The sequence below is a fragment of the Salmo trutta genome, chromosome 14 (assembly GCF_901001165.1).
Source record: "Salmo trutta chromosome 14, fSalTru1.1, whole genome shotgun sequence".
NCBI classification, from domain to species: Eukaryota; Metazoa; Chordata; class Actinopteri; order Salmoniformes; family Salmonidae; genus Salmo; species Salmo trutta.
In genome coordinates, this window is record NC_042970.1 from 19,382,897 (window position 1) to 19,671,254 (window position 288,358).

The 288,358-nt window shown below is 42.6% G+C and overlaps 3 protein-coding genes across 15 annotated transcripts; all 3 read left to right on the forward strand.

The window, feature by feature from the left end:
* Nucleotides 1-8,118: 8,118 nt before the first annotated feature.
* On the forward strand, nucleotides 8,119-169,277 carry LOC115207563 (inositol 1,4,5-trisphosphate receptor type 1). 13 transcript variants are annotated; one of them, XM_029774752.1, is made up of 62 exons: nucleotides 8,119-8,298; nucleotides 20,150-20,263; nucleotides 28,877-28,947; nucleotides 43,757-43,872; nucleotides 44,116-44,202; nucleotides 45,320-45,478; nucleotides 47,628-47,726; nucleotides 48,244-48,327; nucleotides 48,439-48,585; nucleotides 49,046-49,141; nucleotides 49,618-49,662; nucleotides 49,772-49,801; nucleotides 52,925-53,079; nucleotides 60,853-60,952; nucleotides 61,043-61,203; nucleotides 62,659-62,800; nucleotides 62,927-63,085; nucleotides 63,249-63,421; nucleotides 63,834-63,953; nucleotides 64,184-64,378; nucleotides 64,547-64,798; nucleotides 64,909-65,050; nucleotides 65,166-65,319; nucleotides 65,514-65,704; nucleotides 65,907-66,039; nucleotides 66,229-66,283; nucleotides 66,414-66,579; nucleotides 66,928-67,092; nucleotides 67,184-67,255; nucleotides 67,368-67,505; nucleotides 67,721-67,846; nucleotides 67,957-68,157; nucleotides 68,327-68,578; nucleotides 70,269-70,394; nucleotides 71,755-71,883; nucleotides 73,362-73,482; nucleotides 73,707-73,891; nucleotides 76,493-76,641; nucleotides 77,790-77,901; nucleotides 78,512-78,547; nucleotides 84,656-84,697; nucleotides 85,639-85,686; nucleotides 86,859-86,988; nucleotides 91,048-91,235; nucleotides 97,572-97,761; nucleotides 98,058-98,323; nucleotides 105,458-105,658; nucleotides 106,035-106,145; nucleotides 110,318-110,413; nucleotides 110,522-110,659; nucleotides 111,222-111,320; nucleotides 111,849-112,083; nucleotides 120,658-120,780; nucleotides 128,503-128,678; nucleotides 129,246-129,410; nucleotides 133,376-133,565; nucleotides 133,789-133,881; nucleotides 136,009-136,157; nucleotides 136,393-136,558; nucleotides 137,732-137,892; nucleotides 165,715-165,876; nucleotides 167,246-169,277. In XM_029774752.1, exons 2-62 carry the CDS (start codon nucleotides 20,172-20,174, stop codon nucleotides 167,333-167,335), a joined length of 8,355 nt encoding a protein of 2,784 aa, XP_029630612.1. In that variant the 5' UTR covers nucleotides 8,119-8,298; nucleotides 20,150-20,171; the 3' UTR covers nucleotides 167,336-169,277. The 13 variants fall into 13 exon arrangements, with proteins under 13 accessions (XP_029630612.1, XP_029630613.1, XP_029630616.1 ...); XM_029774753.1 differs by having other exon boundaries at nucleotides 111,849-112,062; XM_029774756.1 differs by having other exon boundaries at nucleotides 111,849-112,041.
* Nucleotides 169,278-179,992: 10,715 nt separating this feature from the next.
* Nucleotides 179,993-183,780, forward strand: LOC115207565 (class E basic helix-loop-helix protein 40). Its single transcript, XM_029774766.1, has 5 exons — nucleotides 179,993-180,375; nucleotides 180,513-180,576; nucleotides 180,710-180,817; nucleotides 181,298-181,409; nucleotides 181,634-183,780. Exons 1-5 carry the CDS (start codon nucleotides 180,299-180,301, stop codon nucleotides 182,467-182,469), a joined length of 1,197 nt encoding a protein of 398 aa, XP_029630626.1. The 5' UTR covers nucleotides 179,993-180,298; the 3' UTR covers nucleotides 182,470-183,780.
* A 2,273-nt stretch (nucleotides 183,781-186,053) lies between these two features.
* LOC115207566 (ADP-ribosylation factor-like protein 8B-A) lies at nucleotides 186,054-198,620 on the forward strand. Its single transcript, XM_029774767.1, has 7 exons — nucleotides 186,054-186,326; nucleotides 193,045-193,125; nucleotides 193,262-193,335; nucleotides 194,881-194,974; nucleotides 195,556-195,623; nucleotides 196,111-196,181; nucleotides 196,396-198,620. Exons 1-7 carry the CDS (start codon nucleotides 186,204-186,206, stop codon nucleotides 196,434-196,436), a joined length of 552 nt encoding a protein of 183 aa, XP_029630627.1. The 5' UTR covers nucleotides 186,054-186,203; the 3' UTR covers nucleotides 196,437-198,620.
* Nucleotides 198,621-288,358: the final 89,738 nt, after the last annotated feature.

Consider the following 288,358-nt stretch of genomic DNA (forward strand, 5'->3'; position numbering starts at 1 on the left):
CACCCTGCAGTGTAGCAACTCGAGAACACCCTGCAGCGTAGCAACTCGAGAACACCCTGCAGTGTATCAACTCGAGTACACCCTGCAGTGTAGCAACTCGAGTACACCCTGCAGTGTAGCAACTCGAGAACACCCTGCACTGTAGCAACTTGAGTGCACTCTGCAGTGTAGCAACTCGAGAACACCCTGCAGTGTAGCAACTCGAGAACACCCTGCACTGTAGCAACTGGAGTACACCCTGCAGTGTAGCAACTCGAGAACACCCTGCACTGTAGCAACTTGAGTACACCCTGCAGTGTAGCAACTCGAGAACACCCTGCAGTGTAGCAACTTGAGTACACCCTGCAGTGTAGCAACTTGAGTACACCCTGCAGTGTAGCAACTCGAGTACACCCTGCAGTGTGCGAAGAGATAGCAGGTGCCACTTGGGTCCCTTCAGGAGTGTTACTCCCATCATGCTTTCAAATGTATCAAAGTGATCTGGTGTTACATGACACTCCCATTGCATTTGAGTCACACAGATCAAAGTGATGCTACATTAAGGTCTACCACACAGCATTTAAATGAACTTCAAAGCATCAACTACAAAATGTATTACAGAGCGATCTGCAACTATTTACATCTCAAAGGCCTCTCAATGGCCTCCTTATTGTGCACTAATCGAAAGCAGAGTGTACGGTGGATGTGGAAGGAAGCTCTCATATGGTAATAGATGCACAGAAGCTGAACATTAGTCATCATCCCTTTAGAACCTGCAGTTCTCAAAGTAACATGATCTATCAACAAGATGTGAAGAAACTGAGCTGTGTGTCTGTGTCTGTGTCTGTGTCTGTGTCTGTGTCTGTGTTTGTTTCTGTGTCGGTGTCTGTGTCTGTGGCTGTGGCTGTGGCTGTGGTTGTGTCTGCGGCTGTGTCTGTGGCTGTGTCTGTGAGTCTGTGTGTGTGTGTGTGGGTGCTTAAATACATGGTAATAATATAGTATTGAGAATATCACAGACCAGATGAGAAAGTGGACCCAGAGCCTTAGTGAGAATTGGGCCAATCCCAGTGGGCACACACTGGTTGAATCAACGTTGTTTCCACGTAATTTCAATTAAATGACGTTGAACCAACGTGGAAACAGCCATCACTAGCACATCAGAGGCGGCTGCCTATAGACATAGATTAGGAATCACTTTTAGAAATGGATCACTAGCCACTTTAATGTCTTCGTATCTTGCATTACTCATCTCATATGTATAAACTGTACTCTATACTACGGTATCTTAGTCACTTTAATTGTGTGTAAATATTGCATCAACTATCTCATATGTATATACTGTACTCTATACTATGCCACTGTATCGTAGTCCAATGCCGCTCTGACGTATATGTATATATATTCTTAATCCTTTCCTTACGTATATTTACGTGTATTTTGGGTATATGTTGTGAAACTGTTAGATATTACTGCACTGTCGGAGCTAGAAGCACAAGCATTTCACTACACCCGCAATAACATCTGCTAAACACGTGTATGTTACCAATACATTTGATTTGATTTGATTTTAATAGACATTGAATTGACATCTGTGCCCAGTGGGATGCGGTGTCTGAACCTTCCTAGAGTCCACTTTCTCCTCCCTAGCCGTTGCTAAGTGATAATTGACGCTTCCACGTTGTGCTGTTTATTTCTGATAGCTTTCAAAACCTATTAAGATGTCCAGCGAAAGCAGATATGCAATCTGTGGACACCACTACACAGTACAGACTTGGGTATACATTATCCGAATGCTAACCAATAAATAGTCTGTTAAATTCACTGTTCTATTTTGTTTGTTTACAGGAGGGTCATTTCATAGGGAATTGTCGGAGACGCTCTAGTATTGTTACATCACAAAAATTCTGAGAATAAAGACATTAACATGGTAGCTGTTCTAAAACCGGGCTGAACTCTCTAAACAGTGCCATCAAGAAGTATTTACAGCCCTTAACTTTTTCAACATTTTGTTGTGTTACAGCCCAAATTTAAAATTGATTAAATTGAAATTTGGTGTCCCTGGCCTACACACGATACCCCATAATGTCAAAGTGGAATTATGTTTTTAGACATTTTTACAAATTTATAAAAAAAGAAAAGCTGAAATGTCTTGTGTCAATATGTGTTCAACTCCTTTGTTATGGCAAGCCTAGATAAGTTCAGTAAACATTTGCTTAATATGTCTCATAATAAACATTTTATGGACTCACTCTGCGTGCAATAATAGCGTTTAGCATTATTTTTTAATGACTACATCATCGCTCCCAAGTGGCGCAGCAGTCTAAGGCACTGCATCTCAGTGCTTGAGGTGTCACTACACACACCCTGGTTTGAATCCAGGCTGTATCACATCTGGCCGTGATTGGGAATCCCATAGGGCGGTGCACAATTGGCCCAGCGTCGTCTGGGGTAGGCTGTCATTGTAAATACTAATTTTCTTAACTGACTTGCCTGGTTAAATAAGAAATATAAATAAATGACAAAGCCCTGCTTCTGACTTACGTAATTTTACTGTTAAGATTTATAATGACAAGTTATCAAACCTGTTCACAGGGTTGGCTAACTCTGGAGATTCCTTTGGTGTCTGTGCAATATGTGTTGTGCTGTATTTTATTTGTTTTATATTGTATTAGATTTTCTATGTATTTTATGAAAAAGTGAAAAGTATGGACACACCTACTCATTCCAGGGTTTTTATTTATTTTTACTAAGTTCTACATTGTAGAATAATAGTGAACACATCAAAACTATGAAATAACAAATATGGAATCATGTAGTAACCAAACGAATGTTAAACAAATCAAAATATATGTTGTATTTGAGATTCTTCAAAGTAGCCACCCTTTGCCTCGATGACAGCTTTGCACACTCTTGGCATTCTCTCAACCAGCTTCATGATGTAGTCACCTGGAATGCATTTCAATTAACAGGTGTGCTTTGTAAAAGTAAATTTATGGAATTTCAAATCAAAACAAACTTTATTTGTCACATGTGCTGACCTTACCGTGCAGACCTTACCATGAAATGCTTACTTACAAGCCCTTAACCAACAGTGCAGTTCAAGAAGAGTTAAGAAAATAATTACAAAATAAACTAAAGTAAAAATATATATAAAGTAAGACAATAAAATAACAATAAGGAGGCTACAGTATATATAGGGGGTAACAGTACGGCGTCAATGTGCGGGGGTACAGGTAACCTGTTAAGGATCCACCCATTTTTTTCAATTTTCGCCTAAAATTACATACCCAAATCTAACTCAGGCCCTGAAGCAAGGATATGCATATTCTTGGTACCAATTTAAAGGAAACACTTTAAAGTTTGTGGAAATGTGAAAGGAATATAGGATAATTTAACACAATAGATCTGGGAAAAGATAATACAAAGAAAAAAACAACTGTTCTTTTTTTTGTACCATCATCTTTGAAATGCAAGAGAAAGGCCATAATATATTATTCCAGCCCAGATGCAATTTCGATTTTGGTCACTAGATGGCAGCAGTGTATTTGCAAAGTTTTAGACTGATCCAATGAACCGTTGCATTTCTTTTCAAAATTGGGCACTCTCCTCAAACAATAGCATGGTATTATTTCACTGTAATAGCTACTGTAAATTGGACAATGCAGTTAGATTAACAATAATTTAAGCTTTCTGCCAATATCAGATATGTCGATATCAACTGTTCAGAGGAGACTGGGTGAATCAGGCCTTTATGGTCGAATTGCTGCAAAGAAACCACTACTAAAGGACACCAATAATAAGAAGAGACTGGCTTGGGCCAAGAAACACGAGCAACGGACATTAGACAGGTGGAAATCTGTCCTTTGGTCTGATGAGTCCAGATTTGAGATTTTTGGTTCCAACCGCCGTGTCTTTGTGAGACGCAGAGTAGGTGAACAGATGATCTCTGCATGTGTGGTTCCCACCATGAAGCATGGAAGAGGGTGTGATGGTGTGGGGGTGCTTTGCTGGTGACACTGTCTGTGATTTATTTAGAATTCAAGGCGCACTTAACCAGCATGGCTACCACAGCATTGTGCAGCGATACACCATCCCATCTGGTTTGCGCTTAGTGGGACTATCATTTGTTTTTCACCAGGACAATGACCCAATACACCTCCAGGCTGTGTAAGGGCTATTTGACCATGAAGGAGAGCGATGGAGTGCGGCATCAGATGACCCGACCTCAACCCAATTGAGATGGTTTGGGATGAGTTGGACACACTTTCTCATTCCAGAGTAAAGGAAAAGCAGCCAACAACTGCTCAGCATATGTGGGAACTCCTTCAAGACTGTTGGAAAAGCATTCCAGGTGAAGCTAGTTGAGAGAATGCCAAGAGTGTGCAAAGCTATCAACAAGGCAAAAGGAGGCTTTTTCGAAGAATCTAAAATCTAAAATATAATTTGATTTGTTTAACACTGTTTTGGTTACTACTCTACTCTACTCAAGCAGTGATTTTTAAAAACATATTCAACCACAAAGACCAGGGAGGTTTTCCAATACCTCGCAAAGAAAGGCAACTATTGGTGGATGGGTACAAAATAAAAAAGCAGACATTGAATATCCCTTTGAGCATGGCGAAGTTATTAATAACACTTTGGATGGTGTATCAATACACCCAGTCACTACGAAGCTACAGGCATCCTTCCTAAGTCAGTTGCCAGAGAGGAAGAAAACTGCTCAGAGATTTCGCCATGAGGCCAGTGGTGACTTTAGAACAGTAACAGAGTTTAATGGCTGTGATAGGAGAAAACTGGGGATGGATCAACAACATTGTAGTTACTCCACAATACTAACCTAAATTACAGAGTGAAAAGAAGGAAGCCTGTACAGAATAAAAATATTCTAAAACATGTATCCTGTTTGCAATAATGCACTAAAGTAAAACTGCAAAAAATATGGCAAAGAAATGAACTTTATGTCCTGAATACAAAACGTTATGTTTGGGGAAAATACAACACAACACATCACTGACTACCACTCTTCATATTTTCAAGCATGGTGGTGGTTGCATCATGTTATGGGTATGCTTGTCATTGGCAAGGACTAGGTATATTTTTTTAAGGTAAAATTAAACGGAATAGAGCTAAGCACAGGCAAAATCCTACAGGAATACCTTGTTCAATCTGCTTACCAACAGACACTGGGAGACAAATTCACTTCCAACAGGACAATAACCTAAAACACAAGGCCAACAATACACAGGAATTACCAAGGCGACATTGAATGTTCCTGAGTGGCCTTGTTGCAGTTTTGGCTTAAATCGGCTTGAAAATCTATGGCAAGACTTGAAAATGTCTAGCAATGATCAACAACCAAATTGACAGAGCTTGAAAAAAAATGTATGTATGAAAAAAAATGCAAAGCTAATCACTGCCAAAGGTGATTCTAACATATATTGACTCAGGGGTGTGAATACTTACAGTATGTAAATAAGATATTTCTGCATTTCATTTTCAATACATTTGCATTTCTAAAAACATATTTCCACTTTGTCATTATGGGGTATTGTGTGTAGATGGGTGAGAAAAAAAATCTATTTAATCTATTTTGAATTCAGACTAAAACACAACAAAATGTGGAATAAGTCAAGGGGTATGAATACTTTCTGAAGGCACTGTATTTATGAATCTGAGTGGATGTAAGTGGTGTGATAGTTGATTATGTAAAAATGCTGACATAGTGCGCTGCTGAATTCCAGTGGTAGGTGAAACAATCTGAAACGGTGCTATTTACTGTTGTAAATTATTATATATCGTCGTGGAAAATTGCAAGATTATGTTATAATGGTTGTTTTATTCGACAGAATAGAGTATTCTGTTAACTATTGTGTGTGTTAACTCTACTGACGATGGGCCTCTATGAGATAACACTGACGGAGGAGATTTACAATGTCTTTGGGTGATAAAACCTAAAGAGCATTCCAGAGAACATGAGCTAATGGTTCTGTTCTACACCGTACCAGGAATGAGATTAGAACCTCGTTTTAGGGACCAAACTGAACGATAATTTATAGCAAATGCTATCTGGCTAAGGGATACTCCTTTCTCAATTCTAAAGTCCCTTTGTGAACTGTTCCTAAGATCTGTGGTTCGTCATGTAAGTTGAGAGGGGTGTATCTTGGCTATAAAAGATCTTTGTACTTTTCTGTTGTCACTTTTCAATGGCGCATTATTGAAAGTCAAGTGCTTTTGCAAATCTCTTATTATTAAAGATGTAGTTTAAGTATAACTCTGACTGGTGTGTGAAGTTTGTAACTCTCCTCATTTGGTAATGCAGATATTAGCCACCACAATATCCATTGATTCTTGAAGAATATAAATGCCTCGTGAGCTTAGTTCAACTGTCGTGCCCCATCAGAACCCAAAACATAAGCTTGTTTTACGTCAATGTTTGTAAACAATGTAAATATAAACAAACACTGTATAGATGGATGGTCTGTCCTTGTATCCATTGCTCTGTCTATGAATTTGAGAGTGGTTACATTTCTTCAGGCCAATCCCTCAACTTTCTACCAAAAGAGAAGCGGGGTGTAGCTTTGTTATTGTTTCAACTAAAGATTTTACTTTTAAGGGATCTCAATGTTATTTTTGTTAAAAAATCAACAAGTGAATAAGTGGGATCTGGAAAAAGCCAGAGGAGCACTTAAATTTATTAAATTAATCTGGGAAGTGTTTTACTGGCTTTAATGTTGCATGGATGCTTTTTAATGTTTCAGACAGAATACACTGATTAGTCTGTGTTCTAATTCCAGAAGTAAAAAAAAATAGAAAGACAAGACTTTAATGGGGCATATTAAACTGAACTAGATCACTCACACTATGTCAGAGTTTCAAAACTTGAAAGCAAAGAGAGAGCTTGCTAGCTGAAAGAGAGACAGAAACTAAATTAGCGTGCCGTAACCAAATTGTAATTCCTTTCTCTGGTTGTTTGTTTATGTTCATTGTCCACCATAGCTGAAGATTGTTTTCAAAACACACCATGCTCTCTAAGTTGCAGCATGGTACAATACAGTTGCATTTTTCAGGATATTCCATCAAGGGCAATGAATGATTATCTTTTTCTGTGTGAACAACATACTAGAGGAAATAGACCATGCAGTTTCAATTGTTGAGGTGTCTGACTCGGCTGAATCCTTTTCATAAAACACAATTCATTGAACAGTGTTAGTGACAGAGTTGAAGAGTTTGTGTTTTTGGCAGCAGCGTGTCCACACAATGACTGTGTTTCTCTAATTTCCTTTCTAAGACTGGAATATACAGCATGAGGCCTAGCTATAAGGGAGAGTGAATGTTTTTGACGTTTCTGTTTTTGACATGGAAAACATTTCTATTACAAACAGATACAGTATATAATACGGTCAAAACATCACTCAACCTCAGGGATTTCATCCTCCATCATCATCATGTGCATGGTAAATTTCATGTCATGTGACATGTACAGTACCTCAGATGAACAGGAGGCTGCTGAGGGAATATCGACTAATAATAATGGCCAGAATGGAGCAAATGGAATGTATTTGATACCATTTTCTAATTCTGCTCCAGTCAATAACATGAGCCTGTTCTCCCCAATTAAGGTGCCACCAACCTCCTGTGGTCAGATGTTTTGGCCTATACTACACTAGCTTAGATCAGGAACAGTTTTAAGCCATTAATCTGTTGCTATTCTGATGCTATTTATTCTGATGCTAGACACCCACATAGGTCCAATTGTCTCTGGACAAATCACTGCCAAAAAGAGACGGCACTTTTAGTAGATTGTTCATTAACAATGACACACTTCAGCCTACACTTTAGTCTACAAAGTTATTCATAGTGTCACAGTTTATAATAGAAGGCCTAATACACTTTTAAGCAAAAATGATCAACACAGCAATAACAAAACAGCTCTACACATAAGTCTATTAATATGTCTATTTTTAAATTGCAAACTTCAGTGTCAATATCATACAATGGGTCGCAGCCTACAGGTAGCCTACAGTTTTTATCATTGAAACAACATTTCCCAAACACCACTGCTGCAGTCTATATATAAATATATATATATATATATAAGATATATATATTAGCAAAAGGGGCGTTTCTTCAAAGCGCATGTGGAGGAGGTAAGAAGCGGATTGCCACTGAGGACAAATTCAGCTGTCAGAGAAGCTATGTTCAAACTGGAGTTTCAGTCGGCGATCATGGAATTAAACGAGGACGGCGCAGTGGAAATTCACGTTTGCTGATCCAGCCTGATTCGATAATTTTTTTCGCCTCATTCTTTCTTTTGTGAAGGTAAAGTCCTATGCAGATTCTCACCCTGTAGCATAGTTTTGAGAGGAGCATCATCCTCTAACGTCATACATGAATTGTCAAGGAACCCACGCGTTATAGTCTACCTCGATATAGTAGGCTATGGCTTCTATAGTTTTTAATGCATTGCGTTTTCAAGACCACCAAAATGGGTCTGTATCGTGGAATAAAATCTGAAACTTCAAACGTCAAAATGTTAGATTGTTTTTAGACAAGTGCATTTTGAATGAGCTGTGAGAAATGTCAAGGTGGCCAAGCGATACATTTTTGGTTAATGCGACTCGGTTACATTTGACAGCTTCAGGAAATGAAAGATGTAACAATGTAGCCTAAGCAACAAGCAAAGACTGGCAATGTAGCCTAACAATGTAATGTTAATGTATCAATTGAATATATATATTTTTAAATGGGGTTAGTATAACTACTCATTTTGTTTCATCCTGATGATTCAGGAGCCTATCCCAGACAATTAGCGTTGCCTACATCACTGATAGAATAGGCCAACAAACCAAGAGTAAAAACAAGCATTGTCAGATGGTTGTGATGGAGTCAGTTAGACCTATTTGCTACATTCTACATGGCTACAGTATTCCCTTCTGTTTGGATCATTTTTATATTGGGGATGTTGATGAGGCACAATGGTTTCTCACACTGGGGATTTGGGCAGAATTATTACTAATGGAAAGGCCTGCAGACATTTCCGTTTGGACACTAGGTAATTAGAGTTGTAGGTTTTTCAGAACATTCCGTAAAGAGTGAGGCCTACATAAAAACATTCAGAAGCTATCTTTTTTTTGAGTGTAGGTTTCATATACAGGTAACTGCCAAAAATAAAGGAAACGCCAACATAGTTTCTTAATAGGACGTTAGGCCACCACGAGCCAGAACAGCTTTAATGCACCTTGGCATAGATTCTACAAATCTATTTTACTCTATTGGCGGGATGCGACACCATTCTTCTATGAGAAATTCCATCATTTGGTGTTTTGTTGATGGTGGTGGAAAATGCTGTCTCAGGCGCCACTTTAGAATCTCCCATAAATGTTCAATTGGGTTGAGATCTGGTATGGCCTTGGCATATGGTTTACATTGTTTTCATGCTCATGAAACCATTCAGTGACCACTCGTGCTCTGTGGATGGGGGCATTGTCATCCTATGTGGGCATAGCCATGGTAGCCAAAATAATGGCCTGCCCAGCATTTTTATACATGATCCAAAAAATATGGGATGTTAATTGCTTAATTAACTCAGGAACCACACCTGTGTGGAAGCACCTGCTTTCAATATACTTTATGTCCCTAATTTACTGAATTGTTTCCATTATATTGGCAGGCTACAGATAAGGTAACTATCACTACCCAGCAACCTGCATGAGCTGTGTTGCTTGTTGAAAACTATCATTTGAAATCATTATGATCAAGTTCAGTTGACCTAAACCGAAGTATGAAGGAGGACCTCTGCCCTGTGGCGCAACAGAATTTGAGTATGTCACCATTTCCAATAAAAGGAATACTGTCATTTACTAACTGCCTATGCAAAAGCCCAGGGATATTTACATGTTGAACTGGGGAATAAACTTTGCCAAATGACCTCAGTTAATTAATGCAAAAACAATTGAGATTAGCTTTAGTTCAAAGGTTACACGGTGTCTTGTAGTGCATAGTATAAAAGAGCTCAGCTGGTGATGCATTAAAAACCAAAAAACAAAAACATTTTAAGTGAAAAATTCACATCAGCACCACAATGTCTTTTCCCCCCATGCTCTACCAAGGTTTTCCAACACACAGCTTTGACCTACTACAGTAACTATATTGTACTTCCAACTATGTGTAGGCAGGTTGCTTAGGATTCAAACCTTCTCAAACAGCTTTTATAGAGGAGGTGCTTCCATACTAATGGGATTTGTACCATATACAAGGTTGCATTGGAATCTTCACACACCACAGTAAGACATTATCTCATTACACTACCCTTTTCATGCTTTTTTAATTTTTATTAAATGAAAGCAAGCTTTGCTTTTATACTTACAAGACCATCAGAATGATGTGATTGACAGAGTCAAAAGCCTTGGCCAGGTCGATGAATACAGCTGCACAGTAATGTCTCTTATCGATGGCGGTTATGATATCGTTAAGGACCTTGAGCGTGGCTGATGTGCACCCATGACCGGCTCTGAAACCAGATTGCATAGCGGAGAAGGTACGGTGTGATTCAAAATGGTCGGTAATCTGTTTGTTAACTTGGCTTTCGAAGACCTTAGAGATGCAGGGTAGGATAGATATAGGTCTGTAGCAGTTTGGGTCTAGAGTGTCACCCCCTTTGAAGAGGGGATGACCGTGGCAGCTTTCCAATCTTTGGGAATCTCAGACGATACGAAAGAGAGGTTGAACAGGCTAGTAATAGGGGTTGCAACAATTTCGGCAGATCATTTTAGAAAGAGAGGGTCCAGATTGTCTAGCCCGGCTGTTTTTTTGGGATCCAGATTTTGCAGCTCTTTCAGACCATCAGCTATCTGGATATGGGTGAATGAGAAATAGTGGGGGCTTGGGCGGGTTGCTGTGGAGGGTGCCGGGCAGTTGACCGGGGTAGGGGTAGCCAGGTGGAAAGCATGGCCAGCTGTAGAGAAATGCTTATTGAAATTCTCAATTATAGTGGATTTATCAGTTGTAACAGTGTTTCCTAGCCTCAGAGCAGTGGGTAGCTGGGAGGAGGTGCTCTTATTCTCCATGGATTTTACAGTGTCCCAGAACTTTTTTGAGTTTGTACTGCAGGATGCAAATTTCTGTTTAAAAAAGCTAGCCTTAGCTTTCCTAACTGCCTGTGTATATTGGTTCCTGACTTCCCTGAAAAGTTGCATATCACGGGGGCTATTTGATGCTAATGCAGAACGCCACAGGATGTTTTTGTGCTGGTCAAGGGCAGGTCTGGAGTGAACCAAGGGCTATATCTATTCCTGCTTCTACATTTTTTGAATGGGGCATGCTTATTTAAGATGGTGAGGAAGGCACTTTTTAAAGAACAACCAGGCATCCTCTACTGTCGGGATGAGGTCGATGTCATTCCAGGATACCCCGGCCAGGTCGATTTAGAAAGGCCTGCTCGCAGAAGTGTTTTAGGGAGCGTTTGACAGTGATGAGGGGTGGTCGTTTGATCGCAGACCCATTACGGATGCAGGCAATGAGGCAGTGATCGCTGAGATCTTGGTTGAAAACAGCAGAGGTGTATTTGGAGGGCGAGTTAGTTAGGATGAAATCTATGAGGGTGCCCGTGTTTATGGATTTGGGGTTATATCTGGTAGGTTCATTGATAAGTTGTGTGAGGTTGGGGGCATCAAGCTTAGATTGTAGGATGGCCGGGGTGTTAAGCATGTCCCAGTTTAGGTCACCTAGCAGCACGAGCTCAGAAGATAGATGGGGGGGGCAATCAAATCACATATGGTGTTGAAGGCACAGCTGGGGGCAGAGGGTGGTCTATAGCAAGCGGCAACGGTGAGAGACTTGTTTCTGGAAAGGTTAATTTTTAGAAGTAGGAGCTTGAATTGTTTGGGTACAGACCTGGATAGTAAGCCAGAACTCTGCAGGTTATCTTTGCAGTAGATTGCAACACCGCCCCCTTTGGCAGTTCTATCTTGTCGGAAAATGTTATAGTTAGGGATAGAAATGTCAAGGTTTTTGGTGGTCTTCCTAAGCCAGGATTCAGACACGGCTAGGACATCCGGATTGGTGGAGTGTGCTAGGGCAGTGAATAAAACAAACTTAGGGAGGAGGCTTCTAATGTTAACATGCATGAAACCAAGGCTTTTACGGTTGCAAAAGTCAACAAATGAGAGAGCCTGGGGGATGGGAGTGGAGCTAGACACTGCAGGGCCTGGATTAACCTCTACATCACCAGAGGAGGAGTAGGATAAGGGTACGGCTAAAGGCTAAAAGAACTGGACGTCTAGCACGTTCAGAACAGAGAGTAAAAGAAGCAGATTTCTGGGCACGGTAGAATATATTCAAGGTATAGTAGGATGTGAATACAGTGGGGGTAAACCTGTGCATATAGTGATAATGAAAGAGATATTGTCTCTAGAAATAGCATTTAAACCAGGTGATGTCAATGCGTGTGTGTGGGAGGTGGAACTAAATTGTTAGCCGAGGAGTTTTGAGCAGTGCTAGAGGCTCTACAGTGAAATAAAACAATAGTTACAAACCAAAACAGCAATATACAAGGCATGGTGACGTTAGGGAGAGGCATGTGTAGCCGGGTGATCATAAGAATCCAGTGCGTGGCTTCAGGCAGCTAGCGGCGGGCTAACAGAAAGGCCCAAGAGGGGCGACGCGACGGAGGAAAGTCTGTTGTGGCCTCCTCGTGCAGTTACGTCAGCGGACGGATCAGCAGGGCTCCGTGTGGTAAACCAGGCCAATTGGAAAAGTATGTATAGTGGCCAAAGAAATATGTCCAAAGGGCCTCTTAAGCCAGCAGTCCAATGTGCTTTAGATAGCTAGCAGGCCGCTGATTAGCGGCTGTGCGTTCAGGGGACGTTAGCTGTTATAATTCTAGGTGGGGGGGAAAAAAAAAAAAAATTATATATATATATATATATATATATATAAAATAATTGGTTCAGAGCTTGCGGTAGGAATCCGGAGATATGGAGAAGAATAAGTCCGACTAGCTCTGGTTTGAGTCGCGCTGTACAGACTGGCGAGAGTTGTCCGGGATAAAGGTAGCTGATGACCGCTAGCAAAGGATAGCTGACTGCTAGCTAGTAGCTTCGGAATGTATTCGATGGGCCTCGTAAGCTAACAGTCCGTTGTGCTCTAGACAGCTAGCATTCAGGGGACGTTAGCTGCGTAGGTCGGAAGATGAGAAGGTTCAGAGCTTGCGGTAGGAATCCGGGGATATGGAGAGAAAAATAGGTCCAGTATGCTCTGGTTGAATCGCGTTGTACAAACTGGCGAGAGCTTTCCGAGCTAACGGTTAGCTGATGACTGTTAGCTGGCTAGCTTATGTTGGAGATTCCAGTAATAGAGGTAGAGAAAAATACTTTAAAGAAAAAGCAGGTCCACACCACATTGGGTGAGGCGGGTTGCAGGAGAGTATTTTTGAAGTAAGGGGTTGGAAAGATATGCGAAGAAAAATATTGATATATATATATATATATATATATATATATACATACATACATACATACATACATACATACATACATACATACATACATACATACATACATACATACATACATACATACATACATACATACATACATACATACATACATACATACATGGGACACGACAGGACGAAGGACAAAGACGTCTGAAAGCTACGCCATCTTGGAATATCTTGAAACTTGTGTTTCAAACATGGTTCTACTTTATAAATTGCTGTGCTGATCAATGGACAGTTCATTACCTCTGTCAAAATAATATGTAGCTTAAAGTTATGTTTGTACTTGTATTTCTTTTTGCAATAAAGATGGTGTCCCTACAATAATACACATTTACAATAGGCCTATATCTAAAAATACATAAAGCCAAAGAATGTATGAATATTAACTGGTATACATAATTTTAATAGCGGAACACTAAGTCTATTATCCTTTCGAAGAGTATAAATGAGGCTGTTTGAGAAGGTTGGAATCCTAAGCAACCTGCCTACACATAGTCTGAAGTACATTACCAACATAGCTACTGTAGTAGGTCAAAGCTGTGTGCTGGAAAACCTTGGTTGAGCATGGGTGGAATAGGCTTTGTGGTGCTCATGTGAATTTCCTTTTTCGGCTTCAGACCGATGCCTATTCTCACTTAAATTGTAGTTTTTTTGTTTATAATTTCCATGGTTTTTAAACTGGAAGGTTACTATTATACAACATTTATAATACAGCTTAACACATGCTCTCCCTGTGAACCCTCACAATGTTGTGCGTTTTATATTTTATTTATTGAATATCCCAGCTCATAATCCTACTGATCATTGCTCAAAGCAAATTGGCGGAAGCAAGGAAACAAAGACTGAAGCAAATATTTACTATGTGATTACACAATGTTGCTGGCTAGATGGATGAGCTGTTATCATCGGAAGGGTTCTGAAATATTATTTCTCGCCAAGGCGAGGTGTGACTGGATATATCATAGTCATCCTCCTCGGTGGAAGTGACTTGGGACAGACCTGGTGCGTTAGATGCAAGTTGATTTTGGAAGTAGTCCAGCTGAATTCTCCCCGGGACAACGGTGATCTACTCTGACAGCACACAGTGGAGGAATTAGATGTTCCAGTACGACGAGGACATCAACAAGCACATAGAGATGGCCAGACGCTCTGTCAACCAGCTGGTGTTTGCGTTTCTCTGTGACAGGTGCATGCCCACAATCCTCCACTCAGACATAAAACACTGTGTCCCTGGGAAGTACCGTAGGGATGGCGTGCATCTCACGGATGATGGAAATGACCTCTTCCATAAGAGTCTGAGAGCTGGGCCCGTATCCACAAAGTGTCTCCAAGTAGACAATTGGTGAAAATAAAAGCTATGCATGAAGCCTCTTCAGTAATAAGTCACACCTAGTTGACAGCTATTTAGGACACCTCATGTGCTGTCCTAACCAATTCATGAAGAGTTACCAGCAGGTGTCTTGATAGTAGAAAAAGGCAGAGATTCAGTGGTTCCTGCACCATAGACAGGCAATTGCTTTGGAGTTGAAGGAATGTTTTGATATTTCTATATGATCTGCCCAAAAATAATCTGGACCTACATGCAACAGTACCGCTTGCACCTTTGACAATGATTTCTTATGAGGCCTTATTCTCATGACACATGCCTAAATACTTACAACCACTAGACTAATAAATAGTAAACTTTTCTTTCAATTATATCATTAAGCTGCATGTTATTTCAAGCAGAATATCACGTTATTAAAGATGCCAAAAACAGTCATGCCTATAAGTGGGTAATTGAAAACATTTAATTGCGTTTGGGTAAAAATTATACACCTTTCAAACGTTTTATGCAACATCGGCAAGTAACTACTGTGCCAAAGTACTGTAAGCAAAGTGATCGTTTTCAGGCGAAAATGATATCAAGCTTTTTACCATTGCAACATTTGATGTACAGTCACATTCACCGTGGTTGTCTGAAGCCTGCTATAAATTTCGCAGCTGGCAATGCCTCATCGCGATTGTTTTTATTCCCCATAATTTGCTATGAGCCGTCATCACTAATGGGCCGTCATCACCATCTTTCCTTTGCGGTACCTCAAACTGTCATTACTACCAGCTGACAGTTGATTTTACTCCTGGCTCAGAGTTTGTCTGAGCAGTGACTTAACATCATCCTAAAACCTGCTCTGGGTTTTTTTTTTGTCTTAACTGGGTTTAACAGGATTCTTAGGACCTTTTCTGAGACGCTTTGTGGAGACGGGCCCTGGTCTCTCCTCCGTTCTAGCAAGATGAACGCAGTAGTACACACCACACACTGCCATGTATCTGCCTCTCCAGAAACCCAAAGGCTTTTTAGAGCCATCTAATGAATTCAAATAAGTGGGTGTGTGTCGGGAGGGGCTGTTAAAACTATTTAAATAAACAATTTTCAAAATACTCCCACACCGATCTCGACAAACTATTTCTGTATGGACCTCGCTTTGTGCATGGGGGCATTCCCCAAATTGTTGCCACAAAATTGTACGCACAGAATCGTCTAGAATGTCATTGTATGCTGTAGTGTTAAGATTTTTCTTCACTGGAACTAACCCGAACCATGAGAAACAGCCCCAGACCATTATTCTTCATCCACCAAACTTTGCAGTTGGCGTTTACATTGGGTCAGGTAGCGTTCTTCTGGCATGTGCCAAACCCAGATTCGTCAGTCGGACTGCCAGATGGTGAAGCGTGATTCATCACTCCAGAGAATGCGTTTCCACTGCTCCAGAGTCCAATGGCTGCAAGCTTTACACCACTCCAGCCAACGCTTGGCACTGCGCATGGTGATCTTAGGCTCGGCTGTGGAAACCCATTTCATGAAGCTCCCGACGAACAGTTCTGGTGCTTCCAGAGGCAGTTTGGAGCGCGGTAGTGAGTGTTGCAACCGAGGTCAGATGATTTTAACGCACTACGTGCTTCAGAACTCGGCAGTCCCGTTCTGTGAGCTTGTCGACTACCATTTCGCAGCTGAGCCGTTGTTGCTCCTAGAAGTTTCCACTACACAATAACCACACTTACAGTTGACCAGGGTAGCTCTAGCAAGGCAGAAATCTGATGAACTGACTTGTTGGAAAGGTGGCATCCTATGACGGTGCCATGTTGAATGTACTGAGCTCTTCAGTACGGGCCATTCTACTGCCAATGTTTGCTATGGAGATTTGTCGGTAATGGGTGTGGTTGAAATTGCCGACTCCATTAATTTGGAGTGGTGTCCACATACTTTTGGCCATGTAGTGTATCTCCTTCTTGAGGCAAACCCACATTGTTCTGATCCACAGGCGGGAACTCTAACCATTTCTACTATTAATCCTGTTCTTAACACATTCACTTCGACAGACCATTTAAACGTCTGGAAGCGTTTGTTCCAAAATTATTTTCTTCATTCACTCAGTAATAATTGCACATTTATTTTTCTTGCTTGGTTAAAATACAATAGTCTAAAATAGTTTTGTTGAAAACAGACTTATTTAGTCACGTAGTTAACCAAGGTAGCAAGCATTACATTTTCTTTTGACTGCAAGCTTCTGCGACCTGAGCTCATAGCGTTTCGTATTATTCCTGGACACTCCATTTAGTATGATATGTTATGTTTCGTATGGGTGTATTAACTTGTGGATGACCATCATTCATTGTGTATGATATGTTACAAATTAAAATTTGTATATGTTACGAAATGCACGAATTCCAATTCGTACAGAATGTTACGAATTTCCAATACGTACGATACGTTACGAATTACAATTTGTTGTGGCTAATGTTAGCTAGGTGGATAACGTCAGCTAGGTAAGGGTTAGGAGTTATGTTAAAGGGATGGCTAACATGCTAAGTAGCTAAAAAGTAGTAAGTAGTTGCAAGGCTGGTAATTAGCTAAAATGCTAAAGTTGCTTGACATTCGTATTATACGCCCATCTGCTCCATTTTGATCCCGGCCTCCTACAAACAAAGACTGAAGAAGGAAGTTCTGGTAATCAGGTCTGTACAACGCTGGTCTGACCAATCAGAATCCTTCCACCAAAACTGTGTTGAGCACGTGGACTGGAGTATGTTCCGGGTCACCTGGGTATTTTTTATTTAACCTTTATTTAACTAGGCAAGTCAGTTAAGAACAAGTTCTTTTTTTACAATGATGGCCTAGGAAGAGTGGGTTAACTGCCATGTTCATGGGCAGAACGGCAGATTTTTACCTTGTCAGCTCAATCTAGCAATCTTTCGATTACTTGCCCAACGCTCTAACCACTAGGCTACCTGCCGCCCTTATAACATCAATGAATACACCAACTCAGACACCGGATAAAAAAAAAATGCATAGATGTGATACCAATGGTTTCTTCTAAAACTTACCCGAATCAAAAAATGTGGACTGTGGACCAGACGGCATCCCTAGCTGTGCCCTTAGCGCATGTGCAGACCAGCTAGCTGTTGTGTTTTCGGACATTTTCAATCTCTCTCTAGCTCAGGCCGTTATCCCACCTGTTTCAAGATGTCCGCTATCATCCCCATGCCCAAGAAAGGGAAAGTAACTGAACTGAATGACTACTGACCCTTAGCACTCACTTCCGTCATCATGAAGTGCTTTGAGAGTCAAAGACCACATCACCTCCTTCCTTCCCGACACACTCAACCCTCCGAAGAAGATCATCAATTCTCCCCAATTCCGTCACTCAGATCCTGGCAATACAGACATTCTACTCTGCCCCCACCCCAATGGACATTTTATCATGCTGAATAGCCACCACTACTCCTTTCCCCCCCTCCCTGCCTTTCAATGGACAATTACCCTGCCCACACCCCAACGTACATTTATATTTAAGCAATAAGGCCCACGGAGGTGTGGTATATGGCAAATATATTCATGGCGAAGGTCTGTTCTTAAGCATGATGCAATGCGGAGTGCCTGGACACAGCCCTTAGCCGTGGTATACTGTATCACAAACCCCAGAGGTGCCTTATTGCTACTATAAACTGGTTACCAATGTAATTAGAGCAATAAAAATAAATGTTTCGTCATACCCGTGGTATACGGTCTGATATACCATGGCTTTCAGCCAATCAGCATCCAGAGCTCAAACCATCAGTCACATTGTCACTGTAAAGTCCATGGAGAATAAGAGCACCTCCTCCCAGCTGCCCACTGCACTGAGGATAGGAAACACTGTCACCACCGATAAATCCACGATAATTTCAATAAGCATTTTTCCACGGCTGGCCATGCTTTCCACCTGGCTACCCCTACCCCGGCCAACATCTCAGCACCCCCTGCAGCAACATCTCAGCACCCTACCCCGGCCAACACCCCTACAAACGAGCTTCAACGCCATACAACACTCCTTCCATGGCCTCCAACTGCTTTTAAATGCTAGTAAAACTAAATGCATGCTCTTCAACCGATTGCTGCCCGCACCCTCCCACCCGACTAGTATCACTACTCTGGACGGCTCTGACCTAGAATATGTGGACAACTACAAATACTTAGGTGTCTGGTTAGACTGTAAACTCTCCTTCCAGACTCATGTTAAGCATCTCCAATCCAAAGTTAAATCTAGAATCGGCTTCCTATTTTGCAGCAAAGCCTCCTTCACTCATGCTGCCAAACATACCCTCGTAAAACTGACTATCCTACTGATCCTTGACTTTGGCAATGTCATTTACAAAATAGCCTCCAACGCTCTACTCAGCAAACTGGATGTAGTCTATCACAGTGCCATCCGTTTTGTCATCAAAGCCCCATATACTACCCACCACTGCGACCTGTATGCTCTCGTTGGCTGGCCCTCACTGCATATCTGTCGCCAAACCCACTGGCTCCAGGTCATCTATAAGTCTTTGCTAGGTAAAGCCCTTATCTCAGCTCACTGGTCACCATAGCAACACCCACCCGTAGCACGCGCTCCTGCAGGTATATTGCACTGGTCATCCCCAAAGCCAACACTTCCTTTGGCCGCCTTTCCTTCCAGTTCTCTGCTGCCAATGACTGGAACAAATTGCAAAAATCTCTGAAGCTGGAGAGTTATATCTCCCTCACTAACTTTAAGCATCCGCTGTCAGAGCAGCTTAACAATCACTGTACATGTACACAGCCAATCTGTAAATGGCACACCCAACTACTTGATCCCCGTATTATTACTTACCCTGTTGCTCTTTTGCACCCCAGTATCTCTACTTGTACATCATTATCTGCACATCTATCACTCCAGTATTAATGCTAAATTGTAATTTTTCTTTTCTATTGTGTCATTGACTGTACGTTTGTTTGTGTAACTCTGTTGTTTTTGTCGCACTGCTTTGCTTTATCTTGGCCAGGTCGCAGTTGTAAATGAGAACTTGTTCTCAACTGGCCTACCTGGTTAAATTAAGGTGAATTTAAAAAAAAAAAAAAAAATGTTGTAAATGCGTGTGTAATATATATATATTTTTTTTTCATTCACACCTGCACAGAGCTTAAGAATTTTACTGTACACTGCAACTAGGCATGAGACGAAATAAAAAATCTATCTATATTAACAATGGTGTACATTGGAACCGCTATGTAATTACATGGTAATGGCTGTAGGCCTATAGGTTAAATATGCAGTATTTATCAGGGTAAATGACTGTACATCTGTGTGGTATATTTATCACACTAACTCTTGTCTGTTCCATCTTTTCCAGGCACAGTCCAGGGTGAGGCAACATGTCAGACAAGATGTCCAGTTTCCTCCACATAGGGGACATCTGCTCTCTCTATGCAGAGGGCTCCACGAGTGGATTTATCAGCACTTTAGGGTATGTCTGTCTGCCTACTGTTATACTGCTGCATATGAATCCAATCCCTCTCAACTTGAAAGACGCACATGCTCATAGATTCATTTCTGTCACAGTACACATCCAAGGTCAGACACGGGTTTGTGTACATTTACACATAAACATGCACATACGCACAGAGCCAGGTACCAGCGAAATAATGAACCTGGTTGGTGTTTGGGGCCAGGGAGACAGCTGGAACTGTCAAATAATGTAGGGGTTTATTTAACGGCTTAGACGGAGTCATGGCTTTTATTTCACAAACTTTAATAAGGTTTGCTCTAGTGTTATTAGCAGAATAAACCCTTACTCATTGCATTGTTATTAAAGTAATGCCATTTCATACCGGTTTCAGCTGATGTGGTGGAGCATATAATAAGAAAAGCTAGATTGCGGAATGCTTGTCATTGAGGTAATAATGTTCTATGCCCTTAGAAGACATTTTTAGAAATGGCAAGGGAGAGAGTGTTTGGAGCTGGAGAGAGTGTTTGGAGCTGGAGAGAGTGTTTGGAGCTGGAGAGAGTGTTTGGAGCTGGAGAGAGTGTTTGGAGCTGGAGAGAGTGTTTGGAGCTGGAGTGTGAGAGGCAGAGGTCACGGAACATTTTTGGAGTCCAGCTGAGGATGTAGAATAGCAGTGGAGAGGGAGGACTGAGGACACAGAAGTGAGGGGGTTAAACGCGAAGGAGAGAGCGAGGGGGAGGAGAAAGTGAAACAGTAGGGACGGTGAGTGTCAGGGAAGAGAGGAATGTGTTTGAACAAGTGAAATGTTATATTGAATTGTATAGTGTCTGTGGGATACAGAGAAGGTGATGTGTTGGCTGTCCTTTTTGTTTCTCTTCCAAGTTGTACCATTAGTAAAACCATGAAATGATGGTCGTAAGTGGCTTAATAACCTCTTACATCTAGATGTTCCGCTAGCGGAACGCCTCACCAATATCCAATGGTATAGCGTGGCGCAAATTACAAATGCCTAAAAAATGCTATTACTTCAATTTTTCAAACATATGACTATTTTACACCATTTTAAAGACAAGACTCTCCTTTATCTAACCACATTTTCCGATTTCAAAAAGGTTTTACAACGAAAGCAAAACATTAGATTATGTCAGGAGAGTACCCAGCCAGAAATAATCACACACCCATTTTTCAAGCTAGCATATATGTCACAAAAACCAAAACCACAGCTAAGTGCAGCACTAACCTTTGATCTTCATCAGATGACACTCCTAGGACATATACAATACATGGATGTTTTGTTCAATCAGGTTCATATTTATATCAAAAACCAGCTTTTTACATTAGCATGTGACGTTCAGAACTAGCATACCCACGGAAACTTCCTGTGAATTTCCAAAATTACTCACGATAAACGTTCACAAAAAACATAACAATTATTTTAAGAATTATAGATACAGAACTCCTTTATGCAATCGCGGTGTCCGATTTTAAAATGGCTTTTCGGTGAAAGCACATTTTGCAATATTCTGAGTAGATAGCCCGGCCATCACGGCTAGCTATTTTGACACCCACCAAGTTTGGCACTCACCAAACTCAGATTTACTATAAGAAAAATTGGATTACCTTTGCTGTTCTTCGTCAGAATGCACTCCCAGGACTTCTACTTCAACACCCAATGTTGTTTTGGTTCCAAATAATCCATAGTTATATCCAAATAGCTGCGTTTTGTTCTTGCGTTCAAGACACTATCCGAAGGGTGACGCGCCGGCGCTTATCGTGACAAAAAAATTCAAAATATTCCATTACCGTACTTCAAAGCATGTCAAACGCTGTTTAAAATCAATTTTTATGTGATTTTTCTCGTAAAATAGCGATAATATTCCAACCGGGAGACGTTTGTATCCGTTCAAACACTGAAATAAGAAAATGGAGTCTTCACATGCACGCGCGGACCAGTGTCATTGTTCTCAGAAGGAGCACTCTCCAAAACCCCTACTGTTTTTCGCTTAGAGACTGCCGAGTTATCATTCCACGTTCTGGCGCCTTCTGAGAGCCAATGGGAGCCTTAGAAAATGTCACGTTACAGCAGAGATCCTGTATTTTCGATAAAGAGGCTACAGAAGGCCAAGAAATGGTCAGACAGGGCACTTCCCATATAGAATCTTCTCAGGTTTTGGCCTGCCATATGAGTTCTGTTATACTCACAGACACCATTCAAACAGTTTTAGAAACTTTAGGGTGTTTTCTATCCAAATCTACTAATTATATGCATATTCTAGTTTCTGGGCAGGAGTAATAACCAGATTAAATCGGTATGTTTTTTTATCCGGCCGTGAAAATACTGCCCCCTATCCTAAACAGGTTCAATTATTTTGCTTCCTGTGTTTGAATTTAAATATTGAGAGCTTATGCTGTATACATTATACAGAAGCGATTGCTCAAATTAAACTGTACATTTTAACTCGTCCTTCCATCTATGTGATCACACCCATTTAACAGCATTTCACGCCTAAACTTTCATCACGGCTCAGTGAGGGTTGAGGGAGATCATTGACTGAAGCATGAGCTGAATTCACAACAAGGCTGATGGGCTTGACAACACTTCAGCCTCTAGTTCTCTGGCGTCAGAGCTGCGAAACTGCCTCGTCTCCTTCCTGTTCCTCCCTTCTATTTTCTGCTGTTTGTTGTTCTTTTCCCTCAGTGAAAATGAACACGGTATCTGTGTTTCCATCTCCACTCTTAGCCTCCTTTTTAGCATTGTGATCTATGCCTCTTAATCATACGTCGTCACTATCTGGCCCTCTGCTGGGGCCCCATTCAAGCCTTGCCCTGCCATCTCTCAAGAAGCTCCTGCTCTTACACAAATTGCGTATCCAGGCTATGGAAACAAATGTGTGCATGGCTTTGAAGAGCAGCACCTTGACCATACGCGGTTGTCAAGACGCCAGCCTGGTAATCACTTTTTTTCTCCCTCTGGTCCCCTCTCTGTTGTGGTGGCCCTCTGTTAGGAGATGAGCTGAAGGGAAGGAGCTATATTTAGCAACAGCAGGCAGTGTACAGGAGGCTGTGATACTGTTGGTTGTCTCTGTGTATCATACTGACCATTATAAAGCTTTGGAATGAGCCACCTGGTCTGCAGCTGGTTTTGAGAGGACTGTTCTGTTCACTACTGTATCAGGGGCCTATAGTCTGGCCTGGGCTGGCTGCTTCCTGGAGCACAGAGCAAGACTGCTGCTCTTTGCTGATTTTACATTGATGTTATTACACCTCTTTACATTATTACACCTCTTTACAGGCTCTGCTTAGAAATTCAGTTGAATGACGTCTAGCATTTTCCTTTTAGTGTGTAGGCTGTATTGTTCTGTAGGACATTATTATATTGTTTAAATGATACATTTATCCATGATCAGTACAATGCAGTGCATCCATGTGATGCATGGACAAGATACTAGTAAATTAAACCAATAGCCTAAACTATCGTAACCCAATTCATTTCCTTTGGGGATGTGCTTACAGTGTGTTTTTATTTAAACAATATGATAATGTCCTACAATACATAGCCTGCACAGGCTATAAATGGAAAATGCTGACTGGACTGGCTCCAGAACCCCATCGAGGTGTCATATTTATCTTTCCGACTACCTGCCAAGCATCCTGTGTTTTGCAGCCAGGAGTAAATCTGAGGCCTGTAATGGACTGAGCTTTTATGAAATGAATTATTCCATGGGTGTTATACCTGTGTAGTAACACTGTAAATACTATAGTAACAGCATTGTAGTTACATATTATTTTAATAAGTGCTTTGGGTGTGCTTTATAATGACAAATGGAGTTGAGTGTTTTGCTTCTACACAAGTAGAATAAGGAACGGTCTCTATTCCTCTTGTGTAATTACAATAAACATTCAACTCCATAACTGTTATTAGTTAACAATACTATGTAAAATGTCAATACAACGTTGTGCCTTGTGTAATGTGTTGCTACACAGGTATAAGAGCAACAACTCTGATTTAAAATATCAGACACCAATAGTGTTAATGGCTCAGCAGAATGCTCCAAGAATGATGATCCATATGAGGACTTAGTCCCATTCTTGCATTGCTGCACCAAAATAGGAATCAGACAGAGAGCGGTCCTCTGTAGCTTAGTTGGTACACAATGACGCTTGCAACGCCAATATAGTGGGTTTGATTCCCCGGACCACCTGTACGTAAAATGTATTAATGCGTGACTGTACAGATGTAGGATCTTACACTGAACAAAAAATACATGCAACAATTTCAAAGATTTTACTGAGTTACGGGTCATGTAAGGAAATCAGTCATTTGAAATAAATTGATTAGGTCCAAATCTATGGATTTCAAGTGACTGGGAGTACAGATATGCATCTGTTGGTCACAATATGCATCTGTTGGTCACAGATGCCTTAAAAAAAAGGTAGGGGTGTGGATCAGAAAACCAGTCAGTATCTGTTACCACCATTTGTCTCATGCAGCGCAACACATTTTCCTTCGCATACTCTTAGAAAAAAGGGTTCCAAAAGGCTTCTTTGTGTGTCCCCATAGGAGAACCCATTCTGGCTCCTCTGTGGAAAGGGTCCTACCTGGAACCAAAATGGGTTCTCCTATGGGAACACCCAAAGAACCCTTTTGGAACCAGCGTGCCACTGGCCATCAAAGGTGAACATTTGCCCACTGAAGTCGTTTATGACGCCGAACTGCAGTCAGGTGAGGATGATGAGCAAGCAGATGTGCTTCCCTGAGACGGTTTCTAACAATCTGTGCAGAAATTCTTCGGTTGTGCAAACCCACAGTTTCATCAGCTGTCCGGATGGCTAGTCTCAGACCATCCCGCAGGTGAAAAAGGCGGATGTGGAGGTCCTGGGCTGGCGTGGTTAAACGTGGTCTGCGGTTGTGAGGCCGGTTGAACTTATTGCCAAATTCTCTAAAACAACATTGGAGGCAGCGTATGGTAGGGAAATTTACATTAAATTATCTGGCAACAGCTCTGGTGGACATTTCTGTGGTCAGCATGCCAATTGCAGATTCCTTCTAAACTGGAGATGTCTGTGACATTGTGTTGTGTGACAAAACTGCACATTTTAGAGGTGCCTTTTATTGTCCCCAGCACAAGGTGTACTACCTGTGTAATGATTATGCTGTTTTAATTGGCTTTTTGATATGCCACACAGGTGGATGGATTATTTTAACAAAGGGGAAATGCTCACTAACAGGGATGTAAACAAACTTGTGTACCAAATTTGAGAGAAGCTTTTTGTGCATATGAAACATTTGTGATCTTTTATTTCAGCTTATGAAACATGGGACCAACACTTTACACGTTACGTTTATATTTTTGTTCAGTATAATTTGAGCCAGTTTACTACAGCAGGAAAATAATCCTGCAGCAACAGGAAATGGAAATTATGTGGATTATAATTACTGGAATAGTTTGTAGGGGTTGATACATTTTTTGTTGTTGGGGCAAATCAAATCTGAAATTTCAAAGTGGTAATTACTAACTTTAGTTTTTTTCAAAACTCAAATACACTACAAGTTTGCATTTCACTTTGGATAAAAGCATCTGTTAAATGAGATATATTAGAGTGCTTGATGAATGCCAATCACAGATGTTCAGGTGTTCAAATTCCAAGTGCCTCTATCAATTCAGCTGTGTTTTCTTAAGTTTCTTAAGGCTCAATGGATTTAGATGTATGGAGTTAGGCTAAATGTGAATAGCCATGTATTAGTAATAATAATGCAAGATAATCTAGAGCCCTTGAAACCTGAGAGTTTTAACCACCTAAAAGCTTTATTTACAGGCACAGCCCCAATCCTTTAATATTCCTCATTTCACCAGCTTCTCCCAAACCAAATATTTATTTTCATAATACCCCCTTAATACACATTTCAGCCAGGAATTCAGAGGAAATTTCAGCCAAAGCTGTTCTTGCTCTGTTTATTTTTAGCTCAGGTGTGGTTTAGTTCTGAGTGAGCAGACTGGCTTAGTATTGCTATTAATGCCTTTACAGCAGGTAGAGGATGAAACATAGTTCATCCACTAATTAGACTGCTTGATTTCAGGCCTTTATGTCCTTATACTGTAGGTACTCTCAATGTGCGGCTGTGCCCTGCACGGCCAATATTGGGCATACTGAGTTTGATGGACAGTTCCCACAGCAATCTGGCTTCTACAACTCTTGACCAATAATCTTGTTGATACAATGAAGTAGTGCCATTATGCACTGTGATGCTGATTGGTGATGCATGCAGGGTTAACATAGTCTGTCTGCCACCTAACTCCAAGTCCTCCTGACTTCAGAGTCTGGAAAGGCTCTTTTGATGTTGTCTGCACGATGGGTCGATAAGGATAACACCGTGCCACCGACGCGGCCAGCTACCAAGGACTGGGCTCTCCTTCCCCGTGGCCGACGTGAGTAAGACAGTTAAACGTGTTACCCCCCGCAAGGCTGCTGGCCCAGATGGCATCCCTAGCCACATCCTCAGAGCATGCGTAAACACACCAGCCAGCTGGTCTGTTTACAGACATATTCAATCTCTCCCTATCACAGCCTGCCATCCCCACATGTTTCAAGATGGCCACCATTGTTTCTGTACCCAAGAATGCAAAGGTAACTCTACACGACTAGCGCCCCGTAGCACTCACTTCTGTCATCATGAAGTGCTTTGAGAGACTAGTCAAGGATCATATCACCTCCACCTTACCTGTCACCCTAGACCCACTTCAATTTGCTTACCGTCCCAATAGGTTCACAGATGATGCAATCGCCATCACACTGCCCTATCCCATCTGGAGGAATACCTATGTAAGAATCTGTTCATTGACTATACAGTAGCTCAGCATTCAACACAATAGTACCCTGCAAGCTGATCATTAAGCTTGAGACCCTGGGTCTGAACCCCGCCCTGTGCAATTGGTTCCTGGACTTCCTGACGGCCGTCCCCAGGTGGTGAAGGTAGGAAACAACAGCTCCACTTCGCTGATCCTCAACAAAGGGGCCCCACAAGGGTGTGTGCTCAGCCCCCTCCTGTACTCCCTGTTTACCCATGACTGTGTTGGCCAAGCACGCCTCAAACTCAATCATCAAGTTTGAGGACGACACAACCTTAGAAGGCTTGATTACCAACAATGACGAGACAGTCTACAGGGAGGAGTTGAGGGCTCTGGGAGTGTGGTGTCAGAAAATAACCTCCCACTCAACGTCAACAGATTATTGTGGACTTCAGCAGAGGGAGCACCCCCCTATCCACATCGATGGGACAGCAGTGGAGAAGGTGGAAAGTTTTTTTAAGTTCCTCAGCGTACATATCACTGACCAACTGAAATGGTCCACCCACACAGACAGTGTGGTGAAGAAGGCACAACAGCGCCTCGTCAACCTCCAGGAGGCTGAAGAAATTTGGCTTGGCACCTAAAACCCTCACAAACTTTTACAGATGCACAATTGAGAGCATCCTGTCGGGTTTCATCACCACCTGGTACGGCAACTGCACCGCCCGCAACCGCAAGGCTCTCCAGAGGGCGGTGCAGTCTGCTCAACGCATCACTGAGGGTGAACTACCTGCCCTCCAGGACACCTACAGCACCCGATGTCACAGGAAAGCCCAAAATATCATCAAGGACAACCACCCGAGCCACTGCCTGTTCACCCCGCTTTCATACAGAAGGAGAGATCAGTACAGGTGCATAAGAACTGGGACTGAGAGACTGGAAAACAGCTTCTATCTCAAGGCCATCAGACTATTAAATAGCCATCGCAAGCACAGAGGCTGCTGCCTACATACACAGACTTGAAATCATTGGCCACTTTAATAAATGGAACACTAGTCACTTTTAATAATGTCACTTTAGTAATGTTTACATATCTTGCATTACTTATCTCATATGTATATACTGTATTGTATACTATTTACTGTATCTTAGTCTATGCCGCTCTGACATTGCTTGTCCATATATTTATATATTCTTAATTCCATTCCTTTACTTATATTTGTGTGTATTGTTAGATATTGCTGCACTGTTGGAACTAGAAGCACAAGCATTTCGCTACACCCGCAATAACACGTGTATGTAACCAATACAATTTGATTTGATAATGATTGGTTTTCATTTGTCTTTCTCACTCAAACATCTACATGGACAGCCACACATAGCCCAGAGCACCCTTCAAATACAGTTGTTGTGTTTTCAAATCCAATCAACGTGAGGTCTCAACCCCCCCAGAAAAAGAAAACGTCTAAGAGAACCAATCAAAGCTCATTATGAAATAATCACAAATCTGGGCAAATATTGCATTTACAACGGCCTCCAGTCCAGACCGGTGTGTCAGCTCTCCCTCGCTGACCATGTGAGTTACATCAGCCAGGCTAGGAGTAGCATAGATCAAATATAGGTTGTAGTTATGAGTAAAAGAGGTTTATAATCCAGATGGAGATTATATTGAGTGACTCAACAGCATTGTTTGTGCTGTGTGTATGCACGTGTATCAGTAGCATTCACTGCTCAGAATGAAACTTGTGGCTGATGTATTGTTTGTCTGTTTCTGCAGGCTAGATGTATGTGTAGTTAGAGGGATGAGTGTTTGATTGACAGCTGTCATTGCTCCTCCTGTTCCCAGGCTTGTGGATGACCGCTGTGTGGTACAGCCAGACACAGGGGACCTCAACAACCCGCCCAAGAAGTTCAGAGGTAATGAGTACACCCCTTCTATCACTCTGTTCAGGCTGCTGTTCAAATGCAAGCGTCCAACCCATACTGTGGGATCAGAGTCAGCAAGGAGTTATGGCATTGATTCATGTGACCTTTTTTCACTGTAGTTTCCTCTCTTAGTCCAACATCTGCTCAGATGTCATTACAATGGATATGATGTCAGCTGGAAAAAGCCTTGTAGAATCTCTTCCAACTCTGAAGCCATCATTGCAAGAGGATTATAACTAAGTACTGTGGGTTTAACCCAGTGGTTTGTGCTCCATGTAAGCATTAGATCAGTAGTTGACACTGAGGAGATTTAAAAGGTATGTTGAGACATGGAGCCATGACCCCTGATCCTTTGTTATGACATGTGAACTGATGCCTGTGGAAATGAAACACTACTGAAGCTAATTAACCTTGTTTTCTCCTGCCTCCCCTCACTGAAATGTGGCACTAGACTATACTACAGTACAGGCTACATTACAGTACAGTTAATACACCACATTGTGTCACCTAGTGAGAGGCCGGTACCCTGTGTTGACTCTGGTGAGGGTGGTTAACTCTGATGCCCTTTGTAATTTCACCACTAAACTAACATTTTCCTCCATATTATTCTTATACTTGTATCTGGTAGTGGCAGCGTTTTTTTTTTTATTAAAGGTGATGGCAAATGTATCTAATGTCTTCAGACTATGAAAAGATGGCAGAGTGCCATGTTTCTTTCATTATTGAGGCTGATTCATGCAGTCCATTTCCTGCAAATGTAAGCAGTGTGGATTACGCCAGAACAGAGTTTAGTGTTTCTGAGACTGTCTGGAACAGGCTTGTGTGTTCTGCAAGTAAGAGATAGTAGGCTATTTACTGACAGTTTCTCAAGGCATTTAGGATTGTTGTCAGGAATACATTTTAGTCATTTAGCAGACGCTCTTATCCAGAGCGACTTACATTGCATTCATCTTAAGATAGCTAGGTGAGACAACATCACAATCGTAGCACGTGGGGAGGGGGGACTTATTTAAGATACTCTCTCTTTAAAGAGTGTATCAGACGTTTTCAGAAGATGGGCAGGGACTGACATTAGACGGAAGCTTTTTCAACCATTGGGGAGCCAGGACAGAGAAGAGCTTTGACTACAAGACTACGCCAGTATATAGCCTGGTCATGAGTCATGCTCAGGGTTCATGCATTAGATCTGATTGATCTACATACAATACATCTTTCATGACAGGTCTGACAGGCTTCACTGCTAATATTCCAAGTCATATAGATTGATGCAGTAGTGCCGATGATGCATCCTACTGGGTGTTGGACTCCTCTGTGTTGCCAGAGTTTGCCTACTGTAATGTTGCCTGTGAAATGTCAAACTATTTGGTGGCTTTGAGGCCCATTTGTCCCTAAAGCGAGCCCTGGACAATTTCTTGTTGTTGATTGCAAACACTTGTTCCCAGCTTGCTGTTATTGGGGTTTGGATTTGAGCAGGCTGAGGCAGCAACAAAAATAGTTGTTTGATGTGAGATTCGGTTTACTTTGCTTTCACTTTAACTAGAGCTTCATGTCTTCAGGGGCATCTTAATCCATTAATAACAACACTGTCCTCCAAAGAAAAAAAATAATTCTACGAGTGTATTTTGATGCCACTGCTGTTTCATACTTGGATGTTTTGGAATTCACCTTTTATTGCTTCAACACGTCTAATGCCATGGGTTTGTTGTATAGTCATTCAACAACACCAAATAGTCGGCCGAATTACTGTGATTAAAGAGGTGATAGTACACTGGGATTCGTGCCTTCACTGGTGTTCGTCATTAATTGCCATGGCTGTCTGTCAGTTTGAACTGGAGCCGGGTCAATCCTATTGCCATAGTAACAACATATTGGCCTTTCCCAGATGGAGATTTCAATGGTGGATTATGTGTGTTACTGTCTCTTTAGCTCATGTGGAACACATTTGCTTAATGGATAATGCAAATGCTGAATTTCATAATGAATTGTTTGCTACAGAATATGATGATGATGATGATGATGATCGACTACACTCATGTATAGTAGCACTTTGATTGAAACTAGATTAGGTTATTTTGGAGAAAAAGCTATCTACCAGCTATGGATTTGTATGATTGGTTGTGGTTTATATCAAGCTTCTGTTTTTAACTTTATTCTCAGTCTTGGCGAAGATATGTACCTTTTTCCCCCACTCAACCATACAACCTAGCCTAGACGTTATTGAGAATTCTAGTCTGATCAGTGATGTGTCAGACAGTAAAAACAACCTGAGTGTTGACAGTTTTTACAGTGGATCCCTCCCTTTACCTCAAGGTCAGTGCAGAACAATTCTGGTAGCAGCAGGGAGGGCCAGCTGGGAGTGATGCTCCTGCTGATGGGCACCTGGAAGCTCTGGCTGCATACTGTCTCTAATGGAGCTCTTTTTAAATTAGCACAATACCTTGGCAGGCCTCCAGTGCAGACCTTTGAAAATACATTTTTGAGTGAAATGACGTGATTGCCAATGTGAGTTTCATTTATTTGAATCAAGGTCATGGAAATTAAATTGACCTTTTTATCCCTGAAAATGAGAGCCCTAGTTTACTTTATATAGCACGTCCGTGTCATTGTCACACAAATCACTCTATTATGTCAACCTTCAGTGACGATGGTGAAAAAAATGAAGATTTACTGTGTAATGAAACACACCACAACTCCTCTAGTATATTGTACTCTCCTGCACTGTAGCACAATGGAAGATGATTCAATGTAAGGAGACATGTCTGTTGTTGCTCAGGGAAATGTATTGCTTCTGGTTAGTTGTGTGATTTGCTAAATGGATGGTTTTGTGGGTTTTTGTTTTTGGCACAGGAACCCAAGATACAGTAGTTTGACAGAGAATGTCAACTACTTCATGTCAAGCAGCTGCTCAGTCTCTTTCTAGAGGCTCAGTAGATTCAGGAGGCAGCATCATCACTGTCTTAGGCCTCTAACAAGACTAGCCCAAATATGTCACTGCTTAGTATTGAGAGAAGAGGAAGCAATAGCTACTGTAGCAGCAGGGTACCTTACTATCTTTATGTGCCTTTTCATTCTCTTTTTGGATTGAGAAAACAGGCCTACGTAAAACGTCTTTAGACACGATTGTTTCTGCTCAATGGTATGTATTGTCAAAATGGTGAGCTGTTTTTGTTTGTACGGCTGTTGTTTCAGTTCCCCAGATAGCCACATTAGACATGCACACTACTGGACAGGAATCTATTTAATCATAATTTAATCATCTAGGCTTGGAACCTTAACTTCAGTCACTCCCATTGCTGAAACTATCTGGGCCAATGGTCTATTTGAATGTTATAGGTCAGAGGAGTTAGAGTTTGTGTCTGAGGGGTAGGCCTTATAGTATTGGTACTCCAACTCCTTTTTAAGATGGTGCTGACACACGGTCACCCTGTTTTCTAGCTCCTAGCCAACTTTGAAATATTTTGTATTCATTATTTGTTTACATTATTTGCTCAGAATGTTTCTTGTATCATTACCTACAGCAGAAAATTGCTTTTGGACATTAGATCAGCAGTCACTCAAGCAAAATTTGCACAAAAATGGGTCATTTGTTTGAACTTCCCAAGGCAGCTCTATTCATCCTGGGGGTTGCACTAAAACGCTGACGCCGGAGAAGAGGAAGAAGTGGGGCCCTAGTCAGATTCAGGCGGCATGCATACCATCCACCGCTTCAGATTATTTTACTCGCTAATGTTCAGTCCCTGGACAATAAGGTAGACGATCGCCTTACTGACAGACATCAGGGACTGTAACATACTCTGTCTTACGGAATCATGGCTCTCTCCGGATATATTGTCCCCGTCCATTCAGCCAGCGGGGTTCTCCGTGCATTACGCAGACAGGAAGAAGGAACTCTCCGGGATAAAGAAAAGTGGAGGGGGTTATTTCATGATTAACAATTCATGGTGTGATTGTGTTAATTTACAGGAACTCAAGTCATTTTGTTCTCCGATATGGAATATCTCACCATCAAATGCAGACCGGATTAACTCCCAAGATAATTTTCTTTGGTCATCGTCACTGCCGTGTATATTCCCCTCCAAGCCTACACCGTGACTTCTTTCAAGGAACTACACTAGACTATAGAGGTCGACCGATTATGATTTTTCAACGCCGATACCGATTATTGGAGGACCAAAAACCCCGCTACCGATTTTAATCGGCCAATTTTTTTACATTTTTTAAAAATTTATAATAATGACAATTACAACAATACTAAATGAACACTTATTTTAACTTAAAATAATACATCAATAATCTATTTAGCCTCAAATAAATAATGAAACATGTTCAATTTGGTTTAAATAATGCAAAAACAAAGTGTTGGAGAAGAAAGTGAAATATGTGCCATGTAAAAAAGCTAACATTTAAGTTCCTTGCTCAGAACATGAGAACATATGAAAGCTGGTGGTTCCTTTTAACATGAGTCTTCAATATTCCCAGGTAAGATGTTTTAGGTTGTAGTTATAATAGGACTATTTCTCTCTCTACGATTTGTATTTCATATACCTTTGACTATTGGATGTTCTTATAGGCACTTTAGTATTGCCAGTGTAGCAGTATAGCTTCCGTCCCTCTCCTCGCTCCTACCTGGGCTCGAATCAGGAACACATCGACAACAGCCACCCTCGAAGCAGCGTTACCCATGTAGAGGAAGGGAAAAAACTACTCCAAGTCTTGGAGCGAGTGACGTTTGAAACGCTATTAGCGCGCACCCGGCCAACTAGCTAGCCATTTCATATCGGTTACACCAGCCTAATCTTGGGAGTTGACAGGCTTGAAGTCATAAACAGCGCAATGCTTGAAGCATTGCGAAGGGCTGCTGGCAAAACGCACGAAAGTTCTATTTTGAATGAACGCTTACGAGCCTGCTGGTGCCTACCATCGCTCAGTCAGACTGCTCTATCAAATCATAGACTTAATTATAACATAATAACACACAGAAACACGAGCATTAGGTCATTAATATGGTCGAATCCGGAAACTATCATCTCGAAAACAAAACGTTATTCCTGTTACATTGCACAACCTTCAGTGTTATGTCATAATTATGTAAAATTCTGGGAAATTAGTTCGCAACGAGCCAGGCGGCCCAAACTGTTGCATATACCCTGACTGCGTGCAATGAACGCAAAATGACACAATTTCACCTGGTTAATATTGCCTGCTAACCTGGATTTCTTTTAGCTAAATATGCAGGTTTAAAAATATATACTTCTGTGTATTGATTTTAAGAAAGGCATTGATGTTTATGGTTAGGTACAGTCGTGCAACGATTGTGCTTTTTTCGCAAATGCGCTTTTGTTAAATCATCCCCGTTTGGCGAAGTCGGCTGTCTTTGTTAGGAAGAAATAGTCTTCACAGTTCGCAACGAGCCAGGCGGCCCAAACTGCTGCATATACCCTGACTCTGTTTGCAAGAGAAGTGACACATTTTCCCTAGTTAAAAGAAATTCATTTTAGCAGGCAATATTAACTGAATATGCAGGTTTAAAAATATATACTTGTGTATTGATATTAAGAAAGGCATTGATGTTTATGGTTGGAGCAATGTGTACCTAAGCGATTATATGCAACGCAGGACAGGCTAGATAACTACACATGGTTGATGATATTACTAGTTTAACTAGTGATTATGATTGATTATAAAAAAAAACAAGAAGTTTAATGTTAGCTAGCAACTTACCTTAGCTTCTTACTGCATTCGCGTAAGGTTGCAAGATTGAATCCCTGAGCTGACAAGGTATAAATCTGTCGTTCTGCCCCTGAACAAGGCAGTTAACCCACCGTTCCTAGGCCGTCATTGAAAATAAGAATGTGTTCTTAACTGACTTGCCTAGTTAAATCAAGGTCAAAAAAAAAAAATTGGCCAAATCGGCATCCCAAAATACAGTTTTCCGATTGTTATGAAAACTTGAAATCGGCCCTAATAAATCGGCCATTCCGATTAATCGGTCGACCTCTACTAGACTATGTACAAACTGGAAACCGCATATCCTGAGGCCGCAATTATTGTAGCTGCGGACTTCAACCTCTCTGGGATATGTGGGACGCTAGCGTCCCACCTCGCCAACAGCCAGTGAAATTGCAGGGCGCCAAATTCAAACAACAGAAATCTCATAATTAAAATTCCTCAAACACACAAGTATTATACACCATTTTAAAGATAAACTTCTTGTTAATCCACAGTGTCTGATTTCAAAAAGGCTTTACAGCAAAAGCACACCACGCAATTATGTTAGGTCAGCGCCTAGCCACACAAAACCATACAGCCATTTTCCAAATAAGGAGAGGTGTCACAAAAGACAGAAATAGCATTAAAATGAATCACTAACCTTTGATCTTCACCGGATGGCACTCCCAGGACTCCATGTTAGAGGACAAATGTGTGTTTTGTTCGATAAAGTTAATCTTTATGTCCGAAAACCTCATTTGAAATTGGCGCGTTATGTTCAGAAATGCATTGTCTCAAACAAACAAATTACAGAAATACTCATCATAAACATTGATGAAAGATACAAGTGTTTTAACATGTGATTAAAGATAAACTTCTCCTAAATGCAACCGCTGTGTCAGATTTCAAAAAGGCTTCACGGCAAAAGCACACCACGCGATTATGTTAGGTCAGCGCCTAGCCACAGAAAACCATACAGCCATTTTCCAACCAAGGAGAGGTGTCAAGTCAGAAATAGCATTAAAATGAATCACTTACCTTTGATGATCTTCATCTGGCACTCCCAGGTCTCCATGTTAGACAATAAATGTTTATTTTTTTTCGATAAAGTTCATCTTTATGTCCAAATACCTCCTTTTTGTTTGTGTGTTTAGTCCAGTAATCCAAATGCACAAGGCGCGCTCACAAAGTCCAGACAAAAAGTCAAAGAAGTTCCATTATAGTTCGTAGAAACATGTCAAACGATGTATATAATCCAATCTTTAGGATGTTTTTTATCATAAATCTTACAATTCCTTTGTCTTTAGAAAGAAAAGGGAATGGAGCTCGCGCTCACAGCCGCACGCGATCAACAACTAAAGGGTTTCAACCAGACCCCTGGTTGAAACAGCTCTTATTCGCTCCCCTGTCACAGTAGAAGACTGAAACAACGTTCTAAAGACTGTCGACATCTAGTGGAAGCCGTATGAAGTGCAATCTGACCCCATAGACGCAGTATATTGGATAGGCAATCACTTAAAAAAAACTTCAAACCTCAGATTTCCCATTTCCTGTTTGGATTTTTCTCAGGTTTTTGCCTGCCATATGAGTTATGTTATACTCAGACATTATTTTAACAGTTTTGGAAACTTTAGAGTGTTTTCTATCCAAATCTACTAATTTATATGCATATTCTAGCTTCTGGGCCTGAGTAGCAGGCAGTTTACTCTGGGCACCTTATTCATCCAAACTACTCAATACTGCCCCCATTCCCAAAGAAGTTAATAATGGAAATCTGAGGAAAACAAATGTTATTAACACACGCACATCAAGTACTTTGGATCATTGCTTCTCTCTCTTCCGGGATGGCTACAAGGCCCTCCCCGGCCCTCCCTTCGGCAAATCAGATCATGCCTCCATTCTGCTACTCCCCACCTATAGGCAGAAACTTAACAGGAAGCACCCGTGGTAAGGACAGTTCAACATTAGTCTCATAAGAGCTTTACAGTCCTGTATTGTGCAATATTTGCCCATATATTATTTTTCTTCAAGCTCGGTCAAGGAGTTGGGTATTATGGCAAGAGCAATTTTTAAGTCTTGCCATTTTGATTTTCAAGCAGATTTAAGTCAAAACTGTAAGTTGGCCACTCAGGAACACGCATGTTCTTCTTGTTAAGCAACTCCAGTGTATATTTGGCTTTGTGTTTTAGTTTATTATCCTGCTGAAAGGTAAATTCCCCTCCCAGTGTCTGGTGTGAAGCAGACTGAAACAGGTTTTCCTCTTGGATTTTGCCTGTACTTAGCTCATCCCGTTTTTTTTCATCCTGAAAAACTCCCCAGTCTTTGCCAATGTCAAGCATACCCATACCATGATGCAGCCACCACCATGTTTGAAAATAAGGACGCAGCTACTCTGGGATGTGTTGTTGGATTTTTTTGCAGTATTACTTTCGTGCCTTGTTGCATACATATTCATGTTTTGGAGTATTTGTATTCTGTATATTTGAATTCTTGTTTTCACGCTGTCATTTAGGTCAGGGTCTCTCAAACTCTGCCGTAGGGCCCCCTCTGGATGCACATTTTGTTTTTGCCCTGGCACTACACGGCTTATTCAAATAACCAACTCATCAAGCATTGACTATTTGAATCAGCTGTGTAGTGCTACCCAGGGAGGGCCCCAGGACAGAATTCAGGAAACCCTGATTTAGGTCATTATTGTAGAGTCCCCACAGTGTGGATTTATCCTGTTTTGTCCCATCACTGCCACTGAAATCTGTAGCTGTTTTAAAATCTACAATGACCTTATGGTGACACGCCTTAGCAGTTTCCTACCTGTCCTGCAGCTTAGTTCAGAAGGACGACTGCATCTTTGATGTGTCTGGGTGGTTTTATACAAAATCCACAGCATAAATATTAACTTAACCATGCTATATATTCAATGTCTGATTTGTTATTTTTACCCATCTACCAATCACTGCTCTTCTTTATGAGGCTTTTGAAAAGCTCACGGGTCTTTTGTTGTTGAATCTGTGCTTGAGGGACCTTTTTTTTTTTATAGATGTTGTATGTTTGGGGGACAGAGGAAGGGGTAGTCATTAAAATGTCAACCCCTATTATTTCAGAGTCCCCATAACGTATTATGTGATTTGTCAAATTTTACATCTGAGCTCATTTAGGCTTGCATAAACAAAGGGGGAGAATAATTATCTAACTTTATTTTAGTAATTTAATTGTTATTCATTTGTAAAATTGTGTAGAATTTTTTCACTTTGACATTATGGATTTTGTGTAGATCAATGACAAATTACTATTAAATCTATTCAATCGCACTTTGTAATGCAACAAAATGTGAGTTCAAGGGGGTGTAGACTTTCTATATATGTACATAGTCATTGAACACTGGTCACTTTAATCATGTTTACATACTGTTTTACATGTGTATATACTGTATTCTAGTCATGGCTCATCCTATATAACTACTGAAACTTTTCTATTCATATACTGTCCAGTTGAAGTTAGAAACACAAGCATTTTGCTGCACCTGCGATAACATCTGCGTACACGACCAATAAACTTTGATTTGATTTTCCCACTGACCTCCGTGCCTTATTTGGCCATGCTGTTTAACTGGTGACATATGCAGAGGAAGAAAAAAAATATATATAGATGGATTTCCTCTGCAAAGTGGGCAGCTCCACTTTTATTTATACCAGTCAAAAGTTTGGACACACCTACTCATTCCAGGGTTTTTCTTAATTTTTTACTTTTTTCTACATTGTAGAATAACTACATAAGGAATCATGTAGTAACCAAAGCATATTTTAGATTCTTCAAAGTAGCCACTCTTTGCCTTGAAGAAACTTTCAAAGTTCTTGAAATTGTATTTTTTTTTAAATTATTTTTTATTAAATCCTTTGTTTAGGTTCTTGAAATGTTCTGTATTGACTGACATGTCTTAAAGTAATGATGGACTTTAACAAGGCACACCTGTTAATTTAAATGCATTCTAGGTGACTACCTCATGAAGCTTGTTGAGAGAATGCCAAGAGTGTGCAAAGCCGTCAAGGCAAAGGGTGGCTGCTTTGAAGAATGTGAAATATAAAATGTATTTTCATTTGTTTGGTTACTATGTGATTCCATATGTGTTATTTCATAGTTTTGTCTTCACTATTATTCTACAATGTATAAAGTAGTAAAAATAAATAAAAACCTCTTGAATGAGTTCGTGTGTCCAAACGTTTTACTGGTACAGTGTATGTGTATGTATGTATATATGTAAATACATACATGCATACATACATACATACAGTGTGTGTGTGTACACACACAACTGTTTGTAGGAAAAATATCAAATTGAAGATACTCTGAATTATAGACTTAGGCTACCTACTTGAACTTTTTAGTTTTCTAAACATCTCTTCTGAATATAATATACAGTATTTCCTACCTCTTTCTCAGAAATAGACCACAATGTCTTGCACTGGTAAACTGCTTCCCCTTGTATTTCCCCCCCGGGAAACTGTCTTGTGCCGTTGTATAATATGTAATATGGTGTTTGATGAGATGCAAGACCCGATTGTTAATTGTATTTTAGCAAGATAAGTTCAGTGTGTTCATGCAACAGTACAGCAGGAATACTCTATGCAGATTTCCTGGAACCAAATCATGCCTAATATCTCTGACATACAGAGAGGCACACTCACTCATGGAGAAGCACTGTGCTTGGCTGGAGATTGATCAATACTCAACAGATTTACTGCGAGAAGGACGGCACTAGTGTTTGTGGAGCGAGTTCATCATTCTAGAATCTATCATCATTGGCCTGTGGAATGAGAGAGCCATGTTTAAGCTAACAAAGTGTACCACATCTCTTTTTGAAGGCGCAAAAGAACAGGGGCATAACATTTTCTTGTGAATTTATAACTGACTTGCAAATAATAGGCAAAGCCCTGCTCAAGACTGTGGTATGTAGCCTATGCTTTGGTTTGGAGACATGTAAGCATAGGAGACCATAGCGCCTGGTCAAAGCGACTTTGGGGCAAAGTGGGCAGCTGCCACACTCCACTTTCAGATGAGGGAGCAGCGTTATACCCCTTAAATGACAGATTTTTCACAAATGTGATTATTGAATTGTGAAACCCATTCAAAAGATTAGGGGACATGATCTGGAAGTAAATCAGAAGGGGCAATCACTTTCACTTGGTAATTTTTCATGGGCTGCTGCTGGCTGCAGCTCGTTCTAACTATTTAATAAGCTAACTAGCTACAGAAATGAACGAACTACCTAGCAAAACAATACAAAAACATGAAAAGATGGCTAGATATGTCGTTTAAAAAAATCAGATGACCCACAAGTTTCAAACCAAAGGAAGAAAGATGAAGGCTTCATTCAGCAGGCACTAGTTAGCTGTGTGATTCTAGCTAGCGTTAGCTACACCACTTTTTTTCACTGAGCTAGCTAGCTCGGTATATTGAAGCCAGTCACTAAATAAAATTGGGTGAAAATCCGTTACTCACTGAAGTAAAGTTGTTGCTGGAGTGCTGACGAAACTTTTTAAGCTGTCATTTCACCATATGAAATAAGCTACTTCTGAGCACTTTGTTTACCGCCAGACCAGATCTGGTGCATGTGCGCCCATGCAGCTTGTATTGTAGTTCAGATCTGACACATGCAGTTGGACCAGAGCAAAACATCAGCCTACATTTAATCTTGGTTAACCCAGAACACACATCTTGTGTAAATTGGTCGGATGCTATGTTTATGTAGTCTGTCCATGAGAGATTAGCCTACATTGAATCCATGAGGTGAATACTATGCGGGTAGGTAGTGAACTACTTTGTTGTTTAGGGCAATGTCAGCAGTTTCTACTGTTACTGATGCTCTACCACTGTGGACATCTATGGCAGATTCAAGGTACCAGGGTTATTGTGATTCCAAAGAAAGTACTCTTGAGATTGGTGTAGAAGAATGGAGCACTTGTGGTGTTCTGAGAGTCCTAACAAGCCTGGTTACAGTTCACCTGCACAGTGAAAGGATCACGTTCTCTCTCAGTGTTTGACAGGCATTGCATTTGAAGTATAGGGTGGCATACTGAGGAGATGACCTCGAGATGACACATGAGAACCCTCCTAGTAGGTGCTGTGACATGAGCATGTTTCACCTGCAGGGGCGTCGGTGTCCTCGTGGTGCTTCAAGGTTTGTGTGGCGTGGAGCAGCGTACTCCTGTTCACCCCACCTCTCCAGCCTCTCCCAGGCCTCATCACTCCTCCAGGTAGCCACAGTAACAGGACTGAGACTCCATGCTACATCTCAGTGCGCCTGAGCACTGTGCAAAGGGAAAGTGTAGCAGACTAAGTCCTAAAATCCCTGTTGAGTATTAATAGCCCGGTTAAGCTGGTTTCCAGGGAGCACATGCCCGGCATTTTAAACCTCACTTTTTTCTCTCTGATCTGGGATTGGTACTATGTGACAGTAATTGCTTTGGTGTCATGTCTGACAGTTAGGTGTGTCTCTCGAGGAAATATTACCCTCTGCTAGGACAACTCGTTGCTGTCTGTGATAGTACACTGCTCCAAAAAATGAAGGGAACACTTAAACAACACAATGTAACTCCAAGTCAATCACACTTCTGTGAAATCAAACTGTCCACTTAGGAAGCAACACTGATTGACAATACATTTCACATGCTGTTGTGCAAATGGAATAGACAACAGGTGGAAATTATAGGCAATTAGCAAGACACCCCCAATAAAGGAGTGGTTCTGCAGGTGGTGACCACAGACCACTTCTCAGTTCCTATGCTTCCTGGCTGATGTTTTGGTCACTTTTGAATGCTGGCGGTGCTTTCACTCTAGTGGTAGCATGAGACGGAGTCTACAACCCACACAAGTGGCTCAGGTAGTGCAGCTCATCCAGGATGGCACATCAATGCGAGCTGTGGCAAGAAGGATTGCTGTGTCTGTCAGCGTAGTGTCCAGAGCATGGAGGCGCTACCAGGAGACAGACCAGTACATCAGGAGACGTGGAGGAGGCCATAGGAGGGCAACAACCCAGCAGCAGGACCGCTACCTCCGCCTTTGTGCAAGGAGGAGCAGGAGGAGCACTGCCAGAGCCCTGCAAAATGACCTCCAGCAGGCCACAAATGTGCATGTGTCTGCTCAAACGGTCAGAAACAGACTCCATGAGGGTGGTATGAGGGCCCGACGTCCACAGGTGGGGGTTGTGCTTACAGCCCAACACCGTGCAGGACGTTTGGCATTTTCCAGAGAACACCAAGATTGGCAAATTTGCCACTGGCGCCCTGTGCTCTTCACAGATGAAAGCAAGTTCACACTGAGCACGTGACAGACGACACAGAGTCTGGAGACGCCGTGGAGAACGTTCTGCTGCCTGCAACATCCTCCAGCATGACCGGTTTGGCGGTGGGTCAGTCATGGTGTGGGGTGGCATTTCTTTGGGGGGCCGCACAGCCCTCCATGTGCTCGCCAGAGGTAGCCTGACTGCCATTAGGTACCGAGATGAGATCCTCTGACCCGTTGTGAGACCATATGCTGGTGCGGTTGGCCCTGGGTTCCTCCTAATGCAAGACAATGCTAGACCTCATGTGGCTGGAGTGTGTCAGCAGTTCCTGCAAGAGGAAGGCATTGATGATATGGACTGGCCCGCCCGTTCCCCAGACCTGAATCCAATTAAGCACATCATGTCTCGCTCCATCCACCAACGCCACGTTGCACCACAGACTGTCCAGGAGTTGGCGGATGCTTTAGTCCAGGTCTGGGAGGAGATCCCTCAGGAGACCATCCGCCACCTCATCAGGAGCATGCCCAGGCGTTGTAGGGAGGTCATACAGGCACGTGGAGGCCACACACACTACTGAGCCTCATTTTGACTTGTTTTAAGGACATTACATCAAAGTTGGATCAGCCTGTAGTGTGGTTTTCCACTTTAATTTTGAGTGTGACTCCAAATCCAGACCTCCATGGGTTGATAAATTGGATTTCCATTGATTATTTTTGTGTGATTATGTTGTCAGCACATTCAACTATGTAAAGAAAAAAGTATTTAATAACATTATTTCATTCATTCAGATCTAGGATGTGTTATTTTAGTGTTCCCTTTATTTTTTTGAGCAGTGTATTTATACTCTTCTCAGAGAGCTGTGATCTCATGGATTGAAGGAGAGAAGGCAATGTTATTTGAAGAATGTGACCTGTTGAATCTTTTAACCTCTGATAATCATGTTCATCCAAAGCATGTCGTAGTATTGTGAAAATTCTGAAATAAGTCTTTACAATATTTAGTACAGTGGGCTTCCTGTGTAAACTACAATTCATTTGATCTAAACCAGCATTGTTTTAAGCATTTCGATGGCCGCCTGTTTTATGTTGATTCCTGTCTCCGTTCCTCAGTGTATGCCCTCTGGGTTGCATTCTACTGTACCCTGCCATTTCCTGCACAGTTTGCCAACTGTTCTTAAAAAGGAAACCCCACAACTGTTCATTCCCTTCCTTCCCACTGTGTAGCATTTGCATATAACCCTCCCCTTTCTGTCCCCCTAACCTGGTCTCCTTCATTCCCTAAACCCACTTCCTCTCCCTCTCTCATATAGCCATCCCTCTCTCCTACTGCTCCGTTTTCCATCCCTGGCTCCTCCTGTGCTTACCCATCCAGCTCATCCCTCTCTTCTTTCATGCGTCCCCTGACAGCTAATCCCTGGACGCTGTGGCGTTTGTTGGCCAAGTTTTTGCAGTGTGCTTGGTGCTGGTCTGGAGCGGCTATTTTTACGCCTGTCACAGATAATCAGATCTCCTAACACTAGTGTGTTTTCTGTCAGGACTCACACTGTTTAGGATCTGATCAGCTCTGTGCTATGTCTAAAGAGCTCTACTATCCCCAATCTGATCAGGCCAATGTGTTTACCTACAAGAGAATCAAAATGTGTAAAATCACCATCATCCTGTTATATTTATTTAGCTACAGTCATGTCCTTGTTATACTGACAACCGATTACTCTTCCATGCCCTTTTGGCAACTTTCCACTGCTTTATACGTCATGTACTGAATGTTATGAATTTGATAATAAATCTTCACCTGTTTTCTCTGTCTTTCCAGACTGCCTTTTCAAGCTGTGCCCCATGAACAGGTACTCTGCACAGAAACAGTTTTGGAAGGCAGCAAAACCAGGTGGAAACAGCACCACTGACACAGTGCTCCTCAACAAACTCCACGTGAGTACCTCATCTTACTCGCCTTTATTAGAAGTTCTCTAACACTACTGCTGCCCATTATGCCTGCTGGTTCTAAACTGTGTGCATTGCCGTGTTGCTGAGGTCGAGCAAATCATTACAAGTGAAATACTCTCCAAGTTTATAACACAACATAAACCCAGATCTATATTCCATAAAGTACGGCTTCTTATTCTTAATGTGTTTTTGGAACACTAAATCTAATTGGTGGCCATTATATTTCAGCATGCTGCTGATCTGGAGAAGAAGCAGAATGAATCAGAGAATCGAAAGCTGCTAGGAACTGTTATCCAGTACGGAAATGTCATTCAGGTATGAGCAGGAAGAGTAGGGGTGATAAGGTAACAAGGAGATTGAGTTTGGTAAAGCCACAATATAACAGTGTCATTAAGGTTAGTGGAAAGCCTGGAGCAGAGAGGCAATACAGCTCTTCCATAAATGCAGCCAATTATCATCCAGGCCTTATCATCCCCTGCATATGTGACCAGTGATAGTCTCCTATGCATAAATTAGATCATCAGGCCACAGGGAAACGGGTCTAAGGGTCCACTAGAAGTGTACACTATAGTGTGTCAGTTGATTTCAAGTGACAGACCCTCAACCAAAACACCATGGTAGTTGTGATATCTGTCATCTAAAAACACCAACATATACTGTATCTATTTTAGGGCAGCTGTCTCCTGAACTATAGTCCTGAACATGCTCTCAGAATTGTATTGGTGGAAGTGGTACAGTAGGTGTATTGGGTTTATTTGTTTTAGGGGTGTGATGACAGGTAAGGTATTGAGGGCAGTAGGGTAGTGTTTGATATTTACCACAGGCTTACTGTGGTAAGTGGTTGCAGCACTTGAGAGCATGCATTGTAAACACATGTATCTGGCATTGTCTGAGACATTTCGAATGACAGTTGTCTTGTTTTTTCAGTCCCTGCATTCTCCCTCAAAACAACCACAAAGGTTGGTTAAGGTCTAGTCTCCCAGTACCAGACATCACACTGAATACTTGTTTGAGGGGTTGATGCTGGTTGAGTCAACATGGTTGATTTCTTGGGTGAAATTATGGGGCAAAGGAGGTCATGAGAAACATATTTGAACTAGGGCCTTGGAGTATTATTTTAAAAAATCCAGGGGGAAAAAAGGGTCCAGAAAGAATTCAAGTATGATATTTTCAAATGGCACATTCTTTTGGGGATATTCAGGAATGGCCACTGTGCCAGTATTTGACATCTAACTCAATCTCTTCCTGTAGATATACTCCATAATAGACTCAGACCGTGACATTAACAGTATCTGTCTATTAAACCTCAATAGACAAAGTATGAGACTTCTATAAGCATTACATATTTAACCTTGATAAAACTCTAATTGGAAATGTAAATTATGTTTACATGCACATGTAACTGTGTCTGTTGTTTGCCACTCTGTTCCAGCTGTTGCACTTGAAAAGCAATAAGTACCTGACGGTGAATAAGCGACTCCCTGCCCTGTTGGAGAAGAATGCTATGAGGGTGACGCTGGACTCTGCAGGCAACGAGGGCTCCTGGTTTTACATCCAGCCCTTTTACAAGCTGCGCTCCCTGGGAGACAGTGTGAGTGTCCAGCCCAGTGTTGGCTTTAGTGTGGGTCAAAGGTCAGATAGGAAGTCTGGTCATGTCTCTATAGATAAACAACGAAGCCCAGACAACAGATTTCCACTCAAGATCAAGATGCGATGCTCGTTGTTGTGATTCGTAGTTATTGGTAATGTTTCAATTTGTTAATTGGTTGTCTAGCATTTAATCATTCAGGCTAGCTGGTCCCAATTGTATTTGACCATAGACATGTAGGTAGAAAGTGATTAAGAGCCTAACAGGCCATGATCTCACTGAAAGTTCACCTAAAGAGTCTGGCATGCAAGATTCGAAAAGCTCCTGGTATACACCCTGAAATTCTTAAAACACCCTGAGATTCTTAAAGCACCCTGAGATTCATTAAAGCACCCTGAGATTCATTAAAGCACCCTGAGATTCATTAAAGCACCCTGAGATTCATTAAAGCACCCTGAGATTCATTAAAGCACCCTGAGATTCATAAAGCACCCTGAGATTCATTAAAGCACCCTGAGATTCTTAAAGCACCCTGAGATTCATTAAAGCACCCTGAGATTCATTAAAGCACCTTGAGATTCACTAAAACACCCTGAGATTCATTAAAACACCCTGAGATTCTTAAAGCTCCTTGCGTCACCGACCACAGCAAAGATCATTAACAAAGGGATCTCTAGGACAGCACTTCTCTGTTGACGCATGATGCCGCTGAAGTTTACCTGCTTTATATATAGAATCCGTGGTGCAGAGAATTGACAAGTTGTAAGATTAATTTAATACATCATTTCCTATTTTGACATTGTGTTGGCCTTAGGGTGTGTACTGGTTTAATTGCAAGTAGGCTACCATAGGTCATCGTCATTAGCTTTAGCCATTAGGGTTTTTCAGGCTGAATTATTCCTGTGCTGATGAGAGGTCCAGTGTGGCCACCGAGTGCTTGGTAGCCAACATGGTCTGATGGGAACAAGTCGAACAATGTGTTTTCATATTTGCCTGGTGTTACATAGCAGCAGTAACTAGCTATAACAATATTGAGGACAGAGACTTAAGGGAGAAATTAGGATAAAGGTTGTTAAAAGGAATTCATTATGCAGTGCTCAGACCCGTTTGGCAGTACATCCTGTGCAGCAGCAGGACGTCACCTTGCTATTATCATTCCACAGCTTTTCTCTCATATTATGCAATCAACTGATGCCAAAAGTTGAGAGGTTCTGTTTATCTTGAAGGGCACTTTTCTCCGGCTCTAAACCGGACTGACCCCTTACTTTCTTTCCCTGTGTGTCTCTGGGCTGTCATGCGTAACAGCTCTCCTGGGGCCTCTGTAGATGAGCAGATAGCACACTCTGGAGGACATTAGTGGTTGTACAAGTGTTATTTGTGGTTTTCTACTGGCTGATGGGTCTGATAAAGACAATCACACTGCCTCTCTGTTTGCTGTGTCTCTGAGGGTTTCTGTACAGTAAGTGTGGACAGCTGTGTGTTTCTGTGTGTGAACATGTGTGGCTGTCTGTGAGCATGTGTGGCTGTCTGTGAGCATGTGTGGCTGTGTGTGAGAATGTGTGGCTGTGTGTGAACGTGTGTGGCTGTGTGTGAGAATGTGTGGCTGTGTGTGAACGTGTGTGGCTGTGTGTGAGAATGTGTGGCTGTGTGTGAACGTGTGTGGCTGTGTGTGAACGTGTGTGGCTGTGTGTGAACGTGTGTAGCTGTGTGTGAACGTGTGTGGCTGTGTGTGGCTGTGTGTGAACGTGTGTGGCTGTGTGTGAACGTGTGTGGCTGTGTGTGAACGTGTGTGGCTGTGTGTGAACGTGTGTGGCTGTGTGTGAACGTGTGTGGCTGTGTGTGAACGTGTGTGAACGTGTGTGGCTGTGTGTGAACGTGTGTAGCTGTGTGTGAACGTGTGTGAACGTGTGTGGCTGTGTGTGAACGTGTGTGGCTGTGTGTGAACGTGTGTGGCTGTGTGTGAACGTGTGTGGCTGTGTGTGGCTGTGTGTGAACGTGTGTGGCTGTGTGTGAATGTGTGTGGCTGTGTGTGGCTGTGTGTGAACGTGTGTGGCTGTGTGTGAACGTGTGTGGCTGTGTGTGAACGTGTGTAGTTGATCATGCATCTCTGTGTGTATAATAATGCTATTTGATTGCTCCCTTGTATGTCTAGGTGGTGATTGGAGACAAGGTGGTCCTTAACCCTGTGAACGCTGGACAGCCCCTTCATGCCAGCAGCCATCAGCTGGTAGACAACCCAGGATGCAATGAGGTAGAATACATGTTTCATCTTCATTGTCTCCTGGGTGGAGACTGCATTTGTAACAGAAACCATATTCTCCATTGTTATGTAAACCAAGGTGTGCCTGCACATTTCACTTCCTCAAATCACAAGTAGTGCAGGTTTTAACCATGTTGAGAAGTATGCCTTATTCTTAATTCTCATGTCCTCTCAAAGATGAGGAAACATATTCACTGTACAACTAGCTCCTCTCTTATGCTTGTTTCATATATACTAATCATGCCAAAACATTATGCAAAGAATGGATTGTGAAATGGCAGTATTATCTTGAGTTCATTAAGTGAGGGTCCTTAATCCACTCTTAAGGCTCAACTGCCATTAAGACAAATGACTCTTCAGTTAAAGACTATATCATTACTGTGCTCCTCCTTACAAACCCAGCAGACTCCCAGGCTCATTTCTTTTTGTCACTTTTTTAAGACAAACTTGATTATGTGAATAAATGTCTTTACCTTAGCCTTTCCTGACTCATCCTCTTGGTTTTCAGGTGAACTCCGTGAACTGCAACACAAGTTGGAAAGTAGTTTTGTTTATGAAATGGAGCGACAACAAGGAGATTATTCTTAAAGGGGTAGGTACTCTGACAGTTGATTAAAATGTATTGGACACAATAACACATTAAACAGGGTAGCTGGCTCTCCTTCCCCATGATACTGACTGGTGTCTATGTTTGTGTTACCAGGGTGACGTTGTTCGGCTGTTCCATGCAGAGCAGGAGAAGTTCTTGACATGTGACGACTTCAAAAAGAAGGAGTATGTATTTCTCAGGACTACAGGACGCCAGTCCGCCACCTCCGCCACTAGCAGCAAGGCATTGTGGGAAGTGGAGGTGAGCATAGAACTAGTAGATACATGGTCTGGGTCATGGTACACAATCATGCCACAGGAGGCTGCTGAGGGGAGGACGGCTCATGATAATGGCTAGAATGGCGTGAATGGAATGGTATCAAACACAAGAAAACCATGTTTTTAATGTGTTCGATACCATTCCATTCCAGCCATTACTATGAGCCCATCCTCCCCAATTAAGGTGCCACCAGCAGCTTGTGAATCACACATATGACAGTGATATTTATTGACATGGTTACACACAACCTTGATTGTGGAAGCCTTGCATTGCTATGACATTCTGTAGGTTGTTCCAAAGCTTAAGGCCTGGAACAGAGAGAACCAGGTGAAACTATGTGGGTTGTCCTGCATCTTACAATGTGTTTTTACTTGTATGTTATCAGTCCAGACGTTGTCCAGACTTTGTCCTCATGCTGTCAGGTGTTGCATTCTTCTGTCAGGTGGTCCACCATGACCCGTGTCGGGGCGGGGCTGGCTACTGGAACAGCCTGTTCAGGTTCAAACACCTTGCCACAGGGTCTTACCTGGCTGCTGAGGTGAGTCCCCTTACAGTGACAGTAGGCATATTACAAGGTAGTCTACCAGCCAACCACTTGCATGGATCATTTGATTTATACCTGGGAGTATAATGCACACAATCATCTTGCAGTGCTTCATTATGCGATCTGAAAGTCTTAACGACAGGGCTTGATTAAGTTTAAGTTGGATTGACTTTATAGTAATTTATAAGAGGACTATGGACCTCTTATAAACCTCTGGACCTTATGGACCTCTTATAAATTACTATAAAGCTCAATCCAACTTAAACTTAATCAGGCCCTGTCGTTTAGACTTTCAGATCGCATAATGAAGTACTGCAAGATGATTGTGTGCATTATACTCCCAGGTATAAATCAAATGATCCATGCAAGTGGTTGGCTGGTAGACTACCATGTAATATGCCTACTATTACCTCTTGCTTCCTCACATGTTGCAGTTAAGTATCCTATTCTGGTTCTTGATCTATTTTCAGGTGAATCCTGACTATGTGGAAGAATGTCCTGAGCCCCGATCCTCAGTAAGTCAACCAGAGACAGCTCTATATCTGTGTTTCATGTCTATGTTGTGTTTGCTGTCTTGCCCTACCTACTGCTGCTGATCTGTGGTGGATCTTGTTTCCTCTCCAGGTGGTGGATTTTGTTCCCTTTAACTTCCAGGTACTGTGCCTGTCCTTGTGTTTTATCCTCTCAAATACTTCACTGATGAGTTGAGGGACTCTTTAACCATGTTTTAATAATCAACTCACCCTCTTGAAGAGAACTAACTAAACTAAATTAGTGTCCCCCAATTCAGGCTACTGTTTGTGTGTAGTGTGTTTGAGTAGTTATTATGAAAACAATTCTCGATATGGTGGCGAAAGCTGCCGCCAAAACCTGTTTGTTTGTTCTGACCTCTGCTGCTAAAACTTTTTAAGTAAAGAATAGTTCAGTGAGTGCAGTTTTTTCCTTTATTCAACCATTCTCTATTACCATCTATTATCATTGAAGCTATTTCTGTATATTCTGAAAGGAGAGTTTCTTTTTGTAACATTGGCAGTTCTGATAGTTGTGCTAGAGCACCACAGCATGTCAGCACACCATATATTTACATTATCTGTATATGGTACTAGACCTCACATATAGATGGCAGTATAACACCATATTACTGTGGATGGAGTCATTATACAGTGTATATATGAAGGGAATATGTTAAAGAATATTCTGGTCTGGTCTGCTTTCCAGTGGCGATTTTAGCATGTACATCTTGGTGTGGCCCAAAAAATTGAAAGTGGGATGCATGCCAGCAAAGCCACTAAACAATACATTAATTGCACTATAACGGTGACAAACGGTGCCCACAAACTGTTAGGACCTACATAAAGGTGTTCCAACAGCAGTCCCAACATCTTACCACTGCTACACCTGGCTATCAGCGGAGCCTTGTCTGGCAGCGAAACAGTTCATTCAGCCTCATTTATTGCCTTTAAAAAAAGCATAGCTTATTTGGCTGACTTGTTTAAATAAATGTGGTTTCTAATGACAAATGAGATGTACAAACTATGGCATAAGGGGACAACAAGCGGATAAGAAGCAATCTGTAATTTCGATTAAGCCATTAATGAGCTAGGACGGACAAAGTCAATATCACTATTTGTTTTGCACTTTTGAAATGTACAGCGACAGAATTCAGAACATGGGCCGTTCTTACAGTGTTTTCCCTGTACACCAAGGCAGAACCGTAGGATAAATAAAGTGGGCATATAAGCAGACAATGAAAGCTCTTACAATATTCAATGATTACATTTCTCTAAAACAGGTTATAGGCTACATTTGCACCACCAAGTCAGAACAGCAGGTGAAATTAAGAGCGGTAAATAGACCAAATTATTAGGGTGAGGCACTAGGGCATACACATAGTATTACTTTCTTAGCTACAGTATACATATCTCCCTGGCATATTACATAATTTATGCAGCAGTATACAATAAATGTTTGGACTCACCTTGTTGTGCTGTGCTCACTTGAACAGGAAGGTGGCACAATGGTCCTTCGTGGGCAAATTTTGTCATCAAAGTCTGGCATTCGCTGGATTTATGGTGCTTTCAAAACAACTGGGACCACGGGAAAAAAACAAGGTTGAATCATGATGACGTCATTGATCTTGTGGTCGTAGCTCTAGAAAGAGTCCGGATTTACAATTCCGAGTTGGATGACTGTTCAAAAGGTATTTTCCCAGAGCTCATTCAATCCCGACTTCCCAGTTGTCTTGAACTCACTGAAGTCATGTTTTCGCAGTTCCGAGTTAACAGTTGTTTTGAGCGCGGCACAAATCATGCTTCATTGACAGCATGGCCAATGTTGAAAGTTTATTATTTTAAACTTGGAAAAGAACCCCTTAATCCCAGATTTGGGACCACACAGCCACTGTCACTGATTCCTTCCAAACCACTCATTGTTGAATTTGCGATTTTCAACTTGTTGTGTAATGTTTATGTCCAATGGCTGATGAGCACCAATACGTTTTATCTATAATTTCTCTTCATTATTTCTCTTCATATGACAAGGATTAAAAGAAAGGATTAGATTGTCGACTTGATTCATGATGATGACTGCTAGCTAAGATTTTGAAAGTGTGACGTTGACATGATCAGTCCAGTCAAGCTACTGTACATATAATGTGATTGGATGATTGGAATTTTATCTGTGGCCAATGACCTTGAGCCTTCTTGGATGGGCACTTCTAATGTAACTCTATGGCAGCACCCAAGGGGCTAGAATTTTCTAAGTCTACCCTTAGACTTGGCGGTGACGTAGTGTCCCCATGAGTGACAGAACACTGAGCCAATCACAGTGCAATGCTCCATATTTTCTGCTGTCTTGCCCCACCACTACAGAAAGCACTGAGCTAGGCTGAAACACCTACATTTTGGAGCTGCCTTACGCAAGACAAAAAAAAAGAGACCATGTTTGTATGCGGCTTTATTAACTCAATGATATATATATATTTTTTTACATTGTTTGCAAACTGATATGTGACACGTATTAATGCCAAAACAACATGCAAAACCAACATTTTTTGCTAGAAATGTTGGGCTCAAAACAGGTGGGGCTCTGCCCCTCTCCCTGACCTGAATGACGGGTCGCCACTGCTGCTTTCCACGATTTGTTTCCGCCACTGAATTTACAGCTTTCAAAAAATACTTACAGATGATAAAATATGATCATATGAGGCTAAATACATCATGAATTGAATTAGCTTTTAGATCCGTAAACTTGACAGGATGAGTCAACCACACATTATCTCTTCTAAAAGTGGAACATGTCTCTGAATTGGCATGACTCCAATCTCAATATAACCTCAGGCTCAGTCTTCATCTGATTGGTACTGATGAGTACAGCAAAGGAGATATGTTTGGGTGGGTGTATTTGTCTTGGGGGAAGCTGGGGGGAGTTTGGTAAATTATTCCCGATGATGATTTCTCTCTTCTTACTGTACTGTAAAGCTGCAAATTAGAAAACGTCTTTAACGACTGTGGTAATCCAAACAATGTTGCAATGCTTTATCATCTTAATGTGATCCCCTGATATAGCATTGATTAAGCTATTGTTGACATGCATAAGTCAAACTATAAACAGATTGGAGGAAACGTGTGCAACATCTTCATGCTCTCAGCCTCATCTGTTACACACAGTCACAGACAGTAATATCACTGCATTGAAATGATGAACTGAACTACTGAGTTGGGATTTTAGTATGAAGCTCCATAAACTGACAGTGTCCTCTCCCTACTGTACCTGCAGTTGGACTCGGACCATGAAGCCCTGCGAGCGCGTCTGCGAACCCCTCAAGAGAGGGTCATGTACCAACTGGTGTCTGTCCCTGATGGCATGGACATCTCCTCTATCTTTGAGCTGGACCCAACCACCCTGAGAGGGGGGGACTCCCTGGTGCCCAGGTACACAGACAAATATCACACCCCTCCACACATGCATTACATTCTATGATCTGCCTTTCGTTGCATCTTCCATCAACCTGGTCTAAATAGTACGGGTGTGATGCTTGATACAAATCTGTCTCGTCAGGGCAAGGGGTGGCCATGTGTGGAGCTCTGCTTCCTCCTGTAGCGTCCATGTTACAGACTGCTGCTGCTGACTGTCACGTTGTGTTGACTGGACTGGGGACCGACCATGACATATGAAACTGCTGTTGATGTGGCTGCTCTTCACACCTTCCATTTTTTTCCTGTCTGGCAGGGTCTCTGGGCTCAGGCCCTTCGTAGGCAGGATTAGGGCATTTCATTGGCTTCTGGGAAGAGACAGAGGAGGGCCTTCAGGGGTGTCTAATCACACAGCCTAGTTAGTCTAAGAATTTACATTTACAATTTACAATTCAGAGATGATAATTTCAGGGCAATTTTAGGATAGCTAAAGAATGGCCGATTGTTTGCTCTTTGATCTGAATAGTGAGTTTGCAGGACAGCTGAGCTCAGTGCAATTTTGGCGCTTTTGTTTTCAAAGTAATTCATATTTTTAAGATGTCTCTTCTCATGAAAATATCTCACTATCTACCACTGCGTGTGTGTGTGTGTGTGTGTGTGTGTGTGTGTGTGTGTGTGTGTGTGTGTGTGTTGGAGGAGGTAACACGGTTTGTTAACACTAGCTAATGATAGTCAGGAAAGTCCCGGTATGGTTTGAAGCAGCAAACCATGGTGATGGGGCAGACTGCAGCGCTACAGACTGGACCAGGATATCCAGAAGATGTTGCAACATGCTGTGATTTAGTCATATCTTCCAGCTGAAAAGAGAAGCCAGATGTTGCATAACCATCCATCCACCCCCACACCATAAACACACCATCATCTGGAAGGCATATTTTCCCATGAAGTAATTTGATCTTTCAGAGGGCTACTGCCAACTACATGGGAATAGTCAGGTCCTGTCCATAGTACTGCATATACTTCTATATTCACCTCTGGTGTGTTCCTTCCTTTTCACCTCCTGACTGAATCATGTGTTGGCTAAAATAACAACAGTGTGGTTGTTTCTGTCACCAACGCCACATCAGACAAGGCGTGTGCCCCCTCCCCTCGTAGTGTCAGTCGGCATTGTGTCATGTTGTGAGGTGCCTGCCTGCTGGCTACCATTGGCAGCACCCTCGCCCTCTGGTCCCCCTCCCTACCTGAAATAACCCATATTCGCCAGGACACAGGCAGCCAAGCTGGGCTTTAGGTGAGAGTCATTAGAGTGAGTGTGGTAGAATAAGCCTGTTAGCCTAACAGGCCATTATGCAACCAGGCCAAGAATACAGCCAGAGAAGGTGGACACACACATAGAACCCAACCGGTATATTGTTTCACCGATATACAGGGCCTTCAGAAAGTATTCATACCCCTTGACTTATTCCACATTTTGTTGTGTTACAGCCCGAATTCAAAATGGATTAAATACATTTTTTTCCCACCCATCTACACACAATACCCCATAATGACAAAGTGAAAACATGTGTTTAGAGATCTTTGCACATTTATTTTAAATTAAATAACACATTTACATAAGTATTCACACCTCTTTGTAGAAGCACCTTTGGCAGCGATTACAGCTGTGAGTTTTTCTGGGTAAGTCTCTCAGAGCTTTCCAACACCTGGATTGTGCAACATTTGCCCATTATTCTTTTCAAAATTCTTCAAGCTCTGTCAAGTTGGTTGTTGATCATTGCTAGACAACCATCGTCAGGCCTTGCCATAGATTTTCAAGTAGATTTAAGTCAAAAATATAATTTGGCCACTCAGGAACATTCACTGTCTTCTAGGTAAGCAACTCCAGTGTAGATTTGGCCTTGTGTTTTAGGTTATTGTCCTGCTGAAAGGTGAATTCCTCTCCCAGTGACTGGTGGAAAGCAGACTGAACCATGTTTTCCTCTAGGATTTGGCCTGTGCTTAGCTCCATTCCATTTCTTTTTTTATCCTGAAAAATTCTCCAGTCCGTAACAATTACAAGCATACCCATAACATGATGCAGCCACCACTATGCTTGAAAATATGTAGAGTGGTACTCAGTAATGTATTGGATTTACCCCAAACATAACACTTTGTATTCAGGACAAAAATGCATTGCTTGCCAAATGTTTTGCAGTATTTCTTTAGTGTGTTGTTGCAAACAGGATGCATGTTTTAGAATGTGTTTATTCTATAAAGGCATCCTTCTTTTCACTATGTCATTTACAGGTGAAGTCGGAAGTTTACAAACACTTAGGTTGGGGTCATTAAAACTCATTTTTTAACCCCTCCACAAATTTCGTGATGACAAACTATAGTTTTGGCAAGTCGGTTAGGACATCTACTTTGTGCATGAGACAAGTAATTTTCCCAACAATTGTTTACCGACAGATTATTTCACTTATAATTCACTGTATCACAATTCCAGTGGGTCAGAAGTTTACATACACTAAGTTGACTGTGCCTTTAAACAGCTTGGAAAATTCCAGAAAATTATGTCATGTCTTTAGAAGCTTCTGATAGGCAAATTGACATAATTTGAGTGAATTTGAGGTGTACCTGTGGATGTATTTCAAGGCCTACCTTCAAACTCAGTGCCTCTTTGCTTGACATCATGGAAAAATATAAAGAAATCAGCCAAGACCTCAGAAAAAACATTGTAGACCTCCACACGTCTAGTTCATCCTTAAGAGCAATTTCCAAATGCCTGAAGGTACTACGTTCATCTGTACAAACAATAGTAGGCAAGTATAAACACCATGGGATCATCATCATACCGCTCAGGTAGGAGACACGTTCTGTCTCCTAGAGATAATCGTACTTTAGTGAGAAAAGTGCAAATCAATCCCAGAACAACAGCAAAGGACCCTGTGAAGATGCTGGAGGAAACAGGTACAAAAGTATCTATATCCACAGTAAAACGAGTCCTTTATTGGCATAACCTCAAAGGCCGCTCAGCAAGGAAGAAGCCACTGCTCCAAAACCGTCATAAAAAAGCCAGACTACGGTTTGTAACTGCACATGGGGACAAAGATCGTACTTTTTGGAGAAATGTCCTCTGGTCTGAAGAACAAAAATAGATTTGTGTGGCCATAATGACCATCGTTATGTTTGGAGGAAAAAGGGGGAGGCTTGCAAGCCAAAGAACACCAACCCAACCGTGAAGCATGGGGGTGGCAGCATCATGTTATGGGGTTGCTTTGCTGCAGGAGGGACTGGTGCACTTTACAAAATAGATGGCATCATGAGGAAGGATTATTATGTGGATATATTGAAGCAACATCTCAAGACATAAGTCAGGAAGTTAAAGCTTGGTTGCAAATGGGTCTTCCAAATGGACAATGCATACTTGCAAAATTGCTTAAGGACAACAAAGTCAAGGTATTGGAGTGGCCATCACAACGCCCTGACCTCAATCCTTTAGAAAATTTCTGGGCAGAACTGAAAATGGCGCGTGCAAGCAAGGAGGCCTACAAACCTGACTCAGTTACACCAGCTCTGTCATTAGGAATGGGCCAAAATTCACCCAACTTATTGTGGGAAGCTTGTGGAAGGCTACCCGAAACATATGACCCAAGTTAAACAATTTAAAGGCAATGCTACCAAATACTAATTGAATGTTTGTAAACTTCTGACCCACTGGGAATGTGATGAAAGAAATAAAAGCTGAAATAAGTACTTTTCTCCGCTATTATTCTCACATTTCACATTCTTAAAATAAAGTGGTGATCCTAACTGACCTAAAACAGGGTATTTTTAGTAGGATTAAATGTTAGGAATTGTGAAAAACCGAGTTAAAATGTATTAGGCTACAGTGTATGTAAACTTCCGACTTCAACTGTATGTTAGTATTGTGGAGTAACTACAATGTTGTTCATCGCCTCTCAGCTTTCTTATAAACTCTGTTTTAAAGTCACCATTGACCTCATGGGGAAATCCCTGAGCGGTTTCCTTCCTCTCCGGCAACTGAGTTAGGAACGACACTTTTATCTTTGTAGATCCTTGTGGTTGAATCTGCGTTTTGATACTCACTGCTCGACTGAGGGACCTTACAGATATTTATATGTGTGGGTATAGCTGAGGTAGTCATACGAAAAAACATTTTAAGCACTATTATTGCACACAGAGTGAGTCCATGCAACTTATTATGTGACTTGTTTTGCAAATTTTCACATAACAAAAGGGTTGAATACTTATTGACTCAAGACATTTCAGCTTAGAATGTTTATTTTATTTTATTTCTTAAAACATAAGTCCACTTTGACATTATGGTGCAGTGGGCCAGTGACAATATAATCTAAATGTAATCAATATTACATTCAGAATATTAAATTCAGGGTGTAACACTACGAATTGTGGAAAAAGTCAAGGGGTGTGAATAATTTCTGAAGGCTCTTTAATCGAACGATATTGGTCTTTTACTGTTTTATTAGTCATATGTACAGGATACACATTGTATACACTGTCCAATGAAATGCTTACTTGCCACAACAACAATAAGAAACAACAATAGGAAATAAGAAAAGATAAGAATACAAACATAAAGTTAAATGGCTCAGTAGAATAGAGTAAACATTTTAGCATGAGCATAATACAGGACGGTACAATATTTCCACATTTTTGGGGGGAAGGAGGGATTGGGGGGCAAATGTTTAATTTGTGCAGTATTTTGTAATAATAAGAGTCTGGTAGCAGCAGTTGTGATGTGTGTGTCTGTGTGTAGCATTAATGTCTATTTGTGTGTGGGTGTTTATGTGAGTTAGTGCATGTGTGCTAAGGTGTGGAGAGTCAGTCCAAGTGGTCAGTCCAGTTTAAGTGTTCAGCAGTCTGATGGAGCCTGTTGGTATCAATAAAACCTCCCACAGACCTAGCCTCAGTCCAAATCTGCATGTGCTTCAGGGAAGAGAACAGAGCTGTGAAGTAGCACAAAGCCATGAAGGAGTGACTGCTCAGCAGCAGTTTTTTCCTGTTAAAACCCAGGAGTTATTATTTGTCATGTTGTGTTTCTACTGTTGTGTGAGAATCTGTTTTTGGGTGTGTGTGTTCATGCGTGTTCAATCATGTGGTGTTCCTAGGTGTGGATTGATGCTGTCCCTCAGATCATCTTCTCCTATGCCATTGGCACCTACTATGCTGTAGCGGCCTCAGGAAAAAAAGAAAATATATTAGTTTCTTCTCCATTTAGATTTGTTTCATCAAATTGTGAAATAATCCATGTCTGTTGTGAATATAGGTGATTATGATTCTTGGCATCATAACAACGGCAGTCAAAGGAGTTGGACTGCAAGTTCCAGCACAATCACCTATATTTATAACAGCCCTATTTTCCTGCCATTTTTTTGTCTAGACGGCATAGTTGTGCAAGAAAGCAACGCTTGGTACCTTTAGTGTTGGCACACAAAAAAGTGTTTGAATTTTGGAAATGGATGCTCATAGAGTCGTGGCCAAAAGTTTTGAGAATGACACAAATTTTAATTTCCACAAAGTTTGCTGCTTCAGTGTCTTTAGATATTTTTGTCAGATGTTACTATGGAATACTGAAGTATAATTACAAGCATTTCATAAGTGTCAAAGGCTTTTATTGACAATTACATGAAGTTGATTCAAAGAGTCAATATTTGCAGTGTTGACCCTTCTTTTTCAAGACCTCTGCAATCCACCCTGGCATGCTGTCAATTAACTTCTGGGCCACATCCTGACTGATGGCAGCCCATTCTTGCATAATCAATGCTTGGAGTTTGTCAGAATTTATGGGTTTTTGTTTGTCCACCCGCCTCTTGAGGATTGACCACAAGTTCTCAATGGGATTAAGGTCTGGGGAGTTTCCTGGCCATGGACCCAAAATATTGATGTTTTGTTCCCCGAGCCACTTAGTTATCACTTTTGACATATGGAGAGGTGCTCCATCATGCTGGAAAAGGCATTGTTCATCACCAAACTGTTCCTGGATGGTTGGGAGAAGTTGCTCTCGGAGGATATGTTGCTACCATTCTTTATTCATGGTTGTGTTCTTAGGCAAAATTGTGAGTGAGCCCACTCCCTTGGCCTAGAAGCAACCCCACACATGAATGGTCTCAGGATGCTTTACTGTTGGCATGACACAGGACTGATGGTAGCGCTCACCTAGTCTTCTCCGGACAAGCTTTTTTCCCGGATGCCCCAAACAATCGGAAAGGGGATTCATCAGAGAAAATGACTTTATCCCAGTCCTCAGCAGTCCAATACCTTTTGCAGAATATCAGTCTGTCCCTGATGTTTTTCCTGGAGATAATTGGCTTCTTTGCTGCCCTTCTTGACACCAGGCCATCCTCCAAAAGTCTTCGCCTCACTGTGCGTGCAGATGCACTCACACCTGCCTGCTGCCATTCCTGAGCAAGCTCTGTACTGGGGGTGCCCCGATCCCAGAGCTGAATCAATTTTAGGAGATGGTCCTGCTGCTTGCTGGACTTTCTTGGGCGCCCTGAAGCCTTCTTCACAATTGAACCACTCTCCTTGAAGTTCTTGATGATCTGATAAATGGTTGATTTAGGTGCAATCTTACTTGGCAGCAATATCCTTGCCTGTGAAGACTTTTTTGTGCAAAGCAATAATGACAGCACATGTTTCCTTGCAGGTAAGCATGGTTGACAGAGGAAGAACAATGATTCCAAGCACCACCCTCCTTTTGAAGCTTCCAGTCTGTTATACAAACTCAATCAGCATGACAGAGTGATTTCCAGCCTTGTCCTCATCAACACTCACACCTGTGTAAACAAGAGAATCACTGACATGATGTCAGCTGGTCCTTTTGTGGCAGGACTGAAATGCAGTGGAAATGTTTTTTGGGGATTCAGTTCATTTGCATGGCAAAGAGGGACTTTGCAATTAATTGCATTTCATCTGATCACTCTTCATAACATTCTGGAGTATATGCACATTTCCATCATACAAACTGAGGCAGCAGACTTTGTGAAAATTAATATTTGTGTCATTTTCAAAACTTTTGGCCACGACTATACACTTGTTTGAGGACGTTACAGAATATCATCACACCCACCAATGGTGAGAGCCCGCTGTAGCTGTTATTACCATCATCTATGCCAAAGTAGGTTTTAGGTGGTTTAAACAACACATTGATACACACACAAACACACGCTCAAAGAGCAAGCATCCTGCGGGGAAGGGAATAACTCATCACATTAGAGCAATGACAGTGTTGTTGTTATTGTAGAGGTTACTACTAGGGGGGATACTACTGACTCGGCCATCTATGACCATGCAGAGTGACCATGCAGACAATGCACTGTTATAGATAGTTGAGCTTGAATCAGGAGCAGAGCATGAGTGATCAATCACATTTTATTTTATTGTATTAGGATCCCCATTAGCTGATGCCATGACGCCAGCTCATCTTCCTGGGGTGACATGAGTTATTGAGCATCCTGTCCCGTCCTTACAGAGCTTGGTTTACATAACAGGAGAACAACATTTGCCCATCCAAGTTAACAGAGCATAGCAACGATGGCAGTAATTCTGGTGCTGGCAGGTGTGATAACAGGGTAAACCCAGCTGGTATTCCCCAGTATTACCACACACTTCTATGAATGTTTAAGCAACGCTCACTTTTCAAAGCTACTGTAAGGTTGACACCTAAGGAATTACAATCCACAAACATTATTTTGGATATACAAGACCTACTATAGTGTTTTTTTGTATTGTTGCTGTCCTCTGAGTTGCTCTGTCTTGTTCCCTCAGGAACTCTTTCGTGAGGCTCAGGCACCTCTGCACCAACACATGGGTCCACAGCACCAACAACCCAATTGACAAGGAGGAGGAGAAGCCTGTCATGTTACGGGTGAGTGGCTGGGAAGGATAATAGTGTGTGACCTTTGGTCGGACTTTAAAATCTATTTATTGAAAGTATGTTTTACATGTCCCTGTTTAGATTGGTACATCAGCGGTTAAAGAAGACAAAGAGGCCTTTGCCATAGTGCCTGTCCCCCCAGCAGAAGTCAGAGACTTAGACTTGGCCAACGATGCCAGTAAAGTGTTAGCATCCATCGCTGGCAAGCTGGAGAGGGGCACTATAACCCAGAACGAGAGGAGGTAAAGTGTGTCCCTGCAGCAGTCCTTTGACCTACTGTATTACTTTATCGTACATACACTACCGTTCAAAAGTTTGTGGTCACTTAGAAATGTCCTTGTTTTTGAAAGAAAAGCACATTTTTTGTCCATTAAAATAACATCAAATTGATCATAAATACAGTGGGGACCTTGTTATTGTTGTAAAGGATTATTGTAGCTGGAAACGGTTGATTTTTAAAATGGAATATCTACATAGGAGTACAGAGGCCCATTATTTACAACCCTAATCCAAGTTTGTCATTTTAAAAGGCTAATTGATCATTAGAAAACACTTTTGCTATTATGTTAGCACAGCTGAAAACTGTTGTCCTGATTAAAGAAGCAATAAAACTGGCCTTCTTTAGACTAGTTGAGTATCTGGAGCATCAGCATTTGTGGGTTTGATTACAGGCTGAAAATGGCCAGAAACAAAGACTTTCTTCAGAAACTCGTCAGTCTATTCTTGTTCTGAGAAATGAAGGCTATTCCATGCGAGAAATTGCCAAGAAACTGAAGATCTCGTACAACACTGTGTACTACTCCCTTCACAGAGCAGCACAAACTGTCTCTAACCAGAATAGAAAGAGAAGTGGGAGGCCCTGGTGCACATCTGAGCAAGATGACAAGTACATTAGTGTCTCGTTTGCGAAACAGACGACTCACAAGTCCTCAACTGGCAGCTCCATTAAATAGTACCAGCAAAACACCAGTCTCAACTTCAACAGTGAAAAGGCGACTCCGGGATGCTGGCCTTCTAGGCAGAGTTGCAAAGAAAAAGCCATATCTCAGACTGGCCAATAAAAAGAGAAGATTAAGATGGGCAAAAGAACACAGACACTGACAGAGGAACTCTGCCTAGAAGGCCAGCATTAGTTTTCAGTTTTCAGCTGTGCTAACATAATTGCAAAAGGGTTTTCTAATGATCAATTAGCCTTTTAAAATTATAAACTTGGATTAGCTAGCACAACGTGCCATTGGAACACAGGAGTGATGGTTGCTGATAATGGGCCTCTGTACGCCTGTGTAGATATTTCATTAAAATCAGCCGTTTCCAGCTACAATAGTCATTTACAACATTAATAATGTCTACACTGTATTTCTGATCAATTTGATGTTATTGTAATGGACAAAAAATGTGCTTTTCTTTCAAAAACAAGGCCATTTCTAAGTGACCCCAAACTTTTGAACGGTAGTATATCTGGTAGGTTGAAGGTATTTTTAGAAGGTTGCTGTTGGACTTTTGATATTTGGTAGAACTATTATTTTTCATGTTGAGATGAGTCATCATTTAATGCCTACACCAGGTATGCCATAGTTTTTCTCCTTTAGCTGTTGTTCCTAGCTCCTCTCTCTGGAGAGGCTGGCTATAGGAGTTGGTGTTGTCTGGTACCTTGGTAGAACCAGTCACCTCCCTGGCCCTGTCACTTTGGTCTCTAGGTTTGTCACTAAGCTTCTAGAGGACCTGGTCTTCTTCGTGTGTGACATCCCTAACACTGGCCAGGATGTGCTGGAGATCATGGTCAACAAGCCCAATCGAGAGAGACAGAAACTCATGAGGGAGCAAAACATCCTCAAACAGGTACACCTCATCGTACAGTACAGCGGTAGTATCATCTACATTGGGTTTGGTTAAGTTGACCTCTCTGCATTGTCAGTTTGAGCATCCCAATTAAAAATGACATATGAAATCCATATCCCTCTTTAGATTTTCAAACTTCTCCAAGCCCCGTTCACGGACAGCGGGGATGGTCCCATGCTGCGATTGGAAGAGCTTGGTGACCAGCGCCACGCCCCCTTCAGGCATATCTGCAGGCTCTGCTACAGGGTATTACGGCACTCCCAACAAGACTACAGGAAGAACCAGGTCGGTGTGCATAAATTATTGATTGATTGATGTTGTATCAGATGTACAGATGCAGAATTTACATTTACATTTACATTTATTTATTTTGTTAAAGGCTAAGTTTACTTGACCTGTTAGTTGTACGTTAGAATGGTGCTGACCCTCACTGACTCCCCCTCTACAGGAGTACATAGCCAAGCAGTTCCGCTTCATGCAGAAACAGATAGGCTACGATGTTCTGGCTGAGGACACGATAACAGCCCTGCTCCACAACAACCGCAAGCTCCTTGAGAAACACATCACGGCTGCTGAGATTGACACCTTCGTCACCTTGGTCAGGAAGAACCGGGAGCCCAGGTAAGACCAAGAGGAGAATAGGATGGGGGCATGCCATGAGCCTGATTCAGAAGGTTGTTTGTGGGCAGTTTGGGTGGAGTTTTTTTGTACAGCACCAGCCAGGGAATTTAGATTTATTAAAATGTATGCATGAGGATATCAGAGGAAGGGATTGTGTGGGATCACGGCACTGGAGGTAATTGCTGTCATTACTTCTGTCAAGCTCCAGTCATGCCTTGTGCTACTGGTGATATGAGAAGCATGCTGGTCCAAGGGCCTGGATAAAGAGGGCTTTTACTGGAGTCTGATGGAGCTGGTAGGGGGACTGGGACTGAGCCTGAATAAGCCTACTCTGGGAGCCTGTAGTGTAGCTACTGACAGTTGGGCCTGTACATTGACAATCATTCCCTTTCTCTTTGTCTCTTATCTTCAGGTTTCTGGACTACCTGTCTGACCTGTGTGTGTCCATGAATAAGTCCATCCCAGTGACTCAGGAGCTAATCTGTAACGCCGTGCTGGACCCTTCCAACGCAGACATCCTCATCGAGACTAAGTAAACCCCCCTTGATATGATGATTTTGTTTTACCCTAGCACTGAAAACATGAGCGTGGGTGTGTGCATGTGTTTGAACATTGATCTGATGCTTTCTAATTAGACTGGCTCAATTGCTGTTATTAGTAATGCTGTCGATTTATGGAAACAAAACACAGATGTGTTGTTTCAGTATTCATTATTTTCTGCAGTTTCTTTGTTGACTGTCTGTTTTATTTGCCGCCGACCAGGCTAGTGCTGTCTCGCTTTGAGATTGAGGCTGTAACAATCGGGGAGGCTCCCGTGGAAACGGAGGAGGACGAAGAAGAGGTGTGGCTCTTCTGGAGGGACAACCTCAAGGAGATCAGGAGCAAGAGTGTCAGAGAGCTGGCCCAGGATGCCAAGGAGGGCCAGAAGGAGGACCAGGAGGTGGTCAGCTATTACAGGTCAGGGATCAGGGCCTTACAGGGTTCACAATGGGTTTTGGTTGGATAGTTAGTGCTATGACAGTATGTAGACGCATATGTGCCAGTAATTTGATTGCCAATGTGTAGGCCTGCTTTCAGACTAGGGCACTGACCAGATGTTAAAGTATGTTCCTCTCCCTCCTGCAGGTACCAGCTGAACCTGTTTGCGCGGATGTGTCTGGACCGTCAGTACCTGGCCATCAATAAGATCTCTGGCCAGCTGGACGTGGACCTGATCCTGCGCTGCATGTCTGACGAGGACCTGCCCTACGACCTGCGCGCCTCCTTCTGCCGCATGATGCTGCACATGCACGTGGACCGTGACCCCCAGGAACAGGTCACCCCTGTCAAGTACGCCCGCCTCTGGTCCGAGATTCCCTCCAAGATCGCCATCGGCGAGTGAGTGGGGTTTATGAATGTGTTATTAGAGGCATTTCAGAGATATTCTACATTACCTGAGCTCTTCTACAGGCTACCCTTTACACAAGAATATTCTCTCCCTTTCTAAGCTACGACAATGATGGGACAACCAGAGATGAGATCAAGGAGAGGTTCTGCCTGACCATGGAGTTTGTGGAGAACTACCTGATGTCTGTGGTGTCTCAGAACATCCCTTTCGACGACAGAGAGAAAAACAAGCTCACCTTCGAGGTAGGTTTCCCTGGAAACAGCATGATGTCAACCAGACAACTTTATTTCGAGGTAGGAATGCATAATGTATATGTGGAGAATTAACTCCCCTCCTTTTTCTCTCTTATCTATGAAGGTAGTTAACCTGGCAAGGAACCTCATTTACTTTGGCTTCTACAACTTCAGTGACCTGCTGCGACTGACTAAGATCTTATTGAACATCCTGGACTGTGTTCATGTCAGCACCATATACCCCGTCACCAAACTGGAGAAGGGAGAGGAAAAACAAGGTGAACAGCACACTGCTGCCTGTCTGTTACACGTCTGTCAATTGGTATTGTAATTGAGGCGCACTATCTCTCTCTCTCTCTTTCTCAATACACCTCCCTTCTATGATGAATCATGGTGGAGTTGATAAGGTTTGGTTAATGTGTTGTGTGTGAGTAAGTGCCCCATTTCAATTCTGAGGTGTGTGTGTCCACAGGCAGCAATGTGATGAAGTCTATCCACGGGGTGGGGGAGCTTATGACCCAGGTGGTCCTCAGAGGTGGGGGTTTCCTACCCGTCACCCCCACCCACCAGCCGGAGGAGGGCGTGGTCAAGACCCAGACAGAGCCAGAGAGGGAGGACATCATGGTGATGGACACCAAGCTCAAGATCATCGAGATCCTCCAGGTAACTCCTGCCCTTTTCATCTGGCCTTTCATGTAGATTGTCTGATAATTGTATCCAATTATCATGGCTTTGATTTCCCATAGTATCAAATAAAATTGTATACAAAATCTACAACATATTTTTCTCTGTATGATTATTCTTAGTGGTGAGCTCGAAAGCCTGGTGTTTTAACTGAATTGTGCGTTCTGTTTCTGTCCGCTAGTTCATTCTGAATGTGCGGCTGGACTACAGGATCTCCTGCCTACTCTGTATCTTCAAGCGGGAGTTTGATGAGAGTAACCCTCAGGGTGATGGCACACCATCTAGTGCCAGTCAGGATGGAAATAATATGACAGGTCAGCATACTGACAGCCAAAGCCTTGTCCTTTTTTGTTACTGCTTTTACCCTCAAGCTACTGACCCTACAGACATACCAGATGTTTATTTTCAGAATGACTAAAATAATGTATGGTGTTGATGGTTTCTAAAGGGAAGTATGGCCTTCAAAGGGCTTCACAATAATGGAAATGCTTCATTTTTTTTAGGGGCTCTAGATTTTGAGAACATTGAGGAGCAGGCAGAGGCAATCTTTGGAGGAAGGTAAACCCTCTCATTTTAAATCTTGATACAATGGAATGCAGTGTCCGTTTCCATAATAACACTGTATTAACACTGGCGTAGGTCTTATGAAAGTATCCCCAGTGTCTGAGCCTGGTGTGTTGTCCTGCAGTGAGGAGAACACCCCTCTGGACCTGGATGACCATGGAGGGAGAACTTTCCTGAGGGTGCTGCTACACCTCACCATGCATGACTACCCTCCCCTGGTGTCTGGGGCCCTCCACCTGCTCTTCAGACACTTCAGCCAGAGACAGGAGGTCCTCATGGCCTTCAAACAGGTAGACCACCGCCCAAACCCATAGACTCCACAGCCACAAGAACACACAGGTCCTCTGTATCATTGCTCCTCACACTCATCAATAATCGTATCTTTAGTTAGAAAGTCATTTTATGAATTAGCAGCAGTCGTTGGGTTATAAGGCGCTTGAAGGCCTAGCTTGCTGTAAATATTCAACTCCCAGGGGGCGGGGCACAATTGGCCCAGCGTCGTTAGGGTTTGGCCAGGGTAGTCCGTCATTGTAAATAAGAATTTGTTCTTAAATGACATGCCTAGTTAAATGAAGGTTAAATAAAAAATAAATACAATTAAGTCTACATTCAGGTATATGTCTTCCTCTTCCTCTTAGGTCCAGCTCTTGGTAACCAGCCAAGATGTGGACAACTACAAGCAGATCAAGTCAGACCTGGACCAGCTGCGCTCCATCGTGGAGAAGTCTGAGCTGTGGGTTTACAAGAGGCAGGGGGATGATGACGGAGGGGACGGACCCTCAGAGTCCGACCATAAAAAGAAGGTATTGTTTCAACTGAACTAATGGTTACTGTAGATCTGAATGCTTCACATGAATATGAACAAGCTCTCATTCTAACTCTGTCCATGTGCAGGGGGATTCAGGCAGCTCAGACAAAAAGAAGACGGAAACCACCAGCAGTTACAATTACAGGGTTATGAAAGAGGTACAATCTTCTTAATTTTCTTTCATTTTTCCATCACACACTGTAAGGAGTCACATCAGATATGTATGAGGTAGCCAGTCTCTGAGCCCCTTCTCTCTTCCCCTGTGTTCAGATCCTGCTGCGGCTCAGTAAGCTGTGTGTCCAGGAGGGAGCATCAGGGAAGAAGAGTAAGAAGCAGCAGCAGAGACTACTGAGGAACATGGGAGCACACAGTGTGGTGCTGGAGCTACTGCAGATCCCCTATGAGAAGGTACTGGAAGAAAGGATGGGCCAGACCTATACTCTCATCACCTCATGCTTTAGAGAGAGAGACTAAAAAGGCATAAAGGCATGAAGCAAGCACTAGAGGATGCATGTCATAGACTTGTACAATTACGAGGTCAACAATGACATTTGTGGAAGGTTTGAATGATAGCTGCAGCTCTTGGGTTGTGTGTCTGTCTGTACTTGTGATGAACACTTTAGGGTGAGGACGTCCGCATGCAGGAGATCATGAAGCTGGCTCATGAGTTCCTCCAGAACTTCTGTGCAGGGAACCAGCAGAACCAGATCCTGCTGCACAAGCACATTAACCTGTTCCTCAACCCAGGGGTGAGTGGACTCCTGGGGTAAGGGTTGGCGCTGGGCTGGGAAGAACCAGTGGTACTCCATCATTCCAATGCCAATAAAGCAGCTAGTTTAATGCTTATCTTTCTCCTCAGATTCTGGAGGCAATCACCATGCAACACATCTTCATGAATAACTTCCAGCTGTGCAGTGAGATCAACGAGCGCGTGGTGCAGCACTTTGTCCACTGCACTGAGACGCACGGCCGACATGTACAGTACCTCAAATTCCTGCAGACCATCGTCAAGGCTGAGAACAAGTTCATCAAGAAGTGTCAGGACACCGTCATGGCTGAGGTGGGACAGGATAATTGCAGTGCACGCATGATTATAATGCAAATGAAACACACTATGCATTTCTGTAATATAAACTAGCAATACTACCCAAACAAAACATGCTTTCAAATCTATATGGTGTGTCAGTAGCAGCTGATAAGAACAGTATGTCTGTCTTCCTCCCGCGAAGCTGGTGAACTCGGGCGAGGACGTGCTGGTGTTCTACAATGACCGTGCATCCTTCCAGACCCTGGTCACGATGATGCGGTCAGAACGGGACCGTATGGATGAGAACAGCGCTCTGAGGTACCACATCCACCTGGTAGAGCTGCTGGCCGTCTGCACCGAGGGAAAAAATGTCTACACAGAGATCAAGTGCAACTCTCTGCTGCCTCTGGATGACATAGTGAGGGTGGTCACCCATGAGGACTGCATCCCTGAGGTGAGTGAATATCGGTTGGGCCAACAGGCAAGCAGGGTAGACTGCTGGAAAGATATGATGAGCCCTATTTGTATATTGTGGAACTCATCTGAACAGATGCTTCTTGAAGCAAGTTAGGCTAAATTATAATTCTGGGCTCTTGGGAATAATGATGTACTGTACTTAGGTAACTCTAAAGTTGTTAAAGGTCAACTGTCTCTTAGAACCAACTTTTCTGGTTTTAAACGGTCTATGTGGCATTAATATGAGTCAGAAACATAAATTATAGTGTCAAAATTGACTACAGTGTAAATAGGATCATTTTGGTCATAAAGTCAGTCTCGTCCAAAACAGAGTTTTGTAAGTGAGTTAGTCATGACTTACTGGATGGTTTTGGTATAGATTACAATCATTGCCCAGTTCCCACTAACACGAGAGAAGCAGCTGTGCTGATTGCGCTCTATCAGCTGTACATCAGCTGAACCTCCAGACAGTGAGACAGACCTGCCCATTACACAGCGCCTCAGACTTTTTTACATAAGAAAACACATCGCCAATGTTATGTTGAAATAACTCTTGGCCCTAAGCCCTTTATGGAGTGGCCACTTGCTGATGTGTTTGATAGTGTCTATCACTCGAGTGTACCACTTTTTGGGGAAAAATTTGAATTGAGACGATCAGAGCGCACTTGTACCCAACTGCAACTTGTCAATATTCTAAAACCCAGGCATTCGCGAGCAACTTGTGTCCCCCCGCGATCTGTTTTTGTGACATGATTTTCTATGAACACTGCCAGACAGATGCGCACTCTGATAATAGATAGTGAGAAAGTTGTAAAAAATTAAACGGCACCGAAACACACACTTTGCCACTCCCCAGTGACTTGATAAGCTGATTGTGGCCTGGCTGCTCAACGTGCCTGCTACAGTAGCTACTACTTGCTAGCTTCATTGACAATCAGAGTTGAAACTTGGCTAGCTACCAAGTGATTTTGGGAACTGATAAACAGTGTGTAGCTTGTGCTTTATCGTTTGACAGCTCGTTTGACAGCTTGCAGATTATGTTATAGACTTGTTATTGTTCTCGTAGCTAGACTTTCCCGACTTGATAGACTGTACAGAGTGCACTGACTAGTTTTACATGCAATTTTTTTACGTGAGAAATACTGCACCAAACACCTAGTAGACCTCTGCAAAAATGTCTACGTTTAATATCAGATTTTTTTATTTATCTTAGATTAATTATATTTTAACAAAGTGACTATATTGAAGAAGTGGCTATGTTGTTGCTACGGTGACTCAGGAGGGACAAACATCAGTACCTGCCAGGGTATGATTAAGCAATAAGGCCCGAGGGGGTGTGGATACAGCCCTTAGCCGTGGTATATTGGCCATATAACACAAATCCCAGAGGTGCCTTATTGCTATTATAAACTGGTTACCAACGTAATTAGAGCAGTAAAAATAAATGTTTTGTCATACCCGTGGTATGCGGTCTGATATACCACGGCTGTCAGCCAATCAGCATTCAGGGCTCGAACCACCAGTTAATATGCAAACATTACAGACCCATATCAACCCACACCACCAAGACGACTCTCATTTGGCTCCTGCTTTGGCTTCAGGCCTCTAGCATTTCTTAATGAGCAATCTTCAAAACGAGGCCAAATCACAAAGTGCCGTCGCCCTTTAATTCCGACCTTCCTCTCCAGGTGAAGATAGCCTACATCAACTTCCTGAATCACTGCTACGTGGACACAGAGGTGGAGATGAAGGAGATCTACACCAGCAATCACATGTGGAAGCTCTTTGAGAACTTCCTGGTGGACATATGCAGGGTAAATAAACACACATCACATCTGTTCCATATCTTATGGCTTGTCAACAGACATGCAGGTGACATGTTACTCATAGCTTGTTGATAGTTTGTTAAGCGTTCTACAGGGAGACTCTCCAAATAAAGTGTTATGGTTGCAAAATTCTGGTAACTTTCCCAAAATCCTCAGGTTTTCCAGAAATCACAAGAGCCTAACCCTCTCCTAACCCTCCCCTAACCCAGGCCAAACCCTCCCCTAACCCAGGCCAAACCCTCCCCTAACCCAGGCCAAACCCTCCCCTAACCCAGGCCAAACCCTCCCCTAACCCCGGCCAAACCCTCCCCTAACACGGACGATGCTGGACTAATTGTGCGCTGCCCTATGGGACTCCCAATCACAGTCGATTGTGATACAGCCCGGGTTCGAACCCGGGTCTGTAGTGACCCCTCTAGCACTGCGATGCAGTGCCTTAGACCACTGAGGATGCAAATTAAATTGTATTTGTCACATGTGCCGAATACAACAGAATACAACCTTACCGTGAAATGCTTACTTTCAATCCCTTAAACAACAATGCAGAGTTTTAAAATAGTAAGAAAAATTTGCTAAATAAACAAAAGGAAAAATAGGAACACAATAAAATAACAATAATGAAGTTATATACAAGGAGTACCGGTACCAAGTCAATGTACAGGGGTACGGGGTAGTCGAGGTAATTGAGGTAATATGTACATGTAGGTAGGTTAAAGAGACTATTCATAGATAATAAACAGAGAGTAGCAGCAGCATGTGTGAAGGAATGTGTGTGTGTGTGGCGTCCATATGAATGTGTGTGTGTGTGGCGTCCATATGAATGTGTGTGTGTGGCGTCCATATGAATGTGTGTGTGTGGCGTCCATATGAATGTGTGTGTGTGGCGTCCATATGAATGTGTGTGTGTGTGGCGTCCATATGAATGTGTGTGTGTGGCGTCCATATGAATGTGTTTGTGTGGCGTCCATATGAATGTGTGTGTGTGGCGTCCATATGAATGTATGTGTGTGTTTTTGTGTGTTGGAGTGCCAGTGTAGTATGTCTGATTGTGTTGTTAGAGTCCAGTGACAATACATCGAGCCTGTGCAAGACAAATAAGAATAAACTAAGTGTGTCAGTGCCAATATTCCGTTCAGCAGTCTTATGGGTTGGGGGGTAGAAGCTGTTAAGCCTTTTGGTCCCAGGCTTGGCGCTCCAGTCCTGCTTGCCGTGCGGTAGCAGAGAGAACCGTCTATGACTTGTGTGACGGGAGTCATTGAAGTGTTTTAAGGGAGGAAGTGTGATCCAGTGAATGCTCACCCATTACCCACTGTCTGATGAGTCAACCTTCTGTGTCTGCCGTCTGTAGGTGTGCAACAACACCAGTGACAGGAAGCATGCAGACACGGTTCTGGAGGGTTACGTGACAGAGACGGTCATGAGCATCGTCACCACCTTCTTCAGCTCGCCCTTCTCTGACCAGAGCACCAGTCTGCAGGTAACCATGACTGCAAAACAACACATAACTTAAATAACCAGCATAACACACAACATGTCACAATCCAAGCAGTTGAATGGTGGATATTCTGAGCTGTCGGATGAAATGTGGTATCAATAATTTTCTGTTGATCGTGATCTGTGTTAACTTATCGTTTTATAAAGGGCATTCATCAATTCCATGTCTGCGTGGAAGAAACATTATCCCCGAAGGCCCACACACTTACATTTATCATGTAACATATTACATTTTGCTTCAAATAGGTGGCGCGTCAAGTGTATGTAAGTATGTGTAAATGTCCAGCTGTGGTTAGTTTCCTGTCCCCTGGGTGTGTTCCTTACCAGCAGTCCTAGACTAGCAATAGATTTCATATGGAACTGAGTCAGCACCTTCCAAGAACCCTTTACAGATGCTGTCGTCTTTAGAATCCTCCCCCGAGTTCCTTCCCAGATCTTTGTTTCGCAAGATGCCATCACTGCTGGGATGTGGTTGCAAACAACAAGTAGAGAATGGTCAATCACACTGTGGTCTACTGTAGCCTAAAGAGGTTGGGAGGTGTGCCGTGTGAGGGAGTAGCTCATTGCTTTTCTTGGAAGAATTGTCCACTTCACTCTATGGCTTTTTCAACCACTCGTGGTGTAGGCTAGTAATACCAATGCAAGATTAGCTTGTAAGGAATTGTGTTTCAGGAATAGTTTCACTCCCATTAGACTTTATAAGGTTTTGTTTTTCTCATAGTCATTTTCTCACCCTTAAAAACTCCCTCCTCCATCCACCATCCCACATCCCAAGACACTTACAGTAATACACGTGTACACAATTTATGTGAAGCACCTAATGATGATATTCATTCCCTTCTATCCCATGACAGGCAAGCATTCTGGGAAAGATAACCGAGGTATATGTTGTGCTGTAGGTTTGTGTGCAGCTTGCTTACAGGGTGTTGTTAGGTCCTGATGGTAGTGTTGATACTGTATGTATTAGACATTGGTGCAGCAGAAGTGGTTGATACCTGAACTGATTCTGGTGATAACCAACAGGCATACTAGAAGTGATAGACCATCTTACCTACTGTAGGTGTATAATATAGCACGTCTACAGCACATATGGTTAAAGATTCTAGGATTCTATGGGCAAACAGGAGAAAACACTTTGAAACAGAAAACATAAATTAGCATTCAGGTAATACCTTCTCAGTTTCAAACTTTTCTCTGGTTTCTCCCTGCTGAACATGACCAGTTTGTGTCTGAGAGCACCCTCACATTGGTGAAACTGGTTTTCAGAGATATGGTCTGAGATAAACCACAAAAGCCTTTGTTGATCACCACTGGGGATTTTAACTTTGGTTAATGTGTAGCTTCTGACTCATCTTTTGACGTCTTCTCTCCTCTCATATCTCCTCTACTTTCTTCCTGTCTGTTTCTATCGGCTCTCTCTATCGCTGTCTCTCTCTCTCTCTTTTTTTCTCTCTCCCTCAGACTCGCCAGCCGGTGTTCGTTCAGCTCCTTCAGGGGGTGTTTAGGGTGTTCCACTGTAATTGGCTCACCCCCACTCAGAAGGCCTCAGTTGAGGTCTGTATCAAGGTGCTGTCTGATGTGGGTAAGATACCTGCACTTGGCCTCAACCTGTTTCCCAAACACTGTCTTGATAAAATCTGAGAAATAAATCCAATGAGCTCATTTTATCTATCAACTACAAATAATATATATATATATATATATATATATATATATATATATATATATATATTTCAACAACTTTTGAAACTATTGTTAAACGAGCTCCCCTCTTAAGTTTGCATCCTACTGTTTCATTGCACACAGCCAAGAGTAGAGCCATTGCCATCCCTGTGGACCTGGACAGCCAGGTGAACAACCTGTTTGTCAAGTCCAACAATGTGGTTACCAAGTCCATCCTGAGCTGGAGGCTCTCTGCTAAGAATGCCCCCAGGAGGGACTCCAACGCCACCACGTCCGTCAGCTACAGGAACATCATAGAGAGACTACAGGTGAGACTCTGGAATATATTGAGGAACTAACGTTTACTGTAGCTTTGCATCTATCAGTGGGTTCAAGCCTAGTTCTGACAACATTTGATATGGGTAATCAGGGAATCAGTTTCATTATGATTTTGAATTCAATAACATCCTGCTTCTGTTGTTGGGAAAATTAGCCATGACTTCAGGTGCTGAGGTTTTGGAACTCCAGGTCAATTGGCCAATCCATTCCCAGAAATGGAATACATGGAAGTGCAATAGTAAAGGAAAGACTTGTAATTACCAAGAAGGTTAATGCAGAGTTTGTTGCAATTTCTTTGCAGCCAACATACTGAGGATAATATCAGACAATATTGCCACTCCTATTTGCCCTATTTTCAATTTAAGCCTACTAGAAAGTGTGTGCCCCCAGGCTTGGAGGGAAGAAAAAGTAATTCTGCTACCTAAGAATAGTAAAGCCCCCTTTACTGGCTCAATTAGCCGCCCAATTAGCCTGTTACCAACCCTTAGTAAACTTTTGGAAAAAATTGTGTTTGACCAGATACAATGCTATTTTACAGTAAACAAATTGACAACAAACTTTCAGCATGCTTATAGAAAAGGACATTCAACAAGCACAGCACTTACACAAATGATGAATGATTGGCTGAGAGAAATTGACTATAAAATTATTGTGGGGGCTGTTTTGTTAGACTTCAGTGTGGCTTTTGCCATTATTGATCATAGTCTGCTGCTGGCAAAACATAACAGAAACAGAAAAAAAAAAAAAAGTATGAAAATGTATGAAATGTATGCATTCACTACTGTAAGTCACTCTGGATAAGAGTGTCTGCTAAATGACTAAAATGTAAAAAAAAATATGTGTTATGTTTTGTTACCCCCTGCTATATTGTGGATGAAGAGTTACTTGTCTAACAGAACACAGAGGGTGTTCTTTAATGGAAGGCTCTTCAACATTATCCTGGTAGAATCAGGAATTCCCCAAGGCAACTGTCTAGGCAATTACATTTTTTCAAGCTTTTCTAATGAATTGCCACTGGCTTTGAGTAAAGCCAGAGTGTCTATGTATGCGGATGACTCAACACTATACATGTCAGCTACTACAGCGACTGAAATGACTGCAACACTTAACAAAGAGTTGCAGTTAGTTTCAGAGTGGGTGGCAAGGAATTAGTTAGTCCTAAATATTTCTAAAACAAAAAGCATTGTATTTTTTACAAATCATTCACTAAACCCTAAACCTCAACTAAATCTTGTAATAAATAATGTGGAAATTGAGCAAGTTGAGGTGATTAAACTGCTTGGAGTTACACTGGATTGTAAACAGTCATGGTCAAACATATTGATACAACAGTAGCTAAGATGGGGAGAAGTCTGTCCATAATAAAGATCTGTTCTACCTTCTTAACAGCACTATTAACAAGGCAGGTCCTACAGGCCTTAGTTTTGTCGCACCTGAACTACTGTTAAGTCGTGCCACAAAAAGGACTTTGGAAAATTGCAATTGGCTCAGAACAGGGCAGCACAGCTGGCCCTTGGATGTACACAGAGAGCTAATATTAATAATATGCATGTCAATCTCTCCTGGCTGAAAGTGGAGGAGAGTGACTTCATCACTACTTTTATTTATGAGAGGTATTGACATGTTGAATGCACTGAGCTGTCTGTCTAAACTACTGGCACACAGCTCGGACAACCATGCATACCCCACAAGACATGCCACAAGAGGTCTCTTCACAGCCCCCAAGTCCAGAACAGACTATGGGAGGCACACAGTACTACATAGAGCCATGACTACATGGAACTCTATTCCACATCAAGTAACTGACGCAAGCAGTACAATTTGATTAAAAAAACAGATAAATGAAACAGTGGGGGCTGTGAAGCAACACAAACATAGGCACAGACTCATGCATACACATACACGACAACATACGCACTATACACACACTTACACAAGGATTTTGTTCTGTAGATATGTAGTTGTGGAGTAGGGACCTGAGGGCACACTGTTGTGAAATCTGTGAATGTATTTTAATGTTTTTAAAATTATATAAACTGCCTTACTTTTGCTGGACCCCAGGAAGAGTGGGAATGGGAGTCTATAATAAATTCAAATAATGTTTACAGTAACCCTACCAGAATCCCTCCTTCCCTCCCTCCTATGCAAGTCATTGTCTACATCATCAGACAGTATGGTACAACTGTATCGATTTGCATATTTCCATGGAGTTGATGTTGACTGTGGCTCATGGGGATATGTAGCGGGGGTGAGGGGAGCTGTATCGGTCTGTTTTGATGGTTTTTGGTAAACAATGGTTAACTTCTGCTTTTATACATTTGTCGAGTGAGCAGTCTGAGACAATAAGGTCACAATGTTGACCAGCATGTTTTTCAGTTTTGTCAGCTTCCCTGTTTGGGCAGGACTTCAACAGTAGGGGCTGGCACCCAGGCACCAATCTCATAGAGACAGTTTGGTTGGGATCAGACCTACCCCTGGTCTAACACTCAGTGTGCCAATGCCCTGAGTTTGCCTGTGCCCTGTCTGTGTCCTATCTCTGTTTCTGTTACCCCTCAAACCGTGCCTGTCCTCTGCTCTGCTTCGTGTTGTAGGACATAGTGTCAGCCCTGGAGGACCGTCTGCATCCCTTGGTCCAGGCTGAGCTGTCTGTCCTGGTGGACGTGCTGCATCGCCCTGAGCTGCTGTTCCCTGAGAACACAGACGCCCGCAGGAAATGTGAGAGCGGCGGCTTCATCTCCAAGTAAGACTCCAGTACCCACAAGCCACAGCAAGCCACCCACATTCCTGACAAGTTTACAAACAATCGACGCGCCACTTGCCACGTCCAGTGATGGACCATAGTCTGCAATTTTCTTCAAAATTCTGCAATTTCTTAGAAAGCATTCGTAAACCAAATAAGGGTTAGTCCACTAGGAAATGATCTAGCTGTGGTTTGACTGGAAAGTCTGTACAGTCTCCTGATACTGTCTCTGTGTTCAGGAATACATGGTGTTAACCTGATGCAGCTCTTTCATACTGTACCTGTTGTACTGTAACTAGAGTTGGGACACATTTCCCCTGTAAGGCTACACAGTAACTGAATTCATCATTGAGCAGGGCGTCCCGCTCCAAACAGGCTAATTATGGAAGTGATCCAGGGCTTTGTTTTCACATGTCCTACCCTGAGCCTACTGGAGCTCTGGCTCCCTCACACAGTGCTCCCTCCCTCCCTCCAAGCCTGCCTCCCCCACACAGGCCAGGCCACTCCTGTGTGTGTTGTGCTTGATAAGGGCTGAGATTGGATAACAGGGCGGGAGTGTGGATATCTGTGCTCTTTGAACAGATGCCGGCTCAGGGATTAGTCCACTGTAAAGGGCCGCAGGGAGGGGGGATTCATACTTGGAGTAGCACGTAAGACACCACCGATTCACACTGATTCAGGAAACTGACTTACGGTACAAAGGCAATACAGTACAGTACTAGCCTCAATGTGTAGAATACAATGGGACCTTTATGGAAAGTCTGTATGCCAGGAAGAGATTGGGTCTACTGGTTCATTGAAGCTTCAGCACTTGACTCATATACAGGATTGGTAATTTGGATTGAAAGGCTCCTAACCATTAATAAAGTAAAACGCAGAACCTGATTGACCACTCTAAGACCCACGTGAGGTCAATCTCTACCCAAACATTTACAGCCAATAATAAATTAAGCCAATCAATTAGGATTATGCCAAGAAGACATTTACCCTCATCTCTAAACTACAAGATTAACGGTAATTACTGTAGTAGAATCTCTCTGAAATCAGGGTTTGTTACCACTGAAGTATTTTTTTGTTATTGTGGTATGCAGTTCTGTACAGTGCAGTATGTGTGATCCACCTGCCCCTGACCTCTGACCTCTGCCCAGGCTCATCAAACACACCAAGCAGCTGCTGGAGGAGAACGAGGAGCGGCTGTGTATCAAGGTGCTGCAGACTCTGAGGGAGATGATGACCAAAGACCGTGGCTATGGGGAGAAGGTACCTACCTACACTAATATGGCCCTCTTCACCACTCATCTGGTTCTCTCTACGCTGGGGTTTATCATGACAGGAAACAGAGTTACTAGGAGGCCTGGTATTCTGTAGCTCTTTAGAGGTCAGTGCAGAGGTCAGGGTTAAGAGCACAGATGGAGTTGGAGGTTCAGTTTTCCTCTGCTGACCTGTGCCCATCCCAAGATACTGGGTGTACTCAGGTCTGTGATGGATGGGATGAGTCTTTTGGTTTGGTTTATAACCTACAGTAGCAGTTGCCCTTCTGCAGGAATAAGATGCCAAGGGTGTGTGTATATACGGTATCCTCCGTGCTATTCACAATCACACTGAGACACGCGCTTCAACAGTAATACACCATAAACACTAATACACCATTTATGTGCCAATGACTCTCTGTACTAATCTCTGATTAATGCACTTTGTTCTCTCTGCTGTTCTGTTGATACTTACAAATCCATTGCTTTGAGATGTAGTAACTTGTGTGTTTTTTACTAACTGATATGGTGTGTGTTTCTGTCCAACTGTCTGTTTCCAGCTGCCTCCCCTCCCCTTAACCCAGCTCTACTAACTCTGCCACTATACTCTTCTCTTCCAGCACATTGCCTTTGATGATGAGATGGATGTGGCTGAGGTTGATCATTTTCCTTCTTTTGTTTGATTTCTGTCTCATACTAGTGGTGTAGCTAGATGCGCCTGTGCTAGACGTTTTGCTGTATTATGTGCTGCTGACCTGAGTGAACTCTTCCCCATGCTCTCTCTGTGTCTGTCAGAGTAGCTGCCAGTTGCCGTGCGTTGTACTGTGTAACTGTGCCACCACTAGCATGCTATGAACTGTCTGGTAATGTTGCCAACTTGCCATTCTCCTATGTGTCTTTATTGTAGTCACCTGCTTGAAGTTTAGTTGCTGGTCGTTGTGTACTTCTGTTGTATGAGTGAGTCAGAAGTTGTGTGTCTTTTCAGAATGGACTTGCACATTGTCAAGCTTTTATTTTAGGAAACAGTGCATACAGACTGTAATGATAGACCACAACGAACAGAATGAGTCTACACATCAGTGGATGTAGCCATTTAGTACATAACTGGAACACAGTGATGGCGTTATGGTTCAGTCATAATGATGTACTTTCTAGCCCTAGCAGCTTTGGAATTTCTGTGGTGAAATACTTAATGGTGCCATTCCTTTCTCCATGTGCACATTTGTTTGTGTGCATTGCCTTTATTCATTTTTCCCCCTTATTGTGTTCAATGCACTGTCACTTAAGATGTACTGTCATTTGCAGTGCTACGCCATATAGTATATTTATATATCCTTTGAATGGGAAAAGGGGAGATGTTTATTGTGCAAACTGCAAGCAACTTTGAAACAAGTTCAATTCGGTTTGCAGCTTAATTCACCACTTTCTCCTCACAGAACTGAAGCTAGACAGAACAAATTCCTTTGGGAGATCAAGTGGTAGGCTATCTGAATGGAGGCAGGACATGAAGAGCCAGCACCCAGGGTTTGGCTTGAGGGGGGAGCAGCAAGGGGAAAGGTTGGTGTTGGGGTGTTGATCATACCCAGTCTCTCTTTGGATGGTGGTCAGAGGGACAGGGGCAGGGTGGTTGCCCCTAAGCTCCCCATCACCATTACCATAGCCGGTGTGTGAGTATTTATACACATGGAACTATCCCTTAAACGTAGTGGTGGAAACCAGATCATCCCCACATCCATAGAGGGTAACGGGGTGTTTGTGTGCGCAGGTGTCCTTGCTTTGCGCGTGTGTACTCTATATGTACATCAGGGAGTGTGTCTGTGCGTGCCCTAGAGGAAGTGGAAACTGCAGATATCCTCTTTCTTCCCTTTCATCTTGTACTGCGTCTGTTAAGGGACTTTCAGAAAGCCTGAGGCCAGTGCCATATGGGAGGGGCTAATGTGGCATCACATTCTCACTGATGTCATAGAACAGAACACCTCTTTAACTCAGAAGTTGTTCTATTATTATTCCCCTTCTCCATGTCAAAGCACCAGACTGTACAGGATACCCCATTGACCAAAACCTATATTGAGAAGGTATGACATTTAAGAGCACAACCTTCAACCACAGATGATATCCTTTTTTTTTAACCTTTAGAAGGTTTTGCTTAGTATTAGTTGCAGTATTACTGTAGTTATATTTTTGGTCACAACAACATCATCTAGTCAAAACTTGTATTGTCTAGTAAATGAGCATGTACACAAGATAGTAATGAGTTACAGCAGTAGAGACTGACTTCCTTTCAGAAGAAAAGGATAGCAAACAATGGAGTGAGAGAGACTGATAAGAAGGAGAGGTAAACACAGATATCAGGTAGACTGACTGTTGGAGAGTCTACGATCTGAGCTGTATGTCTGCCAGGAGGTCACATGCTCACATGAGTGTCTTCTCTCTCTTTTTCCTCCCTCCATTCCTCCCCCCAGTGTTATCCAGTGATGGAAATCCCCGGCTACTTCCCCTCCTAAGAAAGGGAGCGAACAGATAGACTACTTCTTTGTTGCCTGAACGGACCTTTCCCATTCGTAGTGTCTGAAGAATGTGTACACCCCACCCACACATCCGGCACGTGCATGGACCCTGGAGGGCCCCCCTATGGGACACAGTGTCCCAGGCTCCATGCTGATCCAAAGCCCACACTTCCCCTCCGCGGCAGAAACGGCAGCAGCAGCACTGGGCTGTCTGTCAGTTAGCTTTTAAATAAGCCCTGTGTTCAGCCCGCATTTCTGCTCTGCCTGACATGGCACCTCCTCTGTGGCGTACCCCGCTACAGGCCTGACATATAGTACAGTACTCCCCCTATTCATCTGGGAAGCACTGGGGACTGTAGGTCTGATCCTGTGTGTCTGTGTGTGTGCCGTGTGTCTCTTTCGCTCCTTTTCCTTGCTGTGTGTGTCCATGCCAGCTGATCGCTATCGTCTCATTATCCCTGGCGAAGTCGCTCTTTCTGTCCCCTCTCTATTTCTCCCTCTATACCAATCTGTTTCTCTCTGTCTCTCCCTCTTCTCTCCCCTCATGACTATTCTGCATCACTCAGTGCTGGTGTCCACTCTGCCTCAGTATGTCCCTGCTTGTCCTCAGCTATCCTCAGAGCTTCTGCAGTGTGTGTGAGGTGAGGGGACTCTAGTTGTTTCTCTGATCCCCTCCAACAGGGGAAACTATAGGCATTTCTGCTGGCCGTGCAGCTCTGTCCCAGTTTCCATGTAGCCTGCCTTCGTCCTGCACGATTCTTGGGCTCCTGCCAGCTCTCAGGCAGCGGTTACATAAGAGCGAACGTTATTTTTTCCCCTGGAATTCAGACTCTCCACTGATGTGTGACCTTCAGCAGTAATTGCCAGTAAAAGTGCGGCGGGGCTGTTTACTGAAAGACTGGCAGTGCCTCGTGTTGGGCGGCGCTGGGGCGAGCAAGGGAGCGTGGCAAGGGAGGGCAGGAGTACAGGGCATTGCACAGCCTACGCCTGTTAACTGTTTCAGGGTGGGGGGCACTGCACAGCCTACACCTGTTAACTGTTTCAGGGTGGGGGGCACTGTACAGCCTACACCTGTTAACTGTTTCAGGGTGGGGGGCATTGCACAGCCTACACCTGTTAACTGTTTCAGGGTGGGGGGCATTGCACAGCCTACACCTGTTAACTGTTTCAGGGTGGGAGGCACTGTACAGCCTACACCTGTTAACTGTTTCAGGACCACCTCTGGTCCAGGGAAGACCACTGATGTAATGGTGTCAGACAAGAACAAATGAAATAATCTCTCTGTCCTCCCCTTTATCCCCTATGATTATCCCCTCCACCTGCCTATTTACTGTACTCTCTAGGATATAATCTTCCATGCTAGGTGATATGAGGGGGATCAGCGAGGGATGGGGGCCAGGGACGGGTAGTTTATTGCTAGGGTGCCGATGACAGTCCTGTCACTAGACGAAAGGCCAGGCAGGTTATATAAAACAGAAAGAAGGGGGTGGTATCATTCATCTTCACACCTTGAGACAAGTGCAGAGACCGATGGAACCTCTGTGGTGGAATCCTTTCTTCTTTCCACTGCTGAAATGTGTCAGTAACTTACAGATGACCTTATGTTTGTAGTGATTCAGCCCATTATACTACTATATACTATACTACTATGTAGTCGACGTCATATAGTCTGAGAAACGTATAAGTGGAACCAATGTTGGCAGTCATGGGTCGAGCTGTGTCTAGGGCTGATGCCAGCAGTTCCATGGGGAATTATTGGCGACCCTGCCCCAGTAACTGTGCGTTCAAGATGGCTCTAACGCCCAGGAAGCGCTGATTCAAACTCACATTGAATGTCAAAATATATTAGTCACTCACAAAATAGGGAGTTTCGCTGAGCACCTTTCTTAATTTACTCCGGTTATGGCCTATATGTACTTCTAAAAAAGCAACCGGAAAAATGCTTCTTCGGCACCTGAAATGTTTGAGCTGTTGTAAATTTCCAATCTGTGCCTGCTTGTAAATGTTTATTGAAACCATTTTTGGAAGTACATACCGGCCGTAATGGGAGTATTTGAAGATAGTTACTCAGCGAAACTGCATATTTGGTGAGTAACTAATGTATTTTGACATTATAACTCAAGCAGAGCTGTCTAATGGGAGTTTGAATCTGAGCTTCCTGGGCGTTAGAGAGGAGACACATCATACTCATCGTTAACATCTCTAACACAGACACTTGGGCAGGTCGACCCCAGCCTTCAGCTCACTGGAAAATGGAAGACAAATCAGGTCCGATGAGGACCGTAATGAATGTCATTCTCCACCACTCAAAATGTGACGAATGGGAAATACACTTGAAAGTAACTCTATGACGTTGTGATTGAATTGAATTAGACAAGTGAATCAAGGTTGACACATTTGAGCCTTGTTTGCATGCATCATCCTTTTTCCTGTGGATATTGATGTTTACGTAAAGAGGGGCCTGATAAGGGGAGATTCTTGTCTAGTCTAACAATTACTCAGTCAGCATGACTGGGCTACTGGGTCAGAGTCAACCCCACTGTGATCTGTCTCTCTGCCTTTTCACTTTGCACCATTTCAATGTATCACATCTGTCTACTCCTTCTAAAGGTCCTTTTTAACAAGGTGTTTAAGCAAGAATTTGAGTATGAGTCTGAGTGTCAGCTGAGGTGTTGTTTTTTTTTGTTTGTGATGTTTGTGTTCATGCTTTTTTTCCATTTGCATGTATTATTATGCCCTGTATCACTTATACACTATATATACAAAGTATGTGGACACCCTTTCAAATTGGTGGATTCGGCTATTTTAGCCACAGCCATTGTGGGCAGGTGTATAAAATTGAGCACACAGGCATGAAATTTCCATTGACAAACATTGGCAGTAGAATGGCCTTACTGAAGAGCTCAGTGACTTTCAATGTGGCACCGTCATAAGATGCCACCTTTCCAATAAGTTAGTTCCTCAAATGTCAGCCCTGCTAAAGCTGCCCCGGTCAACTGTAAGTGTTGTTATTGTGAAGTGGAAATATCTAAGAGTAATAATGGCTCAGCCGCGAAGTGGTAGGCCACACAAGCTCACAGAACGGGATCGCCGAGTGTTGAAGTGCATAGCGCATAAAAATTGTCTGTCCTCGGTTGCAACAGTCACTACCGAGTTCCAGTAAGGCCATTCTACTGCCAATGTTTGTCTATGGAGATTTCATGGTTGTGTGCTCAATTTTATACACCTGTCTCGGGCTGTTTTTCATGGTTCGGGCTAGCCCCCACCATGCTATAGCATACAATAACATTCTAGATGATTCTGTGCTTCCAACTTTGTGGCAAAAGTTTGGGGAAGGCCCATTCCTATTTCAGCATGACATTGTGCACAAAGCGAGGTCCATACAGAAATGTTTTGTCGAGATTGGTGTGGAAGAACTTGACTGTCCTGCACAGAGCCCTGACCTCAACCCCATTGAACGTCTTTGGGATGAATTGGAACGCCGACTGCAAGCCAGGTCTAATCACCCAACATCAGTGCCTGACCTCACTAATGCTCTTGTGGCTGAATGGAAGCAAGTCCCTGCAGTAATGTTCCAACATCTAGTGGAAAGCCTTCCCAGAAGAGGGGAGGCTGTTACAGTAGCAAAGGGGGACCAACTCCATATTAATGTCCTTGATATTGGAATGAGATGTTTGACGAGCAGGTGTCCACATACCTTTGTTCATGTAGTGTACTTCCTTCATGCCACTAAAAGCCATACCTGCAAGTCTGATTTGTCCGTCGTAACCCCTTAGTCCTTCATGTTAAGACGTGAAATTTTGAATCCTTTCACATAAAAAACTAAACAGTACATTTGTACATGCAAGGAACTGTGCGAAAGCATTGGCATGTGAACACAAGGAGCGTAGAATAGTGATGACACAGACAAGATCTCCAATAACCACAGAAACTTAGCATACTATAGATACGTTAGATAAGGGCATGTTTGTTGTCCCCTTGCTTCTCCATGGCTGGCTTTGAGTCATGCGCTTTTATTACTGTCGGGCACATGACAGGCCAACTGATTAACTGTAACCAGCCAGATGGGCAGGGAGCTTCTTTGCAAAGCAGCATGGCCTTGCATCGGTCTGTTTGCACTTTGAGGCAGGTGACCTGAGAGCTGCCTGAGGTTAATTTGCTCAGGGAGACTTCTGCTCTTTGTAGCAACAACATGACTAACTGTGGTCTAAGCCACACCTTGACTAACCCAGACCTTTTATATATCTATCCAATCAGCTGGCCCCTCCGCCGGCTGAGCCAGACGTTCCTGCTGCAGATGTGAGTTCAACAGCCATATTGGCCCTGGGCCTCAGCATATGGGTTGTTGTTGAATATACTGTAGATGGTAGATTGTCCGTCCTCTACGTTGTGGTGACTGCATACCATTACAGTAGTCATCACTCCTCCCCGCTCATCTAGATGGAACAAGTCAAATCCTTCCCCACGTCTTTCCTTTTTCAGGTCCGACTCACCAAAACACACATAACAAACGCCAATGTTTCCAACATATGTTTGTCCCTCTCTCCCTCCCTCTGTCCATCCCTCCATCCCAGTCCAGTTTCCTGACCCTCTTTCTGCAGGGTTTTGGAACTGCGCGCTGGGTGTTTTTCCACGGCAGATGGGAACATGGGTTTACACTGTGTCCGTGGCATTACTAGCACACAACACTGACTCCATTATGTAACCTGGATAGGGCTGGGTTTTTTCTCATGGTTTGAGTTGTGTTTCTGCCCCTGGCAGCTTCTCGCTACCTTCTGTAATTAACATGGTTTCATTTGTGTGACGACTGCAAAGTAACAAGGGAGATACTCGGACCTGTACAGTTTATCGGTTGAAATGTATCCAATATCAAAGGAGTGAGCAGCAATATTTAAGCCTTGTTTAATATTGTTAACGTAAGTGTTTCAAATGAAAATGAATCCTGAGATGTAAAGGGTTTTAAATGAATGGCCTTTTGTTCCAGCAGCAAGCCAACTTATGTTATTAGTTTTTTTTCTCTCGTCTCTAAGCCTGCATGGTTATGTTCCTACCCCACATCCACCCCAACACACCACCCACCTCCCTCTGTTAACTGCATGATGTCATTTGGCCCAGTTCCCTGCATGTCAGGAAAGTGACTAATGTGCACAGTATTAACACCCCTCTTTTGTTTTGTTTTTGTTTTCCCTAATTTCCTTTTTGGACTTGATTTGCTTTCTGCTAACTCACCTCACCCTCAGGAGCTTGACCCCAACCAGCCCGAGAAGCAACTGGAGGACCAGAGGAGGGTAGGTAGAGTCCATTCTGGTCTGATCCTGTCTGGTCCAGTGTCCCCAACCCTGCTCTCTCTGGCCCACCATGGCTGGGCTGGTTGTCTTAATGCACTGATGCACCACTCTGCCCTAGCCTGCAGCCACTCTGCTTCCACAGCATGCCCACCTACTCACAGGGTTACCCCCCTACTAACTAACTGGACACTGGGTGTGAGTGTCAATGGGTTTCAAGAGGAATATACAAAACTGATATGTATAATATGAGTTGGAACATTCCGAAGCTCATGCAATACCAGGTATCGATGGAACTGCAGTTTGGATGTAAGTTATCTAAGTAACAGAAGGTTGGGCTACAGTAAGAAGGTCATACCAAGGATGATTTAGCGATTTTATTTAGAATTTTACGACTCCTTGAAATATTACAAATATATAAAAAAAATATTTGATGAAAATGTTCATTTGGCCTTACTTCTATTAGCCCATACAAATGCATTGAATAAAAGTTTCACTACATGGAACAACAGATAGTCCCAAAAGAAAATCAAAAGAAAGAAGTGTCTTTCCTATATCTGTGAGATATAAGAAAGATCAGGATTTATTACATTTTTTTATTAGATTTTTATTTATTTAACCCATTATTTTTGGCACTAAACTGTCTCCATACTGTATATACTTCCATACATTTTTTCAACGGGTACCGGTGGTCTTCAGACGAGTCTTGTGAGGTATCCTAGAGCAAAACAACCGACGTGTTCGTGAGAGTATCATCTTCCCACAGAGGGGTCTTAGTGTGTAGCCCAACTTTTTGGCTGCTACAGACAGAAGTTGGCAGATCGGCTGTACCGACTTGAGACGAGTCCCAAACGCTTGTAGAGCAAAATGGAGAACACTATTGTGTTTGTGACAGTCTCATCTTTCCATAGAGGGGTCATAATAGTTTGTAGGCCAAACCGTTTGGACCCTCTAGCTCTGTCACCTTTCACTGTAGATGGAGGAGTGGTGCGGTGGATTGAGATGCATCCAATGTAAAAAAAACGGATATATCTCTAGCTTAAACTGACAGATTTTATGGGGATTCTTTTGTATTATGTTAATTAAATGTCCGAGAGGGCGCAGACATCGACTCTAGGGTTAATCTCATGATGATGATGTAGTCTCCATCCTCTGATATCACCTCTTTCCACCAGGGTGAAGCCCTGAGGCAGATTCTGGTGAATCGTTACTATGGGAACATAAAGCCTGGGGCCAGAAGAGACAGTGTGACGACGTTCATCAATGGTCCTGTCCCCCCTGGAACAGAAGGGAAACCTCGAGCAGGTACCTGTCTGTCTCTGTATCTCTGTGACACTCTGTATCTGTTTGTCTGAACTGGCTGACGTATACAGTGGAGTCATTTTGAAACCTATATTTTTTACTTTTTATACAAAATATTTTTCTCTCAGCAATTGGATTAGCATAAAATAATATGAATATGTATACATATACAGTTGAAGTCGGAAGTTTACATACACCTTAGCTAAATACATTTAAACTTAGTTTTTCACAATTCCTGACTAAATCCTAGTAAAAATCCCCTGTCTTAGGTCAGTTAGGATCACCACTTTATTTTAAGAATGTGAAATGTCAGAGTAATAGTAGAGAGAATGATTTATTTCAGCTTTTATTTCTTTCATCACATTCCCAATGGGTCAGAAGTTTACATACACTCAATTAGTATTTGGTAGCATTGCCTTTAAATTGTTTAACTTGGGTCAAACGTTTCGGGTAGCCTTCCACAACCTTCCAAAAATAAGTTGGGTGAATTTTGGCCCATTCCTCCTGACAGAGCTGGTGTAACTGAGTCAGGTTTGTAGGCCTCCTTGCTCGCACACGCTTGTTAAGTTCTGCCCACAAATGTTCTATAGGATTGAGGTCAGGGCGTTGTGATGGCCACTCCAATACCTTGACTTTTTTGTCCTTAAGCCATTTTGCCACAACTTTGGAGGTATGCTTGGGGTCATTGTCCATTTGGAAGACCCATTTGCGACCAAGCTTTAACTTCCTGACTGATGTCTTGAGATGTTGCTTCAATATATCCATCCTCATGATGCCATCTATTTTGTGAAGTGTACCAGTCCCTCCTGCAGCAAAGCACCCCCACAACATGATGCTGCCAACCCCGTGCTTCACGGTTGGGATGGGGTTCTTTGGCTTGCAAGCATCCCCCTTTTTCCTCCAAACATGACGATGGTCATTACAGCCAAACAGTTCTATTTTTGTTTCATCAGACCAGAGGACATTTCTTCAATGATCTTTGGCCCCATGTGCAGTTGCAAACCGTAGTCTGGCTTTTTTTATGGGGGTTTTGGAGCAGTGGCTTCTTCCTTGCTGAGCGGCCTTTCAGGTCGATATAGGACTCGTTTTACTGTGGATATAGATACTTTTGTACCTGTTTCCTCCAGCATCTTCACAAGGTCCTTTGCTGTTGTTCTGGGATTGATTTGCACTTTTCTCACCAAAGTATGTTCATCTCTAGGAGACAGAACGCATCTCCTTCCTGAGCGGTATATATATATATATATATATATATATATATATATATATATATATATATATATATATATATATATATATATATATATATATATATATATATATATATATATATACATATATATATACATATATACATATATATATACATATATACACACAGTACCAGTCAAGAGTTTGGACACATCTACTCTTTCAAGGGTTTTTCTTTATTTTTACTATTTTATCTGCTGTATAATAATAGTGAAGACATCAAAACTATGAAATAACACATATGGAATCATGTAGTAACCAAAAAAGTGTTAAACAAATCAAAATAGATTTTATATTTGAGATCCTTCAAAGTAGCCACCCTTTGCCTCGATGATAGCTTTGCACGCTCTTGGCATTCTCTCAACCAGCTTCATTAGGTCATAATGCAGCTTCATAATGCATTTTAATTAACAGGTGTGCCTTCTTAAAAGTTAATTTGTGTAAATTCTTTCCTTCTTAATGCGTTTAAGCCAATCAGTTGTGTTGTGACAAGGTAGGGGTGATATACAGAAGATAGCCCTATTTGGTAAACGACCATGTCCATATTATGGCAAGAACAGCTCAAATAAGCAAAGAGAATTGACAGTCCATCACTACTTTAAGACATGAAGGTCAGTCAAGCCCGAAAATGTCAAGAACTTTGAAAGTTTCTTCAAGTGCAGATGCAAAAACCATCAAGTGCTATGATGAAACTGGCTCTCATTAGGACCGCCACAGGTAAGGAAGACCCAGAGTTACCTCTGCTGCAGAGGATAAGTTCATTAGAGTTACCAGCCTCAGATATTACAATAAATGCTTCACAGAGTTCAAGTAACAGACACATCTCAACATCAACTGTTCAGAGGAGACTTCGTGAATCAGGCCTTCATGGTTGATTTGCTGCAAAGAAACCTCTACTAAAGGACACCAATAATAAGAAAATAATTGCTTGGGCCAAGAAACATGAGCAATGGACATTAGACCGGTGGAAATCTGTCCTTTGGTCTGATGACTCCAAATTTGAGATTTGTGAGACCCAGAGTTGGTGAAAGGATGATCTTTGCATGTGTGGTTCCCACCGTGAAGCATGGAGGAGGAGGTGTGATTGTGTGGGCTTTACAGGTGACACTGTCAGTGATTTATTTAGAATTCAAGGCACACTTTTAAAGTTTCCTGAAGTGCAGTCGCAAAAACCATAAAGTGCTATGATGAAACTGGCTCTCATGAGGACCGCCACAGGAATGGAAGACCCAGAGTTACCTCTGCTGCAGAGGTTAAGTTCATTAGAGTTACCAGCCTCAGAAATTGCAGCCAAAATAAATGCTTGGCAGATTTAAAGTAAGAGACACATCAACAATTCAAGGCACACTTAACCAGCAGGGCTACAACAGCATTATGCAGCAATACACCATCCCATCTGGTTTGGGCTTAGTGGGACTATCATTTGTTTTTCAACAGGACAATGACCCAACACATCTCCAGGCTGTGTAAGGGCTATTTGACCAAGAAGGAGAGTGATGGAGTGCTGCATCAGATGACCTGGCCTCCACAATCACCTGACCTCAACCAAATTGAGATGGTTTGGGATGAGTCGGACCGCAGAGTGAAGGAAAAGCAGCCAACAAGTACTCAGCATATGTGGGAACTCCTTCAAGACTGTTGGAAAAGCGTTCCAGGTGAAGTTGGTTGAGAGAATGCCAAGAGTGTGCAAAGTTGTCATCAAAGGGTGGCTATTTGAAGAATCTCAAATATAAAATCTATTTTGATTTGTTTATCACTTTTGTGGTTACTACATGATTCCATATGTGTTATTTCATAGTTTTGATGTCTTCACTATTATTCTACAATGTAGAACATAGTAAAATAAAGAAAAACCCTTGAATGAGTAGGTGTTCTAAAACTTTTGACCGGTAGCTTGTGTGTATATATATATATTTTTTTTTTTGTATACAATATAGCTCATCTTTATCAAGGGACCCCACTGTACATCTCAATACGTCAGAATATTAAAGCTTGTTGAAGTGTAACAGACTCTAATCAGGATGATGAGTCATGGTTGGTCTCTTCTCCACACCTGGAGAATAGGAATGAGTTTCTTCCTGTTCACGTTTGTGTCTGCCTGCCTGCCCCCACCATGTCCGCCATTAAGACTTTGGACCCAGGCTCTGTCCCTCAGCATTTGAGCACTCTCCTCTGACTGAGCCAAGCCGTGCTGTTGCCAGGCGACCAGAGAGACGAGCTCTTGATTAGAATGTTTCGTGGAGTGTGGACACCTGCTCCCACAGCCAGAGAGTGGCCCTCTGAGTAACATTATCACACATCTGCGTCCTTGTGTGGCTGGAGCAGGTGTCATCACTGGACAAGGCTAGCTAGTCTTAGCTAAGAAATACATCTATTTTCAAGACATGGAATGATCATCACTATACTTTTGGCATCCTGTTTTTGATTTAGTTTAGAGATCATATCCATCAAGATTCAACTCATTAAATGATAAGAAAATTATGCAGTGAATCAATGAACAGGAAAGAGACAGACTGACTTCTTTAATCTGCCCGTCTAGCAATCCTCTTGAGTGAGGAAATCCCTGTGAGATGATGGAATTGTACTTTTACTCTCATTTACAATGACAGGTTCTCATGTCTGTCTGTCTGTCTGTCTGTCTGTCTGTCTGTCTGTCTGTCTGTCTGTCTGTCTGTCTGTCTGTCTGTCTGTCTGTCTGTCTGTCTGTCTGTCTGTCTGTCTGTCTGTCTGTCTGTGTCTTTCTTGGTCTGGCTCTTGATGACTAGCTGCCTGTCTCGCTCTCCCCGTCTCTCTCTCCCTGTCCCTCCCCAGTGGTGAGTTCAGGGGCGGCCGCGGCCCGAGGGGAGCTGACCCTGCATGAGGTCCAGTGCCGTCTGGATAAAGAGGGTGCGTCCGACCTGGTAATTGACCTCATCATGAACGCCACGAGCGACCGTATCTTCCAGGAGAGCATCCTATTGGCCATCGCCCTGCTGGAGGGCGGGAACACGGTCATCCAGGTGAGAATTAACCTGTGCTAGGGGCACAATGTGATATGAGTAGAACATGTTAGAGAAGAGGTAGAGTGGGAGAGACTGGGCCCAGAGGAGGAGAGCAAGAAGTGGAGGCAGAGCAGGAACTAATGGTCTGTCTGCTGGGAGAGGTCCAAGCTCTAAGCTCTGAATAGCTCCCCAATGCGTCACTACCTTCCCTCCTCTCAGCCAGCCAGAAAGGGTTGCTATGGCAACAAAACCAATTACTTCTCTGACCGCACAGCAAGGTTAAGAGAGGAACATGGGGATAGTGGTGGGGAGCGGGGTGGCTGATTGTTGGGCAGTTACGTTTTCTTACTTTGCACCTGCGTTTTTTGAGTGTGTGTATCTCTGTGTGAGCTAATGCGTTAACAGGCCTGTTACGTAGTAGGGCTTGTATTTGTATAGTGGTTTTACCTGATGAACCCTGGCTTGGCTTCCCACTGCACAGGCAGTTTACTCAAAGGAACTCACATATGACTCCTGTTATATAACTACAGCATGTCACTGGCTGAATAATGCAGAGACCACAGAGCCTTATTAACTGCGTCTCACTGTGCAGTATGAACAAGGAGAGGGGGAGCAGCCCTGGGAGCCAAATGTTCTAGACAGACCAGACACCTGTAGAAAACCACACCCTAGTTTGTAGTCCTCCATCCCACTGTCTCACCTCACACAGATCCACATATCACACACATACACACCCAGGGCAGCTGTTTGTATGTAGATCTGTGGAGTGTTTTGGTCAGGTTAGGGTTCAAAAGGCTACATGTCTTCCTCTTTTCCTGATAGTAGATAACAGTGGGTGTGTGCCATGAGTATGTATTTCTTTTGGCATTGTGGCGATGCGCCCTGTGAAGTTTGGGTTAATATTTGCAAAGTCATCTGTGTTTTGTGTGTGTGTGTGTGTGTGTGTGTGTGTGTGTGTGTGTGTGTGTGTTTGGTTGGTGGTTACCAACCTCATGCAAAAGTGTTCATTCTGAAGAGTTTCTGACTGCAGTGTGGGTGTGTGAGAGAATTGAGCAGGGGAATTACTGTCATTACTCATTAAGACTTCTATTGTAAGGGGATCGCTGGTCCTCATGCCTTTTTTAGTTGAAGCATAATTTACTCCCACTCTTAAACACCATTATGCTGTCCTGCACACCCAATGGGGCATTGGAAAGGACCTCCCTGCAGGAAAACATTACAGGTAGTTGTCAGGGAAAGAGATTGGCAGGATAATGTATAATATGGATGGGGTGGAGGTGGGGTTCTCTCACTGTAGCCAAGGAGCCTGCACAACTTCACACAGGGCTTCTTGCTTTCGTAATCCCAGATTGTTTTTTCACTCACAATTTGCAGGGGACAAGTCAGCTTTGTTGCAGGATCCCGTATGGTGCTGAGTGAATCATATCAGCAGTCGCATCACATTTCTGTCTCTTAGAAAATGCTGGACCTCTCTTCAATGACAAAAAGGCTGTTGATGTCAAATTTTTTGTGGTAATCTGGGGCAGTCGCCAGGCCAACGAGAAAGAGGGAGGGAAGGAGGGAGTAGTATGAAGGGCCAGTAGTATGAAGGACGAAAGGGAAAGAGCTGAGGTGAGCTGCAGCCCTGAGCTGTATGTGCCAGCCCTGCAGGGGGATAGAGGAAGTGCGTTATTGAAAACAAAGATGATTTATTTATATTTGCACACAAGAACATACAAAACAATTTGATAAGAGTTTAAAAGTCAAAAGAAAGGGCCTCCTGAGTGGCACAGCGGTCTAAGGCGTCACTACAGATCCGGGAGACCCATGAGGCAGCGCACAATTGGCCCAGCGTCGTCCGGGTTAGGACAGGGTTTGGCCGGCCGGGATGTCTTTGTCCAATCATGCTCTAGCTACTCCTCTGGTGGGCCTGGCGCATGCACGCTGACACGGTCACCAGGTGTACGGTGTTTCCTCCGACACATTGGTGTGGCTGGCTTCCGGGTTAAGCGAGCATTGTGTCAAGAAGCAGTGTGGCTTGGCAGGGTTGTGTTTCAGAGGATGCACGGCTCTCAACCTTCTCCTCTCCAGAGTCCGTGCGGGAGTTGCAGCGATGGGACAAGACTGTAATTACCAATTGGATGTCACGAAATTGGGGTGAAAAAGGGGTAAAAAGTTTTTTTTTTTTAAGGCAAATGAAAAGAGCATGTGCAGGAGAGGTAGAAAACACAGAGGTGTGTCAGGCCCCTCCCCCTTTCAAAATATTATATAATACAAATAAAACAGAAAAAGTATCCAGATTTTTAAGACTAAGAATATTATTTTGCAACCCAGGCAGGCTAAGGCTGTAGTATTGAGCCAACCAACCCTCAGGAGCACGGAAGCAGAGGCTTGTACTGTACATTGGCTACTGGTGGTCACCTGTATGGAGATATCTATCACCTGTGGCTAGTCCCGTTCAGAGCCTTAAAGTCAATGTAAGGCTCTGCTCCAGAGTAGACATACAGATAGGTCAGACAGTAGTGACTACTGCCAATTGGATTGTGACGCTCCTTGCTCTGTTTGGAAGGCTCTCTGACCCACGCTGGAAATTGATGCCCACACTATTGGCTATTACAGCACTGGCAGTGGGCAGAACAGCCTGCAGGCTGTGGTGAGGTCATTATGCTGTTTCAAGGGATAACTAACTTGATTCTGTAGAAACTCAAATTAGGTCATTGTTCAGTATTTGACTCTTTTTAATTGAGTCTGAATTGATTGTCCTTTGCATGATGGAACACTGTCTTGAACAAGCTTTCTGGTCCACTATTGGTTATTATCAGTGCTCAAAGGCCAAACCGGCTTATATTCTATTTTCTTCTTTGTCTTGTGAGAGTGATATAAAAAACAGAACTTCTTAGAAAACCCATCCCTTCAGGCCTGTTGGTTCGAGAGAAAAGTATAAATAGAATTGTCAGAGGGAGAGGGGGTGTTGGATGGGAGGCTGGAAACTGACCTGTCATTTCACAGAGCTAGCAGGTCACTCTCTGCAAAAAAAAGGGGAAGCTCACACTGCTGGTGTTTTGACACATGCGCAGATCAAATACACCGCTGGAACTCCGATTAAGGTGTTCCTAATACTTCAAAAGATTTCTTTGAAATCCAGGTGTTTTAATCGGCGTATGCTGATTATGACCTTGTGGCAATTAAGAGAAGAGTAAGGTGTTTACATGACTAATGCCATACTCGGCCTACTGCCGTAATCAGTTTAATATTGTGTTGTTAGTGTGCATGTAAACGTACTCACTGTTCCAAACTCTCCTGAAAACCCCCCTACAATTCCACCATGCTGATGGAAGTGGCTGGCAGGGGTTGTGATTGGATACTGGGTGGTTTATTTGTTTGTTTTTCTATCCTCTTATACTGTATGTGACCGGGCCTTGTGTGAGAGCGGGTCTCCGTGGTTACCGACTGGTGGGCACGGTACGGTGCAGGAGCCCTCCAATGATTACAGCCACAGCTGTGTCGCTCACTGAGGAAGGGAGGGAGGGAGCGCGGGAGCCTGCGATATAAATAGAGCTTACATAACTGCCCCTTGTTGATGCCAAGAGCCAGCATAGCAGTGAAGGGAAAACAATATAAAAGAGACAGAGAGGAATGCAGAATGACCTTGTTTTTTTTTATGGAGGAGGCCCCTTTGCCCAACATTGGGGAGAGACAGAGACCATAGTGCACCCAGTGGGTCCTGCAGGTAGGGTCTAGTCTGCTGCAGAGAACAGGATAAGCTGGTGGTTTCCTGGAAGAAGGAATCAGCAGGTTGATAGTGCATTTCAAGGGCCCAGGGATAAATAAGCTCACCATCACAGCCATGCTGGTGTAAATTACCCTTAGCAATGCCCAAGTACTATTGAGTATCATGTAGTAACTACACCTTAATGCCTAGTCTACACTCTTAGAAAAAAGGGTTCCAAAAGGGTTTTTCGGCTGTCCCCATAGGGGAACCGTTTTGGTTCCATGTAGAACCCTCTGTAGAAAGGGTTCTACCTGGAACCAAAAGTGTTCAACCTGCAACCAAAATGGGCTCTTCAAAGGGTTATGCTATGCGGACAGCTGAAGAGCCCTTTAAGGTTCTAGATGGTACCTTTTTTTCTGAGTGTATAATAAAAACCCTAAATTTTCCCATAGAGAAAAATGTCAATCTTCCTTCCGTGTTGTGTTATTGTTGCAGACTATGACATGTTGTTATGTACCCAAGATATAGATTCTAAACCTGTTCCAGATAATTGGAAACTGATAGCCATTAAGTCAGCAAACTGACAAGTTCCTTGACATGTGTAGATGGAACAACAGGCAAATTGCCCTGACAGGGTTTTTCCTTAGCAGGCTCTGTTCCTGCTTGTGCTGCTGCTGCTGCTGCTACTGTTGCTGCTGCTACTGCTGCTGTTGTTGTTGTCTTGAACATAAGGCAGGTGTTGGCATAATGATGGTCATCCAAGTGATCCGAGATGGAAGTACTTGTTTATGGTCACAGTCATGAAGGCTTCCCATTCAAACTAGGAACTGTTTTTTAAAAAGTTGCTTTCTGGCAGTTTTCCCCTCTGTGTGGCAATGTGGGTGGAGGTTTGCCTGGTTACATAGCCACTGTTGATTTCTGATCCTAATCACTATCAATGAATGAGCCTGGTGTTGTCAACAAGGTTGACTTAACCTTGTTGAAAGGGGGACAAACTACTTTGAGTGTGTACTATCAGGTCTTGGCTACTGGTGGACCTCTGTGAGTACTGTTGAATGCATGCCCAGTTTTAATATAACATTTTCTTGCTTTCTTGGAACTTTGTTTAATACTGTATTCTGTATGCCCTTCCCTCTGACAGGGACCCCCCCACCACCACACAGACCTTTCCTCTCACACCACGTACACACCACGTACACACCACATACACACCACGTACACACCACATACACACTTCGAGCAACTCTGGTGCTTAAAAAGTAGGGCAGGATTTTCCTCCACTTCTTTCCCTCCTTTCCTCCCCTGTTATCTGATGTAACAGACTCAGTGCTGGTGGCTCCCTCCCTTCAACAACTCAGCTGATTACAGGCCTTATGTAAGGAGGGATAATAAAGGGAAAATGGGACAGGATATACCAGCCTGTAGCACATGGAATACAAAGTTGTAAATTAGTTTGCATACTTTCACTTGATGTTTTGTTTTGGTTATATTATTGCTAAAGTACTTGATGCTGAATGTGCTGTTGACATACTTCCTGTAAATGTTGTGTACCCGGCTGGGATACTGTGTACCTGGCTGGGATTGCTGTGTACCCGGCTGGGATACTGTGTACCCGGCTGGGATTGCTGTGTACCTGGCTGTGATTGCTGTGTACCTGGCTGGGATTGCTGTGTACCTGGCTAGGATTGCTGTGTACCTGGCTGGGATTGCTGTGTACCTGGCTGTGATTGCTGTGTACCTGGCTGGGATTGCTGTGTACCCGGCTGGGATTGCTGTGTACCTGGCTAGGATTGCTGTGTACCTGGCTGTGATCGCTGTGTACCTGGCTGGGATTGCTGTGTACCTGGCTGGGATTGCTGTGTACCTGGCTGGGATTTCTGTGTACCTGGCTGGGATTGCTGTGTACCTGGCTGGGATTGCTGTGTACCTGGCTGGGATTGCTGTGTACCTGGCTGGGATTGCTGTGTACCTGGCTGGGATTGCTGTGTACCCGGCTGGGATTGCTGTGTACCTGGCTAGGATTGCTGTGTACCTGGCTGTGATCGCTGTGTACCTGGCTGGGATTGCTGTGTACCTGGCTGGGATTGCTGTGTACCTGGCTGGGATTTCTGTGTACCTGGCTGGGATTGCTGTGTACCTGGCTGGGATTGCTGTGTACCTGGCTGGGATTGCTGTGTACCTGGCTGGGATTGCTGTGTACCTGGCTGGGATTGCTGTGTACCTGGCTGGGATTGCTGTGTACCTGGCTATGTTCTCTGTGTGAATGTGTGTACAGTGCAGCCTGCCCTGCACGGTACCAGTAGAGTTGTGCCCCTGGGGCAGAGAACAGATGGTATGATTTCAGGTGAGCACAGGGAGGGTTATGTAACAGAGCTGCAGAGAGAGAGCCTCTGGCTGCATAACAGGCAGGCAGGCAGGCAGACAGACAGATAAATAAGATAGGGGAGATGTGGTCAAACGGAACAACAAACATGCTAGACCTTTAAGCTGTTTACCTTGTATTTGTTAAATGGGAAATGTGCATATGTAGATAATCTGACAACATAATCATAATACGTCACTATGAAAACCTCTAGCTACCAATTCCCTTATTAACACAGAATTAACTGAAACAAAACCTCTTAAATCTGAAACACTGACTAGTTCTTCTTGTCCAATTCCAGAAATCCTTCTTCATGCGTCTGACGGGGGAAAACAAGTCAGAGATGTTCTTCAAGGTGTTCTATGAGAGGATGAAGCTGGCCCAGCAGGAGATCAAGGCCACTGTGACTGTCAACACCAGTGACCTGGGTAGCAAGAAGAAGGACGAGGAGCCCCCAGACAAGGACACGCCCACCGCTAAAGGAAAGAAAGGTCAGGGGTCAAGGTAGCAGGGCTGGTGTGAACAGCATCCTGGTCCTGTCAAGTGGGACAGTCAATATAGTGAATTTACTACACTCGGAAGATGGCAGAAATCATAAATCAGTCATTCACAAATACTTAGTTGTTTGACACTGCAGTGCAAGCTGGGGCCTGATGATGAAGTTCAAGGTCTGTGACAGCTCCAGCTCTGCTCCTGTGTACGCTGTACAGTGAGACTCTCCTCTATGTTACTCTGGTGTCCCCTTCGTTGTGAGTGCCTCTTATTCCTCACGTTCTTCTTTTACCAGGGAAGGTGGTGGCTATGGTGGCGGTTGCTGTGGTGACGGAGGAGGTCAAGGAGCAGCTGGTGGAAGCGTCCACGGTCACTAAGAAGGCGTTCACCACGTACCGCCGTGAGGCCGAGGCCGAGGAGCACCTGGCCGCCGCCGAGTGTCAGGGCCCCGCCAGCACACCTGATGACCAAGAGGGGGAGATGAGTGTCATCATTACCATCATGCAGCCCATCCTGCGCCTCATGCAGCTGCTGTGTGAGAACCACAACAGGGAGTTGCAGGTTGGTCAGCCACACCACCAGGGGGCACTACTTGTGGTTTACGATACACCAGTTAGTTATGAAGGGGGGCTGCAGTGGTTGCTCAGGCCCTATGGCACACTTACAGTTTCAGTATTGGTACATTTCCATCACCAGATCGTTATACAGAAATGAAACCAGATGGTGAAAATAGACATTATTTGTTGGAACAACGTGATGCAACTGTTTCCGTATCTGATAGTGCTTGGTCTGGTTTCACCACGAGGACAAGTGTGTTTGTGTTTTTAAATGGGGAGGTTCAATATCTCAGACAGACATTGAACTTCCCCCACTAACATACTCTGTGGAGTAAGGTCAAGACTCCACATCATTGACAGATAGCTGGATGCTGAATCACCATGGCTCATCATCAGTTTTGTGCACTGCATTTGGCCTGTTTGGATTGATCCTGAGGCAAACACAGCAGGCTAAGCTAATCATGGTTTAATCTCATTGACATGTTTAGACACATGAGTTAAAGATGCATCTCATCTCTAAATAATCCAGCCATTGATTTAAACTTGAATAAAATTCTATTTGATTCGTCACATGCTTCGTAAACAACCAGTGGCGTGTATTCATGGATGCCAAGGGAAGCCAGGCTTCCCCCAAAAATGTACAAAAATAAAATAAAAAATAAATATTTAGTCTCTCTTTTTTTCACAATTTTTCTTTATTTCGCAAGAGGCTGAATGTATCTCACAGGAGAAAGCATCTGAGCGAGCGAAACAGCGCCCCTCTGTCTCTAGGTGTAGACTATCTATATGATGCTGTCTGGTCCAGATGAGTATGATATTGTTCCTGCATGTAGCATTGAAGGCAAGGGAAGCCAGCGAGCATTTGTCCTCCCTTGATAAAAAGAAGTATAAAAAACTTGCCAATCAATGTTGACCTAAATTGAGCAAGCGCAACTGTGAATGGTCCTGGCACACCAAAAATAAGTGTCAAGGGAAGCCAGCTTTGAATTTGGCGTCACTCCTATCAAATCCCATTGAGAGCATACTTAATTGACAGAAAAATTTGAATTGTTGCATCTAGTTGTGTTGTCCTCCGGTGGCTAGCTAGCTAGCTAAAACTGTCCCGTTCCTAAATTAGCCATCGATGGAAATAGGGATTTGGACTTGTGGTTTTACTTAATTCTACTCACTGGCCAATGATTATAACGGGGATTCTGATCCAACGATTAATTCATATATTGTTGTGCCCTGGCCTGTGAGAGGATGAAAGTTCAATTTGGAGCTAAATGTAGAAAGCTAATGTTAACTAGCTAACGTTGACCATGAATGGAAGTTAGGCTTTTGAGCAAGCATTTTAGCCAGGTACAACAAAAAATAAAAGTGTGTACTGTATGACAGAGTGATAGACTGTTTTGTCAACATGAAAGAGATGGCATTGGCATTTCTCTACAAGTAGGGTGTCAACATGTTTTTCTACTTGCACGAACGAGCATGCACACACACAGAAATCAGAACCATGGACAGCCACGTCATATTTAGCTTATGTTGATTGGACTAAATAATAAAAAAAAAATGTCTTACTGTATTAGACTAAGCAGAGGTGATTTGATGATGTTGAAGATGAAATGGTGCTGGAGCACCTGTTTTCTTTAAGACTTGTAGTAACTCTTTGTGGTTAAAAATCAATAGTTGTCTATTGGTCCGAAAATGTTGGAAACATTAACTTGCTTGGCCATGCTATAGGTCATGTAACTGGCTGTTACTGTACATGCAATATGTGCTGTGAACTTCACTGGACAAAGGTTGCTATCCGGTTTTGTGATAAAAACAAAGCTGTGGTTGAATTTATTCTGCCACTGTGTCTTCTTATTGTCTCAGCCTTTAGGCCTACTGTATATATCACGGTCGCAAGGCATATTAATGAACAGGTTATAGAGCAAACAACGCAATTATCACAACACAGGTTGTAATATGGCCTTTTGGGGGGGGGGGGGGCCTTGGCTTGGCTTCCCCAGTGATTTTACCCATGCACTGCTACTGTAAACAACAGGTGTCGACTAACAGTGAAATGCTTACTTACGGGCCCTTCCCAACCGTGAAGAGTGAAAAAAAAACTAAAACACATAATAATAAAAGTAATAGTAAATACACATTGAGTAACGATAACTTGGCTATATACACAGGCTACCAGTACCGAATCGATGTTCAGGTGTACGAGGAAATTGAGGTGGATATGATAATAAACAGTAGCAGCAGCATGTGATGAGTCAAAGCTAGTGCAAAAAGGCTCAATGCAGATAGTCCGGGTAGCTACAGTTGAAGTCGGAAGTTTACATACACCTTAGCCAAATATTTTTAAACTCAGTTTTTCACAATTCCTGACATTTAATCCTGGTAAAAAATTCCTGTCTTATGTCAGTTAGGATCATCACTTTATTTTACGAAAGTGAAATGTCAGAATAATAGTAGAGAGAATTATGTATTTCAGCTTTTATTTCTTTTATCACATTCCCAGTGGGTCAGAAGTTTACACACACTCAATTAGTATTTGATAGCATTGCCTTTAAATTGTTTAACTTGGGTCAAACGTTTCGGGTAGCCTTCCACAAGCTTCCCACAATAAATTGGGTGAATTTTGGCTCATTCTTCCTGACAGAGCTGGTGTAACTGAGTCAAGTTGGTAGGCCTCCTTGCTCGCACACACTTTTTCAGTTCTGCCCACAAATCTTCTATGGGATTGAAGTCAGGGCTTTGTGATGGCCACTCCAATACCTTGACTTTGTTGTCCTTAAGCGATTTTGCCACAACTTTGGAAGTATGCTTGGGGTCATTGTTAATTTTTAAGACCCATTTGCGACCAAGCTTTAACTTTCTGACTGATGTCTTGAGATGTTGCTTCAATATATCCACATAATTTTCCATCCTTATGATGCCATCTATTTTGTGCAGTGCACCAGTCCCACCTGCAGCAATGCACCCCCACAACATGATACTGCCACCCCCATGCTTCACGGTTGGGATGGTGTTCTTCGGCTTGCAAGCCTCCCCCTTTTTCCTCCAAACATAACGATGGTCATTATAGCCAAATAGTTATATTTTTGTTTCATCAGAACAGAAAAGTATGATCTTTGTCCCCATGTGCAGTTGCAAACCGTAGTCTGACTTTTTTATGGGGGTTTTGGAGCAGTGGCTTCTCCCTTGCTGAGTGGCCTTTCAGGTTATGTCGATATAGTACTCATTTTACTGTGGATATTGTCACAATCTTCTTCGTCAGACGATAAAGAAAAATCATTGTCGGACCAAAACGCACCGGGATCATGTGTACTCATCTTCTTTATTTAGGAAAAGAAGGGAAACCAAAATAAACACGTACATAAAACACAATGACGCATAACAGGCTGGCAACTAAGCTATGCTCTGGAGCTATGCTAGTGTGGGGAGCAGGAACGGGCTGAGTTGGACTGGGCTGATGCACTGGAAGCCTGATGCGTGGTGCTGGTACTGGAGGTATCGGACCGTGGAGGCGCACTGGCGGTCTCGATCGCACCTCCTGCACAACCCGTCCTGGCTGGATGGAACTAGTAGCCCTGTACGAGCGGAGTGCTAGCACAGGGCGAACTGGGCTGTGCAGGGGCCTGATGGTTGCCGTGCGTAGAGCGGGCGTAGGGTATCCTGGACCTAGGAGGCTGCGCTGCGCAGGCATCCTCCTACCAGGCTGGATGCCCACTCTAGCACGGCACTTGCGAGGGGTTGGGATCACTCGCACCGGACTGTGCATGCGTATAGGCGAGATCGTGCGCACTTCCGCATACCTCGGCGCTCTCCACTCCAAACGCTTCCCATAAAAAGCACGGGGAGCTGGCTTAGGTCTACTGCCTGGCCCAGCCAAACTACCCGTGTGCCCCCCCCAAAAAAATTATTGGGGGTGCCTCTCCGGCTTAAACGCCAGTCGTGTTCCCCTGTAGCGTTCCCGGTCTTCGCTCCACTCTCTCCATGGGCCCTCTCCGGCCATAATCTCCTCCCACGTCCACTTTTCCCGATAGTCCATATTATTATCCCGTTGCTCCTTACCCCGCTGCTTGGTCCTTGGTTGGTGGGAGATTCTGTCACAATCTTCTTCGTCAGACGATAAAGAAAAATCATTGTCGGACCAAAACGCACCGGGATCATGTGTACCAAAATAAACACCTACACAAAACACAATGACACATAACAGGCTGGTAAGGCAACTAAGCTATACCTAGCACAATCTCCCACAAACTCCAAACACAAACACATACCTAATTATAGGACTCTCAATCAGAGGCAACTAGAAAACACCTGCCTCCAATTGAGTCCAACACCCAATACCTAAACATAGAAATACTAAACTAGAAAGAACATAGAAATAGAAAAACATAGAACATAACCCAAAACCCGGAAATAATAAATCAAACACCCTTCTAAACAAACCACCACCCCGAACCACAAAAAACAAATACCCTCTGCCACGTCCTGACCAAGCTACAATAACAAATAACCCCTATTACTGGTCAGGACGTGACAGATATAGATACTTTTGTACCTGTTTCCTCCAGCATCTTCACATGTTCCTTTGCAATTATTCTGGGATTGATTTGCAATTTTCTCACCAAAGTACGTTCATCTCTAGGAGACAGAACGCGTCTCCTTCCTGTGCGTTATGACTGCTGCGTGGTCCCATGGTGTTTATACTTGCATACTATTGTTTGTACAGATGAACGTGGTACCTACAGGCGTTTGGAAATTGCTCCCAAGGATGAACCAGACTTGTGGAGGTCTACAATTTTTTTTCTGAGGTCTTGGCTGATTTATTTTTATTTTCCCATGATGTCAAGCAAAGAGGAACTGAGTTTGAAGGTAGGCCTTGATATACATCCACAGGTACACCTCCAATTGACTCAAATGATGTCATTTAGCCTATCAGAAGCTTCTAAAGCCACAACATAATTTTCTGGAATTTCCAAGCTGTTTAAAGCCACAGTCAACTTAGTGTATGTACATTTCTCACCCACTGAAATTGTGATACAGTGAATTATAAGTGAAATAATTTGTCTGTAAACAATTGTTGGAAAAATTACTTTTGTCATGCACATAGTAGATGTCCTAACCGACTTGCCAAAACTATAGTTTGTTAACAAGAAATGTGTTGAGTGGTTGAAAAACGAGATTTAATGACTCCAACCTATGTGTATGTAAACTTCCGACTTCAACTGTATTTTGTTAACTATTTAACTAACTATGTATCAGTCTTATGGCTTGGGGGTAGAAGCTGTTCAGGGTCCTGTTGGTTCCAGACTTTTTGCATTGGTCCTGGATGGCAGGGAGCTCGGTTCTACTGATGTACTGGGCTGTACGCAAATGCACCCCCTCTTAGGCTGAGGGCAACTATAACAGGCAGCCTTTTTAACATAGCACATTAATCATTTATATTTTCTAATACACTGTGTTCACAATTATTAGGCAAATTGTATTCCTCGGGATTACTTTTATTGTTGAACAAACACAATGCTCTCAGTCAATCCAAAATGTTATTGAACCTCAAACCTGAATGTTTAACAAAGGAAAAGTGAGTTTTGTCTTTCTCAGGGAAATATATAAGTGTGCAGAATTATTAGGCAACTATTAGTGTGCAGAATTATTAGGCAACTAAATTACAAAAATAATTTCTCTCAACTCACTTGTTTATTCTCAATTTTTAGAGTAAGTGTAACAGATAAGTAACACAAAATGACAATTATATAACATGTTTGCCCTTTCAAAAATATTCAGTGACCAATATAGCCACCCTTATTTTCAATAACTGCCATGAGCCTTCCATCCATGGAGTCTGTCATTTTCTTGATCTGTTCACGATCAATTTTTGCTGAAGCAGCAACCACAGCCTCCCAAATGCTGTTCAAAAAGGTGTATTGTCTTCCATCACTGTAAATCTCACGTTTGAGAAGGGCCCACAAGTTCTCAATAGGATTTAAGTCAGGTGAGGAAGGGGGCCAGATCATTATTCAGGCATCTTTGAGGCCCTTGCTGGCTAGCCAAGCAGTGGAGTACTTGGATGCATGTGATGGAGCATTGTCCTGCATAAAGATCATGGCCTTCTAGAATGCTGAGGACTTCTTCCTGTACCACTGTTTGACGAAAGAATCTTCCAGAAACTGGCAGTAGGTTTGGGAGTTGAGTTTCAGTCCATCTTCAACCCGAAAAGGTCCAACTACCTCATCCTCAATGATAGCAGCCTATACCAGTACCCCTCCTTCACCTTGCTGGCACCTGACTCAAAGTGGTGCCCTGTGTCCATTACTGATCCAGCCACGGGCCCATCCATTTGGTCCATCAACAGTCACTTTCATTTAATCTGTCCATAAAACCTTTGAAAAATCTGTCTTCATCTTGACGCTTCAACTTGTGAATCTTATTCAGTGGTGGTCTTGTTTCAGTCTTCTTGACCTTGGCCATGTCTCTGAGCACTTAACACCTTGTACTTCTGAACACTCCAGGTAGGTTGCAGTTCTGGAATACGGTGGCACTGGAAGATAATGGGTTCCTAGTAGTTTGATGTTTAATTCTTCTCAAGTCTTTTGCAGTTAATTTGCGCCTTTTCTTCCCCATGCGTTTTTTGTGCCCCAGTTGACTATTCGCACCAAAACGTTTGAATGTCCGGTGGTCACACCTCAATAGTTTAGCTATTTAAAGAGTGTCGCATCCGTCTGAAAGGCATTTTACATTTTTGGCTTTTCAGTGTCAGTTGAATTTGTTTTTTGGCCCATTTTACCTGAGGTAATGAGGCTGCCTAATAATTATGCACACCTTGATATAAGGCGTTATTCACTTTCACCACACCCTCCCTCATTACACAAATACATATCACCTGAAAATGATTAAATCCAATAAGCATTCAAGTTTATATGGTTTGGAGTTCGAAAATGTGAATAGAAACAATGATAAGATCAGAATAATCACTTGCCTAACAATTGTGCACGCAGGGTAATATTATACTCAAAGCCAGTACTTTTGTATTTTTTCGGTGGAATAACCCCATTTGTTCATAGAGGGATCTAAGGTTATTGTTCATAATGTTTAGAATGAATGTATGAATTAGTGTGTCTCTAATTTATAAGTTGTGTGTCTCTTTCCACTCCAGAACTTCCTGAGGTGTCAGAACAACAAGAACAACTATAACCTGGTGTGTGAGACGCTGCAGTTCCTGGACTGTATCTGTGGCAGCACCACGGGAGGCCTGGGGTTGCTGGGACTCTACATCAATGAGAAGAACGTAGGCCTCATCAACCAGACAGTAGAGAGCCTCACAGAGTACTGCCAGGGACCCTGCCATGACAACCAGGTGGGCACACACACTCACACCTCCTGCTACCTAGATCAAAAGCTTTGTTTTATATGTACAGATGGAGTATCATGAAACGTTGTAGTCAAATGACCCAGTGTTTGCGTATAACTGCTGTCTCCATTTCAGTAATTGCAGGGTTGGTCTTATTTGGCAGTGCTTTAATTAAGCTTTTAAATTCTCTTTACAAGCCCAGATAGGTCCCAGTACACAGCTCCATACAAAAAATGTGTTCCTTGCATGGATTTTTCTTGCAGGATCATGTCAGACTAAACAAAGGCCTTTGTAATATTGTGTTCCGGTTAATCTGGAGATATTTTGACTAAACCATAAATACAACATCAAAAAGTGTCCTGTTTGTCTGTTTCTCTGTCAGAACTGCATCGCCACTCATGAATGCAATGGTATCGACATCATCATCGCTTTGATCCTCAATGACATCAACCCCCTGGGCAAGAAGAGGATGGACCTGGTGCTGGAGCTCAAGGTTGTCTTGGTTTAGTAGTGATGTTGCACCCTGTTTGTTTTCCTTTATTATCCATTTGACATATTTCTTTGTTCTGTCTTGGTTTAATGCATTTTTTAACCAACAGCACTCATGACAACCTGAATGTTATTCATCCTCCTGATGCTCTGTATCCCTTGTAGGGTTGCAAAGGGTCTGAAACTTTTTCAGGAAATTTTCCATGGGAAGTTAAGCCTGGGAATTTTGGGAATGTTGCATAAATTCATCAAAAAAGTTAGCTTATAACAGTGAACCTTTTTTGTTGGATACACATAAGGCGATTCTAGGTATTGTGGCATATTTTGGTTAAACTATCCCCAATTCAATGGAATTGCAACCCTCTGCATGCACAGTGCATTCTTCCATCACTTGGGCAGTGCACCTCTTCCATCACATATACAGCTGATTCTCAAGATCTTGCACACTAATGAGATGCTATTGAGCCCACACTACTACACTGTCTGAGCCAAGGACTGCATGCTTTCCGGTAAGTTTTGATTACAATACTGGCTGGGGTGAATATATTTTATATGACACATAATTTTTTTGTTAACTAGTAAATAGTAGCCTACAGTAAAGTGTGTTTAAATAATTTCTAACTTGTTAACAATTTCTGCTAGTTAGTTTTGCTACCATGTGGGTTTTAGCTTGCTTGAGCCTGCTAACTGAGGAGTATTAATTCACCTTTTTCCATACATGTTTAATTATAAAATATTTATCTTACAAATGAGTTGTTTAATCTAACAGCATAACTATTTATCTGTACATGGAATTATATTTGTTGTTTTCTTACTCATTTTTTAAAATCATCTTTACAGGAAAATGCCACGGGCACTATCTGATGTGTGGAGACATTTCACTGCAGCTAATGTAGAAGGAAAAGCTGTGTACATTTGCAAATACTGTGCCAAATCATATGTGAAGAATGCAACAAGGATGCAGAATCATCTGGCCAAGTTCATAAAGTTCCCTCAGTGCTCACAACAAGCAACCTCTGACAAAAGTCCCTCTACTTCTATTTGAGGTGAAAATGATGAATCAGACACCTTATCGATAGCAACAGCTCATGGTCCTCCTGGAATCAGAAGTTTTTTGATTCAATGAAGGAACGTAGTCAAAGAAATGCTGATGAATGTCTTGCTCGAGCTGTGTAAGCAAATGGTTCACCTGTGATGCTCACAGGCAATGTGTATTGGAAGAGATTTCTAAATGTTCTTCACCCAGCATACACCCCTCCAACCAGACATGCTTCATCTACTCATTTGCTGGATGCAGAGTTCAACAGAGTTCAAGTGAAGGTCAAGCAAATCGTAGGGAAAGCAGACTGTATTGCAATCATCTCTGATGGGTGGTCGAATGTTTGTGGGCAAGGACTAATTAACTGCATCATCTCCACCCCTCAACCAGTATTCTACAAGAGCACAGACAAAAGGGACAACAGACACACCGGTCTCTACATTGCAGATGAGCTGAAGGCAGTCATCAATGACCTTGGACCACAGAAGGTATTTGCGCTGGTGACAGACAATGCTGCGAACATGAAGGCTGCTTGGTCTAAAGCTGAGGAGTCCTACCCTCAACTTTATGGATACACTCTACAAGAGAGATACACTCTACAATGGATACACTCTACAAGAGAGCCAAGGAAATGGTTAGGTATGTGAAGGGTCATCAAATTATAGCAGAAATCTACCTCACCAAGCAAAGTGAGATGAATAAGAGCACCACATTGAAGTTGCCCAGTAACATCCGTTGGGTTGGTGTTGTCATCATGTTTGACAGTCTCCTGGAGGGGAAGGAGTCTCTCCAAGAAATGGCCATATCACAGTCTGCTGATATGGACAGCCCCATGAAGACGATCCTCCTGGATTATGTATTTTGGGAGAGAGTGGTAAGCAGCCTGAAACCTATAGCAGTAGCCATTGCACGGATTAAGGGAGACAATGCCATCCTGTCTGATGTTCAGACTCTGCTTGCAGATGTAAGAGAAGAAATCCGTACTGCCCTGCCCACTTCACTGTTGCTCCAAGCAGAGGAAACTGCAGTTCTGAAATACATAAAAAAGTGTGAAGACTTCTGCCTGAAGCCCATACATGCCGCAGCGTACATGTTGGACCCCAAGTATGCTGGCAAGAGTATCCTGTCTGGTGCAGATATCATTCAATGCCTATGTTGTCGTCACTACCATGTCTCACCACCTTGCCTGGATGAGGGCAAGGTTCTTGGCAGTCTGGCGATGTACACTTCCAAGAAAGGGCTTTGGGATGGAGATGCAATATGGCAGTTGTGCCAACATATATCAGCCACCTGGTGGAAGGGACTTGGTGGATCTGAGGCCTTTCCCCTGTTGCCTCCATCATCCTCCAAATTCCACCAACATCAGCCGCCTCAGAGCGCAACTGGTCCTTGTTTGGGAACACACACACCAAAGCACGCAACAGACTGACCAATACAAGGGTTGAAAAATTGGTGGCTATCAGGGCAAATTTGAGGCTTTTTGAGCCTGAAAACGAGCCATCCTCAACAAGGTTGGAAAGTGACAGTGAAGATGAGGTCTCAGAGTCTGATGTTCAAGAGGTGGACATTGAGGAGGTCCAGGGAGAAGACATGGAAGCCTGAGAGGAAGACAACCAAAGCTTTAGTTTCTAGACTATCTTTTTACAGATGTACACTACCGTTCAAAAGTTTGGGGTCACTTAGAAATGTCCTTGTATTTGAAAGAAAAGCACATTTTTTGGTTCCTTAAAATAACATCAAATTGATCAGAAATACAGTGTAGACATTGTTAAAGTTTATAATTTTAAAAGGCTAATTGATCATTCGAAAACCCTTTTGCAATTATGTTAGCACAGCTGAAAACTGTTGTACTGATTAAAGAAGCAATAAAACTGGCCTTCTTTAGACTAGTTGAGTATCTGGGGCATCAGCATTTGTGGGTTCGATTACAGGCTCAAAATGTCCAGAAACAAAGACTTTCTTCAGAAACTCGTCAGTCTATTCTTGTTTTGAGAAATTAAGTCTATTCCATGCGAGAAATTGCCAAGAAACTGAAGATCTTGTACAATGCTTTGTACTACTCCCTACACAGAACAGCACAAACTGCCTCTAACCAGAATAGAAAGAGGAGTGGGAGGCCCCGGTGCACAACTGAGCAAGAAGACAAGTGCATTAGAGTGTCTAGTTTGAGAAACAGATGCCTCACAAGTCCTCAACTGGCAGCTTCATTAAATAGTACCTGCAAAACACCAGTCTCAACGTCAACAGTGAAGAGGCGACTCCGGGATTCTGGCCTTCTAGGAAGAGTTGCAAATAAAAAGCCATATCTCAGACTGCCCAATAAAAATAAAAAATTAAGATGGGCAAAAGAACACAGACATTGGACAGAGGACCTTTGCCTAGAAGGCCAGCATCCCGGTGTCGCCTCTTCACTGTTGACGTTGAGACTGGTGTAACATAATTGCAAAAGGGTTTTCTAATCGTCAATTAGCATTTTAAAACGATAAACTTGGATTAGCTAACACAACGTGCCATTGAAACACAGGAGTGATGGTGCTGATAATGGGCCTCTGTACGCCTGTGTAGATATTCCATTAAAAATCTGCCGTTTCCAGCTACAATAGTCATTTACAACATTAACAATGTCTACACTGTATTTCTGATCAATTTGATATTATTTTAATGGACAAAAATGGTGCTTTTCTTTCAAAAACAAGGACATTTCTAAGTGACCCCAAACCTTTGAACGGTGGTGTATGTTGAAAACGTTTTTGGGAGATGCGATGGATCATTGGGGATCATTCAATATTCCCTTTTGTTGTTCAGTAAAATCATGTGAAGAGTCAACTAATGTTAAATTCGTAACTACATTTATTTCATTTTTTTCTATTGGAAGGATTTAATCATTTGCAGTTATGTCTACTTATGATAAGGTGAAATGTTTCTGTTTCTGTTTCCATATGAAATGGTAAATATATCCAATGCAAAAAAACATCTACATTTAAATGGTATTAATATTAATTTACATATATTTCCGTTAATTCCCGTATATTCCTGTTAATTCCCATATATTCCCGTTAATTCCCACGGAAAGTTTCCACCTCTGAATATTCCCCAAAATGTGCAACCCTAATCCCTTGCCCCTCTCTCTGTTCCAGAATAACGCCTCCAAGCTCCTCTTGGCCATCATGGAGAGTCGCCACGACAGTGAGAATGCAGAGAGGATACTGTACAACATGAGGCCTAAAGAACTGGTGAGTGCCATGTATTGGTAGTCAGATATACCTGCAGCACGGCATGGCACAGAGGACATTGTTAAGGGGAAGTTATCTGATGGTCTGGTTTGTGACGTTCATATGCAGGTTGAGGTGATAAAGAAGGCCTACATGCAGGGGGAGGTGGAGCCGGAGGAGCCTGCTGAGGAAGATGAAGATGGTGAGGAAGAGCATGCTGCCTCTCCACGAAACGTGGGCCACAACATCTACATCCTGGCTCATCAGGTACTGTAGACCGCTGACTGACTGCATGCAACTTTACACCTCCTGTAACAGCTCCTATACAACCTATAAACGTATTACATCAGAGCTCTTCAACTCTAACCCCCTTTAGGCACAATTCAGCTCTATTCACGACTGTGTCTATTCAAGTAGTTATGTGGGTGAACAACACAGACAGTTTCAGTTATGTAAATAAAAATGTTGATCCCAAGGCATGATGCCCAGCATGCTAGTGCGTGAAAACTGAACAGTCCACATATTGTACACAAACAGTGGCATGTACTTTCAGATGCATCTGGTGTTGCAGTGATCTGGTGTCAGTTTCAGTTCCCTGTCCCCACAGGCAGCTAGAGGAACTTCCAGAACACACCTACTGTAACACGTTTCATGCCACCTATCAGATACAATGAGGAAAAATAGACCCCAAAAAATGAAGTTGGTGACTTAGAAAACCCTGATTGTAAATTTTGACCAATGACAGTACAATAAAAATGCATAAGTATAATGTGATACATCACCTGATGGCATTGGTGCATTTATGCAATGCATTGGTGCGTTCATCCAGTTGGCCCGCCACAACAAGGAGCTGCAGGCCATGTTGAAGACCTATGGGGAGGGGGATGATGCCCTGGAGTTCTATGCCAAGCACACAGCTCAAATTGAGGTCAGTCATTTTATCCATCTGATTTCACCATGTAGTTTTCTGTTTTATTACCCCTGTATTAACTTTGGTGGATTGCAACATGTATTTTGGCAATATGTTTTGACTTTTTGTTATTCTAGGCATGTGACAGTCATATTGTCTTTCTTTGCCTGCTGTCAGTATTTTGTATTTTGTTAGCGTATGTAAATTACAAGCATCCTTGGCATGTTTGCATGTGTTCTACTGTGAGCTCAGGAAAGGGAAAGAATGCTGTCAAGGGAGAGCTTTTCAAATGAGTGTTCAAGGTGTTGTGCAGTGCTTTTATACACACAAACAATCCCCTTCTTTACTCCTCTTCACTTGTATAACAGTCTATTATAGCCAGATCATGTCTTAGACAGTTTTCCAAGATGAAGAGTAGGCACCAACATGCCACTATCAAACCATAAAGTTTGGGGCCTACCCAGTCCAGGGCCTAGAGTTGCCCGTCCTCCCCCTGAGAGAGAGGGTCTGTGATGGGCAGCACTGGCTGCATGTGGTTGTGCCCAGATTGTGCGGCTGGATCGCACCATGGAGCAGATAGTCTTCCCCGTGCCCAACATCTGTGAGTTCCTCACCAATGAGTCCAAGCTGCGGGTGTACTACACCACGGAGCGTGACGAGCAGGGCAGCAAGATCAACGACTTCTTCCTGCGCTCCGAGGACCTCTTCAACGAGATGAACTGGCAGAAGAAGCTGCGAGGTACTCAAGAGCCAACCACTGGTAACGCAAACACGGTTCCCTGTGCGTCCCTCTCCCTACCTCTCTATACTAGGTACCTGCTTTACATGCCCTCACCCCTCCCTGACCCCTCAGGGCCCCTCAGGAGACTCCCCAGGCTGGGTCAGGTCCTCCATGTATGGGCCAGAGACCCACCCTGAATCCTGGAGGAGAGAGGGCATGTAAAGGTTATATGTTAAGTTAAATCACATAACATAAGGCGGATAAATGTTAAGATATTTACAATGTAAGGTTCCAGGGCTCCAGACTAACATCCCCCTGGTATCACTGGTCCCACTAACTTTTTCAATTGGTGGCGCTAGCGGCTAGCCCATGATTTGGTGGCACCCAAAAACACATTTCTGCAGCATCCCACAATAGAATACATTTGAATTAGAATCTTATACAGTATCTTATATCATCTTATATCATCTCATTATAAAGTCATTCACAAGGCTTTATTAAAAACTATAATAGATTACAGAGATGGTATTTCATCTATAAATTGTTACATCTAACCTCCCTTTGAAAATTTAAAAAAAGTATAATTCTTCCATGGGGAGAGAAATATTTGCTGTATTATAACTTATCTCATGCTATTTTACACATTTTGCCATGAGGCTGATTTTTTTGTTGCTGTTTTAAAGCTCAGGGATTCTTGAAAGACGGGACAAACAACTTTTTTTCCACTAACATTTGTCTTAATATTAACAACATTTGAAATATATATTTTGATACAACAAAGTATCAGCTATCACAAATCAAATTAAATTTTATTGGTCACATACACATATTTGGCATGTAAAGGAACAACCTCTTAATAAAAATAAAAAAATATCAGAAAATGCAACTAACTGGAGTTATGTCTCCTCCGTCAGACACCATAAAAAGCATTTAATTTTTAATATGATTGTCCAACAAGTGTCTAATGGCCTTGATTGTTTCATTCTAACATTAGATTATTCAAATATGTAATACAAATCTCCAAACTTATTTTTGTTTTGTTTTATAGTACTATTAAACGGTCCAGGGTTAATTTTGTTAGCGTTTTGGCATGTTTTTCTAGATTTAGAACATAAAACAACATTTATAAAGCAAACATTATCCCTTAGGTCTAGCACAGCAAATACTTAAGTTGATTAAGCATACTGTATGTTGCAGAACAGTGATTTTAAATATTTTTTCAGAATATTAACAAAAATGTACTCCATCAGTGACGGAGTTGACAAACCACTGACAGAGTTGACAACAGACACTCAAAACAGACATACAGTGCATGCAACTCAATATTAGGAAGGTGTTCTTAATGTTTTGTACACTTAGTGTATCTTGATTAGATAAGTATTCAACCCCCTGAGTTAATACATGTTAGAATCACCTTTGGCAGCGATTACAGCTGTGAGTCTTTCTCTAAGAGCTTTGCACACCTGTACAATATATGCCCATTATTCTTAAAAAATTATTCAAGCTCTGTCAAATTGGTTGTTGATCATTTCTAGACAACCAATTTCAAGTCTTGCCATAGATTTTTAAGCTGATTTTAAGTCAAACTGTAACTAAGCCACTCGGGAAGATTCAATGTTGTCTTGGTAAGCAACTTAAGTGGCCTTGTGTTTTAGGTTATTATCTTGCAGAAAGGTGCATTTGTCTCCCAGTGTCTGTTGGAAAGCAGATTGAACCAAGTTATGGGCTACCGAGTGGCCTTGTGTTTTAGGTTATTGTCTTGCAGAAAGGTGCATTTGTCTCCCAGTGTCTGTTGGAAGCAGGTTGAACCAAGTTATGGGCTCCCGAGTGGCGCAGCAGTCTAAGGCAGAGCATCTCAGTACTAGAGGCGTCACCACAGACCCTGGTTTGATTTCAGGCTGTATCACAACTGCCCGTGATTGGGAGTCCCATAGGGCGGCGCACAATTGACCCAGCGTCGTCCGGGATAGGGTTTTGCCGTGGTAGGCCGTCATTGTAAATACTAATTGTTATTAACTGACTTGCCTGGTTAAATGAAGGTTAAATAAAAATATGCTCATTTTTCAGTTACTATCAGTTTTTTTCCTCTAGGAAAAATGGTCTATTACCAATGTACCAATATACCAATGTACCAATATACTGTGGCTAACATCTAGAAATATAATTTTTTTAAATGGTCTGAGAAGAACAACATCAGCAGGGCAATTCAAGCATAGCCAATATGCTGTGATAATGTATTGGGCCCATAGCTTACTGCACAAACCTCATTGCAACATAACTGTTTTTAATTGGTTAATGTTGCATAGGCGTATGTTGTTTTAAGTCATGTTTTGAGCGGTAGATCTCGGCTTGCATTTTGACTCAAAGTGATCTTGATTCAGAAAAGGTTGGTGACCACTGCCTTAGTGACTTATTGAAAACATAATGCATGTTTTGGAATATTTGTAGTCTATACAGGCTTCCTTTGTTTTCACTCTGTCATTTATGTTAGTATTGTGGAGTAACTACAATATTGTTGATCCCCCTCAGTTTTCTCCTATCACAGCCATTAAACTCTGTTTTAAAATCACCATTGACCTCATGGTGAAATCCCTGAGCAGTTTCCTTCCTCTCCGGCAACTGAGTTAGGAATGGCGCTTGTATCTTTGTAGTGACTGGGTGTATTGACACACCATCCAAAGTGTAATTAATAACTGCCCCATGCTCAAAGAGATATTCAATGTCCGTTTTTAATTTTGTCCATTTTTTTACACCAATCTATCAGTAGGTGCCCTTCTTTGCGAAAACCATTGGAAAAACTCCCTGGTCTTTGTGGTTGTATCTGTGCTTGAAATTCACTGCTCAAATGAGGAACCTTCCAATTATCTGTATGTGTGGGATACAGAGATCATTTAAAATTATGTTAAACACGATTATTGCAAACAGATTGAGTCCTTGCTACTTATTATTTTACTCCTAAAATTATTTAGACTTGCCATAACAAATGGGTTGAATACTTATTGACTCAAGACATTTCAGCATTTCATTTTTTATTAATTCGTAAACATTTCTCAAAACATAATTCCACTTCGACATTATGGAGTATTGTGTGTAAATCAGTGACACAAAATCTAAATTGAATACATTTTAAATTCAGGTTGTAACACAACACAACTTTCTGAAGGCACTGTATTTTTGTTTAATACAAACATTCGTAAAATATGGAAAATTATTAATTTGAAAACCCCTTATGAAAACATAACCATTCTATCAGATCTTTCAGCACTCTGACGGAGTTGACAAAATGCCATTTTTCTTCTTCTTTCAAGTGGTATACACAGTAGCAATTTTGTTTCCATAGTTGATTTATTACTCTAAAACCAAATTAAATGTAATAGAATATTCATTTTGGTTCAAATATATCAGGCAGATAGAGTTGACAGTTTATGGTTGTAACCATGGTAAATCCAATATTGTTTGTTTAAATCTATCAAAAGTCGAGAACTTTCTAGAGCATGAGTGGTATTGTTTCACTACATGTAATGAGGACATGAATAAGGGGTCCTTATGGTATAAATAACCCTGACGGAGTTGATCAAATATCCGGACACATCTTTTAGGAATCACAGTTTTGAGAGAAATATTCTTTAAAGTTACAGAGGGCTATTGTAAGAAACTGCATAAGAGTGATAGAGGCATCACTACAGACCCTGGTTCGATTCCAGGCTGTACCACAACCGGCCGTGATTGGGAGTCCCATAGGGCGGCGCACAATTGGACCGCCGTCGTCGGGGTTTGGCCGGGGTAGCCCGTCCTTGTAAGTAAGAATTTGTTCTTAACTGACTTGCCTAGTTAAATAAAGGTTAAATAAAAAATACATACAAATTCATTTTTCAGTTAATATCCATTTATTATCAGTAAAAAAAAAAGATTTAAACACTTTTTCCGCTATTTTGGGGGGGGGATCCTTTGCTCATGACAGGGGGATTTCCAGGCATAGAGCCAATATGGAAATGAATAATATTAAAAGTATTTAGAAAATTCCCAAAACAAATCTTTCCCCTATAAAATTCCCCTAAATGTACATGTTAAGCTCAAATAATGCAACAACATTTTTTGTTTTACTAAAAAAAATGAAGTTTACCTGCCGAGCAAGGATTGTCCTACTTTCAAGAATCTCTGAGCTAATTTCCTGCTATTTTCCACTTTTCCATAAGGCTGAGAGAAAATTATGCAATTTCTTTCATGGCTTCAGATGTGTTCATATGCTATCCACAACCCCCAAAAATGGGGGCTGCCCCGCCTTGCGGGGGCTGTTGGGATATGTGCTACGCCAGTAACACACACACACACACAAATAATCACATGGGATATATTCTGATTGTTTACTTCACCGAGTACATGTGGTAAAGGAGGGAGAGTATAGATAGCTAGGCAAGAGGCTGAGCTTCTCTGAGAATAGGGGATGATCCTCTCCCAGGGTGTAATGAGATTGGAGGTCAGTCTGAGTGGGTCTCTTCCAGAGAGAGTCAGTCCAGAATCCGGCAGACAGTCAGTACAGGAGCAGTCAATACTCCCTTCACACACAACTGCTGGCACCAGGCCCACAAGGGTTGAGGCAGGACAGACAGAGAGAGTAGGAAGTCCACTGACATGAGTGATCTATAGGACAGCTCCCTGGTGGAGGACATGACCAGATTAGGCCTAACTACAGAAGAATGGGATCCAAACACCATTAGAGTGACTTGGGGAGAGAGTGATTCAAGAGGGCTAGAGAGGAAAGGAGTTTCTGAGGAGGTAGAGGATGAGACGCTTTGAAAATTAGATGTCTCTCAGAATCTGTTTGCAAACACTAAGCCTGTGACGAAAGAGTCATTATCTGATGAAGCATTGTCCTACAATAGTAAGTCATGGTGCAATTGTTGGAGCTCTCATCCCCAAGTCTACCCACCCAACGTACACCATGTTGCACATCCAGTAGGGCGTCTCCTTATTGACGCCTAGCACCTGATCCCTTCATCCCCCTTCAGGCTGCGGTCGCTGTATGACTGCACTCTTTGTTTCCTCAATGGGAGCGTGTTTCTGCCTGTCTGTCCCTCTGTGAGCCCTGTACTGCAAGAGGGGACTGTACTCTGACACACGTGGCACACTTGTCTTATCTGAATGAATCAGCAGCACAGCGACTGAGAGAACATGTTGTTTCGTTGGTGCATGAGTGCGGTGGCTGTTGTTTATAAAAGTCCCCACCCTTAGTTCCTCTTTTCAAATGAAAAAAGGGTTGACTGTTGAGATTCTGAGTTGAAGTTCAAATTCCCAGGGTTGGACAGTACTGATCACTCCAAAATCACCCAATAGGTTTAATGTACACCAAATAAGCATGCTAATCTGCTTTGCACCCTTTTGATGTTTAGGTGATGTTTTTGCTTTGCTGTGTAGTGTGAATTTGACCCTTGCAAATTACCCAACTGACCCTACCCTTACGCTATGTAATAAACTGACTGTGAACCTTAACCTGGACGTAAGTTTAATGCAGAATTAACCCTCAATTTGGATACATTTCTAAAGACATTAAAATGAAAACAGTGCTCTGGTGTGAAAATGTATAAACTTATGTATCTATTGTAACTATGTAGTACTATGTACTATTATCATCAAGCTTTGATTATTAGAATCAACTGTATAGTGCTAGGGCAAAAAACAAAATGTGCACCCTTTGGGGTCCCCAGTACCGAGTTTGGGAAACACTGCCCTACTGTGTATCATGCTTCAGCTGGCACAAACAAGGCAAAAACTTCCGTCATTTCCTGCATCATTTGCAGGATAGTCACAAGACGTCCCACTGGGGTGTATTATTTGCTGCAAGGAAAAACTGATAAGTGAATCGGCCAATCACCCATGATGGTTGGGTACCAGTTAACAATAACCTTACTAGAACTAACCAATTGATACAACATTGTCACTCCTTCCCCCTTTCAAAATTATCATACTTGACATACAGTACCAGTCAAAAGTTTGGACACACCTACTCATTCCAGGGTTTTTCTTTATTTCTACTATTTTCTACATTGACGATAATAATAGTGAAGACTTCAAAACTATGAAATAACAAATATGGAATCATGTAGTAACCAAAAAAGTGTTAAACAAATCAAAATATATTTTATATATTGTTCAAAGTAGCCACGCTTTGCCTTGATGACAGCTTTGCACACTCTTGGCATTCTCTCAACCAGCTTCATGAGGTAGTCACCTGGAATGCATTTCAATTAACAGGTGTGTCTTGTTAAAAATTAATTTGTGGAATGTCTTTCCTTCTTAATGCGTTTGAGCAGTTGTGTTGTGACAAGGTAAGGGTGGTATACGGAAGATAGCCCAATTTGGCAAAAGACCAAGTCCATATTATGACAGTCCATCATTACTTTAAGACATGAAGGTCAGTCATTCCGGAAAATGTCAAGAACTTTGAAAGTTTCTTCAAGTGCAGTCGCAAAAACCATCAAGCGCTATGATGAAACTGGCGCTCATGAGGACCGCCGCAGGAAAGGAAGACCCAGAGTTACCTCTGCTGCAGAGGATAAGTTAATTAGAGTTAACTGCACCTCAGATTGCAGCCCAAATAAATGCTTCACAGAGTTCAAGTAACAGACACATCTTAACATCAACTGTTTAGAGGAGACTGCGCGAATCAGGCCTTCATGGTCGATTTTCTGCAAAGAAACCACTACTAAAGGACACCAATAATAAGAATAGAATTGTTTGGGCCAAGAAACATGAGCAATGGACATTAGACCCGTGGAAATCTGTCCTTTGGTTCCAACTGCCGTGTCTTTGTGAGACGCATAGTAGGTGAACGGATGATCTCCGCATGTGTGGTTCCCACCATGAAGCATGGAGGAGTAGGTGTGATGGTGTGGGGGTGCTTTGCTGGTGACACTGTCTGTGATTTATTTAGAATTCAAGGCAAATTTAACCAGCATGGCTACCACAGTATTCTGCAGCGATATGTCGTCCCATCTGGTTTGCGCTTAGTGGGACTATCATTTGTTTTACAACAGGAAAATGACCCAAAACACACCTCCAGGCAGTGTAAGGGCTATTTGACCAAGAAAAAGAATGGAGTGCTGCATCAGATGACCTGGCCTCCACAATTGCCAGACCTCAACCCAATTGAGATGGTTTGGGATGAGTTGGACCGCAGAGTGAAGGAAAAGCAGCATATGTGGCAACTCCTTCAAGACTGTTGGAAAAGCATTCCTCATGAAGCTGGTTGAGAGAATTCCAAGAGTGTGCAAAGCTGTCATCAAAGCAAAGGGTGGCTACTTTGAAGAATCTGAAATATAAAATATACACTACCGTTCAAAAGTTTGGGGTCACTTAGAAATGTCCTTGTTTTTGAAAGAAAAGCGCATTTGTTGTCCATTAAAATAACATCAAATTGATCAGAAATACAGTGTAAACATTGTTAATGTTGTAAATGACTATTGTAGCTGGAAACGGCTGATTTTCTTTTAATGGAATATCAATCAATCAATCAAATGTATTTATAAAGCCAGCTGGTGTCAGCTGATCAGCTGATATCAGCTTTCACAAAGTGCTGTACAGAAACCCAGCCTAAAACCCCAAACAGCAAGCAATGCAGGTGTAGAAGCACGGTGGCTAGGAAAAACTCCCTAGAAAGGCCGGAAGCTAGGAAGAAACCAGGCTATGAGGGGTGGCCAGTCCTCTTCTGGCTGTGCCGGGTGGAGATGTATCTACATAGGCGTACAGAGGCCCAATATCTACATAGGCGTACAGAGGCACATTATCAGCAACCATCACGCCTTTGTTCCAATGGCATGTTGTTAGCTAATCCAAGTTTATCATTTTAAAAGGCTAATTGATCATTAGAAAACCCTGTTAGCACAGCTGAAAACTGTTGTACTGATTAAAGAAGCAATAAAACTGGCCTTCTTTAAACTAATTGAGTATCTGGGGCATCAGCATTTGTGGGTTCGATTACAAGATCAAAATGTCCAGAAACAAAGATTTTCTTCTGAAACTCGTCAGTCTATTCTTGTTCTGAGAAAGGAAGGCTATTTCATGCGAGAAATTGCCAAGAAACATAAGATCTTGTGCAACGCTGTATACTACTCCCTTCACAGAACAGCGCAAACTGGCTCTAACCAGAATAGAAAGAGGAGTGGGGGGCCCCGGTGCACAACTGAGCAAGAGGACAAGTAAATTAGAGTGTCTAGTTTGAGAAACAGATGCCTCACAAGTCCTCAACTGGCAGCTTCATTAAATTGTTCCCACAAAACATCAGTCTCAACCTCAACAGTGAAGAGGCGACTCCGGGATTCTGGCCTTCTAGGCAGAGTTGCAAAGAAAAAGTAATATCTCAGACTGGTCAATAAAAAGAAAAGATTAAGATGGAGAAAAGAACACAGACATTGGACAGAGGGACTCTGCCTAGAAGGCCAAATGTGTTTACATGTGCAATAGATACTGTGTGTATTTGCATCTCCTTTGAATCCTGACTTAGTTTAACGAGTGCAGCAGTATTGTGATGGTGGTGTAGTTGTAGTAGTGAATGCACTGTGTGGTTGTCTGGTGTAGAAGTGATACTGTTGACTGTCTATTGACTGTGTGTGTTGGCACTCCTCGTCCCCTCTCCAGCCCAGCCCATTCTATACTGGTGCTCTCGCAACATGTCCTTCTGGAGCAGCATCTCCTTCAACCTGGCCGTACTCATGAACTTGCTGGTGGCCTTCTTCTACCCTCTGGAAGGAATCAGCAGAGGTCAGTGACTTCTCACCTCTGTCCTCCACCTCCCCTTCCTCCTTTTCCTCCCCATCCTCCATCTCTTAATCATCTGAGTAATTTGTAGGGTGTCTGTGGCAATCAATGGCTGAGCTCTGTATGTGTAAAATCAAATCAATCACATTTAATTGGTCACATACAAGTGATTAGCAGATGTTATTGCGGGTGTAGCAAAATGCTTTTGCTTCTAGTTATGACAGTGCTGTAATATCTAACAAGTAATATCTAACAAATTACACAACATATACCCAATACACACAAATCTAAGTAGGAATGAATTAAGACTATATACATATGGACGAGCGATGTCAGAGCAGAATGGACAAAGATACAGTAGAATAGTATAGAAAAAAACTGTATATACAGTTGAAGTCGGAAGTTTACATACACCTTGGCCAAATACATTTAAACTCAGTTTTTCACAATTCCTGACATTTAATCCTAGTGAAAATCCCCTGTCTTAGGTCAGTTAGGATCACCACTTTATTTTAAGAATGTGAAATGTCAGAATAATAGAAGAGAGAATTATTTATTTCATATTTTATTTCATTCATCACATTCCCAGTGGGTCAGAAGTTTACATACACTCAATTAGTATTTGCTAGCATTGCCTTTTAAATTGTTTAACTTGGGTCAAACATTTTGAGTAGCCTTTCACAAGCTTCCCACAATAAGTTGGGTGAATGTTGGCCCATTCCTCCTGACAGAGCTGGTGTAACTGAGTCAGATTTGTAGGCCTCCTTGCTCGCCCACACTTTTTAAGTTCTGCCCACAAATGTTCTATAGGATTGAGGTAAGGGCTTTGTGATGGCCACTCCAATACCTTGACTTTGTTGTCCTTAAGCCATTTTGCCACAACTTTGGAAGTATGCTTGGGATCATTGTCCATTTGGAAGACCCATTTGCGACCAAGCTTTAACTTCCTGACTGATGTCTTGAGATGTTGCTTCAATATATCCACATAATTTTCCATCCTCATGATGCCATCTATTTTGTGAAGTGCACCAGTCCCTCCTGCAGCAAAGCACCCCCACAACATGATGCTTCCACCCCCGTGCTTCACGGTTGGGATGGTGTTCTTCGGCATGCAAGCCTCTACCTTTTTCCTCTAAACATAACGATGGTAATTATGGCCAAACAGTTCTATTTTTGTTTCATCAGACCAGAGGATATTTCTCCAAAAAGTACGATCTTTGTCCCCATGTGCAGTTGCAAACCGTAGTCTGGCTTTGTTTATGGCGGTTTTGGAGCAGTGGCTTCTTCTTTGCTGAGTGGCGTTTCTGGTCGATATAGGACTCGTTTTACTGTGGATATAAATACTTTTGGTCCTGTTTCCTCCAGCATCTTCACAAGGTTCTTTGCAGTTTTCTGGGATTGATTTGCAATTTTCGACACCAAAGTATGTTCATCTAATGGAGACAGAATGCATCTCCTTCCTGAGCAGTATGACGGCTGTGTGGTCCCATGGTGTTTATACTTGCGTACTATTGTTTGTACAGATGAACATGGTACCTTCAGGCATTTGGAAATTGCTCCCAAGGATGAACCGGACTTGTGGAGGTCTACAAAAAAAAATTCTGAGGTCTTGGCTGATTTCTATTGATTTTCCCATGATGTCAAGCAAAGAGGCACTGAGTTTGAAGGTAGGCCTTGAAATACATCCACAGGTACACCTCCAATTGACTGAAATGATGTCAATTAGCCTATCAGAATCTTCTAAAGCCATGATTTTCTGGAATTTTCCAAACTGTTTAAAGGCAGTGTATGTAAACTTCTGACCCACTGGAATTGTGAATTAGTGAATTATAAGTGAAATAATCTGTCTGTAAACAATTGTTGGAAAAATGACTTGTGTCATGCACAAATTAGATGTCCTAACCGACTTGCCAAAACTATAGTTTGTTAGCAAGAAATGTGTTGAGTGGTTGTAAAACAAGTTTTAATGACCCCAACCTAAGTGTATGTAAACTTCCGACTTCAACTGTACATATGAGATGAGTAATGCAAGATATGTCAGCATTATTATGTGAATGAGATAACGTAGAATAGTATAGAAACAGTATATACACATGAGAAGAGTAAGGCCAGGTATGTAAACATTAAGTGACTAAGATACTATAGAATAGTATAGAATACAGTATATACATATGAAATGAGTAATGCCAGATATGTGAACATTAAAGTCACGTGTTTCATTCCTTAAAGTGGACAGTGATTCCTAGTCTATGCCTATAGGCAGCAGCCTCTAATGTGCTAGTGATGGCTGTTTAACTTCTTGGGGACCCCTTCGAGATAGGATCCCGTTATCGGGATTGTTTGTTTTTTCAAAACAGCAAAGATCTAATAATTTCAATTTCTCAAACATACGACTATTTTACACCATTTTAAAGATACACTTCTCCTTAATGTAACCACATTGTCTGATTTCAAAAAGGCTTTACAGCGAAAGCAAAACATTAGATTATGTTAGGAGAGTACATAGACAAAAATAACCACACAGCCATTTTCCAAGTAAGGAGATATGTCACAAAAACTGAAAACACAGCTAAATGAAGCACTAACCTTTGACGATCTTCATCAGATGACACTCCTAGGACAACATGTTACACAATACATGTATGTTGTGTTCGATAAAGTTCATATTTCTATCCAAAAACAGCATTTTACATTGGCGCGTGACGTTCAGAAAATGTTTAGCCTCCAGAACTTCTGGTGAATGAGCACAAATATTACAGAAATACTCATCATAAACGTTGACAAAATACATAACAATTATTTTAAGAATTATAGATACAGTAGTCCTTTATGCAACCGCTGTGTCAGATTTTAAAATAGCTTTTTGGCGAAAGCACATTTTTCAATATTCTGAGTACATAGCTCAGCCATCACGGCGAGCTATTCAGACACCCGCCAAGTTCGGGGAAACCTAAACTCAGAATTAGTATTAGAAATATTGTATTACCTTTGCTGATCTTCTTCAGAATGCACTCCCAGGACTGCTACTTCCACAAGAAATGTTGTTTTTGTTCCAAATAATCCATATTTATGTCCAAATACCTCTGTTTTGTTCGTGCGTTCAGGTCACTATCCAAATGCATAAAGCGCGAGCATAATTTGAGACACAAAAAGTCTAAATGTTCCATTACCGTACTTAGAAGCATGTCAAACGCTGTTTAAAATCAATCTTTATGGTATTTTTAACGTAGAATTGCGATAATATTCCAACCGGACAATAGCGTATTCATTTCAGAAGAAAAATAAGGAAAGGCCCGCTCGTGTGACGTGCATATCCAATCCCTTTGTTGCCAGGCAGGCCACTCAGTAACTGAGCTCATATATTCTGCCCGGTTACTGGATACGGATGAAACAACTTTCGGAGGGCTTTTGACTGCCAATGGAAGCCTTAGGAAGTGCAACGTGACCACTAAGTATTTGTAGTTTCTCTAGGGATTCAAAAGTAGAACTACAATTCTCAGACCTTCCACTTCCTGGTTGAAATTTTCTCAGGTTTTTGCCTGCCATATGAGTTCTGTTATACTCAGACACCTATTCAAACTGTTTTAGAAACTTCAGAGTGTTTTCTATCCAAATCTACTATAATATGCATATTCTATTTTCTGGGCACGAGTAGTAACCAGTTTAATTTGGGTACGTTTTTCATCCGGCCGTGAAAATACTGCCCCCTAGCCCTAAGAGGTGGCCTTGAGATAGAAGCTGTTTTTCAGTCTCTCGGTCCCAGCTTTGATGCACCTCTACTGACCTCGCCTTCTGGATGATAGCGGGGTGAACAGGCAGTGGCTCAGGTGGTTGATGTCCTTGATGATCTTTTTGGCCTTCCTGTGATATCGGGTGCTCTAGGTATCCTGGAGGGTGGGTAGTTTGGTCCCGGTAATGCGTTGGGCAGACCGCACCACCCTCTGGAGAGCCTTGCGTTTGCGGGCGTTGCAGTTGCCGTACCAGGTTTTACAGCCCGACAGGATGCTCTCAATTGTGCATCTGTAAAAATGTGTGAGGGTTTTTAGTGACAAGCCACATTTCTTTAGCCTCCTGAGATTGAAGAGGCTCTGTTGCGCCAGGATCTCTGTTTATTCTACATGTGTGACTGTTACAAAACAGGATATTTGAACGAATGACACACAGAGACCATTAATGTGATGGGAGCTGCATTACAATGCATAATACACACAACCACAAGCTGTTTGGGAAGGTGAATGGAGCGTAAACTGGTTCACCCCTTTATTTTACTATTTTATGAAGTTCTTGTGATTCTATTTTGCCGTACTTTACATTTCAACAGTAATTTGCAATACACATGCTTATTTAGACGTTTAGTGACTTGATGCCTACTGTGCCAAAGTGATTTAGAGTTCTTAAATGGGAGTGACCAGTGTGTTGCTATAAGGGGTGGCTCTAGCCTTTTGGGGGCCCTAAGCGGGCACATTTTTTTGTGGCCCTCCTCTTTATGGCAGAGAAACGTTTTAAAGGTTTTCTACAGTTCTACACATTTTGCCATGGGCTGAGAGAAAATGTTGCATTTTCGGCCATGATTAGCAAAAGTTTAGATAACTGACAAATTTACAAATCTAAAAATTGTTAGCTGACATGGCTAATTCAGTGACTGTCAGTGACTGACAAAACAAAAGTAAAACTGCTGATACGCAACCAAATTTCAAACTTGCACCTTGTTTATTCTACTATTCTTACTCTAACAGTAAGTTGAAACCCTGACTAAGTTCATCTCCCCCTCGACTGCTTATGTCGCTTCTGCCTGGAGCCAGCCCTGGTTGCTTTATTGTCAAAATTCTGCTTTTAGCAACCATCAGAATTGGCTAAAAAAAGGTGTTACGCACGCCAACATATTATGCAATAATTAAGAGTAAGCAAAGTGCGAAAATTATATCAAACGTTTTACCATTGCAACATTTGATGTAGGCCTACACTCACATTCAATGTGGTTGTCTGAAGCGTGCTATAGAGTTCACAGCTGGCGATGCCTCATCACAATGGATTATTCCCCATCATTTGCAATAATGTCAATGAGTGTAATCACAATTTTTCCTTTGCCGTAAAAATATAAAATAAAAAATGTTTCATTGTCACATACACCTGATAGGTGCAGTGAATATGTTGTTTTACAGGGTCAGCCATAGTAGTACAGTGCCCTTGGAGCAAATTGTGGTTAAGTGCTTTGCACAAGAGTACATCAACATATTTTTCACCGTGTTGACTCGGGTATTCAAACCAGTAACCATTCGGTTAGTGGCCCAACCGCTAGGCTACCTAGTACCTGGCTCAGAGTTTGCCTGGGCAGTGTCTTAAGATCATCCTAAAATCTGCTCTGAGCTGGGAGTTCATTTAGTCTTATAACAGGTTTTAACAGGATTCCTAGGACCTTTTCTGAGATGCTTTGTGGATACAGGCCATGAGCTGAAGTTAAGACACACACACCCACTTAATGAACCTGTCACCAGATTCCTGTCTTCACGCTGACACTGATGAGCCTTCAGTCGGGATCCACTGCCATGTACAGTATCTGTCTCTATTGTTTGTAAATTGGGCTTTGTGTGTGTACTATGTGTTGCCTCCATGTGGTCTGGTTACCCTGAGCCTGGCAGGAACCATAATGCCCAGAACGAAGACTGCAGTGTTTGGTCTACCCTGAAAAGTGACACCTAACCGATAAGGCCTGGGGTGGGTCCCTCTCAGCTCTTAGATCATTCTCAAGAGTTTTGTCAGATAATTAATGTCCGATAAGCAGCAAAAAAGTAGAAGAAATTAGAATGTGCTTGAAATCTATATATCTGTGTGTAACCGATGTGAAATGGCTAGTTAGTTAGCGGTGGTGCGCGCTAATAGCGTTTCAATCGGGTGACGTCACTCGCTCTGAGACCTGAAGTAGTTGTTCCCCTTGCTCTGCAAGGGCCGCAGTTTTTGTGGAGCGATGGGTAACGATGCTTTGTGGGTGTCAGTTGTTGATGTATGCAGAGGGTCCCTGGTTCAAGCCCAGGTTGGGGTGAGGAGAGGACGGAAGCTAAACTGTTACATGTGGACATAAAGAAAAAGTAATACTCATTCTTTCTCTTGCTCTCTCTCTCCTCTTCTCTCCATGCCTAAGAGCAGTGTTAGTCTGTGGTGATGTGTAAACCACAACCCCAGTCATTAAGGCCTCTATTGTTCCAAGGCAGTTGAAGAAGACCCACATTGTGACTCACATAAACTTTACATTGTTCTGTCTAACTGGGGTCAAGCAGTGCAGTCCCTTTTGTGTGTGTGTGTGTGTGTGTGTGTGTGTGTGTGTGTGTGTGTGTGTGTGTGCGTGTGCGTGTGCGTGCGTGTGTATGCGCGCGTGTGTGCGAGCGAAGGAGCTTAGCATCAGAATCAAACTGTAGGGCTCAGGACACGTCCGCTAGTGTGCGATGGGGGAAATGATGTCAGCTTAACAATGTAGCCAGCCATCATGTGCATAAAGCCTTGGCTTGCATATCATTATTGCTCATAGTAAATCTTAAACGCACATACAATTGATTGGTCCATACTAATGTCTGTCTGGATGTATGCCAGCTCTAATGCTGCTCGTTGTTAATGTTCAATCCAGCTGCTTGTAAATAGATGTGAACTTCAGTGGCCTGGTAGACCTTTACAACTTTTTCAGCAATACTTTCTAAGTATATTGTGTGGAAGTGTGACATTAAGATAATAAACTAAGCTTTTATTGAAATACATTTTTGAGAGCAGAAATGCAAAGACTTGTGCTTACAGTATGCAGGTGTAGAGATAGATGAACAAAAAGTAGGAATAATAGGATTAGATTAGTGAGAAATGACACCTGTAATACTGTGTCTCTGAAAGTTGGTTTCTCTAAAGGTCCTGTGAGTTAACAGAATTGAGCATTGCCCAGAGCTCGGCAGATGCACTCTCCTATAAAACATTCCTGGGCTTGGCTGTGGAGTCCAGCTCCCTGGCGGGCTTTCAGCCGGCAGACCTGGGATCACTCCCAGACCATCCCTCATGAATTTCTCAGGAGCCAGGTGTATTTTTAGCTGCCCAAGTTATGTAACATGCACCTGTCATGTGATCTCTGCACGGAGAGGAGAAGAGGGGGCAAAACTGGCCTCTGGCTGGGGCCTAGAAGTGAATACGGCAAAACCGCCGATATTGTTTTCATCTTAACACACATGCACGCACACAGTTATCCGACTGACTTTGTCCTTGTGTTGCACAGATAGAGCTGGGACTTAGCCACCAAGTTAGTGCCAGGTAAGCTCATGTTAAAGCTTCACTGAACCACAATATTCTGATGTGTCACACTTTAACCTCTGTTGTAACCGGCAGTATTGTGATGTTCTAGAGCTCTGCCTCGTCTCCCCGAGGAGATATTTTGCCTGAGCATGTCCAACAGGTGAAATTACTGCAGACGGATGTCCCGCACTGGAGGCCTAGAACAGATTGTTTGCTTGTTAATACAACCCAATGCATTGCCATCTATCATTATAGCAGTTGGATGACGCTTGTAGTGTTGGCTGCTTTTGTCTTTTGATTCAACATTCAATATAAACAGATCTTTAACTGTATCTACAGTAGTCCTATGTGTCACTGTATGAATATTCCATGTAGGCATCTTGTATAGACAACACTATCCACGCCCCATCTCTACCTTTAACCCCACTTCTCACCTCTCTCCTCTCCCCCTCCTTCTTCCAGGTACGCTGGATGGTCACCTGTCAGCCCTGCTGTGGATCGCCATGCTGGTGTCCCTGGCGATCGTCATCATCCTGCCCCAGCCCCACGGCGTCCGGGTCCTCATCGCCTCCACCATCCTCCGCCTCATCTTCTCTGTGGGCCTGGAGCCCACGCTCTTCCTGCTAGGGGCCTTTAACGTGAGTGTGTGTGTGTGTGTGTGTGTGTGTGTGTGTGTGTGTGTGTGTGTGTGTGTGTGTGTGTGTGTGTGTGTGTGTGTGTGTGTGTGTGTGAGTGACTGGGAAGGTTTGTGGTCACATGGTCCTGTCATTGTAGATCCTGTGCCCTCAAACGCCTTATCCAGTGTCCTTGCCTGACCTGTATGTGAGTTGTAGTGTGTCACTGTGGGATTCCACAGAGCTGTGGCGCTCTTGTGTCAACCAGACCAAATGAACACTCACTGTACCCATCCAGTGTATGTGACAATAAAACATTATTATTATTTTTGTATTTTTTTGTTGGATGGATGCATGACCAATGTTTCTTGCACATCAAGTTTTTTGGAGTGATGTCAACTTTTCTGGGAGCAATTTTCCACCTCTATGCCAGTCTCTGTAAAATAACAAAAGTTGGTTGAGTCTTAGTCTGCTGTGCTTTATTGTTTCTGAATCTCTTAGTTGTTACAGATGCCAGTATGTACTTTTAAATGAACATGGCAAAGTTGTTGCTCTTTGACTCAATCTTTCGATGTTTTCCACGTTCCTCAGGTGGGCAATAAGATGATCTTCTTGATGAGTTTTGTGGGGAACAGAGGGACGTTCACGCGGGGCTACAAGGCCATGATCATGGATGTAGAGTTCCTCTACCACCTCCTGTACCTGATCATCTGTAGTCTGGGTGTCTTCGTCCATGTCTTCTTCTACAGTCTGCTGGTAAAAACTGTACTCTCACTCACTCGCCTTCTCGCTCGCTCACTCTCTCAAATCAAATCAATTAAAATTTGATTGTTTGCGTACACATATTTAGCAGATGTTATTAATTAAGGATGTAGCAAAATGCTTGTGTTCCTAGCTCCAACAGTGAAGAAATATCTAACAATACACAACAATACACACAAGTCTAAAAGTAAAAGAATGGAATTAAGAAATATAAAAATATTAGGACGAGCAATGTTGGAGTTTGGAGTATGTGTGCATATACAGTTGAAGTCGGAAGTTTACATACACCTTAGCCAAATACATTTAAACTCCGTTTTTCACAATTCCTGACATTTAATCCTAGTAAAAATTCCCTGTCTTAGGTCAGTTAGGATCACCACTTTATTTTAAGAATGTGAAATGTCAGAATAATAGTAGAGAGAATTATTTATTTCATCTTTTATTTCTTTCATCACATTCCCAGTGGGTCAGAAGTTTGCATACACTCAATTAGTATTTGCTAGCATTGCCTTTTAAATTGTTTAACTTGGGTCAAACGTTTCGGGTAGCCTTCCACAAGCTTCCCACAATAAGTTGGGTGAATTTTGGCCCATTCCTCCTGACAGAGCTGGTGTAACTGAGTCAGGTTTGTAGGCCTCCTTGCTCGCACATGCTTTTTAAGTTCTGCCCACCAATGTTCTGTAGGCTTGAGGTCAGGGCTTTGTGATGGCCACTCCAATACCTTGACTTTGTTGTCCATCTTGCCACAACTTTGTAAGTATGCTTGGGGTCATTGTCCATTTGGAAGACCCATTTGCGACCAAGCTTTAACTTCCTGACTGATGCCTTGAGATGTTGCTTCAATATATCCACATGATTTTTCATCCTCATGATGCCATCTATTTTGTGAAGTGCACCAGTCCCTCCTGCAGCAAAGCACCCCCACAACATGATGCTGCCACCTCCATGCTTCACGGTTGGGATGTGTTCTTCGGCATCAAGGTACACTTCCAATTGACTCAAATGATGTCATTTAGCCTATCAGAAGCTTCTAAAGCCACAACATCATTTTCTGGAATTTTCCAAGCTGTTTAAAGCCACAGTCAACTTAGTGTATGTAAACTTCTGACCCACTGGAATTGTGATACAGTGAATTATAAGTGAAATAGTCTGTCTGTAAACAACTGTTGGAAAAATTACTTGTGTCCTGCACAAAGTAGATGTCCTAACCGACTTGCCAAAACTATAGTTTGTTAACATGAAATGTGTGTAGTGGTTGAAAAACGAGTTTTAATGACTCCAACTTAAGTGTATGTAAACTTCCGACTTCAACTGTAGGGCAGCAGCCTCTAAGGTGCAGGGTTTAGTAACCAGGTGGTAGCCGGCTAGTGACTAAGTTCAGGGCAGGGTACTGGGTGGAGGCCGGCTAGTGATGGTTATTTAACAGTCTGATGGCCTTGGGATGGAAGCTCTTTTTCAGTCTCTCGCCCCAGCTTTGATGCACCTGTACTGACCTTGCCTTCTGGATGATAGTGGGGTAAACAGGACGTTGCTTGGATGGCTGAGGTCCTTGATGATCTTCTTGGCCTTGCTGTGACACCGGGTGCTGTAGGTGTCCTGGGGGGCTGGCAGTGTGCCCCCGGTGATATGTTGGGCAGACTGCACCACCCTCTGGAGAGCCCTACGGTTACAGACAGTGCAATTGCCGTACGAGGTGGTGATACATCCCGACAGGATGCTCTCCATGGTGCTTCTGTAAAAGTTTCTGACGGTCTTAGTGTAACCGGTGTGAAATGGTTAGCGGGGTGCGCACCAGTAGCGTTTCAATCGGTGACATCACTCGCTCTGAGACTTGAAGTAGTTGTTTCACGTGGCTTTTGTGGCGCGATGGGTAACGGATGCTTCGTGGGAGGCAGTTGTTGATGTGTGCAGTGTGTCCATGGTTCGAGCCCTGTTAGAGGCGAGGAGGGGGTCGGCAGCAATACGGTTACATTGATGCTGTTGACCTGGATCACTGGTTGCTGCGGAAAAGGAGGAGGTCAAAAAGGGAGTGAGTGTAACTGGTGTGAAATGGCTAGCTAGTTAGCGGGTGCGCGCTAATAATGTTTCAATCGGTGATGTCACTCGCTCTGAGACTTGAAGTAGTTGTTTCCCTTGCTCTGCAAGGGCTGCGGCTTTTGTGGAGGGATGGGTAACGGTGCTTAGAGGGTGACTGTTGTCCATGTGTGCAGAGGGTCCCTGGTTTGAGCCCAGAGGGACAGAAGCAAATGCTGTTACATTAGGGCCAAGCAAAATTTCTTCAACCTCCTGAGCATGCATACCACCTCAAAATATCCTCCTGGGGTTGCAATCCATTTCAGCACACTGTCTGTGTGGGTGGGCTGTTTCAGATTGTCAATGATGTGTATGCTGAGAAACCTGAAGCTTTTCACCTTCTCCACTACAGCCCCGTCGATGTGGATGGGGGCATGCTCCCTCTGCTGTCTCCTGAAGTCCACAATCAGCTCCTTTGTTTTGTTGGCGACACTCCACAATGGCCCTCATGTCCTCCCTGTAGGCTGTCTCGTCATTGTTGGTAATCAAGCCTACCTCTGTTGTGTCGTCTGCAAACTTGATGATTGAGTTGGAGGCGTGCACGGCCACGCAGTCATGGGTGAACAGGGAGTACAGGAGGTGGCTGAGCACGCACCCTTGTGGGGCCCCTGTGTTGAAGATCAGCATAGTGGAGGTTTTGTTACCTACCTTTACCACCTGGGGGCGACCGGTCAGGAAGTCCATGACCCAGTTGCACAGGGCGGGGTTCAGACACAGGGCCCCGAGCTTAATGATGAACTTGGAGGGTACTATGGTGTTGAAGGCTGAGCTGTAGTTAATGAACAGCACTCTTACATTCTTACAAGTATTCCTCTTGTCCAAATGGGATAGGGCAGTGCGATGGCGATTGCGTCATCTTTGGATGTTTTGAGGTGGTACGCAAATTGCAGTGGGTCTAGGGTGTCAGGTAAGGTGGAGGTGATATGATTCTTAACTAGCCTCTCCAAACACTACACGATGACAGCTGTGTGTACTACGGGGCGATAATAATTTATTTTAGTTACCTTCACTTTCTTGGGTACAGGAACAATGGTGGACATCTTGATGCAAGTGGGGACAGCAGACTGGGATCGGGAGAGATTGAATATATCCGTAAATAGCCAACTGGTCTGCGCTGTCTGGGCCGGCAGCCTTGCGAGGGTTAACATGTTTAAATGTCTTACTTTAGCCACGGAGAATAAGAGTTCTCGGAAGTGGCCCACGTCAGTAGCACTGTGTTATCCTCAAAGCAGGCGAAGAAGGTGTTAGTGTCCGCGTTTCCCTTTGTATCCCTGCCACATATGTCTCATGTCTGAGCCTTTGATTGCGACTCCACTTTGTGTCTGTACTGATGTTTTGCCTGTTTTATTGCCTTACAGAGGGCATAACTTAACTGGGCCTTGTAGCCATCCCAGAAGGGAGAACAATGTCCCAAAGTTGTTGAACCGCGAGTACTGCAGGCAATGTGTTGGTAGAACTTCAGATTTGCATTATTAAAGTCCCCAGCTACAATAATTGCGGCCTCGGGATATACACATAGTCCAGTGTACTTTCTTGCGAGCCACCGTGGTATCGGATTGAGGGGGAATATACACCCGTTGACGATGACCGAACAGAATTCTCTTGGGAGGTAATGCGGTCGGCATTTGATTGTGAGGTATTCTAGGTCGGGTGAACAAAAGGACTTGAGTTCTTGTACGTTATCACAATCACACCATAAGGGGTTAATCATGAAACATACACCCCTGCCTTTCTTCTTCCCAGAGAGTTCTTTATTCCTGTCTGCACAATGTACTGAGAACCCAACTGGTTGTATGGACTGGGACAGTGTATCTCACCCACTCACACACTCCCTCACCCTCCCCTGTCTCCCACTAAGCTGTGTTTGTCTCTTGTTTCTCCTGTAGCTCTTTGACCTGGTGTACAGGGAGGAGACACTGTTGAACGTGATCAAGAGTGTAACCCGTAATGGCCGCTCCATCCTGCTGACTGCCGTGCTGGCTCTCATCCTGGTCTACCTCTTCTCCATTGTTGGCTACATCTTCTTCCAAGATGACTTCCTCCTCAATATTGACAGGATACCTAATAAAACACTAGGTAAGGTCAAAGAGCAGGCACTATGACACTTAGGGGTTCCCAAACAGAACGACTTCTTCTATCCTCCCCATTCTGATTGTCACATTTTAAAATAACTTACACCAGATTTCCTGCTGTGAAATAACTCTGCAAGGCCAAATATGGTCCCTCCGTTACAATAGACAATATTGAGACAACAAAGGCACGAGTGTTTCTCCTGACGTTTTGTTTTCCTGTTTGGCAGAGAGTGGAGCCAGTATGGTGGGAGATTTTCTGTCAGCAGGAGTGTGTCGGAAGGACAGCGGGGAGAACTGTTCCACAGAAGCTGTTATGGATGGTATGTGCTCCAGGAAAAGTGTGTGTGTGTGTGTGTGTGTGTGTGTGTGCGCGCAGGCTTGCATGTGTGTCAAGGGGGTCTCCTGTGTCCTCACAGACCACTTGAGTCAGTCCTCCCCCAGAGGAGACGCTTCCCACAATTCCACTCAGACAGAAATCTGTACTATGAGGCAGTCATGGGATTAGGCCTTGGTTGGTCTTGGTTGGGTTTGGCTGGGGGAAGCACACAGGGTTTTAGACCTGGCTAGGTTTGGCTGGGCTGGGAGAGGCTATACCGACACTCCTGATGCCCAAATTGATGACATATGTCGTGCAGCTGAGAGTCGATGGATTCTGTTCAGTCAGTCGTCCTGATAAGCCTTTCGTTCCCAGCTAGCTAGTTTATGCTCGCAACAACAGCATGGCGCTACTTAAAACTTGTCAAAGAAAATGTGATGTTTATTTCAATGGGAGAAGGAGAAATAACGTGTAGTATTGGTCACCCTATGGAATCTGGATGTTACCGTGACATGCCAATTAGCTAACGTTACGACAAGCCGGTGTGAATGACCAATGCAACGGTGTTGTGAGGTGCTTCCCACTGGGCAGCAATTGCTTCACCGGGCAGCTGTATCACGTCACTGGCGGTAGTTGACGTTGCCAATTTCTTCCATACTCCATTATATTTTGAGCAGCCTACACAAGAAATAACTTGTAATGGCAGTAAACATCTTGATGGCACAGTGATACAGTCTACTGCTGCTCAATGGCAAGAGTTTGCGCTGCAAACCTGCAACTTAACACATGGCACAGTGTTCATGCTCCCGAGTCCCGCGTGCCGAGCACTGCTGTCTTGAGGTAACTTAGAGGGAAGTATAGATAGTGCAGCTAATATCAGGCCAGGGTGACAGGCAGCTAAAGCACATTTGTTGATTTTGTAGTCTGATAAAAACTGAATGATTCTCAACTCCCAAGTTCCAACTTCCTTCAAGTTTCAAATTCTCGCTGAAATTTCTAGCAACAAGCATAAACTAGCTTGCTAGGGAGGGCTCATTAGGATAAGACAACTGACAGAACTGACAACCGAGTCTGTTTGTCCCCACTCAACTCTAGCTGTGCAACACACATCATCAGTTTTGGGCACCAGGAGTGTCCGTATAGCCTCTCCTGGCTGGGCTGGGGGAAGTGCACAGGGGTTTAGGCCTGGCTGGGTTTGGCTGGGCTGGGGGAAGCGCACAGGGGTTTATACCTGGCTGGGTTTGGCTGGGCTAGGGAAAGCACAGGGGTTTATGCCTGGCTGGGTTTGGCTGGGCTAGGGAAAGCACAGGGGTTTATGCCTGGCTGGGTTTGACTGGGCTGGGGGAAGCACACAGGGGTTTAGGACTAGCTGGGTTTGGCTGGGCTGGGGGAAGCTCACAGGGGTTTAGGCCTAGCTGGGTTTGGCTGGGCTGGGGGAAGCGCACAGGGGTTTAGGCCTAGCTGGGTTTGGCTGGGCTGTTGGAAGCTCACAGGGGTTTAGGCCTAGCTGGGTTTGGCTGGGCTGGGGGAAGCTCACAGGGGTTTAGGCCTTGCCGTGTGTGTCTGCTACTGGAGGACCAGGATCCAGAGGGAGGGGGAGGAGAGGTTAGGGATTAATTGCCATCAGGCACAGGACGTGTTCGCTCTGAGAGGGCACCGGGGGCAGCTCATTGGGATCCTGGCATTCTAACAGACACTGTTGACTTCTTCAGAAAAATCTCCCAAATTAAAGATGACCTCAATGCTTCCTTAAATGTGCTGAGCCAACCTTTTCTGGACCTTGTCAGGCCTGACGGTGTCTAGGTTCAAACTTCATGTAGGCTTCCACCACCATCACCACCACCCAAATGAATGACACTAGTCTGGTGACTTGCTGTTTTGTGAGAACTGTGGTATTGTCAGTGGTTCCTGTGCTGGGAAGAAGCAGGCTGTGGTATGGTTGATTTACAGGTTTATTTTGAGTGAGATGTTAAGCTTTGGTTTGCACAACATTGTCCTAATTCACTAAATCGTTTTTCCCCCCCCTCAAGACAGAATTTGCCATGAGGTATTGTATATGAGAAATGTAGATGTGAGTTAGAGGATTGGATTTGTTGTGGATATACACGATGTCCCTGATGTCCCTGTGCAGCTGCCATAGCCACCCAGCCGTCGGCGGTGGTGATTGAGGACAAGGAGCGGTCGTGTGACTCCCTCCTCATGTGTATCGTCACTGTCCTGAGTCACGGCCTGAGGAGTGGAGGTGGTGTGGGGGATGTTCTGCGGAAGCCATCCAAAGAGGTATGCAAATGCCCATGTTGAACACCATCAATCCATTTACATTTCCCACAGGTCCAGAAAGAGGAAGAAACCAACGCAGTTTAGCTTCACCTCAATCTCCATTATTGCTAATCAACAGGGAACAATTTTGCTGCAGTTATGCTTCATAGCTGCAGTCGTCTTTGATAGTTGACTTGTTGAAATGTACAGGTGTATGTTACCAAATTACTTTTCCTGTCTCTCTTGTATTTGCTAGGAGCCTCTATTTGCTGGCAGGGTGATATATGACCTACTTTTCTTCTTCCTTGTCATCATCATCGTCCTCAACCTCATCTTCGGAGTCATCATCGACACCTTTGCCGACCTCAGGAGTGAGAAACAAAAAAAGGAGGAAGTCCTGAAGACAACATGCTTCATCTGCGGTGAGTGGCCCAACCTGGGTCTGGCTGGGCTCTTCTGGCCTATGTCCACTGCTAGTGTTCAGTGGGCTGATGCTCAGCTATCATGGTGGTAGCTGCAATTTGAGCTTGGGTTGGAATGACTAGTGGATGTGGTCTGTAGAGTCTATGAAAATAAGTGCTATTTCACACTAGGCTTGTGGTGCAGTCCAGTGTGTGTTGGAGGAGGATGAACAGATGAGTGGTCTAACCTGAGACTGCACTGTAAGTCTGTCTGAGGCGGTTATTTAGCAATAAGGCCCGAGGAGGTGTGGTATATGGCCAATATACCACGGCAAAGGGCTGTTCTTTTGCACGACGCAACGCGGATTGCCTGTATAAAGCCCTTAGCCGTGGTATATTGGCCATATATCACACACCCCCGAAGTGCCTTTTTGCTCTTATAAACTGGTTACCAACGTATTAGAGCAGTAAAAATAAATGTTTTGTCATACCCGTAGTATACGGTCTGATATACCACGGCTGTCAGCCAATCAGCATTCAGGGCTCAAACCAGCTAGTTTATACTGTTGCATGCCTCACAGCTGGCCCGTGGTAGAATGGGGGCTGTTTTACTCAGCTCAGCAGCATAAACATCACAACGCCTCCTCTTCCCAGAACCAGAGTGGTTAGTCATGGCTGATGCGATGCGGAGGAGTAACTTCCTCCTGTTACCATGCAGGTTCTTGACCATGTTAGTGTACAACACTCACTCAGCCATGAGACACTCCTCCCAAAGTGTAATGCAATGGAAATGAACTTTTTCACATCGGCATACACAAGCTATTAGTTAATGTAGCCTTAGTTACTGTAGCCTATGCTGTAGCCTATTTTTTGACATTTTCATGCATTTTACGTATGGCTGGCCCCGTGGGATGAAGTAGGATAAATGGGCAAGTAAAATACAAATGTATGTAAGACATTGAGAACCAGCTTTAAGACCCTATTCTATTCTCCCTCTGAAGTGTATTGTATTCTTCTCTCCAATGACAGAACTAAAGTGACAGACTAAAGTCATGAAAATCCACCAGACTGATAATGAATGAGTCATTATTGCCACACATGCATTTGTTTGTTTACAGATTAAGTAACTGCCATGCATTTATGTTCCGGCATGTGTGTTTGACAATTTGTTTTTGTGTGTCCCCTCGTGTGCAGGCCTAGAAAGGGACAAGTTTGACAACAAGACGGTGACATTTGAAGAGCACATCAAGGTGGAGCACAACATGTGGCACTACCTGTTTTTCATAGTGCTGGTGAAGGTGAAGGACTCCACAGAGTACACAGGACCAGAGAGCTACGTCGCTGAGATGATCAGGGTACGACTAGACTACTACGCGTATTATGACCTAAATATCTTATAACTTGTAAAGTACCAGCCAAAACAGCTTATTATGAAGGAAATTCTTGATAATACACATCAAGATAGGCAGGTATGTGGTCATAAATAGATCTCTGACAGGGAGTTGGCAGTTCTGCATGACTTCATCAGAAGCGTATTATGCTCACATATCTGAGCTTTGATCAAATGTGTCTCCTCAGAATGCAGGTCAGCTCATATACTAGATAGAGAGATTTTGGCATGCAGTAAAATATCTCTGTTCCATGGTGAGAATAAATCTAAAAACATGTTCAGAATCAGAAAACCACATAAGCGCCAATACATTGTAGACTTTTTAAAGGTCCTCCTCCACTGCTTTGCTGCAGATGGTCCAGTCCACCATCTACTAATCTAAATTAACTCAACCTAGGGTTATGTGGGTCCTGAGTCGAGGAGAGTTGATTGCTATGGCTGGCCAGGTTTTTCACCATTAATTGGCAGCTGGCCCAAAGCAGCGGCATTGTGTTGTGTAATCCCTGCCTTCGTGACCATTGAATCCCTCCAAAGTATTATCACATCTGTAAGCTTTGTGAATAGAGAATTAAGATCCAGACAATGTTCTGTTGGCATGGAGAATTAAGATCCAGACAATGTTCCGTTGGCATGAAATGTGGTAATCCCCGAAAGCAGCCATCCCAGCAAACCAAAATTGGTTCTGGGTAAGTTCCTAGAATATTCGTTCGGTTGTGGTAAATATTCTCATAACACAAAACTGTACAGTTGTGCTGATAATTATAGAATGTTTGTATAAAACTTTCACCTGATGTTGCAAGAAAGGTTCCGAGAACCCATTTCACCTGTTCTTTAAAGGTTCACAGAATGTTTCATTAGGTTGTGGGAACAGTCTGGAGGGAACATTGTGGGGACATCACAAAACATATGTTCCAAAACAATAAAACTATACAGTTGTGTGGAAAATTCAACCATGTTTATTTTAGGGGGCAAAAACATTCACCTGATGTTACAAGAATGTTCCCAGAACACATTTCTTCTGTTCTTCAAAGGCTCCCAGAACATTTCTTAAGGTTGTGGGAACATTGTGGGTATATGACAAGAGAGAGTTTCCTAAAATGCTAAAACTGTCCAGTTGTATTGTATTTGTATTTATTATGGATCCCCATTAGTTGCTGCCAAAGCAGCAGCTACTCTTCCTGGGGTCAAGCAAAATTAAGGCAGTTTATACATTACAATACATTCACAGATTTCACAACACACTGTGTCCCATCAGGCCCAAACTCCATCACTACCACATATGTACAGTACTAAATCCATGTGTATGTATAGTGTGTATGTTATCGTGTGTGTGTGTATGCATGTGTCTGTGCCTATGTGTATGTTGCTTCACAGTCCCCGGTGTTCCATAAGGTGATTGTTTTCTGTTTTTTAAAATCTAAATGTACTGCTTTTGTGGAATAGAGTTCCATGTAGTATTGTGTGCCTCCCATAGTCTGTTCTGGACTTGGGGACTGTGAAGAGACCTCTTGTGTCATGTCTTGTGGGGTATGAATGGGTGTCCAAGCTGTGTGCCAGTAGTTTAGACAGACAGCTCGGTGCATTCAACATGTCAATACCTCTCATAAATAAAAGTAGTGATGAAGTCACTCTCCTCCACTTTGAGCCAGGAGAGATTGACATGCATATTATTAATATTAGCTCTCTGTGTACATCCAAGGGCCAGCCGTGCTGCCCTGTTCTGAGCCAATTGCAATTTTCCAAAGTCCTTTTTTGTGGCACCTGACCACACAACTGAACAGTAGTCCAGGTGTGACAAAACTAGGGCCTGTATGACCTGCTTTGCTGATAGTGTTGTTAAGAAGGCAGAGCATCACTTTATAATAGACATACTTCTCCCCATCTTAGCAACTACTGCATCAATATATTTTGACCATGACAGTTTTACAATCTAGTGTTACTCCAAGCAGTTTAGTCATCTCAACTTGCTCAATTTCAACATTATTTATTACAATATTTAGTTGAGGTTTAGGGTTTAGTGAGTGTTTTGTTCCAAATACAATGCTTTTAGCCCTAAATATTTCTAAAACTAACTTGTTCGTTGCCACCCACTCTGAAACTAACTGCAACTCTTTGTTGAGTGTTGTAGTCATTTCAGTCACTATATTAGCTGATGTGTATAGTGTTGAGTCATCCACATACACAGAAACTCTGGCTTTTCTCAAAGTCAGTGGCATGTTGTTAGTAAAACTTGAAAAAAAGCAAGGGGCCTAAACAGCTACCCTGGGGAATTCCTGATTCCAACTGGATTATATTTGATAGGCTTCCATTAAAGAACACCCTCTGTGTTCTGTTAGACAAGTAAGTCTTTATACACATTATAGCAGGGGGTGTAAAGCCATAAAACATACGTTTTTCCAGCAGCAGACTATGATCAATAATGTCAAAAGCTGCACTGGAGTCTAACAAGACAGCCCCCACAATCATTTTATCATCAATTTCTCTCAGCCAATCATCAGTAATTTGTGTAAGTGCTGTGCTTGTTGAGTGTCCTTTTCTATAAGCATGCTTAAATTCTGTTGTCAATTTGTTTACTGTAAAATAGCATTGTATCTGGTCAAACACAATTTTTCCCCAGAAGTTTACTAAGGGTTGGTAACAGGCTGATTGGTCGGCAATTTGAGCCAGTAAAGGGGGCTTTACTATTCTTGGGTAGCGGAATGACTTTAGCTTCCCTCCAGGCCTGAGGGCACATGCTCTCTAGTAGGCTTAAATTGAAGATGTGGCAAATAGGAGTGGCAATATCGTCTGCTATTATCCTCAGTAATTTTCCATCTAGATTGTCAGACCCCGATGGCTTGTCATTGTTGATAGAAAACAAAAAATATTTCACCTCTTCCGCACTGACTTTACGGAATTCAAAAGTACAATTCTTGTCTTTCATAATTTGGTCCAATATACTTGGATGTGTAGTGTCAGCGTTTGTTGCTGGCATGTTATCCCTAAGTTTGCTTATCTTGCCAATGAAAAAGTCATTAAAGTAGTTTGCAATATCAGTGGGCTTTGTGATGAATGAGCCATCTGGTTCAATGAATGAAGGAGCCGAGTTGGCTTCTTTTCCCAAAATGTTATTTAAAGTGCCCCTAAGCATTTTACTATCAATCTTTATATAATTTATCTTTGTTTCATAGTGTAGTTTATTTTTATTTAGTTTAGTCACATGATTTCTTAATTTGCATTACGTTTGCTAAATCAGTTGGGCTGCCAGATTTATTTGCCATACCTTTTGCCTCATTCCTCTCAACCATACAATTTTTCAATTCCTCATCATTCCAAAGGGATTCAACAGTTTTTACAGTCGTTTTCTTAATGGGTGCATGCTTATTAGTAACTGGAATAAGTAGTTTCATAAATGCATTAAGTGCAGCGTCTGGTTGCTCCTCTATTTATTTAACTTTTATTGAATTAGGCAAGTCAGTTAGGAACATATACTTATTTACAATGACAGCCTAGGAATGACAGCTCGGGATTCGATCTAACAACCTTTCGGTTACTGGCCCAACACTCTAACCACTAGACTACCTGCCGCCCCTTACACACCACAGACCAGCAGATATTCTTTACATCATCAACATAGGAATCACTACAAAACTTCTTGTATGACCTCTTATACACTATATTAGGCCCAGCCTTTGGAACTTTGGTTTTCCTAGATATGACTATTATATTGTGATGAAAACATCCTATGGATTTGGATACTGCTTTAAAGCAAATATCTGCAGTGTTAGTAAAAATGTGATCAATACATGTTGATGATTTAATTTCCTGTGCTGTTTTTAACTACCCTGGTAGGTTGACTGACAACCTGAACCAGGTTGCAGGCACAGGTTACAGATATAATTTTTTTCTTGAGTGGGCAGCTTGATGATAGCCAGTCAATATTTAAATCACCCAGAAAATATACTTCTTTGTTGATATCACATACATTATCAAACATTTCACCCATATTACCTAGATACTGACTGTTAGCACTTGGTGGTCTATAGCAGCTTCCCACAAGAATGGGCATTTGGTGAGGCGGATGAACCTGTAGCCATATTACTTCAACAGTGTTTAACATTAGATTGCCTCTAATCTTTACAGGAATGTGGTTCTGAATATAGATCGCAGCACCGCCTCCGTTGGCATTTCTGTATTTTCGGTAGATGTTATACCCATGTATTGCTACCACTTTCTCAACAAAGGTTTTATTAAGAGAGAATCAGAGACAGTTTGAATATGAATGTCATCTGTTACAAGCAAGTTATTGACTTCATCGACCTTGTTTCTTAGGCTACAAATGTTAATATGGGCTATTTTTTGCACTTTTCTGGGTTGCTTGATTGTTTTTAATGCTTTACTGGGAAGCTTATCAGAGGTAGACTTACTATTTACATTGGAGCTGAAAGTGCAGGGTGAGGTGCATAAAGTGCTCTTCCTACTATTGCACACCGCCTGTGCTAACAGTGTAACTCTGGTTTATAAGCTCATGATTACTGCTTAGAATAGCTGGAGGATAAACAGATGTATTCGGTGCAATTAGGGGTACATGAGTTAAATTACTTACATTGTGCTTGCCAATGCCCCTAAAAACATGTACATTTGATGCAGCATTATGACGACTCATTGTCACAATGGTAGAGATTAACTGAGCTGGCCTTGGATCATTTACCAGTCATTGTTTCAACGCAGCCTTGAAATACGTGGACAGGAGACAGGAGACTTAAATGAACAACACATCAGCTTTATGTGACCAGGTGAAAAAAACTTTCCAAGCCAAACCGCTACACAAAGCCTACATTGATGTCACCATATTAGCTAAAGTAATGTCCTAGTCAACATAGCAAATAGAACTAATGCGTTTGTAAACCCACTACAATCAGTAACGTTACAGGCAATAATTTAATAAAACCAAAAGCTTACCTTGACTTGGAAGAGTTCAAGTTTTGTTGAATAGTCATAGCCAGCTAGCTAACATAGCATCCCTCTGTTTGAGCCAGGTGTTTCAGTAACTAAACTAGCCAGCTGCATTTGCTAACTAAGTAAGTGAAACTGAATGTGAAAAAAATAACTCTCTCTCTCTCTAGCTTCTCCTTCATTTAGGAAGAAATTAATTTGTTCAAAACTGTTAAACTATTGTCTTTCTCTTTGAGTCAACTACTCACCACATGCACTGCAGTGCTAGCTAGCTGTAGCTTATGCTTTCAGAACTATATTCATTTTCTGATCCTTTGATTGGGTGGACAACATGTCAGTTCATGCTGCAAGTTCTCTGATAGCTTGGAGGACGTCCTCCGGAAGTTGTCATAATTCCTGTGTAAGTCTATGGAAGGGGGTGAGAATCAAGAGACTTCTAGGTTTTGTATTGAAGTCAATGTACCAAGAGGAGGACAAAAGCTAGCTGTCCTCCGGCTACACCATGGTGCTACCCTACAGAGAGAGTGCTGTTGAGGCTACTGTAGACCTTCATTGCAAAACAGTGTGTTTTAATAAATGATTTGGTGACGTGAATATATTTAGTCTAGTTTTTCAATGTTTTAACATTTTTATTTTAAGAGATTTACTGAGTAGGATGGTCCTCTCCTTCCTCCTCTAAGGAGCTTTCACTGATGTTCATAGCATATTTGTTTTAGGTTTAACATTAAATTCTAGCTGCGCCACCAGGGGATAGCTTTGATATAGTGCAGGGGCCGGGGGTGTGCTTCAGTCTAATATGGTCAATCAGAAAACAATTTCTGAGTTATTAAAATGTTACCATCCTCTTCATATGCTGTGTACTTGTAACACTGTATTCTATGTATCTCCTGGTGGCACATTGGGTTAATGATCTGGTAGCAGATCTGAAGATTGCAGGTTCAATCTCATATTCTTTAACTATGTTTCATTAAAAAAAAGAAATGTGGTCTCAGATATAATCTGCTAAAAGAGAGGATGTGTTTATGTCGTCCAGATTTATGAATCTAGTCAGAAATGCAGAATTTAGACTAACTGTAAAAAATAAAACATTATGTAAAAATGGACTGTTCAACTTTTTAAAAAACGCACCCAATATAGTTCCTACTTTGAGACACTTGACATGGTCCTCGCCTGTCTTATTTTTCATGATCTGAAAATCAAAAAAGATCCTATATCAGCACTCATAGTCTTGGATACATTGTAAATATGGGCTTCAGAAGTATGCAGCATATAAAGAGGATGGAGGAAGTGATCGTGAATAACCCAGTTACCAGTGTATCCCTGGGTTAGTTATGCCCAACAAGGCTAAAAAGGAAGCGTGACATTTCTGAATGACCATGCTGCCATTTCTATATACTGAGAAAAAGATATAAAAGAGCTTCCCTGGTGGTACAGAGGATAAAAGACCAGGCTTGGGAACCAAAAATTGCAGGTTCAAACCTCAGATGCAGATTTTTAACATGTAAAGTGTCAAAAATATGGTTGTGTTTTTATGATCTAAATGCTGTTCAAGTTTCCTATGAATGAAATTAAAATGACGTGTGTCTATATAACCTTGTAGAGGGCCTACAATACAGTCCTCAAATGCAAATTGCCAATAAATCTATGGAGAAACATAATAGGGATATATTCCAATATGCTTTATTGGAATACATGTGCATGCTGAGAATGTTGTGGTAACTTTTATTTAACTATGCAAGTCAGTTAAGGACAAATTCTTACTTACAATGACAGCCTACCCCGCCAAACCCTAACCCGGATGACGCTGGGCCAATTGTGTGCCGCCCTATGGGACTCTCAATCCCAGCCAGTTGTGATACAGCCTGGAATTGAACCAGTGTTTGTAGTGACACCTCTAGCACTGAGATGCAGTGCCTTAGACCGCTGCACCACTCGGGAGCAATGTTAGGTGAAAATTAAATATAATATATTTTTGTTAAAGGACCTCCATGATGAGGTCAAATGTGTATTGTGTGAAAGTCAATGGAATATTATGTTAAACCTAAAACAAATGTGCTATGAACGTCATAAGAACAGACTTATTTGGAAATTGTTGAACATTATGCAACATTGTTGGAATGCTCTGTGAAATATTTGTGAATATCAAAAGAATATTCTTGCAACATTAACTGGACAGTTTTAGTGTTTTGTAAACCTATCTCATGTCATATCCCCACATTGTTCCCACAACCTAAATAAACATTCTGGGAACCTCTTAAAGAACAGACAAAATGTGTTCTGGGAATATTCTTATACACGACTGGACAGTTGTTGTGTTTTGCAAACTGTAGTACCCACAATGTAGTACCCACAAAGTACCCACAATGTTCTCACCAGACTGTTCCCACAACCCTTTGACACATACCAACACACAGTTGTGATCATTCTACAGTGGTCCCTGTAGAATGATCACAACCGGTGTGATTAGAACGCTTATTTAGAACGTCCAGTTTCAATTGAAGCAACAGTCAGCGTTTGGGCTGGTCACACTGTTTTTTCACAGAAACATTTTGCACAAACACAGTCCTTACAACGTTATATCCTGAATGTGACCAGTTTATTTTTGGATGCAATGTTCAGAAGTAGCTACAGCATAATACAATCATCCAAACCGGAAAATGTAGGCTATATTAGTCCTAGCGATAACTGAGGAAAAATTGATGTAACACAAGCGGTCATATTATGCTAGCTGTCGGCTGACATAAATTATAATATGAATTAGCTAATAGCAATTACTATTTACAATTCATCACATCACGGGCGAGCTCAGCAGTGATCGAAATAATTGAGTAAAACACTTTTTAAATATCTAAAGTACTGTAATCCGACAATGGGTAGTTTGTCAGCGCCGCCATGTTTGTTTTTTCGCGTCAACCAAAGATAAGAACAGGAGACAACATGAGTTTGGTCTGTTTGCAGTATGCATTCTGAAAGGGGTGTGTCATATACCATCATTCAATTCCCTTCATTCACTTCCGGAAGTTTACTCGAAAGATGAGTGAGCAATCCCTTCACCTCATTTTGTTATAACATCATTGGTCTGACAGACACTTACCTAACACCCAGAACGCATTGAATGTGGAGCCCTCTGCATTGTTCCAAAATTTGAGAGGCAGACAGCCAATGCGGTATGGAGCTTGATTTGACCTCTGCATGCCTCCACAGGCTCTGCGACCTCCTTACAAAGCCTCCGTCCACATTTCCGGATGAAGCATAAATTGGCTTTAATCCATCTAGACTCTGCCACAAAACATTACAAAACCTGGCCAGATAACTTGAAATTATCGGTCTCAAATCAAAGTCAAGTCCCGAGTCAGACTCTATACAAAGTCATCTGACTCGAGTCCACGACTCTGTTACCTGGAAACCTAATGAGAACTTTTGTGAAATGTTCTGTGGTGGTTGTTACAGATGTTGTGAACAACATTTAACCTCCCTGGGCAAGGTGGGACGTTTGCATCCCACCTAGTCAACAGCCAGTGGAATCGCATGGCGCGAAATACAAATACCTCAAAAATGCTATAACTTCAATTTCTCAAACATATGACTATTTTACACCATTTTAAAGACAAGACTCTCGTTAATCTAACCACATTGTCCGATTTCAAAAAGGCTTTACAGCGAAAGCAAAACATTAGATTATGTCAGGAGAGTACCCTGCCAAAAATAATCACACAGCCATTTTCAAAGCAAGCATATATGTCACAAAAACCAAAACAGCTAAATGCAGCACTAACCTTTGATGATCTTCATCAGATGACACTCCTGGGACATTATGTTATATCATACATGCATGTTTTGTTCAATAAAGTTAATATTTATATCAAAAAACAGCTTTTTACATTAGCATGTTTTGTTCAGAACTAGCATACCCACCGCAAACTTCCGGTGAATTTACTAAATTACTCACGATTAACGTTCACAAAAAACATAATTATTTTAAGAATTATAGATAGAGAACTCCTTTATGCAATCGTGTTGTCAGATTTTAAAATAGCTTTTCGGCGAAAGCGCATTTTGCAATATTCTGAGTAGATAGCCCGGCCATCACGGCTAGCTAATTTGACACCCACCAAGTTTGGCCCTCACCAAACTCAGATTTACTCTAAGAAAAATTGGATTACCTTTGCTGTTCTTCGTCAGAATGCACTCCCAGGACTTCTACTTCAACAACAAATGTTGTTTTGGTTCCAAATAATTAATAGTTATATTGAAATACCTCCGTTTTGTTCGTGCGTTCAGGTCAGTATCCGAAGGGTGAAGCGCGAGCGCATTTCGTGACAAAAAAATTCAAAATATTCCATTACCGTACTTCGAAGCATGTCAAACGCTGTTTAAAATCAATTTTTATGCTATTTTTCTCTTAAAATAGCGATAATATTCCAACCGGGCGACGTTGTATTCCAACCGGGTCTCGCGCATGGCGCATTGGCGTGACAAAAAATTTCTAAATATTCCATTACCGTACTTCGAAGCATGTCAACCGCTGTTTAAAACCAATTTTTATGCCATTTATCTCGTAGAAAAGCGATAATATTCCGACCGGGAATCTGCAATGCGCTAAACAGCCGAATTAAATTTCTCCATGGGGGCGAATCGTGCACGCGCCTCATTCAATGGTCCTCTGATCCGCCACTTACCAAAGGCGATAATGTGTTTCAGCCAGAGGCTGCCTCGTCAACCTTCAGGTTTTTCGCGGGTTCTGAGAGCCTATTGGAGCCCTGGGAATTGTCACGTTACAGCTAAGATCCTTACTTTTCAATAAACAGATGCAAGACGCACGACTCCTTGTCAGACAGGCCACTTCCTGCATGAAACCTTGTCAGATTTTTGCCTGCCATAGGAGTTCTGTTATACTCACAGACACCATTCAAACAGTTTTAGAATCTTTAGGGTGTTTTCTATCCAAACCTGAACAATAATATGCATATTCTAGCTTCTGAGTTGGTGTAGGAGGCAGTTAAAAATGGGCACATATTTCTTCCAAAATTCTCAATACTGCCCCCTAGCCCAAACAGGTTAAATCGGGTACGTTTTTTTATCCGGCCGTGCAAATACTGACCCTAGCCCCAACAGGTTAAGTGAATTTTATGAGAACATTCAAAGGATATTTAATTTAAAACATTATTTGAATGTTTTTGGGATGTTATCATCCTAATGTTAGATTTAACCCTAACTAGAATTGAATGGGATGCTAATGTTCTGGGAATGTTCCTGGTTTGCTGGGATGGCTTGTTTTAGTCATTCCCCCCTCACAGAAACACACACAAATACACAAACTCTGTTTACCCTGTTTCACCCTACTTCAACCTGGTGCATCTCGCCTGCTGAGTACTGTGGGAAACCCCTTCCTCCCACCATGTATGCTGTCTTCTGTGCCAAGCAGACCTGTATACCACTGAATACCGAATTACCTACTCCTCCAATGGCATGGAGGCATCTCAAACACATAAATTGTCCTTTAAACTGAAGGAAAAAAATGTCAACACGAGTTTTTAGAATGACGTAAAATACACTGTTGTTGCTTGATGAGTTTTGTTCAAGTGTGCTTCTTAAATGTCATGGAGAAATATCACTGTCAAAGGAAAGCCCCTTCTTCAACAGTGATAACGGTTGTGCTAGTGTTAGTCTGTGACACAGTTTCTGAACAGGCACTAGTTGGCCCAGTTCCTAACCTCTGTCTCTCAGTTTGAGGCACGCAAGTCTTGTGAGGACTCACGTAATTTGGGATTAACTGACCCCCCTCTTGGCTTTAGGCCCTACTGAGCCAAACGGAGCTTGCCGGCAAGACGTGGTTGGTGGCCCACAGGAATATTTAAGGTGACATGGTGTGTTAGACCCCACTGACCCGTCAACTGACCTAGTAAATCAAAACTGGACCCATGCAACAAGTTTAATCATCTGGGGCCTCCTGCTCTGGACTGGGAGCTAAATTAGTTGTCTGCAGCACAACTCATTGCAGAGCTCAGGCATGGTCTTCTGCTGCAAGAAGCTGAGGATCGAGAACTCACACCTAAGCTGTTAGTTCTTCAGCATCAAGTAGTTGATGCATGTCTACATTGATGTTCTGGGCTATCAATGGATCAAAACTCTTTTATCAATAACTAAATTATGAGCTTAGAATCTGAGAATTGGAAGAATCAGTCACAACTGAACTTTTTATCCCTGAATTTACATGGTAGGGAAAAAATGTTCCATGTGACTGACCACCTCGATTTGGTCTTATGCTGCAAAATTTGAAATTATGTTTTTTACATTGGATAAAAATAGAGACTCAGAGCTACAAAATGGTTCTGCAGTTGAGGAACAATGGGAAAGTAATTCTTCTTTGAAAGTTGATAAACTTGTAACCCCAATTTTTAGAAAATGTCCCTTGAATATTTTGTTACACCTACTGGAGAGGTCCTCTTTGTCTACACCCATTTAGCATTGTTCGAACCCTCTTAAGCCCCACCCATCTCTTTAAGGAGTCACATGTGAGGCCATGTGGTTAACAGCGTGAGTAAGGTAGTGTAGTAAACAACCAAAGATTTCAAGACTAAAACTGGTGAAAGCAGTAGCCCACAATAAGGAAAAACTCCAAGTAAAAATGCACTTTTTGAAATGTATTTTTTAATTATTTCACCTTTATTAAACAAGGTAGGCCAGTTGAGAACAATTTCTCATCTACAAGTGCGACCTGGCCAAGATAAAGCAAAGCAGTGCGACAAAAACAACAACACAGAGTTACACATGGGATAAATAAACATACAGTCAATAACACAATAGAACATTTGTATACAGTTGTGTGCAAATGAAGTAAGGATGTAAGGCAATAAATAGGCCATAGTGGCGAAGTAATTACAATTTAGCAATTAACACTGGAGTGATAGATGTGCAGATGAGGATGTGCAAGTAGAAATACTGGTGTGCAAAAGAGCAGAAAAACAAAAACAAATATGCGGATGAGGTAGGTAGTTGGTTGGATGGGCTATTTACAGATGGGCCGTGTACAGCTGCAGCGATCGGTAAGCTGCCCTGACAGCCGATGCTTGAAGTTAGTGAGGGAGATATAAGTCTCCAACTTCAGCGATATTTGCAATTCGTTCCAGTCGGTGGCAGCAGAGAACTGGAAGGAAAGGCAGCCAAAGCAGGTGTTGGCATTTGGGATGACCAGTGAAATATACCTGCTGGAGCGCGTGCTACGGGTGGGTGTTGCTATGGTGACCAGTGAGCTGAGATAAGGCGGAGCTTTAACTAGCAAAGACTTATAGATGACCTGGAGCCAGTGGGTTTGGAATACGAATATGTAGCGAGGACCAGCCAACGAGAGCGTACAGGTCGCAATGGTGGGTGTATATGGGGCTTTGGTGACAAAACAGATGGCACTGTGATAGACAGCATCCAATTTGCTGAGTAGGGTGTTGGAGGCTATTTTGTAAATGACATCGCCGAAGTCAAGGATCGGCAGGATAGTCAGATTTACGATTTATGCTGTTTGGCAGCATGAGTGAAGGAGGCTTTGTTGCGAAATAAGAAGCCGATTCTAGATTTAATTTTGGATTTCAGATGCTTAAAATGAGTCTGGAAGGAGAGTTTACAGTCTAGCCAGACACCTAGGTATTTATAGTTGTCCACATATTCCAAGTCAGAATCGTCCAGAGTAGTGATGCTAGGCGGGCGGGCGCGTGCGGGCAGCAATCGGTTGAAGAGCATGCATTTAGTTTTACTAGCATTTAAGAGCAGTTGGAGGCCATGAAAGGAGTGTTGTATGGTATTAAAGCTCGTTTGGAGGTTTGTTACCACAGTGTCCAAAGAAGGGCCAGATGTATACAGAATGGTGTCGTCTGCATAGAGGTGGATCAAAGAATCACCCGCAGCAAGAGCGACATCATTGATATATACAGAGAAAAGAGTCAACCCGAGAATTGAACCCTGTGGCACCTCCATAGAGACTGCCAGAGGTCCGGACAACAGGCCCTCCAATTTGACACACTGAGAAGTAGTTAGTGAACCAGGCGCGGCAGTCATTAGAGAAAACAAGGCTGTTGAGTCTGCCGATAAGAATACGGTGATTGACAGAGTTGAAAGCCTTGGTCAGGTCGGTGAAGACGGCTGCACAGTACTGTTTTTTTATCGATGGTGTTTATGATGTCGGTTAGGACCTTGAGCGTGGCCGAGGTACACCCGTGACCAGCTCGGAAACCGGATTGCATAGCGGAGAAGGTACGGTGGGATTCGAGATGGTCGGTGATCTGTTTGTTCACTTGGCTTTCGAAGACTTTAGAAAGGCAGGGCAGGATGGATATAGATCTATAACAGTTTGGGTCTAGAGTGTCTCCCCCTTTGAAGAGGGGGATGACCGCGGCCGATTTCCAATCTTTAGGAATCACTGACGATATGAAAGAGAGGTTGAACAGACTAGTATTAGGGGTTTGGACAATGGCGGCGGATAATTTTAGGAAGAGAGGGTCCAGATTGTCTAGCCCAGCTGATTTGTAGGGATCCAGATTCTGCTGCTTTCAGGACATCCGCTGTCTGGATTTGGGGGAAGGAGAAGCGGGGGAGGGGGGCTTGGGCCAGTTGCTGCGGGGGGTGCAGAGCTGTTGGCCGGGGTTGGGGTAGCCAGGTGGAAAGCGTGGCAAGCTGTAGAGAAATGCTTATTGAAATTCTCGTGGATTTATCGGTGGTGACAGTGTTTCCTAGCCTCAGTACAGTGGGCAGCTGAGAGGAGGTGCTCTTATTCTCCATGGACTTTACAGTGTCCCAAAATTAGAATTAGAATTAGTGCTGCAGGATGCAAATTTCTGTTTGAAAAAGCTAGCATTTGCTTTCCTAACTGACTGTGTATATTAGTTCCTGACTTCCCTGAAAAGTTGCATATCGCGGGGACTATTCGAAGCTAGGGCACTGCGCCACAGGATGTTTTTGTGCTGGTCAAGGGCAGTCAAGTCTTGAGTGAACCAAGGGCTATATCTGTTCTTAGTTCTACATTTTTTGAAAGGGGCATGCTTATTTAAGATGGTGAGGAAAGCACTTTTAAAAAGCAACCAGGCATCCTCTACTGACGGGATTAGGTCAATATCCCTCCAGGATACCCGGGCCAGGTCGATTAGAAAGGCCTGCTTGCAGAAATGTTTTAGGGAGCGTTTGATAGTGATGAGGTGTGGTCGTTTGACAGCGGACCCATAACAGACGCAGGCAATGAGGCAGTGATCGCTGAGATCCTGGTTGAAAACAGCAGAGGTGTTTTTAGAGGGCAAGTTGGTCAGGATGATATCTATGAGGGTGCCCATGTTTATGGATTTGGGGTTGTACCAGGTAGGTTCCTTTAATTTGTGTGAGATTGAGGGCATCTAGCTTAGATTGTAGGAAGGCCGGGGTGTTAAGCATATCCCAGTTTAGGTCACCTAACTGTACGAACTCTGACGATTGATCGGGAGGGAAATCAATTCACATATGGTTTCCAGGGCACAGCTGGGAGCTGAGGGGGGTCTATAACAAGCGGAAACAGTGAGAGACTTATTTCTGGAGAGATGGATTTTTAAAAGTTGTAGCTCGAGCTGTTTGGGCATAGACCTGGATAGTAGGACAGAACTCTGCAGGCTATCTCTACAGTAGATTGCAACTCCGCCCCCTTTAGCAGTTCTAACTTGATGGAAAATGTTGTAATTGGGGATGGAAATTTCAGAATTTTTGGTGGCCTTCCTAAGCCAGGATTCAGACATGGCTAGGACATCAGGGTTGGCGGAAGTTGCTAAAGCAGTGAATAAAGCAAACTTATGGAGGATGCTTCTGATGTTATCATGCATGAACCCAAGGCTTTTCCGGTTATAGAAGTCAACAAATGAGAGTGCCTGGGGACACACAGGGCCTGTGTTAACCTCTACATCACCAGAGGAAAGGGGAGGAGTAGGATAAGGGTAAAGGATACGGCTAAAGGGTAAACGAACTGGTCGTCTAGTGCGTTCGGAACAGAGTGTAAAAGGAGCAGACTTCTGGTTGTGGTAGGATAGAGTCAGGGCATAATGCACAGACAAGGGCATGGTAGGGTGCGAGTACAGTGGAGGTAAACCTAGGCATTGAGGGACGACGAGAGAGGCTGCATCTTTGGAAGCGCCAGTTAAGCTAGGTGTGGTCTCCGCATGTGTGGGAGGTGGGGCAAGGGAGCTAACCGAGGCATATAGAGCGGGACTAGGGGCTCCGCAGTAAAACAAAACAATGAGAGCTACCCTAAACAACAGTATACAAGGCATATTGACATTAGAGGGAGGCATAAAGCAATCACAGGTGTTGATTGGGAGGGCTAAGAAAACAACGGGTAAACAGCTAAGACAACAACAATGGGTAAATGGAGATGAATGGGCAGAGAGGGTCAGTTAGCTACACACAGGGCCTGAGTTCGAGGCTGGGGCCGACAGATAAACAAAATGAAGTACCGTGTTAATGAACAGTCCAGTAGCCATTAGCTGTGTAGCCGAGTGATCATAGGGTCCAATAAGCAGCAATGGACGAAACCGGTAGCCGCTTGGCAGTCATCACTATGCTAGGCTAGTGGGAGACACGGCGCTCAGAGAGTTAGCGGGCCGGGGCTAGTAGCTGGGTCCTCACCGACATCAACGACACAGAGGCCGGTTGAGAGCACATCGGCCGAATTACGCCAGCAGACCAGTCGTGATGGATCGGCAGGGCTTCGTGTCGTCAAAAGGTTCCAAGCCAATTGGTAAGAGAGGTATTGTAGTTGGTGTACTTCGTTTCCTAGCCGGGGGAATGGGCCTAGCTCGAGGCTAACTGGTGCTTGCTTCTGGACAAGGGCGTTAGCCACGGCAGCCACTCGGTAGCAGCTAGCTAGCTGCGATGATCCAGTGTAATGGTCCAGGGTATGCGGGAGGAATCCGGTGATGTAGTGGGGGAAAAAAGCAGTCCAATATGCTCAGGGCTGATATCGCGCTGTGCAGACAGACAGATATTATCCGGGCTATCCAGGCTAAAGCGGCTGGTGACAGTGCTAAAGGTAAAGACTGCTAGCAGTGGCTAACAATGACTAAATAGATAGTAGCTAATTAACTGGCCAGCTTCTGAAGGCTAGCTTCTGTTGGAGGTTCCAGTTATAAGGTCAACAAAAATAAACTGCAGATCCATACCACGTTGGGTGAGGCGGGTTGCAGGATATATATTTAAGTATATTTAATTTGAAAATGGAAAAAGAGATTAAAATATATGTATATAGAAAAGTAAAAAAAAGCAGAATTTTTACACGGGACAAAAACAAACATGTCTTGCTGCTACGCCATCTTGGACAAGAAAAAAAACGTTATCTTGTCCTTGGCCTATATCCTAATCTGACTTTGGTGCAGGTCATGTTGTTCTTCACATTACCGTCTCTGGTAAACACACACTATATCAAAAATAGAAAGTGTCCAGATACAAATACTGTTTAATTTATTAGATGATGCTTACCCAGAGACACTTGTCTAAATTGATGAGTCATGTGAAAGAATGGATGAGTCACTATTATCTCGATATGTACAATAGATTTCCGTAATCCTCCCCAGACACACCTGGCTAACTTGATGGATCATGTAGTCATCTGTCTTAGTGGAGTCTTTTCGCTAGCTAGGTAAACAATGAACCATAATCCCAACCCATACTACTAGCAGTAGCAACACTTTTGCAGTTCTCCATGGCTATTGTTATATCTTTAAAAAAATTCACAGTAGCAAGGATTATCTACCCATACTGAGCAGCTCATGTTATAGACAGAAGCATGCTACATGGCAGACCAATCCGAACTCATCACTCGGCATGTCCGGCCCATACATTATCTCAGCCAATCATGGCTAGCGGGAAGTCTTTTCTGAGGCTAAACCAACTAGGCTCATAATTTAACAATTTTATTCGAATTTACAGATGGCATACTCTCATGTGACATACACCTAGCTTGAAACTAGTCACATATGTTCATTTCATTTTTTATTTAACCAGGCAAGTCAGTAAAGAACAAATTCTTATTTACAATGACGGCCTAGGAACAGTGGGTTAGCTGCCTTGTTCAGGGGCTGAACGACAGATTTTTACCTTTGTCAGCTCGGGGATTTGATCTAGCAACCTTCCGGTTACTGGCCCAACGCTCCAACCACTATGCTACCTTCCGCCCAAATTTAGTGCAGGGCTCTCTAACCCTGTTCCCACTCCAGTTGTAACTAACCTGATTCATCTTATCAACCAGCTAATTATTAGAATCAGATGCGCTAGATTAGGGTTGGAGCGAAAACCTACAGGATGGTAGCTCTCCAGGAACAGGGTTGGAGAGCCCTGTGTTATCGTGTAATAGGTTTAATACTGTATAATAGGCTAATTCTATTGATCCATTTTCCCTTACTCTGCTGGTTACCCTAACAAACATAACAGTGTCGGATTCTGCTTGTTGTAGTGAAGATGTGTGTTATCGTGTAATAGGTTTAATACTGTATAATAGGCTAATTCTATTGATCCATTTTCCCTTCTTACTCTGCTGGTTACCCTAACACGCATAACAGTGTCAGATGCTGCTTGTTGTAGTGAAGATGCCTCAGATGCACAGAGGGGATTGAAGAGATCAGGGGGTGTAAAAGAAGTCAGACAACTCTGACAATGACTGGGACTGACGTCAATGGCAGAAGGCTTTAGCTGAAATGTCGGATTGAAGGTGTAAATTGATGATGCTTGACTCCGGTCCACCAGAATCTGTTTCCCTCATTATTATTGCGGCCCACGCTCACTGCTCCAAGATGCATCCGCATCGTGATTTGAACTCTGAATCGCATTAATAAGAAAATGCATTAGAGTCATTTCAGAAGAAGGGAGAGTGAGGAGTTTTTTTGTTGTGTTTTGCACACTGTTACTATTTGTTTGTTAGGTCTAGTTTGAAATGTGAACTGTGTCTTTAATTTGCATAGAAGAATAGTAGATGTAGTGGCTTGCCTGTGACGTTTCTGTTGCTGTCAAAACCACACAGCTTCCTGTTTCTCTGTCATGGCCCTTGTGGTTTTAATAATGAAAAATGCACTTCTTTCATTTCCATTTAACCATTTTGAAGATTAACTTATGTCAGCGTTGACCGCACGCGGTCTGAGACTTACTGGAAGTGTTTTCACTTGTAAACACCCAGCCCCCCAAACACACTGGTTTGGGGGGCTGGGCAGTTAAACTGACTCTTGACACAGAAGGAAAAGTGCAGAATTAAGCAATCTTGCTGTACGTTATGTCTCTGCTCCCCTCTCGTCCAAGATTAGCCTGGCACTTTTGATTGAAATTGAGTGCAGACAAACAAGGGTCTAATTCTACATTCAGCAGTATGCTAGCATAGGAAACTAGTATACTGTGTCTATTGGGGGTGCGTCTCTAGTATATTATAGTATGCAGACATCCAATACAGAATGTACTTGATAACATGCAGGACAGCAGCACTGTGTGATTTTGGACGTTCAGGAAGTGAAGCATGCACAGAGCACTCCTTTCCTCCTCTCAGAATGAGTACATGTCTCTGTGTGATTCCCCTGTCCTGCTGTTTGTCGGATCCAGGACCAACCTGTGGCCCACTGCAGTCGCCACTCTCACCCCCCACTTCTCAGACTACACCACTGAAACAAAGGGAATTTTCCATCCATGCAGCTGTGCTCACAACAGACACAGGCTACAGTGCAGGTGCTCCCCAGCACACTCCTGTTCAGGCAACATTGTGCTTCTGTTTACTGTTGGGTCTGTAGTAAGGCTAATTGATAGCGTAATGCTATTTTGTAAGGTGAGAGAGTGCATATGCATGTAGCTAAAGGAGGGACTGTTTTGTATGGTGTGTGTGTATGTGTCTACGCACTTGTGTTTTTGCTGAAGGGAACTCCAGACAGACCCATTCACACAGCCTTGGCTTGTTTGGGGTCAGGTTCAGACAGTGCACAATAACATTGGTATGTAGTGGCCTAGTGCTGGAGGAGATGGAGGGGTGAAAGAATGTGTTTGCTCGCCTGGAGGATTGCTGCAACCCTTTCACTGTCTCAAGGCCCTGAAGTGACTGGCTGCCACTCATACTCTCCACGCATAAAACTGTATGTACACTGTGTGCACCTTGTGCAGACCTTGTGCAGTAGGGCAATTCCACGGTAACAGAATGACGCTGAGACTCACTTCACTTTAAACGTATGCCAAACAAAAACCATTGATTGCCAAGTTAAACCATACAACACTATGCACAAGGACTACTTCAAACAATTTCCACCAAAAATGTTACAGAAACACATTTACTCGAACAACAGTGCAGTTTGGTAACAGAATGACAGTAAAATCTCCCTCAGTTTTTTATGTGACCACGTTTTCCAAAAACAGCTATGATATGACACCTTGACTTTGAAAAAATCTATTTTGATTATTGAAGTACAGTAAGTGAAGTGGATCAACACTCGGTAACATATGGATGGTAACAGAATGACATCATGGGTCCCTGATCTATACTATACAAAAATGCATAATTATGAATGTCATATTCTTCATGGTGATGTATCCTGAATAGGTACACAAAGGTAGAAAAAAGCATTGTCCTCCTTTGCATGTTTGGGTATTATTCTACATGTTGGTGATTATTCTAATTAGCTCTCCCCCAAACAAGACAAAATTTGGTTGGTCCGGGCCGCATCAAATCTCTACCAATCATAGACGTCTATATTTCACAAGTTTGGACCTCACAGTAGAGCACAGCAGAGTAGAGTAGAGTAGAGTACAGCAAAGCACAGCAGAGTAGAGTACATCCCAGTACAGCACAGCACAGTATAGTTCAGTACAGTAAAGTACAGTACAATTGAGTATAGTTCAGTACAGTACGATAGAGTAGAGTTCAGTACAATAAAGTACAATACAGTAAATTATACTGTAATATACTCTAGTGTGCTCTACTGTATTAAACTCTTTACTGTACATTACAGTACCTTACTGTATTGCACTGACCCATACTCAAGTTTTCTGTACTGTACTGTGCACTACTGTACTGTGCTGTCCAAACTTGTGAAACAGACGTCTATGATTGGTATAGATTTGGACTGACCACATTTCATCTACTTTTCAACGTCCATAGACGTCCGGTGTCGGTCGGTGCTCAGTGGGTGAGAGGGCTGGTTACAGTAAATGGAAAGAGAGGGGACTCATGGGTAGGGGTCAGTAAGAGCCGGGAGAGGTGACATTAAATGGAGAGAGAGAGAGAGAGGGAAAAGTTGTCTCAACTGTTTTCACACTCTTGCTTTGACCACCATGCGACAGAAAGAGAGAAAAAAACAGTTATGAGCTGAACGTAACAGTATGCCAAGGGAGGACAGTAGCAGGTATTCCAACTTTTTGGTAACAGAATGACAAGACATTAGGCAATATTTCTTAAACTTACAGAAGACAAATAATTTCTGTAAAACTAAATATAAATGTTGATAATACCTTTTAAGACTTTTTTTGCTAGATGTTTTCTAAGACATCTTTTCCAGCTCTTTGGCCAGAAATCAAAGCCTTTGCTTATTCCTAATTTTTAGGATGCCTTAATAAACACTGTACAAAACATTAAGGACACCTGCTCTTTCCATGACAAAAGGGGGTGGGGGTGCAACTCAATATTAGGAATGTGTCCTTAATGTTTATATACACTTAGGTTTCATTTGACTCCAAACTGTGCTCCTATGAACTTCATATGTTTGTGCTCATGGGGGTTTTTACATGGAAATGCCCAGTAGATTTTCTCTTTTCCATATTTAGAAGCAGTCAGTTTATTCCTGTGATTCCTCTGTAATATTGAGAGGTATTGACTGATTGATAGCTGTAGTATTGTAATGTTTACTGTAGGCTATACACCAGGGAGGAGCACTGAATTTTTTTACAAATATAAGGAAAGAGGCACGGGCTGAAATCAGTTGATAACCGGACTTAGACAAGTTGTAAATGCAACAGGTACTAATATCAGGCAAATAAATGCACAGATAGAGCCCAACACTCTTAGAAAAAAAGGGTTTCAAAAGGGTTCTTTGGCTGTCCCCATAGGAGAACCATTTTTGGATCCAGGTAGAACCCTTTTTGGTTCCAGGTAGAACCCTTTTTGGTTCCAGGTAGAACCATTTTAGGTTCCATGTAGAACCCTCGGTGGAAAGGGTTCTACATTGAACCCAAAAGGGTTCTACCTGGAACCAAAAAGGGTTCTTCAAATGGTTCTCCTATGGGGACAGCCGAAGAACCCTTTTAGGTTCTAGATAGTACCTTTTTTTCTAAGAGTGTGGGGTGCTGAAGCACCTGCCCTTTTGCCCTCCTATGAAAAAGTGTCCATTTGATTGGTGGCGTAAAAAAAATATATATATATATTTTTTGTCTATTTTCTCTATTGTAATTTTAAATACAATGAATTGTCTATCAAAGTAGATAATTTTTCATAAACTCATGAATCTTAAATAATAACAAATCGTTCAAATCACGATGAGGATGCATCTCGGAGAAGCGAGGGGTGGGCCGCAATAATAATGAGGGCCACAGATTCTGGCAGACTTGAGTCAAGCACCATCAATTTACACCTTCAACCCGACATTTCAGCTAAATCCTTCTGCCATTGACGTCAGTCCCAGTCATTGTCAGAGTTGTCTGACTTCTTTTACACCCCCTGATCTCTCCAATCTTCAATCTCTCCTCTCTGCATCTGAGGCATCTTCACTAAAACAAGCAGCATCTGACACTGTTATGTTTGTTAGGGTAACCAGCAGAGTAAGAAGGGAAAAGGGATCAATAGAATTAGCCTATTATACAGTATTAAACCTATTACACTAACACAGGGATATCCAACCCTGTTCCTGGAGAGCTACCGTCCTGTAGGTTTTCGCTCCAACCCTAATCTAGCGCATCTGATTCTAATAATTAGCTGGATTAAATTGAGATTTTCTGTCACTGGCCTACACACAATATCCCATAATGTCAAAGTGGAATTATGTTTTTTTTTTTTTAATTTTAAACATTTTTACAAATCATTTAAAAATGAGAAGCTGAAATGTCTTCAGTCAATAAGTATTTAACCCCTTTGTTATGGCAAGCCTAAATAACTTCAGGAGAAAAATGTTTTTAACAAGTCACATAATAAGTGCAATAATAGTGTTTAACATGATTTTTGAATGACTACCTCATCTCTGTACCCCACACATACAATTATCTGGAGGTCCCTCAGTCGAGCAGTGAATTTCAAACACAGATTTATCCACAAAGACCAGGGAGGTTTTCCAATGCCTCGCAAAGGACGACACCTATTGCTAGATGGATATATTTTCAAGCATAGTGGCGGCTGCATCATGTTATGGGTATGCTTGTAATTGTTAAGAACTGGGGAGATTTTCAGGATAAAAAAGAAAGGGAATGGAGCTAAGCACAGGCCAAATCATAGAGGAAAACATGGTCAAGTCGGCTTTCCACCAGACACTGCGAGATTAATTCACCATTCAGCAGGACAATAACCTAAAACACAAGGCCAAATCTACACGGGAGCTGCTTACCAAGAAGACAGTGAATGTTCCTGAGTAGCCGAGTTACACACCCAAGCTAACTGGCTAACTTTGGCTAGCTTGCTGAGAGAACAGCTCACTGACCATTTTATTCACCCTAGCAGAGCTGGTTAGGCTGTTTTTATGTTATCCAGAGCATTGGTGACTGCAACTGTGCTGCTGTCAACAATTTAATTACGCTTTTTTGCCAATGTTTACTGATACAGGCCATATTCACGGGTGTTGAGCGTTCGTAAATTTGTCAGTTATTCTGCGCTCTGGCACACTCAGATGAGAGTGCTGTGAAATTGGAGTAGATTTGCCAGAGTGAATTTACCGGCTACATCTATCAACATCTGTCGCAGTGACATCATAAACATTCTATTGAAATAGATACTTGCATAGTGGAGTCTTTTGTTAAGACATGTAGCTAGCAAGCTAAACAATGAACCATAATCTAAACTCATGACGTTACTACCCTGCATGAATCTGCTGGTATCTAACCAACCAGGTTCAATATTAGCTAGCTAACATTAGGCTATAACTAGCAAAGGAAATGGCTCTGAGATATGTATAATATTACTACACAAATCATACACGTAAAGTTAGCAAGAGAGCCAGCCAGCTAACGTTAGCTAGCTAGCTAACAGTACATTTTAACTTGAAATGAAAACGACTTTCTGACAAAATTAGAAACGTGTAATATCTGAAAATGCAGCTAGCTAGGCTATCTTATCCGTATACATGGATGCACGCTTCTCCCTCTCTGTCACGGATGCCATGGTTGCCCTTAGTTTGAAGATGTAATTCGGAGACAGGTGTTTTCTCCATCTCCTTAGCTATCATACTCTAATTTCACTGATTTCAAAACTCAGTCCTCCAGAAAGTGGAGAGCAACACTTATGTTGTTCTACTACGCAATATATATTTTTTACTGACCAGCTCAAATAGACAGAAGCATGCTACATGGCAGACCAATCCGAACTCATCTCTCGGCATGTCCAGCCCACTCATTATTTCAGCCAATCATGGCTAGCAGGAAGGTTGCTTACTTTTTCTGTGGCTAAACCAACTAGGCTCATAATTAAACAATTGTATTCGCATTTACAGATGGCATACATATTTGTTATTAAGGCACATGAAAGTTTACAATTTCCAGAAGGCATTTTGATCAAATAAAATAAAAATGACTTTCAAATGGCTCACCTGTGAAGTAGTGACGCGCGACATATGCCCACTTTCCTGAAACGAGCAGAGGTATAAAGAACTTAATTAAGTAAAAATACTTTAAAGTACTACTTAAGTTGTTTTTGGGGGTATCTGTACTTTACAATACTATTCATATTTTTGACTACTTTTACTTTAATTTCACTACACTCCTAAAGAAAATAATGTACTTTTTACTCCATACATTTTCCCTGACACCCAAAAGTACTTGTTACACTTTGAATGCTCAGCAGGACAAGAAAATGGTCATCCCTACTGCCTCTGATCTGGCGGACTCACTTAACACATGCTTCATTTTTAAATTTTGTCCGAGTTGGAGCGTGCCTCTGGCTATCCGGAAAGAAATAAAAACTAGAAAATGTGGCTGTCTGCTTTGCTTAATATAAGGAATTTGAAATGATGTATACTTGTACTTTTGATACTTAAGTACATTTTAGCAATTGCATTTACTTTTGACACTTAAGTATATTTAAAATCAAATACTTTTAGACTTTTACTCAAGTAGTTTTTTACTGGGTGACTTTCATTTTCTATTAAGGCATTTTTACTTTTACTCAAGTATGACAATTGAGTACTTTTTCCACCACTGGAAAAGAGTCACATTTATGGTCAGTTTACATATATTTTAGAGGCTATTTATGTCGAAAAGTTGTATAATACCCACATCACATGCCTTACTTTTATATTCCTGCATAAGTAGAATCCGGATTATGCCTCTACTGCCATTCACTCCAATTAGACTGGTTTGGATTACTCCCTGACCAATATGGCTGCCATTTTTAAACCATTCTGGAACTTTGAGGGTTCTAGTAATTTAATAGGATCTCTATGGTTAATTCTAAGTAAATTATGTGTTCTCTGTTTGGCCCTCACACATTCAACAAGGCAAATGGTAGACCTGACTGTGTTTTTAAGGAAGTTAAATTGGAACTCCCTGGTATGGAAAGTCCCCAAAATTAATTATATTACATTTTATTATAGACTTGATTTGTGCACACAGAGAGTGAAACAAAGAGTGGCTTATTTGAGAGAAACACAAGTCAAATAAGCATATGTATACCAAGTGAAGCCTTAGCTAGCTAACACATTTGATGTCACTTGAGTTACATTAATGTGTAAGGCTTTGTCCCCCCCAAAACCGAAGGGTATTAGCATGTTAGTGGTGAAATTAAATCAAATAAGTGTACATCAGATATTTTACTGCATTAAATGAATGACAAAATGTGATGAAAACATATTTTTTTCCCTGAGCAAGCAATTGTAAAGATTTGATTGATGTTTAAATTGTAGCTCATTTGATCAATTCTAAACATTAATAGGGTTGCAAAGCTACCAGTAATTTAGAAAAGTTACCGGAATCTTCTGTAATTTTGGTAATTTTAACTTTTATAAAAATGTATTCATATATAGTATTCTTTTTTTTTTTTTTATCTGTGTCTATATTGTCAATGACTTTCTAGTGGATAGTTCAAGAGAAAATGGCCTAATTAATGAAAAAAGCATCTAATCAACAATGGCATTATTTTTTATTAACTCTTCCAAATATAGATTTTTTCACAACTGCCACATGTTTGGTGCCAAAACATTTACAAAGACATTTTGACATAGTAAAATAAATAAATGTGTAAAAAATATTTCATGCTGAATCCCTCATATGGTATTCACTAAGTCAATGGTTGATATTTAGGATAATGTTTTAGTTCTATTTTATATTTTAAAATCATCTTATTTTATATATTTTACATGTGTTAAGGCCACACAGAGGGCCAAATATAATTACAGACCTGTGATAATCTGAAGTCATCTGATAAAATTCCCAAAACGCATTGAAAGTTAACAAATTTCTTGTAGTTTACTGGTAAACTTAAAAGTTTCCAGTAATATACCCTCTTTTTGCAACCCTAGATATACAATATAAAATGAGTATACAAAAGATTAGTAACGTCTGCTCTTTCCATGACATAGACTGACCAGGTGAATCCAGGTGAACGCTGTGATCCTTTATTGATGTCACCTGTTAAGTCCACTTCAATTACTATAGATTAAGGCGAGGAGACAGTTTGAAGAAAGATTTTTAAGCCTTGAGACAATTGAGACATAGATTGTGTATGAGTGCCATTCAGAAGGTGAATGGGCAAGTTGAAGTCAGAAGTTTACATACACTTAGATTGGAGTCATTAAAACTTGTTTTTCAACCACTCCACAAATTTCTTGTTAACAAACTATAGTTTTGGCAAGTCGGTAAGGACATCTACTTTGTGCATGACACAAGTAATTTTTCAAAAAATTGTTTACAGACAGATTATTTCACTTATAATTCACTGTATCACAATTCCAGTGGGTCAGAAGTTTACATACACTAAGTTGACTGTGCCTTTAAACAGCTTGGAAAAATCCAGAAAATTATGTCATGGTTTTAGAAGCTTCTGATAGGCTAATTGACATCATTTGAGTCAATTGGAGGTGTACCTGTGGATGTATTTCAAGGCCTACCTTCAATCTCAGTGCCTCTTTGCTTGACATCATGGGAAAATCTAAATAAATCACAGAAAAAAATGTGTAGACCTCCACAAGTCTGGTTCATACTTGGGAGCAATTTCCAAACGCCTGAAGGTACCACATTCATCTGTACAAACAATACTACGCAAGTATAAATACCATGGGACGACGCAGCCGTCATACCGCTCAGGAAGGATATGCGTTCTGTCTCCTAGAGATGAACGTACTTTGGTGCGAAAAGTGCAAATCAATCCCAGAACAACAGCAAAGGACCTTGTGAAGATGCTGGAGGAAACAGGTACAAAATTATCTATATCCACAGTAAAACGAGTCCTATATCGACATAACTTGAAAGGCCGCTCAGCAAGGAAGATGCCATTACTCCAAAACGGCTATAAAAAAGCCAGACTACGGTTTGCAACTGCACATGGAGACAAAGATCGTACTTTTTGGTTGGCCATAATGACCATCGTTATGTTTGGAGGAAAAGGGGGAGTCTTGCAAGCCAAAGAATACCATCCCAACCGTGAAGCATGGGGGTGGCAGCATCATGTTGTGGGGGTGCTTTGCTGAAGGAGGGACTGGTGCACTTCACAAAATAGATGGCTTCATGAGGGAAGAAAATTATGTGGATATATTGAAGCAACATCTCAAGACATCAGTCAGGAAGTTAAAGCTGGTCTCAAATGGGTCTTCCAAATGGACAATGACCCTAAGCATACTTCCAAAGTTGTGGCAAAATGGCTTAAGGACAACAAAGTCAAGGTATTGGAGTGGCCATCACAAAGCCCTGACCTCAATCCCATAGAACATTTGTGGGCAGAACTTAAAAAGCGTGTGTGAGCAAGGAGGCCTACAAACCTGACTCAGTTACACCAGCTCTGGCAGAAGGAATGGGCCAAAATCCACCCAACTTATTGTGGGAAGCTTGTGGTAGGCTACCTGAAATGTTTGACCCAAGTTAAAACAGTTTAAAGGCAATGCTAGCAAATACTAATTGAGTGTATGTAAACTTCTGACCCACTAGGAATGTGATGAAAGAAATAACAGCTGAAATAAATTATTCTCTCTACTATTATTCTGACATTTCACATTCTTCAAATAAAGTGGTGATCCTAACTGACCTAAGACAGGGGATTTTTAATAGGATTAAATGTCAGGAATTGTGAATAATTGAGTTTAAATGTATTTGGCTAAGGTGTATGTAAACTTCCGACTTCAACTGTAAGTGCCTTTGATCGGGGTATGGTAGTAGGTGCCTGGTGCACCGGTTTGAGTGTGTCAAGAACTCCAACGCTGACACGTTTTTCATGCTCAACAGTTTCCTATGTGTATCAAGAATGGTCCACCACCCAAAGGACATCCAGCCAACAAATGTTTTGTACACTCAGTGTTTTTTGGGGAACACTTTTACAATATGTACTTATTACAGTGTAAGGCATAGTAATGTGAAGTGTTACCAAATATTTTCTATAACTTTTATAATTATGATGAGAGACCGGAATTAAAATGTATTACCCTTATTTACAGTGTTTCAACAAATGTTCTAGTCATGCTTGAATAACATATCTTCTCCCTCTGTTCACCAGGAGCACAACCTGGACTGGTTTCCACGGATGCGGGCCATGTCCCTGGTATGTAGCGATGCGGACGGGGAGCAGAATGAGATCAGGAGCCTGCAGGAGAAACTGGAGTCCACCATGAAGCTAGTCTCCAACCTCTCTGGACAACTGACTGAGCTCAAGGAGCAGGTGAGGGGGCCATCCAGCCTCGTAAAGTGAACTGATGATAGTCTGTATAGATATTGATATGAAATCATTTTTATTTTCCATATATTTTGTGTAGCATTTGGTGTGTTTGATGGCAACTTGCCTTGTTCAGTTCAAAAACATTTTTCATAAATCATTTCATCAAACTTGGTGCACTGTTTCTTGTAAATAAAATAGTATTTTGGTCTTTCAATAAAATGAGAAGTGTTTGAGGATATGGGTGGTATCTAGACCCAGACAGGAGGAAATGGTTGTTGTGTGGCTAAAGGTTTAGATGAGGACACAACTACCCTTTACCCTTGATTTTTCAGGATGAAATATCTCCATAAATAAATATTTGTTTGGTTGATGTCTACTTAGTTTTTAAAAATTCTTTCACATGTACACTAACATAGACCAAATTGAAATTGTTACTTTAGGAGGTTAGTTGACCAACAAATGCAGACTTAACTGTTCTTTTACATTTAGATTGTTTCAGTCTTATTTTCCCAGAAGTTAGGGCAGTGCCCCCCCCCTACCCGGAACGTTCGTGAGCATACTCCATGGCACTCAAAAGTGTCTCACAAACAAGAACATCGTCTCACAAACAACAGACCCAAACAAGAGCTCCCTTTGTTACATCATTCCAATGAAAATTGACTTAATTAGTTTGCTGTGGCACAAATAAAGAGTCACATTCTACTATAACTGAGTTTAGCCAGTGGCCACCCCTATGGCTCTCTATCGTAATACTATAATGCTGCTCTTTCTAGCACTTCCCGACATCTAATAATGATTTCCTTTATAATGCTCAACTCATGATGACCAACAGCCTTGTTATGAGGGTATTTGTATTGCCGTTGCAATATTAAGATGACAAAGAAAAACTTTTTTTGTTAAACTTGTTTTGTTTGTTTTAGAACTTTAATTGATTTAAAATGGTTGTTGTCCCTATTGCCATAAAGGCCAACATCTTTCATTATTACTCATGAGCCTGGCTTGAAAGTTTCACTATTGGTCTTTTCTTTTGGTCTTTTGGTCTTTTCTTTTGTTTCCTGTGGTTTACTTGTTGTTAGAGGAGATGACATTCTGAAAGGCTAGGAAGATACGTTTCAAATGAAACCCTGAAACCCTCCCATCAAAGCCAAAAGCTCTCAGCACATTGCTGTGCAGAATTTGCAGGCATGGGCAGTTTATACTTTTGTTTCTCTGAACAAGAAACTTAGTAGCAGCTTATTTGGAGGTACTCCAAGTGTCAGACACAGACAACCTATATCCCACCCATAGACGTGACAAAAGCAGCAGATGTACAGATCCAGGAAATGAGTAATGAGCAAATAACCTAGCATCTGTCCTGTGTGTTGTCCTCTAGATGACAGAGCAGAGGAAGCAGAAACAGAGGATCGGACTGTTGGGTCATCCTCAGCATCCTCAACATGCCAACCCCCAGCAAACTGCGTGAGGCTGAGGCAAGGAAGCCCCCCCCACCCAGCCACAAGACCCAGGGAGAGCTACTTCTACTGCTTTGTGTTTGCATAGGGAACAGATTGCAGAGTCTTCACTTAGTGGTCCCTCCCGTCCTGCATATATACTGTAGCTACCAAATGTGTGTGTGAAGCGTAGCACATTGAAATAGCTAGTCATATAATTGTGATATGTAGGTTAGCCTACAAAGGTATAACTCAAACAAAATCACTCACCACGCCCAGGCAACCCATCCTTTTCCCAGTCCAGTTGGGATTGGTGCCAAATGTTTTCTATGTAAAAATGTAAGTGAATTCTCATTACATGGCCTTTACTGGGTGAACTTGAAATACAGCAGAGCAGGGCCGGCATTATGGGCGGGCTGTAGGGGGCCTGGTCCGCCCTACCGTACCTCCTTGAAATATTGATAATTAATTTGACTGAGAAGTCAGACGCATCAATCTCAGATAAAGCATGCGAGCGAAACAGCGCCCCTCTGTCTCCGTATGTGTGACCATGTATCTGATGCTGTCTGAACAAAAGGAGTATGGCATGTCATACTTTTTCTGACCAGACAGCATCAGATACATGGGCTACACGTAGTAATACAGAGTGGCGCTGTTTCGCTCGATGGTTTCAGCAGAGAGGCAGAGGTGAAGCAAGAGGGCTCACTCTCGCCAAAAATCTGTCCTGAATGCATTTCTATGGGCATAATATGCAGACCTAAGCTTATCGCCTGCATTCCCACCTTTGGGACAATGACTCGCACTGTTAGGCGGAGACATGAGCATCTCGTCATTATATACAGACATCTGGTTTCAGCCACTTGCGAATTACAAAGACAAGTTGGTGGGTTAACAGTGCACTGTTCGAATAGTAGCTTCTCCTAAAGTAAATTGATGTTTTGCCAAAATTATATAATGACTCCTGTCTAAATAAAATAATAGTAAATACTTTACCAGAGATCATGACTTAGCCACAGAGGATCATGATTTTTCTTTTTTTAGATAGCTGTGGATTATTTCAAATCACAAGTGCATAGGCCTATGCCTATTTGGAAAGCCAGCAATTTGGACAGAGCACATGGCAATAAGCCTAGCTGATTATTGAATTGTGGCTGTCAGCGGAAAAACATCTAAAATGTGTGAAGATAATGTGTTTTGAGTATAATTTCAAATGTTGAGACAAGAAGCGGAGGGGGGGGGGGTGTGGCGAAGATATGGGCGTCTCTCTCCAGAATGCATACACTCAGCTCTCCAGAATATGCTCCGCAGTCTCCCGTGAATTCATGCACATTCATTGTTTCATTATGTGAATGGTTTTCCCTTTGATTGTTTGTTTATTTTGATAAATTCCCCATTACATATGTAACCAGTAGGCCTAGTAAATGTATCGTTAATCTCTGTCATTTGGTTACATTCATTTCTGTTAGTGCATCTATTTCAGTCATTTACTGTTCTCATTCTCAGAGTGGAAACGTTGTTTACAGAGTTCACAACCTGCTACACTTGTGAGAAACAAGTTTTGGTTTATTTCATAACCATCATTTTAGGAGTTTTGTCATTGTATTTTGTTTGGAGTGCTCCATATGAGCATGTGAGTGGTTTCTCTGTTCTGATAACGTTGAGGGAGCACCTGAGCACGCCAACCTGCTGAGTTGATACAATGTTGATACACTGCACTAGCAAGTCAAGACAGATAGATAGATAGAAAGAGAGGCAGGCAGGCACAGTAGAGCGATGAATGTGATTGAAAGAACCTGAATTCTCTTCAGGATATTTTCTACTGTTTATATTTCTCGCTTTAGGCCTATGTATTTTACTTAGTTGATGATGGAAGTTGTTGGCCTAGTGCTGCATTGGGCTATCTCTGAACTCTGTGTTAATTTCTTTAGCCTATAAACTATAAAAATAAAGGGAGTCGCAAACTCCATATATAAACTCTCAGTAATTTATTGGGTAAATCACCAACGTTTCGGCGTGACTCTCTTTATTTTATAGTTTATTTGCCATTAGTCAGCACCACACAAAATACGTTTTCTGGGTGTGCGCCAGCTCATGTTTGTTATTAATTTCTTTAGCCACCAATGGATCACGGTGTATCAATGTGTCCATATGGCAGAGGCTGGTGCTCTTGCATTAGTTGAATTTTAACTTTTAGATTTTTATCATTTTAATTCAGATTTTTATGATTAACCACGTAACAATAATTTTGAGAAACAAAAATGTTATTATTGAAATGAAACTGTTCCACAAAAATGCGCAAATACAAATAATCATAACTGATACGCAGATAGGTAGAAATGGCGGGATAAATTGTAAGCTTCCCCAAACTTGAAACTCACGAGCTGCCTAAGGCCTTTATTATAACACCCATCAACAAAATGTGTGCAAGCGCATGCACACAAGAGGTCCCGTGAAAAAAATGGGCCCCCCTATAGAAATGAAATGCCTGTCCAACTGATTCGTTCTGGCGCCGGCCCTGCAGCAGAGCTGTACCGGACACAGGAAGATGTAGTCCGATGTGAAATGGCACTGGGAGACATGGAAATAAACATCTTTTTGTATTTACTACTGGTATAGCAAGCAGTATTTAATGTCTTATTTTTGTATCTTGTGCAATATCACTACTTTAATATGCAAACTCCTTGGTGTGTGAATTTAAGTTGTTCCTAAAGTAATGTCTTATTTAATAGGGACAGAACTTTTTTCCACATGGGAGCTTTATTTTGTATTATTTTGCTTTTAAATGAAATAGGGACCTGTTGTTTAGACTTCACATATGGAAATGACTCCATGTAGAATAGCAGTTGGTCGGACAGATTAAGTTACATGTATTGTTCTGGCCTTTCTGATTTCACTTGTTATATTTCTTTCAGAAGGTTGCATAAAAAGTCTTAAATGCACTTCATAGAGATAGTATATTGTCTGAGAGCAAGTATAGGTCTTGTTTTCGGTTTCATTTCTGCAAATAAGATTGTGTCTTATCTTGTACTATTTTATGGTATTTGCTTTCTTATATAAAACTGGCATTTAAAGCTTTTAGGATACTTGCCTTTCTTCATCCAAACAAATGTATTATGTAAAAATGTGATCATGCTGTTATGATGTGTTTATTAATCATATTTCCACATTGTCTTGCACTACATATTATTAGCATCTGTCATCCAGGTTTATCCTCTTGTAATTATAACACCTGTCATGTGTGCCATTTGTCCCTTTAAGATGTTTTTGGTTCTGATTTACTACTTGTGACAAAGCCACTATCTTTTTCCTTTGTTTTATCATTCAGCGCAGATTTCTGTTCTCAATTCTGCTGTTTATTTGATATTTTATTATTTATTGATTTGTATTGTTGTACTTTAAACATGTACATGCATTATGTTGCTTAAGCCATTGTTTTTTGTATAGGGACCTATGTTTTCAGAAAAGTAATGTGGAATTTAAAAGCAGTGTTACTGAAAATGAATGTGCAGAGGACTAATTTAAAAGATTTAAGCACTGTTAGAATTGTAAAATAATGTAGAATTGTCTAATAAAATATATGTAATTCTCCTTCACATCCACCACTGAATCTTGTCACTACACTGTATGCTACTGGGCTACCATATGAAGGAAAGCTGTAGTCCAGTCTTCTCTTTTCCCTCTGCACACTGTGTAAATGGACAGTCTTGTAGTCCATTGTAAAATCTAGCTGCAAAGTTCAGAGGTAACTTCCCCACATTTTTCACCTACTTATCCAGTGTCTGCTTCTGTTAAAGAAATATTACTTTATTTGTAGTCAACTCTTTGTAAGTATTGTCACAAATATTGAAGAATTTATACACAGTATATAGTATATGCAGATATGCTGGTGCACAGACGAGTGTTGGAGATTCATATCCTCCTCTCAAGGTGACAATTTAGTTATTCAGAGAAACGGAGCATGTTACATAAAATATGAATAGACTTGTGCGTGTCTGTAGACTTGAGAACATCAGCAAGTTTATAGAGCAACCAAACGCAAAGGCACAAAAGGAGCGTTTAATTGTCCAGCTTCATTGGTGGACTTTCCTGCAGTATTTTCCACATACCTAGGGTTTATTAAACAGCAGTGGTGGAAAAAGTACCCAATTATCATACTTGAGTAAAAGTGAAGATACCTTTAATAGAAAATTATTCAAGTGAAAGACACCCAGTAAAATATTACTTGAGTTAAAGTCTTTAGTTTTAAATAGATTTAGGTATCGAAAGTAAATGATATTGCTAAAATATGCTTCAGAATCAAAAGTAAAAGTATAAATAATTTCAAATTCCTTATATTAAGCAAACCAGATGTCACCATTTTTTTGTTTGTTTTTTATTTACGGACAGCCAGGGGCTCACTCCAACACTCAGACATCATTTACAAACCAAGCATGTGTGTTTAGTGAGTCAGAGGCAGTAGGGATGACCAGGGATGTTCTCTTGATAGGTGTGTGAATTTGACGATTTCCCTGTCCTGCTAAGCATTCCAAATATAACGACTACATTTGGGTGCCAGGAAAATGTATGTAGTAAAAGGTATATTATTTTCTAAGGGAATGTAGTGAAGTAAAAGTTGTTAAAAATATAAATAGTAAAGTATAGATACCCCAAAAAACAACTTAAGTAGTACTTTAAAGTCAAACGAATATGGAGTGAATGCTTGTAATCTGTGCAAAGGCAATACAGTATGAATATGGTTGTGCCTAAATAGTCACCTCCAAAATGATTGACACCCTTGATAAAAATGAACAAAAAATGTGGAATACAATAAAAAATACAAATACGGAGCTACAGTGCCTTCAGAAAGTATTCACACCAATTGACTTTTTTCTACATTTTGTTGTTACAGCCTGAATTTAAAATGTCACAGGCCTACACACAATACCCCATAATGTCAAATTGTAATTGTTTAAAAAAATAAATAAATCAGGGTGCACCTGTGTAATGATCATGCAGTTGAATCACCTTCTTGATATGCCACCACTGTCAGGAGAAATGCTCACTAACAGGGTTGTAAGCCAATTTGTGCACAATATTTGAGATAAATCAGGTTTTTGTGTGTATGGAAAATCTCTAGGTTTTTTTTTTTTAACTCATGAAACATGGGACCAACACTTGCATGCTTACATGCTGCATTTATATTTTTGTTCAGTGTAAGCTCAGGGGTAAAAATGTTCTTAACAAGTCACATAATAAGTTGCATGGACTCAATCTGTGTGCAATAATAGTGTTCAAAATAATTGTATAATACTGACTCATCTCTGTACCCCACTCATACAATTAACTGTAAGGTCCCTCAGTCAAGCAGTGAATTTCAAACACAGATTCAACTACAAAGACCAGGGGGGTTTCCCAATGCCTCGCAAAGAAGGGCACCTATTGGTAAATGGGGGGAAAAAAACATTGAATATCCCTTTGAACATGGTGAAGTTATTAATTACATTTTGGATGGTGTATCAATACACCCAATCACTACAAAGACACAAGTGTCCTTCCTAACTCAGTTGCCCGAGAGGAAGAAAACCACTCAGAGAGTTCACCATGAGGCCAATGGTGACTTTAAAGCAGTTAGAGTTTAATGGCTGTGACAGGAGAAAACTGAGGATGGATCAACAACATTGTAGTTACTCCACAATACTAACCTAATTGACAGAGTGAAAAGAAGGAAGCCTGTATAGAGTATTAATATTCCAAAACATGCATCCTGTTTGCAACAATGCACTAAAGTAGTACAAAAAATGTGGCAAAGCAATTCACTTTTTGTCCTGAATGCACATTACCAAGTACGACTCTCCATATTCTCAAGCATAGTGGTGGCTGCATCAAGTTGTGTATGATTGTAATCGTTTTGGACTGGGGAGTTTTTCAGGTTAAAAAGGAAACAGAATAGAGCTAATCACAGGCAAAATCCTAGAGGAAAACCTGCTTCAATCTGCTTTTCACCAAACAGCTTTCGGCAGGGCAATAACGTAAAACACAAGGACAAATATACACTGGAGTTGCTTACCAAGAAGACAGTGAATGTTCCTGAGTGGCCGAGTTACAGTTTTGATTTAAATCTGCTTGAAAATCCATGGCAGGACTTGAAAATGGTTGTCTAGCATTGATCAACAACCAATTTGACAGAGCTTTGAATGTTGAAAAGAATAAAGAATATTTTCTCCAGAAAGACTCACAGCTGTAATCGCTGCCAAAGGTGCTTCTACAATTATTGACTCAGGGGTATGAATACATGAGATATTTCTGTATTTAATTTCAACAAATTTGCAAACATTTCTAAAAACATGTTTTCACTTTGTCATTATGGGGTAGTGTGTGTAGATGGGTGAGGGGGAAAAAAAGATTTAATCCATTTTGGATTCAGGCTGTAGCACAACAAAATGTGGAATAAATCAATGGGTATAAATACTTTCTGAAGGCACTGTGTATTGTATGCTCCAAAAAATTGGGAAGTTGTGTTCTTTTTTGGTAAAAAGATAGGTGTGATAAATTATTGACCCTCACAAACTTCTACAAATGCACAATTGAGAGCATCCTGTCGGGCTGTATCGTCGCCTGGTACGGCAATTGCACTGTCCGCAACTGCAGGGCTCTCCAGAGAGTGGTGCAGTCAGCCCAATGTATCACTGGGGGCACACAGCCTGCCCTCCAGGACATCTACAGCACCCAGTGTCACAGGAAGGCAAGGAAGATCATCAAGGACCTCAGCCACCCGAGCCACGGCCTGTTTACCCCACTATCATCTACAAGGCAGAGACAGTAAATGTGCAGCAAAGCTGAGACAAAGAGACTGAGAAACAGCTTCTATCTCCAGGCCATCAGACTGTTAAACAGTCACTACTAGTCTTGGTCACTGTTCTAGCTGGCTACCACCTGATACTCTACCCTGCACCTTAGAGACTGGTCACTTAAGTAATGTTTACAAACTGTTTCACCTACTTCATGTATATCAAATAGAATAAAATATGAAAAGGTATTATATAAAAGGTATGTACTGTACTCTAGTCATTGCTCATCCTATATACTGCTGTACACACATTTTCTATTCATATTCTGTCCATACTGTCAATACACACCATTGTTTGTATGTACAGTGCCTTCGGAAGGTTTTCAGATCCCTTGACTTTTACCACATTTTGTTACATTTTGTTTTTCCCTCATCAATCTACACACAATACCCCATAATGATAAAGCAAAAACAGGTTTTTAGAACTTATTATTCATTTATAAAAAATAAAAACTGAAATATTACGTTTACATAAGTATTCACCCTTTGCTCAGTACTTTGTTGAAGCACCTTTCTACTCAACAAATTGGATGCAGTCTATCATCACAGTGCCATCCGTTTTGTCACCAAAGCCCCATATACTACCCACCACTGCGACCTGTTTGCTCTTGTTGGCTTGCCCTCGCTTCATACTCGTCGCCAAACCCACTAGCTCCAGGTCATCTACAAGTCTCTGCTAGGTAAAGCCCCGCCTTATCTCAGCTCACTGGTCACCATAGCAGCACCCACCGGTAGCACGTGCTCCAGCAGGTATATCACAGTGGTCACCCCCAAAGCCAATTCTTCTTTTGGCCACCTCTCCTTCCAGTTCTCTGCTGCTAGTGACTGGAACGAACTGCAAAAATCTTCTGCACATCCTACCATTCCAGTGTTTAATTTCTATAGTGTAATTACTTCGCCACCATGGCCTACTTATTGCCTTACCTCTCTTATCCTACCTCATTTGCACATGCTGTATATAGATTTTTCTACTGTATTACAGATTGTATGTTTGTTTCATCCATGTGTAACTCTGCGTTGTTGTATGTGTCGAACTGCTTTGCTTTATCTTGGCCAGGTCGCAGTTGCAAATGAGAACTTGTTCTCAACTAGCCTACCTGGTTAAATAAAGGTGAAATAAATAAAAAACCTTTGGCAGCAAATACAGTGTAAAGTCTTCTTGGGTATGATGCTACAAGCTTGGCACACCTGTATTAGGGGAGTTTCGCCCATTCTTCTCTGCAGATCTTTTCAAGCTCTGTCAGGTTGGAGAGGGAGCGTTGCTGCACAGCTATTTTCAGGTCTCTCCAGAGATGTTAGATTGGGTTCAAGTCCAGGCTCTGGCTGGGCCACTCAAGGACATGCAGAGACTTGTCCCGAAGCCACTCCTGCATTGTCTTGGCTGTGTGCTTAGGGTTTTTGTCCTGTTTGAAGGAGTACCTTCGCCCCCAGTCTAAGGACCTGAGTGCTCGAGTAGGTTTTCATCAATGATCTCTCTCTACTTTGCTCCGTTCATCTTTCCCTCACACCTGACTAGTCTCCCTGTCCCTGCTGCTGAAAAACATCCCCACAGCACGATGCTGCCACCACCATGCTTCACCGTAGAGATGGTGCCAGCTTTCCTGCAGACGTGACATTTGGCATTCAGCCCAAAGAGTTCAATCTTGGTTTCATCAGATCAGAGAATCTTGTTTCTCATGGTCTGAGAGTCCTTAGGGTGCATTTTGGCAAACTCCAAGCAGGCTGTCATGTGCCTTTTTACTGAGGAGTTGCTCTACCATAAATGCCTGATTGGTGGAGTGCTGCAGAGATGGTTGTCCTTCTGGAAGGTTCACTCATCTCCACAGAGGAACTCTAGAGCTCTGTAAGAGTGACCATTGGGTTCTTGGTCACCCATCTGACCAAGGCCCAATTGCTCAGTTTGGCCGGGCGGCCAGCTTTAGGAAGAGTCTTGGTGGTTCCAAACTTCTTCCATTTAACCTCTCTAGGGTAGGTGGGACGAAATCGTCCCACCTACGCAACAGCCAGTGTAATCCCGTGGCGCGTTATTCAAATACCTTACAAATGCTATTACTTCAATTTCTCAAACATATGACTATTTCACACCATTTTAAAGACAAGACTCTCGTTAATCTAACCACACTGTCCGATTTCAAAAAGGCTTTACAACGAAAGCAAAACATTAGATTATGTCAGCAGAGTACCCAGCCAGAAATAATCAGACACCCATTTTTCAAGCTAGCATATAATGTCACATAAACCCAAACCACAGCTAAATGCAGCACTAACCTTTGATGATCTTCATCAGATGACAATCCTAGGACATTATGTTATACAATACATGCATGTTTTGTTCAATCAAGTTCATATTTATATCAAAAACCAGCTTTTTACATTAGCATGTGACGTTCAGAACTAGCATACCCACCGCAAACTTCCGGTGAATTTACTAACTTACTCATGATAAACGTTCACAAAAAACATAACAATTATTTTAAGAATTATAGATACAGAACTCCTTTATGCACTCGCTATGTTCGATTTTAAAATAGCTTTTCGGTGAAAGCACATTTTGCAATATTCTGAGTAGATAGCCCAGCCATCACGGGCTAGCTATTTTGACACCCACCAAGTTTAGCCCTCACCAAAGTCAGATTTACTATAAGAAAAATGTTATTACCTTTGCTGTTCTTCGTCAGAATGCACTCCCAGGACTTCTACTTCAATAACAAATGTTGGTTTGGTTCAAAATAATCCATAGTTATGTTCAAATATCCTCTGTTTTGTTTGTGCGTTCAAGACACTATCCGAAGGGTAAACGCGCCCGACGCGTTTCGTGAAAACAAAAAAATTCTAAATATTCCATTACCGTACTTCGAAGCATGTCAACCGCTGTTTAAAATCTATTTTTATGCAATTTTTCTCGTAAAAAAGCGATAATATTCCGACCGGGAGTCGTTGTTTTAGTTCAAAGACAGAGAAAATAAAAACATGGGGTCGCCTCGTGCACGCGCCTCAGTCTCATTGTACTCTGATCGACTACCATCCAAATGCGCTAATGTTTTTCAGCCAGGGGCTGCAAAGACATCATTCAGCTTTTTCCCGGGTTCTGAGAGCCTATGGGAGCCGTAGGAAGTGTCACGTTACAGCAAAGATCCTCAGTTTTCAATAAAGAGAGTCAAGAAGCCCAAGAAATTGTCAGACAGGCCACTTCCTGTAAGGAATCTTCTCAGGTTTTTGCCTGCCATATGAGTTCTGTTATACTCACAGACACCATTCAAACAGTTTTAGAAACTTTAGGGTGTTTTCTATCCAAAACCAATAATTATATGCATATTCTAGTTTCTGGGCAGAAGTAATAACCAGATTAAATCGGGTATGTTTTTTATCCGGCCGTGTAAATACTGCCCCCTATCCCTAACAGGCTAAGAATGATGGAGGCCACTGTGTTCTTGGGGACCTTCAACGCTGCAGAAATGTTGTGGTACCCTTCCCCAGATCTGTGCCTCGACACAATCCTGTCTCAGAGCTCTACAGACAATTCCTTCAAACTCATGGCTTGGGTTTTGCTCTGACATGCACTGTCAACTGTGGGACCTTATATAGATAGGTGTGTGCCTTCTCCAAATCATGTCCAATCAATTGAATTTACCACAGGTGGAGTCTAATTAAGTTGTAGAAACATCTCAAGGGTGGTCAATGGAAACAGATTCTCCTGCGCTCAATTTTGAGTCTCATAGCAAAGGGTCTGAATATTTTTGTAAATCAGGTATTTCTGTTTAATATTTGTATTAAATTTGCAAAATGTATTTCTAAAATCCTGTTTTCACTTTGTCAATATGGGACATTGTGTGTAGATTGATTAGTTAAAAAATATATATATATTTTAGAATAAGACTAACGTAAAAAAAAAAGGGAAAAAGTCAAGGGGTCTGAATACTTTCCGAATGCACTGTAAACATATTGTAATAAACTATGGAATATTTTGAATAGGCTAATGGATTCCAAATTAGAGACAGGTCTGTTCCATATTTATCTACAGTGGTGGACTGGGAGCAAAAAAAATCAACCCTGGCATGGGACCAAAAAATCAACCTGGCATTTTTAACATTGAGGCCCCCAAACCGGACAATCCCCCCATTATTAGCCAAATAATGATCAGTTTGAGCAAGAAAAAAAAACAAGTTAGACAGGCCCACTGGGCTAAAAATGACCCGCCCACCTGGTATTTGCCCAAAATGTCAGATGGCCAGTCCTCCCCAGTTTATCAACCTTCTAATCTAGGTATTTTGTCCAGACATATCATACTACAGTGTAAGCCTACTATGCTATTTGTAATTATCTGCCATGAAAATATCTGTTGTCCTTGCTGGGAACATACATGTGTGTGGTGTGTGGGCACTTGGTAGACCGGCACGCTCAGCTCTATAGTGAGTGTATGACGTCAGTGGCAGGGAGCTGGTTTCGGTTCGCGTGGCCATGTTGGAGCTCAACGTGACAGCTCAGTGCAGCAGGTAACAAACTGATCAACAAAATCATCCATCTGCAGGTGCACGTGTAGACTCAAATTATTAATGTGTGGAAACCGTGTCCACTCTGAGCCTATTGGCACATGCGAGAATACAGAGCAGCGTGGGGAAAATTAAACATTAGGCTATGCACCACACCAAATAATTATTCCCACGGGGCATTACAGTTTTATATAATAGTTTACATATTGACTGTAGTCTACTCTTAGGTTAGGTGGATTGGTTTATTAGGAATTATTGTCATGGACACAGGCAGGCCTATATAGGCTTTATCTAAACCTAAAATTAAAAACCTACTAAAGATAATACTTAAAGAGAAATATATGAAATACTATTTTCACATCATGAAGGTACAAAAACATTCACAAACATTTTTATTTTATATGGGCAATTTGCATTTTTTTGACGTATACATTAATATACATTACTTTTGCATTAATATACTTATACATATGTAGGCCTACCCATTGATTTTTGAAGAATACAATTTATAAATACCTGATGAGCTTAGTTCAACTGTGGAATACCCCATCACAATCCAAACGACAAGCTTGTTTTAGTCCATGTAAATGTAAACAAACACTATATAGCCTCAAAACATTGTTAAAACTGTAATGTTATAATGGATGGTCAGTTCTTGCATCAATAGCTCTGTCTATGAATTTGAGATTGGTTACATTTCTCCAGCCCCATCCCTCGGCTTTTTACCGAAACAGGGGCGAGTACACGCTTTGTTATTGTTTCTACCGATAATTGCAGCTTTAACCCTCACACTGACACAAGTTGAATACGTGAGGCTACACGCGAACGAAAAGTTATATGTTCTTCCCTGCAAATGTTCTGTGGATATATTCTCAATTGTAATAAAATTAAGCCATATAAGCGGTAGCTTACCTTCTCTCCCCTACAAACCACTATTCTGTGGTTTATAGAATAACAGGAATGTGATAATGCATCTATTGTATCTTAATTCTGACACTTTCCTATAATAACTGTACATATGCCATGTCATTATTATGCATATGAAAGTTGTACATGGAACAGAAGCCGGAATGTAGAACATACAGTAATAACAAACAGTAGTCTATAAGGCTAAGTGTGTAAGGACTTCTGCCCTACTTTCTATATAGTAAACATATACTTGCACGTTCTGCCCAGAGTTGTCTTATGTTCTCGTAGCATAGCTGTAGAATAAGAGGGAGGGCCATTCTCGTGCAGATCCTCTTTAACTACAGAAATGGGCTGTACTCTAGATGGCTTGAAAGCACCGTCCAACACGTGAGGCTCATGTGACGGAAGTAGATCAGCTCTCCAACGGAGAGACGTGTCTAGTCACAGGGTTTATTTAACACGTAGACCAAACCACCCCTCTATCACACATTTACCCGGGAGTAGAGCATCTGAACTATTGCTGTGCTTGGATCTCAGAGTGACAACACCACATTGACAGTCTCTGGAAAGCAATAGCCTGATGAAATATTATTCTTTATAGAAAAAGTGTTCACTATTGAATAGAAAAACATAACAATAATTTTAGCAATAACAATAAACTTAATTTTTTCTCAGATGACAATATTAGCTGAATGTTGAAAGACAACTGAAGCCTAGTTTTAAGATTGAATTGTTTGGAGACCAATATTTGGATTTCATAAAGACGCAAAATGGAGAGGATTACAAGTGCGCAACCTCCTCCTTGTATGGCAAAACACCAGTCGCAGGAGATGGCAGACATGCAAGGGTAAGCCCCCAGAAACAGCTTACAATGTATGCATTATAACACTGCAAAACAACATAGTATTCTTATGTAAATAGTAATAAAAAAAACAATATAAGCATGACTTCTTATCAATATTTTCTATTATTTTTTCCCTATAGAAAGGATTTCCAAAAGTGCGTGTACAAACACCGAAAGGGAATGAAGCGCGTGGAAGACAGTAAGGTATGCTTATGTTCTTTACTTAAAACATTTTGTATATCTTAGGTTTACTTTTGTCGGCAATTCATTATGTCTTATACCCTATTGAATACATTTTACACATTGACTAACAAATGTACTTTTTTTTCTCCCACAGGAGACATACAAGTTACCCCATCGATTGATTGAGAAGAAAAGACGTGACAGAATCAATGAATGCATTGCCCAACTGAAGGATTTATTGCCAGAACATCTCAAACTCACAGTGAGTACTAATTGAATGTGTAGCCTATTACTACTGACTGTGTAATAGGAATGCAAAAGCGCCACCTGGTTGTTCATGATTAATTTGTTTGTCCAAATCAATGCCTTGATTAGTCTGATTCCTTAATCCAAAAATGTTGCCTGTTATGACAAAGGCAACGTATTATTCTTTTTTTTTCATAATGTAAATAACTTGTTTATTATTATTATTATTATTACATCAATACTATTTCATATTATCCGATTGAAAAGTTTGGTTAATTATAATAATTGAATTAACTGCCTATGCATATTGCCTCAAACCCTTTCAAAACAATTTACATAAACAATATGTTGATAAACTATGCCTTAAATGTACTGCATTGTGTTGGTGTGTGCAGATTGCCTGCCTCCCTACCCTGTGGCAGTTTGTCTTCTGTTCAGCTGCTAAAACTGTTATATAAGAAAGATCAACATGCTTATCAAGGTCTTCCTGTTTTAGACTCTAGGCCATTTGGAGAAAGCTGTGGTGTTGGAACTCACCCTGAAGCATGTGAAAGCCCTGAGCAATCTCCTGGAACAGCAGCAGCAGAAAATCATTGCATTGCAAATCAGTAAGTTTGATACCTTGAGATACACTGTTTAATTTTATTATGGGCTACACTCTAATATTACTTATTATTGACAGGCCATACCATCGAGACGATGCTGCTCAATCAAAGCTAAAATTGTATCTTTCCCATTACAAAATAAATAAAACAAGTAACCTGTTTCATTGCCAAAACTGTAGCATTATTAAATATGAACCTAATACCTGATATGACTTTGTTTCTCTCAGGTGATCAGAGCAGTGTTAGCTCAGAGAACAGTGAGGAGATGTTCCGCTCTGGCTTCCACGTCTGTGCTAAGGAGGTCCTCCAGTACCTGGCTAACCAGGGGAGCAGCAGAGACCACCTGACCCCCTCTGAAATGATCAGCCACCTCCACAAAGTAGCATCAGAGGTGCTCCAGGGTCCATTCAGCCCCCGGTCCAAAGAGCCCACCCACAAACCCATCGATAGCATGGAGAAGCCTGCTGGTCAGATGCCTAAGGGCAAGGAGGGTCACCCCAAGAACTTTGTGTCTGTCATTCAAAGGACATACCCCCACGGACATGGAGAGCAGAGTGGCAATGACACAGACACTGACAGCGGCTATGGAGGGGAACACGAGAAACGGGACCTCAAAGCCCAACGCTCAAGCTACTACAGCAAGGAGGGGGAGCTCAAATATGCTCTGGCTGAGAGGATGGCAGGAGGTGGCGTCAAGCAGGAGGGTGCCGAGCCCCAGGCCAAGAGGTTAAAAGCCGACTATTCAGAGGACGAGTCTTCCTCTGGGCAGGTGGTTAGCAGCCATCACAGCTACATGAGCTTCTCCCAACACCAGACCCCTCTCTGCGTGCCCTTCTACCTCATCCCCCAAGCAGCTGCATCGTGGCCCATGATGGAGAAGTGCTGGTTCCCAGGGGGCATGCCCTTTTTGTACCCAGGCATGAGTGTCTCAGCAGCCAGCTTGTCTCCAGAGAAAATACCTCAAAACTTAGTAATGTCTCCCAGGGCAGGTTCCCCGACACTCTACCAAGCACCCATGGACTCACCAGCCCTCCTTCAAGCTTTAAAACAAGCCCCTCCATGAACTTGGAATCCAAAGACTGATACACTTTTGTGTTTGCACCCTGCTCTATGAATGTTTGGGGTTGAACGGATCGCCTGCTGGAAGGCATCCAGGTTAGCAAGGACAAACACGAGAGCACCAGTTTGTCTCCCTCAGCAACAGCAGCCCACACTCACCCTTTGAGAGCAAACAACAACTGTCACACACAAACCCAGTGGCCACAACCCTCCAAACCAGCCCACAGAGCAACCTTGGAGCCAGTCAGCACTGAAGCTCTGACCCTATGGAGGCTCACAGATGACCTGTTGCAAAGCTCTGAGTCACTGTGAAGAGCTGGTCTACACAAGGACATGACAAAAGTGGTTAAGAGAGGAACTTACTGTGGGGATGGCTTCCCTGCACTTGTGTTGAATGTCAGAGTTAAACCCTGACTGTGATGAGCAGACAGCACATCCCCCAGCCATTCAGACCTGCCCTTTGCACACACACCGGTCTGTAATGAATGTAAGAATTTAACAAAACCCCTGTAGATGCTGCTTGAGATTCTATGTGTTTTAGATGTGCAACCGGAGGATCCACATTTTCTGCATCTAACTGCTGAAACTGCAACGGACCCGCCTTTAGGCCAGAACGCTACCAAATACGTCTCTGGTTTATGTTGACCAGGGTTGTCACAAAATCCATTGCTCCCTCTTCACCCACCAAGTGTACCCTACCCTGCAGCTAAATGGTTCTCCACTGGATTTTATTCTTTAGAAAAAGTCAGGATGGTGTCACCGGACCTGATATGTGTCACTCATGTAAATAGAGGAGTGATGCATTCAGTTATGCATTTTAGTTTTGAGTTTAAGTCACTACCATTCGTGCAAGTAGTTCTTGTGAGGTAATGTCTTGTAATTATTTTGTTTATACTACTTGTACATCTCTATTTTTGATACATGACCTACAGAGTGTTTTTGCATTGTAACTAGAGGGAGGGAATTTAGATGGCCATTTTGCTGTTTGCCAAGAGAATGTGTATATAGCATTGTGCTAGACCTGATTTGCATCATGCTCATTATTCCTTTTGGGTCTGGTCAATTTCTGGCCTGATCTTAGTTCGTGCTTTATTTTGCTTAAAGCAGACAAATTATGGCAGATGCCTAAATGTATTTGTATCAATTATTGAGGCTGTGGCAAAGAGAGGAGAGTGAATGTAATGCTACAGCAAAATGTTAGTGTTGTATAGGATGAGGTACTTCGGATTTTCATTTTGGGACATAACAGAAGGTTGCTTGTTGTACATATTTTGTCTATAAAGTATTGTTTACATAAAGTTTTTTTCTGTGGAAATAAGAGTTTGGTTCTGAATCTTGGTAGAACACTAGCATGTTGCACAGCAATGCAACCCAACCTTGCTTCTCATCATAACATCACATGCTTACATAACATTAACACTCACATAACCCATAAGGCAGCAGTCAGGGGCAGACTGGGACCAGAAATCGTCTCTGGCATTTCTAACACACCGGCCCATTTTTTCCCTTGAGGCCCCCATTATTAGACAGATAATTATAATTTTGTGCAACAACAAAACAATAAAAGTTAGACAGGCCCACTAGTATAAAAATGGACCAGCACATCTGGCATTTGCCATTGTAGACCTAAATCAAGAAGACATGAAAAAAAATAAGACTTGGATTTAAGCAGGTTGCTGTAGGTAACTATACATGTACAATATCATGTTCCACACGACACAAACAACTTTATCGGGATTCTATAACATACTGATAGGATATTATAGTATGACTACCTGACATTTTTGGAACTAGTGGATTGATTGATAGAAACAAATGTGGATTACTCTTCATCATATTAAGGATAGCCTAGTCAAGCATCTGTAGGCTAATAGTCAATAATATTTTGAGTGATTGTAAGTTTTATCAGTTAGAGGAAAAGTTCTGTGATGTTTTATATAGGCATATGCCTATTAATCAGAAAATAAGAACTAACCAACAGAACCAATATAGGCCTACCTGTTTTAGGCATATAGCCTTTTTTTCTACAGCATGTGGGCCTATTCCTAAAGCAAAAAAATAGGTAGCATAGCCTCCGTCAAATAACCTCAGAGAAGCATAACCTATCTTCCAGCACCAAACTGGACAAGATCAGGACAATGTGCATAACAAGTGCGATGGAGACATTATAGGCTGCTATACTTGTTGAAGTCGAATTGCAGTTCCCATTGCTAATGCTGGTCAATCTGAATAGTGCAATAGGCTACCAGTTTAGCATATCTGTTTACCTGTCCCACCGTTAATGCATTAACTGCATTTTCAGTGCAGTACAGTTGACTGTTAAAAAATACCAATGGAAGACACAGCATTAATCTCAGACTGGCTAAAAGCATAGCCTCTCTTCCAGCACCAAACTGGACAAATGTGCATAACAAGTGTGATGGATCTAGCTATATTAATGTATTCTATATATTTTTTTTACATTATAGGCTGCTAAAGGCTACATGTAGTTGCATAGGCAGCAGGACCTTACAGCACACATAGTTAATTCATTGCAAATGCTGGTCAACCTGAATAGTGAAATAGGCTATCTGTTTAGCATATCATTAATGGCTGCCCCACCATAAAAGGACTGTAGGTCATGGCAAGCAACGCTGCGCTGTGAACATGAGGCACGTTTGTCCAAAGGATTTATATATACACTAGATGACTGACGGGCGCTCTGTTAAACCATTTTTGGAAGCTATAGAAATGCATTTATTAATGTTTACATTTGTTTTGCCATTTTTAATGCATAGTTTAATATTATATAATGTGAGCTAAACATATATATTTTTTAGAATAAAAATACAAAAATAATCCAGTCCCTATAAGGGTTTTAAAATAATAGAAGCAAGTTACAAAAATAAAAATAGAAAATAATTGTGAAAAAGAAAATACAAAAAAAACGAATAGTACAAACAGCAACAAAAAAGGTTAATACGTTGCTATATTAAAGTAGTATAGGTCTAAGTGCATATTGCCTAATAGGTATAGATGTAGGATCTTAGTTTGAGCTAGTCTCCTACAGAAAGAAAATGATCTTGCCGCAACCGAATTATTATTATGTGGGTTATAGTTAATGGACATCTTTGTAGCAGTTGATACATTTTTCGGAAAATAAAAATCAAGTCTGAAATTTCTAAGTGGAAATTGCAAACTTTAGAAGCCTTGTTAAATCTCAAATACACTACAGGTTATCCTGCAACAGTTGTATAGGACCAAATAAAATAATCGAAAAGTGACATAACAATCTATAGTAATTTAAATACAGAAATGTCAGGACTTATTTACCTTTATTTAATCAGGGGGTCACCATTGAGACCAGTCTCTTTATTACAAGGGAGCTCTGCATACACAATTTCATAAAATACATAAGAAGACAGTAGCCTATCCTCTGAGAATGAATAATTAAACGAGACGCTCAATCATGATCACAACAGTGACCCTTGATGTCAGATTTTCTAAATCACAATACTAACTCGCCATCTTGTGGTGAAAAATAAGACCTACACGTAATGTTGATTGAGTCTCGAGACACAGCCGTCATGGTCATATGACAGCGGGTATGCTACTTCCTGTAGACATACTTTTGTTTGTCCGAACGGAACAGCTGTCTGGAGGCGGATAGAACCATATCATTAGGAATTAATAGGATCTCTATGAATAGAAGTTACTGGTCTTGTTGTACTACTTTTGTGTTCAGTGGCACTCATCAAGATGCTGGCCCTAATTAACAGACTTTTGGACTGGTTTAGGTCTCTCTTCTGGAAAGAAGAGATGGAGCTCACGTTAGTTGGACTTCAGTACTCCGGGAAAACCACATTTGTCAATGTGATATCAGTAAGTATAAGGATTTAATTACCACACCACATTAATAAAAAATGCTCGTATTGACATGCTGGTGTTGGATAGGAAGAGATCACGAGCCGCTCGACTGTCTAGCCCAGCTAGCTAGTATGTAAGGAACCTGTGTGCTTAGTTAAATTGGTTAGCTACCATCTGAGCTGATTCACTGTTCGCTAACATTATGCTATGCTATGCTAGCATAGCAGTAAGTACAGGTGCTCTGCAGTGTCATCAGCTAGCTAGCTAGCTAGTAGTAAGTAGCCGACTTAACTCCACGATTTACGATGGAGTTGAGTGGCGACTACTGTGAGCGGACTGTAACTCCGACGTAAAATAAAGTACGTTTTATATATGTTTTTACAGATTTCTGCGCCAAAGAATGTCGTGTGTAATTGGGCTATTTTTGTGCTGAAATCAGTAGTTTTTGATGTGACGTTGGAGTTCAGTTTAATCGGTTACAGTTATAACGTTAGTAGTTAGTAAGCAATATGACTGGCTAACTGTAGCCATAAATAAGACTACTTTATCATGTAACTAACGTTAGCTATGTCACACATATTCTAAAGTCAAATCCGTTAATTAATTTATCCAACTCTCATATGGCAACGCTGGAGTTAAAGTATGTTGCAAGCTGAGGGGCATCACATTTTTTTGTTTCTGCAGTCAGCTAATGTTGGCTAGCTAGTTAGCATGGCTAAAGCATAACAAACCGTTAATCTGTCTTTGTCATCACATTAAATGGACAGTCAACATCACTCAAGTTGTAACGAAGTGTGACAATTTGAAATTATTAAACCCACAGTCCTTTGCTTTGGCCTAAACCACAAAGAAGCTAGCTAGCTATAGGCTAGGTCCTACTTCTGAGAGCTGAATCTTTTTTTTTACTCAACTGTACAATCCAACTTTTTTTTTTTCTGACAGCCTTCTGCTGTTATTACATCATCCAAGTGAGATGAAAAGAGTCAGGTTTCATTCATATCAAGGGGAGTGACTGCCTCCCTGCACTGATACAAGTCACATGGAAACATAACATCAACAGTTAGACCTATAGGAATTGCACCGTTTACAACGAGAGCCCCGAGACCAGATTAACATCCTATCTAGGCTACCTGTAAAATGTCACTATTGTATTAAGTCACTGTTTAAAAGTGCACACTACATAGTACTTAAGGGTATTTAAGAACGTGGAGTTGGTTCACTTTCTCAGACCACGGCTCTGTTCAGCTGACCTACTGCTGATTAGGCTACATTTCCCTCTCCACAAGCCTAGCCTTATCAAATGTGTCCCAATGTCCATATTTGCTCATTGGCAATATACTTGTAGACAGGCGGGCATGTAGAATGTTGGGCCTGATTTGCCAAGTCATTTGGAAGGACTAATAGTGTTGCACAAGGAAAGCAGGTCCTTTGTTTTTCCTAGTTGTTTGACAATGTTGGCTTTCTACCCCATGCAGAAGCACACTTGGTACAGTTACTGTCCCAAAAAGAAACTTAGCCAATTCACACACTATATATACTCAAGTATGTGTACACCCCTTCAAATGAGTGGATTTGGCTATTTCAGCCACACCCATTGCTAACGGGTGTATAAAATCAAGCACACAGCCTATGCAATCTCCATAGACAAACATTGATACATTTACATTTACGTAATTTAGCAGACACTCTTATCCAGAGCGACTTACAAATTGGTGCATTCACCTTATGATATCCAGTGGAACAACCACTTTACAATAGTACATCTATATCTTTTTTTGGGGGGGGGTTAGAAGGATTACTTCATCCTATCCCAGGTATTCCTTAGAGTTGGGGTTTCAGGTGTCTCCGGAAGGTGGTGATTGACTCCGCTGTCCTGGCGTCGTGAGGGAGCTTGTTCCACCATTGGGGTGCCAGAGTAGCGAACAGTTTTGACTGGGCTGAGCGGGAACTGTGCTTCCGCAGAGGTAGGGAGGCGAGCAGGCCAGAGGTGGATGAACGCAGTGCCCTTCTTTGGGTGTAGGGACTGATCAGAGCCTGAAGGTACGGAGGTGCTGTTCCCCTCACAGCTCCGTAGGCAAGCACCATGGTCTTGTAGCAGATGCGAGCTTCAACTGGAAGCCAGTGGAGTGTGCGGAGGAGCGGGGTGATGTGAGAGAACTTGGGAAGGTTGAACACCAGACGGGCTGCGGCATTCTGGATGAGTTGTAGGGGTTTGATGGCACAGGCAGGGAGCCCCGCCAACAGCGAGTTGCAGTAATCCAGACGGGAGATGACAAGTGCCTGGATTAGGACCTGCGCCGCTTCCTGTGTGAGGCAGGGTCGTACTCTGCGAATGTTGTAGAGCATGAACCTACAGGATCGGGTCACGCCTTGATGTTAGAGGAGAACGACAGGGTGTTGTCCAGGGTCACGCCAAGGCTCTTAGCACTCTGGGAGGAGGACACAATGGAGTTGTCAACCGTGATGGCGAGATCATGGAACGGGCAGTCCTTCCCCGGGAGGAAGAGCAGCTCCGTCTTGAAGAGGTTCAGCTTGAGGTGGTGATCCGTCATCCACACTGATATGCCTGCCAGACATGCAGAGATGCGATTCGCCACCAGGTTATCAGAAGGGGTAAAGGAGAAGATTAATTGTGTGTCGTCTGCGTAGCAATGATAGGAGAGACCATGTGAGGATATGACAGAGCCAAGTGACTTGGTGTATAGCGAGAATAGGAGAGGGCCTAGAACTGAGCCCTGGGGGACACCAGTGGTGAGAGCACGTGGTGCGGAGATGGATTCTCGCCATGCCACCTGGTAGGAGCGACCTGTCAGGTAGGACGCAATCCAAGAGTGAGCCGCGCCGGAGATGCCCAACTCGGAGAGGGTGGAGAGGAGGATCTGATGGTTCACAGTATCAAAGGCAGCAGACAGGTCTAGAAGGATGAGAGCAGAGGAGAGAGAGTTAGCTTTAGCAGTGCGGAGAGCCTCCGTGACACAGAAGAGCAGTCTCAGTTGAATGACCAGTCTTGAAACCTGACTGATTTGGATCAAGAAGGTCATTCTGAGAGAGATAGCAAGAGAGCTGGCCAAGGACGGCACGCTCAAGAGTTTTGGAGAGGAAAGAAAGAAGGGATACTGGTCTGTAGTTGTTGACATCGGAGGGATCCAGTGTAGGTTTTTTGAGAAGGGGTGCAACTCTCGCTCTCTTGAAGACGGAAGGGACGTAGCCAGCGGTCAAGGATGAGTTGATGAGCGAGGTGAGGTAAGGGAGAAGGTCTCCGGAAATGGTCTGGAGAAGAGGGGATAGGGTCAAGCGGGCAGGTTGTTGGGCGGCCGGCCGTCACAAGTCGCAAGATTTCATTACTGAAGAGCTCAGTGACTTTCAACAGGGCACCGTCATAGGATGCCACCTTTCCAATAAGTCAGTTTGTCAAATTTCTGCCCTGCTAGAGCTGCCCTGGTCAAATGTAAGTGTTATTGTGAAGTGGAAACGTCTACGAGCAATAACGGTTCAGCCGCGAAGTGGTAGGCCACACAAGCTCACAGAACGGGAGTGCTGAAGCACATAGTGCATCAAAATCATCTGACCTTGGTTGCAACACTCACTACCGAGTTCCAAACTGCCTTTGGAAGCAACATCAGCACAATAACTGTTTGTTGTGAGCTTCATGAAAAGGGTTCAGCTCGAGTGGTGTAAAGCTTGCTGACATTGGACTCTGGACAGTGGAAACACGTTCTCTTGAGTGATGAATCACACCTCGCCATCTGGCGTTCGGACAGATGAATCTGGGTTTGGCGAATGCCAGGAGGATGCTACTTGCCCGACTGCATAGTTCCAACTGTAAAGTTTGGTGGAGTAGTAATAATAGTCTGGCCACTTAGTTTAAGTGAAGGGAAATCTAAAGCATACAATGACATTCTAGACGATTCTGTGCTTCCAACTTCGTGGCAACAGTTTGGGATAGCCCTTTCCTTTTTCAGCATGTCAATGCCGCTGTGCACAAAGTGAGGTCCATACAGAAAGTGTTTGTCGAGATCCGTGTGGAAGAACTTCTCTGGCCTGCACAGAGCCCTGACCTTAACCCCATCGGACACCTTTGGGATCAATTGGAATGCCAACTGCGAGCCAGGCCTAATTGCCCAACATCAGTGCCCAACCTCACCTTACCAGAAGAGTGGTGGCTGTTATAGCAGCAAAGGGTGGACCAACTCCATGTTAATGCCAATGATTTTGGAATGAGATGTTCAATGAGCAGGTGTCCACATACCTTTGGTCATGTAGTGTGTGTGTGTCCATCACAGGTTGGTGGCACCTTAGTTGGGAAGGACGGGCTCGTGGTAATGACTGGAGCGGAAAGATTGGGATGGTGTCAAATGTATCAAACACATTATTATTATTATTATTATTATTGTTATTATGAGCCGTCCTCTTCTCAGCAGCCTCCACTGGTGTCCATTATCAAATTTATTTATAAAGCCCTTCTTACATCAGTTGATGTCACAAATTGCTGTACAGAAACCCAGTCTATAACCCCAAACAGCAAGCAATGCAGGTGTAGAAGCACGGTGGCTAGGGAAAAACTCCCTAGAAAGGCCAGAACCTAGGAAGAAACTTAGAGAGGAACCAGGCTATGAGGGGTGGCCAGTCCTCTTCTGGCTGTGCCGGGTGGAGATTATAACAGAACATGGCCAAAATGTTCATAGATGACCAGCAGGGTCAAATAATAATAATCAGTGGTTGTCAAGGGTGCAACAGATCAGCACCTCAGGAGTAAATGTCAGTTGGCTTTTCATAGCTGATCATTCAGACTATCTCTACCACTCCTGCTGTTTCTAGAGAGTTGAAAACAGCAGGTCTGTGACAGGTAGCATGTCCGGTGAACAGGTCAGGGTTCCATAGCTCCAGGCAGAACAGTTGAAACGGGAGCAGCAGCACGGCCAGGTGGACTGGGGACAGCAAGGAGTCATCAGGCCAGGTAGTCCTAAGGCATGGTCCTAGGGCTCAGGTCCTCCGAGAGAGAGAATTAGAGAGCATACTTAAATTCACACAGGACACCGGATAAGACAGGAGATATACTCGATATAACAGACTGACCCTAGCCCCCCGACACATAAACTACTCCAGCATAAATACTGGAGGCCGAGACGGGAGGGGTCGGGAGACACTGTGGCCCCATCCGACAATACCCCCGGACAGGGCCAAACAGGCAGGATATAACCCCACTCACTTTGCCAAAGTACAGCCCCCACACCACTAGAGGGATATCTTCAACCACCAACTTACCATCCTGAGACAAGGCCGAGTATAAACCACAAAGATCTCCGCCACGGCACAACCCAAGGGGGGGCGCCAACCCGGACAGGAAGATCACGTCAGTGAGTCAACCTACTCAAGTGACGCACCCCTCCTAGGGATGGCATGGAAGATCGCCAGTGACTCAGCCCCTGTAATAGGTTTAGAGGCAGAGAATCCCAGTGGAGAGAGTGATAAACCCACTGGACCCACAACCTGCTTAATTCATGACCCCAGATACCAAGACTATTTGAAGTCTAGGTGTATTGGCTTGACTTAAGAATGTCCTTTACAGTAATTGTTGGATACTCTAGTCTGAGTAGAAGAGGATAATTACCAAAGAGGCTTTGCAATAGCAGATTGGAATAGTTTCCCTATGCTTGAGTTCATCACAAGAATGCAGCACTTTTTCACTTAGTTGTGGTCAAGTGACCTGGATGTGGTCTGGAGCTGGACAAAGCTGCGCTCTCACCCACCCCGTAGTCAGCAGTACGACACCAGCCACACAACTCTAATGCAGTTTTTTTTTGTATATTCTTGAAATCCCTCTGTCTGTCTTGCTACTCAAGTGTTTGTATAAAACTATACTGATGGCAATGGTGGCTGTCATTGGACTTTTGTTTTTCTAGAGCTCATTCCTACAGTCCCCTTTTGGAGCAGACATGGGATACCCCTCTCAATCTGTTGGTGTTACATTTTTGCGAGATGGTGCTTGCGAACTCCCTCCTGCACAAAAAGGGAACTGTGAAGTGAATGTGTGGCATTTGACCAGGTGGCCAGAAAGTCGCCGTAATAGAACCAGATGTTATAGGCCTCATTTTGGGGGGAACTTGGTTGAACCTCAGTGTGTCACTTTCTTCCTGTTTTAGTTCTCACATCTGAAAGTCCAAACCCTTCAGCAATTTTGATAAGCATATGTGCCAGAATATTTTTTTTTAAATTCAGTTTTAAGTGAAATTTTGTGTTTTCTAAAATTGTACATATTTTCAGTGTCTGGAATATTTGAAATTCTAAGCATAGCCAAAGTTGTTTTAAGAGGGCATTTTGGAAAAATTGTCATGCAACTGACAATGACATTATATAGAGCATCCCAAAATTGTTGTAATCTATTTAATCTCTTTCGCCTTATAATAGCCTCAATGTAGAGACAATATTGTAGAGACAATCATACCCCTTTACATATCTGTGACCTTTTAATTGACCATACCTACATTTTATGGAGTCTTTGATACCATAATCGGTAGTGAATTTTGTTGGCAAATGTCCTTCAAATGTTCCATGCTCAAGCCTGGCCACAAACTATCCCCCAAATCTGCAATAATACATTTGGTATTTTTCAAATTGCTGCTCAATGTGTAGCCAAATGTTTGTGTCTAGCTTTGTGTGCTAAATGTCCACATCGCCGATAAAGCATGCCTCATGTCCTAAGTTCACTTTTCCTTGTTTTGGTTTCTCACAGTCTGGACAGTTTAGTGAAGACATGATTCCCACAGTCGGCTTCAACATGCGGAAGGTTACCAAAGGCAACGTGACGATTAAGGTAAAGGTTTGCCATTCAACTCTGCTCTAATTGCTGTCTGTGCTGTGCATCTCCCCGGGAACAGTAGGGAAAGAAGAGTGTCTGTGCAGTGTCCACATTGACCTACTGTCTGTCTGTCTATTGTGTCTACTTGCAGATCTGGGACATAGGTGGACAGCCTCGCTTCAGAAGCATGTGGGAGAGGTACTGTCGAGGAGTCAATGCCATTGTGTAAGTATCTGGACCAGAGTAAACCATCTTGTGGCTCCACTCTAACCATAACATGCTACTCTGTATCAACGTTTGCTGTGGCATCTGTGTGTTTGCTGTGGTCAGTGTGTGTGTGTGTGTGTCAATGTCAGGACTGTTTCCTCTCACCAATGTCTCTACCTGGTCTCATTATATGCCCTTGGCTCTGAAATGCAGGCTCCTTATACCCTCTCAAACTCTGTGGTTCCTGTTTTAATTTGAACCAAAAACACTTAGAGCTGCATAAAGATATGCTCTTTTATGGTCTACTTTAGCAATCACGCTGGGTTCAGGAAATAATATTATCTTTTCAGGATGCAATTTAGTTTAGAACTCGGCCGTCTGACTGTTCTTCTCCACCGTTTTCCTTGCTAGCAGCTGCAGCAATTGGAGATGGCATTTTCATGTTTTTCGTCAACTGTCTTTTTTGTGCTTTTCTAAGTCATCAATCCATGTGACTAATATCTTAGAAGTAGTTTTCAACAATATTTGCAAAATGGCATTGGATATTTATACTTAATAAAAATATAAACGCAACATGTAAAGTGTTTGTCCTGTGTTTCATGAGCTGAAATAAAAGATCCCAGAAATTTCCCATATGCACAAAAAGCTTATTTCTCTGATTTTGTACACATTTGTTTATATCCCTGTTAATTAGCATTTCTCCTTTTCCAAGATAATCCATCCCCCTGACAGGTGTAGCATATCAAGAAGCTGATTAAACATGATCATTACACAGGTGCACCTCGTGCTGGGGATAATAAAAGGCCACTCTAAAATGTGCAGTTTTGTCACACAATGCCACAGATGTCCCAAGTTTTGAGGGAGCATGCAATTGACATGCTGACTGCAGGAATGTCCATCGGAGATGTTGCCAGAGAATTTACATGTTGATTTTTCAACCATAAGCCGCCACAATGTCGTTTTAGAGAATTTGGCAGTACGTCCAATCGGCCTCACAGCCGCAGACCACGTGTAGCCATGCAAGCCCAGGACCTCCAAATCGGCTTCTTCACCTGCGGGATCATCTGAGACCAGCCACCAAGACAGCTGATGCAACTGAGGAGTATTTGTCTGTAATAAAGTCCTTTTTTAGGGGGAAAAAAATATTCTGATTGGGTTGGCCTGGCTCCCAGGTGGGTGGGCCTATGCCCTCCCAGGACCGCCCATAGTTGCGCCCCTGCCCAGTCATGTGAAATCCATAGATTAGGGCCTAATGAATTTATTTCAATTGACTGAGTTCTTTTATATGAACTGTAACTCAGTAAAATCATTGAAATTATTGCATGTTGCGTTTTTGTTCAGTTTAGTTCAAATATAGGCTAGTTGAAGCTACAGCCTCTTTTTTTTTTTTACTGGAAGTCTGGATTCATTCCCTATGACGATGGTGATCAGTGAGAATGCAATGCTACTGAATGCCTTTGAACTTTTCGTTTTTTTTATATGTTTTGTTACCATTTGCATATGGATCTACTAGACTGAATGGTTTGAAAAACCGGCGTCTGAGCATTGTCTTTGTTTCTCCAGTTACATGGTGGATGCAGCAGACCGTGAGAAGGTAGAGGCCTCCAGGAACGAGCTCCACAACCTGTTAGACAAGCCTCAGCTACAAGGCATCCCTGTAAGTCAGTTATTCAGTCAAATCTAATGCTATATCAATCCCAATGAGTGGCCAGTCAGTGACACTTATCTTCCTTGAGTTCTTCAGACCCAATGTTCAGCACATCTTGTTTGACCTTGACCCATGCCATACATCCCCAGGAGCGTCCAATGACTCCAATCAGATGCATTTGATCATCACTCCTAATTGGCAATTACAACCACTAATGGTTGAAGTTACTCAGGCTAAGTGGCATTGGAAGTGCTCAATTTTGTACCCCAGCCAATATTTTTTTTATTAGATTTCAGTTTCCAGCCCAGCAGCTTGCCAACTGACAGGACAATGTTTGACATGCTGACTCTGTTGCCTTCCAGCTTGCCAAATAGGGGTTGTCTTTTTCCACCAACAGAGAAGGTTCTGTAATAGCAAAGAGGTAATGCAAAACGTATAGATTATCTGTCCAGAAGGTGTGATGTATCTGCAGTTACGGGGAAGGGCAGCCCAGTGGGATTGGCTCTGCTGAGAAATCTGAGTCACAGAGAGAGATGATCATAAAGCCTGCTCTGTCTCCATACACCCACTGACCGCTCTTCTCTCCTCAGGTTCTAGTGCTTGGTAACAAGAGAGATCTTCCCAGTGCGCTTGACGAGAAGCAACTCATCGAAAAGTTGTAAGATACTCCGTTTCTCCCTTTTCCCTGAATGATCAATTTGTCATATTGGTCAAAATGAGGACAGACATGTTTACCTATATATCCTTCATTTGTATGTGATCTTGACAGTGTAATCTTCCCAAGGGTAATGAAATGGCCATGACTCCAATAGGAATACCACATTTGATCTTTTGTAGGCCATTTCTTGCTAACCATTTATCTTGAGTACGTTTTTTACGGAGGGCTGGTTGATGCGAGGTTGATGAGAGAAATACTCTGCCAGGTCCTTAAATGCCTTTTTATCTTGGCATGGTTTAGAAGGACTATTACTTACATACTCCACATTATTGGAAGGTGATAAAAGGACATTTACTGTATATTTAATTCACCTAGAAGACACTTTTATCCTGTATACAATCAAGGTGTGTGTGTGTACACACAACAACAGAAAAAGCACCCCAAAAGTAGAAGAAACCAAAGCACTTACTGATTTAACTCTCTACAGGAATTTGTCAGCCATCCAGGACAGAGAGATCTGTTGTTACTCTGTTTCATGCAAAGAGAAGGACAACATAGGTGAGTAGTAGTGTGAGCAAGGCAATTCACACAGCCACTACCAATGATCAGTTTCAGCATTTCTAATTCAATTAAGATGGAGTGCTGTGCTTATGCTCATTCTTTTAATGTTTGTGTCCCCTCTTTGTAATACATAGTGTCTTCTGTTTTACAATAGTTTTGTGATTTTTAAATATCTCCGCAATAATGTGATAAAGTTTTATCCCATCTTCAGATATCACTCTGCAGTGGTTAATCCAGCATTCCAAGTCTTGAAGGAGCTGCGAGTGTAGGTCCAGCCTGCTTCTGTGAGTCCTCCTTGCTGCCTCTGTGAAGTGGTTCTCTACCGCCCTGTCTACTCTCAACCCACCACCACATTCTGCACCGTTTGTGTAGTCTTCAATTCACCACCACAACACCAACCACTGCTTAGTCTTTCAGTTGTCACAATACTGTGATGAAGGACAGCGGAGAGTACCTACTCATCATAGCTGTTTTCAGTGGAGAAGTTCTATGTGTTTGTCCATTCTTTGGTTTTAACGCTACTAACTGGGTTCAGGGAGTCTCATGACCTCCCAGCCCACTGGCATCATATCAGTTTGACTCTGTATTTAGGTGGTGGAATCCAGTCTCTTCATTCAGTATCTACTCCAGTTCAATGTCCCCATTTGGTGTCAATGTAATATTGTTTGATTGTAATTAAGGTTTTTGCCAAAACTCGTCGCATGTGTGAATGCCTTTATATCCTGACACACTGTGATATATATATAATGTACGTTAATTGATTTGCCGGTCAATGGACATATTTAATTATGTATTTTATGAAGTGGCTTACAGTTTACATGACTAATGGAAAGTAACACTGTATGGAATGCTGTAGTCTGAGCTCAATCCTAAAAGTGGTCTGCAGAGTTTTAAGTGCCTTCTGCAAAATCTCTGATTTCTGGAGCAAATTAGCTTTCCATGCAAGAAGATGATCATCACACCATACAGATATGCTGTACATAATGATTGTTTTGACTTTTGACCCACGTCGTTTACTTAGTTGTCTCTGGACACGTTCATTCAACTCTGTAGAATCCCACGTTATTTAATGCACTTGTGTAAATATGCTTCAATAATGAAAAGTCATTGATGTAAATAGGATGAAATGTAGCTTGATTTGAAGGGGAAGCAGAAACACGGTAGTTCTCCACATTTTGTGAAAGATGAAGAAGAATAATAATGATACTTTTCAGATTCTAACTGCTTTTTGAGTGTCTGTCTCATTGGTTACTCTTGAATATCAAGCCCACAGAGGGTCATATAACGGTCATATAATTCAATTGATCAGAAAGCCAGCCAGTGTTACTCATGGAGGTTATGGCAGATGGTGTCACTCAATTCCTCACAATGACGATCAGTCTCCCTCATCTGTTGTCTGAGACAGTTTTACATGGATGCTTTGTCATCTCTAAGCTTTTGCTTGAATAGTGATGTATTTTGTGAAGCCTTACTGATCCAAGGAAAATGCTGCAAGCCACAAGATGTCACCTGTCTTAGTTTCACATGTTATATTAAAGAGTCATTATCAGTTCTACAGTGAGTAGACAATTATTTCTTGAAATGTTCTCCAATTGTGACCTTATGACACACTATAGGTTTCAGAGTTCTTTTCTGAATAGAAAGGTCTTGGGCTGGCTGCCTAAATGTTTTATGACATTTTTTTCTGTGTAAACATAAACGATAAACTAGATACAAAGTATATAGGAAAGATAATGGACCTATAGATTTTTAAATAAGTTAATCTTTAAGAACTAACAACATTTTGGGAATTGCAGGAAATTTGCTTTAAAGCGGCATATTTTCTCACCGCCCCATGGGAAGATGTGTAGAAATGCAGGAAATTTGCTTTAGAGGGCGTCAAAGTCAGTCTGCTACTGTACATATGGCCATGCCCCACCACCAGATTTTATTCTGTCCCTTGAAGACAGTAAATTGTTAACTGCACCCAAATGTGAAGAGCTTTCAATACTAAAATATCCCTGCTTTGCTGCTTGTACATTACTAGCTATTCTGCACCTCATCTAGTTTGCTTGAGGATGTCCTCAGTATAGTACCTCACATTCTGTTGTTTTGTATTGGGGCGTCTCTCTCTGTATACTTGTAATGATAGTGGTCTATTAGATATACTGAAAGTGGGGGCCAGGTAAACCAAGTGCTTTTGCAGAATTGGGTGGTTAAAGCGTGTTACCTCTTTAATCCTATGTTTGCTGTCCCAGACATTTTATGGAAGAATGACCGCATATGGAATGAAAGACATCGCCGTTCGCACCCCCCCATGTGAATTTGTATCTGTGTGCAAACCCGATAGATTCAGCAGCAGAAAAATAAGAAATTAAGATTTGTATTCAGGTGAATGCTCTTGTATGTGTTTATTGCATTTTTTCTGTGACTGCTTAATAAAATACTCTTAATTTCTTAAGATTCTATTTACTTACGTTAGCGCTGGGAAAGCATTCCCAGATTAATGCCTTCCTGATGTTGGTAGTCATTAGATTTCTGTCCACAAGAGGGAAGCAAAGTACCGTGGAAGCTGAAAGCAGAGGGAACAAGTCATGGGACCGACCGTAGCCCAGGTTTTCCCAAACAAGGCAGTTAACCCACAAGCATCTCAGTTGGGTTGAGGTCGGGTGATTGTGAAGGCCAGGTCATCTGATGCAGCACTCAATCACTGTCCTTGGTCAAATAACCCTTACACAGCCTGGAGGTGTGTTTTGGGTCATTGTCCTGTTGAAAAACAAATGATAGTCCCACAAAGCGCAAACCAGATGGGATGGCGTATCACTGCAGAATGCTGTGGTAGCCATGCAGGTTAAGTGTGCCTTGCATTTGAAATAAATCACAGACAGTGTCACCAGCAATGCACCATCACACCTCTTCCACCATGCTTCACGGTGGGAACCACACATGCGGAGATCATCTGTTCACCTACACTGCGTCTCACAAAGACATGGCAGTTGGAACCAAAAATCTCACATTTGGACTCATCAGACCAAAGGACAGATTTCCACCTGTCTAATGTCCATTGCTCCCGTTTCTTGGCCCAAGCAAGTCTCTTTAGTAGAGGTTTCTTCGCAGCAATTCAACCATGAAGGCCTGATTCACACATTCCCCTCTGAACAGTTGATGTTGAGGTGTGTCTGTTACTTGAACTCTGTGAAGCATTTATTTGGTCTGCAATTTCTGAGGCTGGTAACACTAATGATATTATCCTCTGCAGCAGAGGTAACTCTGGGTCTTCCTTTCCTGTGGCGGTCCTCATGAGAGCCAGTTTCATCATAGCACTTTATGGTTTTTGTGACTGCACTTCAGGAAACTTTAAAAGTTCTTGAAAGATTCAGGATAGACTGACCTTCATGTCTTAAAGTAATGATGGACTGTCGTGTTATGTGTTTTTTCATAGTTTTGATGTCTTCACTATTATTCTACAATGTAGAACATAAGAAAAAGAAAGAAAGAAGAATGAGTAGGTGTGTCCAAACTGTTGACTGGGACTGTAGGTGTAACCCTACACTTTTTGATAGGCCTATTTGTCTAAGGTAAGCCTTTGCCACAGGCTTCCACCTCAGAACATGAGCGAAGCCTGGGCTTACAGGGCTAGTCTAAGGTTGTGTTTATTAATATTTTTATTAAAATGTTTTACCTTGAATGTCATAGTTCTTAAGCAGCTTTTGTGTTGAGTGTTTTAATGCATTATATCTTTAGCTTCTTACCACAGGCAGCAAGATGTCGCCAACATCTTTCACACTCATCACACCAAGCTTATATCTGGTGTACAGTATCTCCATCTCCAGTGAACTTGTTGGAAAATGTACCAAAAAAAAGTTGATCTCCCATAAATGTGAAGCAATCTTACATATTGGCTTGACACAACCTAAACATCCTGCCTTTTCTGATCGTTACATTACTGCATATTTCAATAAAAGGCTACGACAAATTGTGGCGTCCACAATGCACTCTCAGTTTTTTTTGGTGTAAATTCACTGTCATATACAATATTGAAATACAACTCCTACCTTAATAATGGGAATAAGAGAACAAGTGTAGGGGGGAACGAAGTGATTGCTGTTCTCACAGCTGTAAGGTACAGACCCTTTAGAGAGAAACCCACAGTAGTTAACAGACCAGCCTTAACTTAATCTAATTTCTTAAACACTGCTTTTAAATGAACAGCTGGTGGGTTTTATTAATGAGCAGTAGTTAATGTATGGATGGATTTAGGTGTTTAGTGACAAGGTCCGTGAGCGTTGTAGAGAGTGTGGGTGTGTGTGTAGTTTATGATTATAAGTAACACAGTGGATTAAGTGGTGGTTATGGCCTTGCCTCAGGGGTTTATGAACAGATCATGGACTTGACCTGAAGGTGTAACATGCCTTCATGTATGAAAAATGACTTCACTCAGTCTCCAGACAGTGTAACAAGTGTACAGTATATCAATGCCTTCATGTATGTACACCATGTACCAAACATACATCATTAGTATTACACAACCAGCCACAACACTTACTGTATGTAATGTGACACAGCATGTTCTGTTCCAATCACCTGATGTCACAAACCCACAATGGTTAGTAGTTTATTTTCTTACATCTTCAAAATAGCAGTTTCGTGTCTTCAGCCAAATGACCATTATTTTCTTAAATTACAGGGATCCTCCTTAGAGAAATTCTTCTAGCACAGCCTGCTTCTCCAAACCTGTTTCAACTCTTCATGATGTCCAGTGGTCCAGTTGAAAATGATGCAGCCCTTTTTGACAGCAAAGGCACCCATGCCACCTGAACTGCAGGGAACCATTGATAAAAGTTGCTAGGTTAGGAGGATTAGAAGTGGGCTGAACCAGACAGAGTTTACAAGTGCTTTATCACAGGTGATGTGTTCCAATGAAGAGATAGTAGCTAGTCATATTGGGCTGGGGTCTCATTTATAAAACAGATTTACGATCAGTTTTGATCTTAACTATGACTTATGCAGAAAACCACATAAGTAGTTATTTATAAAACCTTACTTTGACATGAACATGATTTTATCTCTACGCAATGTCTAGACTTGACGTAAGTGATTTGCCTGCTGGTTATGTAGCGTTATTGCAGTTTGGGACGCATATGTGTCCAAGCCTGTGGTGAGCTTTGCATTAGCTTTATGAACAATTTGTTAGGAATGATCAATTAAAGGTGTGAGGAAATTGCCAGACGCAAGGTTGTGAATTAAAAACAGGATGTGATGTTCTATGAATAGCGTGTCAAATTAGAAAAAAGTAACCATGGTTGTTCTTAAATTATTGGAAGACATTGAAAACCGTGCTTTTAGAAGGGAGAGAGTTTTCAGAGACCGGAATTACTTTTTTTTGCGGATGATGATCGCTATAGTCTCCCAAGAAATGTTCTGTTAGATTTGTGCGAGGATTTATCCCCTAATCTGGAAAGGAAGATACGCTGTAATCATGCCATAACCGTATCCAGCGGTGGATTTAGGTAAAGGCCACATGGGCAGATGTCATCTTGCCGGGGGCGCACAAAAATAAAAAGTAAATAAAAACAGAATGGGGACAGTTGCGCGATCGGTTTTCTATCGCTCATTTGCACATCACATCAATGATATCATGTCGCCGTGTGGGACTGTGGGTCAAATAACCTTATCGGAGTGGGCGCCCTGATTCTAGTTTGTGAGCTAGGCTGGCTATACTGCCTGGGAAGGTCTCCCACTCAGAAGTACAAGATGGGGAGGTGGGCAGGGGTAGGATGACCTCAGGTCTCCCTACTGGAAGCCTGAGGTAGGTGGAGCGAGATTAATTTGTGTGTTTTTTTGTTAGCAATAGAGTAATACTGTAATAATTAGATTATCTTATTTGTATTTAACCTCTCTGGGTACCCGCAGGACACACTATTCAACAGCCAGAGAAATAGCAGGGCGGCAAATTCAAAACAACAAAAATCTGATAATTCAAATTTCTCAAACATACAACTATTATATCCCATTTTAAAGATACACTTCTCGTTAATGCAACCACATTGTCCGATTTCAAAAAGGCTTTACGGCGAAAGCATTACATTAGATTATGTTAGGACAGCGCTGAGACAAGAAAAACCACACAGCCATTTTCCAAGCAAGGAGAGGCGTCACAAAAAACAGAAATACAGCTAAAATGAATCACTAAGCTTTGACGATCTTCATCAGATGACACTCCCAGGACTCAATGTTACACAATACATGTATGTTTTGTTCGATAAAGTTCATATTTATATCCATAAACCCCATTTTACATTGGCGCGTGATGTTCAGCAAATGTTTTGCCTCCAAAACCCCCGGTGAATGAGCACATTAATTTACAAAAATACTCATCATAAACATTGATAAAATTTACAACAGTTATTGAAAGAATTATAGATACACTTCTCCTTAATGCAACCGCTGTGTCAGATTTCAAAATAGCTTTACGGCGAAAGCACATTGTTCAATATTCTGAGTACAGAGCTCAGCCATCAAAGCAAGCTATACAGTTACCCGCCAAGTTCTGGAGTCAACAAAACTCAGAAATAGTATTATAAATCTTCACCTACCTTTGCTGATCTTCGTCGGAATGCACTCCCAGGACTCCCACTTCCACAATAAATGTTTGTTTTGTTCGATAAACTCCATATTTATGTCCAAATACTTCTGTTTTGTTCGCGTGTTCAGATCACTATTCCAAAGGCACAATGCCCGAGCGCAAAACCCTAGACGAAAAGTCAAAAAGTTCCATTACCGTTCGTAGAAACATGTCAAACGATGTTTACAATCAATCCTTAGGGTCTTTTTATCATAAATATTCGATAATATTCCAACCGGACAATAGCGTATTCATTACAGAGGAAAAAGAAGGAACGGCGCGCCTGTGTGACTGCGCAGTAAACAACTCATTTGCCTCAGGCAGTTCACTTGTTGAGTCAGCTCTTATTCTCTCTCCAGTAACAGCATAAGCATGAAACAAGGTTCTAAAGACTGTTGACATCTAGTGGAAGCCTTAGGAAGTGCTAAATGAACCCTAAGTCACTGTATACTGTATAGGCAATCACTTGAAAAACTACAAACCTCAGATTTCCACACTTCCTGGTTGGATTTTTCTCAGGTTTTTGCCTGCCATATGAGTTCTGTTATACTCACAGACATCATTCAAACAGTTTTAGAAACGTCAGTGTTTTCTATCCAAATCTACTAATAATATGCATATCCTACCTTCTGAGCCTGAGTAGCAGGCAGTTTACTACGGTTTACTACGCCTTTCATCCGGACACCAAAATACTGCCCCCTACCCTAGAGAAGTTAAACTCAAAAAAAAAAAATGTCCCCTCACTGTCAACTGCGTTTATTTTCAACAAACTAAACATGTGTAAATATTTGGATGAACATAACAAGATTCAACAGCTGAGACATAAACTGAACAAGTTCAACAGACATGTGACTAACAGAAATGGAATAATGTGTCCCTGAACAAAGGGTGGGTCAAAATCAAAAGTAACAGTCAGTATCTGGTGTGGCCACCAGCTGCATTAAGTACTGCAGTGCATCTCCTCCTCATGGACTGCACCAAATTTGCCAGTTCTTGCTGTGAGATATTACCCCACTCTTCCACCAAGGCACCTGCAAGTTACCGGACATTTCAGAATGAGCAGTATGGCTGGTGGCATTGTCATGCTGGAGGGTCATGTAAGGATGAGCCTGCAGGAAGGGTAGCATATGAGGGAGGAGGATGTCTTCCCTGTAACGCACAGCATTGAGATTCCCTGCAATGACAACAAGCTCAGTCCGATGATGCTGTGACACACCGCCCCAGACCATGACGGACTCTCCACCTCCAAATCGATCCCGCTCCAGAGTACCGGCCTCGGTGTAATGCTCATTCCTTCGATGATAAATGCGAATCCGACCATCACCCCTGGTGAGACAAAACCGCGACTCGTCAGTGAAGAGCACTTTTTGCCAGTCCTGTCTGGTCCAGCGACGGTGGGTTTGTTGCCATAGACAACGTTGTTGCCGGTGATGTCTGGTGAAGTCCTGCCTTACAACAGGCCTACAAGCCCTCAGTCCAGCCTCTCTCAGCCTATTGCGGAGAGTCTGAGCACTGATGGAGGGACTGTGCGTTCCTGGTGTAACTCTGGCAGTTGTTGTTGCCATCCTGTACCTGTCCCGCAGGTGTGATGTTCGGATGTACCGATCCTGTGCAGGTGTTGTTACATGTGGCCTGCCACTGCGAGGACGGTCAGCTGTCTTTCCTTTCTCCCTGTAGCACTGTTTTAGGCGTCTCACAGTACGGACATTGCAATTTAATGCCCTGGCCACATCTGCAGTCCTCATGCCTCCTTGCAGCATGCCTAAGGCACGTTCACACAGATGAGCAGGGACCCTGGGCATCTTTCATTTTGTGTTTTTAGAGTCAGTAGAAAGGCCTCTTTAGTGTCCTAAGTTTTCATAACTGTGACCTTTATTGCCTATCGTCTGAAGTTATTGTCTTAACGAATGTTCCACAGGTGCATGTTCATTAATAGTTTATGGTTCATGGAACAAGCATGGGAAACCGTGTTTAAACCCTTTACAATGAAGATCTGTGAAGTTATTTGGATTTTTACGAATTATCTTTGAAAGACAGGGTCCTGAAAAAGGAACATTTCTTTTTTTGCTGAGTTTGTATACTACAATTTGTTTATATTTGCGCTTGTTACTTATTTTTGATATTTGAGTCTTATTTTTGTATTTATATAGTTTAAATTGGTATGCTTATTTATTTGTATTGGAGGCGCTGAAGGGGGGGTTCCCCTAGGGAGCCATACAAGCTAGAACCGCCACTGCCCGTATCTGTCCAAGTAGCTACTGTCCACTCTGGTATTCCACACTATTGGGACATTCCAGAGCGAAATTAGTGACAGGTTGGGTATATCTCAGCCGCATCCTGCCACAAGTGATCGAGACAATTCTACACGTATTGTCCACGAGATACATTAGTTTCCCATTTACAGCCGACGAACAGGTGAGTTAGTCCGCTCATTTAATTTCCCAGGGGTCATAGGTGCAGTTGACTGCACACATGTTGCCTTACGTGCACCGTCTGTAGATTAACATGTATATGTTAACAGGATGAATTTCCGTTTATTGAATGTTCAGATCATCTGCGATGCCCGTATGCAACTACTCAATGTATGCTCCAAGTGGCCAGGGTCTCCGCATGACTCATTCATTCTGCGCCACAGCAAAGTAGGCCTGCGTTTTGAAGCTGGTGAGAGTGAAGGCAAAATAATGTAACATAACGGTTTTACCCTATTAGGTGACCGGGGCTATCCACTGAAAACGTGGCTTCTCACTCCCTTTGCCGATCCCCGAACAGCAGAGGAAATGTGCTACTATTTGGCGCATGGCAGAACAAGGTCGGTTGTGGAGCGCACCAATGGACAGCTGAAGTGCAGGTAGAGATTTATAGATCACAGGTGCGTAAGTTACAAATGGGCTTTTTAGAACCTGCTTAAGCAAGGTGTTTTATGCTCAGTATCTTTTATGAATTGAACTTAAGCACACCGTCGGAAATTATCTTACGACTAAGTTCAAGTATAAATCCAAGAACATTTTTATAAATGAGGCCCCTGGACAGGAGCAATTCATCATGCAATGCTTCTGAATGAGGAGATACTCAGAGGGCTTATCACTAAACCCTATCCTTAAAGACAGTGGAGTCTTTGTTTAAGTACACAGGTTTCTGTGTATCATGTTTTGTATAAGAAGAAAGTCAGTCACATCTCCTGACCTATATGGATGGGTGAACTTGACCTCCAGGCAGTGTATCAAACGTATATCACATCTTTTTATTTTGCCTTGTGATCCATTTCACTCCTAGTCTGTGAAAAGGAGAGGTCACAGTCTCACAACTCTTACCTTGGTGCTTAACTTCCCTGCCAACTCTCTCTCCACATCTAGAGGAGGGTTTTCAGCAAGAACAGCTTTTTAGTTTTTTTTTAGTTGCCCCTCCACATTTACAGTTTAGTTTTTTTCAGTAAGAAAGGCTTACATTTTTTGTCTGTCGAGTTAAGGCAGACTGGATCTACTTAAGGAGGCTTTTGGTCCTAGACTTGGCGCTCGGGTACCGCTTGCCTTACGGTAGCAGAGAGAACGGTCTATGACTTGGGTGACTGGATGATACCCAACTTGTGCAGTGAGGCAAGGAAGAGCGCATGCCTTTTTTTGCGACTTTTCAAATCATAGTCGCACACCTCATGTAGCCTAGGCAATAGGTCTATATGTTTGACAAGGTTTGTATCTATTTCACTTGAATAATGTTTACATATATTGCATTACTCATCTCATATGTATATACTGTATTTTATACCATCTGTTGCATCTTGCCTATGCCGCTCTGTCATTCCTCATCCATATATTTATATGTATATATTCGTATTCCATTCCTTTACTTAGATTTGTGTGTATTAGGTAGTTGTTGTGGAATTGTTAGATTACAGTACATGTTAGATATTGCTGCACTGTCGGAACTACAAGCACAAGCATTTCGCTACACTCGCAATAACATCTGCTAACCATGTGTATGTGACCAATAAAATTTGATTTGATGTGTCTGTCTTCATTCACTTGTAGCCTACTTCTTAGCTGAAATGCCTGTGAGATGGACCGATCACGTGACCGGCATTGGCTACATCTGAAGGAGCCATGTGAGTGAGAGGTGCTTCGGAGCGAGGTAAGCCGGGAGAAGGGATTTATAATTATTATATTCAGCCCAAGGGCACAACAGCCACCTTGGCCGCAAAAGGCATCACTTATTTTAGGGGGCATTATGGCCACACAAGGGGGATGCTGCTGGGAAATTTGAGGCCTGGTTAGAATATTATCAAGTGCTTGTCAAATTGTGAATGAGAGACAGATGAAGTGTGTGCAGCTTGCGACTTTTTTCAAATCATCATTAGAGTCCCATCATGCAGCCATAGAATGTATCAAAAGTCAAATATATAGCCCAACGTTTGTATCACAACTAAAGTTGAATAAATAACTATAAATTAATCTTAAAGGAGGACCAGTTTCTTTGTTAACCGCTCAACACAGAAAAGCCGCATGTGCGCACTTCCTTTGAAATCATTTGGAGAAAATATCCTTTCTATTTTATTAAACTATGTTCAGTTGTATTCTTCATACTATAAAATTATTTCAAAAATGTTGTCACCGAATTCTAAGCAAATCTTGCCTGCTAAATGAACAGGTGTAGCCCACAGCCATAGCCATATCAGGGCCTAACATAAGGACAACTCAGAGAATGCTATTCTGTTATTCTGAAATAGACTACATTTTATTCATATCATGTTTCTTTAGAACTGTCTAAAATAAATATTGGATTTATTGTGATGGTGTAGGCTGTATTAAATTGATTTATTTAATACAGCCTGCATATTTTAAACTTTTTAAAATGTAGATGTTCCAAAGGTCTGATTCAGTGGCTTGTACGCTATATGTGGAAGCCAGGAGATGCTAAACATGTTTGTTAATTAACGGTCAAATACCGAGAGACTGGCAGTTATTTGCATGACAATCGCCAGTGGACATAATATTAGAGAGAGCGAGAGAATTGATTGCAAGATCAATCTCTTATCTCTTCCACAAAACCAAAACACACACACACGATGACAGAAAGATGAAATGCTATGATTTCAACAGAAAGTACAATCAGATTAATTGCTAATTTAAGAGGGGAATGACTTTGAACTACAGAGGAAAAACAGAGATTTAACTATTAACCATCAATATAAATAATCAAAAGTGACATGCAGCTTAACAATACAGGTAATTGACTCTTTGATAATAAATAATACACCCACTATACAGGAAATCCTCCCATGGCCTCCCAAATCAGTTTTCTAAATATACATTACTTACTAATATAGTTATAATTAGCTGCTATACATAACAAGAGTTCATTAACTTTTGTTTTTAAGTGGATGAAATCATTTAGCTTTGAAATCCTCTGGCTATTCATTATAATGCCACGAAGATGACTGTGAGAGTCCTGGAGGCTGGGGCTGCAGAGCCACGGCGGTGGCTAGGGACAGACGGTGATTATAGGCCATAAGTAACAGGTGGTGGTGGCAGTAATCAGGCCCCATGCGGCACACTGTCAGTGTGTCCAGTGGGCATGGTGTTAACACATTTACAGCTCCCCTGGGCAACATTTGGCCCATTTGAGGGCCTGCGTAAAAGCCTGTGGTGACAGGTCACCTTGGTAGAGGGTGGCACTGAGGCAGCAGCAGGGCATTCTGCCAGGTCACATGGGACTGTTTGTGGACAGACACATCAAGACACTGCCTCAGTCTCAAGACGCTGTAGAAGAGAGAATGGTGAAACGTGGCAGCATGGAGGTGTTACATTATCATGACTTCTTCATTACCAATAAAGAACAGTTGATGAACACAGAGCGTTGAATTATACTAAATATGTGACTTTGAAAAAATACAAGTTTGAGTCCAACTTTGATCATTATGATCATAGCACAAAGCAATGAAAAAGATGATATATGCAGAGAACATAAAAGGCTCTAATCTTGGCTCATTGACATCAAGATTAAAACAGTGTCTCTGAAATGAGAGACAAATGAAAGCAGACACCTTCAAGTTCAAACACATAACAGAGCCTCAGGCAAATGAATGAACCCTTTGATCCCTTCTCATCTTAATAAAGCAAATACTTGGCCTGCTTAGAACTTTGTTTCCCTGGCAATACTTGCCTGGCTACCCAAACGCCATGCCACGTCATCGGACATTAGTTTCTTCTCCGCAATGAGTCTGGATCTGAGTACATCCCCTACGATTTACAGAATGGAAATATGTTCTAGACCATCTCATTGGTGCCAGAAACAGATGGTTTGGGCCAGAGCCAAAACACACGTGGGTAAAGTAACATTTAGAAAATGTGTCCATGGCTTTGATACTCTGATTGGTTAGAGATGATCAAATCACTGATCACTTTGTTTTGTACAACACCCCTTATTTTGACATCACCACAAACGACTTCAATGATGGCCATCTCAAACTGAAGTATGTAGCGATAGATAGAGCAGCGGAAGAATTCAGTTTGAGTCTTCAGGCAATTGCAAAACTGTGTCTTAGAATAGATGTGTATGTAACCTACTGTCTTCCTAAATATACAGTATCTATAAACATATTCGTTTCTAAGATGACTAAATGAACTCCTCTCACATTACTGAATTTCAATGAGTACAGTCTTTGTCTCTGGAAAGTCACTTGGTCCTGACGATGATGATGACGATGATGAAGGAGCAAGTTGAAAGATACACTTCTGTGGCAGAGGTTTTTACAAGATTGTTTGGCCTTTGATGTCTTGTCTTATGTACGCTTCATGAAGAAAGATAATTTGTCATATTAATGTGATGAGTTTATTTCGCTTGAACTGGCTGGAATTCCTGAGTGGCGCAGTGGTCTAAGACACTGCATCTCATTGCAAGATGCGTCACTGCAGTATCTGGTTCGATCCAGGCTGCATCACATCCGGCCGTGATTGGGAGTCCCATAGGGCGGCGCACAATTGGTCCAGTGTCACCGGGGTAGACCGTCATTGTAAATAAGAATTTGTTCTTAACTGACTTGCCTAGTTAAAAAAAGGTTAAATTAATCAAATTCATGGCTATATAACCAGCAGGCACATGACCAACTGTCCAAATCTGTTTTGGGTTTTCACCTCTACAAAGATATCAATGGACTCAACCAGAGTACACAATTTGCCCATCAAACAATTCAGACGTCCATAAATACACAGCACACTCAGAAATTAGAGCATAGTAAATGGAATAACTGTGGTGTTTCTAGATGTTACTGTATTAGAGTGTATACAGAAGTGTATATAGCCAAGTTATCATTACTCATTGTGTATTTATTCCTCATGTTATTATTTATCTATTATTTCAGTTTAAAAAAAAGTTCTCTCTGCATTGTTGGGAAAAGACCAGTAAGTAAGCATGTCACTGTTAGTCTACATCTGTTGTTTACGAAGCATGTGACAAATAAAATGTGATTTGACCATATTAAAATAGATTTAGCTAAATGTCATCAGGACGTTGTGCTGTAGAAAGACGTCATGTCCCTGTTCAGCTCCAAATCTATCATTAGGAGCAGTAAGCAGAGGAGCACAGGGGCCTACAGTCCAGCAGGCACCTCTCAACTCTCAGTTAAATGAAAACAACTATTCCATTTTTTTTATTATCATAAATGACCCAATGAAATTAATACGACACAATTTCACTCTTCATACTGTACTGTACGCAGTAATAATCGACTCTGCCTGGAAAACACAAAGCACATTTAAACTATGAGCAGCCCTATCCCTCCCAGTGTACCTCTGCCCCATATACTTACACTCTGTCGTATCCTCAATCATTCCATCTTCACCTCCACCCTGACATACAGTACATTTTCTGCCAAAGCAGAGGTGGAAGTTACAGTACCAATGTATGGAACAGATTTAGTCCTCATGATATATTGTGTATCATCTCCACTTTCCCCCTTGTGATGATCACAGGAAGTGGATCATTCCTTTTCTCTACGTCTCCCAGTGGCCAGGGGGAGGGGGCATAAATCTCTCTCCTTCAGAGAGTGCACACTATTGAACGCATACTGTCCAAATCAGGTTAGATAGAGAACTGAGCCACGGAGGAGGCAATAGCGCAGGCGCAAACTCTGGACTCAATCTCGCTCACTCACTGGCCCTCCCTCCTTCTCTGCCAAACCAACAGAATGTAGTGTAAGGCAGATACAGAACATGTTGTGTTTTGACACACTGACCAACATATTAGTCAGAATGTATGTGTGATAGGGTTTTGGAGCAGTTACCAGGATCTGTTTTGTGATGTCACAGGAGTACTGTACTGTATCCTCACCATACTGTTCTGTATCTGGCAGAGAGCAGACACCACTCTGAATAGGACTAGTCAGTAAATCTAACGAAGTGGGACTAACTCAAGTGTAACCATGCTTTCATAATGTTGTAGAGGATTTCAGTGGAAGATGCTGGGGAAAGAAATAAGGAAGCATTTAAAGTAACTGTCCAGTGAAAATCTCTCTTTTTCAAACACCCCACCTCAAACTTGTATTTATCTCAAAGAGACAGTTTCAAAATTGCTTGCTATTTTCTCATAGAGGATGATCAAATCAAATAAAATTGTATTAGTCACATGCGCCAAATACAACAGGTGTAGACCTTACAGTGAAATGCTTACTTACGAGGCCCTAACCAACAATGCAGTTAAAAAAAATGTGGATCAGAATAAGAGATAAAAGTAACAAGTAATTAAAGAGCAGCAGTAAAATAACAATTGCAAGACTATATACAGGGGGGTACCGATACAGAGTCAATGTGCAGGCGCACCGGTTAGTTGAAGTAGCATGTACATGTAGGTAGAGTTATTAAAGTGAATATGCGTAGATGACAACAGAGAGTAGCAGTGGTATAAAGAGGGTTGGGGGAAGGGGGGGGAGAGCACTGCACATAGTCTGGGTAGCCATTTGACTAGATGTTCAGGAGTCTTATGGCTTGGGGGTAGAAGCTGTTTAGAAGCCTCTTGGACCTTGACTTGGCGCTCCGGTACCTCTTGCTGTGCGGTAGCAGAGAGAACAGTCTATGACTTGGGTGGCTGGAGTCTTTGACAATGTTTAGGGCCTTCCTCTGACACCGCCTGGTATAGAGGTCCTGGATGGCAGGAAGCTTGGCCCCAGTGATATACTGGGCCGTTCGCACTACCCTCTGTAGTGCTTTGCGGTTGGAGGCCGAGCAGCTGCCATACCAGGCAGTGATGCAATCAGTCAGGATGCTCTCGATGGTGCAGCTGTAGAACATTTTGAGGATCTGAGGACCCATGCCAAATCTTTTCAGTCTCCTAAGGGGGAATAGGTTTTGTCGTGCCCTCTTCACGACTGTATTGGTGTGCTTGGACCATGTTAGTTTGTTAGTGATGTGGAAACCAAGGAACTTGAAGCTCTCAACCTGCTCCACTGCAGCCCAGTCTATTAGAATGGAGGCGTGCTCGGTCCTCTTTTTAATGATGTCATCCTCCTGAGGAGTATGAGCTGGCCAATCAGCGGTTTGCTCTCATTAATATATTTGTATTACCGGTAAACGCCCACACCATTCCATATGCACTTATTTACATGTGAGCAAAATAGATACTAGTTTGCAAACACACTGATTTACTGATTGTGCATCTGGATTTGGAGTGTGTTGGGCTACAAATGAGTCCCTCTTGTCTCTGTTCAGATAATTACAATCATCATTAGTGTTAGCCATTGCTGCACACTCAACAACTGTTCCATGGTGACAGAAAAGACAGATAAAACTGTGTTATACTGTACCTGGAGTTAATGTCACCTTTCAGTGAATGGATAATGTCCTTTTATCTATTGCTCACAAGATAATTCATTGTATATTGTGTACTTCAAATCATGGGGACAATAAATATATTCTAGGATTAACAATTATGTTTTGTATATCTTTTGTTTCGACACCCTCAGATTAGAGATAATTTACTCCAGTCCAGTGATCTTTATCGAGTCTACCCCATATACGGACCAGGGAACTGAGCTCAACACAGTGACACAGTTACTAAATAGCTACAGTCCCTCCAGGTCCCTGCACTCCAGAGAACAGTCTCCTGGATATTGTTCAGGTATTGTGATTGGCAGCAGAACCTGAGGTGAGATCCACTGGTGATTATTGGTCTTGATCTGAAACTCCTACACCTGACTCAGAGAGAGAGAGAAGAGAGAGATATGTCCTGATGCCAACCACTTACCTTACTCACTGTAATCTGATTAATCAGACCAAACGAGCAAGTGGCTCATTCTCGCACGCACGCACACACGCGCACACACGCACACAAGACAAATTCAGTAGATAATGAGGGAAGAGTACAGTAGACCAGGAGTACTCAAATACTATTTGAGAAGGTCCGGTCACACAAATTACCTATGTGGCAAGGGTCCGGATGAATATTGTCATTTATCACCTCAACCCATGTACTGTACTGTTGAAAACAAAGCACCACAAAGTGTGAGAGAGAGGCCCCAGATTTCACTTGGTTTTTCCACAGCCCTTCAGTGGCTCATAAAAGTCTGAACAAGGAAGGAACTCTGGGATTTCATGGCAAGCTGAAACAAGGCTCAGCCTTGGGGGAGAAAAAACTACAACCTGCCACACTCTTCTTCATCCATGAGGGTCAGAATAAAAAAAGACAGACAAATAGATAATTGAAGTCAAGGCAACATTTGAAGTACATAAAGTAGCAGAACAGAAAAGCTCAACACATGTCTTTGGTTATCTGAAGTCACCGACTGGGGATTATTCCAAGGTGGTCCGCATCGTATTCATCATCTCTGCTGTCATTTTAGCAGTGAATTTTAACAGTGATATTCTGGCGCAAATTCCCAAAAAATAGCATTATTGAGAAAGACAATTAATCCTCAGTCAAAGTTTATCTACTGTACCTACATTCACCATATGTACCACCATACATTATCTGGAGCTGGTCACTAACACATGGCAACAGAGTGCTCCTAATATTTGGTATCTAACTCCAAGAAGTGTAGTAGTTGGAGATGGGTCTGCCCCTGGACGGCAGGCGTGCAGGCAGGCAGGCAGCGCTAGAGTAGTTTGAGATAGACAATTAGGCACGCAGGCAGGCCAAGGCCTTGGGTGGGTGGTGTGGAGGTGTGACAGGACAGAACAGGATAGGGGGTGGATGAAGTCCCTGGGAACCCTGTTTTGAGAGGATGACAGCTCTATAAGTCAACCTCTGATAAACCAGTCAGGAGTGACAACCTCCGGGCCCCAGCCAGCGCACTGTCCGTCCTTCTTAGATAAACCCAGACAGGCCATCCATCAGCCCAGAGAGCTGGACCAGCCGGCCTGAATGGACAGGCTCAATGGCCAACCACTCCAGGAATGCATGGAACCTCTCACTCTCAAGAGGCAGGAGCAAGGGGAACAAAGATGGCAGCACACTCTGTTGAGAATCACCCATGCAGATTAGTGAAGAGTGGGGGTGTGAGATGAACCCAGTTATGTTAAGAGGACAAAGAGGAGAAATACTGTGTCTCGTGGAGAAGGCTGAAGACGAGGGTTGACAATGGCAGAGCCACAACAGATCTCCTGTGAATGAGACCACCACCAGCTCAGACAGCAGACAAACACTGACAACCACGTTGTAATGAGAATGTGATAAGCCCTGATAAACAGTTATGGCCACACTAAATATTCCACATGTGAAGTCTATGATACTACAGGCAAAACCAATGTCATGAATTTGCTCTGTTTTCATAAATATACGATACCCTTCAACAGTGCTCATTCTGTAAATATACAGTCAAAAGTTTGGACACACCTACTCATTCAAGGGTTTTTCTTTAGTTTTAGTATACATTGTAGAATAATAGTGAAAACATCCAAACTATGAAATAACACATATGGAATCATGTAGTAACCAAAAAAGTGTTAAAAGAATATTTTTGTTTCTTCAAAGCAGCCAACCTTTGCTTTGATGACAGCTTTGCACACTCTTGGCATTCTCTCAACCAGCTTCACCTGGAGTGCTTTTCCAACAGTCTTGAAGGGTTTCCCACATATGCTGAGCACTTGTTGGTTGCTTTTCCTTCACTCTGCGGTCCAACTCATCCCAAACCATCTCAATTGGGTTGAGGTCGGGTGATTGTGGAGGCCAGGTCATCTGATGCAGCACTCCATCACTCCCCTCCTTGGTTAAATAGCCCTTACACAGCCTGGATGAGTGTTTTGGGTCAGTGTCCTGTTGAAAAACAAATGATAAGCGCAAACCAGATGGGATGGCGTATCACTGCAGAATGCTGTGGTTGCCATGCTGGTTAAGTGTGCCTTGAATTCTAAATAAATCACAGACATTGTCACGAGCAATGCACCCCCATACCATAACACCTCCTCCTCCATGCTTCATGGTGGGAACCACACATGCAGAGATCATCCGTTCACCTACTCTGTGTCTCACAAAGACATGGCTGTTGGAACCAAAAATCTCAAATTTTGACATATCAGACCAAAGGACAGATTTCCACCTGTCTAATGTCCATTGTTCATGTTTCTTGGCCCAAGCAAGTCTCTTCTTATTATTGGTGTCCTTTAGTAGTGGTTTCTTTGCAGCAATTCAACCATGAAGGCCTGATTCATGCAGTTTCCTCTGAACAGTTGATGTTGAGATGTGTCTGTTTCTTGAACTCTGTGAAGCATTTTTTTGGGCTGCAATTTCTGTGGCTGGTAACTCTAATGAACTTATCCTCTGCAGCAGAGGTAACTCTGGGTCTTCTTTTCCTCCTCATGAGAGCCAGTTTCATCATAGCACTTTATGGTTTTTGCGACTGCACTTGAAGAAACTTTCAAAAGTTCTTGAAATGTTTCGTATTGACTGACCTTCATGTCTTAAAGGATTGTCATTTTGCTTTGCTTATTTGAGCTGTTCTTGGACTTGGTCTTTTACCAAATAGGGCTATCTTCTGTATATCACCCCTACCTTGTCACAACACAACTGATTGGCTTAAACGCACTAGTGTCACGGTTGTCTTCGTCTTCCGACGATATAACGAAATCATCGTCGGTGAAGGTAGACCAATACGCAGCAGGTACGTGTATGCTCATTTTTAGATTTATTAACTTTCAAAATAACACTCCAAAACAAACAAACCACGAAAACGAACGAACAACAAAACAGTCTGGCAAAGCCTAGGGCTGAACACAGAACAATCACCCACAAATCACAAACACAAACACACCCTTATATATGGGACTCTCAATCAAAGGCAGATAGACAACACCTGCCTTCAACTGAGAGTCCCAAACCCCAATTAACCAAACATAGACATACACTCACTAGACTCCACATAGAACTACCTAGACATAAACCAAAACCCCGGAAATACTAAATCAAACACTCTTAATCAAACACACCACCCTGAACCACATAAAACAAATACCCTCTGTCACGCCCTGACCAAACTACAAAACAATTAACCTTATATACTGGCCAGGACGTGACAGTACCCCCCCCTTAAAGGTGCTACCCCAGAAGCACCTTAACAAAAAAAAAAAATACCCCCAAACAATACCCAAAAGAAAAATTCCCCCTTACTAAAGGGAGGGAAGGGAGGGTGGCTGCCGTCAACGACGGCACTGTGCTACACCCCCCCTCCCCAACCCACCTATATTGGAGGCGGCTCAGGTTCTGGCCGTTCCAGGCAGTCTGGGCAGTCTGGCAGTTCGGGGCAGTCTGGCGGCTCGGGGCAGTCTGGGCAGTCTGGCAGCTCGGGGCAGTCTGGGCAGTCTGGCAGCTCGGGACAGTCTGGGCAGTCTGGCAGCTCGGGACAGTCTGGGCAGTCTGGCAACTCGGGACAGTCTGGGCAGTCTGGCCACTCGGGACAGTCTGGGCAGTCTGGCCACTCCGGCAGGTCAGGGCAGTCTGGCCACTCCGGCAGGTCAGGGCAGTCTGGCCACTCCGGCAGGTCAGGGCAGTCTGGCCACTCCGGCAGTTCAGGGCAGTCTGGCCACTCCGGCAGTTCAGGGCAGTCTGGCCACTCCGGCAGTTCAGGGCAGTCTGGCCACTCCGGCAGTTCAGCGCAGTCTGGCCACTCCGGCAGTTCAGCGCAGTCTGGCCACTCCGGCAGTTCAGCGCAGTCTGACCACTCCGGCAGTTCAGCGCAGTCTGACCACTCCGGCGACTGTTGACTGGCGGGCAGCTCCGACGACTGTTGACTGACGGGCAGCTCCGACGACTGTTGACTGACGGGCAGCTCCGACGATTGTTGACTGACGGGCAGCTCCGACGACTGTTGACTGGCGGGCAGCTCCGACGACTGTTGACTGGCGGGCAGCTCCGACGACTGTTGACTGGCGAGGCTGGGTTTACGCACTTGCCGTTTAGTGCGGGGAGCGGGAACAGGACGAGTCGGACTGGGTGGACGCACTTCCGGGTCCGCACGAGAGACAGGAGCTGGAAACCCAGGGCTATGGAGGCGCACAGCCGGTCTTGATCTTACCTCCTGCACAACCCGCCTTGGCTGGATGGAACTAGTAGCCCTGTACGAGCGGGGTGCTCGTACAGGGCAGACTGGGCTGTGCAGGGGCCTGATGGTAGCCGTGCGTAGAGCGGGAGTTGGGTAGCCTGGTCCTCGGAGGCGTACCGGCGACCAGATGCGCTGCGCAGGCATCCTCCTACCAGGCTGGATGCCCGCTCTAGCACGGCACCTACGAAGGGCTGGAATAACTCGCACCGGACTGTGCGTGCGTATGGGTGAGGTAGTGCGCTTCTCAGCGAAACATGGCGCTCCCCACCCAATACGCTCCTCCATATAACCACGGGTAGCTTGCTTCCGGCTCTTCCTTCGCCTAGCCAAACTACCCGTGTGCCCCCCCAAAAAATTTCTTGGGGGTGCCTCTCGTGCTTCTCCCTCAGCGCGTCTCTGGCCTCCTACCACCGCCTCTCTGCCTTGGCTGCTTCTATTTCCCACTGCGGGCGGCGATACTCCCCAGCCTGATGCCAAGGTCCGGCCCCGTCCAGAACTTCCTCCCAAGTCCACTTCTCCCGCCAGTCCAACTCGAACGCCGTCTGCTCCTTCCTCTGCTGCTTGGTCCTTGAGTGGTGGGTGATTCTGTCACGGTTGTCTTCGTCTTCCGACGATATAACGAAATCATCGTCGGTGAAGGTAGACCAATACGCAGCAGGTACGTGTATGCTCATTTTTAGATTTATTAACTTTCAAAATAACACTCCAAAACAAACAAACCACGAAAACGAACGAACAACAAAACAGTCTGGCAAAGCCTAGGGCTGAACACAGAACAATCACCCACAAATCACAAACACAAACACACCCTTATATATGGGACTCTCAATCAAAGGCAGATAGACAACACCTGCCTTCAACTGAGAGTCCCAAACCCCAATTAACCAAACATAGACATACACTCACTAGACTCCACATAGAACTACCTAGACATAAACCAAAACCCTGGAAATACTAAATCAAACACCCTTAATCAAACACACCACCCTGAACCACATAAAACAAATACCCTCTGTCACGCCCTGACCAAACTACAAAACAATTAACCTTATATACTGGCCAGGACGTGACAACTAGCTTGTCACACCACAACTGATAGACTCAAATGCATTAATAAGGAAAGAAATTCCACAAATTAACTTTTAACAAGGCACACCTGTTAATTGAAATGCATTCCAGGTGACTACCTCATGAAGCAGGTTGAGATAATGCCAAGAGTGTGCAAAGCTGTCATCAAGGCAAAGGGTGGCTACTTTAAAGAATCTGAAATATAAAATCTATTTTGATTTGTTAAACACTTTTTGGTTACTACATGATTCCATATGTGTTATTTCATAGTTTTGATGTCTTCACTATTATTCTACAATGTAGAAAATAGTAAAAATAAAGAAAAACCCTTGAATGAGTAGGTGTGTCCAAACGTATGACTGGTACTGTATCTCAGCTGGTGAAATGGGCACTTCAATAGGAGGTGGGAACCTCCAGATAGGGCAACCTCTCCATCTGTCTCTGGCCTCTGTTCCACAGAGGCCAAGAACGTGTCTGGTCTGTGAAACCATTCCAAGGGAAATACAACTGCTCTAAGAAGAACAAGGAATAATTTATTTATCTTGGTTTACTTAACATTAGTCCTTTGGAGGTGTAACTGACGATAATAATTTTTTATGTGACCCACCTCTGGTTAGCTGGAGAAAGACGTTCAGAGAAGAGAGGGGTGGATCATTTCCCTCTGTTAGAGGGAGCAGTAGAATTAAATCATTAATATATCTAAAGGGGTTAAATAAAACGGTTGGTTTGTAAAATGTCACTATGCTTCACATATTACCACATATTACATATTAGTGAAATATAGTCCTCCAGTATGGCATTTTAAACTATTTCTAATGGGAAATGAATCATTGGTTGTCTTTACGTAATGCTGTAATCACATTCATATGTTTACAGTGCCTGTTTAATGTTTCTGATACTGTACAAGGCGGTGTGTTGAGAGCTGCTGGTGCGTACAGTAACACTGTCTATCAGAGGTCTTGTAGCTGGCATCTGCTCTGTGTCATCAGAGGACAGCATATTATTTACCCATGATGCACTAAGTAGCACCCGGGGCCGGGAATAGAGATCTGTGCCCTGTGTGGCCTCAGGTTCACGTTCCTCCACAGAAATAGATGTGTTACCCTCAGGTTGTGTGTGCTTTATGCCTAGACAATAGCATTCTTGTCATGGTTCATCACTGTTACTATATCCCTATCTGTTGAAAGACACGTAGGCCGTAGACACACTCACCCCATAAACAACGACGTCACAACCCAGCACTCACCACGGCAACCACTGGACAGGTCATATGGCAATCTTCACAGGTACACAGCAACACACACCTTACCCTTTGGGAAGTAACTCATCCATAAAAATTATTTAGATTGTGTGTACAGCACACACTTTTCATGTCGTAGAATACAGTATACTATATACTTTCCTTGGTCAAATCTTGTTGAAGTTGTACATGAACAGATGGAGGCAGTTGAATAGACAATCCCTCATGCAACACTGCCACAGAATTAATGACTGGAAAGTGTGCTTGAGAAAGCATCAATTTGAACCTGCCAAAGAAAAACTGCCGCTTGGAAACCTCTGCCACCAATTTGGTGAAACTTAAATGAACGAACCATTTACCTCTCACACAATACACGATTGAAAGCATGAATGTGAGTATGAGGTGAGGGGACAAGAACACACTTAATGAAACTCAATATCTGTGTGTTTGGAATAGCTATGAGTTCACTGTCACTGAGCACACCTCTGTTCCTTTTGGCAGAGCCAGACACAATATGACAGATTAAACGACCATAGTGTGCGGCTGGCTTCCTGGTTAAGTGGGCGGGTGTTAAGAAGCATGGTTTGGCGGGTCATGTTTCGGAGGATGCATGATTTGACCTTCGCCTCCCAAGCCTGTTGCGGACTTGCAGCGATAAGACAAGATCGTAATTGGGGAGAAAAATGGAGTAAAAGAAAATAATTTCTTTGTCTGATTTCACTTTGCTCCACCTTTTTGGTTTGCTTCCTGTCTTTAACTTTGGTGTGGGTTTTTCTTTTGTTTGCCTCTTCTTGGGCAAATTTAGTGGGCACTCATGGTGAGTGTCTTTTAGGTTCCAGTTGTTGTTGCTAGTCAACTATCAGTGGACAACCCCATGAGTGTCTTTCAGAACCCCTCCTAAAACCCCACGTTTTGTTTTAGGTGTTGGTCAGTAACGCTTTGTGTAAGTTCCCCCTTCTGTTTGAGCGACACTATTTGGTTAACTTGCTGGGGAACTTACAAGACTAACAGTGAAATGCTTACTTACGGGCCCTTCCCAACAATGCAGACAAAAATTAAGAAAAATAATAACACAAGGAATAAAAACACAATGAGAAACGATAACTTGGCTATATACTCAGGGTACCAGTACCAAGTCGATATGCAGGAGTACGAGATAATTGAGGTAGATATGTACATAGGTAGGGGTAAATGACTAGGCAACAGGATAGATAAACAGTAGCAGCAGTGAATGTAATGAGTCAAAATAGTTAGTGCAAAAAGGGTCAGTGCAGATAGTCCGGGTAGCTATTTAGTTAACTATACTGAACAAAAATATAAACGCAACATGGAACAATTTTAATGATTTTACTGAGTTCATATAAGGAAATCAGTCACTTGAAATAAATTCATTAGGCTCTAATCTATGGATTTCACATGACTGGGTGGCCATGGGTGGGCCTGGGCTGGCGTGGGCTGGCGTGGTTACATGTGGTCTGTGGTCGTGAGGCCGGTTGGACGTAGAATCTCTAAAACGACATTGGAAGTGGCTTATGGTAGAGAAATTAACATTTAATTCTCTGGCAAAAGCTCTGGTGGACATTCCTGCAGTCAGCATGCCAATTGCATGCTCCCTCAATTTGAGTAATAAGCTTTTTGTGCTTATGGAACATTTCTGGGATCTTTTATTTCAGCTTATAAAAGATGGCACCAACACTTTACATGTTAGATTTATATTCTTGTTCAGTATATTTAGTAGTCTTATGGACTTGGTGCATCGGTATCGCTTGCCGCACGGAAGCGGAGAAAACAGTCTATGTGTCAAGGCTGTGGGTAACTGGTGAAAGGAGTCAGGCGCAGGAGAGCTGAGATGCGTGGACAAGGTATTTAATACAAGAAAACACCAGTATAAACACAATACTACGGTGCGGGAAAAATACCGGTACCACGAAATAAACAGGCGTAATAACAAAACCCGGCAACAAAATACCAGCTGTCAGTAACAGCCTGAACAATAGAACAAACACGCACACAAACATGGGGGAAACCAGAGGGTTAAATAATGAACATGTAATGGGGGAATTGAAACCAGGTGTGTAGAAAACAAAGACAAAACAAATGGAAAATGAAAAGTGGATCGGCGATGGCTAGAAGGCCGGTGACGTCGGCCGCCGAATGCCGCTCGAACAAGGAGAGGGACCGACTCCGGCGGAAGTCGTGACACTATTACTTGGGTGGCTGGAGTCTTTGACAAGGGTTACCTTGGTGTTCTTGGGCACAGGGACTATGGTGGTCTGCTTAAAATGTCTAGTTATTACAGACTGGGTCAGGGACAGATTGAAAATGCCAGTGAAGACAACCGGCAGCTGGTCAGCACATGCTCTGACTAAGCGTCCTGGTAATCTGTCTGGCACCGAGGCCTTGTGAATGTCAACCTGTTTAAAGGTCTTACTCAAATCGGCTACGGAAAGATAACACAGTCGTCTGGAACTGCTCGTGCTCTCACACATGGTTCAGTGATGATTTCCTGAAAGCGAGCATAAAAGACAAAAGGCATTTAGAAGGCATTTAGATCATCTGTTACTCTCGTAGCATTGGGCAACTCGCAGCTGGATTCGATCTTAGTCCTGTATTGAAACTTTGCATGTTTGATGGCTCATCAGAGGTCATAGCGGCATTTCATATAAGTGTCCAGATTAGTGTCCTGCTCCTTGAAAGCGGCAGCTCTAGCCTTTAGCTCAGTGCAGATGTGCATTCGAAAAATATTTAGCAAATTTATTTAAAAAAAGATCTACTGAAATATCACACTTACAATGCATTCGGAAAGTATTCAGACCCATTCACTTTTTCCACATTTTGTTACGTTACAGCCTTATTACAAAATATATTTAAAAAAATCCCTTATCAATCTACACACAATTCAACAAAATGACAATGCGAAAACAGGTTTTAGGAATTTTTGCAAATGTATTAAAAATAAACAACTGAAATACCTTATTTGCATAAATATTCACTCTTTGCTATGAGACTCAAAATTGAGCTCAGGTGCATCTTGTTTCTATTCATCATCCTTGAGATATTTTTACAACTTGATTGAAGTCCAACTGTGGTAAATTCAATTGATTGGACATGATCTGGAAAGGCACACCCATGTCTATATTAGGTCCCACAGTGCATGTCAGAGCAAAAACCAAGCCATGAGGTCAAAGGAATTGTCTGTAGAGCTCTGAGACAGGATTGTGTCGAGGCACAGATCTGGGGAAAGGTACCAAAAAATGTCTGCAGCATTGAAGGACCCAAAGAACACAGTGTCCTCCATCATTCTTAAATGAAAGAAGTTTGGAACCACCAACACTCTACCTAGAGCTGGCCGCCTTGCCAAACTGAGCAATTGGGGAAGAAGGCCTTTGACAGGGAGGTGACCAAGAACCCGATGGTTACTCTGACAGAGCTCCAGAGTTCCTCTGTGGAGATGGGAGAACCTTCCAGAAGGACAACTATCTCTGCAGCACTCCACCAATCAGGACTTTATGGTAGAGTGGCCAGACGGAAGCCACTCCTCCATAAAAGGCACGTGACAGCCCGCTTGGAGTTTGCCAAAAGGCACCTAAAGGACTCTCAGACCATGAGAAACAAGATTATCTGGTCTGATGAAACCAAGATTGAACTCTTTGTTCTGAATGCCAAGCGTCACGTCTGCAGGAAACCTGGCACCATCCCTACGGTGAAGCATGGTGGTGGCAGCATCACGCTGTGGGGATGTTTTTCAGTGGCAGGGACTGGTGACTAGTCAGGATCAAGAGAAAGATGAACAGAGCAAAGTACAGAGAGATCCTTGATGAAAACCTGCTCCAGAGCGCTCAGGACCCTAAGCACACAACCAAGACAATGCAGGAGTGGCTTCAGAAAAAGTCTCTGAATGTCCTTGAGTGGGCCAGCCACATAAAATGGCTAACATTAGAATCAGGTGCAAATTATTAGAAAATCATTATAGAGTAACTTGGGAAGGTCCAGCCTTCCATAAAATTAGAAACTTTGTCTGGTTTGGTTATAACCATATGGGTGTGTGGTAACACATCATGCCAAGATCAAAATATCTATCCGAGGCACTCAGAAGAAAGATTGTTGATGCCCATGAGTCTGGGCGGGGTTACAAATCCATTTCCTAGCAATTCAAAGTACATCATTACACTTTCCGACGGATAATCTACAAATGGAGAAAATTGCAGACCACTGGTAATCTAGCTAGGACAGGTCAGTCCCACCAAATTCAACTCAAGAGCTGACCGAAAGATGCTCATAGAAGTCTCTAAGAACCCCAGGGTAACATCAAGGGATCTGCAGGCCTCTCTTGCCACAATCAATGTCAGTGCTTAACTGGCCTACAAGGTTGGTCAGGAAGGAAGAAGCCTCTGCTCTCAAAAGAGTTTATCAAGACAAGACTGACGTTTACCAGACAACACCTGGGTAAGTACAAAACTACTGGAACAATGTGCTCTGGACAGATGAGTCAAAGGTGGAGTTGTTTGGCCGCAATGCCAGATGCCATGTTTGTCGAAAACGAAACACTATCTTTGAACAGTATAACCTCATACCAACCATAATGCATGGAGGCGGTGGCCTTATGGTTTGGGGCTGCTTTTCTGCCTCAGGGCCTGGCCTACTTACCATCATTGACTCAACCATGAATTCCATATTGTACCAGAGAATTCTGGAGGAGAATGTGAGGCCATCTGTCAAAAAGCTGAAGCTGAACTGAACATGGATCTTGGAACAGGACAATGATCCACAACACACAAGCAAAGCTACAACAGAACGGCTCAATAAGGAGAAATGGAGGGTTATGGAATGTCCAAGTCAAAGCCCAGATCTCAATTCTGTCAAAATGCCGTGGGGGGACTTGAAGCGGGCCTTGCATGCAAGAAAGCCCTCAAACATGACACAGTTGAATCAGTACTATAAGGATTGGGCAAACATTCCTCCCAGTCGATGTAAGAGACTGATAGACAGTTACAAGAAATGGCTACATTAAGTTATTTCAGCCAAAGCGGGCAACATCAGCTAATTAAGCTAGGGGTCTACTAATTATTTCCACACTATGGAATAGCATTTCTGTAGATGTTTGATGAATAAATGATTGCAAAGTATATCTTCCAGTGTAATTTGTTAAATTAGATTACCTTTATCTGTCAATGGTGTTGAAGAAAGGATTACATATCTATCTGTCCAAATATGTAAAAAAAAAATTAAAAAGACAAATTTGCAGGGGGTGTACTTACTTATTCATATGACTGTACATATCCTAACCAGAAGCCATGGATTACAGGCAACATCCGCACTGAGCTAAATTCTAGGGCTGCCGCTTTCAAGGAGCGGGAAACTAATCCGGATGCTTATAAGAACGCTATGCCCTGCGACCAACCATCAAACATGCAAAGTGTCAATACAGGACTAAGATTGAATCCTACTACACCGGCTCTGATGCTTGTCAGATGTGGCAGGGCTTGCAAACTATTACAGATTACAAAGGGAAACCCAGCCGTGAGCTACCCAGTGACTCAAGCCTACCAAACGAGCTAAACGCCTTCTACGCTCGCTTCGAGGCAAGCAGCACTGAGCCATGCATGAGAGCACCAGCTGTTCCAGACGACTGTGTAATCAAGCTCTCCATAGCCTTATCTAAGATTTTTAAACAGGTCAACATTCACAAGGCCGCAAGGCCAGACGGATTACCAGGACACATACTCAGAGCATGCGCTGACCAACTGGCAAGTGTCTTCACTGGCATTTTCAACCTCTCCCTGACCGAGTCTGTAATACCTGCATGTTTCAAGCAGACCAAGATAGTCCCTGTGCCTAAGAACACCAAAGTAACCTGCCTAAATGACTACCGCCCCATAGTTATCACATCTGTAGCCATGAAGTGCTTTGAAAGGCTAGTCATGGCTCACATCAACACCCTCATCCTAGAAACCCTAGACCCACTACAATTTACATATCGCCCCAATAGATCCACAGATGACGCAATCTCCTTTGCGCTCCACACTGCCCTTTCCAACCTGGACAAAGCGAACACCTAAGTAAGAATGATGTTCACTGACTACAGCTCAGCATTCAACACCATAGCGCCCTCAAAGCTCATCTCTAAGCTAAGGACCCTGGGACTAAGCACCTCCCTCTGCAACTGGATCCTGAACTTCCTGATGGGCTGCCCCCAGGTGGTGAGGGTAGACAACAACACATCTGCCACCCTGATCCTCAACACTGGGGCCCCTCAGGGATACATGCTTAGTCCCCTCCTGTTCTCCCTGTTCACCCACGACTGTGTGGCTAAACACGACTCCAACACCATTATTTAGTTTGCTGACGACACAACAGTAGTAGGCCTGATCACCGACAATGATGAGACAGCTTACAGGGAGGAGATCAGAGACCTGGCAGTGTGGTGCCAAGACAACAACCTCTCCCTCAATGTGAGCAAGACAAAAGAGCTGATCATAGACTACAGGAAAAGGGAGGCCCCATTCACATCGACTGGGCTGTAGTGGAACGGGTCGAGAGCTTCAAGTTCCTTGGCATCCACATCACTAGTAAAGTCCAAACACACCAAGACAATTGTGAAGAGGGCACGACAAAACCTATTCCACCTCAGGAGACTGAAAGGATTTGGCATGGGTCCTCAGATCCTCAAAAATGTCTACAGCTTCACCATCGAGAGCATCCTGACTGGTTGCATCACCACTTAATATGGCAACTTCTCGGAATCTGACCGCAAGGTGCTACAAAGGGCCATGCATATGGGCAAGCTTCCTGCCATCCAGACCTCTATACCAGGCGGTGTCAGAGGAAAGCCATAAAAGTTGTCAAACACTCCAGCCACCTTAGTCATACACTCTTCTCTCTGGAATGCCAAGTATAGGTCCAAAACGCTCCTTAACAGCTTCTACCTCCAAAACAATAAGACTGCTAATGTCACGGCTGCCAAAAGGAATGGACCAAAGTGCAGCATGTGTTTCGTTCCACATATTTATTTAATCCTTGAAACTGTGCAATACATCAAATAACTGAAATTTACAAAACAACAAGCAGTGACGCAGAGGAGAAACAAACACTACTCACAAATAATAACCCACAATGAGAAAATAACAACTTACTATGGTCAGGACGTGAGAGTACCCCCCCCCCAAAGGTGCGGACTCCGACCGCACCTACAACAAAACAACAACAAACCCCCCCCAAACAACAAACCAAAAACACAAAGGGAGGGTAGGGTGGGTGACTAATGTCTATGGCGGCTCAGGTGCAGTACCCAGTACCTTCTTATCTAGCGTATCCCCCCACGGAGGAAGGCAGCTCAGGTTCGGGGCGTAACCCCCGCTCCACCCCATCCCTCTGCTTCTGTACCACCGGACTGTAGATCATCGCCGGAGGCTCTGGGTTGCAGGCCGCCATTGGAGGTTATGGGCTGCAGGCCGCCGCTGGAGGTTCTGGGCTGCAGGCCGCCGCTGGAGGTTCTGGGCTGCAGGCCGCCGCTGGAGGTTCTGGGCTGCAGGCCGCCGCTGAAGACTCCGGGCTGCAGGCCTCCGCTGGAGACTCCGGGCTGCAGGCCGCCGCTGGAGACTCCGGGCTGCAGGCCGCCGCTGGAGACTCCGGGCTGCAGGCCGCCGCTGGAGACTCCGGGCTGCAGGCCGTTGCTGGAGGCTCCGGACTGGCGACACAGTGCGCATCACCGCACAACACGGCGCTTGCTTGGTCACTCGCTCCCCACGGTAAGCACGGGGAGTTGGCTCAGGTCTCCAACCTGACTCTGCCAATCTCCCCGTGTGCCCCCCCAAAACATTTTTTTGGGGGTGCCTCTCGCACTTGCCTCTTGGTGGATATAGCGCCTCGTAGTATTGCCGCTCCACTCTTGCTGCCTCGATCTCCTCCTTAGGACGGCAATACTCCCCAGCCTGCCTCCAGGGTCCTTTCCCGTCCAATATCTCCTCCCAAGTCCATTTGTCCTGCTGATCCATACCACGCTGCTTGGTCCTTTGGTGGTGGGTGATTATTTGTCACGGTTGTCCAAAGGAGCGGACCAAAGCGCAGCGTGTGTTTCGTTCCACATATTTATCTAATCCGTGAAACTATACAATACATCAAATAACTGAAATTTACAAAACAACAAACCGTGACGCAGCGGAGAAACAAACACTACTCACAAATAATCACCCACAAAAACAGGTGTGATAAACATCAGCTTAAATATGACCTCCAATTAGAGACAACGACGACCAGCTGCCTCTAATTGGAGATCATACCAAACAAAACCAACACAGAAATACAAAACTAGAAACTGAACATAGAAATACAAAACATAGACAAACACCCCCTGTCACGCCCTGACCTACTCTACCATAGAAAATAACAACTTACTATGGTCAGGACGTGACAGCTAAACAGTTAATCAAATGAATAGCCGGACTATTTGCATTGACCCCCTTTTTACACTGCTGCTACTTGCTGTTTATTATCTATGCATAGTCACTTTACCCCTACCTACATGTACACTACAGTTCAAAAGTTAGGGGTCCCTTAGAAATGTCCTATTTTGCATAGTTTGGAGTTGTGCTTTGGGTCATTGTCCTATTGTAGGAGGAAATTGGCTCCAATTAAGTGCCGTCCACAGGGTATGGCATGGTGTTGCGAAATGGAGTACAAATCTCCCACTTTACCACCACCAAAGCACCCCTAGACCATCACATTGCCTCCACTATGCTTGACAGATGGAGTCATTGTTTCTGAGTCTCACAAATGTTCTTCTTTGTGATCAGAACACCTCAAACTTAGATTTGTCTGACCATAACACTTTTTTCCAATCTTCCTCTGTCCAGTGTCTGTGCTCTTTCTTTTCAACTCTGCCTAGAAGGCCAGCATCCCGGAGTTGCCTCTTCGCTGTTGAAGTTGAGACCAGGTGTTTACGGATACTATTTAATGAAGCTGCTAGTTGAGGACTTGTGAGGTGTCTGTTGCTCAAACTAGACACTCTAATGTACTTGTCCTCTTGCTCAATTGTGCACCGGGGCCTCCCACTCCTCTTTCTATTCTGGTTAGAGACAGTTTGCGCTGTTCTGTGAAGGGAGTAGTACACAGCGTTGTACGAGATCTTCAGTTTCTTGGCAATTTCTCGCATGGAAAAGCCTTCATTTGTCGGGACAAGAATAGACTGACGAGTTTTAGAAGAAAGTTATTTGTTTCTGGCCATTTTGAGCCTGTAATAGAACCCACAAATGCTGATGCTCCAGATACTCAACTAGTCTAAAGAAGGCCAGTTTTATTGCTTCTTTAATTAGAACAACAGTTTTCAGCTGTGCTAACATAATTGCAAAAGGGTTTTCGCATGATCAATTAGCCTTTTAAAATGATAAACTTGGTTAACTAACACAACGTACCATTGGAACACAGGAGGGATGGTTGCTTATAATGGACCTCTGCACGCCTATGTAGATATTCCATTAAAAATCAGCTGTTTCCAGCTACAATAGTCATTTACAACATTAACAATGTCTACACTGTATTTCTGCTCAATTTGATGTTATTTTTTTGCTTTTCTTTAAAAAACAAGGACATTTCTAAGTAACCCCAAACTTTTGAACGGTAGTGTACATATACCCTCAATTAGCTCAACTGACCTGTGTCCCTGCACATTGACTCGGTACCGGTACCCCCTGTATATAGCCTCAATATTGTTTTCTTACTTTATTTTAGTGCAAATATTTTTTTACTGACTTTAAAAAAAACAATCTTCATTGTTGCTTGAAGGCTTGCAAGTAAGCATTTCACGGTAAGGTCTACACCTGTTGTATTCGGAGTAAGTGACTAATACTATTTGATTTGAAGTCCACAAGCAGAAGGGAAAATTTGAGAGGAAGAGAGTGTGTAGATGTGATGATGCTGTTTTGTCATGTGTGCTCCCTCTCCGGCCTCTAGGTCACGAGGCTGCTCATTATGGCACACATCTGTCACCATCATTACGCGCACCTGCGTGTCGTCAGACTCACCTGGACTCCATCACTTCCCTGATTACCTTCCCTATATGTCACTCCCTTTGGTTCCTTCCCCAGGGGTCATTGTTTCTGTTTCATGTCTGTGTGCTGTTCGAGTTTCTTGTTTGTATTATGTTTTGTTTATTTATTAATTAAAACAGTCACTCCCTGAACTTACTTCCCGACTCTCAGCGCACGTCATTACATGTTTGTATGGCTGCTATGAAAGTTAACTGTGTGTGCTGGTGATCAGGGGTGTATTCATTCCGCCGATTCTGTTGCAAAACGTTTCTTATACGGAAGCAATCAGTACCAAATTGGGATGGACCTACCTGAATTTGTCCAATAGATACTCTTGTTTTAGTTGCAAAACGGAACATTTGGTCTAATGATTACATCCTAGATCAGCTGGATGCAGGCAAGAGTGTGCAAGGTGGTATTGAATGTGTCACTGTCTGTCACCTTGATTGCAATTTGTCTCTCAACCTGTGCACCTATGTTATATCCTTTCATTTGTAGGCTAGGTTGTAGCAACCTCGTGATGGGTATAGGGAAAATTTGAGTTTCATGCAGTAGCCTAAACCTAGCGATTTTACATTGCGCTGGGTAAATGGAATATGAAAGATAGTCATCCAATATGATGTATTAGAAAAAAGGCCAAGCTCATTAAAAAAATTAATCGTCCTCCATAATGTTAAATGGCACTGTCCGCCACTGCTATATACACCTACACATGGTGTACATGGATGACTGACTCATTATGTCCTCAACGTGTTCTTTATAGCAGGATAAAGGAGCCAATGGTTTTATTTCCCCCTCCAGGGCTTCTTTTCATGATCTTCGTCAGAAACACATAGATCAAACATCTAGGGAGATTGGACAGTGACATCAGACACTGGAGGTGACTTAGCAGCTATTATAGGAGGAAAAAGACAGCAGGTAGGACCTGTCATTAGGGAGGTCTGTTACAAAAGAAAATCCTACTACCATGGATGTACTGTGTGTGACTCTCCTCATTTCCTCTGATGTCTTAGTCCCTGGCTCCCTCTAATGAAGAGCTGGTCTCCAAGAAGCTCTAGACAGAGGTCGGCAACCTGATATTTGCATTTCTATAAGTTAACTGTCTGGGTAGCTAATTTGCTCTTTCTTTTCGTTTTCTATTATGTGTAGCCTACAGGAAACTGATAACAAAAAAAATAACATTCTCTTGGAATTAAGATGATCAAAAAAGGACATGAAAGTACAGTAAGTGTGGCACACATCCAGGATTGACCACATCACACTCAATAAAGTTCTAGAATCACGTCAGCAGTTGAGACATCCATGATCCTGCATTCTAATTCTATCCAACACTCCATGTTTACACATATTAATGTTCAAAGAATTACGCTCCCTACATCATATTTTCATTCAATATTAGTAAATCCAACATGGTCCAATAAAATGGACTACAGTGAATCTGCTTTAAACGCAGACTCTTTGATAAATACTCAATCTATATGTAAATATGAGGTACATTGGAACTTTGAAAAAGCTGGAAAATGCATTACCTTTCCCATTTGATCAGAGCCCCTGGAGCTAAAGTTATGACTTTTAATGGAATTTGAGGGGTAGAGAGACTCAGAAGCAGGGAAGCTGGAAGTGTAAATGCAGGCACAGGGGAGCTATCTGAAACAACGATGAATAACAAAACGGCTCTGAAAAGATTATGCTTTTCTAAGTCCAAATAGAATTATTGCTTTTTGACATGTCAGCAACTTTCTCTCCAAAATTGGCATAAATAAAAAGGTGTGAAGGGGTTCACACTCAAAAAGATGTCGCATAAAGCTTACTTCATTTTTAACCACATTAGACCTGTCTGTTACATGGTGAATGTCCATGTAACCATATGTCTTTTATGGGGTGTGGTGGAGCAGTAAAGGGGATGTGTGTGTGCCATGATGCTCTATTTGAATCATGTGCTATCCACACATAGCGATTAGCCCCAGATTACGTCCCATGTCGGGACATGAAGGAGGTGTTTGCAAATGCCTGTCAGGGTTGGGATTTGAAACCTCTAATCCCCAAAGAATGATTTAACAACTTTGGAACATGTTATTTACTAAACAGAAGCAATCACTGCCTTTTGGATCCTTTTGGATCCTGGCAAAAAAATTACCCCATAATTAGAGCAGCCCCAAACAGATAACATTTATGTCAAATGTAGCAAAGGGACTTACAGTGAGTAGCTAGCTATCATCACAGCAGCAACAATAACAGTGCCTGTAAATAAAGACATGTCTGGATGCACATAAAATTCAGTACCTTCACCAGAAATGACTCTGCATGTGGTGGGATAACAGTCAGTGAAACCCTAAATATAAACTATTTTTAATTTCACATGAGGAATAATAGGAATGACCCAGCAAAGTGTTAGGCCTATAGACTGTTCCCACAAAGGCATTATGAATCCTCCAGAAAACATCCCAAAATGAAAAGAAGATGGAAAGACAGAGGGTTCACACTGGACTGCACATCACTCCTTCCAAAACATCCCATCACTCCTTCCAAAACATCCCATCACTCCTTCCAAAACATCCCATCACTCCTTCCAAAACATCCCATCACTCCTTCCAAAACATCCCATCACTCCTTCCAAAACATCCCATCAATCCTTCCAAAACATCCCATCACTCCTTCCAAAACATCCCATCACTCCTTCCAAAACATCCCATCACTCCTTCCAAAACATCCCATCACTCCTTCCAAAACATCCCATCACTCCTTCCAAAACATCCCATCACTCCTTCCAAAACATCCCATCACTCCTTCCAAAACATCCCATCACTCCTTCCAAAACATCCCATCACTCCTTCCAAAACATCCCATCACTCCTTCCAAAACATCCCATCACTCCTTCCAAAACATCCCATCACGCCTTCCAAAACATCCCATCACGCCTTCCAAAACATCCCATCACTCCTTCCAAAACATCACATCACTCCTTCCAAAACATCCCATCACTCCTTCCAAAACATCCCATCACTCCTTCCAAAACATCCCATCACTCCTTCCAAAACATCCCATCACGCCTTCCAAAACATCCCATCACGCCTTCCAAAACATCCCATCACTCCTTCCAAAACATCCCATCACTCCTTCCAAACATCACATCACTCCTTCCAAAACATCCCATCACGCCTTCCAAAACATCCCATCACGCCTTCCAAAACATCCCATCACTCCTTCCAAAACATCACATCACTCCTTCCAAAACATCCCATCACGCCTTCCAAAACATCCCATCACGCCTTCCAAAACATCCCATCACTCCTTCCAAAACATCCCATCACTCCTTCCAAAACATCCCATCACTCCTTCCAAAACATCCCATCACTCCTTCCAAAACATCACATCACTCCTTCCAAAACATCCCATCACTCCTTCCAAAACATCCCATCACTCCTTCCAAAACATCCCATCACTCCTTCCAAAACATCCCATCACTCCTTCCAAAACATCCCATCACTCCTTCCAAAACATCCCATCACTCCTTCCAAAACATCCCATCACTCCTTCCAAAACATCCCATCACTCCTTCCAAAACATCACATCACTCCTTCCAAAACATCCCATCACGCCTTCCAAAACATCCCATCACTCCTTCCAAAACATCACATCACTCCTTCCAAAACATCCCATCACTCCTTCCAAAACATCACATCACTCCTTCCAAAACATCCCATCACTCCTTCCAAAACATCCCATCACTCCTTCCAAAACATCCCATCACTCCTTCCAAAACATCCCATCACTCCTTCCAAAACATCCCATCACTCCTTCCAAAACATCCCATCACTCCTTCCAAAACATCCCATCACTCCTTCCAAAACATCCCATCACGCCTTCCAAAACATCCCATCACTCCTTCCAAAACATCACATCACTCCTTCCAAAACATCCCATCACTCCTTCCAAAACATCCCATCACTCCTTCCAAAACATCCCATCACTCCTTCCAAAACATCCCATCACTCCTTCCAAAACATCCCATCACTCCTTCCAAAACATCCCATCACTCCTTCCAAAACATCCCATCACTCCTTCCAAAACATCCCATCACTCCTTCCAAAACATCCCATCACTCCTTCCAAAACATCCCATCACTCCTTCCAAAACATCCCATCACTCCTTCCAAAACATCCCATCACTCCTTCCAAAACATCCCATCACTCCTTCCAAAACATCCCATTCTAGGAATTTTAAAAGATTGATAGATCTTTATCAGTAGCCTTTTCGTGGAAAGGTTAACAAATGTTCATGATTCCATGCACCTCCCTCCTCAATTTATTTTACTTTTAAGAAGTGACATAAAAATTAACCGGTTGTCAGTTGTGAAGGCTGTAATGCTCCTCTCCCTTGGGAGGATTCACTGCACTCTCATCATGTGGTTTGGTTAGGCTGTGCCTTCAAGAGAAAACATGAGTCTGATGGGGAAACATGACAGTAAAAACTCCTTGGACCCACACACCCTCACTATTTTTCCAAATGAACCAAAACATGAGTAGTCACACTGTTTCCATTTCAGCTGAATTTTAAATGGCACCACCTCAAGCTCAACCTGCTGTGGTCTACTCAGCTGAATCCAGCTGCTCCATCACTGGACCAAGTCAGGTACAATCTGGACAAACAGGTGCCAGATAACGTAAACCCTGAGCAGGCGTTAAAGAATGAGGGCCTCAAATGATCACATTTCTTAACTTTTTTATTTGACGGACTGCAATGCGAACATTGCATTTTATAGTAAGCTACTAATGTTAAATATTTGCAAGTGTCTACCCCAAAAACACAGAGTGAGAGAGAGAGAGAGAGAGAGAGAGAGAGAGAGGTTTAAACTTCATGACAGAGTAGAGGGAAAGAGATAGATGTGTACTGTTGGTGTTAATGCGTCAGAGGCAAGGAGAGACCCAGAGGTGGAATGGTCTAATGGTCTGTCTTTAACACAATGGAATAGGGGAGCATTCAGCTCCATGTTTTAATAGCTTCTACCCCCAAGCCATAAGACTGCTGAACAATTAATCAAATGGCCACCCGGACTATTTACATTGACTCGGTACCAGTACCCCCTGTATCTAGCCTCGTTATTGTTATTTTTATTGTGTTACTTTATATTTTTATTTGACTATTTTTACTTTATTTAATTTAGTAAATATTTTCTTGACTCTTTCTTGAACTGCATTGTTGGTTAGGCATGTAAGTAAGCATTTCACGGTAAGGTCAACACCTGTTGTATTCGGAGCATGTGACAAAAACTATTTTATTTCATTTGATTCACAAGTGAAACTACATAATCCAAGTGATAGGCTAATATTGTCACCCATCAGACTCTAAATTTAATGTTGTCTTTACATATACTAAATAATATATGTGTGAAATGAGTTTTGATTTAGAATGGACCTTTATCATGCACCTGTCTTGGAACAGGGCATGGGGAAAAGAAGTGTGTCGACTACGCACTCAAATAGCGAATGGAGGATGCTTTTCCCGAGGTTCATTTTCATGCCAGCCAGGTAGGCTATACTCCTGTTGTAAAGCGAAGCAATGTGCTTAATATTAGGAACGTTGATAAATAGTAGGCCTAGCCTACAGAAATCTGATGGGATCCTCCTCCCTGTATTAGAATCCATCAAAACTCTGTTTTCTCACACAAACGCATACCCTATAGAAATGTTGAGCAACATGAGCTCATAGGCTCTCATGAAGTCTTTGATTAGATTTTCAATCACATTTGATGTCAGAGTGATTAGAGGGACAATAGAGTGCTGAGTACCAGACAGTTGACACGTTTGGTAGGCTACTAATGACCATCAGCAGCATCAGAGCTTGGTGAAGGCTAATTAATTGTCTGCCATCATGACTCGTGACCACCGGTGTGGCGTTAATACGTCACCGTAACAGCCCTAGTCTGCACATAGATTTTTGTTAAACCCTCGATGAGTCATTCTAAATGGACCCCATATGATGTGCGGTACAGTATGTGTTACACTTTGAGCCTTGGTAATAAGAAATGAGATCTACTGTATTTTTTTATCTATGGGTGTGTATACTGTATGCTGATCACAGGTAGAGCTGGCAACTGGCAAATCAATCTCCCGTCAGTATATCTTTGGCAGGGGTTCAAGGATCAGAAAACCTGGAGTGTTCAAAGCTTACAGATTGGCACTCCCGTAATGCTCACAAGTTGGCTCTCCTCACCTGTTTAATAGTGGAGCTAGGATATTTTCCCTCTCTATCCTGCTACTATGACACCGGGGTCTGGGGCCGATGTCATACTGTACTGGCAGCAGCTGTCGTGGTGCTATCACTGGGAACTATTGAGCCGAGCCGCCCAGGCTGTCCGTTATAGACTCTTACCTCACAGAGGCTGGGTTATGAAAATATCAGTGCTGTTTATGCATTCGCAAGGCAGAGGGTGATGCTCCGGTTTGCTATATTGAGTGTGTCAATAGACCTTCGCAGTCAAAAATGAGGCAGCAGACTAAAGCAATTGTGAAGTTTGTAAATGTGAAGGTTTGGTTGTGACTAATTAGTCCAGAGGTGGCTGTACAGTCACCCATCTTTTTTCCAAGGCTGGAATTCCCATGCTCCCAACAGACATCCTTCATTGAAGGTTGACCTCACTCTCATTTTCTTTTCACTGTACTGGAGCATATCCCAAAAAATCTCCACACATTTACAGGAACAGCCTGCTGCTCACTAGAGCAGAGAAGGGAATCTGCGAGTGGCTCGGCGTTACCCACTGTATCGAGGCAATCACATTTTTCTCAATTATCTACCAGGCTTCCAGCAGCCATATAAGCCAATTTCAGAGAGAAAGAGAGAGAGAGAAAGGCCCATGAGTCACATTGTACATAAAACAGAGAAACGTGGGACAACAAAGGAATTTGTTCCAAGAAGACCCCTTTCCTGTAGTTATAATGGAGCGGTGGTGTAGTGCTTTCCACTCAGTCTTGCCTCCCCTTTCAGATGTATGCCTTTGAAATCCTGCAGACTTCACTCCAACCCTCCTGATCCTGCAGCTTCTCTAACTAATTAGTGTCAAGTAGCATCACCTCACACTGCCAAAGATCTCTTTAAGTAGCGCGCCCCTGACACCTCAGCCTGATTCCCTGAATAAATAGCACTTTTTCAGCTATTTTTTGTCCGCTGAGACAGAAAAACACCAGATGTTACGGAAGTGTTTCTCAGAAGGCTGGTGTTGTGACACGGAGCCTTAAGTTGTGTGTTGATCCCCTCAGACCCCTCAGTTTGCAGTTTCCACATAAACAACTCAGACAGGCACGTGCCCTCACAACACAGCTAAACATACATTACCCAGGGGTTGAACTCCAGGCCTCAGCCCTGTCAGCCCTGGGAGTGAGGCTGGGCTGTCAGGGAAGTGAGTAATAGATGTGATGTGGTAGGGAGAGAGGAGGGAGAGGAGGTTGGTTCTGGAAGGCTGGTGAGGGTCCAGCATGGGGAACATGGACAAGAATATCCCAGCGTCTCCAAAGGCTACTATGGAGAGAGATGTAACCAGACCAGGGCAGCAGGGAGAGTAAGTAGACCCAAGGGCCTGGCTGGCTAGTATATTCATAATACTGATTACTGGAGCTGCCTGTCCTTTACCGTTTGTCCCTCTGCTGTGGGGCTCTGGAATGTGTGTGTGCGCGTGTGCGTGTACGTGTGTGTGTGTGTGCATGCGTGTATGCAGGGTTGAGGAGTAACTGATTGCATGTAATCTGATCTTTACATGTAATCTTTACATGTAATCTGATGACAAAAAAACGGTCATCAGTTACGTTACCAGCTAAATTATTGGAATCAGATTACAAATACTTTTGAAAAACTAGATGATTACTTCTTGGATTACTTTTAAATTCAGAAAGGATGTTTTCAAAAAAATACATTGACACCTTTCTGTTTTCTCAATGACATTCAATTCAGCTTTGAAAAAAGTTGCAAGTTTGTTCCACCTGAGCGAGTCTGACCACAAGTCAGAGACCACTATGATGACACACCAAATGCTTTGATGGATCCTTTTTGTCTTCTTCTAATGCCTCTTAAGGGTAAAGTAGTCCAAAAGTAACTGAAAGTAATCAGATTATGTCACTGAGTTTTGGTAATCCGAAAGTTACTTTACTGATTACAATTTGACAGGTAACTAGTTACTGCAACAGATTACATATAGAAGGTAACCTGCCCAACCCTGTGTGTTTGCGTGCGCTTGCGATCTTATAACATGGCTGCAGTCATTACACAGCTCTGTGTGTTTATTGAATGAGACTTAGTCTAGAACAGAAGCCCTCAAACCTCCTATTTAAGTATGTTCCTGATAATGATGTATAAGTAGTGGTTTCAACAGCTAAAGTCACATACAAATACATGCTTGTGGTATTATCAAATTAGTTATGTGATGTAATATTTCACAATATTCTGGGAACTTGAAATAGTAGCATAGGCTTAAATAATGGTATATTGGTTTTATTTGGACCTTTGTGTAATCCTTGAGGTGTTGATATTTTCATATTCTCACAATCTCACAAGCACAAGTACACAATCAACAGAGGACCCATAGATATGGCATCAAACTCCTCTATCAGGTCAACACAGGCCTTGTGTGAATTGGCAAGTACAGTGAACTTCATCCACTGTAATATTATCTTATTTTCTCTGAAGAATGTTGAACCGCTCAATGTACTGAAGGAAATGAAGTCGCCATAATTTTACAGCAGATCTCTGTGAACTACACTTTTAGAAAAAAGGGTTCTTCGGCTGTCCCCATAGGATAACCATTTTTGGTTCCAGGTATAACAATTTTGGGTTCCAGGTAGAACCCTCTGTGGAAAGGGTTCTACATGGAACCAAACAGTTCTACCTTGAACCATCAAGGGTTCTTCAAAGGGTTCTCCAATGGGGACAGCCGAATAACCCTTTTAGGTTCTAGATAGCACCTTTTTTTCTAAGAGTATCTCTGTGAGTTGTTGTTGGCAACAAATCATTTTATCAGGTTTTCAACCTTGGTGATTGGCACGTGGGTGATCAGACCTTGGGGCACATACACCATACTGTACCCTGTTCTTGTTCCAGTGTGGGATCTGGCTGGATACCCACCTGCACCCCTCTATCCTGTTCATCTGGAGGTAATGCTTGGGGTGTTTTTGTTACCACAGTCACTTTACAGAAGAGGTGGTTGGCTCTTTGTTTGTGACTGGGTTCATGGGGGCTATATGACACCAGGATAGCTGCTGAGGTATAAATCATGAGGAGTAACTAGAGCAGGCTTTCTTCTATCTATTTACCACCACAAACTGATGCTGGCACTAATAAGGCCACACTCAACTAGCTGTATACGGGCATAAGCAAACAAGGAATGCGCATCCAGAGGCGGCATTTCTCGTGGCCAGTGATTTTAATGCAGGGTAACTGAAATCTGTTTTACCTAATTTTTACCAACAAAACTCTTGATCACATTTACTCCACACACATTAACACATACAAGGCACCTCCCTCGCTCTCCCTTTGGCAAATCATACCGTAACTCTATCCTCCTGCGTATTGCTTACGAGCAAAAACTCAAACAGGAAGTACCAGCGGTCCGACACGAAAGTGGTCCGATGAAGCGGATGCTAAGCTACAGGACTGGCATATGTGGATTTTAGGAACAACAGAGGGAGCTCGCCCCTATACACATCGACAGGACTGCAGAAGAGAAGGTGTTCCTCGTGTACACATCACTGATGATCTGAAATGGTCCACCCACACAGACAGTGACGTGAAGAAGGCCCCGAACACACTCTGAAACCTTTACATATGCACAATTGAGAGCATCCTGTAGGGCTGTATCACCACCTGGTACGGCAACTGCACACCCACAACCGCAGGGCTCTCCAGAGGGTGGTGCGGTCTGCCCAACGCATCACCGGGGCCACACTGCCTGCCCTACAGGACACCACAGGAATGCCAAAGAGATCATCAAGGACATCCACCACCCGAGCCACGGCCTGTTTACCCCACTATCAGCCAGAAGGCGAGGCCAGTACAGTTGAATCACAGCTGGGAATGAGAGACTGAAAAACAGCTTTGAAGGCCATCAGACTGTTAAATAGCCATCAGTAGCCGGCTACCACCCGGATACTCAACCCTGCAGCTTAGAGGCTGCTGTCGTGTCTTTGGCTATGCCGGATTAAGTGATATGACATGCTAACTTATAAAATTATTTCTCTGTAATTGATATTACCTGATTAAGCTAATCATGTAAATGTAATTAACTAGAAAGTCGGGGCACCACAGAAGAACGTTTATAGAGCTGTTATCCTCTGAATAAACTCTTAAAATACTTAGTAATATTTTACATCGATAGCAGTCAATCTTAACCCGTATGTTGTTTCAGTCTCATCATGAAAGTTGTAATTCTTGGTTATCTGCACGAACCCAGTCTTTACTAAAATCATCCATACATCAATTGTCTTAAAATCATTTATTTACTACACTAAGTAATTAACAGAAAACATACAAACAGTAATTATCGTCACCAATGATGGGTAGAGGAATGTGCCCTACTGGCTAACAAGCATGGCTGGTCTGTTAGACAATGGGTCATAAAACGGTAAGCTGAGAAGTTACACAGAGTTCATTAATATTAACAATTGACAATTGAAGGCTCACTCATTCGGGAACATTTGCAATCAATATATATTTACGCTCATGTGTCGTCGGGATTCTTGTTGGAGAGTTTTGTTCTGATGGAGAGTTTGTCAGCGTTCTCTCTCTCTCTCTCTCGGTTAGAATGGATCTGTCAGAGCGACATTCATGAATGTCGTCATAGAATGGATGTGGTTGGTCTTCGCGTTCGATGATATAATTTACTTAGCTGCAGACTAATAATTAATATCAAAGACTTGTTCTTATTCTGTCGATATCGATAGTCTAAAAGTTAACCACGTGGTATGGTTCACTTTCAGTAGAATACTTGGCTGGTCAAACCTCTGGGCCAAACTCACGATGGAGTGGAGGCCTGGTCTGTAGAAATGTAAATCAGGGGGTGTTTTATAGGGCCCAGAGAACAGGCTTGTCAAATGACGCCTGGTCCTGTATGTGTCCCTGGGGGCGTGCCTATGACTGAGCTAGACTTGGTTACAGAAATATAATTCTGTCACATTAACATCAGTACATAGCATCTCAATGTATTACAAATAGCTTTATCCTTAATAATACATTGTATACAACCATGTGGATTCAGTCTTATCGCTGAGGCTATCATGTAGACCGTTTTAGGGTAATATGGCTATATTGTCTCTTCTGAGTATCACAAAATTGTACCAAGCGGATCAGTTCGTAGCTGGAGTCTTCATCAATCTTCCATATCTTCTCCAGAACACACATGTCGCTAGGTTCTCCAATTCTATGAGTTGGAAGAATTTCCTTTGTCTCTCTATGAAACATGTTGTAGTAGATTCTCCTCTTGGAATTTTTACAACCCTGGGTTGGGGGGGAAGGTAGGTTGGGTGATGGTACAAAGGGGAGGGGGTCAACTGTCCTTCCTGTACCCAAAGAGGCCAACGTCATGACATACCCCCCCTGGTGGTTTGGATCTTGTTTATCCTGCAAGTTACAAATCAACATAAAATCATGACCACGTGATGTCCCATTGGTAGATCATCGTTGCAGTCCTCTCTGGTGGTTGAACTTGGTAGGCTCTCTGAAAGCGGAGCCGTCCACCACAAGGATGGGCAGTTGATGTCCGGTTGGTGGTCGCCGTTGCGGTCTCCTCTAGTGGTGTACCTTGGTAGGTTCCCTGGAAGCTGCAAAGTACCCCAGGGAGGGCCAGGGGATGTCCTGGTTGTTGATCGCCGTTGCGGTCCCCCCCTCTGGTGGTTTACCTTGGTAGTCTCTCTGACAGCGGCATGCCGCCCCAAAGATAGGTTGTGGGTGTCCGGATTTGGGGTCGCCGTTCCGGACCCGTCGTCCAGACTGGAAGATCTGGGCAGTAACTTAGGCAGATGTTAACAACGCACACACACTCATGAAATATATATGATTACATTCATTCCCCAATGAGCGGCGTTGTGGCACTAAGGGATGGTTGTATGGGGACTTTGTTTATGGCTCTATCACTTCCTATGCATCAAAGGAACTGAACCGAAAAGGAATGAAAGCATAAACAAAACAACAACAAAAAATACAAAATATAGTTCTCACACAAAAAAAATCATCTAATTGGACTGTATTCTATATACGTCCAATGTTCTGGCAAAATGATTATCATGGCATTGTCTCTAATGCCATATCTAGGGTTTTTCCTACTTGGTGTGTTGCTTAGGCGCTATCCTAAGTTGATAACTATATGATAAGTCTACAGCTGTAATGCACTAGTTTTGGGCAGTCTACAGGGATGACCTATGGACTTCTGGGAAGAAAACTGGTGAGTGCTGTAGAGTCAAAGGCCTAGAAGTAAATGTTCACCTTTACTAAGGCTGGTATATTGCTTGGGCCCTTAAGTGGTCCTAGCATAAATCCTAATTGGATGTTCCGTTGTGCATGTGCGCTTCTGCTTACACAAGCGCGCATGTCAAGGGAAGACAACCAAGTATCCGGGCAGATTACAACTTGTTCAGAATGAGTCTGACGTAGTCAGGTAATTTTCAGGTCAATGCCTGGAGGTCAGTCAGAATTGGTGTCAAGTGAGTCTGTAGTAGTTTTTCTACAAGTCACTGTTTCTTCCACTTTTGTAGTGGCGATAGGTATGAAGTCTATTTCATAGCTATGTTATCCACGGAGGAGCTAACCTCACAACGGAAGTACTCTTTAAGTATTGGACCAGTCATACGTGGTGTGATCATGGTTCATGACTTCTAATAATTTTCCTCCTGAATGGAGGGTCCTATTTATTAGTGGCATGTGTGTTAACCATTGGAAGAGTGCACTGGAGATTCCCCTCCACGTGTTGCACTCTGAGTGACTCCTATGTCGCTGTTGTCGATGGTAATTTGATTGGTTAAATCTCTAACCTTCTTACTGATTGTAGCTGGACTGACTGTTGCTAGTATTGGTACTGGTACTCAAGGGGACCAGTTATCCTACCGATTTATTCTGAAATATTATCCACCGGAACACATGATTGGAGCATTTTACTAGTTGTATTGTAGTTGAACCTACACATGGCAAAGAATGATTATTGATGCCATTTGTTTTGGAGGTGGACAAGTCCACTGGACTTCCTTTACGACCAGTGTGGTACACCTCAGTACTATCTTAGATGTGTTCTAAGATAATCCCCGTCTAGGGGCCTGTCTGCTCCTCACTGTTCTCATAGGAGAGTTTACAACTAGATTTGATTTATGCTCTGGCGGCCTCGTACGGTGTTGTCCGTAGTCTTGACCCCCCCACCGGCCTCGATGAGGCTCATCATGGGTCTGGGCTACTATTCCCCCCCTTTGTGCCTCGGGACCCCCCCACCAGCGGGTGGTGTTGGTGTCCGATGCGCAAACAAGAAGATCGGACCCTACGTACGAGTTTTCAGCGGCCGCGTTGTTATGAGAATGGCTGTAACCTTTCAACCAAATCTCCTGGTGTTTGTGCTTCAAAACGCTCAGTGGCTGTCGAGGCATGTCAGTCCCCACCGCGTCCGCGTGTGGCAACCTCTTCATTACCTGCGAACTGAGACGAGGATATCGGTCTGTGATATTGCAAAGTGTTTCACCAGTGGGAGTCATCGGGTCAGTTGCTGGACTGACGCCATTAGTGTCATTGTAAGGGGTGACAGTCCCCAACAAAGCGGAAGGTGTATCATCGGAAGCAGAGTATACTCTGCGCATCGATGTTTTTCTTGCTGGGACGGCCGCAGTGCTTGCGGAAGTGTCCAAAGGGCAAGAGAAGTTCATCTCAACTACCGTATTGCACGACTGCAAGGAGGAGGGAAGTTGCTCATTCACAGAGACAGCTGGCTCGAAATCATGAAAAGAATGGTCAATCAGGTTGGCTGATGGAATGTGTCGAGATATCGTAATATCTCCATGGATCGGATTTTGTACCAAGAGGTTTCTAAACGTCTTTTTCCCAAGGGGTGCTTTCGACAGATACCCCTCGTGAAGGACTGCCTTGCAGCTAGCGTTAGGGGAAGACAGTGTGGTCAGTGGAGAAGGCACTGCGGCCTGTGACCATACCTGGTTGGTTTTCCAATCCATCAATGGGAGTAACCGATCCATCAAGTCTGCTCCAAGTAGGAGGGTTACAGTTTCGAGGCTGGTAACATACACAGGGTGAACGAGCGATACGTCCTGGAAGTGTAGTTTCAGCATGACTCTCAATGTGAGAGGCGAGGTAGTCTGAGTGACCCCTCGAAGTTTAGTGTCGCATCGTTCCACTTTTAACCAACGTTTAGTTGGCTTCAAAGCCCTTTTGAGATCATCAAACAATGTTTGAGAGATGAGTTATATTGTCGCACCCGAATCAATTAGCGCATGACAAGCTAAGCAGTCCTCCAGGACTGTTTCCAGGTATGGCCGTTTAGATTCGTGGTTAGTGGACATATTCCCCACAAAATTGAGTGGTCGTTCGCAACGACGTGATGTGCCATGTCTGTTCAAGATGGAAGCAGATTGACTTTTACGATTTTGAGTGGGCTTGGCTTTAACGAAGCGTTTGACCTTTATCTTTGCAACTTTTGTATCAGAGTCTATAGACAAAGCCCGGGGGCTTGTTTCTTGATCAAGCGGGCCCTGGATAGGGTCTTGAATGAGAGCGGGAGAAATTTGAACTTTAACGTCCTTGCTATGGGTGTTAATTCCTGCGGACCTGGTGTCCGGTAATTCCCCGTCTAGTCCTTGTGACTTATCTTTTACCCTTTTCTCAAATTGTTCTCGCTTAAGTTCTTCCCGTAGTGGGACTTCTGGAGAACATTGGTCTACATTTTGATCGTCCTTCAACCCTTTGTTACCCTTGTGCTCTGACACTTTTTGTGGGTTGGGTGCAGGAATGTAGCGAACGGGTCGATTGTAGCGGTAGTCATGTTGATGGCTACATACTTTACAGTTATTTTGACCGCGGAGGTTATTGGAATCATGGTTTCGTGGTAGAAACTGTTGTTGTGCGTCATCTCTCGACGCTCCAATACCTGATAATGCACCCTCTAACTGGAGTGAGTGCTCCTGGTTAAACTTCAAAACCGAGTGGTCAGGGCTCTTAGCGTTGTGAACTTTTGATGCCTCAAAAGCTGTGCTTGCAAGCTCTCTGAGTTGTAAGATAGGCAAGCCAACGTGGGCGCAGGGCCCAAGTAGGTAATGAAGGTGGGATACATGTTCGACAGAAACATTTGTTTGAATGGTAAAAGCTCTTCCATTCCTGTTTCTGTGAGTAGGCCAAAGTAAGCTGAACGAAGCCTATGATAGTAAGCTTGTGGGTGTTCGTTCCGAGCTTGTTTGACGGTGTTAGCCAGTGAGCTATCGTGTTTGCGAGTCGCAGAACCACTGAATTCTAATTTCAAAGCTGTGGCAAGTTTAGTGTAGTCATTTAGCACGTGTTGCTGTTGTAGACGAATCAACCTTGTCACGTGTCTATTTGACGTTCGCTTCAACAGGTAAACCCTGTCAGAACCCGTAGCGTTCGGGTAGCCATCCAACGCGTCCTCTATGTCAGCTAGGAACGTCTCAGTATCGTTTGGCTGACCTGGAATGGGGTCAAAGGTGGGGAAATTCTTGACGAGTTTGTCAAGGTATTCCGCGCCAAGCGGGCGGAGAGGGTTGGCTTCATCCTGCGGAGAGATTGGGGCCGAAAGGCCAAGAGAGGAAGCCAAGCCTTGTTGTTGTTGACCAAGAGGCGCCATATTACTCAGTGCCGAAGGGCAAAGAGGAGAAGACTGAGGGACACATGAGGGAGGCAAGGTCTGAAACCTATTGTCTTCACTCCTGTGAGTACAGGGCTCCGGTTGCTTGGATGGGAAGTCGCGCTGTAGAGCGTGACCATTCTGGATTTCCTCCAGATGGTACCTAAGGGTGGAATTCTGCTGCATTGCAGAGTCCACTTGAGCGCTTAGAGTACTGATTTTGGACACGTGAGTGTCACACCTGCTCCTTTCGGTCTCAAACTTATCTGTCATGGTTTGCAGATAGAGGTCTTGAGTACGGAGCGAGAGATTCAGTGATGAGATTTCCTCTGCTTGCTTAGAAATCAATATTTCCAACCTCATCACCTGAGTTCTCTCATCATTCATTTGGTCAGCGACTTCAATAAGTTCTGCTGATTTATCATCCAACTTTGTCATTGTGTTCATTAACTGATCGTCTTTGGTCTGCAGCGCTTTGAGGAGCACCGTGTTATTTTGAGTAACATTCAACAAAACAGCATGCATGTTGTCAAGTTGAGCGCTCCTGTTTGTAGATAACTCTTCAGATTTATCTAGTTTGGCGTGGACATCATCGTATTTAGTTTTGGCTAAATCGAGTTGTTCCTGTAGCCTATGATTTTGTTCCTGTAGAAAACGATTTTGTTGAAGAGCTTGTGCTTGTTCATCGTCATACGTTTTTGCAATTACATTTAATTGTTCAGTTTTCGAACGCAGTTCCATAGCTAGCAGAATTTTTCCCTTGTCTGCCTTGGTCATTGGTTTCCCGGTTCTCTCCCCCTGTCCCTTTATGTCTACCATTACCTGCTCGTGCTTCAGCTGTGCACTGCGGTATTGGACAGATGGCAATCTCGGATGGCAAGACATCAGAGCTAGACTGGAGAGAACCTTTACGAGGCCTGCGCCCGATGGTTGATTTTGGAAAACATTGTTGTCTGCTTTTCCACTAATGGCATAATTAGGGTTGTTATCGCTGCTGAGGTCAGAGATCAATCCATTTACGGGTGGAGGTTCACTAATTAGCGGGTGAGTGGGGACCACCCCCTCTGATAGCTTGCACATTATTAGAACATTTGAAAGGAAAAATGTTTTTCCTAATTTTCCAAAATTTGGTTTTGGAACGTGGGGAGCTGCAAAGACGATTTTAATCTATTTATAGACGTTAATGAACCATCAGTACTGTACAGTACTGTGGAAGTTGGGCGTGAATGAATTTGCAAAAGCAAATTGAATTAATCAATGCCAATGATTAGTCCTACCTGGGTAGGCTGTCTGGGTATTAAACTTGAATTACCTGAGAGTTTGCTTCATCCAGGTTAATATGCAAAGTTTAAGTTGTCTCATTTAATTGGAAGAACCTAGAAAGGTATGTTCGACACTTTAACTTATTAAATTGAGTGAGACGATTGGTTCCTACAATCTCCATTGATTGGATATCATAAGTGTAAACCGTAGGTCAAATGTTGGGACCCTTCACCACTAGGGTACGCTCCTACCTGGGCTGAGCGTCAGTAAAGGGGTTTTACTGACTGTGCCTTGCTAAAGCAGATTTTACTGATTAATCTATTTATGATATATCAAACCTGTATAGGCTATCTGGGAATTAACTTTGAATTACCTGAGAGGTTGCTTCATCAAGGTTAATATGCAAAGTTTAAGTTGTCTCATTCAGTTGGAAGAACCTAGAAAGGTATGTTCGACAATTTAACTAAATAAATTGAATGAGGCAATGATACCCAAGCAATTCAGATTGCGGAGTTATCATAACAGTAATGTGGTTTAAATGTTTAGGGTACATTCGCCACTATACTTTCCCTTAAGGCCGAAGCCACATGGGATTCACTCCCGTCAGTAATGGGTTTTACTGAATGTGCCTTGCTAAAGCAGATTTTACTGATTAATCTATTTATGATATCTCAAACCTGTATAGGCTATCTGGGAATTAACTTTCAATTAACCTGAGAGCCTTGCTTCATCTAAGTTAAGTTTGGAAAAAGTTAATAATGTCTCATTATGGACGCCCAATCAATTTTGGATATTTAAAAAAAAAAAGATCCACTTGAAAAGGTAAATCTGGCAATTTCACTTGTTAGTTCAATTGAATGAGACGTCATATCCCGTGCTCCACGTTTGAATTTCCCCTAGAGATGTACTGGCAATTCTTCACCACCAGGGTGCAGAATGATGAAATTTAAACGGAAGTACAAAGGTCGGACTTCCGTCGCGCTACGGAGGAATTTTAAACGTGGTACGGAGAGAGGAAATGTTCCCTCTCTGTTAGCTTGCCCGTAATGCTAAGCTATTGCTACTTGGTTCAGAAGTATCCTTCCAAGCACCAAAATAGGATCCTTTCACTTATGGAAAGGGTGGGTTTTCTAGTGACGTCTCACCTTAACCCCATTCAGCATATTCTGCTAGCGTTTATGCTGACCGGAGCGACACGGTACTAAAATACAGATCCGCATACGGTCTGCCCACACTGTCCTAGTGCGGTAGGCAAATTATTTGGCTCGGTTACCGGACAGTTAACTTCTAAATTCTAACCTTACTCTAGAAGTTAATATTAACCGACAGAAATAGTACCGTTTGGCCTAACGGACTAAAACTGGAATGTATTCCTCACTGCTATCGATATAAGACCGGGGCAATTTTAAATAGCTTCTCTCAATGGAAAATGCACAATCACTTTGTTTAGATAGCAGGCTGTTTGTACAATTCTGTTTGCACAATTGATATATAGAATTTCACAGCAAAGTCCAATTCTATCTTAGATTCCTCGCACGGGGGCTCCATAATGTATTATCAAAATGAGCCAACGTGCATTTTAGTTTGAGTCCTCACACGGGGGCACCATATGTGTCGTGTCTTTGGCTATGCCGGATTAAGTGATATGACATGCTAACTTATAAAATTATTTCTCTGTAATTGATATTACCTGATTAAGCTAATCATGTAAATGTAATTAACTAGAAAGTCGGGGCACCACAGAAGAACGTTTATAGAGCTGTTATCCTCTGAATAAACTCTTAAAATACTTAGTAATATTTTACATCGATAGCAGTCAATCTTAACCCGTATGTTGTTTCAGTCTCATCATGAAAGTTGTAATTCTTGGTTATCTGCACGAACCCAGTCTTTACTAAAATCATCCATACATCAATTGTCTTAAAATCATTTATTTACTACACTAAGTAATTAACAGAAAACATACAAACAGTAATTATCGTCACCAATGATGGGTTGAGGAATGTGCCCTACTGGCTAACAAGCATGGCTGGTCTGTTAGACAATGGGTCATAAAACGGTAAGCTGAGAAGTTACACAGAGTTCATTAATATTAACAATTGACAATTGAAGGCTCACTCATTCGGGAACATTTGCAATCAATATATATTTATGCTCATGTGTCGTCGGGATTCTTGTTGGAGAGTTTTGTTCTGATGGAGAGTTTGTCAGCGTTCTCTCTCTCTCTCTCTCGGTTAGAATGGATCTGTCAGAGCAACATTCATGAATGTCGTCATAGAATGGATGTGGTTGGTCTTCGCGTTCGATGATATAATTTACTTAGCTGCAGACTAATAATTAATATCAAAGACTTGTTCTTATTCTGTCGATATCGATAGTCTAAAAGTTAACCACGTGGTATGGTTCACTTTCAGTAGAATACTTGGCTGGTCAAACCTCTGGGCCAAACTCACGATGGAGTGGAGGCCTGGTCTGTAGAAATGTAAATCAGGAGGTGTTTTATAGGGCCCAGAGAACAGGCTTGTCAAATGACGCCTGGTCCTGTATGTGTCCCTGGGGGCGTGCCTATGACTGAGCTAGACTTGGTTACAGAAATATAATTCTGTCACATTAACATCAGTACATAGCATCTCAATGTATTACAAATAGCTTTATCCTTAATAATACATTGTATACAACCATGTGGATTCAGTCTCATCGCTGAGGCTATCATGTAGACCGTTTTAGGGTAATATTGTCTCTTCTGAGTATCACAAAATTGTACCAAGCGGATCAGTTCGTAGCTGGAGTCTTCATCAATCTTTCATATCTTCTCCAGAACACACATGTCGCTAGGTTCTCCAATTCTATGAGTTGGAAGAATTTCCTTTGTCTCTCTATGAAACATGTTGTAGTAGATTCTCCTCTTGGAATTTTTACAACCCTGGGTTGGGGGGGAAGGTAGGTTGGGTGATGGTACAAAGGGGAGGGGGTCAACTGTCCTTCCTGTACCCAAAGAGGCCAACGTCATGACACTGCTGCCCTACATACATAGACATGGAATCACTGGCACTTTAATAATGGAACACTAGTCACTTTAATGTTTACATAATGCTTTACTCATCTCTTATATATGTACTGTATTCTATTCTAGTCAATGCCACTCAGACATTGCTCATCCTAATATTTATGTATTTCTTTATTCCATTCTTTTACTTTTAGATTTGTGTATTGTTGGGAATTGTTAGACACTACTGCACTGTTGGAGCTAGGGACACAAGCATTTCGCTACACCCGCAATAACATCTGCTAAATATGTGTATGTGACCAATACAATTTGATTTGATTTGATATGTTCTGGAACTCATCCTACAACATTGAGGAGTTTACCACATCAGTCACCGACTTCATTAATAAGTGCATTGACGATGACGTCCGTACGTACAGTACATACCCCAATCAGAAACCATGGATTGGAGGCAACATTCGCACTGAGCTAAAGACAAGAGCTGCCGCTTTCAAGGAGCAGGACACTAATCTGGACGCTAATAAGCAATCCCTGGACTTCCTGAAGGGCCGCCCCAGGAGGTAAGTGTAGGCAACAACAAAACCGCCATGTTAACCACCAACACGGGGGCCTGTACTCCTTGTTCATCCATGACTGCATGGCCGCGCACGACTCCAACACCATCATCAAGTTTTCTGACAACACACCGGTGGTAGGACTGATCACCGATGACGATGAGGCAGCCTATAGGGAGGAGGTCAGAAACCTGTCCAAGACAAAGTAGCTGATCGTGGACTACAGGAAATGGAGGGACGAGCACACCCCCATCCACATCGATGGGGCTGTAGTGGTGCGGGTCGAGAGCTTCAAGTTCTTCGGTGTCCACATCACTAAGGAATTAACATGTTCCACACACACCCACACAGTTGTGAAGAAGGCACGACAGTGCTCTTCCCCCTCAGGAGGCTGAAAAGATTTGTCAAGGACCTTCAGATCCTCAAAAAGTTCTACAATTGCACCTTTTTAGAGCATCTTGACTGTCTGCATCGCCGCTTGGTACTGCAACTGCAAGGCACCCATCCACGAGGCGCTACAGAGGGTGATGAGTACGGCCCAGTACATCACTGGGGCTGAATCTCCTGCAATCCAAGACCTCTATACCAGGCAGTGTTAGAGGAAGGCCCAAAAAATTGTCAAAGACTCCAGCCACCCTAGCCAGAGACTGTTCTCTCTGCTATCACACAGCAAGTGGTAACTGTGCACCAAGTCTGGAACCAACAGGACCATAAACAGCTTCAACCCTCAAGCCATAAGACTGCTAAACAAGACTGATGATCAATACCTCAATAAAACGGCTACTTGGAATTAGACCATGTGCCAGGACAAAGTGACTAAGGGGACAGTTGAAATCAGTGAGGGGGGTGTTCTTGCATTGGAATTATATTGAATTATGCTTATATCACGCTATACCATAATAAACATAATGTTACAATGCCAAGACTCCGAGACCATTGATTGAGTGCTTTTGAAGTGACAGGTTGGCACAAAATCTCTGCTACTCTGTATCAGCACAATGGACAGCACCCTACACACTAAAGCAAGGCTGGTTTGGTAATGAATATAGGCTACAAGATAGATAGGGTAATTCACCTATTACAAACAGCCTATTTTAATGCAGCTGTACACACAGCTGTCTTGCCAAAATAATGAAAACTAAAAGCTGAAAGTAGTAACCTAGTTATTCATGCCTGCATACAAAAATACTGAATAGCAGTTCGGCTTAGAATACCGACACAACTGCTAATGCGAACTAATGAATACAATCTGAACAAAACAGCAGTACCAAGTAGGCCTAGTAAACAAGTATCAGATCAACAAAGATATGACACAATCTATATTTAGGCTAGTTAAATTAACAGTTAAGAAACACAGTAAACATCAGGCAAATTAATATCCAAGTAACCAAAACATAGCCTACAGCCTACTACAGTGAGATGCAGCCATGCACAGCTGTCTTGCCAAACAAATAGGCCTTTAGGCCCGCTTCAAACATTGAAAACCATGCCACTCATGAGTACAGCAACACGTTGTGATAAGGCAAAATACACTTCTGTGGATCCAACTAGACCCATGTAATCAATTAAGCAATGTCAACCTACCTTAATCATGTTCCCAATAAGTACAGTTCCGTTTACAACCACGAAAACCAATAGGCTACCAAGAAAACCATAATAGAACGTATCTATTTCTATGACGAAACATACTGATATGTACAGTTGAAGTCGAAAGTTTACATACACTTAGGTTGGAGTCAATAAAACCCGTTTTTCAAGGAGGTGATCTTACAAGAAGACTTCAGGGAGAATGGAAGGGTTGATAACTCATGAAGTTCCACAGAGCATCAAGGAGGCTGCAACTCTTCTGAAAAGCTAAGAAACAACCTAACTGGTTGGTTTTTTATCAAAATCTTGGTGGTATAGCCAGTGGCAAAATTTCAGCAAAAATCGAGGGTTTGGAATGGTAAAATGACTTCCATAGCCAGCACAGGTTTTAAACGGCTTGTTTTAGTGTGTAGGGTGCTGTCCATGGTGCTGATAGAGCACAACAGAGATTCTGCGCCAACCTGTCACTTCTTGATCAAAAGCACTCAATATTGTCAGCATTTTAACTTTTATGTTTATTGTGGTACAGCATGCTATAAGCAGAATTCAAAATAATTACAATGTAAAAACCGATATGACGCCCCTGGGTATAGCTACAGTTGAAGTCAGAAATGTACATACACCTTTGCCAAATACATTTAAACTCAGTTTTTCATAATTCCTGACATTTAATCAGAGAAAAAATTCCCTGTCTTAGGTCAGTTAGGATCACCACTTTATTTTAAGAATGTGAAATGTCAGAACAATAATAGAGAGAAGGATTTATTTCAGCTTTATTTCTTCCATCACATTCCCAGTGGGTCAGAAGTTTACATACACTCAACTAGTATTTGTTAGCATTGCCTTTAAATTGTTTAACTTCAACGTTTCGGGTAGCCTTCTACAAGCTTCCCACAATAAGTTGGGTGAATTTTGGCCCATTCCTCCTGACAGAGCTGGTGTAACTGAGTCAGGTTTGTAGGCCTCCTTGCTCGCACACAATTTTTCAGTTCTGCCCACAAATTTTCTATGGGATTGAGGTAAGGGCTTGGCCACTCCAATACCTTGACTTTGTTGTCCTTAAGCCATTTTCCATCCTCATGATGCCATCTAGTTTGTGAAATGCACCAGTCCCTCCTGCAGCAAAACACTCCCACAACATGACGTTGCCACCCCTGCGCTTCACGGTTGGGATGGTGTTCTTCTGCTAGGAAGGCTCCCCCTTTTTCCTCCAAACATAACGATGGTCATTATGGCCAAACAGTTCTATTTTTGTTTCATCAAACCAGAGGACATTTCTCCAAAAAGTATGATCTTTGTCCCCATTTGCAGTTGCAAACAGTAGTCTGGCTTTTTTGTGGTGGTTTTGGAGCAGTGGCTTCTTCCTTTCTGAGCGGTCTTTCAGGTTATGTCAATATAGGACTCGTTTTACTGTGGATATAGATACTTTTGTACCTGTTTCCTCCAGCATCTTCACAAGGTCCTTTGCTATTGTTCTGGGACTGATTTGCACTTTTTGCACCAAAGTACGTTCATCTCTAGGAGACAGAACACGTCTCCTTCCTGAGCAGTATGACGGCTGCGTGGTCCCATGGTGTTTATACTTGCCTACTATTGTTTGTACAGATGAACGTGGTACCTTCAGGCATTTGGAAATTACTCCCAAGCGATGAACCAGACTTGTGGAGGTCTAGAATTTGTTTTTTGATGTCTTGGCTGATTTATTTTGATTTTCCCATGATGTCAAGCAAAGAGGCACTGAGTTTGAAGGTAGGCCTTGAAATACATCCACAGGTACACCTCCAATTGACACAAATTATGTCAATTAGTCTATCAGAAGCTTCTAAATCCATTACATAATTTTCTGGACTTTTCCAAGCTGTTTAAAGGCACAGTCAACTTCGTGTATGTAAACGTCTGACGCACTGAAATTGTGATACAGTGAATTATAAGTAAAATAATCTGTCTGTAAACAATTGTTGGAAACATTACTTGTGTCATGCACAAAGTAGATGTCCTAACTGACTTGCCTAAACTATAGTTTGTAACCTCTCTTGGGTAGGGGGCAGTATTTTCATGTCCGGATGAAAACCATGCCCAAAGTAAACTGCCTGTTACTCAGACCCAGAAGCTAGGATATGCATATAATGATAGATTTGGATAGAAAACACTCTATAATTTCTCAAACTGTTAAAATAATGTCTGTGAGTATAACCTCTCTAGGATAGGGGGCAGTATTTTCACATCCGGATAAAAAACGTACCGATTTAATCTGGTTATTACTACTGCCCAGGAACTAGAATATGCATATAATTGTTTGATTTGGATAGAAAACACCCTAAAGTTTCTAAAACTGTTTGAATGGTGTCTGTGAGTATAACAGAACTCATATGGCAGGCAAAAACCTGAGAAGATTCTGTACAGGAAGTGCCCTCTCTGACCATTTCTTGGCCTTCTACACTCTCTTTATTGAAAACTGAGGATCTCTGCTGTAACGTGACACTTTGTAAGGCTCCCATAGGCTCTCAGAAGGTGCCAGAACGTTGAATGATGCCTCTGCTGTCCCAGGCTGAAAAACAGTAGCACATTTGGTAAGTGGTCGATCTGAGAACAATGAGACGGGGGCGCGCGTGCACGAGACGACTCCATTTTCAACTACGAGTCTGTGAATGAAAACAGGGTTTCCCGGTCGGAATATTATCGCTTTTTTATGAAAAAAATCGCATAAAAATGGATTTTAAACAGCGTTTGACATGCTTCGAAGTACGGTAATGGAATATTTAGATTTTTTTTGTCACGATACACGTCCGCGCGTCACCGTTCGGGTAGTGTCTTGAACGCAAGAACAAAACAGAGGATATTTGAACATAACTATGGATTATTTTGAACCAAAACAACATTTGTGGATGAAGTAGAAGTCCTAGGATTGCATTCTGACGAAGAACAGCAAAGGTAATCCAATTTTTCTTATAGTAAATCTGAGTTTGGTGAGTGCCAAACTTGGTGGGTGTCAAAATAGCTAGCCCGTGATGGCGAGCTATCTACTCAGAATGTTGCAAAATGTGCTTTTGCCGAAAAGCTATTTTAAAATCGGACACCGCGATTGCATAAAGGAGTTCTGTATCTATAATTCTTAAAATAATTGTTATGTTTTTTGTGAACGTTTATCGTGAGTAATTTAGTAAATTCACCGGAAGTTTGCGGTGGGTATGCTAGTTCTGAACGTCACATGCTAATGTAAAAAGCAGTTTTTTGATATAAATATGAACTTGATTGAACAAAACATGCATGTATTGTATAACATAATGTCCTAGGAGTGTCATCTGATGAAGATCATCAAAGGTTAGTGCTGCATTTAGCTGTGGTTTGGTTTTTGTGACATTATATGCTAGCTTGAAAAATGGGTGTCTGATTATTTCTGGCAGGGTACTCTGCTGACATAATCTAATGTTTTGCTTTCGTTGTAAAGCCTTTTTGAAATCGGACAGTGTGGTTAGATTAACCTTTATGGGACCGGCGGGACGAATTCGTACCACCTACGTAAAAGCTAGTGTCATCCTGTGGCGCAATTTTTAAAACGTTTGAAATGCTATTACTTGAATTTCTCAAACATATGACTATTTTACAGCTATTTAAAGACAAGACTCTCGTTAATCTAACCACACTGTCCGATTTCAAAAAGGCTTTACAACGAAAGCAAAACATTAGATTATGTCAGCAGAGTACCCAGCCAGACATAATCAGACACCCATTTTTCAAGCTAGCATATAATGTCACAAAAACCTAAACCACAGCTAAATGCAGCACTAACCTTTTATGATCTTCATCAGATGACACACCTAGGACATTATGTTATACAATACATGCATGTCTGTTCAATCAAGTTCATATTTATATCAAAAACCAGCTTTTTACATTAGCATGTGACGTTCAGAAAAAGCATACCCCCCGCAAACTTCCGGGGAATTTACTAACAATTTGCTAAATTACTCACGATAAACGTTCACAAAAAGCATAACAATTATTTTAAGAATTATAGATACATTACTCCTCTATGCACTCGATATGTCCGATTTTATAATAGCTTTTCGGATGAAGCACATTTTGCAATATTCTAAGTACATAGCCCAGCCATCACGGGCTAGCTATTTAGACACCCGGCAAGTTTAGCCTTCATCAAAATCATATTTCCTATAAGAAAAATGGTCTTACCTTTCCTGTTCTTCGTCAGAATGCACTCCCAGGACTTCTACTTCAATAACAAATGTAGGTTTGGTCCCAAATAATCCATCGTTATATCCAAACAGCGGCGTTTTGTTCGTGCGTTCTAGACACTATCAGAATGCTAAATCCCGGTCGTGCGCATGGCGCAGAACATGACAAAAAAATTCTAAATATTCCATTACCGTACTTCGAAGCATGTCAACCGCTGTTTAAAATCAATTTTTATGCCATTTATCTCGTAGAAAAGCGATAATATTCCGATCGGGAATCTGCAATTAGCTAAACAGCCGAATGAAAATACTCCACGGGGGCGAATCGCGCACGCGCCTAATTCAATGGTCCTCTGATGCGACACTTGGAAAAGGAGATAATGTGTTTCAGCCTGAGGCTGCCTCGTCATCGTTCAGGTTTTTCCCGGGTTCTGAGAGCCTATTGGAGCCCTAGGAATTGTCACGTTACAGCTAAGATCCTTACTCTTCAATAAACAGATACAAGAAGAACGACTCCTTGTCAGACAGGCCACTTCCTGCATGAAACCTTGTCAGGTTTTTGCCTGCCATAGGAGTTCTGTTATACTCACAGACACCATTCAAACAGTTTTAGAAACTTTAGGGTGTTTTCAATCCAAACCTGAACAATAATATGCATATTCTAGCTTCTGAGTTGGTGTAGGAGGCAGTTAAAAATGGGCACATATTTTTTCCAAAATTCTCAATGCTGCCCCCTAGCCCATAGAGGTTAACGAGAGTCTTGTCTTTAAAATGGTGTAAAATAGTCATATGTTTGAGAAATTGAAGTAATAGCATTTCTAAGGTATTTGAATATCGCACCACGGGATTCCACTGGCTGTTGAGTAGGTGGGATGATTTCGTCCCACATACCCTAGAGAGGCAGAACTGATTTGGCAGGCGAAACCCCGAGGACAAACCGTCCCCCCCAAAAAAGATTTCAGCCTACCACTATTTTCAATGGCTGTCACTTTTATTATAAGGCGAAGTTCTCCCAGATTGCAATTCCTAGGGCTTCCACTTGATGTCAACAGTCTTTAGAAAGTGTTTCAGGCTGGTTTTTGGACAAATGAGCCAGAAATTGTAGTTTTTCTAGGTAGCTCCCATTTTAGCTGTAGTGTTTTCAAGCGCGTGAATGAGAGCGCGTTCTTTGGTATTTTTCTCCGGTAAAGACAATAACAAATATCAGTCTTAAATTCTATCATTTATTTACGTATTAGGATACCTAAGGTTTGATTATAAACGTTATTTGACTTGTTTGGAAAAGTTTATTACTAACGTTTGGGATTAATTTTGTATGCATTTTCATGGAGGGAAATTGGGTGGATTATTGACTGAAGCGCGCCAGCTATACTGAGTTTTTATGGATATAAAGAAGGACATTATCAAACAAAAGGACCATTTGTGATGTAACAGGGACCTTTTAAAGTGCCAACAGAAGAAGATCATCAAAGGTAAGGTATTTATTATATCACTATTTCTGACTTTCCTGTCGCACTTGCCTGGTTGAAATAAGTTTTTCATGGTTTTGTATGCAGGGCGCTGTCCTCAGATAATCACATAGTGTGCTTTCGCCGTAAAGCCTTTTTGAAATCTGACACAGTGGCTGGATTAACAAGAAGTTAAGCTTTATTTTGATGTATTACACTTGTGATTTTATGAAAGTTAAATATTTATAATTCTGTAGTTTGAATTTCACGCTCTGCAATTTCACCGGATGTTGGCCAGGCGAGACGCTACCATCCCACCTGCCCATAAGAAGTTTTAACAAGAAATTTGTGGTTGAGTGGTTGAAAAACGAGTTTTAATGACTTCAACTGTGTGTTCCATCATTAAAATAAAAGTCCGCTACCCTCTTTCCCTCTTGACATTATCGTGTCCAATCTCCCCCTCAGTGGTTGCTGGTTTGAAACAGTGAACTCATTAAATCAAATCTAATTTTATTGGTCGCATACACATATTTAGCAGATGTTATTGCAGGTGTAGTGAAAAGCTTGTGTTCCTAGCTCCAACAGTGCAGTAATATCTAACAATACACACAAATCTTAGGACTAGCAACCTTAGGACGAGCAATGTCATAGTCCGGAGTGCACATGTATGTATGTATGTATGTATGTATGTATGTATGTATGTATGTATGTATGTATGTATGTATGTATGTATGTATGTATGTATGTATGTATGTATGTATGTATGTATGTATGTATGTATGTATGTATGTATGTATGTATGTACAGTACCAGTCAAAGGTTTGGACACACCTGTCACGGATCCCTCTGGAACTTTCATTGCGCACACCTGGCCCCTATTCCCACTGATTGTATTTGTATGTATGTGCCCTTTGTTCCCCATGGTGCTGTCGATTATTGTTACAATGTCCGTTGGTGCATGTGTGTACCTGTGCTGTGTGTTTTGGACTTTCGTGCCCTTGTGGATTGCGCAGATGATTACGGGTCTCGTCCCATGTGTTAATCATTGTGCGTGTGTGTATGTATTCGAGGTACTCCTCACTCTTTTGTTTGGGTTTCAACCCTGTGTTTTGTGTACTTGTTTGTTTGGTCTTCGTCCCCATGTCTTTACACGGCATGCCGCAATTTGGGGTATAATAAAAAAAATATTACGCATTCCAGCGCCTGTCTCCTGAATCTCTTCATACCAACGTGACAACATATGGACTTGGTCTTTTACCAAATAGGGCTATCTTCTGTATACCACCCCTACCTTATCACAAAAAATTCCACAAATTAACTTTTAACAAGGCACATCTGTTAACCTCTCTGGCGCATGTGGGACGAACTCGTCCCACCTACGTAACAGCCACTTCAATCCAGTGGCGCGATTTTTGAATCGTTTGAAATACTATTACTTCAATTTCTCAAACATATGACTATTTTACAGCTATTTAAAGACAAGAATCTCGTTAATCTAACCACACTGTCCGATTTCAAAAAGGCTTTACAACGAAAGCAAAACATTAGATTATGTCAGGAGAGTGCCCAGCCAGAAATAATCAGACACCCATTTTTCAAGCTAGCATATCATGTCACATAAACCTAAACCACAGCTAAATGCAGCACTAACCTTTTATGATCTTCATCAGATGACACACCTAGGACATTATGTTATACAATACATGCATGTCTGTTCAATCAAGTTCATATTTATATCAAAAAACAGCTTTTTACATTAGCATGTGACGTTCAGAAAAAGCATACCCCCCGCAAACTTCCGGGGAATTTACTAACAGTTTGCTAAATTACTCACGATAAACGTTCACAAAAAGCATAACAATTATTTTAAGAATTATAGATACATTACTCCTCTATGCACTCGATATGTCCGATTTTAAAATAGCTTTTCGGATGAAGCACATTTTGCAATACTCTAAGTACATAGCCCGGCATCACGGGCTAGCTATTTAGACACCCACCCAGTTCAGCCTTCACCAAAATCACATTTCCTATAAGAAAAATTTTCTTACCTTTCTTGTTCTTCGTCAGAATACACTGCCAGGACTTCTACTTCAATAACAAATGTAGGTTTGGTCCCAAATAATCCATCGTTATATCCAAACAGCGACGTTTTGTTCGTGAGTTCTAGACACTATCAGAATGCTACATCACGGTCACGAGCATGGCGCATGGCGTGACAAAAAATGTCTAAATATTCCATTACCGTACTTCGAAGCATGTCAACCGCTGTTTAAAACCAATTTTTATGCCATTTATCTCGTAGAAAAGCGATAATATTCCGACCGGGAATCTCCAATGAGCCTAAACAGCCGACTGAAATTTCTCCATGGGGCGAATCGTGCACGCGCCTCATTCAATGGCCCTCTGATCGGCCACTTACCAAAGGCGATAATCTGTTTCAGCCTGAGGCTGCCTCGTCATCCTTCCTGTTTTTCCCGGGTTCTGAGAACCTATTGGAGCCCTGGGAATTGTCACGTTACAGCTAAGATCCTTACTTTTCAATAAACAGATACAAGACGCACGACTCCTTGTCAGACAGGGTACTTCCTGCATGAAACCTTGTCAGGTTTTTGCCTGCCATAGGAGTTCTGTTATACTCACAGACACCATTCAAACAGTTTTAGAAACTTTAGGGTGTTTTCTATCCAAACCTGAACAATAATATGCATATTCTAGCTTCTGAGTTGGTGTAGGAGGCAGTTAAAAATGGGCACATATTTTTTCCAAAATTCTCAATACTGCCCCCTAGCCCAAACAGGTTAATTGGAATGCATTCCATGTGACTACCTCGTGAAGCTGGTTGAAATAATACCAAGAGTGTGCAAAGCTGTCATCAAGGCAAAGGGTGACTATTTTGAATACATTTTGATTTGTTTAACACTTTTTTGGTTACTACATGATTCCATATTGTAACGCCCTGGCCATAGAGAGGGGTTTTTGTTCTTTATTTTGGTTAGGCCAAGGTGTTACATTGGGTGGGCGTTCTATGTTCATTTTTCTATGTTTTTATATTTCTTTGTTTTGGGCCGTGTGTGGCTCCCAATCAGGCACAGCTGTAGTTCGTTGTTGCTGATTGGGAGTCACACATAAGGAGCCTGTTTTTCCTTTGGGTTTTGTGGGGGATTGTTTCTGTTTAGTGTCTTGCACCTGACACTACTGTTTGGCTGTCGGTTTTCTTGTTTTGTTGTATTGTGTTCGTTCGTTAATTAAAACTCAAGATGAACACTAACTCCGCTGCACCTTGGTCTACTTCCACAGACAGCCGTTACACATATGTGTTATTTCATAATTTTGATGTCTTCACTATTATTCTGCAATATAGAAAATAGTAAAAATAAAGAAAAACCCTTGAATGAGTAGGTCTGTCCAAACTTTTGACTGGTACTGTATAGACATTATGTTAACACCGATGTTCACATAGCGCTTCAAACTAGTTTTTCTTTCCAAAGTACAGTGCATTTTAAGTACTCTTTGCTTGATGCATGCCAAGCGAATCCGTTGGTACTATCAATAACATGCTTCCAGTTAGAATACCCAGCTTGGGTGAAGACCTTGTCTGCCTTAGCATTGGACCCAACACAGAACTTTTGACATTGGAAACAAAATGCCGCATCTGCAGTAAACGTTTTTGGACAAAAAAACTCTGCGGATAGGGTAGGATTCTAGGCTAACCTGGGCTGATTCCTCTGTTCCAAGATCGTCAGGAACAGTTGGAGTTGGAGTGGGCTGTGGAGCCATTATCCTGGCAGCGCCTATGGAAGGGTGGGTAGGCTCTGCACACGGAGCTAGTTGGACCTCGGCAGCATCATCGATACTGGCCTTGGCTTCGGCCTCCGTGGTTTGATGCTGCTGCTGCTCATTGCTCTCCTTCTCCTTTTGTCTTCGTTTGGATACTTTGGCGAAGCCAATTTCTGAAGTCCATCTTGGCAGTGGCAGATTAGCTGGTTCGAGCTAGCTAAATAGACTAAGGATAATAACACTAATGCTTTTAACATCTAGCTAAGACGCTAACTAAAATCTGTAGTGGTGGGGCATGAGGCAGAGTTGAGTGAAGTAGCTTCAACTGTAAACTTGACCCCGCCCTCATAAATCCAAATCAAATATTACAATATTATCATGTTATTCACTTAGCCTAGCACAGATGAGAAGTGTTTTTCCCCCACTTTTTATGGAAACCTAAATGAGACATACCTTAATAACACCCCAGTGGCTTTCCATAGCCCCCCTACAAACACTGCGGCTCGCTGTCCATTGTGCTGAGACAGAACATCGGCGATACAAATTTCCACTGAGGGGGCTAATCCCCCTTTTGCCCCCTTGTGGAGACAGGCCGCCCGGACTACCTGCATTGACCCTTTTCTGCACTAACTCTCTTGCACTGACTCTATGCACACACTGGACTATACCCACATACTCACACCTACTTACACTGACACCCAAACACACACTACATACGCCCACACACATAACACACGCATACTGATGACACACACACACACACACACACACACACACACACACACACACACACACACACACACACACACACACACACACACACACACACACACACACACACACACACACTGTAGACTGCTGCTGCTGTCTATTATCTATCCTGTTGCCTAGTCACTTTACCCATACCTATATGTACATTATCTCAATTATCTCATACCCCTGCACATTGACTCGGTACTGGTACTCCCTGTGTATAGCCATGTTATCTTTACTTGTTTTGTGTTATTCACTGTGTATGTATTCCTTGTATCCCTATTTCTATTTTTATTTTATATATTTTTTATCTTCAACTCTGCATTGTTGGGAAAAATATCTGTAAGTAAGCATGTAACTGTTAATATACACCTGTTGTTCACTAAGCATGAGACAAATACAATTTGATTTAATTTACCCTCTGTAATGCTCAGTCGTATCCTGCTGCCTGAGTCCATTGAAGCCTCGGCCCGTTGGTCACCTCTCTCTGCTCTGGCCTCCTTGTCAACATGGAACTCAGGAAACTCAAGATTCTGACCAATTTTTAAGAGGCCACCAAATTCCTTGTGCGTGTTTATTTATTTATTTTTTATATGTGTTTCTCAGCTAAATCATGGTGGGTTTAGCCATGGGTTCCTTCAAGACGCCAGAATGATCTGGATACCTCAAGCCTACGTTTTTTCTAAGTTGTATACGTTTTTTCAAGATGTATAGCCTACATGTTTGTCTTTATTAGAAGAAGATATACCATGAATCAGCATGCACTTCCCATGACCTTCACAACAAATTGAATTCCCTATTTTTTTGTCAGTTGTCCCTGGAGTTGGATATTAGCTGAAACGATGGTGTTGATTTTGGTTATGGTTTATGAAAGTCTAGTCTGTTACAGACTGGGGTTTATATAGGAGACTGGTATCTTCTGACAGAGTTCAACTGGAATAGTCTCAGCAATGTCTCCTGACTGAATTGTTCATGTCTGTCTGTCTGACTGTCTGTCTGTCTCTTCCCTTTGTTTTCTCAGTATGTGTTACATGGCCACCAAAAGGTCAAGTACCCAGGGTCTGAAGCCAATTACACCAGCTGTTTCCATGCGTTAGCATTATGATTTGTTTACATTATTGACCAAACATTTATCTTCTTGTCTTACTTATTTAGCTCAGATAATGAGGAACTACTCTGCACCACACAACATCTTACAGTAGCAACATCTGAAATTGGAACAGAAATGAACTGCTTGGAAGAGCTGGCTTCCATGGCAGGCAATTATCATTGAAACCTTACTCTGTTCTTCTTGGTTTATGATGCATGTAATTTTTCCATCATTTTGCATGTTATTGAATTGCTGTAGTAAATTTGTATGGGAAGACATAGCATTTTTGTTCTCAAACCATGGAGTGAGCCTGGAGAGCATTGCTGCACTGCATGGACATTATCACTGAGAGCACTGGACTGTTGTGAACCAAGCATATGGATGTAGTTGTAGCTATTGGTGTATGAAATATGGCTTTGTTTGTCCCCTGTAACCTGTGATTACACTCTGGAGTGGAGCATTGAACAGGACCTGTTTTCAGAAAAGCTTTTTCTAGAGGGCCATGCAGTGCAATTTTCCTTTATTTATCCTTAAACTCAGAGCAGGATTGGATTTCTCTCATTCTGAGGAACTGGTGCCAAGCATGACTAAGTTGGGCCTGTAAAAAGAGATCCCAGACACATGCACAGTTGCACACACAGACACACACACACACACACACACACACACACACACACACACACACACACACACACACACACACACACACACACACACACACACACACACACACACACACACACACACAGTCTTGTACAACTAACGTTGTGGGGACACAATTCGGTCCCGTTCAAAATCCTATTTTCCCTAACCCCTAACCCTAACTCTAACCCTTACCCTAACCCCAAAACCTAATCTTAACACTAAACCTAACCCTCACTCCTAACCCTAGCTCCTAACCCTAAACCTAATTCTAACACTAATTCTAACCTTAAACCTAAACCCCCTAGAAATAACATTTGACTTTGTGGGGACTAACAAAATGTCCCCAGTTGGTCAAATTTATGGTTTAGGGAAACTCGTCCACAGACACACAAACACACATAAACACACACAAGATCAATGAAATACTGTACTTTTCACGTTAATAATACAAAATAAAATCTCTTTGAACTTATCAAGGTGTTTCTTTTGGTGATTTATATAAATTGTTCTAATTTTGCCACATCTACTCTATGAAATCATGGAAGTGTTTTGTTGGACTTGGGGAGAGAAGTTTGATATGTTTTGAATATAATACTTTCTCTTTTAAAATTATCTTAACTTTATTTAGAGAAAATACCTTTAATTGATCACTGATTATTTCCTGTGTCTGTGTTGTGCCGCATTTGCGTGCCTGTGCTCTGTCATCTACCCACAAACCCTATGTTTAATTTGCTGTCCATCTCTTGCCTACAGACTGCAGCCCCAAGGGTGTTCAGGGATGGTACTGACCTCTTCCTGCTGACAGAAATCTGCAGTGAAAGTCCCCAGTGCAAAAGAAAACAAGCTTCTAGCTGCAAAAAGCTTTTCAGGTCCTCCAACACACCCGTCTCTTCCGGCTGAGCTGACTCCCTAACACAGACGCAGGCTGCTCACACAAGACTGAGCACCATGTTCCTTCCCCCAAAAATCTATACAGTTCCATGTCTACGACAGTGCCTTTATCAACCCCCTTCATGTATTTTTTAGTACACCACTGTTCTAGACTAAACAGAGATGGTCACAGAATATTTGCTTTGTCTGTATAAATAGGGAGTTTCATATGGATTCTCTGAGACTTTGGCAGCATGGTAAGCAATTACTGGCATCATATAAAAGACTCACTGTTTTTATACTGAAGCTTTCACACAATGAGGCGAGCTAGGGTGGAGACTAACTTGGCGTATACTGTTGTATCACAACGGGATTCAAGCAGGCAGTGAGTGATGAGAGATTCCCAAAAAACAAGCCACTTCAATACAGCTATGACCAAAGTAACTTTTTCGTAGCAGGTTAGGATAATTAACGTAGCAGTTTAGGAGAATTAGGTTAAGGTTGGGAAAAGGGTTAGCAAAAATGCTAACCAGCTACAAAAAGTAACTTTTGGTCGTAGCTGTATCAAACTTAACCTTTTACTGCAGTGGGCTAAATCAGGGTCTGTGTGACCCTGATTTAGCCCACTGCAGTAAAACGTTAGTAGTCTTAAACAAATCTACTTTGAAACAAAAGTATACACCTCATACACATGGTTATGGGCTTAAAAAATAAGACACATGTACCATGTCAGATATAGAGTTGAAATGTATAAAATGTTGAGTTTGCATCCCAATATTACTCTTTATATACACCACAGAAGACTGAAATATAACAAAACTGTTTGACATAGAAACACCAGATTTTCTGTGAAAATGTTAAAAAAGTTTATTCATTATGCAATTTTTAATAACATTCCACCCATGAGGCCACTAAGTCATTTGACTACAGGAAAGGGCTACGTTAATGAAATATCCCAGTTACTTGTGGAAAGTGTGTTGCACCTAGGTAATGTCTCTCTGTGACCTCTTCAGAGATTTTTGAGTGCCATGCTGAGTGACTCAGGTTGGCAAATGATTGACTTTGAGCCTGTAGGACAATCCTCTCCTGTGGCTCCTCTGTCAGGCATGGATTTAGCTGGGACTTTCCTCTGTGTGCAGCATTCAGCTCAGGTTAGAGCAGAGCCAAACCATGGGCAGTGTTTGCGGAGGCGTGTACGAACAGGTCCCACAGCGCAAAACGTCTCCGTTAGCCATTCCTGGAAGACCACATTCCAAAATGGAAATAAATATGTCAGTGGAACAGTCTCAATAACAGTCAAGAAGAGAGATCATGTTATACCTAGTTATTAGTCATATGGACATCATTACAGATTCTGTAAGGTATCCTTCAGCGAAACAGTAAAAACTGCATCATTGTTTGAATGATAAATGCTCTGGCCTAGTACAGGGATTATTAGGGTGTTGTCCATGATGCAATGAGGAATCCCTCTCTAGTTAATCCAGTTACAGGGTGTAATGTAGAGGTCAGGTTTGGTCCCACAATCCTCTCCCTCAAGGCTCTTTGTTGCCCCTTTTAACTTTTAACACTGACCAACATGGTCATCAGGTTTTTTTCTGTATTGGGATTTTCTCTCTACCCAAACACTTTATTGATTTAGTTGAGATTACGATTAAGGTGATATACACTGCTCAAAAAAATAAAGGGAACACTTAAACAACACAATGTAACTCACAATGTAACACAGACCACTTCTCAGTTCCTATGCTTCCTGGCTGATGTTTTGGTCACTTTTGAAAGCTGGCGGTGCTTTCACTCTAGTGGTAGCATGAGACGGAGTCTACAACCCACACAAGTGGCTCAGGTAGTGCAGCTCATCCAGGATGGCACATCAATGCGAGCTGTGGCAAAAAGGTTTGCTGTGTCTGTCAGCGTAGTGTCCAGAGCATGGAGGCGCTACCAGGAGACAGGCCAGTACATCAGGAGACGTGGAGGAGGCCGTAGGAGGGCAACAACCCAGCAGCAGGACCGCTACCTCCGCCTTTGTGCAAGGAGGAGCAGGAGGAGCACTGCCAGAGCCCTGCAAAATGACCTCCAGCAGGCCACAAATGTGCATGTGTCTACTCAAACGGTCAGAAACAGACTTCATGAAGGTGGTATGAGGGCCCGACGTCCACAGGTGGGGGTTGTGCTTACAGCCCAACACCGTGCAGGGCGTTTGGCATTTGCCAGAGAACACGAAGTTTGGCAAATTCGCCACTGGCGCCCTGTGCTCTTCACAGATGAAAGCAGGTTCACACTGAGCACGTGACAGACGTGACAGAGTCTGGAGACGCCATGGAGAACATTCTGCGGCCTGCAACATCCTCCAGCATGATCGGTTTGGCGGTGGGTCAGTCATGGTGTGGGGTGGCATTTCTTTGGGGGGCCGCACAGCCCTCCATGTGCTCGCCAGAGGTAGCCTGACTGCCATTAGGTACCGAGATGAGATCCTCAGACCCCTTGTGAGACCATATGCTGGTGCGCTTGGCCCTGGGTTCCTCTTAATGCAAGACAATGCTGGACCTCATGTGGCTGGAGTGTGTCAGCAGTTCCTGCAAGAGGAAGGCATTGATGCTATGGACTGGCCCGCCCGTTCCCCAGACCTGAATCCAATTGAGCACATCTGGGACATCATGTCTCGCTCCATCCACCAACGCCACGTTGCACCACAGACTGTCCAGGAGTTGGCGGATGCTTTAGTCCAGGTCTGGGAGCAGATCCCTCAGGAGACCATCCACCACCTCATCAGGAGCATGCCCAGGCGTTGTAGGGAGGTCATACAGGCACGTGGAGGCCACACACACTACTGAGCCTCATTTTGACTTGTTTTAAGGACATTACATCAAAGTTGGATCAGCCTGTAGTGTGGTTTTCCACTTTAATTTTGAGTGTGACTCCAAATCCAGACCTCCATGGGTTGATAAATTGGATTTCCATTGATTATTTTTGTGTGATTTTGTTGTCAGCACATTCAACTATGTAAAGAAAAAAGTATTTAATAAGATTATTTCTTTCATTCAGATCTAGGATGTGTTGTTTAAGTGTTCCCTTTATTTTTTTGAGCAGTATATAATTTTCCTTGCAATCCAAACTAATATTGCTGTTATGATCTTATAAGTACGTAGCATATAGTACCTCTGTTAATCACAGTTGTTGCCAAGGAGACCCTCCCAAGGGTTCCTGGGTGTGAGTCAGTTTGTTTAGTGCCCCACCCAGAATCAGAGCCCATATGGAGACCAGATGAGAGCCCTCAGGGTGAAGGAATCTCGGCACGTGGATGTGCTTGTGAACCTCTCAGCTCTCACCACAGATGCTAAGAGGGGTCTCAAACAGACCAATACACAGTCATCTCCCCTGCCCGATACTGTAAATTCTGTGGAAGAGCTCTATATCAGTAGCAATATAACTGAAAAGTGTTTTGCTATGCTCTGGGCGAGAAGCTGCAGGGAGCGTCGGGAACCTAGCCACCAGAATGATAACAGAGTGAATTTAAAAAAATATATATTTCACCTTTATTTAACCAGGTAGGTCAGTTGAGAACAAGTTCTCATTTACAACTGCAACCTGGCCAAGATAAAGCAAAGCAGTGCAACACAAACAACAACACAGAGTTACACATGGAATAAACAAACGTACAGTCAATAACACAATAGAAAAAGTCTATATACAGTGTGTGCAAATGGCGTGAGGAGGTAAGGCAATAAATAGGCCATAGTAGCGAAGTAATTACAATTTAGCAAATTAACACTGGAGTGATAGATGTGCAGATGATGATATGCTGATGATGAAGTAGAAATACTGGTCTGCAAAAGAGCAGAAAAGTCATTAAAAACAATATGGGGATGAGGTAGGTAGATTGGATGGGCTATTTACAGATGGGCTGTGTACAGCTGCAGTGATTGGTAAGCTGCTCAGAAAGCTGATGCTTGAATTTAGTGAGGGAGATATAAGTCTCCAACTTTTTGCAATTCGTTCCAGTCATTGGCAGCAGAAAGCTGGAAGGAAAGGCGGCCAAATGAGGTGTTGTCTCTGGGGATGACCAGTGAGATATACCTGCTGGAGCACGTGGTAGGGGTGGGTGTTGTTGTGGTGACCAGTGAGCTGAGATAAGATTTACCTAGCAAAGACTTATAGATGACCTGGAGCCAGTGGGTCTGGCGATGAATATGTAGCGAGGGCCAGCCGACGAGAGCATACAGGTTTCAGTGGGGGGTAGTATATGTGGCTTTGGTTACAAAACAGAAGGCACTGTGATAGACTGCATCCAGTTTGCTGAGTAGAGTGTTGGAGGCTATTTTGAAAATGACAACGCCGAAGTCGAGGATCGGTAGGATAGTCAGTTTTACGAGGGTATGTTTGGCAGAGTGAGTGAAGGAGGCTTTGTTGTGAAATAGGAAGCCGATTCTAGATTTAATTTTGGATTGGAGATGTTTGATATGAGTCTGAAAGGAGAGTTTACAGTCTAGCCAGACACCTAGATATTTGTAGTTGTCCACATATTCTAGGTCAGAACCGTCCAGAGCAGTGATGCTAATCAGGCGGGCGGGTGCAGGCAGCGATCTGTTGAAATGCATGCATTTAGTTTTACTAGCGTTTAAGAGCATTTGGAGGCCACGGAAGGAGTGTTGTATGGCATTGAAGCTCGTTTGGAGGCCCTCTGATTTGACACACTGAACTCTATCTGAGAAGTAGTTGGTGAACCAGGCGAGGCAGTCATTTGAGAAGCGAAGGCTATTGAGTCTGCCGAAAAGAATAAGGTGATTGACAGAGTTGAAAGCCTTGGCCAGGTCAATGAAGATGGCTGCACAGTACTGTCTTTTATCGATGCCGGTTATGATATCGTTTAGTACCTTGAGCGTGGCTGAGGTGCACCCATGACCAGCTCGGAAACCAGATTGCACAGCGGAGAAGGTATGGTGGAATTCGAAATGATCAGTGATCTGTTTGTTAACTTGGCTTTCGACGACTTTAGAAAGGCAGGGCAGGATGGATATAGGTCTATAACAGTTTGGGTCTAGAGTGTCACCCCCTTTGAAGAGGGGGATGACCGTGGCAGCTTTCCAATCTTTAGGGATCTCAGACGATACGAAATAGAGGTTGAACAGACTGGTAATGGGGTTGCAACAATGACGTCGGGTAATTTTAGAAAGAGAGGGTCCAGATTGTCTTGCCCAGCTGATTTGTAGGGGTCCAGGTTTTGCAGCTCTTTCAGAACATCTGCTATCTGGATTTGTGTATTGTTTCCTGACTTCCCTGAAAAGTTACATATCGCGGGGACTATTCGATGCTAGTGCAGTCCACCACGGGAAGTTTTTGTGCTGGTCAAGTGCAGTCAGATCTGAAAGGAACCAAGGGCTATATCTGTTCTCAGTTCTACATTTTTTGAAAGGGGCATGCTTATTTAAGATGGTGAGGAAATTACTTTTAAAGAACGACCAGGCATCCTCTACTGACGGGATGAGGTCAATATCCTTCCAGGATACCCGGGCCAGGTCGATTGGAAAGGCCTGCTCGCAGAAGTGTTTTAGGGAGCGTTTGACAGTGATGAGGGGTTGGTCATTTGACCGCGGACCCATAGCGGATGCAGGCAATGAGGCAGTGATCGCTGAGATCCTGATTGAAAACAGCAGAGGTGTATTTGGAGGGCCAGTTGGTCAGGATAATATCTATGAGGGTGCCATGTTTACGGATTTAGGGTTGTACCTGGTGGGTTCCTTGATAATTTGTGTGAGATTGAGGGCATCTAGTTTAGATTGTAGGACTGCCAGGGTATTAAGCATATCCCAGTTTAGGTCACCAAACAGAACGAACTCTGAAGATAGATGGGGGGCAATCAATTCACATATGGTGTCCAGGGCACAGCTGGGAGCTGAGGGGGGTCTATAACAGGCGGCAACAGTGAGAGACTTATTTCTGGAGAGATTCATTTTTTTAATTAGAAGCTCGAAATGTTTGGGAATAGACCTGGATAGTATGATAGAACTTTGCAGGCTATCTCTGCAGTAGATTGCAACTCTGCCCCCTTTGGCAATTCTATCTTGATGGAAAATGTTGTAGTTGGGGATGGAAATCTCAGAATTGTTGGTGGCCTTCCTAAGTCAGAATTCAGACACGGCAAGGACATCAGGGTTAGTGGAGTGTGCTAAAGCAGTGAGTAAAACAAACTTATGGAGGAGGCTTCTGATGTTAACATGCATGAAACCAAGGCTTTTACGGTTACAGATGTCAACAAATGAGAGCGCCTGGGGACACGCAGGGCCTGGGTTAACCTCCATATCACCCGTAGAACAGAGGAGGAGTAGGATGAGGGTACGGATATCAAAACTGGTCGTCTAGTGCGTTGGGGATAGAGAATAAAAGGAGCAGATTTCTGGGTGTGGTAGGATAGATTCAGGGCATAATGTACAGACAGGGTTATGGTAGAGTGCAGGTACAGTGGAGGTAAACCTAGGCATTGAGTGATGATAAGAAAGGTTGCATCTCTGGACACACTAGTTATGCTGGGTGAGGTCACCACATGTGTGGGAGGTGGGACAAAAGAGGTATCTGAGGCATGTTGAGTGGGACTAGAGGCTCCGCAGTGAACTAAAACAATGATAACTATCCTAAACCACAGTATACAAGGCATATTGACATTAGAGAGTGACATAAAGCAAGGCATAAAGCATTCACAGGTGTTGATTGGGAGAGCTAGCTAAGACAACAACGGGTAAGACAACAACAGCTAATCAGCTAAGACAACAACAACAGGTTAAATGGCAATGAATGGGCAGAGAGGATCAGTTAACTACACACACAGCCTGAGTTCGAGGCTGGGGCCGACAGATAAACACAATAAACAAAATGTAGTACCGTGATTAAAGAACAGTCCAGCAGGCATCAGCTATGTAGCCAAGTGATCATAGGGTCCAGTGAACAGCAATAGATGAAACAGGAAAGCTGCTAGGTAGTCGTTACTATGCTAGCAAGCGGGAGACACAGCGTTTAAAAAAAAAAGTTAGCAGGCCGGGGCTAGTAGAAGCGTCTGCTCCGACGTCTGGCAAAGGCCGGTTGAGGGCACAACAGATGGAATTACATCGGCAGACCAGTCGTGTTGGAACGGCGGGGCTCCATGTCGACAAAGGGTCCAGGCCAGTTGGCAAAAGAGGTATTGTAGCTGGAGAAATTTTGTTTGCTAGCCGGGAGATGCACCTGGCTCGCGGCTAACTGGTGCTAGCTTCGGGACAAGGGCATTAGCCATTATAGCCACTCGGTCGCAGCTAGCTAGCAACGATGATCCGATGCAAAGGTCCAGAGCTTACGGCAGGAATCTGGTGGTGTAGTGGATTCTAGTCGTGTTAGTGAAGATTCCGGGAGGCATCAGCTGTGTAACCGAGTGAACATAGGGTCCACTGAGCAGGCCGGGAGATGGGCCTGGCTCAAGGCTAGCTTCGGGGCTTGGCCACTTGGTGGCAGCTAGCTAGCTGCGATGATCTGGAGTAATGTCCCAGGGATTATGGCAGGAATCCGGTGTTGTAGTGGAGAAAAACTGTCCAAAAGCAGTTTGCAGACTGGCAGGCTGGCAAGTATTATCCAGGCTAAAAGCGGCTGGTGTCTGTGCTAAAGGTAAAGGCAGCTAGCAGTGGCTAACAATGACTAAACAGCTAGTAGCTAATTAGCAGGTTAGCTTCTGATGGAGGTTCTGGCTATAAGGTCAAAAAATAGCAGATCCGTATCACATTGGGTGAAGCGGGTTGCCAGAAGGTATATTTAATTTAAAAAATTGAAAAAAAGATTGAAAATATATTGAAATATATACATAAAAGACAAAAATACAAAATTTACATGGGAGAACGACAACCAACGTTTGCACTGCTACGCCATCTTGGAACAATAGATAGATAACTCGTTTTGATATCAAGGCCTTATTACTGTATAATCATTTAATAGTGCCATGTATCATACGTTCATCTTTGGCTTGTTCCTGAACTTCTCCCCATGGTTGTCCTCAATAAGAAAGATGCAGTTAAAAAGCGAAAGCTCTTTATAGTCCATTTTGATGTATAGAAAAGACACACAAATAGTATATCAGGAATCAAGGTAAGACCCAAGTGCAGACTGTGTGAAGTAACAATGTTTTTTGTAACCACAGGGGCAGGCAAATGACAGGTCAAGGCAGGCAGGGGTCGATAATCCAGAGCAGAGGACAAGATACAGGACAGCAGGCAGGCTCAGGGTCAGGTCAGGCAGAGGTCGGTAATCCAGAGGTGGAGCAAAGGTACAGGACGGCAGGCAGGCTCAGGGTCAGGTCAGGCAGAGGTCGGTAATCCAGAGGTGGAGCAAAGGTACAGGACGGCAGGCAGGCTCAGGGTCAGAGAGGCAGTGGTCAGGCGGGCGAGTAAAGGGTCCGGACAGGCAAAGGTCAAAAACCAGGAGGACAAGGAAAAGAGAGACTAGGGAAAAACAGGATCTGAGACAAAACGCTGGTAGGCTTGAACAAACAAGATGAACTGGCAACAGACAGACAGAAAACACAGGTATAAATACACAGGGGATAATGGGAAGTTGGGCGACACCTGGAGGGGGGTGGAGACAAGCACAAGGACAGGTGAAACAGATCCTTGCTATTTACATGCATCATAATTTGCCTGCAATACCATTTCCCCCTTGATGCATTTACTGCAATTTGTCTCTCTCAGATCAAATAGAATAAATCAAGCCCTCACTGAGGCCGCTAGCCTGGCTGGGGTAAGTGATCTGGGGGGCTGGTGGTCACAGAGGGAAGAGGCAGAGGAGCAGCCACACTCCTTTCTCAGCCCACTATGGGAATCCCAGATTAGTTATTGACTCCAGAGCCCAGTCCTCTGAAGTGGAGAAGTATAGGCTGCAGGTTAGGGTATAAAAATGTGGTCTGCTGAGAGAGATGCTTTACCATTGAGGGAGGTTTATAAGCTGGAGAGTGACAGACTCATCTTGTGTTTATAAGAGAAGGGAGAGCAGAGGAATAAGGGAGAGAGAGAAGTAGGAAGAGAGGAGAGAAGAAGAGAAGACAGTAGAGGTTGGAAGGAGTTGGAAAGGTTGCTATGGATGGAGTTGGAAAGGTTGCTATGGATGGAGTTGGAAATCTTACTATGGAAGGAGGTGGAAAGGTTGCTATGCCTATTATGTTTTACAATTAATTTGTTTGCAAGCTGAAGAACGTCTACAGAATCTGCCTTTCTGCACTGCCCAATAACATCTCCCAACACATTGCTTGCTGAGTTTCTAACACAGTCTGAGACCCGAGACATATTCCTTTTGGCCAAAGATGAAGGATGAGACTGAGACAGAGAACTTTGCTGTCAGTCAGTCTCGGTATAAGAACATAAAAGGCTACGATTTTTGCCTTTACCTCTGACTTCAGAGTTTGGACAAGTGGACAGCTCACTGCAAGACTCTCCCATCAGAGTTGAAACAGCGCTGTTTGATCATTTTATGCAGTATTCCTTTATTCCAATATTCCTGTCTCTGCGAGATCGAGAGACATCCTCACCACGTGAAAGCATCTCAGGGTTATAAACCACAACTCAGTCAGAGAAAAACCGTGCACATATCTCTGATGTCTTTGAAAACCTCAGGGGGGAAATATGTTTTTCATCTTTCTCTTTTCCTGATAGGTCTCTGAGAAAAACAAGAGATTCTGATAGTCTTCAAAGGAGCCAGAGAAAATCTATATGCCGTCTGGGCGGAACCTTTCATCAGTATGGCATGAGGGGCTGCTGTGTCTTCAAATCAAATCAATTCAAACTTTATTTGTCACACAGTGAAATGCTTACTTACAAGCCCTTAACCAACAATGCAGTTCAAGAAAGAGTTAAGAAAATATTTACCAAATAAACTGAAGTAAAAAATTATAAAAGTAACACAATAAAATAACAATAACAAGGCTATATACAGGGGGTTCTGGTACCGAATCAATGTGCGGAGGTACAGGTTAGTCGAGGTAATTTTTACATGTAGGTAGGGGTAAATTGACTATGCATAGATAATAAACAGCGAGTAGCAGCAGTGTAAAAACAAATGGGGAGGCGGAGGGATGTCAATGTAAATAGTCCGGGTGGCCATTTGATTAATTGTTCAGCAGTCTTATGGCTTATGGGTAGAAGCTGTTTAGGAGCCTTTTGGTCCTAGACTTGGCGCTCCCTGCGATAACAGAGAGAACAAACAGTCTATGACTTGGGTGACTGGAGTCTTTGACAATTTTTGGGCTTTCCTCTGACACTGCCTAGTATATAGGTTCTGGATGGCAGGAAGCTTGGCCCAGTACTGGGCCGTAGGCATTACCCTCTGTAGCGCCTTACGGTCAGATGCCGAGCAGTTGCCATACCATGCGGTGATACAACTGGTCAGGATGCTCTCGATGGTCCATCTGTAGAATTTTTTGAGGATCTGGGGACCCATGCCAAGTCTTTTCAGTCTCCTGAGGGGAAAAAAGGTGTTGTCGTACGCTCTTCACAATTGTCTTGGTATGTTTGGACCATGATAGTTCGTTGGTGATGTGGACAACAAGGACCTAGAAACTCTCGACCCGCTCCACTACAGCCCCATCGATGTTAATGAGGTCTCTGACCTCCTCCCTGTAAGCTGTCTCATCATTGTTGGTAATAAGGCCTACCACTGTTGTGTTGTCAGCAAACTTAATGATGGTGTTGGAGTCGTGTTTGGCCACGCAGTGAACAGGGAGTACAGGAGGGGACTAAGCATGTGTCCCTGAGGGGCCCCAGTGTTGAGGATCAGCGTGGCAGATGTTTTGTTGCCTACCCTTACCACCTGGGGGCGGCCCATCGGGAAATCAGTCAGGAAATCCAGGATCCAGTTGCAGAGGGAGGTGTTTAGTCCCAGGGTCCTTAGCTTAGTGATGAGCTTTGTGGGCACTATGGTGTTGAACGCTGAGCTGTAGTCAATGAACAGCATTCTCACATAGGTGTTCCTTTTGTCCACTTGGGAAAGGGCAGTGTGGAGTGCGATTGAGATTGCGTCATCTGTGGATCTGTTGGGGCGGTATGCGAATTGGAGTGGGTCTAGGGTATCCGGGATGATGCTGTAGATGTGAGCCATGACCAGCCTTTCAAAGCACTTCATGGCTACCGACGTGAGTGCTACAAGCAGGTTACCTTCGCTTCCTTGGGTACAGGGACTATGGTGATCTGCTTGAAACATGTAGGTATTACAGACTCAGTCAGGGAGAGGTTGAAAATGTCAGTGAAGACACTTGCCAGTTGGTCTGTGCATGCTTTGAGTACACGTCCTGGTAATCCGTCTTGCCCCTTGGCTTTGTGAATGTTGACCTGTTTAAAGGTCTTGCTCAAATCGGCTACCAAAAGCATTATCACACAGTTGTCCAGAACAGCTGGTGCTCTCATGCATGCTTCAGTGTTGCTTGCCTCGAAGCGAGCACAACAGGCATTTAGCTCGTCTGGTAGGCTCGGATCTTCATGATGATGAAGATGATGTTGAAAATGACGATGAAGAAGATGAAGAGAAGATTAAGATTAAGAAGCTGAAGAAGAAGAAGGCAGTAGCAGAGGTTGTTGTTATTCTGCCTCTTCCCAGAGAGAAAAAACTTTGTGAAGAGCAGAGCAGTTGGCATCTGCCTGGCAAGAGCAGGCACAGTGGGGACATCTGGGAGAACAAACTTCTTATCCGAACCACAGAGATTGAACCAGTGTATCAATACATTACAAGTGTTGTGTTTTATTTATTGTCCTATCATGATGAAACAGTCTCTAGCCCTATATTCACCACACCCACCTGAGCGACCCACACACTAAAGAGAAATCCTTATCTGTTTTATAGGCCTGCTACAAGTACCCTATACGCAGCCAAGACAGAAAGATAAACACAGTCAGAGACCCACTAAAGCAGTACCCCCCCACCCCTCAAGAGTCAGGGTTGGTCCAACAAAACCAAAGACCCCGGATGAATGAGCATAATATACAAGGAATTTCTCAAAGCTGCTAATGAGAACCTTGACGACCTCGTACCTAGCCGGTGTGAATTACAATGGAGTAACCCCACCCAGGAAGTGGCAGTGCAGCCAACACTAGCTGCAGTAACCCATGGGGAGGGGGTCACACTCGGACAATCAGAGAGGGGGCAAATTATTTTGGCCCTGGCGGCACAAAATAATCGAATGGTCTGACTGCACAGAGGTGCTTGGGAAAATGGTCACAACGCGGGACCAGTATCTGTGTGTGTTTCGGGGGATAGGGAGTATCCGACCTCCATCAACTAAGACTAGACATTGGTTAATCAAGTCTCCCCATTCTTGCCCAAATTGGAAACAGCTTCAACAGTCTACACATTCACACATCAGGTCTTCTCTTGAGTTGGCCTCTGGGATGGAACAACTGTTGAACATCTGAGCTTGTGGTTGTTTGTGGGTAGGGGTGGGGAGAGTATGTATCCCACATAAGTTGCTATGGGGTAATGATGTTAGGCACAGTATAGGTTGAATCGCAATAATTCTTTGCCAACATAATAATTACAATCCTTTGGAGTAAGTGCCTACATTATTATGCATATTATTTGTTAATTGTGGAAATATATTGAGATTTGCAAGAATTTGTATATATATGTATATATATTAAACTGTATAACAATATAATGGAGGTGAGGGAATTGCAAATGCCTTTGGCTGTTGATCTGTTTCTGTTCTGTAGGTGGCCCTGTGTTCTCTTTTCAAAGGTTGGGTCCCAATCCCTCAAAGGCCCTTGGATCCAGATGGACAGGGGTGGTCTACCAGTCATGGGGACGACAACCCAACTTGGGAGAGGGGAGGTTTTAGCGGGTGGTATAGTGGAGAACAATTGGAGGTCTACTCAGTAGCAGTGCAAATATCATGGTACAGCTACTATATGGACACTCAATCATCATGGTACTTTTTAATGGTAAGTTTACAAACATTTATTATTATAAATAGAATTAAAACTTGGTAGCCTAGTGGCCTAGTGGCAGGGTAGCCTAGTGGTTAGAGTGTTGGGCTAGTAACCAAAAGGTTGCAAGATCAAATCCCTGAGCTGACAAGGTACAAATCTGTTGTTCTGCCCCTGAACAAGGCAGTTAACCCACTGTTCCTAGGCCATCATTGAAAATAAGAATTTGTTCTTAACTGACTTGCCTAGTTAAATAAGATAAAATATCTCGTTATGGTGAAATAACTATAGCCAGTTATAATTGTAATGGCATAGCAGATTTTTTAACCTTTTTTTTACCTATATACAGTGCAAATAATCTTTGAAAATATATATAATATTTTATGAAGCCTGCAAGCAATACAATACTTTATTATTATGGTGGGAGATTATAATACGCTTTTAAATACCTCATGGACAGTAAAGGAAATCACACTACAAACTATCACCTTCAGGTATTTAAAGAAATTATGAATATCATGGCTATATTTGTAACGTCTGCTTCCAACTCACACCCTCAAACACAGATCCCCTGAACGCAGCTCACTTTCCAGCCCACCTTCCAGCTCACACTCTCAAACACCTAGATCCCCTGAACGCAGCTCACTCCCCAGATCCCAATCACCTGAATTCTAATCATCTGTTCACACACCTGTATGTCATTTCACACACTATTTAGTTCAGTTCTTTGCACCCAATCACTGTGAGGTATTATTTTGTGACACACGTCTTTCAGAACTCTGTTTTTCCGTGATTTACGCCTCCCGTGTATGATAGTTTTTACATGCCTCACTAACAACACCTTTAACCTATCGGATTTCCTGTTACCTACCTATCGCCTGATCTCCCGGACTATGTTACTAGCCTTTTCCCTGCCTATACTGTTGCCCTTTTTGGACCCCTGTGTATGACCTTCTGCCTGCCCCTGGACCCAGCTACCTGCCTCCTGTGGTCCTTTCAATGAACACCTGCTGCACCCTGCGCTTGAAACCAGCTCTCTGTCTCCCCTCGTGTTCATTGTAATATTGGAACTAGTGAATATATGGAGGCTTAAATATTCTGACCTAGTGAGATATACAGGACATGGCAGAGGCTAAATCAAGCTAGTCGTCTTGACTACTTTCTTATGTCATTCTCGCTAGCAACAAAAGTAAAACAATTGTTGGTAGGGGACAGAATGCGGTCAGACCATCAAATAATTGTCATATACATAACTCTTACAGAAATTCCACATGGGTGAGGATATTGGAAATGTAATCATAGCCTATTGGATGACAACTTGTTTTTAATCTAGACAGAAGACTTTATAACAGACTTTTTCAGACATAACATAGGTACAGCAGATCCCCTTATTGTATGGGACACTTTTAAATGTGCCTTTAGAGGCCATGTAATTTAATACTCATCTTTAAAACAAAAGCAATTTAGGTCAAAATAGTTCATAGAATTCAACAAAAGAAATAAAGGGACATAAATCTGATCTAAAACTGCACATTTTAGAGTGGCCTTTTATTGTCCCCTGCACAAGGTGCCCCTGTGTAATGATCATGCTGTTTAATCAGCTTCTGATATGCTACAGCTGTCAGGTGGCTGGATTATCTTGGCAAAGGAGAAACGGGGATGTAAACAAATGTGTGCATACACTCTGAGAGAAATAAGCTTTATGTGCATAAGGAACATTTCTGGGATCTCTTATTTCAGCTCACGAAACATGGAATCAACACTTTACAGGTTGCGTTTATATTTTTGTTAAGCATATCCACCCCCCCCCCCCAAAAAAAAAGTAGTGTATCAATACATCTAAGTATGTAATGCAATGATTTGAAAGCATGTAAAGATCCCAAATATACCTTTTATGCTCACTGTTTGACCATCTCCCTCTGGGCTGTGAGTAAGGCTGTTTCGCCTTTTCTGGTGATGGATGGAAGCTTCCGACAAGCAGATTGACAAGCCTCCTCCTCCTCCTCTAAATCAATCAGTGTACTCATTTTCTGCTCTGCTGGCTCTGGGAGGAGGTCTGAATCAGGAGGATGGACTGAGCTGCTGCCAGTCTACATTTCAATCAGTAACCACAGACGTGCACATGCACTCTTCAAGAGATGAGAAGCTATAACTTTACATTTCAGTATCTCATAGCAGATGTAATACTCTTTGCTACTCCTCAGGGTTGAGTTTTAACCTTGCTTGATGGGGTCAAATGGAGCACTTTGATCATAAAACTATTTCAAATGGAATGGTTGTTACAATGACATTTCAAACCATACTATATCTCAAATCAAATCAAATCAAATTATATTTGTCACAAGCGCCAGATACAACAGGTGTAGACCTTACAGTGAAATGCTTACTTACAAGCCCTTAACCAACAATGCAGTTAAAGAAAAATACATGTTAAAAAATAGATAAATAAGAAATAAAAGTAACAAATAATTAAAGAGCAGCAGTAAAATAACAATAGCAAGGCTATATTCAGGGGGCATCGGTACAGAGTCAATGTGTGGGGGCGCTGGTTAGTCGAGGTAATTGAGGTAATATGTACATATATGTAGGCAGAGCTAAAGAGACTATGCATAGATAATAAACAGAGAATAGCAGCAGCGTAAAAGAGAGAGGGGGGAATGCACATAGTCTGGGTAGCCATTTGATTAGCTGTCCAGGAGTCTTATGGCTTGAGGGTAGAAGCTGTTGAGAAGCCTTTTGGACCTAGACTTGGCGCTCTGGTACTGCTTGCTGTGCGGTAGCAGAGAGAACAGTCTATGACTACGGTGGCTGGAGTTTTTGACAATTTTTAGGGGCTTCCTCTGACACTGCCTGGTATAGAGGTCCTGGATGACAGGAAGCTTGGCCCCAGTGATGTACTGGGCCGTACGTACTACCCTCTGTAGTGCCTTGCTGTCGGAGGCCGAGCAGTTGCAATACCAGGCAGTGATGCAACCAGTCAGGATGCTCTCGATGGTGCAGCTGTAGAACTTTTTGAGGATCTGAGGACCCATGCCAAATCCTTTCAGTCTCCTGAGTGGGAATAAGTTTTGTCTTCCGGAACAGCTGATGCTCTCATGCACGTTTCAGTGCTACTGAAACAGTGTTACTCCCGGACCATCTCCATGATGATATGCTCCATACAGGCCCTAGTTTCGTCACACCTGGACTACTGCCCAGCTGTGTGGTCATGTGCGGCAAAGAAGGACATAGGTAAATTACAGTTGGTCCTGAACAAACTGCACCACTATTGGTCTTTGTGCAAGGTATTGAACTGTCTGTTCAAGCAGTTGGAACACAGTTCGGACACTCATCGGTACAACACAAGACATGCAACCAGAGGTCTCTTCACAGTTCCCAGGTCCACCACAGAGGCTGGAAAATGCACAGTATTAAATAGAGCCATGACTAATTGGAACTCTCTGGCACCTCAGGTAACTCAAGCTAGCAATATAACCAGTTTCAAAAAACAGATACAAGAACATCTTACTGCACAACGGGGAATGTGAAGAGACACAGCCATTTATATATATTATATTGTAATTTGTATTCTATTATATATTTAACCTACAGTAGACATTGTGTGTATATACTGATGTGTAGGCTGTGTGTGAAGTTTTACCTTTTTGTAGTTCAGTCCTTGACTAATAATGTTCTGTACTATGTATTATGTAACGCTTCATATAGACCCCAGGAAGAGTAGCTGATGCTTTTAAAGCTGCTAATGGGGATCCTAATAAATACCAAATACAACAAAAATTATTAAGTCTTACCCTACAAGATCTGGAGCCTGCTGGTTTTCTGTTCTACCTGAGAATTAATTGCACACACCTGATGTCTCAGGTCTAAATCAGTCCCTGATTTGAGGGGAACAATGAAAAAAGCATTGGAACTGGCTTTGAGGTCCAGAGTTGAATTTGAGGGTTCTATATGAATGACCTGACCTCCCCCTCCCTCCCAGAGGTTGAGTGGTATCATCCAGGTCATCGTTTCCCACTTCATCTCCTCAGACCTACCTGTATGTCTCTCAGCGGTCTGAACCCACCACACTCCCCCATGTACACAAAGAGACTCTCTGTATGACACTGCCTACTCCGAACAAACCCCTTTATTCATCAGCCAGCCTCTCCCTCTCGCCGAGGCGCAGCAGACAGAGAGAGGTCATTATCTGCTGGAGGACAAAATGGTAATTGCTGACAAAGATTTTTTTTAAATCGCAACAAAACATTCTCTCATTACAGAAGAGCAGAGTTCCACAGCAGGACATTCTGGAAGGTTGGCCTGAAACAGATACTGCTCTGGACTGATGCTCATACGGGAAAAAAAACCTTGGACTGTACAGAAACAGTGTGAGGTCTTCTTAGTGAGAGGAATCGCCTGTAGGCTACTTCTGTTGGATTACCAACCTGTCAGTGTGTGGACATTTACATGTGGGAGCTTTCAAAGCTGTCCTGCTCTTGTTCTCACCAAAGCAGAGCATTTCCTATCAAACTGCCTCATGTGCAGTTTAAGCACATGGCGAGATTAAGGCGAAGGGAAAAGTGGACATCTCTTCCCTCTATTCTATTGACCAATCGATAGTCACTTGATAATAAGGGATTCTCGTAACTGCAATATTCTCAGTTTTTCTGAAACATGGCTATCCAACTCGATGGATTCTTTATTTACCGAGTGGACAAGACATTGGATTCAGGAAAATCGAGAGGGATAGTGGTATGCCTCTTAATCAACAGAAAATGGTGTGCTGACTCTAGTGCAGTGTAATTCCCGACCTATTTTTCACCCGTCTTGGCATTTGACCATCAGCTATTCCGACTCTTCTACCTCCTGAGAGATGTTTCAGCTGTTTTTGTGGCTGCTGTATATATTCCACCTCAGGACAAGAAAAACAACAAGCTGGCGCTTAACGAACTGTACGATGTTATAAACAAGCAGGAAACCATGCACCCAGAGGCTGCTTTTCTGGTTGCCGGTGATTTTAATTCCGCGTCACTAAGACACATGGTGCCCAACTTCCATCAACACGTCTCCTTTGCCACTAGGGGCAATAAAGGCTACTGTTACTCTACCCACAAGCAAGTATACAAGGCCCTCCCTCGTCCCCCAATCGGCAAATCAGATCATGGCTCAAATAGGAAGTACCCATGACACGCTACATAGAGAAATGGTCCTCCGAGTTGGAGGCTAAGCTACAGGACTGCTTTGCTAGCGCTGACTTAAATATGTTCCGGGACTTCCTCCGATAACATCGACAAGCTAACCACCTCCGTCACCAGCTTCATTAGGAAATGCATCACTGATGTTTTCCCCACAGTGCAGGTTCGCTGCTTCCACAATCAAAATCCCTGGATTAACACCGAGGTTGGCGCTAAACTAAAGGACCGGGCTACCGTAAACAGGATATCTCAGCCAACCCCGAGGCTACGGCTGAAGTCACTAACAAGTACAAGAAGTCCTGCTATGACCTCCGCAGAGCCATCAAACAAGCAAAAGGACAAAATAGGAACAAGGTGGAATCCTATTACACAGGCTCCAATTCCGCCACTGTAGTGGAGCAGGTTGAGCGCTTCAAGTTCCTTCGTGTCCACATCACCAACAAACGAACATGGTCAAAGCACACCAAGACATTCGTGAAGAGGGCACGACAAAACCTATTCCCCCTCAGGAGACTGAAAAAATTTGGCATGGGTCCTCAGATCCTCAAAAAGTTCCACAGCTGCACCATCGAGAGCATCCTGGCTGTTTGCATCACTGCCTGGTATGGCAACTGCTCGGCTTCCGACCGTCAGGCACTACAGAGGGTAGTGCGTATGGTCCAATACATCACTGGGGCCAAGCTTCCTGCTATCCAGGACCCCTACACCAGGCGGTGTCAAAGGAAGCCCATAAAAATTGTCAAAGACTCCAGCCACCCTAGTCATAGACTGTTCTCTCTGCTACCACATAGCAAGCAGTACCGGAACGCCAAGTTTAGGTCCAAAAGGCTTCTCAACAGCTTCTACCCCAAGCCATAAGACTCCTGAACAGCTAATCAAATGGCTACCCAGACTATTTGCATTGCCGCCCCCCCCCCCTTTTACACTGCTTTCTCGTGTTCTTTTTATTTCTATTTCCTGTGTGTTTCTGGTACTACATACTGTATATTGCTTGCTGCATTGTTTGGAAAAAGCTTGCAAGAAAGGCATTTCTCTGTACTTGTGCACGTGACAACAAACTTGAAACGTGGATACAGTGAATAGAGCAACCACAGGGAGAGGACTGCCAGCTGCCGGTTGGTCTGTCTGTCTGTCTTTTTCTTTCTTTCTTGTATTCTTTCTTGTGATGTAGAATCACAAATAGGCTTTACCTGATGGTTGAGATGGAGAGAGAGAGCAGAGTTGCTGATGGATGAATGGAGGCTTGTATGGTTGTGAGGTTCCTCTGTCTGAGCTGTAGCAGTGGTTCTTATCTGGGTCTCATCAGGCTGCTCTGGGCCTGAGAGGAGGAGGCAGGAGAGGACCAGGGCTACGGCAAGGAGGAAATGAAAGAGCCAAAGGTACAGGGGCGAGGTAAGCAGAACCACCTCCCTTTCACCTTTATATAATCAACAAAGCATATTCCAACGCAGCAATTTATTATTGTGGCCAAAGAACCCACCCCAATACTAATAGTGTTAACTGTTTAAAACCACAACAATAACACGCCCTGTGTCTATCAATCTTAGCTATGTCATTACTTTAAGAAAAGCAAAAGAGATTTCCTCTTTCAGTTTGACACATGCCATTGTAAAGCTACTTTGATTCAGAACAGACCCTTTCTGACAGGTTTTGCATGCACTTCTCTGTTGACTTTTACCTCAGCTTTGCAAGCCAACATTAACATCTAGGCCGGTCGTGAAGTATTCAAGCTGGTATGGGTCTAAAGATAATTTATAAACACACACAAACACATGCCTGTATACCACATGCCGCTGACACAAACATTTGTAAAACACTTCATGACATCACAATTAGTGTTTGTTGACAAGACGCTTAACAGTTTCTTTTGAAAAGCTATCTTGTACCTTGGGCATGATGAAGTAGCAGTTGTATACGCTGTTACATGAGAAACTTCATGAGTCAAGTTAAGCAGCCAAGCATGCGTGTGGATGGTTTCCATTCCATGCCATTCTATATTGTGTCCTACAGAAAACAGAGGGGGATTTATATCAGTGACCTTTTGCCCCCCCCCCCCCCCCCCCCCCCACACACACAAAAGTATGGCCCTATGAGTAAACATAAAGTCATTAGGTATTTCCTCCTCCTCCTCTTCCACCCAACCATTCTCATGAATGTTATGAGCAATGCTACAATGACATGGTTGCTCATGGCAACACTGAACACTTGTGAATTATTTGCAAGTAGCAACAGTATGCCAGTACACCATTAAGAGGTTTTGTTGATAGGTCTCCTTTATATTTTGAATGGGACAACACAGGACTTTTCAGAACTCCATCAGAACCTGTCCTCTATGCCTTCCTATAACCCAGAACACACTGGCCACAACTCATGAAGTGTGTTTTAACACGCCTCAGTGCTGTGCAGACCATTGCTCGGTAAACATATGCCATTGGTTAATGCACAGCCAGCCTGTTTTCATGGAGTTCACTGGAATTCAACACCACCAGTTGGATACATTAGCTCTGCTTGTGTGACTTTTATGGAACCAGGGGACAGTGTAACCTTACAGCCATGATAAAATGTGTGTTGGCTAACAAGGCTGTGCAAACATTTCCTCAATCACAAAACGCACAAGCATCACCGCTGAGTCTCTGCTATAACAATGACCTTTATAGATTACTCACCGTTTGGGAAAATCGTTATTTTCAGAATTATGTCTGCTCAATTCCATCATATAATGTATTCTTATGCATAATGCTGTTAGTCTTTTTAGTATTATACAAACTGATGTTTAATACAGTACTGTAAAACGTCCACAATATATAGTGTATTTACTAATAGTTTGCTGTTCGCTTCTTTTTGGGCGGCAGGTCGCCTAGTGGTTAGAGCGTTGGGCCAGTAACCAAAAAGTTGCTAGATCGAATCCCTGAGCTGACAATGTAAAAATCTGTTGTTCTGCCCCTGAACAAGGCAGTTAACCTACTGTTCCTAGGCCGTCATTGGAAATAAGAATTTGTTCTTAACGGACTTGCCTAGTTAAATATATATATATATTTTTTAAATGTCTTTGTGTGGATGCCTTCTGAATTTGAGAGGATCCTTGGAAGGCCCCTTCACACCCCAGCCAGCGCGACCCACTGCCCTGTCATGCTGCTGGACAGCTCCGACCTGCACCCCATTTTTTTCTCGTTCATTTTTTGATTTGCTTTTGGGCCAGGGGCCCCGATTCTCTTCACTGTAGGAAAGTAGCTCAACCATCAAGTTGTGAGGAGGTTGTTACGGAGCATTGTCCAGGAGTGAGTGGTTGGGAGACCCTGGAATGAGTTGCCCCCTCTACTCCCCTTGTCTCCCCCTGTTATTAAGTGAAATTAGTCATTAAGTGGTTGGATTTCTTCCTTGTGGGCCTGTGTTGCTCATCCCTCTCCCCTATATTACACAGTTTATTACCCAGACCCAGCAGCAGGATGTGTGTGGTTGCCTGATGTGCGCAGGTCACATAAACACATCTTGAAGTGTGTGGTGGGCTCTGATCCTATCAGTCCTGTTCTCCATTCCACGCTATCCACTCTCCTTGTTTATGAGACTAGGAGGATTTTCTGTTTGTTTCGCAGTGATGATGATGCTCATGATGATGAAAGAGGAAACGGACACCATAAACATTCGTACTGCTTCATCAAAACATTTGGCTATTGTGTAAACATGTGAAGTTGAGTTACGTCATGTTTTCTATCAGCCTCATGTTTTCCCTCTGACCGACAAATAAAAGTTTCCAAGTCACCATAATATTATGTTACCAAATCAATGGTGTATTTTCACAGTGTTGGGGCCACTGGGGGATGGCATATAATGAAAGCAACATCTGGGATGCTTTCTCTCTAAGTCTCCTACTATTTCCCAGATGAATCTCTCTTTTCCTGTCCCTCACACAGCTAAGGCTCAGTAGTGACTCTTTCTGTGCTGTATGTTGTTCACGCAGCTTCAAATCAAATTTGATTGGTCGCTCACACAGATTTGCAGATGTTATCGCAGGTTCAGGGAAATGTTGATGTTCTAGCTCCAACAGTTCAGCAATATCTAGCAAAACATTAACCAAAAAGTTAAAAAAATAAAATACAAATCAAGAAATATCAGAACAAGCAATATCAGAAGGAGCAAGATTTGGGGTTTTGGTGTGAAATAGTTGCAAAACCCATTCTCTTCGCAGTAACACTGCTTGACTCCAATACAGCTCTCTGGCCACTGCAGGCTTCTGGGACAGGGTGGGCATTAGAACACTGGTATTTAGAAGTCAAAACTTCTTAAGATCCTCTAGGGTGTGATGGATTGATGTCTCAGTGGAATAATGCTGTACTTACATGTACTGTGACATACCCTATTTGATTATGGGGGAAATTACAAAGTTAAATCAAAAGTACAGAGATGCTTTGCCTCTCAAATCAGAATATTTGTCCAATTAGTGATTAGAGGGCACTGTTGACCATTCCAAAGTCTAGGTTGAAAACGAAAGGACACTGGGTATTTGACGTTAGAGCCCCTAAACCAGGGTTCCCCAACTGACATGGCTGTGTGCTCGATTTTATACACATTTCAGCAATGGGTGTGGCTGAAATAGCCGAATCCACTAATTTGAAGGGGTGTCCACATACTTTTGGCTATGTAGTGAATACTATTTTTGAGCGTCTCAGAAAACTTGGGTAGCCAAATAAAATCACCTGTGGGCCAAATTCACCGCGGTTATTTTATTTGGCTCCCCAAGTTTTCTGAGCCCCCCAAAACGTATACACTACATGGCCAAAAGTATGTGGACACACCTTCAAATTAGTGGATTCGGCTATTTCAGGCACACCCATTGCTGACAGGTATATAAAATCAAGCACACAGTCAAGCAATCTCCATAGACAAACATTGGCAGTAGAATGCCTGTACTGAAAAGCTCGGTGACTTTCAATGTGGCACCATCATAGGATGCCACCTTTCAAACAAGTCAGTTCGTCAAATTTCTGCCCTGCTACAGTTGCCCCGGTCAACTGTAAGTGTTGTTATTGTGAAGTGGAAACGTCTAGGAGCAACAATGGCTCAGCCGCAAAGTGGTAGGCCACACAAGCTCACAGGACGGGACCACCGCATGCTGAAACGCAAATCATCTGTCCTTGGTTGCAACACTCACTACCGAGTTCCAAAGTGCCTCTGGAAGCAATTTCATCACAGGAACTGTTCGTTGGGAGCTTCATTTCAAGAGCCGAGCAGCCGCATACAAGCCTAAGATCACCATGTGCAATGCCAAGCGTCGGCTGGAGAGGTGTAAAGCTCGCCGCCATTAGACTCTGGAGCAGTGGAATCGAGTTCTCTGGAGTGATGAATCACACTTCATCATCTGGCAGTCCAACGGATAAATCTGGGTTTGGCGGATGCCAGGAGAATGCTACCTGCCCGAATGCATAGTGCCAACAGTAAAGTTTTGTGGAGGAGGAATAATGTTCTGGGGCTATATTTCATGGTTCGGGCCAGGCCCCTTAGTTCCAGTGAAGGGAAGTCTGACGCTACAACATACAATGACATTCTAGACGATTCTGTGCTTCAAACGATGAGGTAACAGTTTGAGTAAGACCCTTATCTGTTTCAGCTTGACAATGCCCCAG

Coding starts and splice junctions, on each gene's coding strand:
- LOC115207563 (XM_029774752.1), top strand. CDS start 20,172: ATGTCAGACAAGATGTCCAGTTTCCTCCACATAGGGGACATCTGCTCT. Junction 78,548..84,655: donor ATGAGATGGATGTGGCTGAG/GTTGATCATTTT, acceptor CTATCCAATCAG/CTGGCCCCTCCGCCGGCTGA. Junction 133,882..136,008: donor CACAGAAGCTGTTATGGATG/GTATGTGCTCCA, acceptor GTCCCTGTGCAG/CTGCCATAGCCACCCAGCCG.
- LOC115207565 (XM_029774766.1), top strand. CDS start 180,299: ATGGAGAGGATTACAAGTGCGCAACCTCCTCCTTGTATGGCAAAACAC. Junction 180,376..180,512: donor GAGATGGCAGACATGCAAGG/GTAAGCCCCCAG, acceptor TTTTCCCTATAG/AAAGGATTTCCAAAAGTGCG. Junction 180,818..181,297: donor CAGAACATCTCAAACTCACA/GTGAGTACTAAT, acceptor TTCCTGTTTTAG/ACTCTAGGCCATTTGGAGAA.
- LOC115207566 (XM_029774767.1), top strand. CDS start 186,204: ATGCTGGCCCTAATTAACAGACTTTTGGACTGGTTTAGGTCTCTCTTC. Junction 193,126..193,261: donor AAGGCAACGTGACGATTAAG/GTAAAGGTTTGC, acceptor GTCTACTTGCAG/ATCTGGGACATAGGTGGACA. Junction 196,182..196,395: donor CAAAGAGAAGGACAACATAG/GTGAGTAGTAGT, acceptor TCCCATCTTCAG/ATATCACTCTGCAGTGGTTA.